The following is a 259,385-nucleotide window of genomic DNA, read 5'->3' on the forward strand; positions in this document are numbered from 1 at the left end:
GTGTGTGTGTGTGTATATATATATATATATATATATATATATATATATATATATAATTTCTTTTTTTTAATTTTACAGTAATAGGATTTGGGGCTCCTGTCTACACCAGGGGCTCTGTAACAGCATTTGTAACAATCCATTTTAACAGTGCAATGAAACTCGTGATACCATTCTGAGCTATGTTAAACAGTTAGGAATTAAACATGATTTTATGTCAAAAGCTTCATGTTCATTAAGCAACTTGCCCATTGCCAGAAATCAGCGCGATGAATTGGTTCTTAAGACAGGTTAACTGTGAGCAAAATCGGCCCTAGTTTCTTTGAGCCTAAAATACTAGCTGAAGCACATTCAACACTTGCTCAACAGCACCCATAACACTATGCAATAAAAGAAATTTAGAAAAAGCAGTTTTCTTTATGTATGGATGTATCTATGCTAACTGGAGGGAGAACATGGGCAGGCCTGAGGACAGAGGCTTCACTGACTCTTGTCAGCAACTGCCCAGAGGTGGGGCTGGCTGGGCATTTGGGCAGACCAGATGGGCTCTGGCTGAGGAGCACTGCTCTGAGGCGGGTGATTAGGGTGCTGTAAAGCCCCATGGGTTGCTGGTGCAATGTGACTTAATGTGAGTTGAGATGGGATCTGGTACAGGTGTTTGTTACAGTGCTCGAACCTATAGTGCTAAAGTCTGATACCACATCCATCCAGGGTTACCTTAGAGTGGGATCTGCTGTTTTTACAGTGTTCTGGATGTCCTGACAGTATGTTTGGTTATGACTAGAGTGCTTTTTGAGTGCTTACCAAGCAATAAGTGTAATGTCAGTAACCAGTTTAAAATTGCACACTTTGAGGATTAACAATTGCATCCAATAAATCTGTGGGGAAAAAAAAGAACACCTGGTTAACAGGAAATGATACACATCTACTTCTTAGCAATGACCAAATGTATTTTCTGCCACATTTCTCTTCAAGCTATGCCAAGTTATCTCTGGGTGAAAGCACAGAGGACTGTGAACATTGTGAAACTGAAAGAAATGCAATGTTTTTGGAATTATAAGTCTCAAAGTTCACATTGTTCCTTAGAGTAAAGGGGGTTGTTTTCCTTGATGGATGCTGTCAAGTCTCTTGCAGTGGATTTTTAAAGTCTTGTTCCTACAAAAAGAATGGGCATACTGATTCAGTCACAATAGGCTTCCCTAAGAACACTTTCTACTCCAGATCCCTCAGCTAATTTACAAACCTGGATGCCAACACACTCTGGGTTCTTAAATGCTGATGTGGCTATGTACTTGCTTCTAGCTGGTAATAGGAACAGTGTCAAATGATTTTGAGTGGTGGGAGAGGTTAGGCTAGGTTAGAAAGTTATAGTGGAGCCATTGCTCTTTTATACTTTGGATACCAGAGTTAAATATTATCTTGTTTGGGTGACCTTTGTTATTAGATGTGTCTTATGTGAGAATTCACTATTGCTCTGAGAGTTATGCTGCACTTACATCTTAAATGCACATTCAGGGCCTCAAAGCAGCGTCTCTTGGTGTTGTATTAGAAAAAGGTGTGTGGGGGGGGGATCAGTCCTGCAATGCAACTGTGTACACACTTGACAAATATGCAAAAGAGGGCATAAATAAAAGCAGCAGAAGATCCAAAGGCAGTAACAATGAAGGTAGACTATTATTCTTATTGTTTATAATGTTTCTTATGAACTCAATTTAAAAAATGTGTTGCTTGTAGGGCTGTATTGAAATAGATTGGATTGTCACTTAAGCCATCAATGGAGGAGGTATATCTGGATCCAAATGAGTGTAGATAGTACAGTACTCCAGAGCTGTAGTGGTACTGAATCTATAGTGCATTCACACCATAACCAGGTGACTCTGTGCCATAAGCGTCTATGGTGGGGGGCGGGGAACACTGTGCTTAGCTTATGGTTGTTTTGAGCCTACCACATTTCTTGCATATCAAGGAAAGAAACAAGATGTAGGTTCAGACTTGCTTTCTCTTTATCTGATACATGGTACCCAACCATGCATCTCTTGGGATTAAATTATACAAGTGGACAGGTATGTGTGTGTGTGTGTGTGTGTGTGTGTATGTGTGTGTCTAAACTATCCATCCTGATATTATTTGGTATTGTCCTTTCTGTTGCTTTTAGGAAGCCAAGGATATTGGTATAATTGCATTTCGGGCAACTCTGTCAAAATCTTTAAAACAGCAGATTTCCCCAATTTTATTTGCAGCACATTTTATTACATAATTTGTTTAGCTTGTTTTCTTTTAATTAGTGTTCACCTTGATCCACCAGAGTTCCATCAGATTGGCTTTAGTTTATTTGTAAATATTTTTCAACTTTCTTGTTTAAATCTATTCTGGGCACCAGCTAAAATAATGGGTTACTGTGTATCTAATAAATATAGCTAAATGGTGTTGGCTATGTTCACTGCAGAACATTCCTATAAAGAATTGACTTTCTTTTGTAAATCAAGTTGTCATAGAAATGTTCTTCACTGAATCAAGCACATCAGCACAGCTGACCTCAATGGCAACTGCCTTCACAAAAACAAAAAAGCTTAGAGTTGATCAAAATATTTTAATAGTTTATTGGGGGGGGGGGTCTGGTTCAATAATAACCAGAAAAAAATCGGCAAATGAAGCAGGATGTTCCCAACAAAAGCTCATGCCTCTCTGAAACAGTTAGTCTCTCTGCCGCTCTGCTCTACCTTCTCCTTGAAGAAAATTAATAACCTTTTGAAGTAATCTTTTTTTTTTTTTTTTAATGCAAATTGTTCAGAAATTTTGAAAAGTTTCTGCCAACTGCTTCTGGGAACTTTTCCCCTCCAATTTCACAGTCCTGCAGACTCTTTAGTCCTTGCTCTGCCTGCTTTATCTTCAGACCTGAAGAAGAATACACTGCATTTCAAAGCTTTAAGTCTAAAGTAAACAAGTCGAATTGCAAAGGAGAACCCCTTAGTGTGCGTGAACACAAACCTCATACCCCTGCCTACTCACACCCCTATTCCCAAATACAGGGGTCCAGCACATAATCAAAAAGCAAAGAAATGTATACATATGGTTTTGTCAATACCTATATTTCCCATGCTTAATTAATGCTTTGAAACATTTGATAAAGTCTTCACAAAAGTGCAAATTTGTTTTTCTTACATTAATCACTGAGGAAAGTTTATCAGAGCAGTGAAGAAAGATTATTGCAAATTAATGGGAAGAGAAAATATAAGACTTACCACTTAACCTTTTCTTGACACCTCAAAGCCAAGATATTACTTTTAAGAACAAGCCTAAACTATTAGGCACTCAGCATAATTTAATAGTGTTAGTCATTCTTGAAAATATTACACACAAAGAGGTTAACTGGGTGTAGAAACAGGAAGAACTAAGAAATTATGCTCTCCAATTCAGAATATTACTATTAAACAGACAATATCCTCAAATCTTTGGTTCAGTGCTATTTGCTCTGATGCTTTTTTCCCCAGTAAATTTTTATTTTCAGACATGTTACAGAGTGTACTACACCTTTAGGGCATATTTTCTTGAAATGTATCTCTAAGGAGATGCCCTGTCCTACTCCAGAACTGGGCAATATAAAGAGGAAGCTGAGCAGGACAATCCAGAAGCTGAGTGGGCTGCTATAGTAAGCAACAGTCATTCTCTTGGGTGATGAGTTTCATAGCTGTTAGACCTGTGTTCATACTGATGATGTTTGTGTCATGAACACCGTGTCCCCTTGGATGCTGGAGGGGCACGGTGACTCCTGCAGGTGGTGGCAGTGCTGTAGGCAGTGGGAGCATGGCAGTGGCAAGTAGGGAGCTCCTGCAGGCATCTGTAGTGCTGTCAGTGGTGGGTGTGTGGGGCAGTGGTGAGCACTGACCAGCAGTCAGCAACCACTTGCAGATGCTGCTGGTGGTGTTGGCAGCGAGGGGGTGGCAAGCAGTGACTGCCTGCAGGTGCCACCAGTAGTGTTGGTGGCACCTTTTCACAGGGGGTGCACTGCCATACTCAGGGGATGCACGTGCACCCATGCACACCCCCTTACATATTGCTGTTGGTTTGTGGGACTAAACCTTAGAGGTGAGGACTTCATGAATTGCTATGAGATGTCTTAGAGAGAAAGCATATCTTAAAGGAGACATGCTTTTTGTCTATTCATTTAACTTTCACCCCTGGTTTGGTTCCTTTATAGCAGTGGTCCTAAACGTCATTAGATTTGACACCCCTCAGAAAATGCCAGCTCTTACATTTCACTCATTTCTTGAATGTAGAAAAATAATAGAGCAATTCTTGTGTTGCAAGGAATAGGACAAGGCTACAACAGGTTAGAATGTGTTTGACACCATGGATACCTGTTTGAAACCTGTGGGTTTATCTTGTGAATAGTGTAGGTGTTTGCACATGTAACTGTGCTAATGTAAGGCTGTAGCATGAACTGAACTAATGTAACTGATGTTAACATAGAGTGTAATAATAGTGAAATGTAACCATGTTAGTGTTGTCCTGTAAGCAACTTGAAAACTCCATTTTGTATACTTCTGCTTGACATAAATGAATGAAATTTGCATAGCCTTTATGTATGAGTGTGTGTAAAAGGGTGAATGGTGAGAGAAATGGCATAAAAATGGGAGAAGAAGATTCAACTGTTTATGTAAGCAAGAAGGCACCAAATGTAAGTTACCAACCACTAACTAACTAACAAACGGCTGAAGAATCCCTTTGAAGCTCGAAGGCACAGAGGAGATAACAGAAGAAGAAATTCTGCCAGATGGGCAACAAAAACACTCCAAGGCTAAGATAAACTGAAGACAAAAGAAAAAATAGAAAAAAGAAAGAAAAAACTTCAAAAACAGAAGCTGGGTATGGAAAAACCCTGAAGCACTGAAACAAAGGATGCCAATCCCTATAAAAGAACACATTGAAAATGCCAAGTTGGGTGAGTTTCTTTCTCTACTGCTGTTTCATCGGAGCACAGATACATCTGTTCACCCTGCTCCAGCTGTTATCTTTAAATCTGCTATCTTCAAATCATCACCGTCTACTCAATAAGCCCGAGTTGGCCACTCTGGTCTGATATTGAGCAACTGTTGCTGGTAACTGTATCTGGTGTATGTGTGAATGAAATGGTGGTTTTGTGTATGTGTATGCCAGTGTGTAATGATGTGTATGATGATTTGTGTGTGTTTGTATGAACGGTGTGCCTAAGCCTCTGTCTAACTCATGTTATCAATAAACGCGGCACCTTGCCTTTATCCCCCTTTATAAAGTCTCGCTCGTGATTTGAGCAATTGGCAATTTGTGTAACATTTTTAGTAGAGAACGCGTATGGGTGTGAATAAGGTTCTGTGTTGCAGTTATTGATCAATTGTGTGTTATCTGTATAGTAAGTCTTGTCTGTATAAGCGTTTGTCTGTCTATCTGAAGGTGTGCACACCGCCCAGTGGTAGAAGTGCTGGGTATAGTAGTCTTGAAGAGTGTAGTACCCCATGGCACCACTTAGAAAAATAGAGGAATACTTTAATACTTGGACAAGTTGTTTAACTTGGAAAGCTCGCTTTGTGGATTGTGGATAATTAAGAAGCTCACTTTGTGGGTTATGGACTGCCAGGGTAGTCCGGACCGCCTATAGAGAGGGGTCCATTGTGTTGGTTTGAGTTTTTTGTTTTCAGGCTTGGTTATCTTGGAAATCAGAATGTTTGGCATGTTTTTATGGATTTGTATACTGGATTTGAGTAGTAACTAATGGTAACTTTAAGCAGTAAGAAAAATACAGGAGATGGAAGTTAAGATGTTCAAAAGAAAAACAGTAAAGAGTGAGGCAGATGTGAAAGATGGCAAAGATCCCCCGCCTACATATCTGCAAGAGATGAGTCTTTAAAAAAAACAAAAAAATGCTGCAGCGGTTTGGACATAGTCCTTAGACTGAGCAGGTAGTATCTGATGCATATACCATTGCAGACTTAGAAGACAAATTTAAGAACTATATGCAGATATATAATATACCAGCACACTCCAGGAAAAAGGAGGCTGCAGCAGTATGGCTTTTATGGAAGCCTACTAAAAATCTGTTCCTCTGTCTAACTAACTGCTAGGAGGCATTTTAAAGGGGTTAGCTAAAATTTGTAGTACCCCATGGCACTCTTAAAAGGATTTCACTGCACTCTGGCAGTAGCACCCTGATTTAAGAATCACTGTTTTATACAATGGTGCATGTTCATGAAGTGTAAAGATTTTCAGAAGTGGACAGTCTCTTAACCCAACACTGCTTTCAATGAAGTTAATGGAAATAAAATGGGAGCAGAGTTTAGAATGAGTACTTCTTTACTCCTTACTCTACTTTTTACTCCTTAGAATGTGGTTCTTGTATCAGGAACCACTGCACACTTGACAGTGACTCTCCAAAAGCTGCGGTCTTGTACATAATTTTATTTGCTGCTTAGAGAAGAATGGTAAGCAGGGGCAATGGAGTCACTCTCTTCATTTTGCAATAGCTGGCAAAGGGTCTTTATTTTGTTTCCATATAGCTGCTACAGCAGAACGGGAGAAATAGTAACCATGGTTTCAGATGTTTTGGGAGTTCATACTGCTTCTTTTTCTAGGTAATGAAAATACTGGTAAAATGAAAAAACAAAACCCCCTAATAAACCCACATATCTGATAATTTTAAAGCAATGGGCAGTGCCTTTTAAATGGCAAAGGGTTTCTACTGTAATGTTGCCAGTATAAAGTAGTCGACATTTAAAACATCAATATTTTCTACATTTGCTGCAGAGTTCTGACATTTTAATAGTGACCACTGGAGCTTTTATTTACTTTAAATGCTCCATTTATTAATTCTTTTAGCAAATTTATTGGCAGTTTGGTTGTCTCTAGAAGAGGGCACCTCTTCAGGACTTCCACACTTGGGGAGATGGGGGAGGGGTTTTAATTTAATGGTTACAGTCACTGAAATAAGGTCAACCACATAAAGGTGGGCATTTATTTCCTATTGCTGGCATTTGCATTTGGCTGTTGGAAGGAAGAAAAATACAGCAAAAAGACAAGCATTTTGTTTCTGAAAATATACTGTGTAACAAAACCTTTGCTTTGGAAGGCAATGTGGGTTACTGGAAGGAGCAATAAACGGGAACTTCGGAGCACCAGCTCTATTCCTGGCTCTGACATTTTCCTGTTGCTTGACCTTTGCAAGTCCCTGTTCCTCTCTGGATTTCAGTTTTCCCACCTATAAAAATGTGAATGATGGTACTGACCCCCTTTGGGAAAATAAAATGAAAAATGCACTATTTAAAAACAAGTAGACATTTTATTATTATTATTATTATTAGAGTTGTGGAGGATTTATCTGACATTATCCTAACAGACTCCAATGCTGGTGTGGGCTTTCCTTCCACAGAGCTCATCACCAGCTCTGGGGCTTAGTGTGTTTTAATAGAAAAAGAGGACTTAAAAATGCCCTCAAAATTTGCAAAAATATCATCCATCATAAACTAGTCCTTCTGCCAGGGAAGTTTGAGAAGAATTGGCTTAGCCAAACATATGGAGTGTATTCTGGGAAATCTGCATTCTTGGCCAACCTAATTAGTTCCGCCATTGTTTCAGATGTGTCTTTTGAAGCACATGTTAGGTAGGCATAGTATAAATGCAAAGCAAGCATGACTTAAAAACTGACTTTGAATCTAGCTTGACTAAGTGTGTGGAGAAAGGAAGTACTCCCTTTTCTAGAAGGGGCACAGAAGCAAAGATTGAGTGTTTTTTTTTTTTTGTTTTGTTTTTTTGGTCCTTTTTTTTCCGACCCAAGAAAATCATAACAGAACAACTTCACCAGTGTCATTAATCTGTAGACTGTAGCTCTCTGAAATACAGGTATACTGTAACATAATTTATTACTTAAAAAGGCAGCCCCCACCTTGAGAAGAATCTGGGAAGGGACTTTAATGAGCATGCCATGCTTTAAATTTTGGTTGTCTGCTCTTGGATTTCTCCATAAATGAAGCAATTCAGCTATAATTATGATTTGCAATCATACTTTGTGATCCAGCACCATGTTATTACTCAAAATTAAAAACAGACTACCTATTTTTTTAAAATACAAAAAAATTAAAGTGGTAGCTAAATTAAAGCTAAGATTGTGCCAACTAAAGGAGTCCTTTAAGGGAAGTATATAATAATATTAGTTTCCTGCTAAATGCTATGACTTGGTTTCTTATGGTAAACCTCAGCTAATCAGTTCAATCAGTGTAAAACTGTGAATTAAAAAAATCGTTAGAAGTGTTTCCTGACATTCTTTGCTTATTCCCACCTCCTTTTGTTCCTTAAATGTATGAATTCTGAAAGAGCACAAAGAAATTTTTATCTGTTTTGTTTGAATTCACTGAAGCCAAGGGTAGTCTTTCCATTCATTATATTGCCAACTGACTGGATTTATTTTACATCAAAAATGTGTTTGAGAGGGGCTTTTAAGCTACCCCCTGAAGAAGTAGGAGCCAGAAACTTGGCCGCTTATCCTAAGAAATCAATTTTTATTCATTCTCATAATTTTTCAGCTTCCACAAAGGAAATGCCTTGGAATATTCTCATATAATTAAAGTGGTGATATTTTTTCCTTCATGTACCTCTAAGACCATTTCTGTTAATAAAAAGCCCACATAAGTTATCTCCAGTTCAGTGACTTCCAAAGGTTTAAAAACTGCACTCCTGGAGGTGATTTTTGCTTAAACACTATACTGGAATAAAAATGTGAATATACAGATGATTACGTGATGGAGTGTGTTGCACCCTAGCAAGAATGACTCTTCCATTTAATTAGGGATATTAGTAAATTGAAATACATTCCATTGCTATTTTAATGGTTTATGTTTCCCGTTTCAAAGACTGAAATTTTAAATCCCAACCCGTTTCTAATCACTACTGCAAACCAAAAGTTATCCGGTGTTCTGCTTAACTGCTGTATAGCAGTTTCCTGTTCCTTCAGTGATGTTGGAAATAGGACCTGGAAATGATAATGAAAGACAGACAGTGGCTTCTTTGGGTTGGATTAGTTGCAAGGTTACTATTTCTTTTGGGGTTTTTTTTGGGGGGTGAGGGGGGTGTTTCCATTTTTGGGACCAAAGGCAACTGCACAGGTTGTAGGAAGCCTTCTTAGGCTGTTAAGTGGTGGTGAAGCTATTCCAGACCTACAACTGCAGTGACAGAGACAAGGTACAATTGCAGCTACTGGGACAGAGAAGCTTACACGCTTGAGATCCCTGTCTGTTATTTCTGAATTTGTATGCTTTCCTTTTCCTGGTCAGATCTAGTTGGGATCTTATTACTGCGTGGTATCTGTAAGAATGGAAAGGTGATCAAGGCTGTACAATAAGGAACAGCACTGTCTGCAGGGACTCCAAAATTTTAGCTCTTAAGAACAAATAAATAAAGTCTGTAATAAGACATCTAGCTAGCTATGGCCTCTGTCCTGGGTAACCCAGGCTCATGTGACAGGAAGCAGAGCTTCTTAAATGTAGGCAGCACAGTAACCATGAGAGATTTGTGCTTATAAGAAGCAGTTAGGAGGGACTTGCTGAACCCTCTAGCCATATGATTTAGTGAAATAACAGAGGTTTTAGGAAAGATCCTGGGGTTCAGGACAGAACTCTAGAGTGTGTTCTTAGTGCATTGACGTTCTCTGAGTAACAAGACTTAAATCCCATTGCTTTGGGGAGCTCTATCCAAGTAACAAATGACTTGGCTTAGCGGCTCTCATGGTGCCTCAAAAAAAGTTTAAAGAATGCCTGACTAAATCCTGACCTTGTTTTCTACCTATGTTACCTGATATGATTGAGATGCTATATGAAGAAAGCTTTGTGAAGTGAGCTATGTCTATATCAAATTATGAATCCTGTGTGAATGTGGACTTTGCAAGTCTGAACTGACAATAGGGCAGCCTATTGTATAGCATTCTAGGCAAATGACCTGGCCAAGAGAAGAGTCTGATGCCCCATTGAAGGATCATCAAGGCTATACTCTGGGGCCATTGACAGATTGTCTGTCAACTATAGACCTACCACCAGGAAACTTTTTTTTTTTTTTTTCTCCTGCTGGGTCTGCAAAGAACCTTGTAGGGAAAGATAATCCATAGACCATTTTAGTTCAGTTTAAGTACCTGGCCCTGTAATGGAAGTCCTGCTTTGCCTGTGTTTTGTCATCACCACGTGTAAGAGATTTGTACTCGTGAATAGGCAGGAGGGACTCTGCTTAGCATACAAGCACTGGGGAGACTTGGACTTGCATGTGGGATGAGATTTAGAAGGGGTGGGGGGGAGGATGAGACAGTTTGCCCTTTAAGGATTTGGGAGGAGAGCTAAGCAGGAAGGCCCAGACCATGAGGCTAAGGACAGAAATTACACACAAACCAGTATAAGTGGTCAGGAATCGGTTCAAATCTGTAATGGAACACAAGTTCAGTGCACACAAATCATTTTCAAAATCGCCAAAACTGGTTTAAGATAAACCTGGATGGGTGTGGTATCAGACTTAACTGATTTAGGTTAAATTAGTTTATCAAACTTCTGTCCCAGGTCCCCTCCAGATTCAAGTCAAGTCACAGTCCCCCAGCATCCCAGAATGCTTTGCACCTTCCCTGAAAACCTCACCCCTCACAAGGTGTGCAGCATAGCCTTGGCCCAAGCTGTCTGCTCCAAATGAGCAGGGAGTCGTGCTCTGTATTTCCAGAATCAAAAGTGAACTTGCTTATCGGTTCACTCTGCACAGCTGAGACTGACCTGTTAAGATTGAATCAATTCAGCCTCAAGCCTTTTGACTGTCTATACTTAGCCTTAGTGAGAAGTATATTCTGAGTAGTGGAGGAGGATTTCAGCTAGGTTTGAGAGCTCTGGAAAGGGTGATGTGACAGGGGGCAGTCCCAAGGCTGATCACTACCTTGGCCTGCCCACCACACCTTTGATATAATTAAGTTTTTTTTAGGTGGGAGGCTGCTCCTTTTATGTCCTAATACCAAGGGCATAATACACTGCTCCAACCTTCCTTTTACTGTGTCCCAAGCCTCACAAGTGCTATACTACTATCTGTCACTTCTGCACCCCTCTAGTGCTAGACTCTGTGACCCTGTAGCTGTGCCCCTCTGGCACTGGGTCACTATTGAGGCCTCTGTAGCCACGATCCTCTCTCTTGCACTGGGTTCTCTGTGCCCCTGTAGCTGCATCTCTCTCTCTCTGCCTGTCACTGGGCTCTACCTGAATCATATGCCCCTTTCTCCAGGCACTAATGAGGCCTCTGAACCTCCCTTTATAGCCTCATCCCAGTCCTCTGGTTCAAACAGTAACACAAACATAAGCTCCTGGGCTATAACTTAAACAATGCAATGACAACAGCACTATACCCCTTTAAGGGGACAAACATCCACCCTTAGGACAACATGCTTCTAGCCATAGGAGGTTCCTGGAGTCTTGCTGTAATTGGGTAGTAAAGCAGGCAGCACCAGGTCTTAGGTAGCTCCTTCCCTTGCCTCCAGCCCTGGGCTTATATGCCCTGAAATGCTGCTTCCTTCTGGTCATCTGACACCCACAGGTGCTGCCCAATTACCCCATTAGGCTGTCACCCAGGCAACCCACAGCTGTGGAGCTCTGCTTGGCCTGCAGAGCTCCCTGGCCACTCTGCTTCAGTCTTAAAGGATCAATCTCATCTTAATGCCCTGCTACAGGTGCCCTGCCCATCTTAGTGCCCTGAAGGAATAGTTCTGCTCCAGGAAAGTGAATGGGGTAACAATTACACCAGTATGGGATTCATGGAGAAGTGGAAGAAGGGGTAGAGGGAACGGTATAAGTTTTCCCGCCCCCCACCCCCCAAGCCAAGATGCAGCCTCATTCCTACAACTAGCAGGGATGAGACTTCCACAAACAGCAAGGAGAGGGGAGCAGTGCTAGGGCCACTGCCTGTGCCAGAGTCTGCATACCCTCCAAGAGCACCAGCCATAACCCCACCACCACCACAACCATGACAACAAGCAGCAGCACCAGCATGACAGTCTCCTCCACCCCCATTTCACTTCCCATGCTGAGCCTTCCAGTGCCAGAAGAGGAGCTGGATCTGAGTGCCATAATCAGGGAAATTCTGGAGAAGGAGGGAGAATCATCTGTGTTTGTGCTCCACACATCTCAAGTTTCCCCTAGAGCCAGATCTCCCTCCCCAGAAGTCACTTCATATGAGGCTGAGGTAGAGGCTGTGGAAGCAAATAGCTCAGCTGAGTCCACTCCTCCTGTTGCTGTACCTCTGCCTGCTGAGGAGGGGAAAAGGCAGCATCCACACATGCACCCGCACCCCAGAAGTCAATGGATAGCATGGTTTGGGATCATTTTGAGCTGGCAGATGATCCCACCTATGCTATTTGCCTGTATTGCTGAGCCAAAACCAGCCGAGGCAAGGGAACAAAACACATGAGCACTAGGGCTGTGTGAAGTTTTGCCAAATCTTTTATTTCAAAGATGTTTTGATGTGTTTTGAGCTTGAAATAGTGAAATTGAAATGAAACAAAAAGCATCGAAACCGCTTTGAAACAAAACAAGGGCACTCCAAACATTTCAAAAGCTTTGAAATATTTCAAGCTTCAAAGCAGCCTGGTGGTGGGAGGCAGGGAAGAGCCAGGGAGGCACTCAGAGTAGCTCCGCAGCCCCATGTAGCTCAGCCAGGGCTGTGCTTGCTGCTGGGCTCTCCCTGCCTCTCACCTCCAGGTTGTCCTCCGTGGGGCTGCTAGAGCCAATCGGAGTGTAGCGTTGGCTCTGCCTGCCTCCTGCCACCAGGCTGCATTCCAATAGGCTCTGCCAGCCTCATGGAGCTCAGCCTGGCAGCAGGAGGTGGAGTGTAGCACTGGCTCTGTCCAACTGCCAGTGCCTGGCTGTGCTCTGTGGGGCTGGCGGAGATGATCAGAGCACAGCACCAGCTCTGTCTGCCTCCCACCACTGGGCTGCACTCTGATCAGCTCCTCCAGCCCCATGGAGCTCAGCCCAGTGGTGGACAGAGCTAGCGCTGCACTCCACCTCCTTCTGTTGGGCTGAGCTCCATGGGGCTGGTGGAGCCGATTGGCATGCAGACTGGTGGCAGAAGGTGGATAGAGCCAGCACTGCACTCTGACTGGCTCCGCCAGCTCCCTGGAGCTCTGCCCAGTGGTAGGAGGCAGAGCACAGCGCTGGCTCTGCCCCACTCCCACCACTTGGCTGCACCTCAATTGGCTCTGCCAGCCCCATGGAATGCAGCTGCACCCAGCACTAGACAAGATTGCTGCTGCTGCAGCCTGTACCCCCAGATCTGTGCACCAGATGAGGGGAGGCTGCTGCTGCTGCCTGGGACAGGCAGCAGCAGCAATTTTCTCCAGTGCTTGGTGCAGCCTGTGCCCAGTGCGAGTTCCAGGAGCCAGGGCAGCCTCCTCTCATGCAGGGCACAGATCCAGGGGCCCATACCCCTGGGAGGAGTCCAGCACAGCTCCACAATCTTCCCAGGAGTGCGAGCTCCCAGATCCGTGCTGGATGACGGGAGGCTGCCATTGCTGGCAGACTTTGCTTTCAAGATTTGAGGTGCAGTTTCTGAGAAACCTCTGCACCTATCTTCTTGAAACTTGGCAGGCTTCATGCCCTCAGAAGGGGCTACCATGCCTACAATTTGCATATGATTCAGGCAGCAAATGACAACGTTTTAGGCATTTTCATGAGTCTCCATTATAACCTAAAGGTGAAACATTGAAACAGTGAAATGGTTTCAATTAAATGAAATGGGACAGTGCTTCAAAATAAAAGGAAATGAAACACTGTTCCTTCAAAATGGTGAAATGGATATCAAAATGAAACTCTGGTGTTTTGTACAGCCATAACAAATACCATGGGGATGCTGACACATCTCCGCAGGCACCACCCCCTTGCCTTTGCTCCTCCTCAGCCTGGCACCAGTAGGAGTTTGCCCAAAAAGAAGTCCCCCTTCTCACTCCAAAGCCCCCATCCCCCAAAGCAGAGGCAGGCCACCCTGGAACAGTTGGGGGGGGGGAAGGTGGACAGAAAGTGGGGTGCATTGCAAAGGTGAGTGAGATTGCCCAGAACACTGGGGGGATGCTTGCTGTGGATGGCCAGTCCTTCTCCATAATTAAGTAGCCAGGGTTCAGGTAGCTCATGGTGCGCTTGGGGCCTCATCATACCAAGTACCTGCATGCACCACCTATAGGGAGGGCACCACCATTCTGCTGAATGAAGCATGAGGGGAGTACTTGAGGGAGGAGCTGTGCAAGTCAGGTCTGCAGGTGGCCTTATACTTCACTGCTGACACATGGAGCAGCTGGGGTGGAGATCATGCATACCTCTCCCACACCGGGTACTGTTGCAACCAATCAGGGCATCTGTGAGCTCTCCTTCAAGCTGAGGTGATGGATGAATCCCACACGGCAACCAAGATCATGGGGGCCACGAACCTCTTGGTGCAGGGGTGGCTTGTTGGGTAGGGCGAGCTCACCCATGGGTTCATGGTCTCTGATAATGGGGTCAATATGATCAAGGTGGTCCGTGATGCCAACTTTGTGCTGCACAGAAGATGCCAACATAAGTTCCACCTCATTGTCAGGGACACTTTGGAGGGGGACAGGGCTGCCAGTGATGGCATCAGCACCACCAGCAAACTCCTTTCCAAAGTCAGGAAGGTGGCAGGGTACTTCCACCAGAGCATCAAGGGGGCCAAGATGCTAAGGGACAAACAGGCAGAGCTGAATATCTTGCAGCACAAAATCATGCAGGATGTAGAGACTTGGCAAAATGCCACATACCTGATGCTCAAGAGGCTGGTGGAGCAACAGAAGGCCATCCATGAGATGGCTTTGCTTGGGGAGATTGGGATCAGATTGGGGCCCCCTTAACAGAGCTGAGTGGGATACCATATCTCATATCCTGGTGGTCCTCAAGGCCACTGAGAGCCTCAGAATTGGCAATGCCCTCCTTAGCCAGGTGATCCCTGCAGTGAGGGAACTTGAGAACTAAATAGGGAAGTTCCAGGGGATTGATGGTCCTGGCTAGGGCAAGCCATTGTCCCCAGACATGCAGGCACTGGTGAGGTGGCTGAAGGAGAGCAACGGGAAATGGCTTGATCCCTTGTGGTCCAGTACGGTCCATGTGCTGACAACCATGTGTGACCCAAGGGTGAAGGGGATCATCAGTGTATGCAACAGCAAAACCCCAGATCAGTGGACAGAGGTGCTGGTGAAGAGTCAGGGAGGCAGAAGGGTGGAGGTGGGGGGATGTGGAAGGGGGGGATCTAATGTCCCATGTTAACACACCATCCACTAGCCAGTCTCCTCTTCCACCATAGGTGCTACCAATGTGGGCCAAGGGTATGGCTTCCTTGATGGAGTCCAGAGGCACCAGACCCCAGCAGAAAGCAGGTAGCACTCAAGCCTTGGTGGCTGCGTATCCCACCAAGGATGTGGCAGTGCTGCTGTGCAACCCCTTGGCTTACTGGGCATGCTGCAGCCAGATGTGGCTGGATCTGGCCACAGTTGCCTGGGAACACCTGTCCTGTCCACTGACTGGTGTTCCAAGCGAGAGGGTGTTAGGCATTGCTGGTGGTGTGGTTCAGTGTCACTACATCTGCTTGGAGCTTGGTTTGGTGGAAAAGCTGGTGTTCCTCAAGGTGAACTTCCCACTGCTGGGGTTCCCCAAGCTCCAGGTGCAGACGGAGTGAGTGCCACCATCCTCACTCCGTCCACACCCGGTTCTGGTTCATCACCTGGTTCATTAAGGAAGCCATCTCTGGTTTCTGGAAGCCATCAAGGAAGCCATTTCTGGTTCTGGTTCAACACCTGGTTCATCAAGGAAGCCGTTTCTGGTTTGGAAACCAGAAACCTTTTGTTTTCTGGTTTCCTAACCATTTTATGCCCTGCTCTCAGACCTGGAGGTGGCATTCGCTGCATCACCAGCCAGCAGGGGAAGAACGTGTCCTTGCTGAGCTCCCATGCCAGGATGAACTTGGAGGCTGGGGCTACGGGGCAGGGGGAGACCCCAGGTCCTGGGCATGACCACTAAAACTGAACTCTGCCAGGGCTGGGAGGCCTGTTGGGACTGCCGACAGTGTGGCAGCCCTAGGAAATGCCAGGACCGAGAACCTCCTTGGTGAAAGGTGAGTAGGAGGCACCATAACCTCCAGCCACCACATGCACGCGCACATACAGTCCTGGCTGGGGAAAGCCCAGATCTGTCACGTCTTTGACAAGGCTGAGGCCTGCTGGCTGCACTGGAGTTGTGAGGCTCTAGGTGAGCTCAGATTAGCTGCCTGGGATGCCAGTTTTTGGGTTAAGAAACCTTTTGTCAGGCTGAGGAAGCACCTGCACTTTGTGTATGTGCCGTTCCTGGATGGAAGGAATAGTAAAGAAGCCAGAGGCTGGCATGTAATGCAGGCAAGAAAGCCAGTCAGTGAAAATGGAAATGGAAGCATCAAGGGGATGAGGGACAGGCTAGGGGGGGAGGGGGCGGGAAGGGGGATGTAGCAGTGCAAGTAAAAGTGGAGAGGTTCCTGGGTAGTTGGATATCTGGCAGGTTGTAGCGTGTCAGAATTCTAATGGCTATATTGAGTCGGTGAGGAAGAGCACACACAACTGCAGGTGTTTCCTCAGCCTGACAAAGCATTTTTCAACCCAAAAGCTTGCTAAAATATAGTTCTCTAACTATTCAGTTGGTCTACGAAAAGATACCAGATTGACCCAAAGAACCTTATCTGCTAGTGCCATGTCCTTAGACCAATAGGGCTACAAACTATACGGCTAACACCTGTCCCCACTCAGTTGACCAGAAGGACTCAGGGCCCTGGGCACATCTAAGCCCCAGGACTGGGGCTGGCAGGGAGAGTTCTTTGGCAGCTGCTAGAGAAGATCCTGCAGGAAAGGAAAGAAAGGCTCTGTGACAGTTTGCCTGCCTGAGATGCTGCTGCTGGTGCTACTGTGGTGCTTACTTACCTGTTTGTTATTTAAAGTGGTGGACCAGACTGAGGCTGTAGGGGAGGAGGAGACCTCATTGGGGCGCACTAACATGTAATGTAGAGGCCCCAGTGCCTGTGAGGACATGCCCCACGCCCTCACGCATGTGTGCGCACGTCATGAGTTTTTGCTTGTCAGCAGCTTGAGGTGCAGTTTGCTAGAACCTCCTGCACCTATCTCCTTGAAACTTGACAGGCTTTGTGGCTTCATCAGGGACTACCATCCTGGCTGTTTGTCATTTCTTGCCTGATTTGAATTAAAAGTTATAGGCAGTTTTGTGATTCCCCATTATAGCCTATGGGTGAAACGTCAAAACAGTGTTGTTGAAACGAAATCGAACAGTGCTTTGAAATTAAATGAAACATTGATAAGAAACACAGTCCCTTTTGAAATGGTGAAATGGAAGTCAAAACAAAATGGTGCTGTTTCACACAGCCCTTCTAGCTAAGAGGTTTGTCTGCATGCAAACAGAGAGGATGATCTATTGTGCATGGAGCTTCTTAGGGGCAGTTTCTTCAGATCCATTTCTCGAAGTTGAGTTGTATCTGTGAATCTTGATTTATCCTATTTTACCCTCTAAACTCCAAATATAGCAGTCTCTTGTTACAATGTTGTGGCTATAAAGAGAATAAAAATATTCTGGCTATAAATGGAGGAGGAAGATATCAGAAAACACACTTGCATACAGTCTAATTATAATGATATCACATTGATAGCTCTTAAAGAACTGCTACATAAACTGATACCGCAGGCTTCTCCAGCAGCTTCACTCTTGCACTGTTATGAAAAGATTTATGCCATGAGACACTTGGCATAAGGGTATGATTTAACCTTGTGTGTCTCAAAATGAGTGGAACTGGTAGATAAGATTGTTGTCTAGCATTCTTCTTTCTCAGTCGGCTCTTATCATCATGGAAGATCACATAAAGTGTTAGCACAATGATTTCTCAACAATGTGTATGGGGTACAGAAATGACCCTTGTGTATGAACACTTTGTATGTGGTAACTTCAGCCGTATTTCAGTGCTAAGAATTCTATTTCTGGAGCAGACCATATATTTTTATTCGTGTTATTTATTCAGTGTATATGCTGTCTTTCCCAACAACAGCCCAATGCAGCTTATGGGAGAAGAGAATAATTTATGAAACAGGAGAATGAACAAAAGAGCAAAACAACTGAAAAGAAAACTAGAATATAGTTATAAGAAAGAACATAAGAAAGAACCCTCCCAGTACAGGATTCCAGCCTAGCTTTGTTTGCTAAATGCCTACCTAAATAGAAAGGTCGTACAGAACTTGTGAAAGATGTGCAGGCTCAGGCTCTGGTGGACCGTAAGAAGGAGAGAATTCCAGAACTGAGGACCAGCTTCTGAGAACAACTTCCCTGGCACATCCAGTATCTTTTGACTTTGGACAAATAATTAGGAAGTACAGAAAAGTGGAGCATTTGAAACAGAGTAGTTGAAGAGATATATTGTCACAGGTCATCTCTTTCACTTGCGATGGAGAAAAGAAGTTAGCAGCATATTCTGCAGACAGAAAGGAAAGGGAGAACCATTTATTTCATTAGATTGTCCTTGTCTTTAGAGGCCAAATCTTTTCAGTTTTCCAGGGTTGCAAATCTGGAGTTATGGAGACTAGAGCTCCATTTGGGGGCAGGGTGGAAGGGAGCAGCTGTTCTAGGTCATGTTTATTCGGCCAGTTAGCAAAGTTCCTCACAGAAGCAAACTCACAAGTTTTCACTTCTAGGAGGAGGAGTAACACCCTGTCCTCTTTTGTCCCTTTCACAGTCCTTTGGGGGGGATGCAGTTTTCTTAGGTTCCATGCTGAGAGGTGGATGAAGATGGACTGGCTAGAGTAGAGATACTTTAGGAAAGTGGGCAGGGTTGGCCACAAGATGGTTTCTGGATTCCCTAATATTTTCTTTAATGTTACTTGCACCCTTAAGCTCCTGTGATTTGGTGTCCACCCAGCAGCCTATGTTTTCTAAGAAGAGTACTGAGTAGAACTGCAGTATGGTTAGACTTGTGGAACTATGCTGTGCTTTTTTTTCATTTCCTGCAAGGTTTTTCTTTGAGAGGGCCAGATGTGTCCATATTTCATCCAATGTACTTGCACATCTTTGTTTCCAACAGGTGAAACTGCACAGATCATGGAATGCAGCAGTTCAACTCAGGTGGGTTCAAAATACAGGGATGGGTTTGAAGTTGATTAGAACTAAATGCTGAGAAACATCTGATTTCACAGCAAACTTTCCTCTTTCTTGTGGCCCTTATCTCTGCTTCCCTTCTTGTCCTCTGAGTTTGGGATCCAAACAAAGTCAAAAGTATCAAGTTTGGTTTTTGCCTTGAAGTATGTAAAATAAATATGGGCGTTATCCTCAAAGCAGTGCAAAATATTAGATATAAACTTGCAACCACCCATAAATTAAAAGCAGGGGTTAAAAGCAAATAGGGGTTTCTTTGTTTAAAGATTAAAACAAAAGGTCTGGATCATAATGTGAATCTTTTCCACCAGTTGTCTGACATCATAAAATTTTACTGGCTCTTGTGAACCTTGTAATATCACTTCATTACATTTTGTGACACTGTGCTATAGACATGGCTTTTAAATTAAGGCATTAGTTTTAAATCTCTATTTTTATCTTGTACTAAGATAATTTATGTCAGAGACTGTAGGACTCCTCGTTGTGTGGCAGGGAGGTGACAGAACTTGTAGGGTAGGTGAATCTCTTTATGGTAGGTGAATCTTCTTTTTCTCTTCTCTATTTTCCAGGCCTTTTGGTATAAGAAGAACTTCAAGCCAATAAAAAAATATTTAGGGGAAAAATCTTGTAGCAGTGTTTTGGAATCTGAGGACATTTGTCTTCATGACTTTATAGATCTTTTCTTTTGATAAACTTCCCATTTTTTGATGTTTCATGTAGGACTCTGAATGTTCCCCCCATTATCACAGAAGATCACTATAGGGCTAGACAGTATTCTTATAAATTACCCTGAGTAAAGTTCAGTAAATAGTTGTATTATGCCTGGAGCAGAACAAGGACTGCATTGTCACAGTCATACTGCAGTTCCTTACTCTCCCTTGCTAACAGCCCTTTTTGGCATGGTGCTGGCAGCAGCTTTGACTCATGCATTCAGGGAAGGAAGGCCTTGACTCTCACTATATATATATTTTTAAAGAAAGTGTGGAGGGAGTGGGGCAGATGGCCACTCAGTTCAGTGCCTTGGATCTCTGCACTCCCTGGCCTTGATTATCTTGGAGCAGAAAGAGCTAGTTAGCTGCATTAGTCTGTAAAATCATGCAGAAGGCAGAGTGGAGTTATACCTTATAGACTAACTGCATCAGAGATGTATGGCATAAGCTTTTGTGAGTTAGAGGCTCGCTTTTATCAGATGCTGTGAAAGGACATGGATGGAGCATATATGGTATTAAATGGAGAAAGTGATTTAAATACAAAAGATGGGAAAGGGAGGGAGGTGGATCAGTGCTGGGAGAGGTAGCCAACCAATAAATCCATAAAGCAAAGGGGTCACAAAAGCTAATCCACGTAATGGGATAAGTCCCTGTTTAGAACATACGTAGTACTATCCAGTCTGTGGATGATTTGGTTCCCCAATTTTCCTTTCAAATCAGTCCTGAAAGTTTTGTTGTCTAAGAACAGCTACTGTGAGGTCAACAGTGAAATATCCAGGGAGGTTAAAGTGTTCTGCCACAGGCTTTTGTTCTGGAAATTATGTCAGATTGGTATTTGTTTGTTCTTACACATAGGGATTGCCCTGTCTGTCCAATGTAGACAGTAGGGGCATTATAATAAAGTGATGGCACACATGATGTTGCTAGAGTTGCAGGCAAATGATCACTGGATGTTTGTAATTACTGTTATTTGGTCCAGTGATGATGTAGTCTGTACTGATGTGAGGGCCAGCTTCAATCAGCATCAATTAGAAAGCTTTAAAAATGAACTTGAACAGGAAGTTGTGGAACAACCAATCTTCAACAGACTGGATAGTGTGAACTATGGTCTAAACAAGGACTATGGATTTTTATCCCATTACTTGGATTAGCTTTTGTGATCCCCTTGTCTCTATGAGTTTATTGCTTGTTTACTTCTCCTAATACTGCTCCTCTTTCCCCTCTGTCCTTTCCCTGTCTCTTAAATTCAAATACCTTTCTGGATTATCTGTCCATATTCATCATCCAGTATAGCGACCTCTCACCATGATACAGATAGCAGGACAAAGAAAGGAGCATGGAACTCTATGCTCCTTTTACTTAGCTAAATAAGCATGTTGTAATAATTGTGACCTGTCCACTGTTGAATATATATTAATACTGCAAGTTTAGCAAGCATCTCCTTTAAAGTATTTTAACACAGCACTGCAAAAAATATCACTTGTGTAGCAGCTGAGGAAATTACAACTGCCTTACAGATCTGAGCTGTGGCAAAGACACAGGAAGCCAAATACTCTGACCCTCCACTCCACAAACCTAAAATGCCTGGTCTTATGTTACCTCCAGAGCAGATGGACCAGACTTTGGTTTCTAAGGTACAAGGAAATCCCAGTCTGTGTAAACTGACTGGAACTCTGGCTAAATAGAGCTACAGTGACTTAAACTGAGCACCAGATTTTCATCCGGTGATGCACTGTGAAAGAACGAATGATGCATGCACACTGGCTACCGTTCAAACTTGGGGCTCCAGTAGTTACTAAGTTTCTGATGCTTATGCTACAGACCCAACTTTAACAGCCTGAGTAGAAGAACAGTAGGGCTTCTATTTCTCAGGCAAAAAAATATTAGCTAGTTTGAGTCAGATCTTTTACTTTAACCTTTCAAACAGCTTGGTAACATGCTATTCAGGGTGTCATGCTCTATGGTTTGTACTACCAAGAATACTAAACCTAAGTTCATGGGCCAGTCAGACTTGATAGAGATGCCATGCTTCCATAGCAGTGTATGGTAGCATTGGGACAGGTACAATTTCTCTGAATTAATTCAGCAGGAGGAAGGGACAGATAAGATACGAGAGCACTTTTTTTTGTGTACACAGATATGTTGGTAATCAGCAGAGTTGGCATAGGAAAGATTCAACAAGAGCCTGGCAGCTGGGTGAAATGGGGGCTAGTAATGCAGGTATTAAAATGTATCTGGTGGATTACATGAGGCTTTTAAAAACAATTCTATATTATGTTCACTTGAGTTCTGATAACTGTATTTAATTTCCAGCAGCTCTGATAACAAGGCTCATGAGGGCATGTTTTAATGTAGAGTCACATTTAGGCCATGGGAGTTACTACTACAGCATAAGTTAGAAGGTATTTTGTTATTGACCCAGTCCTCCTGTTCAGCTCGGCATTGGCAGATAAGCTTTATCAGGAATTCAAAGCATCAGTAAAACTCCATGAGGTAAATTCATCCCTGATACAACTCAATTGAAATCAAAGGGATGAAATAACCCCTTGGAACAGTCAGTTGCAAATTCATCCCAATGTGCAACTAAAAAGGGTTATTGAAGAGGTAGATTGATGGGACTTAGTTTTTACATCTCAGGGTCTATTATCATCTTGTCTTCCCAGCCCTGTTTACTTCACTAGGAGCTGCCATTCTGGTCAATAGTGTGTCTTTTTGGTGACTTTCAATCTAAGAATGATTTATTTGTAAACACACACATCTTGAACCTCATTTATAACTTGGAGGATATGTCCAAATGTGTACAAACAAAGATTTATGGCAATCTTTTAAATGGATCAAATTCTATCCAGTTGTCTGGTCCACCTGTAGCAAAAGCCCCAGTTTTTCTCTTTTTTTAAATTTAAAAATACATTTCCTCTACTTCCCCAACCATTTCTGACTTTCTCTGCCCTCTCTCTTCCTTATAAGTAGCTATAAGTATTCATAGATAAACTAAGCTAAGGTCTTATAGTCCATTATTGTGACAAGCACCTTTTTGTATTGTAAATAGTGTTCTGTTATTTTTGTATTGATTTTTACTGTTTTATATTGTATTCCTATTATGTTTGTATTGATTTTTATTGTTTTACATTGATATTGTATGATTTAGGCTTGTTCCTGTAAGTTAACCAAAATAATGTCAAGTCTCAATCTTGTAATGTCAAATCTCCATTTTGTGTCCCCTGCCCAAGCATACCCTATTGTAACTGTGTTGCAACTGTGACTCATACTTGCCCCTCCTATGTAAATTGGTTCCTGGATGAATGAGAGTTAATGAGCATGTTTGAGACATAATGGTAGCAGGCCTAAAAATATCTCCTGCTCAATGACTGGTCCATCAACTTAATGACCAGACCACCACCTTGCATTGACTCTCCCTGAAACCACAGACCTGCTCCCAGGACCAGATACGAAACCCAATATTTGAAAGATAAAGGCCCTCCAAGAAACCAGCAGCATGGAAACAAAGAACAGAATAAAAACCAGCAACTCCACCATTTTATCCCACCACACAGTGAGGACACCTGGAGAAACTGCATGACCTCATCTGAACAGGACTGGCCCTTACCTGGGCATGTCCTTCCCATTAGAGCCACAGCTAGGCCACACCTAAAAAAGGGGTGGTAGAGTGTGACCTCTTTGGGATGCCCTCTCCATTTGTACCAGCATTATGCCACACCACCTATCCAGCCAGAGGCCCTGCTGTGACCCCCTCTGGGCAACACCTTGCTGAAGAAGACCCCAAATGGCCATCCAGGATCAATTTGCAGCCTGGATAGGTAGCTATCACTCACCTTCTTCCCCCAAGCAAGGGGCCTAAGTTCTGTCTCTGCACACCTTGACCTAGATCCTCCATTAAGACTTTCTTCTCCTGCTACCATTGTGTGAGTGTGAAGGGGAGCTTGTGTATATGTGTGTGTGAACCCATAACATTATATGTGGAGTGTGTGTGTATAATTTTGTGTCATGCCCTCCTGCCTAACAGCGCAATATTGATATCCCAAGCATTGATATGATGCATGTCAAGTCAACATTTATTTGGTGGAGAATGTGGGCATATCGCAGTTGTTAGTGGCAGAGAGCAGGACTGCGTAGTGTGAGTTGAGTGAGCTCTAGTGTGCTTGTGTGCATCCCCTGTGTGTATTTGTGTTAAGAAATTGCCTGTATTGTCAATTTGCCTATTGTATCTGTCATTGGTATTGCCATTATTGAATTGTTATTGTTGTTATCGTAAGTCAGTTGGGGGCATGAGGGCCTAAGGAAACCAACAGGCTTGCAGTATTGTTGTTGTTGTTGTGAGTTGCTTATGAAACTTGTTATGATTTCTTGTTCCACAATTTCCTGTTCAAGTTCATTGTTAAAGCTTTCAAATGGATGAAGATTGAATCTGGCCCTCATATCAACACAGTAGCAGGGACTGTTGTTTGCATTTGGTAGGGTTGCCTACAGATTCTTGTTGTTTGCATTTGAGAGAGTTATTGTGAGTCAGTTGGGGGTGCAAGGGCCTAAGGAAACAGACAGGCTTGTAGTGTTATTGTTGTTGTCAGTAGTTGCCTGCACGTATCAGGGACTTGAATTGGGCATTGTCCAAATTTGTGCTTTGTGGAATTAGATACTGTGGGTGTAGAATTCCTGCAGGACAGGGCATTGCAGTTGTGCTGAAGGAGTGGGGGTGTGTGTATCTGCAATTGTTTGTGTAGTTGTTCTTTGTATTTAGGAACTATGTTCAAGCTATTTAAGAGTTGGACCCCTAAGATCGGGGCGGAAAAACAGGAGGTTGCATGGGTTAAAAGTAAGGATGTCCTTACTTTCTTAAGGAAATCTTGAACAGTGGGGTTAGCCCATGAAAGGAGAATATCTGTGTCCTAGGCTACTCTATTAGTGATCTGGAGGAGCAATTTGAAAATTACCGCCTCTGTGAAAATCTCTCAGCCCAGAGGTGGCACAGCACCCCAGTGTGGATGCTGTGGCATGCAGTAGAAATTGCAACTCAAGAAAAATCTGAAAGGGCCTCTGAGATTTGAAGACCCAAAAGCCCATTTGCATTATCTGCAAGACAGATGCGCTCAATTAGAAACCAGTAATCAAACTCTAAAAGGGCTATATCAAAATTTAGAAATAGAAAATGAGGACCTGTGCAAAATTTACGAAAGCCAGACCCAACAATTGAAGACAGTGGGTCAGAAGAAGGCCAGCCAAGAGGCCTTGCAGAGTCTGGTTAATACAATGGCAAAGGATTCAGCTGAGAAGGGTGCAAAAGTGAACCATGGCCCCTGTATTGCTACCATTAACCAGTTGAAAAAGGAACTCAAGAAGCGCAGCCTCCAAATTGTGGCTGTGATCCAGGAGGACCAAGGCTGGGACCCAGATATTCCCTTCTACCCAGGAGAGTTTTGGGGGAGGGATAGTTGGGAGGCTTTCAAGGAGCCCACAAACCCTTCACCATTCCCAGAAACCCCCAAGACCAAGAAAGGGAGTGATCCAGTAGCTGATGTAGATGTGGTCACATGGACCTCCATCACCAGGGATGCCCATGGAAACCCCAAACAGACCACCCAAATCATGGTCCCCCTCAGTGAATTGGATCTGGCTGCCTTGGGGAAAACACTGGGTCAGGCAAATGTAAGGAACCTAGCTCAATGGCTGCAAAAGTCATTGACCATAGTGGAGAACTAGTCCCTGAGCCTGACAGAGTGGCATTGCCTCTTGAGATCATGTACCACTCCTGAGGTTCAGGTGGCTGTTCACCAAGATAGTGGCTTTGGGAGGGAAGCAATCTACCAAAGCATTGCAGATATAGGGATTAAAATGGGGAGGAAGATCTTTAAGGGACAGTTTGGGGCTAGCCACCAGAACCTAGGGGAACCCATGAGGGATTATGTGATATGGTGCATGATGCTGGGGTTGCGGTTGGCATCTGTACTGCCCCTAAACAAAGCAGGTAACAGAACCCCAAACATTAGAGGAATTGATTACCCCCATGTTTTTTGGAAAGAAGTGCAGGAAGGGATGCACTCATCCATAATTGGCTTAATGGGGCTGCTCCATGAGCATAATTACACCCTGAGCGAGGTCCTTCTCCGAGCCCAGGACACAGAGCATTTGTCTGGGAGACAAGGGGGAGGAGTGGTAGCCCCACCACCCAGCCCAAGGAAACCCTAGAGCATGTACCAGATCAAGTAATCACATACTCTAATGAAATCATATATCCAGAGGCGGATAAGTGCATGGAGAGTGGTACAGGTCAGTATCCATGACCATGAAAGGTAAATTCTTACCCAGGGAACTACTATCTTTACCCAACACCCTGGCCAAGGCCAGTGACGGATAAGGTGGGCATCTGTGTGGCAGTCTGGAGGTTTTTTATGGAACACAGGGAACCCAAAAAGAGGTGGGACAAGTGGCCGCTGTCTGAACTAATTGAGCAGATGGCAGAGCTGAATAGGAAGGGACTAGAGCACTCCCCTTCAAACAGGGTCGCAGCCACAGCTCCACTTTTAGGGAAGTGCTGAGGGTGCCCCTATGATGGGACCCACGAGCTAAGTCCAGGCTCATAGAGGAAAAATTGGGGACCCTCAATTGGGATCCAGGAGGGAGACCCAGAATTCCTGTCATGGTGGGAAATCAAGGGCACACCAGTGCTTTCCTAGATACTAGAGCTGCACTGAACATATTTGGGAAGAGATGGAATTTGGAGCAGTTTGGGACTGAATATATAACGCTCTGATCCTTTACCAGACAGGAAACCTCTGGGACTGTGTGCAAGGGTGTGAACATCAATGTCCACTTGCTAGAAGGTTCCCAGGATATAGAAGAGGTTCAGCAGGGAGGTTCCACAGAACAGCTGATTCTGGGAGCTCCCCTGTTCAACCAGGAAGGCTGGGTTCTGGACTTGGCCAGTGGGATTGTGTGGTGGGCACAGGTGATTGAGCCAGGGAAGCCCTGTGGAACCAACTGACATTTAAGGTGGGAGTGATGCAGGGGTATTGAGGTGATTGAATTGGTCTCAGGGGGCAAATGGGTGCAACAATTCCTAGATGTCTGGGCTAAAAGTAAGAGTGATTGCAGCTGGACTAATGCCTGTGTTAAAATCATAGGCAATCCAGTGCCCCGCCAAAAGTAGTACAGCTTCCCCAAACAGGCTGAGGGAGCTATACAAGCAATCATTGAGGACTTATTAAAACAAGGGGTTCTTGTTAAAACACAATCAGAATTTAACTCCCCCATTTGGCCAGTGTTAAAAGTGGATCAGGTGTCATGGAAACTAAGTGGATTACAGAGCCATCAACAGAGTCACGTGCGCCACGGCCCCAGTCGTAGCAGAGATGTCTGTCATTTTGAACAGAGTCCAGGAGCATCCTTGATGGTTTTCAGTAACTGATTTGGCTAATTGCTTCTTTGCAATCCCTGTGCACCCTGAGTCAGGGAATCAGTTTGCCTTCACATTTCAAGGTACTTGATACACCTTCACCACTGTCCTACAGGGGTTCCACAGTGCCCTAGCCATAGCCCATCACCACATTGTGCCCATGCTCCAGAACCTGGGGGAACCAGCCATCCTGGTCTGGGGAGACAAAGAACTGGAGGTAGAGGAAAGGACTAAGAGGGTACTGGCTTTGATCCAGAAGACTGGATTTAGGGTCAGCCTCCCCAAAGCCCAGCTGGTCAGCGAAGAGGTGACTTACTTGGGGCCAAAGGGAAGAAGATCAACTCCCAAAAGTTGTATGCCCTATTGAATATGCCAGCTCTCACAGATCCGCACTCACTGTGAATACTGCTGGGAGGATTCAACTTCCTCTGTTCCCACATTTATAAATTTGCAGAGATCACACAGCTCTTATGGAAATTGTCAAAGAAAAAGGCACAGTGGGAGCGGGGTGAAGTTGAAAACAGAGTCTTTAAAATGTTAAAGGAGGCATTGGTTGTAGCCCCAGCTTTGGCCTACCCAGACCCCACCAAACCTTTTTATATCATATTAGCTACAACTGACAAGGCTCTGTCAGCTGTGCTCTTACAGAAGGATTACCACCACAAACTGCTGCCTGTGGCATATGAATCCAGAAAGCTGACAAGCTCTGAACAGAATTTCAATCAGTGTGAGAGGGAATGTTTGGCAGCGGCTTGGGCAGTGCAAAAGTTTGAAGGGCCCACGTAGATGGTACCAGTGGTGATTCAAACTCACCACACCCCTCTAAAGTACACTCTGTCTGAAAAACTGACAGATTCAAAGGTGTCCAATACCAGGATCGCTCAGTGGGCATTGTTCCTAACAGGGCGAGAGTTTGGACATGAGACCCACTCCAAAATTAACTTGTTCCCCTATGCCCTCCTGATTGAAGGCACTAACCATGACCCATACCAGGAAGGCACTGGGGTGACTGAGTCTCCACCTCTGCAGGAAAATACGGATGGGAGCTCAAATTGTGAAAATGGAAAATGGTTTACGTATGGGGCAGTAAACCTGCCCCATACCCATTCAATGCACTGGAATTCCAATGCATTGGAGCAGACTCAATTAATTCTGCTGGAATGTGACAATTGCTGTACTCCAGCAGCCTCCTGCGTCTTATGTATCAGCATCCCTGCACTTAAAAATGGAGGCAAGGGCACTTGATCTAAAGCTCATTCAATAAACTTTAGTTCAAGTGCCTCTGCCACTATTTTAAATCGGGGAACACTGATGCATGAGATGTCGTGGTGCTTTAATTAGAGTGGCTCTTGGAGCTGATCTACTTAAAGTACTGCCCCCCGCCCCTGTCCCCACCCCTAGAGCATGTGTAAAAGTGCCCAAAGAGTTATTGAGAAATGGCAAACAAAAGTACAGGCCTCTTGGGGTTATAAACTAATCTTTTGAGGTTTGCATGGCTGTCTTCTGTCCTTAGATATTCTAGTTGTGCTCACTTTTAGCTCAAAAATATCTCAGCCTGTCACAAGAAGTGTTTATTATTTTTGCACTTAAACTTTCTTTGCTCTTATTTTTATTAAAGCTAGTCAGTGTCATGAAAAAAACACTGTGAGTGCCTTGTGCTATGCAACCCTAAGAATGAATCAGGTTTAAATAATTAAAGCAGGGAACAATAACTCTTGTTTTATAAATATGTGGAAGCCATTAGTAGTTCCTAAGTAAATTAATTATTTTCCCTGCTCTTAATGTTGTAGTTCTTGTTAGTTAGCCATAAAATGGGGAGATGACGGTGTTGTTCTACATGCCAAATGTCAATACTGTTTGCTGTATTACAGTTTACCTCCAGGGTAAGATTGTATTCTTTTTCCTCTGGCAACATTTGTATTTTTTGGGGGGTGGTGACCTCTGATCCTTTTTTGGTTTCAAAGGAATAAGCATTTTCTTTTAATTTTGAAACAAACTATATATGACTCAGCCTACCAGTTTTTCTCCAACAGAAAAATAGCTTGTGCGTCTAAGAACTGAAAATGTAAATTGAAAAATTACATAGCATATAATTGCTTTGTAGCTTGTACCTTTTAGATATACAGGGATGTATTGTGTTATGTGGACATCAGGCTTACAGTTTACTACTCTACATAGGATAATATTCCAGAGCCTGAACTCAGGGAAATGGAAGTTGTAGGCCTGTCCCAGTCACCTGTCCTGTCCTAGTCATGGAGTACAATACTACACTGCAGGGAAAAGTTAAAGTATGCCTCACAGTATTCCCTTTTGGGGCACTACAGCTATTTCTGTCCCTTACTATGGACTCTGCCTAAATAATACAATCTAGCATTTGCCATTTTGGTTGTCTGTGTTCTCTCATACAGGTTTTAGTAATGCAAAGGGAGTGGTCATTCTGTTTTTCAGGTCAGAGTTTTTTGTGCTAGCATATTGCCTTGCCATGCAGTGAAGCTTTGAAATTCCTTGCCCATGTATAGTACGGGTACTGTCTCTAGACCTTTTAAACATCTACATTTTAATCTGCTGACTCAGGGACAATTAATAATGTTTTGGTAATATAATTTGATAGGTATTTGACAAGAAAAGTGCTATATATAGGGTCTGTATTGCACAGTCCACAGTAATCGCAGTTTATAAATAGATGAGGCTCTTTTTTTCCTAGCAAAGAAGTCACTCTAATCGTATCAAGATGTGGAAGGGAAATTTTATTTTTATAATGTTAATGGTGGTGTTACAGGTGATTTTATTTTCCTGTCTTACTGGCAGATGACAATGATTGATTCTGTCCTCTTCTACTTAAGTCCCATACATTTTTCCTTGTGTATCATAATACAACCCCAACAAATATGTGCTCATGAATGCATCCTTTTCAGGGGTCCTGCATGAATTTTCTTCTCTTTATTGACTTTCAGTTAAAGCAATATACCCTTTCTCTCAACTTAGATGAAGAACAAAGTTGTATATTCTTCAGAACAAGTTAAAAATAGTATGCACCTTTCTGATTTTTTTTTCACCACATGCTGATTCTACAGAGGACCTATGCCATACAACTTTGAGGTAAAAAGACTGTTCCAACTTTTCTCTGAGCCTAATTTGCACAAAGTGAACTATTCCAAACAGGATATTTTACCACAACTTTAGCTCTCCTATGGAATATGAATTTTCATTTCTACCTAGGAGAACTTTTACAATCTTTGCACTCCCCTATGCCTGAAGAAGGGTGCCTATGCCCGAAAGCTTGCATATAAAGAATTTTTTGATTGCAAATATCTAGTTGGTCTAATAAAAGATATCACCTCTGCCATGAGTTCCGATTCCTCATGGAATGAACTGCAGTTATTGTCTTACTGTCTCCATTTGCAGTCTAGTTTATTAGTCTGAAACAACCACAAAGTTTGAAACTACCAGGAAATCAAGTCTACACTTATAGAAATAAGATACAGTTACAATGCTGACAATATCAAAATAAGCTTGTTAATGCAGTTGCATTGTGAATTTCTAGTTCAGTTGTTAAAAATGTATAATTTTAAACCCAGAAGACATACATTTAAAATGTTTTTAAAAAATCTGATAGGAAAAAAGACTTTTTCAGATCAGTGTCTTAAAATATCAATTTTTAGCTGGAAAGATGCAGTATTGGAGGTTACATTAATTAGTTTTCTATTCCTTTTCATTTATGGAATGACTCCACAACAAAATTGTTTGTTGAATTTTGTCTCTCTCTTTGCTCAGAAATGGTTTTTGAACAGATTTTGAATATTTTTTTAAAGCACTTATTCTTTGATATTGTTCACATTTGTTTTAAATCTCTACTGTCAATGTAAATAATTCATTGGGACTGTTTGAAAGGTGTCCTCGGTTAGCTAGTTACCTAAGAGTACATCTACAGTACACACTGCAGTGCAATGTATGGATTATCAAGATAGCTGGAGGAGAGCTTACTTGGGTACCCAATGCAAGTTGGCTGCAGTAGAACTCTGTAGGAAACATTAGACTGCACAGAGCTCCATGTTATAGTACCTGAGTTATTAATGTTCAGTGTAGATATACTCTGAGCTACTAACTGTGCTTGGTTTCCTACTTGCATGGCTTAAGTAACTGTCAGGTTACACGATACTCATCCTGCTCTTTTGATTCCACCCCTCCCCCACAATAGCTGCACTGTGGTATTAGCAGTGTAGGAAGTTGAGATGATGAATCAATAAGGGATGCTCTTCCATCTAAATCCTGAATTCATGCTGATGTTGGGGAGAGCATGGATTTTCCGACTAGCAAGTATCAAGCTAAATTTACTGCAGATTAAAATCTGGGATAAGTTCTTCCATTGAAATCATGTCCTATGTGTATGCTGAAATTCAGAATATGATGCAGCAACTAAAGGCAATTAACTACAGGCATCAGGAACAAAAGTGCGTTGAACATTACAAAGGTATATGAATTAGGACAACTTTGTGGCCCTGAATTATTGGAAGGGTTCCTCTCCACATATCCTCTTTGCTAAAGAGCTATCGCTGATTCATCTTCACCTCCTCAACATAACAGCCAAGTTGTATGGTTTACTTGAGGCATGATAGTGGAGGCCTGTCTGTTGGGGATTTGACGAATATGGTAGAATTTCAAGTTCTCATGATGGTAGATAGGGCTGTGCGAAGCTTCGGACAGAGCTTTGGATCCAGAGAAGCGTCGGATGCTTTGGCATCTGAAGCAGCATGTCTGGATCAAAGCACTGGCTTCGTTAGGCTTTCCAAAGCATTTTGGAACTTCCAAAGCGCTTCGGAGCTACTCTGGAGATCCGGCCATAGGGTATAATAGGGAAACAATGAAATATCTATAAGTTTGTTGTTTTATGCCTGATATGGATGAAATTCACAGGAGTTATAGCCTCTGCTGACAGCATGAAGCCTGCCATGTTTCAAGAAGATCAGTGCAGGGCTTTGGGAGGAACTGCACCCAAAATTCTTGAAACTGATGTCACGTGTATCTGTTACATCACAGTGGGGTGAAAACTGCAGAGATAGTAGCCCCTTGTGAGTCCACAAAGCATGCCAGGTTTCAAGAAGATTGTTGCTGGGGCTTGGGGTGAACTGCACCCCAAATTCTTGAAAGCAAAACTCATGTCACATCTATGTGTTACACCACAGGGGGGTCAAAACTGCAGGGGTGGTGGCCTCTGGTGAGGTCACAAAGCCTGCCAAGTTTCAAGAAGACCTGTGCAGGGGTTTGCAGGGAGCTGCACCTCAAGCTGTGGACAAGCAAAACTCATGACATGGGTGACACTGTGTGCTACAGCGCAGCAGGGTGAAAGCTGCAGGGATGGTGGCCCCTGCTGAGGTCACAATGCCTGCCAGCTGTCGAGGAGATAGGTGCAGGGGTTCTGGCTTCTGGGGACCTGCATCTCTAGCTGCTGACAGGCAAAACTCATGACGTGGGTGCTTGTGCAACGGTGTCTGGCTTGGGGCATGGGAGACACTAATACAGGCCTGGCTGCTAAGCTACTGTGTTACCAGGTGCCAGTCAGTCATGATTCACTCAAGAACCAGCTCAATACACAGTAGCTAGCTAATGTAACCAGTTTTTTACCATCAATAACACCTACAAAACCAGAGACTAAGGAGTGGAAATAAACAATACAGAAAATCAACTGCCCCAAGACACAATCAGTTGCACAAGCACCCATGTCACGAGTTTGTCTGTCAGTAGCTAGGAGTGCAGGGCCCCAGAGCCCCCCTGCACCTCTCTTCCCCAACAGCTGGCAGGCTTTGTGGCCACAGCAGGGGCTACCATCCCTGCAGCTTTCACCCTACTGCACATTAACACACACAGTGTCACCCATGTCACAAGTTTTGCTTGTCTGCAGCTTGAGGTACAGTTCCCCCCAAACCCCTGCACCAATCTTCTTGAAACTGGGAAGGCTCTGTGGCCTCAGTACAAGCTACCATGCCTGCAGTTTTCAGTGCGCTGCGCCTTAACATACACAGGGTCATTTGTGTCATGAGTTTTGCCTGTCAGCAGCTTGGGGTGCGGTTCCCCCCAAACCTCTGCACCAATCTTCTTGAAACTTGTCAGGCTTTGAGGCCTCACAAGGGGCTACCATCCCTGCAATTTTAACTCCTCTGTGTGGTAACATATAGACGTGACATGAGTTTTGCTTTCAAGAAGTTGGGGTACAGTTTCCCTCAAACCCCTGCATTGATCTTCTTGAAACTTGGCAGGCTTTATGCTCTCAGCAGACACTACCACTTCTGCTTGCTTCATCCAAATCAGACAAAAAACAACAAAGTTATAGATATTTAATTGATTCCTCATTATACCCTATGGCCAGATCTCCAAAGCAGCTCTGAAGCAGAAACCCGGTCCGGAGCTCTAGATCAGATCCCTAGCATCCAAAGCGGCTGGAGCCAAAGCCGGATCAGATCACTGCCAACTCGCACAGGCCTAATGGTAGAAGACATACATAAAAAGAAGGCTGTCAAAATTTTACTTTGAATGTCAATGACTATTTAGGCAGTTGTTTTGCACTATTTACTCCAATGTTTTGTGTGTGATTTTTTTTTTTTTTTTTTTTTTGAGCGGGGCCATTCACTTGGTGAAATGATCAAGCTGAGAATTTTCTGCAGATTTTCTGGATGTCTTCCACTTGACACATGTAAACATTCATGCAGCTGTGTCTGAGTACACTTCTGAATTGAAAAAGTGGTTTGTTTCCGCAAGTATTGCAGCTGTGGAAATTTTAGAAAATATGAAACACATTCCTAGGGATTGCATCAAATATGTGAAGTGAATTATTATTTAGAGTACGCTATACCCAAGCATATAAATGATTTCTCTTGTCATCAGTGTATGTGAACCTAGTTGCTATGGTGGCTATGCCCAAATTGCCTGATTTCTAAGAAATGAAAGAGAACCCAAATAGACACCAAAGTCAAGACATGATAAAGATGCTGCGATAAAAAGCAGTGCGATGCTGCGGCTAGTAAAGCGACCAAAACGCTGGCTTGCATCCATAGATGCTTCTCAAGCAAATCCCGGGATGTCATTCTCCCCTTGTACTCGGCCTTAGTGAGGCCGCAGCTGGAGTACTGCGTCCAGTTTTGGGCTCCACAATTCAAAAAGGATGTGGAGAAGCTTGAGAGAGTCCAGAGAAGAGCCACGCGCATGATCAGAGGTCAGGGAAGCAGACCCTACGATGACAGGCTGAGAGCCCTGGGGCTCTTTAGCCTGGAAAAGCGCAGGCTCAGGGGTGATCTGATGGCCACCTATAAGTTTATCAGGGGTGACCACCAGTATCTGGGGGAACTTTTGTTCACCAGAGCGCCCCAAGGGATGACGACTAGGTCAAATGGTCATAAACTACTTCAAGACCGTTTCAGGCTGGACATAAGGAAGAATTTCTTTACTGTCCGAGCCCCCAAGGTCTGGAACAGCCTGCCACCGGAGGTGGTTCAAGCGCCTACATTGAACACCTTCAAGAGCAAACTGGATGCTTATCTTGCTGGGATCCTATGACCCCAGCTGACTTCCTGCCCTTTGGGTAGGGGGCTGGACTTGATGATCTTCCGAGGTCCCTTCCAGCCCTAATATCTATGAAATCTATGAAAGATAAAGCTGAAATTATACTGCCTTTTACTGGATTTGGAGAATTCCAGGACTGTAGTAAAAAGCTTCTCAACTTTGAGATCTCCTTGATTTGTGGAGATTTCTGGCAGGAAGATGAGATGTCTTCTAGAATTCGGTCTTTTCTAAAGTTGAGTATTAAATCGTTCTACTGTTTCACATTTTATGCACTTTTTTTCTTTTAAATCTTTAGTTTGAAAAGAGGTAATTCTTTCAGAAGTCCTCTAACTTGTCTAGATTCTTCTTGATATCCTGAATTTTCTAATAATTATAATGCAGAAATGAAATAAACTGAGAACTATAAAGGACTAAGAGACATCGTTATGCATTAAGTGTGCTTGCATGTTATAGGCAATTGTAGTTATTCTAGAGGTTGTATATGAGCATTGTTTTTATGTAGTCTTAAAACACTCAAATTGGAATGTATGCAAGTTTTTGAGAATGGCAGCTTTTAAATCAGGAACCAGACAGATTAATGTTTTGCCAACTAGATTAGAACTGAAATTGTCTGTATGTGTTTTTGATAACAGACAGCTAGCCAAAAAGTTCCTTTTCTCCTTTGAATTGGATTAAGTTATTGTAGTCACAGTAATTACACTGCAGTTCGTGGTTAGGTTGTTGAGTTTTATTATTTAAACAATTTTAAAAGAATTTGTAAATGTTGACCTTTTTATCATCAGATAGCAATAGGAGGCTGGAAGAAAACCAGCAAGATAAAAAAACAAACCCCAAAATCCCAAAATGCCATTTTTCCTCATGCATAAAAAGAGATTATATTTAACCTGAAGATCTTAAAAATATTTCATGTACCTGCCATTATTTTAGGAAGACTTCCCTAAGTATTAGTTAATGTAATCAGTATTTAGTTAATATAAGTATTTAGTTAATACTTATAGTACTAAGTATTTAGTTAATATAATTTTTCTACTCTATTGAATTTGCTAATTAATTATAGGGATCATTGATATTCAAAATGTTTGTATTGACTCTTTGTTCTGACATTTTGTATAACAAGGTAATGTGTAGTTACGTTGCTTGTATAGAAATAGTGCCAATCCTTATATAATATTCTTCAAATATAGCTGCAGCAAAGAAATAAACAAAAAGGTTTATGGGGAAATGTATGTCTGACAACATCTGACACTTATACAGAATTAGTCACTTCATGATTTATGATGGACTAGTACTGAGGCTGAATTCTCTGGTCCAGATGAACTAGGACTGGGGGTGAATACAGAGTCCTGTGCCTTTATAATATATTGTATCACATTGGGCATAGTTGTTGGATCTATGAATAGAATATGGCAATATATCATTTTTCTTTTTTCAGAACTAGTCAAAGCCTATTTTTGTTTTATTTGGTAAGGCAGAGGTAGATCATGGCTTCTTGCTTTTATACACAGAAAACAAACCTTTAGTGCAATAACAGTCCTATTTTACTTTTTGTCTTCTGTAAAAAGCTACTTTATTGCAAATTTACATTTATTTATTTATTAACAAAAAGCAATAACTTGCAACATTTTGTGAAATAAGTCTCTCCTTTCTATGGTCCAAAAATCATGAAATACCATAAATGGACAATTGAAATGACAGATTTAAAAGGTGAGAATAGCTTTACATTTTTTAATCTTCAAACCAAAACAGCCTAAGCTTTTTAATCTTTTATATTTAAAGGGGTTAAAGGGAGTGGAAACCTTTTGTTTTTGAAAAATTATGTCATTGCTGTTCAAACAAAAACTGGCATTTTTGGTTAGCTTTGTATTTTTTGGCATTTTTTCATGCAAAGAAAGGTTTAGTAGGAAAAACATTTTTCATCAAGAAATTAGGATGGAAAAACCTTTGACAAGTTCTATTTTTAGTATCAGTGGATGCATCTATACATGCAATTAGCACATAGCTATAAACTTGGGTGCAGTTTGTGTCAGGGTTTATTTCTCCCAGGCACAACATTTACACGTGTGCCCAGGACCACAGCATGTTGAGTCGGGTTGGAGCAGCCCCAGGCTGACGTGGCCCAGGGGAGGTCAGCCTGCCAGCCTGGGGATGCTCTACTCCAGCTCAACATGCTGTGTAGGGGTTGGTGCCTAGCCAGCCCTGCTCACTGTTCACATGTGTTTCAGTGCCCATAACTACTCTGCTGTAGGATAGTACTTGTCCCAGACAGTACTATCCTACAGTGTTGTTAATTAATTTACCATGCCCTAATAAAGGTGTATGTATAGATGGTGACACTTTACTGAGGAACTGATTCATGGGCTCTACAGTAAAGTGCACGTGTAGATGCACTCGGCATGAACCAAAATTATGCTTCAAATAAGATAAATAGCTTATGGCTTTACTAGTAGTGTAGCAATAGAATAAGTACTCTAGGTCTGAGACTTTCCTGGAACTCGGGCTGATTTTAATGATGGACAAGGGAGCAAACATAACAAATAAGGATCTTTCTGACTGACCTTTATTGAAAATTGTTTAACTTTGACCAATTTTGAGATTAATGTTCAAAGCTAACAAATGAATTGCAGCCTTGTCCAAAGAACTGTGAAGTAAATAGAAAGAATGCTGACAATTTTGAGTCAAGGCCTAAATGACTTTCTAGACAGAAGTACTTGTACAAATAACATACCTGAAAGTTTTTGTTGTTGTTGTTGTTAGGTTTTTTTTTCTGATGTCTTTAGAAGAAGACAGAACACGGACTGAACTGTATCCTTCCTGACCTCAACTTGGCCTGCTATTCTAGATTTCATTCTTATGAATGTCAGGCTATTTTCTCCAGTAGGGCTTCATAAATGAGGTGAATAGGAGCAGAATGTGTTGCTAACTGTTATATTCTTTAGTTACTTAATTGTATCTTAGCTAAGTGCATGGTGACTTTTCAGTGCTACCATTTTCTTAATGACAGTAGACTCGTGGCCTTAAAGGGTAATGTCATTTGGGCTTTAGAAAGCACTGAAAAGCCAGTGGAAAATGTGAACTACTGAACTGGCATATTGCAAGGACAAAAACATCAAATCAAATGAGTAGAGAACAGCTCATTCTGTTCCCCATTTTACATGGCTGGAAGGGACATTCATATTTCACGTTTAATTTTTAAATAAATATAATGAAAAAACAATGAACAAAACAGTTCAAGGAATCCAGGGTCAGTTCAGTAGGTACATGTGTTTATTTGTTCCATTATATGCTTAGCAGGGAGGAAAAGAACAAAAATAGCCTGAAAGGGTAGCTTAGTGAGGTTAAGCATAAGATTAGAAATTCCTAGACTTCCTTTAAACATAATTTTTAACAGTCTTAAGGCTGATTTTTTTTTTTTTTTGAGGCTTCCATCCTTCCTGAGTAGGTGTGATGATTTCCAGTTGTTTTAGTTTTCTTACAGGTCTTTTGGAGAAAACATTAGAAACCAAAAATTTGCTTTCTTCAGTATTGGAGTCAGTGGTTGGGGTTTTTTTGTTTGTTTTTGCTCTAAATTAGCACAAGAGACTAAAGTTCCCCTCACCTGTTGGTATACTGGATGGGTTTACCCAATTTCTTTCTGACACGATTGCTGCATTTCTTTCAACAGCTTTAGGATTCTTTGGGTTCCCTTCACTTTAATTTGAGAAACTAGCAATTCAAAATAAAGACAAATCAGAAGTTAAGGAAAACCCTGGGTAATTATTTTTTTTGCCATGTTGAAATCCTATTCCAGATGGCATAAGATCAACATCCACAATCTTGCAGGTTTCAAGTGCAGTTCAATATCTGAGCATCCATAGATTTGCAGATACTTTTAAGGTGTAATCTATTCCTGTGGGAGTTAGCCATGACCCTAGCCAGGGTCTATACAATATTAACAATGATTATAGATCATTCCTATGATTATCGAACACGTATCCTTGTCATCTTTCCTTGATTGCTGTAATACAATAATTATGTTGCTATAATGTCTTGGGTCTTATTACTAACCTTATCTTGTGGACTTAAAGGGTAATGTAATTTGGGCTTTAGAAAGCACTGAAAAGCCAGTAGAAAACGTGAACTACTGAACTGGCATATTGCAAGGACAAAAACATCAAATCAAATGAGTAGAGAACAGCTCTTCTAGTCCCTTGAAAATGCATTTTCCAGGTTCACTTTTTTTTGCCTGTTAATGCACCATACGAACCACATGTCACTTAATTTGTTCTCTTTTGCACTGTCTTAAGCCCCAAACATCTCTGACTTGGTCTTCTTTTTAGAATTGACATCAAAGACTGGAGGCAATAGAATTTAAAATTCACCATTGGACTTAAATCAGCAAGCTTGTAAATATCAAGCTTAATTAATATTTGAAGCATAAGGCCTAAGGGGTTGTCAATGTTCCTTTTTAGGAGAATACAAAAGGCTTAACTTTGTGTAATTTATGACAAAAGTCCTAATGAAAACAGTGTATGGTACAAAAAAATCAGTCAGTTCTAGGAAATAAACAAGTGACATGATCCCATTATCTTGCTGTATCTTTCACTCCCCAGGCTCAACATTCTAAACTTACGATTCTCCTGCTGTTTCTTCAGACAGAAGGTCAGGAAATAATTTACGTATGTGTATATATGAATTTCCATCAAGTAAGGCATCCTTCCCTGCTTTAGACTCTGATTTCAAGATAGGATCCCAATTCAGGACAGCGTGAATTTGGTTAACTTTAATTTACACACATTTGAATTAGTCTTGGCTAGTAAACTAATGAACAAGTTCTCCATTTGTTTCCCCATAGACTACTTGGTGGAGGTCCATATACCTTGTATGTAAAAAGTAAGTTAAATAAATAAAATAAAACCAGGGAGGGTATTTAATATACTCAGTCCAATAGGGTACTCATGGACATCCATGAAAATATCCAGCTAAGTAGTTGGTCCTTCTTGACTCATGAAGTGCTACAAAGATTAGGCATTTCAATAGAAAAAAATATTTTCAAATGCCTGCATGATGTGCTAAGTATTATCTTGTTCACTATCCATAGAAATTTTGTAAGTGCGGGGAAATCTATGAATAATAGTCTATGTCCTCATCGCTAGTAGAAATAGCAATAGAGAGTTAGGGTTTGGTCTGTTCAAAGATTGCAGTCATCCTTGATTTTCCTTATGGTTGATTCATGCCAGTCCATAGGTAGAAGAACTACATATTTCCAATCTTCTAAATTGATTGAGAAGGTTGTGGGAAACAGCTTTGCTGGCAGAAGCTTCTGATTTTCTTGACTGTTGTTTGAATTTTAAGCCAAATGCTGTACAAACCTTCTGTTGCGTTCCTCGATCAACAGTTGACAACAAGAAGGTTTAATGGTGCTATCAGTGCCTTTGGGGACACTAACAATTCTTTGGCTTTTCTATTACTCGCAACAAAAGTATTCACTATAAAGAAATATCTTGTCTGGCTAGATTGTTGTTGTTGTTGTTGTTGTAGGCCTTGAGATACCATCCCATTGGCTTGAAATACATTTTGCAAGATGTTTCTTTCATTGTGAGCCCTCAAAATGGGAGAAAAAAAAAGAACCCAATCATCACTCTGCAAGAAATGAATCAGCTAGATTTTGGAAGCAGAGAGAGAGTACAGTGTTTTCCCTTAAAAACTCATTTTATTGTGCTACACTATTATAATCATGGCCTTAGCATACTAATTGTAGTCCAAATGCAGTGAAAGAATTTGCAATTAAAGTGTGACAGGTGGATGCTGGTTACTACAGATAATGGTCCAGAGTTAAGTAAGTGTAAGAAATATGCTAGAAAATGGCAGTACTTTTATCTATTAATCTAAAGAAAAATAGAAATATTTTTATGATGGCTTCTCTTGCAAGAATTGCTCTGTTGCAAACACCAATGGGAAAAGAAATGAAATGCTGTTGGCAGACAGATCAATCTCTGCAAATTAGAAGCTTCAGCTGTTCAAGCAGAGCCATTTCATAAGCAGATAAGCAGTGAGTAATGGGTAATTTATCTTATGAGGATGGCCTGCAGTATACAGAGAGTCTTGCCTGTAGTGCTAAGCTGCTACAGGCTTTTTTAAAGGTAATACCAACATGTATTTTGTTTTTGTCCTTTTTATTATTAACACTTGCCTGCCATTCCCCTTTTTGAAGATGAATGTGACATAATAAAATCAATGTTATATCCCTAACATTTGGTTTGAAAAACAAACAGGGGACAAAAATGGTTCATAGCAGGAATTACTGAGTGAAAGAGTGGGCTTTTCAGCCACAAGTGTTGTACCTAGAACAAAAAGAGGTATTATTTATTAATTTGTAAAACACTAATATGCTGGGTACTGTTAATATTTGTAGAAAAAATCCCCAGAGAAGGAGTGGAATTGAATTTACAGGCTGCTTTAAACTTTTTGGGTAGATGCCTAAGGTGGGTGTTTAACATTTTTCACATGAGTGTTTAACGCTTTGCCTCTGGTGTTAAGCTGCTGCAGGCCTTTTTAAAGGTAATACTAACATATGTTTTGTTTTTGACCTTTTTATTAAGGGTGTTTTTTACACATTCACTTTTTAGTGAGAGTATTAAGGGTCTCTCTTAACTGTTCATAAATATAAAGATGGAAAATTTTACTACTGTTAACTAAAACCCTGCATTTCTAGCGATACAATGCAAAATAAATTTCCTTTCATAGTAGCAGCAGCCAGTGTGTTTGTCAGCAGGAAAAGTAGCCATATGCTAGAATGAGACCATATTCTCAATAGATGGCTATGGAGTTATAGTGATACATTTAGTATAGCATTTAATACAATAGTAGCATGTGAAGTGATGTTTGTGCTGTTGGGGTAGTATTATTTAAAAGTGAATTTTTTTTTCATTGGAACTCCTGTTGATGGCTTTAATCTGATCAGGGAGTATCAATAGTAGGTAGATAGGCGATAAGACATGCAAGGATTTTGTATTTAACATTGTGTTTGTTTGAGCAGAGGAACTAAATAAATAGGTGCATGTCTAGTGTCTTGGTTAATTTCCAGATAACTTACCCTCTCAAGATGCTCAGAAAAAAATCTCCCACCATGTCTTGTTAACACTGACCTAATTAGGTAATGCTTAAGCATTTCTGATATAGTCTATAACAAGGATGCCCAGCCTGTGGCATGGGCAACTTCTGTGCCTGGCATGCAACAGATTGAGGGGTGGCATGCAGCATAGTGGCACCTGGAGAGGGTGCAGGGCTAATTTGTGGCATGCCTGCTGAAAAGGTTGGCCCTACTGGTTTATAAGGTACAAATTGACCCTTCATTCTGCCAAGTAGGTCATGGCAGATACTGAAACAACTTATTTACCAGGGCTCACTAAGGAGAGAAATGGCTTGGGAGTATACGAGGAGCAATAATTATCCTTAGCTATTGCTGAAAGACATGAGGGCTGGATAGCACATTTTCTAATAAGAAGGCTTTGACTTAAAATGCTGTTTTATGTAAATCAAAATTTGTCCGTGATGAAAACTTTCAGTTTTCCAAATCCAATGTTTCACATAAATGTGTTGCATTTGATGCATGGGAAATTCTTATTTGTACTTCTCATTCAGCCAAAATGTTTAATAATTTGACTTTTCAATCCCAACATATGCTGAACTATCTGAATATCCCCAGGGAAGGAAATTCCATTTTCTGACCAGCTGCAATGGAAAGCTTTGGAATGAAGAGGCATGTCTTCGGAAAGAGAGAGTTGCTGTTTTATTCCGCTTATAATAAACTCTGGTTTTGGCTGTACATACTGGCAATTTATTTTCAAGCTACATGCACATTTGCATTTCTGTTTGATCTGCAGAGGTCTGTTTGAATGAAACACTTATTGTTTAAAATACTGTCTCACTGACACAAGTGTCTTTAAAGAAACATGCTAATTTTACTAGAATTTCATTGGAATGGTTTCTCATCTCCTGGGTGTAGTTTCTGATCAAAATGAGACAAACAGAAAGACTTATTTCAGCCAGTAACCCAGGGACTATGGTATTCTTTTTGGCTGAGATAAAATTCAGTTGAAGCCCCTAAAGTACTGTCTGATTCAAAGTGTGTACTTGAACTACTTAGTCTAGCCACCTGGCTGTAGAGTCTGATTCTGTGACTATTTGTGGCAGAGCACAGGTTGTGCCTTGCCCTTTAAGGACTTGAGCAGGCTGCAAATCAGCCTGCAGGTGGGAGCAGACCCAATCAGGAGGGTGACATGGCACCCAGGAGGCTGCCTGATTGGTGTAGGGCTAGGCAGTCAGGGTATAAGACAGACCCTGAAAGCAGAGCCAGGGAGTTGCAACTGGGCAGCCAAAGGATGAACATCTCCCAGCTAGAGTACTGTTGCTCCCAGAACATCTGGAGGTCAGGGTAGGAACTATGGGGATGGAGAAGGTTACTGGGGACCCAATGTGGGGTCCAGAGTCTTGAGTAGGGGGCTGAGTGCCTGTGGTCTGCTGAGAGGAAGGCTCAGGACAAGCCCAGTGTGATGACTGTAGGTGTTGTAGGGCTTGCTGCCACTGCCCTTAGCTTGTTTTCCTACAGGTGGTGACAGGATGGACTTTGGCTTCAGATCACCTGGTCTGCCAGAAAGTTGGTCTTATGTTTTCTTTCCTGCCATGACTTTGATGTTATTATATTGCTAGGAGGCAATGCCTGAAGTGATCCTACCCAGTCTCAATCCCTGTTTTCTTCTGTAGGGCTCTAAACCTTCCCTTTATCCCACCCTAGCCTCTCCAGATGGCACTCATAGTCCTCTGCAGTCAGGTCTTAGTACTGCCTGTCGGCCTATTATTCCACCCCTCAGCCACCAGGCTGACCGTTAGCTTGGTTAGGTGCGCACCCTTCCAGGGGTGGCCTTGGCCTCTGCTCAAGTATCCAAAGACAAAAAAAAGAAAGCAACAAGTGCACACAGTCTCTTTGCCAGACTCCGTACATGTCCTCTTCACCTAGGGCCAGGTTCTCATGTCCCAATCACAACAAAGAAAGCCAGTTTGCTCAGCCACTGCTCTGTACAAGCCTGTCCAACTTATTCATGAGCATTCACAGTCCCAGGGGGTTTCTCCATGTGCAGTAAGGCTCCAACCTGGAACAGCAGTTCTTCTGGTCTTTTCCCCAGATCCTCAGCTGTTGCTCCACCCCAGGGATTATCAGTAGCCTTGTGTGTGCAGGCCTCTACCTGCCTTCTCAGGGTCACACCTGCAGCATTCCTCCAACAAGTTTCACAACAGTTGCCTGCCAGGATGCTCAGCCGCTCCTTTCTCTGCGGCTTGCAGGGAGTTGACCCCACTCTGCCCCTCTCCAGGGCTGGAAATACCTGTCAGCAACCTCTCTCCTCCAATCTGGAGTGAGATACTGCTCTGGAAGTGTGGTGAGTGTTTCTCTTCCCTTCCGGTCTTCAGCTTCAGCCCTGCCAGCCCTCCATGTTATGAGTGTCATTTATTTTCACTTTCCCTGTCTGTTGCTGCCAGCTGCTTGTTCTTTCCTGACCTCCCCTGCCTAGCATGTAAGGCACCTCAGGGCTTTTGTTTGCTGTCTCTCACTCCTTCACACTCAGAGAGGAGCTGTATACACAGGGGTTTTGTGAGGGACCAGGAAGGTTTTAAGACTGGTCCTGGGGCATGACCTAAAACTACACCCTGCTAGAGTTGGATGGTGTGGTGGGGCTGCCTGTGGCAGGGCAGTCTCCAGGAAATGCCATACCTGTGCCTCCCTAGTGAAAAATGAGTATGGGGCACCAGAAAGCCTCAGCCCCCGCTGCCTTGTGGGTGACCCTGTGGAGGGGAAAGACTAGGGGAGCACACCCTGACAGAAACGCACAGGGCCAAGACCCACAGAGTGAAGGCACAGTGTGGAATGGCCTGAGAAGGTGGATCCATATGGGAGAAAAGGCTAGATGCTCAAGAATCTGGCCAGAAAATACTTGACTGGTCAGTGCTGGAGCCAAGAACAGGACAGTTGAAGAGCAAAGGGGTCTACTGTGAGGGATAGCCAACCAGTTGCCTGGAGTCCCGACTGGCCTAGAGGTGAGGCCAGGGTGGACCTGTGAGGCCAGAGGTCCCAGAGGGGGCCACTGCCAAGAGGAAAAGGGGTCTAGGGAGTTTGTAGCCCTGAATGATGGTGGAAGTTAGGCTGCCTGAGTAGGAGGGATCCGTGTTGGGGTTTGAATGTCAGCCGGGAATATACTGGGGTCCAGTTTGGTGCTGCAGCTATATAGTGCTGCCATCTGCAAGGCATGGGACATGGTGTAGGGATAGTATGGAGTCGTGTATTATGCCCTTGGCATTGGGGCATTAAATGGGTATCCTCCCACCTAGGAACAACTATTTAACTTGATTACATTAACGGCATGGCAGGAGAGTCAGGTGGGTGGATTGGCTTTGAGATAACTCAATAGTGTGACCGGGGGCTATGTATACAAACTCAAGCTCCTTAAATGGGAGATGCTGAGATAAACTTGCTTTGCTTGAGAGGCTGGACACCTTCAAGTCAGTTGTCCCAGACAGCATATACCCCAGGGTACTTAAGGAGCTGGCAAGCATCATACCTCTGCCAGTGGCATGGATCATTGAGAACTTGTGGTGCTCAGGCAAAGTGCCCAAAGATTGGAAGAAGGCCAGCGTGGTGCCTATCTTCAAAAAAGAGAGGAAAGTAGATCTGGGGAACTACAAGCCCATCAGCCTGACCTCTATTCCGGGGAAGATCTTGGAAAAAATCATCAAGGGGACCATTCTTGACAAAGTGGCTGAAGGCAACTTTTTGAGGGATAGCCAGCATGGGTTTGTTGCAGGTAGGTCTTGCCTGACTAATCTCATCTCCTTCTATGACCAGGTGACATATCACCTGGACAAGGGAGAAGTGATTGACATCATATATCTTGACTTTAAAAAAAGTTTTCAATCTGGTATTCCACAATCGTCTTATAGAAAAAGTGGCCAACTGCTGCCTCGGCTACATCACAGGCTGCTGGCTGGGGAATTGGCATCATGGTTGGACCCAGAGAGTGGTACTTGATGGAGGTCAATCATCATGGTGTGCCATGACCAGTGGGGTCCCCCAAGACTCCATCCGTGAGCCTATTCTTTTCAACATCTTCATTAACGATGTGGACATTGGACTGGGCAGATTCGCTGATAACACCAAACTTAGGGGTAAAGCATCCACACCCGAGGACAGGATGGTAATCCAGGCTGACTGTGACAGGCTCGGAAAATGGGAGGATGAAAATCTGATGGCCTTCAACGCTGAAAAATGCAAGGTACTCCACCTTGGGAAGAAAAACCCACAGCATACTTATAGGCTCCACAGTGCTATGCTTGCTAGCACCCAGGCGGAAAGGGACTTGGGGGGTCCTGATTGACCATAAAATAAATATGAGCCACCAATGTGATGTCGTAGCCGGCAAAGTGAGCAAAACTCTGGCTTGCATCCATAGATGCTTCTCTAGCAAATCCCAGGATGTTATCCTCCCAGTGTACTCAGCCTTGGTGAGGCTGCAGCTGGAGTACTGTATCCAGTTTTGGGCTCCATGATTCCAAAAGGATGTGGAGAATCTTGAGAGAATCCAGAGGAGAGCCACGTGCATGATCAGAGGGGAGGAAAGGAGGCTTTATGATGAGAGTCTGAGAGCTATGGGACTCTTCCACCTGGAAAAGTGCTGGCTCAGAGGGGACCTAGTGGCTTCCGATAAGTATATACGGGGTGTACATCAGGATCTGGGGGAACACCTGTTCGCCCAAGTGCCCTATGGGATGACAAGGTCAAGTGGTCACAAACTTCTCTAAGACCATTTCAGGCTGGACATAAGGAAGAACTTCTTTAATGTCTGAGCCCCCAAGACCTGGGACAGACTGCTGCCAGAGGTGGTGCAAGCATCTACTCTGGACTCCTTTAAGAGTCAATTGGATGTTTATCTTGCTGGGATCCTGTGACCCCAGCTGACTTCCTGCCCCTGGGGCAGGGGGCTGGACTCGATCTTCTGAGGTCCCTTCCAGCCCTGATGTCTATGAATCTGAAAAGTAGGAACTTTAACCTAGATCTCGTACAATCCTGATGTGTCTCAACTACCAGGGTATTGGCTGTTCTGCAGGCGGGGGGAGGGGGGCGGGGAAGGGGGGAAGAGGGAGAGGAGAGAGGGGCAAAATTCTCTAAAGGGAAAATTTAGGTGCATAATTTCTCTTGTGTTCATGCACACATACATTTGACAGAGTTCTTTAATTTTCCTCTGGATTACCCAATTTACAATTTTGTTTTACCTGTCTCTTCATTATCTTTGTCTGTCGTTAAGGACAACATTCCCTTATGTTTCTCAATGGTTTACAGCTCTCATTACAATTTCTGATTTTCTTTTCCATCTTATACATAAGTTTTCTATGTGGCTGTTTGGACCATATTCAAGTTAAATGACTGTGACAGTGTGCTGTCTGCATTTTTTGTAGGCCGGTGAGTAAACATCTGTCAAGTCTTGCTGAATTTTCTTCCTCTGGGGATCAGCTTCCCCCCACTTTACTTTCCTGCCATGACTTGATATTACTTGGTTCTTAAAAGGAGGTAGACTGACCCAAAGGTTCCCAGATAGGCTCTAGACTCACCACCTGTAGGATAATGATCTGTTGCCTCAAGGGCAAAATGCACACTCCTACCTCCCCTTGACATGCCTCGTGCCTCACAGATGTTTTATAATTTTCTTTTTATGTTTTATGTTGGCGTCTCAGCCGTTGTGGACTTACCCCCTCTCTCTCTAGCTAGGCCTGTCAGTCAAAACCCACTAAGCAGGGCTTGACTCCAAGGCTCTAACCCCCTAACCCGCTTGGGTGCAAGGCCCTTCATTCTATACTCTACACAACACCAGACCTACTGGCCCTTCTACACTGTGCTCCTGTGGTGCCAAGCTGTTGGGGCCTCAGCTTCCTCTGGCTTTGCCCCTCTTTCTGTAGTTAGGGCTGTTTGCCTAAGTCCACCCACTAGGACCTGGCTTCAAGGCTCCTGTCTTCCCTTCAAATGACTCTGAGCTCGTGGCCCTAGTGCTGCACCCCTAGGGCAGCAGGAGTTCTTGAGCCCTCTATCATGGTGCCCCTTGGTGCTAATGAGGCCTCTGTTACCAGATTTGCCCATTACCTTGGGGTGTGCTCATTTATTAGGGATACGTTTCTAGGGTCTTTGTAATTCTATCAATGTGCTGCTTGTGTTACTTGTGTTTCTATACAGAGCTGTATCTCTCCCTTCTGCAAGTCCTCACCCCCAGTGGAGTTATCTTGCAGGACTCAGTTTCAATGGGGCTGGGTTCCTCCAGTCACCAAATCAGTCATACACACACAAACACATACAGATTAACGTGACATGCCTGACCCGGCCGGGTTGATCAGCATGGACAGGCTGACACCCTCATATGCCAAGAATCAGTTCATCAGAGCAACAATAAACTGCAGTCAGACACAAGCACACAGTTAAACAGAATACTTCTGAATCCAGCTGGGTGTCCCGCTGACACCCTCATGGGCTAGCATTCAGTTCATTAGGGCACGTCTGAGCCAAACTGGGTCAATCAGCCTGTACAAGCTGATCCCCTTATGTGTTTTAGACTCAGCACGTCCCAATCTTTAGCCTCTTGATGAGCAGACCTCACAGTATTTTTGGGCTTCACCGGGATCTTTAGCTTAGGTAAAAGAAGCATTGCTGCAGAGCAAGTGGGGAAGGAGAAGTAGAGAAGGAAAAATATACCCAGTTACTACCAGTTTGACTATAAAAGTTATTTATTGCTAAGTATATGAAATATATTATGGTACTAATACTAATAGACATGCAAAGGAAAAACAAACACAAACAATTACAGTACTACCCTGGTTTCACTAAGTATTTGGGGAAACTTAGCTCAAGCTTAACTAATACAGTTCAGGTTCAGAAATCTATGCCTAGAGAGAAAAGAGAGAGAGCGAAAGCTGGGATCTCACCAGTCCATTGAACTCGGGTTTCAGTGCTTTTAGGTAAAGTTCTTAGCACAATCCTTGAAGGGAGATGATCTGTTTCTTCCAGCTTCTCGAGAACAACAGCAGATGGTGTCAGAGAGACTTCTCCTCTTGAAGCACACACACACTTTTACTGCTTTTTGTACAGATTTTTATACCCTCAGTTCAGCTTCTTCAAAGCATTCTCAATAGTGTAAATCATTGTCTTTTCTATTGACAAGGGGTTATCTGGTTTGGAATGTCTCAAAAAACTGATTGGTAACCAGGAAAAACATAAGGTTAAGGAGTAACCAGACACTTAGAAGCCAGCTTGAAATTCCTATGGATAGCAGATATACTGATTGGGATATCTCATGGTTTCTTCAGAAACAATAGAGAGCTTGCAGCATCAGGGTTTTGGACTTTCACTTGTTGTGCACAAGCCTCAGCTTAGCATGACTTTTACAGATCTTACTATAGTCTTTTAACAGACTTAAGGCAATTATTGGAGTGTTCATAACCTTTTGTGGGAAGAACGTCCACCAGTCATCCTGGGAAAAGTATGACAACACTTGTGGTCAGGAATCCAATGGGCTGGACACTGATGAACCCTTTACCATTGTTCAAATGTTGCCCATACCCCCTCTGACTCGGTCTCTTTGCTTCAGCATTCCCTAACCCGGCAACCAAGTTTTAGTCAATCAAGTTTAAATAGGCCTCCCATAGTGGGACCCGGGAATGTACAGCCCAAGAAGCCTATTAACCTTTACTTCTGCTTAGAGGTGTGTGTATATGTGGGGGAAGTCCTTTGTAAATCCAGATTAGAACTGGTTTGATAAATGCTGAGCTGGGTGTGTGTAAATGTGGGTTGATTATCATTTGGAGCACAGATTCCCCATCATGCAGTGCTCCCCTGCTTCTCTGATCCAAGAATTCACTGCAGTCTTTGCTTCGGGCTTTCTGTTCTCCATCTCCCATGTAAATGAAGGTCATCTGGTTCCATCTTGGATGCAAATGAAACCTAGGGCAGTTGCTCCCTTATCTGGAGGGCTTTAGGTATGTCTCCCACTGCATCTTAATCAGTTTTGTTTAGATAGAGGAGGGGAGGGGGTGGGAAATTCTTTGAGAGTCAGACAGGCTGCGTCCTGTGCCAGGGCTCCCCAAGAACACGGAGCTGAGAGGTAACACCTCCTCCTCCCCTACAGCCTCAGTCACAAACCACTGGCTTTAACATTAAACATAAATCATAGACCCCTATGGCCATATAATGAAAATAAAAATAAGAGAGGCAAACTGCCTGCTTACATGCGATTGTGCATCTGTCTCGCAACATGGCACATTCTTCCCAAGGAGGCTGCCACAGCTGCTCTATAGTCATCAGGACTCTGCCTCTCTGGCCTTCTACGCTTGAGGTTTATATGGTTCTGGCCTTTCCCTTCCTGTCACCTGACCAGCTGGAAGGGCTCGACCCTTAACCCCTGCTTGACTGGATGGCTGTGCCTGGAAGGTCCTGGATTTAAAAGGGCCACTCTGGTTCTTGATAACAGGGCTAGGTTCCCTGTTACAGGGCTGCTCTGTTTCCTGGTAACAGGGCTTGGGTTCCCTGTTACAATGTCCATGAATGGAAGAATGTATTATTCTTTCCATTGTAGGGGGCTAAATGCTCTTTGCACTGTTAAGTTTAATTAGATCCATTTGGCATTTTCTTGATGTATGCATGCTTAGTGTATATGTGCATGTGTGAGAGAACATTTTGATTGATTGCCAAAATGCCATCCTCAAAACCAAATTTGGACAATTCCATAATGTGGCAGGCCCATGCTCACAGCACTGCTGCTAGCATGCCCTGCCCACTTGGGTGTGCCTCACCAGGGTCAACTCTTCTGCCATGACTTAAAGTTACCAGAGTTTCTACCAGAAGGTGTTGTCCAGTCTTTTTCTGTAACCCTGGGTGTCTCAGTGTTTCTTCTCTGAGGGTCCTCCTTCCCTATACCTCTCCCCTTTCCACTCAGGCAGTCTGGCTTGATTTCAATGGTATCACAAGCACTGTCTACTCTCACAGAGGCCTTCCTTTAGTTCTCGGCAGAAACATGGTTATGGTGTGCTTGACTCGCAAACTGATAACTTAACTAAACTCAAACTGAAATCATATAGATGGCGCAGATGAGCAGGCAATGATGCTCACTGCATTTCTCATCAGCAGTCTGTAACACATGTGGTGCAACTTGTTTGACCCCTATGTGATTCTGCATTGTGGGTTGGCCCTGTGGGGCTGATTCTTTGGGTTTGCTGGCACCTGACTACATGCTATAATGTCCCAAGGCTATTTGCTCATGCCCTGGTGACCCTTGGGGTCCTGATGCTTGCCTGCTGGGGAGTTTTGAGCCCACAACCACTCAAACACAGTGGCCCAAATCAATGGGTTCTCAGGTGGGTGCTTCCCTGGGTTGGGTCCCACCCATGTTCCTTGGGCTGCCCAGGTCCCATCCTGGCAATCCTGGGTATGCCTGCTGGTGAGGCTTTGCACAGGTGGGGGCATGGTTAGGTCTGTACCCTTTGGTCCCTCTGCGGCTGCTCCCTCATGGATACTTGGGTCCTCTCTCCCTGGCGTTTGGCTGTTTGTGGTGTCTTCTGGCTCACTGGAGCTCCCTGCCCTAGGACAAGTCTTCATATCTGATGATGCAGGTGAGTAAGCACTCAGATGCCACGAGGTTTTTCCCTCTGTGGTCTGAACGCCTGTGCTGCCTGGCAACTGGCACTGTTGCCCTTGCACCAGGTCTGTCTCCAGCATGGGGAAGACTTTCAGAGGCGCACCTTGTACCTCCTCCTTTCCTCTCTCCCCAGACACAACCAGTGAGCTGGTCTTATCATGGGAGCTTGAGGGGCCAACTAATCTGCGGTCCCTCTTCTAACCACGTGCTACCAGCCCAGCTGCCTGTAGGCTGACCAGCTGGATGCTGGCAGTGTGGTGAGTGGGATGTGGGCCTGCCACAGAAAATATATTTGCAGTTGCCTGTGCATGTCAAGCATAGCCTGAACAAACCATTTTTCTGCAAATCAAATCAATACAACTCAAAGGGATTCAGGTTAGCATGTGAAGATCAGTTAATTTACCATCTCTAGGAACCAGAGAGTTATTTGATGCACTTTCAGTTCAAGTCTTCCTTGTGTACATCTAAATTATATTTCTTTTTCCTATCTTTATTTAAAATTCAACTGTGGTCACAAGAGTAACTAATGATGATACCTACTTGCCCACTGTGCTTCGTTTTCTAAATAAAATCATGCATAGTTAGAGGGAAACTGAGTTGACTTCTATTAAGATTTATGAATCATCCAAGGGATCATTGCATTCTGATTGCAGAGTACTAAATAATATGCTGATATATGAGAAAAAACTGATTTTCAGATTCCTGCCTGACAGCTCTGTAGCCAGTAAAAATATTTAATGTACATCATCTTCGTAAGTTGATAATCTTCTTGTTACTTTCTTTAAAAAGTTATTTATTTCTTCCTTTTTTCATGCCAATGCATAACATTTGTTTTTTTCCTCTCATAGATTATCTTAGTACTTTGAAGCCTTAGGATGAATTGTAGTTCAGAGTTTTATGTTGGCTAATAGTAGCACACCATATTTTTCTAGAGATGTGTATTTTGACTAGATTTAATTTCATTTACTTTTTATTCTGCCAAAAATAATTGTGATCTTATTTCTCCATTTACCTCCAATGCTTGTGCAGAAGGTAAGTATTTACTAGCATATGGCTGGTAGTTACCTGTAGCCACATCCTTTAAGGCTTCCATATTATCAAAAATAATGCCCATCAGTTCTATCTCACTAAAGCCTAGACCCAGTAAAGGATTTAGGAATATGGCACCTGCAGTAAGATCCAGAGCCTAATGCATGGGGAGTTAGGCAGTTCAGAATGTGATCTAAAACAACCAGTGTGCAGAGCAGTGAGTTGCCTAGAATTAGCGGGCTGTGTCCAAAATGCTCCTCCCTCTCTGGAGTTTACATACTTACTGATGACCATGAAAGCTTGGCTGGACCTACACGTGACATTTAAATGACCAAATTAAAATAATATGCCATCTTGTATAAGAAAGCAAGATTGTGGCTGGAACCATGCAAAATAAAGAAGTCCCAATTGATTTCATCTCCTGTGCTAGTTGCAAATGTACCCAATGTTTTGTTATGCTAAAACATTCATAAATAACTGCGTCTCCCTGTATGTGACTGTATCCTCCTTGTTGACACATTCTCCCTTGATTAAGGCATATTTCTTGGAACAGGCATTTAACGTTTGTTTGGGGTTTTACAAATGTCTCCACAGACCATCACTGGTTCAAAATATTTTGGGTTTTGCCCCACTGTTAAAACAGCTACCCAAAACAGTGTCCTGTGATCACTGCCCTATGGTGTTCAATTCAGTCAATCAAGATCCATCCCATTTGACTTAAGTGTAAGCTCCAGACTGATCAAAAGCTTGCAAAACCAAGTATCACAACTGGACAACCCAAGACAAGGTCCGAGCAGTTAACAATTGTAATATGATAGTCCCTCTCTACTTGCTTTGCTCACACTTTAATCAACAAACTATCAAGGAGGAACGCCTTGAAACTGTGCAATTTAAGGGTATAAGAACGAAACAGAGTTGTTGGTGAGATGCGCACTAGGCCTGTGCAAAGTGGCTAGTATTTACTTCAGATTTGGATTCAGCCAATTCGGGGGACAGTGATTCGATTCAGTGATTTGAATCACAGTCCTGAATCAATTCGGCCGAATTTGATTATGAGATTGGCTGCTGCTGAATCTCCAAATCAGCCAGGCCCATGCCCTGCCTGCCCCAGCTCCCGGCACTTGGAAAAAAAAGCCCCGACTCACTGTGTGCTGCCAGGTGGGGTGTGATCCCCGCTGCCCCCCACTGGCCCTTGCTGTGTGTGGGGCTCTGCATGAGCCCCCTAGCCCCTCCATGGCTGCCCCACCTGCTGTGGCTCCGGCCCTTTAAGAAAAAAATCCCAGCAAAAACCCTGCATTCACCATTCCTGCTGGTGGGGAGGGGGAGGGCGGTGATCCCACAAACCCCCAAGGCTGCTGCAGGAATGGTGAGTCCTAGGGCTTTTTTTGGTTTGGGGTTTTTTTTTTTCCTAAAGGGCTGGAGCTGGCCTGTGTGGGGCACCCATGCGGGGCTGGGGAAGTGGGGAGGGGCTGTTGGAGGGGTCATGTAGAGCCCTCCCCATGCAGCTTGGGGCAGTGGGGATTGCCCCCATGGCCAGCAGCACCTGGTGAGTAGGGGTTTTTCTTTAAAGGGCCGGGAGCTGGGACAGGCGAGGCAGCCATGAGGTGGGGCTAGGGAAGCAGGCAGGGTTTGGTGGGCTGGGGGAGAAAGCAGGGGTTCCTCCATGGTTCCCTCCCCCCTTTTCCAGTTCCCTCTTCCCTGCCCGTAGTACTTACCAGCTCAGAGTCAGCTGCAGCTCCCTGCTGCAGCAACTGGGGACTGCCCGAATCATCAAAGCTCTCTGAATCTTTTTTGAAGATTTGGAGAGCTTTGAATCAACTCAGACCTTTTAATTGGTCCCCTGATTTGAATTTGAATTTGGATTTGGAGATTCGGCCACCAAGTTGGGCTGGATCTCCTCTGAACTGAATCACCCGAAGCTTCACACAGCCTTAATGCACACTCCAGGAGAGAGAAATCACTGGAACATTGTAACGTGAGTCCGGCTGATTACTTTTGGTGATGGATCCATGCCTGGTGAAGGCTGCAACGGCTGAAATGTCTTTCTTTCTGCATTGGTGAGAGACAATGTAGCAGTTAATATATACTAGGACTTTTGTGATAGTTCGTTTACTGAATATTGTCAAGGAGTCTTTTTCTGTGATTTAGTTTTATACTCATTTATAGTATAGTTATTAAAGCTTTCCTGTCATAATTGAATGAGGTATTGTGTTAATCCTTAACTGCACTAGGTTTTAATCCAGGTTTTAACTGTAACACCTACCTCAGGGGTGTCAAAGATGCAGTTTGTGGGCCAGATTTGGCCCATGGACCCCTGTAATCCAGCTCCCAGTGCCCTCCCTGTGTCTTAAATTTGACCTACACACTGCACATGACATTCACAGTGCCTAGGTGTCCACATGAACTGGCACAGAACCTGTGTTGCCCATGGTGCAGGTCCCGGACCATCTGAAGCAGACACTGCATGTGGCACAATTCCAGACCAGCCAGACTGTGCACTGCATATACTGGATCTGGCATGTGTCAGGGGATCTGTGGTCCTGACCTGGGCTGTGGACCAGCTCTGTACTACTCATCAGGCCTGTGGAGCCAGATGAGTTTAATATCCCTGAACTAAGTCTAGGTTGCAGGCCTGGCTGTCCATTCTGAATGCAGTGCCCTGAATCCTCTCTTGAAGGTAGGTACCAACATCTCTCTTTGAAAGAACTGACAGGGCTCATTTTAATTTCTGATTACCTTTTTAAGCAAATAAGTGGTGGTACCTGTCATTTGTATAACCGTTTAGTGGGTAGAGCACTTAGCCAGAGAGTGAGAGAGGTTCACTGTCCTTCCTTAGCCCGAGGAGGGACAATCTAGATTTCCCACCTCCCAGGTGGAAGGGTGGGTGGGAGCTAATCACAAGTCTATACATAAGATTAGCAAGCAGAACTTTCCTGTTGAAGTTGCTTGATAGTGCAAAAAGGAATGCAAGATGCATGGGGAGAGCAAGATGATATTATAATTGTAAATTTATGGCTAGGGCAGTAATCTGTGGGTAGAAAAACCTGGATTCTGGTCTATGCCATTATGCATACATTATATATAAAATGATCACTGGTTAAGGAGAAATAAGGAAATATTTTAGATTTATTTTTTCTAAAAGAGTGTTGAAACTATCAATTGGAAAGTATTATGAATCCAGCCTCTACCAGGCCCATTGGGAAATGTCTCCTTTTCTAACACATCTGCTGTAGCACAACACAAGCGTTAGCTTCAGAAACAATTTGTTTCAGTCAGAAATTATTATGCATGGTTTCTAACTACTTTGATCTCAAAATTGATTATAAATCTCTAGTGAATAGCACAATGAAAAACCCTTATTCCTGGCATCTGTAAAATGAACTATTATCAAAAGCCAAGAGGATGATCAGATCAGGCATTTTAGCATTTGTGTATTCTTTCTGCGAGTATCTAGGTGTTACATGTGCTGCTTTTAGTAGGAGAATGATTTGTTTTGTGCAGCTCACTGAAATCTGAGTGATCATCTTCCAATTCAAGTTAGCTCACAGCACCCCAGGATGCTTTGCACCTCCTTGCAAACCCTTTCTTGCAAGGTGGTCAGGCTAGCATTGGCCCAAGCGGTCTTCTCCAGCTGAGCAGGGAGGTGTGCTCTATTGCCCCCACACCCAGTTTTTGTCTTTGGCCACTGCAGGCATGTAGCTGAATTTCCAGAATCAAAAGTGAATGTCTGTTCACTTGCTTATCAGTTCAATCTATGCAGCGTAGACTAACCTGCAAGGATTGACTCGATTTAACCTCAGTCTTATTGACTGCCTGTACTTAACCCTAGAGGTTACATAGAACATGCAATTACAAACCATTTTTTAAAAGCATTCCCTTTTTGCTTTGCCCAGATTATGTAATGAAGAAAGCCATGATTTAATTACTTGAATTTATTCTTAACAGAAAGTACTCAGACAGGGTTTGGTTTGGTTTGGTTTGGTTTCTTCTGAAGCATGCTCTTGTATGCATATACATTTAAACTGAATAACCATTGTGTAAAATGCTGTGTGTTCAAGAACTGAATTGAAATAGACTGAGTGTTGAGTTACAGAACACATTTTAAGAACTTTTCTTTCATTCACAATGGCATGGCTTGTTTATTACTCAGCTGTAACAAGGATTAAATACAATTATTCAGAACTGAAAAGAAAATTTTGTATCCACAAATGTCATCACTACTATATTATTCAAATTTCAGCTTGAAAAAATAGAGTTGAAGAAAGGGCCTATTGGTCTGATTTGATTCTAGGTCTGTTTGTTTGATGACACTGGAACAGTGCAATCAGGTGGAAAGGTAAATTGTTCAGCTTGCTAGGGATCTGCTAGCAGCACAGGAATTCTGAAGTGGTATTGTGGTAACCGTGTTCTGCCATCCACAATGTAAAGGGCATGTTCAAAAGACTAAGGCCGTATGTAGAGGAAATGAGAGGTGTGTGTGCATGACACTTTAAAGCAGTCTAAATGCTTTTGCAATGCTTTAACGGTGTTGGTGTTTGCAAGTCTTGACAGTATATTTTGCATTAATTCCAGCTGCTGTAGGAAATTTGGCAGTGTAATGCACCTTAAATTACTTGGGGTGCAGCAAACTAAAACTCCTTTGAGTTTGCTCCTTTGAGGAGTTTTAGTTTGCTGCCCCTACAGCCTTGGAGCAAAGCCCCAGGCTCCGTGCAGCACCTTGGCTCTACAGGGAGCCCTCCAGGCAGCCTGGCAGCAGCCTGGGAAAGTAGGCTCTGCCCAAGAAAAGCGGCAAGCCTGATTTGTTTTTATTTTATTTTTTTTACCTCCCCCCCCTCCCCTCCCTTCCTGGAGCCTGCCTGAGCTGCGTGGCGGCGTGGTGCTTCCCTCCATGGCTGTGGTGCCTCCCAGGACTACCTGAGCCAGGCGCCTGGAGGTGGGTGCAAGCACCAGCCCCCGCCACCTCTCCTCCCCCCTGCAGCCCAGGGACTGTTCAGCCTGCCGGCAGCTCATTCTCCCCTCCCAGCTAAGTCAGCGGGGTGTGTGCATGACACAGGGGTTTAATCAGCCTTAAATTGAGGTGGTGTTTTTTAAAACCCACCACTTCAATTTAGGGCCTCCATTTTGTCTATATACGCCCATAGTGTGACCGCACTGAAGTAATTCTGGGTTGCTGAAAGAGCCTCCCACAGCCGGCTTACTGTTTGTGCAATTTTGGCTGCTCTGAATTCCTCTTTGACTGGATGTACAATAATTTGAAGCTGCAAAGAGTTGCAAAGGCTCCACAGTTATCTTGGTAACTCCCAAGATTTGAATATGCAGAGAGCTGGTCTTCTGGGGCAGGCCCATGTATGGTAGTTTAGGTTGATGATGTGTTTTCTATAGGAGAATAAAAAGGCATTGGTGTGAAAAGTAACATTATCATGAACTTCTCAACAACTATTGAGCATCTAAATTTTTTTCCAAGGTGACTAAACACCTCTGCTATGCTGGAAATCCAAAAATACCAGCACTGTACTAGAACTGTAGAGTCAAGGATTGAACTGTACAAACAGACCATGAAATCAACCAGTTTTGTTTTACACTCCAAGCTAACTGAACTGCAAAAGCAGAGCTGAGCAAATACCTCAAAATTGCTCATGAATAATCACTCAAACCAAAATGTCAGATTCCCTTTGCCTGTGTTTACCAGACTTCCTGTTCACAGCTGTTAATATTATAGCAAACATTATCGCTAGCAGAAATAATTGCAGAAATTATTAGTTTTAAGTGAATATTTAATGAACTGAAACGGTTATATTTTGAGATTAAAATACAAGTGGGAACCTGATTCTGAGGGTTAGCCTTATGCATTCAACAGAAGCAATACTGTGCAATTGATATTTCAATCAGGATTAACAGTTTCAACTTCAGATATTGACTTGCAAGCTGTCTGTGGACAATTTGTCAACAAGATTTTTAAAAAGTAGTTTAGTTATTGAAGGAAAATATTCACTGGCAACATTTCTTCCACTTTACTAGAATAGGGCATGAAAAATACCCTCCTCACCCCGCCCCCCAAATCCTGAACCAAAGAACCCATCTTTAAAATTTGTTTTGGCATTAATTATGTAATAGTAATAAAGTAATGATTTTTAAATGGGATGATGACCCTTTTAAAATTTTGTTTCTTTTTCCCATCTCAAGTGTTTAATCAATGTTCTCAAGGCAAACACTGATATCCTCTCAAACTGTACACAGCATCAGATGTTTTGATTAGAATCAAATTTCTTTCCGTGTGGTTATAGAACTAAGTATTTATTCAAATGATGATCAATTGTCAAGATGTAAAGCTTAGCTTCAAGTAAAAATGGATTTTATACTTTTCTTTAAGCCAAGGCATTCAGCAGTTACGAATTTCTAAATGTCTAGACTCCCCGGCTTGCAGTAAATATGCATAAGGCAAATCCTGAGAGGCAGCTGAACTGTTACCTTTCAGGCATTGGTCTATGATGCAACACGAGGAACACAAAACAGTGCATCACAAGGCATCGTATTCATTCAAAAATTAAAGGGGAAAAGCTTTATATTACATTATGGCTAGGGACAGACATTACACACAAACTGGTTTCAGTGATCAGAAACTGGTTTAAACCTGTAACAGAACAGGTGTTCAGTGCACATAAACCAGTTTCAAAATGGCTGAAACTGGGTTGAGATAAACCTGGATGAATGTAGTATCAGACTTAACTGATTTGGATCTATCTGGTTTATGCAGTGTCTGTCCCAGACCCTTTCCTGGTTTAAGTGAAACCACAGTCCCCCAGCATCCCAGCATGCTCTCTGGGCTGGTCACTCTGCTCCACAGTAGAGCTGGCCCCTCCCCTCTGTTCCCTGCCTGGAGCTCCAGCAGAGACTGCAGGCATCTGCCTGACTTCCCTCTGCTCCCTCTCACCACTCCCTGCTCAAGCAGGGATTCCCTCCTCTCCTTTGCCTCTCATAGACACCTCTCAGCATTTCCTAGCATACTACATGCTGGCTATGGTCCGTGGTGTGGGAGATGAGACAAAGGCAGATAGGACAGTGTCAGCTTAGGGCATTTTGGAGCTAATCAATGGGTAGCTCTTAATATCCCTCCATTCCTTGGAAAGAGTTGTTTAAGAAGAGTTTGATCTAATGAGAGAGAGAGAGAGAATGGTGTTTTGTTTGATGGGCTGATAAATACTAACAAACTCCCTCACCTGCTGTGTAACTCCAATGCTCTTTTATCAACAGCAGGCGGGGTGGGGTGGAACATCCCTCCCTAATTGGAGCATCCTGCCGGGGCCTAGCTATGCCCCCTCTCAGCTCAGTACTGTGGAATAGAAAGGAGGGCTGCTCTAACACTCCCCAGCATCTAGCCTGAGTGAGGCATGTGCCTGCATTTCTGGGATGTCTGTCCGTTTACAAACCGGTTTAGCCTAGCAAGGTTAGACATTTTTGAATGCCTGTCCCTAGCCCTTATGTAAGAGAGCAATGTCGGCCCATGTCACTTTCCAGCAACTAGAATTTACATATGAAGTAACTAATTTGAATCTAATTTTTAATATAAAACAGATCAGCAGGGATTAGTTTGTCTTTGACTTTAACTATTTTGTTTGATTTTTAATTGGGATTTACCGTAGTCTTATATCAAATGAAATCTGATGCTGAGAAGGCAATTTTTTTTTAGTTAAAAACTTGTGTGCTCTCCTTGAAATCAGCCTGAATAGAGATGGAAATAAGCTGCAAAATTCTCTCCCATCAGCCTCCAAATTTCAGGTATGTGTGTGTTGGACTGGAATTTTTATTTGCCATGTCTTTTTTCTTGTATTGACCAGATGTGTATTTTTAATGGAAGTTGTGAAGACTGCTGGTACATGTTTAATGGAGGTTTTGGTATATAGTTTGAGCGCTGCTCTTTCAGCTTGAGAGAGGGAAATAATCCACTGATCTGGGAAGAGGAGGTGCAAAAATAACAGCTGCTCAAGGTGCAGGGTTGCCTTGTTTATGCCTCTGGTTTCATCCCTTTCCAAATTTTTCATGCAGTGAAACTGCTTCACAGCTTGACACAATGTAGAGTGATTAATAGAACAGAAGCACCCTTGGCCTAGAACCAGGAAAGTGGTGTGTGGGTCATCAGGGTTGAAGCTAGTGCCAATATAATTAGAATTTCATTGACTCAGATTTTTTTCCCCCCCCAAGTCAAAGAAATAGTCTTGCTCAAAATGCCTTGCATTTGGAAAGCCTTGGTGAAATGTGATGCTGCTGTGGTAATAAAATGTGTTTCTTGGAGAAATAGCATAGCTCATCTTGCAACATTTGGCCTCTAAGAATGAGTACACTAAAAGTTCTGTTATCCAGCGTTCCCCGGGAATGGGGGATGCTGGATAACAAAATATGCCAATTAATTGAGTGGCCCCAGCTGCCGCTTCCCCAAGCAACCTGATTTTATAGGTGATATTCCTCTAATCAGGGAACAAAAATATACCATATGTGCAATTTTTAATGTTGCACACTTCCAACAAACTATGACTGAATTACCATGAAGCATTATTTGTAGAATGCATTCACTTAATAACTTCAAATATATTTGAGAAAAGCACAGTCTACTAAGAGACTGGACAATGTTGACAACTGTTGTATTTGTTCATCTTTAAAAACAATTGCTTCTTGGCTACATGTTTTTAAAGATATAGTAGTTCTGCCTTTTACTTAACCACTGCACTTTAATGCAGTTTAATCTCTTATGCAGTGATGCAATGGGAAAGTGTTTGTCATGATAATAAGTACATATAAGATACTACTTACTAAATTATAGTGTCCAGTACCATATCATTACCAGATGTGAAAATAAACCCTCCATTCTGAAAACTTATAATACAACAACTTCTGTTCATGCTAGGCAGCAGTTAGATTTGGGCATTAACATGCCATTACATTCTTGTTTCAGGAAGACACCCATCTTTATGTGCAATTCTCTTTTTCTTAATTATTACTTCTATGGGAAATAAATGAACATAAAAATCTGTAGAACTCCTAATGACACTGCAAATAAAACTTTGAAAACTTTCTGTTTGGCTTTTCTACATTTTTTCTACATCTTTTCCCTTAGTAGGCCTCCGACACACATTCATTTAGTGGCATGGCAGGAGGTGCGATTTTTGGGATTGGGGATCAGATACCAATAGTGTGATTACTACTTGGCAGTGCAGAGGAAAGCCTGGGCTCCCCCTGCCCTGACCAATTGAATGCCAGGTGACTGTGCATGGGGCCAAGAATCAGATAATTATCAACCCAGTTGGACAGTCCCGTGGGATGCTCCATCTACCCCACCATCTCAGCATTCACGAGCCGCCTGGTACTTTGAGGTATGTAGAAAAAACATGTAAAGCTGTGTCTATGTCTGAATTGTCAAATCTCTCCAAATGGAATCAGAGGCTTCTGATTGGATTTGGAGAGATTACCGGGTCTCCTGATTTGATTTGGAGATTCAGCCGCTGAATTGGGCTGAGTCTCCTCTGAATTGAATCAGCGACCGAAGCTTCACACAGCCCTACTAACAATCAGCTGATTGTCAAAACTCTGTGCTGCACAGCAGTGGCTGAGCTGTCTGGTGTGGGGGGAGCAGAGGCTTCTGGTGGGGTAAGGAGTGCCTTCGGCTTCCTCCCCAAGGACTTAAATCCATGTGCCAGGCAACTTTGGCTGGCCTGCCTGGCAAGGAGGAGCAGAGTCTTCCCCCACTAGCGACTTTAAACCCTGAATCAGGCAGCTGTGGCTAGGGTGCCTGACTCAGGGGAGTAGACCTGCCCAATATGAGGTTTAAAGTCCCTAGTCGGGGAAGCATCTGCTTTCCCCAGCTGGGAACCTCTGTTCCCTTGTATTTGGCAGCCCAGCTGGATGGAGCTCCCGGCATGGGGTTTAAAGTTGCTGGTGGGAAAGCCCCCACTCCAAGCCTCCGACCAGGGCCAGCAATCAGATGTCAGCACTCCACATGGGAGTGATGGGTGACTCTGGTGGGGTCTCGAAAGGAGTACATTTTGAGCTGACAGCAACTCCAATGGTAAACATAGTTATGCTTACACAGCATGATAAACTAATTCAGGGCCTCGTAGATTTGTTCTTTTACAATGAGTCATACTGATGCATGTGTGAATATAACAATCTGCAATGCTTGTGTTCTGTGGTCAGAGGATGGGGTAGGTTCAAAAAGAAGGTACTTGCTTCAGGCAAACTCAGGTTGCTGCTGCTTTAGCATATCACTTTAGAGAATTTGTCTACAGTCATTGAAGAGAGCTATAATGATGAGTTCCTTTAAAATAAAGAAGTTGGCTGTATTGTATCTGTCTGGTCTTGAGCACAAGGGAATAATGAAAGATCAGGGCATCCAGCTGATTGATACTGATCTCAGTGGGAGATGTGTGTCTATGGAGATTCTGGCCCAGGATCCTAGTATCCAAACTCCTCCCGACCACTGGAAAAAGTACAATTTAAATCCATCTGAAAAGTATTCTTATAAAGCATGGGATTTTCCAGGAATCTAGGAGATTAGTGATTTTTTTTTTTCTGGGAGGCAGGATCAACTTATTTATCTAGTCTAGGTTACATGGATCAACTTATTCATCAGGATCAATTTATTCATCTAATTAGGTTACATGGAGGTCAAGGAGAAAAGGATTTGGTGGTAGGGGTCTGCTACAGACCCCCACACCAAGGGGAAGAACTAGATTTGGGGCTCCTGAGGCAGCTCTCAGAGACCATAAAAACTAGGGAGGTGGTAGTCATGAGGGACCTAAACTACCAAGACATCTGCTGGGAGACGCAGACAGCAAAGTTCCACCATTCATGCAGGTTCCTATCCTGTGTACAGGACCTCCATCTGACGCAGGAGGTACATGGTCCCACTAGGGGGAATGGCTTACTGGACCTGGTATTGGCAAAGGGGGATGACATGGTAGGAGACCTACAGATCGGTGGTCACTTGGGGGACAGTGATCACCAAATAATAGAATTCACCATAAGATGTTGAGTGGCTAAGGTAACTAGTAGGGTGAAAGTGCTAGACTTTAGGAAAGCTGATTTCAATGAACTCAGGCGTTTAGTCAAGGACGCACTGCACAGTAAGAGGTTAAAGAGTTGGGAGCCCAGGAAGGGTGGCTGTGCCTTAAGGAAATGATCCTTCAGGCACAGAGGGAGATGATCCCAATGCGGGGAAAGGGGGGGAAAGGGGCCAAGAGCTTCCTTGGCTGACCAGAGAAATCCAGAGCAGTCTACGGGCAAAAAGGGGGGGCATATAAAAAGTGGAAACGGGAACAGATTACTAAAGAGGAGTATACCTCCACTGCTCGCGCTTGTAGGGAGGCAGTTAGACAGGCCAAAGCTACCATGGAGCTGCGGATGGCATGCCAAGTTAAGGACGACAAAAAATTGTTTTTTAGATATATAGGGAGTAAAAGGAAGGCCCAGGGTGGAATAGGACCTCTACTAAATGGGCATAAGCAATTGGTGATGGACAGGGGGGACAAGGCTGAACTCCTCAAAGAGTTTTTGCCTCAGTGTTCCTAAGCGAGGGGCAAGACAAGGCTCTCACTGGGATTGTAGAGAGGCAGCAGCAGGGCGCCAGACTACCAAGTGTAGACCCTGAGATGGTGCAGAGGCACTTGGAGGAATTGGATGTGTTCAAGTCGGCGGGCCCAGATGAGCTTCATCTGAGGGTACTGAAGGCACTGGCTGACGTCATTGCACAGCCACTGGCGGGAATATTTGAACGCTCGTGGCACACGGGCCAGGTCCCGGAGGACTGGAAAAGGGCCAATGTGGTCCCCATTTTCAAGAAGGGGAGGAAGGAGAACCCAGGCAACTATAGGCCAGTCAGTCTCACCTCCATCCTTGGCAAAGTCTTTGAAAAAATTATCAAGGCTCACATTTGCGAGAGCCCGGCAAGAAAAATTATGCTGAGGGGAAACCAGCACGCGTTCATAGCAGGTAGATCATGCCTGACTGATCTAGTCTCTTTTTATGACCAGGTTACAAAACACCTGGACGCAGGAGTAGGGGTTGACGTCGTTTACTTAGACTTCAGGAAGGCCTTTGATATGGTATCCCACCCCATGCTAGTGAACAAGTTAAGAGGCTGTGACTTGGATGACTACACAGTCCGGTGGGTGGCAAATTGGCTAGAGGGTCACACCCAGAGAGTCGTAGTGGATGGGTCAGAATCGACCTGGAAGGGTGTGGGCAACGGGGTCCCGCAGTGCTCGTTCCTTGGACCGATACTCTTCAATATCTTCATCAGCGACTTGGACGAGGGAGTGAAGTGTACTCTGTCCAAGTTTGCAGATGACACAAAACTGTGGGGAGAAGTGGACATACCGGAGGGTGGGGAACAACTACAAGCAGACCTGGACAGGTTGGACAAATGGGCAGAAAACAACAGAACGCAAACAAGGAGAAATGCAAAGTGCTGCACCTAGGGAGGAGAAATGTCCAGCATACCTACTGCCTAGGAAATGACCTGCTTGGAGGCATGGAAGCAGAAAGGGATCTTGGAGTCCTAGTGGACTCCAAGATGAACATGGGTCGTCAATGTGACGAAGTCACCAGGAAAGCTAATGGCACCTTATCGTGCATCAGCAGATGCATGATGAACAGAACCAAGGAGGTGATACTTCCCCTCTATCGGGCGCTGGTCAGACCGCAGTTGGAATACTGCGTGCAATTTTGGGTGCCGCACTTCAAGAGGGATGTGGATAACCTGGAGAGGGTCCAGAGAAGGGCCACTCGTATGGTTAAGGGCTTGCAGGCCAAGCCCTATGAGGAGAGACTAGGGCACCTGGACCTCTTCAGCCTCCACAAGAGAAGGTTGAGAGGTGACCTTGTGGCTGCCTATAAGTTCATCACGGGGGCACAGAAGGGAATTGGTGAGGCTTTACTCTCCAAGGTGCCCCTGGGGGTTACAAGAAATAATGGCCATAAGCTAGCAGAGAGCAGATTTAGACTGGACATTAGGAAGAACTTCTTCACAGTTAGAGTGGCCGAGGTCTGGAATGGGCTCCCAAGGGAGGTGGTGCTCTCCCCTACCCTGGGGGCCTTCAAGAGGAGGTTAGATAGGCATCTAGCTGGGGTCATCTAAACCCAGCACTTTCCTGCCTATGCAGGGGGTCGGACTCGATGATCTATTGAGGTCCCTTCCGACCCTAACATCTATGAATCTATGAATCTAGTCCCTCTCCTTACCAATATGAAAATTAGGTTTTTTTTCAGTGTGTTCTTTGTATTGTTTTGTCTAGTTTAAAATGTCCAAAGTGAACATGTACACATTCAAATAATTTTGAACTAATAGTGTATTTTCATCAATTTCTACAAAGCCATGGAAATAACTATCATTTTTAATATTCTCTAATTAAGTTTTTAATCTGTTCACAAACTATTGTATTAAATGTTTTCATGATAATCTGAGCACCTGTAGTAATGATAATGCCTAACTTTTATGTAGTTCTTTTCAGGCATTGGTCAAGGGGTTTTACAAGAGAGATCAGTATCATTAGCCCTAATGTTGTAATTCCATTTCAACTCAAATCAGTATAATGTGTGTGGAATGAGTCTATACCAATTTGTCCTGGTACTAATTATTCTGTTTCATTTGAGATAGACCTGGGGACCATAGTTCACAGGGTCCCTTTGCTATATCTGAAAATTGGAACTATCTTCATCCTTTTCAAGTTCTGCTAGGCCAGGGGTGGGCAAAATGTGGCCCACGGGCCAGATGCCACCTGCCAGGCCATTCTATCCGGCCCATGGGGCTCCAAAAATATTTAGAAAAGTAATATTTATCTACCCTGGGCTGCCTGTCATGTGGCCCTTGATGGCTTGCCAAAACTCAGTAAGGTGCCCTCTGCCCAAAATAATTGCCCCCCCCCCCCCCCCCCCCCCCGGTGCTAGACGCTCATTTCCATGACTTCCAAAAAATTACTGTCAGCAGCTGTACTAGTGTGAGGTTTAGGTCTTCAGTCTCCTGTGCTTCCAGTTCCTTCCTCTGTATGTAGCTGTTTTCACAAACCAAAGTTTAAAGTCAAACCAAAATGTAACTTCCTGTGTAGCCCAGGTAACTTGAGTATATACTCTCCTTCTCCAATTGAAGGGGATTGTTAGCTGGCAGGTATGCTGTGGGGTGGGAACTGCAGACTGCTCAGTTTCCCTCCATCCCTATAGAACCAGGCCAGGACAGTCAGGGGACTTAACTATATACACATTTATTTACATTAACGTATCACAAGGGAAAGGAACATGGATACAAACATATGTACAATGTGTGTATATATATATTTATAAGATATCTAAACCAGTAACATAAACAATACCCTCTGGGTAAATGACAATAACACCTTATACCAGTGCTCCAGATACAGGTAAGTCTCAGGTAAGTATCTGATCTGAAACAGAGAAACCTCAAAGATAAACTCAATCCCGAGGGGAAACCCCAATGCCCTTGGACTTTTCCCAAGCCCTACAAAGAAGCTGGTAACTTTAGTGGGGCCCTCTCAGTGGGACCTCCCCTTTCAGGAGCCCTTATCTAACTGCGGGGGGGACTCCTCTCCCCTGTGGGAATCCTCTTTTCCCTTCAACTCATGGCTCCCAGGCCTAGAGGGTGGTCCTCATCCTCTATGCCAGTCTGCTCTCTTACCTGCAGTGGGCTTTGGGGCGGGTCACTGTCCCCTGCAACAGGGTTCCACTATGTCAGCTGGCTCAGTAGCCCAATCACCGTCTGGCTATCTGGACTCAACCTTTTGCTATGGGTCAGAGGCCTGGGCTGCCTCGTGCAGTATCAGGCTCGGTCTGCTCCCGGACCCTCCATGCAGCGCTTCCTGCACCGAGCTCCCAGTCTCATTCTGGGGGTTGAGGACCTGAGCCACCCAAGTGCTCCAAAGGTCCTACTCCGTACACCATCCTGTGCACTCTGTCTCTGGCCACATGCCAGAGGTTGCAGACCTGAGCCACCTCATGCAGCTCCCAGGGTCTGGATGCTGTGTGCCGTGCTGCACACCGAGAGCCTAGCTGCTGGAGCCATCCACCATTCTCCGCTGACGGAAGTCTTCAGGGGCACTTCTGGGCTACTGCTTTGTCCTGATGAGCAGCTCTCCTCAGCTCTTCTAAGCCGCACTCTTCTCTGTTCTCTCTCCCGGATGTGTTCCCCTCCTTTTATATGCTCCAGGGCTCCGCCCCTGAAGTCTTACAGACAAGTGTTGCAGTCTTCAATCAGGTACACGGGGGGGGGGGAATTCCTCTCCCCCTCAGGAAAGGGGTGTGACTGAACTCCTCTTGCTGCCTCCTGATTGGGGGATGAGCTCCACCAATCAAAACAGCAAGATTTCAGGCCTGGGACTGAACCCAAACTCCAAAAGGCAAGCCTGCTACACCTGGAACAATAAGAGCCTAGGTCTTATGCAAGGATCCTCCCAACCTGAACTTCCAGACTAAGGCTCAGTCCTTTCAGATCAATCAGTTACAAACATCAAGCTTTCCTGTTAGACTTCTAGATGAGGAACTCCTGCTGTTCCATCCCCAGATCATGATTACAGGAGAGTGTCCAGCCTGCTCCTATTTTATCCCTGCTTCCTATGGTACTGGGAACATCCCGGGGCTTGTATCATAGCATGTATAATCACAATTGACAACAAATGTAAGTTTGTTAACTTCTTGAAAGCAAAAATAAAATGCTGACATGTTGGCTCTTGCTGTTCGTTCTTTTGTCTTTTTTTCCGATGTTCCCATTTTCTCTCAAATGCAGAGATTTTTTCAAATTTTAAGATATTAAGACTTTTAAAATTAAACTTATCGAAATAATGTTTTAAGAGAAGCCATTTTTAAAAGAAGAGAAGTCGTATTTAAGAGAAGTGATTATTAAAAAATCATAATGAAAAGTTTTGCCCTGCTGTGGACTTCTCTGCTTATTTCAATTTTCCAAGTGTCTTCAGCTGTCTGAGTAATAGACAGAATGAATTTTAGGAATACATTTGTTTTTAGTGAAAGTAATGTGAATTCTTATAACTTAGCCCCTTAGTGCATGACTTTAAAATAAATACTATCAACTACTAGATGCTCAAATCTTTAGAAGGAGGATCAGCAATGCATGGATCTTATACTTTCTATATATTTATTGTTAAAACCAACAAAAAAACCCCCTTTGTATCTTTAAGATAGAAGGGAATGTGTGCACTAAGAATCAAGGAGGCAAATTTCTATGATAAAGTGAAAATAACTACATTCTTTCTGATTCTGAAAAAAATAAATCTAATGGAATTTTTTTTAATGTCAAGGCATCAGCCATATATATTTATGCCACATCTCATCGTGCTGTATTGGTATATATACCCACAGCTGGTGCTTTCATTTTTTTGTTAAAAGCAGCTGTGCAGATTTGAACCAGATTTGGATGCAATGGAGAGGTTGGAAGATGCAGTAATAAAAGTAGCTTAGAGAAGAGAATAGGTAGTTAGCCATGTTTACCTGAAAACAGAAAGAAGGCAGGGTAGAGAGATGCACCTTACAGACTAACAGAATCAGTTCATCCTTAGCTTAACAAACAATAAAAAACTATTGGTTTACAATTATCTTGGTGGAGGATTGCATCTAGACAAGGTGCAATCATTACATATATTGACAAAGATTACCGTTCAGTATTTGTGAGCTGGTTTAATATATTTCTGTGCAATACTGAACACACAGGAGCTACTGCTTTTTGACATTATGCCATTTTTAATTTCAGATATTTGTTTTGTTATTAACAGGTCAATAAAATGGCTTTATTGTATAATCCATACAAAAAATCTTTACTCGCAGAAATTTTCCCATCTTTGATATAACAAAGCAAAAATCCAAGTATAAACCTTTTATATTTACATTTACAAGAATAGCAGCATTTGTAAGAGGCTAGTTTCTTCTACATGTAGCTAAAAGATGTATATAGACTACAGCCATATTTTTTTCACATGATGGACTGGAAAACTCATAGCAAATGACTGATGGTCGCTGAATTCTCTTTTTTTTTCCTTTGGCAATTTCTCACAGTTGAGGATGATTATTTTCCTTGAATATCTTATCTGTTTATCTAAAGATGACTGATGAAGCCAATTCAGTATAGACAGATTCTGTTGCAACTCAGGCATGTTTCCATGCAGGGTGTGTGGCTCTGGATTCTTGATTTGGACCCTGATAGTATTTATTTTACAGTTATTTCTGTTGCTCCTGGTTTTCTGTTTCTTGTTGTTATTGTAAGGTTTCGAAGTACTGAGATCCTTGCAGCTGACTTCCTTCATTTGGGGCAGTCCTGGATGATGTTGATGTTGCATTTTTTTCAAGTTGACCTTAAGGATGTCCTTGAAATACTTTCTCTGCCCTTCTCTTGAGTGTAGACTCACGAAGCAAGTTTTTTTTTCTCCCAGCTCAGTCAAAGCATAGAGTCAGACATCTGGATGATGTGGCTGGCCCAGTGAAGTTGATGTCGGGTGATTATTGTCTTAATGCTCATGGTGTTTGCTTGTGAAAGGATGCTAATGTTGGTGTGTCTATCTTCCCAGAGGAGTTGAAGGATGTTTCTCAGGCAGCATCGATGGTACTTCTCCAATGACTTGAGGTATCTTCTGTATGTTGTCCATGTCTCAGCTCTGTACAGTAAGGTGGGGATCATAACTGCTTGATAAACCATAACCTTGATTTTTCAATCTGATGTTGTGATCTTCAAACACCCATTTCCTCCAGCATCTGAAGGCTGCACTTATACATTTGAGGTGAAGTTAGATTTCTTTGTTCATAGAATCATAGAAGTAGGGTCAGAAGGGACATTGTAGATCTTCAAGTTCGACCCCCTGCCTGGGCAGGAGAGAAACTGGGCTCAAGTGACCCCAGCCAGGTAGGCATCGAGCCGCTTCTTAAAGACCCCCAGGGTAGGAGCCAGCACCACTTCCCTTGGAAGTTGGTTCCAGATCCTAGCCGCCCTAGCTGGGCTTTGGAGCGGGGGGCTCTTCCCCTCCTAGTGCTGGCTGGGGAGGCTAGGTGGACCCTGCCAGGCTGGGGGGCACGTGACCACCTCTTCTCCCTGCTCCCCACCCCCACTATGGCCAAATGTACACATACACATGGCAGACAAGGTTCTTTGGATAAATCTGATATTTTCTATTAGACCAACTAAATAACTGGAAACATTTTTCTAGCAAGCTTTTGGGTTTGAAAACCCTTGATCAGGCTGAGAAAGCATCTGCAGTTGGTGTGTGCTCTTCCTGGATGGAACCAATAGTAAAGAAGCCAGAGGCCGAGCTGGTCTGAGTGCAAGCCAGTCAATTAAAATGTAAATTGAGGAGTCAGTGGGTGAGAGTCAGTGGGTTTTGTGGAATCAATCCTTAAACCGCTTGTTACTGAAAGAGCGAGTTTTGTCCAAGACACTACAGACTTTCTATGAAAACTTAAAAACATAGACCACCTTCCCAGCAACAGGCTTCTACCCACCATGGATGTTACCAGCTTATATACCAACATCCCACACCAGGACAGCATCCAAGCCTTCCTTACATTACCTACAAGAGCAAGAAGACAACTCTGAGTACAGACCCAAATGAATTACTGAAATGATATACTTCATCCTCACACACAACAATTTCACTTTTAATAACCAACACTTCCTCCAGACCATGGGTACAGCTATGGGCACCAAACTATGAAAACCTGCAATCTCTGATTGAGTTCCATCAGAAATTCAGCAATCATCACCCCTCCATCTGACTATCTCTGGAGTACTCCCGCACCAACATCTCCTTTTCAGACACAATGATGAGTATCCAGAATGGTAAAATACAGACCATGTTATACAAGAAACCTGCAGAGTGACATACATATCTGCACAGAACCAGCAATCACCCTAAACACACCAAGAAACCTGTGATACACAGCCAAGTCCTCAGATTCCACCAAATTTGCACTGAGGACAACACCTGGGATTGCTACCTCATAAATCTTAAAAAGGCTTTCACACAACAAGGACACTCCTTCAGAGAGAGAGATGCACATTTGAAAGCCATTTGGATACCATGTGAAGAATTGCTGCACTGCAGAAAGAAAACCCCCATGGATTGCACACCGCTGATTATGACATATCACCCCTCCCTCAAACCTATATGGACAATCCTCAAACAATTGCAATCCATACTAGAAGGAGACCCAGTTCTTAAAGAGATTTTCCCAGATTCACCCATCCTAGCCTTCAAACAAGCACTGAACTTTGCTAACCTCATCACCAGAGGCATACTTCCTACAGCCCAAAACGTACCAAATGGATCCAGACCGAGCCATTAAAAGAAATGCAAAACCTGCCAACACATCTCCACCCCACCCCCCCACCCCCAATTACTACACCCCACAACAGAAGCATGACCATTCCTGGATCTTACATCTGCACCTCCAGAAACATTATATATTTCATCCAGTGCACCAAATGCCCTGATGGAAAATACGTAGGAGAGACCACACAACTGCTCACCAGAATGAATGCACACCAGAAATCTATTAAAGAACAGAATACCCAATTACTAGTGGGGTCATATTTCTCACAAGAAAACCACTCTCTCCAATCTCTCAGTATTAATCCTCAAAGGGAATTCACAAAACACTTTTCACAGACAAGCCTATTAACTTCACTTTATCAACCTCCTGGATACAGAAAATCATGGACTAAACATAGAAGAAATACAAAAATCTAGGACTCTTTGTTCCAAAATCATACCTTTTATTAGACCAACTCAGAAATTACAAGAAAATTATCCTTTTCCGCAAGCTTTCAAGCTCAAAGGCCCTTCATCAGTCACTGAGAAAAGTAGATATGGTGAAAAGTCCCCATAGGTAGGAAACAAAATTTATTTTTGCACAGAGGGAGCTGGAGATGGAAAGCTGTCCTTCTGGGTCCAGCTATTTCTTGTGATTTCCCAGTTGGTATAATAAAAGGTATCATTTTGGAATCGAGTTCTACATTTTTGTATTTCTTCTTGTGTCAGACCAACATAGCTACCAAGTAGATCCCTGAAACATGGAAGATGCTGAATTTTAATGATTTTGGATTTTAAACTTCATTTCAGAGCAACAAGAAATATATACATATATTTTTTACCTCCCCACCTGCTATCTGACATCTCTAGGGAACAAATTTTACCTAATCTACATACCAAAGAGCAACTCAGCACAACTCTCAAAGACATAGCTACTAAGGGCATCCCTGGACTAAACAGACATTGGATTTATGATACACTATAAGGTGCCTGACATCTGACTCCCCAAGTACCTCTCCACTTTTCCCTGCTACATTCATCCCTCACTCCCCCCCAGAATACATCTCACCCACTAGCTCCTCAATTTACATCTGCACTGGCTGCGTTCTTGCTGCAGCCCAGCCTCTGGCTTCTATCCTTCCATCCAGGAAGACCACACACCAATTGCAGATGCTTCCCCAGCCTGACCAAGGGTGTGTAAGCCCAAAGCTTGCTAAGAAAAATGTTTCTAATTATTTAGGTGGTCTAATAAAAGATCTCTCTCTCTCACCCCGCCTTCTGTCCTCTCCTCCTCCTCCCCCCGCAGCTGCCAGTGGCTCTGTCTCACTCCCCCCCACCTCCTGTTACATTCATGTGCAGGGAGCTGTTGCCTGGCTATCCCAAGCAGCACCTCAGATGCAGAGGGCTGGGCTGAGCCCAGTGGGGATCAGGTAAGGCAGGGCTTTCTCAGACCAGCTTGGCCCCCTTCCCTGAAGGTGTGGTGCCGCCTGGCCCGCAGGTGTGGTGGGGCTCTTCGGGCAAGACCCTGGCTCTGCACCCCCCCAGCTGGGGATTTCTCATTAAGAGCTTGTTGATGAAGGACCTTAGTCTTCTGAATGTTAAGCATTAGTCCCATTTTTTGTATGCCTTTGTAAAAATGTCAACAATTGCCTGAAGGTCTGCTTCGGAGTGAGCACAGAATACAGCAGAGGTTCCCAACCACTGGGCCATGGCCCGATACTGGGCCGCTGTGGGTTGGCTGCTGGGTCATGGATTCTGCACTGGCAGTTATGTGCAGGGTTAAAGCTGGGTGGTGGGGCAGCCCCTGTGCTCTGTGCACCCTGTCACACTCCCATCACCATGGCCACATCTTGCGAGGCGCTGCCTGTGCAACAGGTACAGGAGCCTTTTTCAGGCCGGGTAGGACACCCGAGCCCCAGCCATGGCTAGAAGCAGGAGGATGCAGGTAGGGAAATGCCTGGGGCAGAGGTAGGGGAGGCGGGTCTGCTGCTTACTCCTAGGAAAGGCAGCAGAGCCCCTTCTTCCTGGGTAGCCCCAGCTAGGTCCCCCAGAACACTGCCTGTGCAGTTCCCTCCCCTGCAGGGTCTTCCAGTGCCTGCAGCTGTGATACTCCAACCCAATCCAGTCCTCGCAACCCCTCCCCCCCCGTAAAAATTAAATATGTAAATTAGTTAGTTTGCTGGTCTGCAGTATAAAAAGTTTGGGAACCACTGGACTATAGCTTCATCAGCATACTGGAGCTCAATGATGTGAAGCTAAGGTGGTCTTGGTTTTGACTTGGAGTTGACTGAGATCAGTTTAATCGTCCATTCTGTAGTTTAGCTCTACTCTAACTGGAAGCTTATTGGTGGTTGGATGCAGCATCACAGTAAGGAATATCAAGAAGAGTGTTAGAGTGATGATGCAGCCTTGCTTAACTCCTGTCTTAACCTCAAAGAAATCTGTGATATATTCAGACTAAAGCCTCTGAAATAGGAAACAAATGAATGGGCAACCTCCCCTCTCCCCACCCATTAATAGCAATCTCTTTTTATAGGGAAAAAATATACATTAATATGAATAGTATATGAAATATAATTAATACTATTAATATATAATTGCATATATGGTTATATAATATATATGCTATATACAATGTAGCTTTCATATATATAAACACTAAGAACACACTTATAATACAAAATATATATGTATATGCTATACAAAAATATATATACAAATAAATTCCTCCTATCTTTTTATCAGGTATAGTTTTAATTAATTATGAAATACTGCTTGCTAGTAAATATAATGTATATTTTGTATTATAAGTGTATTCTTAGTGTTTACCTTCTGAAATCTTACAAGCTTGAAAAATGCTGTGTAGATTATACTGTTTTAATTGTAAAAAGTGAGGGTTAGAGAACTAAGTTTGGTTTATTTTGGGTTTGTTTTTTTTAAACAAAGTCAATATTCAAACTTTAAATGAAGTACAATATTCAAAGTTACCATAACATGAAATCCAAGAGTTGTCCAAAGCTGCCACTTCTTTAATCAATAACTCTTAATTGACAATTGTATCAGTATTTTTATGGATTCCAAAAATGGCATCTGAACAATATTTCTGACATCAATTCTCATAATTCCGCCTTTGCAATGTACCTTTAAGGTGGCTTTAGAAATGTTTCTTTATTTCCATTACAGTAGTAGAAGTATATGGTAGGACCATTTAAAATTATATGTTGTCACAAACTGATGTACTGTTGCCAATTCTTGAGAGTGTTATTGCAAGTCTTGTAATATCTCATATTTATTAAAATTTCAGCTTTGAGTTGCACACTTTCCTGGGAATGTGTCTATTTTTTAAAAATTAAACTTCCATGGGGTTTTGAGAACTGCTTGAAAACATGACTTTAAAAGGCTCAGCAAATAAAAAGAAGCCCCAAACTTTTTTTTTTTTTTCTTAAATTGTTTTGAGCTCCCTTTTTAAAATCATTGATATGGAACAGCTTACATTTACTTGGTTTTGGTTGTGAACATTTGTCTGTGGCATTCTAATATGCCTCACTGCAAAAGATGGAGGAGACTTGACTGTGTACATGACTACAAAATTGCTGTCTTCTTATAAAGAAAGAATAGCATTGGCAAAGAGAAAAAAAATCAAGTATCCATCTATATTTTTGAATAGTAGAGAAATACATTATTTCAAATGGTAATTCCTTCACCAAATCAGATTACATGTTTTTCATCCTTCTTGTTGGATATTACCATCAGCAATGCTCAAAAAAACAGAGAATAGGCAGTAGGGGTGCAGACAGAAGTGACAATTTTTGCTGATCTGGCCACAGAAAGCAGTTTGTAGTTGTGACCAAACACAAGTGCATGGCTGCAAACAGATTCAAAAATGGCCAATTAGGTGAAAATCTGACCCCTTATCTTTATCTGATACCTCAATGCAATGTTTCAAAATGTAGCATCTTTTGTAACTTGTGTCTGTGAAGCTCCCAGCCTGTAGCTGTTTTCCAAATGGGGGGGGGGGTGCAAAGGAGCAGAGGGAATTCAGTCTGGGGGTCTTCCAGCCCCTCCTGGAGGGTGAGGCAGAAGTACTGCAGCCCCCACCACTCCCCAAGGTGGGGGGGGGGCTCCAATTCACCCACCCCCACCCTTCAGCAGCGGCTGGGGAGCCCCGAGAATGAGCTCCCTCTACTTCCTTTCCCCCTCCAATTCTGAAAACAGCAAGCACTGGCAGAGAGCTGTGGCCATTGATACGGGAACCTGGCTGCAGGCTTCCTGCCAGACAGATTTCCCTCTCCCCTGGAATCAAGAGTGAACTACTGTTTGGTTTGGTTGTAACTCAGAATGCTTTGCAAAAATTATTCTGAGTTACAGCTGGGAGCTGCTCTTCTGTTTGCACCTTAAATTTTCATGTTGAGTAAATAATGAGTTTGAATGTTTGCATGTGAAAGGAGGTAAAGACTGTGAAAGTAATTAGAAGATGGCACTGAGGGCACAGACAAAAGTGACAATTTTCACTCTATCTGGTTGCTGAAAGTGCTGTACATTAAAAGGGCTCAATCACATGACAATCTGAACCCTTATTTGAAAGTGGAGAACCTTCATTAAATTGTGTCGGCATGTGCTTGGGGAAGGGCTGGGCTGACACAGCTTGGATTGGAAACATCCCCCCGCAGGTTGGGGCTCTAATCCACCCCCCCAGTCCAGGGCAGGCTGGGAAAACCCCAGAACAGACCTCCCTCCCCTGCCTTCACTCCCTCCCATTCTGAGATAGCACCAGCAGCCTGGAGAGGGGGGAAGGGCTAGGAGAAGAGTCTGCAGAGACACAGCCTCCCTCCTTGGATTGGCTCCAAATTGAAGCTCAATCACCCATCGTCCCGAACCAATAACTAAGGTTTGTTGGGTCAGGAGGATCAGTCTAACTCATGGCGCTTTCTGTAAAGCACCATGAGTTAGATCAGAGAGCTGCACTTCTGTCTGTGCTCTGAGTTTCAGAGAGAGATGATTATTTACTCACCTATAGGAAATCCTGAAAGGAGACTAATAAAGAAGCTTGTATTGTCTAAGTTTAAGATTTTTCTAATGGGGAAAGTCTCACATCCAAATCTTGATTGTTTACAACAGTAAGAACATATTTATTAGTTCAGTGGAGTCAAAAGAAACAAATTGGTTCGTCATACTTTTCTACTGCCACAAGGCAATGACATTGAAATCACCTTTTAAATCTCCTTTTAATGTTTTGCATGCTTGCGTGCTCTTTCAGGCAAACACTATCCAGATTTTAGCTCTTGGCAGGACAGATAACCTGTTATGGCTTTACTTTCAGAGTACATCAACAAACTTAATTTTATGAAAAATTTGAAAAAAAGACTAATTTCAGAGTATAACATTTTTATATAACAACTGTACTCTAGTAGACTTCTAGGCTAGGTATATTCAAGGAGGTTAGATCACATTTAAAAATGGTCACCCGATCTAATTTAGTTTGCCCAAGTGCAGACCTTACACTACCTAGGTTGATCTACATGTGAACTGTACAGAAGTTCAGGACACTTAGATAGGACTAAAAATTGCTGGCCTGATCCAAGTTAACCCTATGTCTGAAGTACACCTAACTTGTTGGCCATTTTTAGACTGATCTGTCTGTCCTGAATTTCTGTACATTTCTCAGCACACCCTGGAGCTGGGGTATTTTTAGCCATCTGACCCCTCCTTCCCACAAACCAGCCAGTCTCCCCATCCCCCCAATCCCACAAGCTGCTCCTATGGCTGGTTTTATTGGCATTTGCCAGTGCTGGGAGTCAAGCAAGTAAGTCTGGATGGTGGAGTGGAGGGTGGGTTACAGGGGTTGCTTATCTGGAGGTGGAGGGGTTGGGGGGGGTCTAAAAATAGCCTGTGGTCATGGAGGGGTGGGGGAGAGTGCCCCCCATCCCCCCAAGCTTCCCCGCAGACCCTGTGAACCTCCCTAATCCTGACAAACCCTTCCAGACCCCACCAACCCACCACATACCCTGCTTGTACTCCTGATCCCTCCCACAGACCTCCACCTGCCCTCCCAATCCCCCTGACATACCCCTAACATTTCCCCCTCACTAGTCCCCTCTATCCCAATTTACCTTAGACTGGGTGGGCATTTTTAACTTGATCTAACCTCCCCCTAACCTCCCTGAATGTCTGTGTGCATGTTTTTTGGTATAAAAAACCTGACTAGTACTAACATGTGGCAGAGAACTATAGTTTTTTTTTTCAGTTCCAGATTTGGCAGTGTTTTATGATCCAGTTTTATCCAGTTTTATTTCTGTTTTTCTCTACTCTTGTGAAAGATACCACTTTGTTGCTGGAATGATTGGATAGTTTGGCAGGTTATTAAAATTGTGCAAGAGACCATGTTTGGAACTACCACCCACTATTGCAGCATTGTTTTTTGAGCTGAAATACGTGGGTCTTTTTGGATAGAATGAAATTGTTAAATTTTAAAAGTTAGTGATATAATCATTGTCATGGTGGCTGTCTTTAAAACACAGATAATTTTTTGTTTTTTCACATTCAGCACCTGTTTTATAATAACATAATTCCAGTAGCCCAGGGGTGGGCAAAATACAGCTCACAGACCAGATCCAACCCACGGCAGGTCCCTCAGCCCTGCATGGCCCAGGCACAGAGTGTAGTCCAGGCTGTGTCATCTTTGATTGGTCCTGCCATCCCTGGGTAGGGAAGTACAGCATGGTGCAGCCCTCCCTATCTCCATATGTGGCTCTTGGGCATGCTGGGAGCTGTAGTCTGTGGGGCCAGGTGGTGGGGCGGCGATGGAACAGTGGCCAGACTCAGATTCCCAGCAGCCCCCACTGCCGCAACCTGGGAACAGGTGTGTGCCCTGCTGCTGCCGCTTGACCCCAGCTTCACTGCTCAGGTACCTTGGGCTCATCTGCCCTGAACCCCCACCCTCAGGCCCTCAAAAGCTCAGCAAAACTCCTTGAGTGGTCTCTAGCCCAAATAATTGCCCATTTCTACACTAGCCTCACTGGCTTCCTTCCTGATTTTCATTGTGGTGAGTGGAGAATCAGACCCTTTCCCCTTTATCCTCTTCCTCTTTCCCCCTTATCTTTGATTTTATGTTTTCAAACCTTTTACTTGTGTCAGTATCATTCATATGTTTTATTAAATAAAGATTTTAACTCTTTGGTCAGATAAACTGTAAATATTTAAATCCAGTTTTGTGTTTTTATGTAAGATTCCAAAGGAGGCAACCAGTAATATTACCATAACCTAGATCATTTGTACCTGAGTTGTTTGCAACTTGCTTAGTTCAAAGTGGGTTACTGAATTAAGGATGAGCTGTTTGCTTCAGCTTTTACTTTGAAGGAAATTCGGCTTCTGGGATCAGCTGGAGCTCATCAGCTGTTCTTTGCAGCTGCTTGGAGAAGTGGCAAACAGCTGAAACAACCCATGGGTCCTACATAGCTGTTTGCTGTGCTCTGCCTACACCAGAATTTCTGCTCAGATCCTCATCTTCACAAGGGTGGGACATGAGTTAGGAAGCTAATCATGTGGGCTAGAGACAGAAGTTATGCATAAACTGGTTTAATTGATCAGAAACTGGTTTAAATCTGTAAAAGAATCAGTGCACATAAACAGGTTTGAAAATGCCCAAAATCGCTTTGAGATTAACCTGGTTGAATGTAGTATCAGACTTAATTGATTAAGCTCAAACCAGTTTACGCACCTCCTGTCCCAGACCCCTTCCTGGTTTAAGTTAAATCAGAGTCCCCCAGCATCCCAACATGTTCTCTGGGCTGTGCTCTCAGCTCCAGTGTCACAGGGGTGGCCCTGCCCCTCTGCTCCTTAACCAGAGCAGAAACAGGCAGGGGTGGGGACCTGGCCAGATGCTGGCTCGGGAAGGGAGCAGAGAAGAGGCTTATTCCCCCCCCCCGCCCCCCCACAGTGGCATGGACCTTGATTTCTCCACTGGCTGCTCCAGATGCAGGGTCATGGCCAGCCTCGGCAATAGCTTGGAGTGAACTGGCCAGGGAGGTGGCTTAATTTCTCCTTCCCTGTCCCACTGACATGGACCCGAGCAGGGGTCTGCCTGTTGCTCCCCTCCCCTCTTCCCCCCACCCCCACTGCTGCAGCGGTGAGGCTGGGGCACTGCTAAATGCCAGCTAGCATGGGCCCTGAGGCAGAGGGGGCAGGGTGGGGATTTATTCCCCCCTCTATCACCACTGCCCCTGGGGGACTGCAGCCAGTCTTCCCACCTTGACCACCGCATCTGCCACTCACTCCCTGCATGGGGTGAGGAGCAAGATAAGTCCCCTTCTGCCTGACATTGGAGGGAGTGGGGGATAACCCACCTCCCTGCCCCCACCCCTTAGGGGCCCTGCCAACCAGCCTCTGACTGGGCCCCCAACCCTGCTGCTGGAATAGCAAGGGGGCAGGGCCCTGATGGGGCAGTAGCCCCTGTCTTGGTGTCTGGGGAGTGTAAGCCTCTTTCTGATGGGGGGGTGAGTGTGGGTCAGAGCTGCTGCAGACTGTGTGGGGCGAGCGATGGCACTGGGGCTCAGAGGAGTACCCATAGCTCCCAAACCCAGCTAGTGCCGCTGCTGCTTACCCCACACAGTCTGCAGCAGCTCTCCTCCGCAGTGTGGTCCCCACACCGGGAAGAGGTTCACACTCTGGGACACAGTGACAGGGGCTACAGCCCCTTTCAGGGTCTTTTTCCCCACCTCGCTGCTCCAGGGGTGGGGTGTAGCTAGAGTCCATCCAGCGTGGTCCCCCTGGTGAGGGCGCAGCCACTTTCCAGTGGGGGTGCTGTGCTGCAGTGTGGGAAGAGCTGCCACAGCTGCACTGGGCTAGCGGCGGTAGTGCTAGCAGGCTATGGCCCCCACTGAGCCCCAGTGCTGCCACTCATCCCATGCAGAATGCAGCAGCTCTGACCCCTGCTGGCCCCCCTCAAGGAACGGGCTTGTACTTCCCCGACACCAGGACAGTGGCTGCTGCCCTATCAGGGCCCTGCCCCCTTGCTGCTCCAGCGGCAGAGGCTGTACGTGGCCAAAGGCTGGCCGGCAGGTCTCCCCTCCTTCCGGCATCTGGTGGAGGGGGCAGGAGGGGACTTATCCTGTCATTCACTCCATACAGGGAGTGAGCAGTAACATTCAGGGTGGGAAGATCCCAGCTGTGGTCCCCTGGGGGCAGTGTGGGTAGAGGGGGGAATAACTCTTCTCCCTGCCCCCTCTGCCTCAGGGGTCATGTCAGTTGGCATTTGGCCATGCCCTGGCCCTGCCACTGCAGTAGCGAGGGGGGAGCAGCAGGCAGACCCTGGTTTGGATCTGTGCAGGTGGGACAGAGAGGGGGAAATTGAACCCCCTCCCCGGCTAGTTCAGTCCAAGCTACTGCCGGGGCTGGCCACACTCTCTCAGCACAGCTTCCCTGCAGCCAAGGGCTGCTCTAGCACCACCCCAGCTCCTGGCCTGAGCCACTGTAGGCATGTGCCTACATTTCGTAAATGTCTATATTCACTTGCAAATTGGTTCAATCTAGACAAGTTAGACTAACCTGCAAAGATTAAATCAGTTCAGGCTCCATCTTTTTTAATGTCTGGCCCTAGCTGTAGTGTATCTAGGTTCTACTCTACTGCTTGAAAATGTAATTAGCCTGCTGTATTAGGTGTCTCCATCATAGGAGCCTTCAACTCCTTTAGTGTAATAGGAAAGGATTTAACATTGAAATGCTTTATCTTTCCTAAAGTAAATCAGCATCCCTAAAGATTCTACTTCATCAGTCAAAAGCTTAGAATAAATTATGTTTCTTTATACTTCCAGAAGGACCCAAAAGCTAGACTTTCCCAAATGAGCCCTAACTGCGTTCATGTTTGTGACAGTTTCGTTGTTAATTCTGACTCCAGAGGAATAAAAATGGTTGCCTGAAGTTTGGTGCAAAAATTGACACATGGCAAATAAACACTATTTACAGCAGTAATAAGAGGTCTGGTTTGAAAACATATTCATTTTCAGTGTGATAGAAATAACTAATATCAATAAATGATATGCACAATGCTGCTATCTGTCCAGCTAAAAAATGCCATGGAAGTAACAGTCTTCTTCAAGCACGGTAGAGCAATGCTTGATGCCATATCCTTTGGCCTAAGCAGTTTGTCAGATTCCAAATGGAGAAAGCAGTGCCCCTGACAGATGTCGGCTTTTGAATTGCCAGATTAAAAACACAGTTTGAGATGAAATATTTTGCCCTTGTGAGTTCTAGGAGCATGCTTTCTGAGAGGCCATATCACTGAAGTGAGAAATAGGTAATCAGTGAGAGCAGAATGTGGAGTTCTACATTAAAATAAGCCTTAAGTCAGATAGTTGAGAATAGTCCATTTCTAGAACAGGGCAGGCATTCAGAGTGCCCAACACTTGGCATGTTATCTTTGCCGGTGCTTATGGTAATTATATCTAGGCTGGAGGAGAGTTCAGTTTATCCACCAGAATATCTGTGATCTCAGCAATGTGTAAATTACCTTCACAAGGTACAGCAGGAGTCTCACTCTCCCTGAGTAATGCTGTACAACTTGAGCATGTAGTAGCATGAGAGTGGACCAAACCTGGCAAGAAATAAGTACTTTTTTTTTTTAAAGTGTATTTGCTTAAAGCCCTTGAGAGTTTAAACTTATGCATAAGTGCTTTGCTGACTTAGAACCTGGGTCATTAAACAATTTTAATTCAATGGGCAATACCCCCATGTAGTGGGGAGTCCAGATTCCTGTGACTTGCATGTGTTTGTATTGAAGTATGGCAAACAAATTCAGTTTTACAGTATGTTGCTTTACATTTTTTCTCTAGTACCTTCATTCATCACCGAAGTTTACATAAGATAATAGACAAAACAATTTATTCAGTTTTTCAGAGAATATATCGAGCAGCATATGGTTACTCTAATCATCACCACAGTGTTTCTTACCTCCTTGACATAAACTTCTCAAGAACTTAAAGCATTTTCTCATCATTAACAATTTTACATTTTTGGATGCGCGCGCGTGTGTGTGTGTGCGCGCGCGTGCGCGCACACACACACACACATAGAGAAAATGAGTTACATAACTGTTCCCATTCCACACCAGTGCAGTGATTGTCAAGATCAACACACATCTTTGCAGGAGATATGCCAGCAATCAACTAAGAGTTTTATATTGCTTTTTTTCTAATCTTGTGGTAATATTGCTTCTCTATCTTTCTTCCCCTCCCTCCTCAGGGAGTTAGTTTCCATTTGCAGTGAATGCTTACAGAGACCTTATCAGCTAGTGTTGAACACAGGTGAATGATGAGTTACATACAATGTAATTTGGTGGTTTCTTCAGTGAATACATGATAAGGTGATAAATTTCAGAGCTTTAATTTTTAAAATAAGTTTATACCTGTTTCATCCTAGCTATTGTGATAAAGTAAATCTTATTTGGGGGAAATATATATCTTTTACATATGCATATAAAAGTGTGCATATGTTTCCAGTACCAGGTCGAACAGTGCTTTGCCTCTTGTTGGTCCATAGACTTCTTGAGTCAGATAGAGCTCATCCACGCACTTGAGGAAGCTTTGCGACTGTTCGGATGTGGCCTAGAGCTCTTCCCACGAGAAGTCTCGGTAGTTGAAATCTCCTAAGACAACCATGTACCAGGAACGTGAAGCCTCAGCCAGTTCCCTGGCGAATTCCTGGTCAAGCTCTTGATCTTGGCTAGGAGGTCTGTGGTAGACTCTCACCATTGCATGGGCTTAGTGGGCTTGCAGTAGTAGTAGCACCCCCATCCCCCGGTGGGCTCAGTTTAAAGCCCAGTTGAGCAGGTCAGCAAGTCTGGCTGAGAAGAGCCTCATCCCCAGCGGAGTGAGTTGGAGGCCATCTCTTTGCAGCAGCCCACTGCCTCTCTCACCAAAGAGCGGACTGTGATCATGGAAGCCGAAGCTTTCATGATGACACCAGCACTGCAGTCTTTGGTTGACTACCTCGATCCTCCCCTCCCTCCTCAGCCCATAGCCTGAGACCAGGAGGATCAAGGAAAACACCACCTGTGCCCCCTACCCCTTTAGTCCTGCACCCAAAGCCCTGTAGCACCTCATGACCCGGCTGAAATTGCACCTAGCTGTGTCATTCATGCCCACATGGATAAGGAGCATAGGGCTGGATGATTTTAGGGATCCTCCCAGCCACATCCCAGATATGGGCTCCTGGGAAGCAGCAGACCTCCTGGGCTAAGGGGTCAGGGTGGCAGATTGCGCCCTCAGAAGGGAGTCTCCCACAATGACCACTCTACAAGTGGCCTTAAGAAGAGCAGGGGCAGTAGCTGTGGGTAAGCCTGTGTTGCCTGCAGGAGCTGGTAACTCCATAGCCTCAACTGGGGCTGCAAGAGGTTTGTACCTTTTGCAAAGCTCCAGAGGGGCGGGGACCTTAGTGCAGTGGGCCTTGGGGCCACTGACCACCTTGGCCCAACCCCCTGGCTGAACAGTATGGGAGATCCCCGAGTTCTCCCTTGTCCTGGAAGGTGACCTTGGTCTACCCTCCACCTCCAGGGGGTGAAGGGCCTGGCAGTACGAGTCTATCTCCTGCTTACCATCCCTGATGGCACGCAGTCTCTGGACTGAAGCCTGGAGCTCCTCTATCTGGCGCCCCAGAGACTCCAAAGTGGAGGAGACGCACAAGGGGAGGTGGCCATGCTTCTGGTCCCATGAGTCTGGAAACATGCCAGGCAGCCCCCGCAGCTGAGAGCCAGAGGCTCTGTCTGTGTGGAGCCCAGAACCATGGGTTCTATCTGGGTGGAGGCCTCTGAGGCTCCAGAGGGGGAGGCTGCAGACTCCAAGGGGACCCTTGGGGTGTGAGGTTTGCCCATCCACACTGTGCCACTGATGGGTCTACCCTCCCTAGGGCTCACTGGCAGGGCCTTGGGCCCTCCCGTTCACCCTCCTGTGCAAACTCCCATGCTAAACTCATGGGCCGGGCCCAGAAGCATGCCTGTTTGAGGTTCCTGTTTGTGAGGCTCCAGTCGTGTGGCTCCCTGAGGGGCTGGGCGAAGTAGGAGCTGGGGGGGGGGTGACCCTCCTCAGCTCCACTCAGCTGCCTCCCTGAAGCTGGGCTACATCCCTTGCACCATGGGCCCCTGCTTATCTGTGGGCAAGCCGGGGCTCATGGGGGTCCTGGAGTCACATGGGGGGTTCCTGGGCTCACGGGGGTGAAATGGGCTTCCACCTGTGTGTCTTGCACTGGAGCTGGGACCACAGTGTGGCTTCTGCCATTGCCAGGCCCTTTTTAAACTGCGTACATGCACAGAAGGGCCCGCCAGTGCTGCGCTGCTCTTGGGGGGGTTGGAGGGGGTCCTTCCCCTCCACTGAAGGAGGGGATAGGTGAGTTCCCCCCCCCATCTCATGCACCATCAACTCCGGTCATGTGGCTCCCTGGGGGGCTGGGCCAATTAGGAGCTGGGGGGGGGGCATGTACCTCCTCAGTTCCACTCAGCTGCCTCCCCATAGCTGGGTTATGTCCCTCCCACCATGGGCCCCTGCTTACCTGCAGGGAAGCTGGGGCTCATTGGGGGTCCTGGGATCACTGGGGGCACAATGGGCTTCCACCTGTGCATCTCGTAGTGTGTGTGTGTGTGTGTGTGTGTGTGTGTGTGTATATATATATGTGTGTGTATATATATATTACTCAGGGAGGGGGGCAGGAGGCGGGATGTGGGCATATATAATGTTTGTGTATGTAGCATAAACTTATTTTAACCATTAAATTTCTGAGGGGGGAAAGAGAGAGAGCTCTGCCCTGCTTAGCCCCTTCTGCCTGGATTGAGCCATGCCCACATCCTACCCTGGCTGGGCAAGTGGCAGCAGAGCAGAGCTCCCGCTCTGAGCACTGCTACGCCCAAATCCTGCCCCCCTCCCCGAGTAAGATGCCCCCCCACCCCAGCTGGGCAGCTTGTCCCAGCCCCAATTCCTCCCTCCCCCATGCCCCTTTCCTCCCCTGTCCCCCAACCCCAACAGACTTACCAGCTGAAGGGAGCTTTGTCAGCTGCCTGTTTAGTCTATGGCTGAATCTCTGAAGCAGTGCCAAATCTTTCAGATCTGATTCAGCTGAGTCGAATTGAGACAGTGATTTGAATCTCTGAATCAAATCACTGTCCTCTGAATTGGCCGAATCCGAGCAAATTCTTACCACTTTGCGCAGGGGGTGTGTGTGTGTGTGTGGCCTATAGACCTTTTATGGATTTGGCTCCTTCATGCATATGTATATGTTCAAACCTACAAAAGGTCTATAGGTCACAGTTTTTTTACTTGAGCTCCTATAATTCCAGGACAGAGAGAGAACTGTTTCTGACCTGTAGTTATCCTAGAATTGGAGACCAGATAAATTCTTAATGTGGATAGTTTTACCATATATGCCATGCTGCATTTTGGCTTTCAGTTTGTCATAAACAGTTTTGTGCTGTTATCTTTAACTTTATCAGGCACTAAAGTAAACTATTACATTGTGAATGCATAAATAGTGCTATACAGTGACACTCATCCTCCTAGCACTTTGCTCCACCAAAATGTCTGTATTATAGCTTGTTGCTCAAATGTCCTTTATTAAGGCAGGAATTTTCCATTTTATATCCAAGGTATGTGTCCTATGTCAGCAATAGTATATTAAAGGTAATGTTATGCCATAGAAATAATGCTACCATGCAACTTGAAGCTCTGAAAAAACTTTTTGTAGCCCTGTATTGAGACATTACAGTACAAATAAGACTTGACTGTGTTCTAGATTTTGTATATTTTAAGCTGCACTTAAGACTGTTTTGAAAAAGCCAGTTTTGGATAAAGGCAGACTTTTTCTTATTAGAAGAGCTTATGAAAAAGACATCTTAGTGGAAAATTTCCAAGTATTAAAATAGGTTAATGTTTTTTCCATGTGTTTAATTATTTTGTGAATTTTATTTTGATTAATAATGGTAAATGCACAAAAGTTTCCATAAAATATTTTTTCAAACAACAAACCTTCAAAAAAGCTACCTTTCAATTAAACATAATTTTAATAAGCTTTGCTTACTGATTTCAAGACAAAGAAGAGCAGATACAATTAAATATAACAGCTTTAACAATAAAATCAAAGGGTCTCATAAAATAAGGAGGCAAATTAATATTTGGATCAAACTCTTCATATGTTGAGCATGAAATAATTTTAATGTAGTTCAAGTGATGTTGGTTAACGAGGTGTGGCTGTTCAGTAGTCTGAAAGCTTTGTGCCTTTTGGTGTTTTCCACATGGACAAAATTTATAAGACCATGGTTTCTGCTGTGGTGGTGAACCTGCTTACAGCTGCTTCACCACCTGCTGCAAGCAGCCCAGGCCTGTATGCCTGAGGGCTGGTGTTTCAAGCAAAATGTCTTCACGTGCCATGCTCTGGCATGTGTGCTGGGGATTGCTGACCCCTGCTTTACTATGTGTGCATCTATACATGCCACTGACTGCTCACTTGTTACTGCACAGTCATTTAGTATTTGCTTTAGCATTACTGTTGGAGTCCTGGTGGCACAAAGGTCATTTCTCAGTGTCATGGTTCATGCCCTCTGACATTATGTCACCGTAGCCCATTGCCACAGCGAGGTAGCATCTCATGTAGGCACGCTCGTTGTTTAAATTATACTCCCACAGGGAATTAAACCATTCACTCTTACTGATCCATTTTATTAACAATATTTTTTATTAAGAGAACATGAGATATGATTTGAAAGCTAAGAAATGTGTTCAGTGGTTATTTTTGGGCTGTTTTTAGTTTGAATGAGAAAATGATTTATAAGAGTGGATGTACTGCATATATGAATTAGAACTTTTGCTTCAGTTTCTAATAACACTGAGGGAGCAGGATTTCATCTGCTGTAAAAGCAGGTTCAAGAAAGGAATAATTTGTCTGGGTGTTTACAGTTATGCCTAGTAAGATCAAATTTGTCATCTGAACTCAATTCTCCATTTATCATCTTGAATAGAATACATGAAAAACTACCACAACTAAGTTGTTGGTACAGAAGATATTCTTTATTGTTTATACTCTTTATGTGCATATTTGTCAGATTTTATGTATTAATTTAAATAAGACTTTGTACACAATTTTGGAATCTGTTACATTGATGATGCACAGCTTAAAATATTTCTTATTTACACTGATCACGAAAGGACAGAAGAATGAGGACAAATACTTTACATTCACCAACTCTATCAACATTTTGAGTATAGTTAACCAGCGTATATATCACACATACAGCCATATTTATAAGAAACAATTGTTTCTTGTTACATACACAGATGTGTAGATGTCCCCTTAAAAAAAGAAGTTGAAATGCCATTTTCCTCAGACAACCACAGACATTAATGTATGACTCTCAAAAATGAAAAATGGCTGACAAAAGGGATCTGCAGATCACTCAACTAATGGAATTAGCTGTGAAAGTTTTTGTGGCTTTATTCTTATGTTTCTGGCCACTAGGTTGCTTTGGAGAATGTTCACATTAGTAGCAATTTGTCAACTTCCATACAAATTTCTTCTTGAGAACATCAACAGAATTTCTTGTCATTAGTGACCGATAGGTCCGTATCCATTTTTTAAAATTATGTTCTCTAGGACAAAACAGAAATGCAGCCAAACATGCTCTGATTATTTTTTCAGAGTATAGACTACATACACGTGACTTCCTTTTATGATATTAAGGCAGCTTTGGAGAATATTATGCTACAGTACGCTTCTAGCTGTAGGTAACAATGTTTTATTCTCCATTATCACGTTTACATTTATAAGCAAAAGGCTAACATATTATAGAACTAGACTGGCTGATTACATAGAACTAGACTGGATAATAATGGAGAGATGGGTCTTGTGTGATAATCTGATTACACAAAAGCTAAATTTCTACCTTATGATATACATTTATATTTTATGAAAAATTAAAAAAACTGGTAAAAATATTAAAATATTCATATACAGAAGTACCCTTATTTAAGGTAAATTCTAGTCACTGCTATAAAAAGGCATTAAAAATTAAGTAAAACACTTTTGTGTAAACCAAGTAAATGCTCACTATAAAGCTTTTATTTGTAAGGCAAACCTTGATCAAGATTATAAATTACTTTTTAAGTGTAGTATTTGGATATGCTCCCTTTATAATTAATATTACTCTTAACCACACAAATACTACGCTGTCACAAACAGGCTCATACAGTGGGTGCAACAAAATAAATTATGAATGTGGGTCATCTGCAAGTTTAATACCATCTTGGCAGTGATCAAGAAACAACTTGATACTTCTAAACAGAGACAACTTAATGCTTATTCATTTTCTTAATTCATTGCACTTTTGTGTGTTATCCTATTAGAGAAATCAAGTAATGTAAGAACCTCTGGAAAAGTTGCAGTGAAAGAGGCAAAGCAAAAAACTTTTTATAATGAAAATAATGTTAATGGCCCTGCCTTACAATCAAGCCTTGGGGTGAAGCAAAAGGTCTGTTCATCTCATCATCAAGGCTGAGGGCAATAGTAGCTTATCTATGTGAGGTCTCAGGTTAGGAAAGAAAAACTTATCCTATTGGGTCTGATCCGAACCCTACTGAAAAAGATGTGGGTGTTTACACAATATGTGATGCGTTGATTCATAAGTATTAAAAAGATCCAGCTCTTACATACACCTGTACCAGGAGATTTCAGAGCAGTTTGCAAAAGAGGTTGGTATCACTGAAAAAAATCCCTTTGATCTTTTTGGCTCACCCCTTACATTACTTGCCCCACACAATGATTAACATTTGCCTAAGTACATTTTCTATGGCCACTAAAAAGAAAAAGACAAGCCTTACCAGTAGAAGAAGTCACTTATTTAAAATGCAATTATTTTTTTTCTACTGACTGTAGTTGTTTTCTCTTTACCTGGTGGTTAACTCTCCAGTTGTCAAATTGATACATGTCTGATAAACATACATGAAATCTTAAGTTCAGAAGTGGTTACCTTTATTTTTGTAGAACAGGCAGAGCTCAGGTGATGAACAGTGCCATGGCATGTAGATGCAAATGAAGATATTGGCCCTATTTAAATATGAACTTGCCATTCTTAGTAGTGTGCTAGTCGGTACTCATCTGGATGGAGCCAGAGGATTGAAACTTTACATCCAACATCAGCACCTGAATATTCTTTATGTTGGCCCAGTGATTTTGCATGACATGCAACAAATAAGTAGTAATGTTCACCATCATGTGGTCTACAAAAACAGTACATTTCAGATCAGGGTAATAAAGGAACCCACTGACAAGTTTATATGGATCATTTGTGTTGCCGCTCATCAGCTTAGTTACTGATGCTTCGACTCTAATTGGTGTCACAACATGCAACCATTGGAGGAAGGGAGGAAAGGATACATTTTGTCCTGAAGCTGTTAAAATGAGAGAAACTCATGCCAAGGATTAATAATTTGGTTACTGTCAAAGACAACACAATGCCTTAGTAGCACTAGGGGTTGAATAAATGACCTTCTGAGTTCCTTTGCAGCCCTACTTTTCTATGATGTCTTAGTGCCACTGAAAAACAGGTAGCCACACACAACACCAAAATAGCCAGGATGCTCTTTGATACAAGCACCTTGTGAGTTTATTTCACAATACATTATAAATATTTCTTAAGTACTATGGCCAAACAGTGTACCCACCTTTAAAATATTGCTGCATGTTTTTTGTATGTGAGAAGGACTGAAAATGCCCTTTGTTTCCTAGCATGATATTTGTGGGTTGTTTTAGGTTGTATTTTCTGACAAAATATCAGAGTATGACACCTCACTGATGACTGTCTTGAAAGCAATGATGAGTAACTTACAATTTCTATTCAAACAGTTTTCCTGTATGAGCCATAATAATTTAATTTTTCAGGAAAACAAGTTTTGCTAGGAAATATTAATGTTGAAGTTGAAGGTTATACTCTTTATTTGCAATACATAAAATTGTATTCAATAATAAATCCTTATTAATATTACCATCCACAAGTTTCCAGAATCGCATCTATTAGGTTGTAATGGTAATATGAAAAGTTTGTTTCCAACTTCTGTTCACACATATTCATAGACTCAGATGCAGGAAATGCCTATTCCTGCTTCTGCTTTTACCATGGCTTTAATTTGTTTTAACCCATCTTCTTGTACATCAAACTTGAGGCATTGCACAAACACAGTAATTGGGTTTTCTTTTTCTCAAAGCTATCGGTGATCTTATTCAGTGTGTTTTCCTGTAAGCAAATGTTTCTTTCCAGTATGCAGGGAGGCTGGAGGGGGGTGGGGGAGCAGGGAAGAACCCTAAATATTGTCTTCCATAAAACTGAGTTACAAGAGTTAAACTAAATTTTAAAAAAACCCCTAAGATTCTGTAATACAGAAAGCCTCCAAATTATAATTGTGATTTATTCTAGCTAGCAGGGCCTTTTTTTTTTTTAAATTAGGTATGAACTTTTACAAAACAAAGAGGAACAGCATGGGGTCAATATACTAACAGAGTTTAACTGCAGCCTTGTTTATTCCATACAAACAGAGTTCCAAGGAATTCTATAACCACTTTGCACAGCACTGTATTGGCATAGCCTGTCCTAAAACAGTGCAGCCAGTGCATGGAAATAGAACTCAGCATAAGAAGGACCCTTGGGGTATACATATGTAGGAGTGTTTCATCATTCACAGGCACTATTTATTTGTCATTATGCCAGGAAAAAAGGGGCAATGGCTTAGATGCCCAGCACTGCACTGTTCCTGCTATTTTAATCTCTTGGGGCTCCTACCAGCCACCTGCACTCAGAACAGTGCTTCTGCTCCACTAACCCAGTGTAGAGGGTGGCCCTGCAGAAATGGCACTAGTAGCCTTAAATTGCAACTGCGGGTGCTAGTTAATCTAGCTTCTAAGCTGTTCTTTGTGTAGACCTGACCTGAGCAGTTTAGTATTATATTACAATTCAGACTTGTTTACTGAATAGCTGGAATTCGTTACAGGAAAAGTTGTGATAATCAATATAGGGCACATCTACACATGCATATTTACTGCACAGTAATCAGAATTATTATGCAGCACAAGTGTGCATCTACATGTGCACACCCATACTGCACAGTAAATATGGCAACTTATACTGCCTTGAGCCCAATTAGTTACTGTACAGTAACACACATGTGGATACTTTACTACGCAGTAACACTGTGTGTGTGGACCGACTTGGGACTAACATTAGTCCCAAGTCGGTCCACACACAGCATTAATGCACTTTAACGCCTGCACGTGTAGCTGCCAGCCTATTCCTGTTTACTGCGCAGAGTAGAAAAAGAAAATCTTTTTGGATGAAAGTCTCTAAGAATGCTTATGTAAAATCTTTATTTTGCTGTACTGGGGCTAGCTTTCTAAAATGATATCTATGGTTTTGAGGGCTCAGTTTGCAGCACTTAAACTGAGTTCTAATTTAGGGTCTTTCATGGTCTTGAGTTGGGCAATGTAAATGAGATGTCCACAGCACATTTGACAATGCTTTGAGATATCTATCAAGATACTTTTACAACACACATCCAAAACAAATGTCAATGCTATGGATGCTGTAGAAATCAGGATTAATTTTATATTAAGTGTTAAGATGACCTTTAAAAAATGAGGTCATTTTCCAAGTGGCATGTTATTGTAACCTAATAGGAGAAAATAAGTTTATTTCACCTTGAAACAATGGTGTAAGTAGTGAGTATATATACTCCAAGTTTGAAGATGGTCATTTTATCAATGTGTATCTTACTGAGAAAAAATAACAACTGCAGAGAACTTCCTCTGGGAAAATTAAATACAATGTGTGTTGTATGTGCAGTTGCCGAACATATTCAATAGCAACAGCCAAGCTTCCCTCCCCCCTGTATTCTATATTTAAAATATCACATTTGATCCTGGACTTCCTGCAAAATCCCTTGCTATGGTAAAATATCTTTCAAGCGTTGCCAATAAGTATGTCCCAGGACAGAATTAAGATGCAATACTGAGTGGTTCAAACAGAGGCCAAACACTAAATCATGCAAATGTTTTTAGAACTACTGCACTTTAAATGGCTCACTATACTTCCATTAAGAAATCCTGGTTTCTAGTGTTCTAATACTAGCTGTAGAAAATGGCATTTATTTGGAAAATTCACCCTGCCACTTGAATTAACTTAAAAGAATGTAAAAGAAAAGCAAATTCTCTTGTTATTAATTCATCTTCTGTGGTTTGGTGTGCCACTGTGATTTCTGTGTCAGTGAAGGCCCAGCAGAACAGAAGGAAAAGAACTAGCACTGTGCCCCTTTCTTTTCTGGTACTGAGAAATAAAGATTCCGGCCAGTGATTTCCAAATCTGTCAAATAACCCTGCTTAGCCCTCTGATAGATGCCTTGCATCCCCTTGTACTCTTTCACTTCTGGGACAACATATTCTGTCTATGGCAGAAGAAATGCCTTGAATTATTAAAAGTTTACTGGGCCTGACACTTCGAACTAAGGTCAACCATGCAAGCACTTGCTACTAAGTATATTGTTTACTACTACCATGAATAGTCTGACTGAACAGAGTTCCTCTGCCTCTCAAGTCCATTCTTGTCTTGTGTTTAGATTGTAAGAGCTGTGAGTAGGGACAAAAAGAAATTATGTGGGTAATTCCCCTTGCTTTGGGCATACATATCAGTAGGCTTTATTCATAACATTAAACATTAGGGCTGGTAAACATTTGCAGTTTCAGCCCCTCACCCTCTATGTGGAGCCAACTCTAATCCCTCTTAGAGGAAGGATCACCACACTAAGGTTTCAGAGCAGACTGAAAATTAAATAATGTTTCTTTGCAGGTTTCAACATAGATGAACACATTTTCACAAATGAACTTTAGTGCAGGTTGTAATAATTTCAGTTTACTTTTTCTGTGCAAACCCAGAGCTATAAAATATGACAATCCATTATGATCTGCTCACTAAACATTCTCCTGGTAGTTTGAGATTTGATACTCATTACCATTCTGAGAATCTTTTGAATCACTGCAGGAAAGTGCCTAAGCAAGTTACACCATTGCTAAGGTGTATACCAACAAAATAATGCCCCAGAATAATTTAACAAGCAATGTTAATTGGAGGAAATTACTATATAATGATCATTTTTAGAAAAAAATAAACTTATTTTCCTTTCTAGAAAATATTTGGACTTTTGAGAAATTATAATACTGTACTAAACTATAACAACAGAAACATCCTTGATTATTAAAATAAAAATGTAAAAAGTATGTTAAAGGGCTGTTGTCTATATACTTGGATAAAAATGGACTTATTTTAAGAATGGCAGACTGTGTCATTTGGGTTAAAAAACATTGTATTAGTGAAACCACTTCTTTGTCACTTGGACACTAAAATTAGAGGTTATTTTAAGAATTATTAAATAATTCTGGCTTTTCAGTAATGCTGGGATATAAAAAAAAAAAAGATGTAAACAAAGAAGTAGATATACTATAACTCCTTTACAAACATTGTGGCTTGGATGGAAGTCAGTGCTTGTAAAATGGAAGATGACAAAATCTATAGGAAAAACTTTTATTTGGATTTGTAGAGTGGTATTAGAAAAATGAATTAAAATATAAACACTGTCCTTTTTAAATAATTTAAAAAAATGGAAATACTACATATATATTTTTAAAAATTAAGAAACGGTATTGAACATATAAAAAGAAAGATATTCAGAGGTAAGTCTCAAAGTCCAAGCTGGATTCAACTGAGAACCTGCAGTCTCTGAAATTTCAGAATGCTCTACTAATATTCAGGTATAATAATTAATTCACAGTTACTGCAACCTAGTGATCACTGGGAATATGTGGCATTCAAAGAGTGACCATACAGAACAGCATCCAAATGTGCTAAGCTTTTGCTCTGTATTTTCTAGTTTGCAAAATGTTACTTGAAATAACCAAAGAAAAAATGTGTTCAAATAGGCATGTACAGCTGAGTATGCCTAAAAGCCTGTTCCATCTAACACATTTTTTTATTAGATGCTAGCAGTTGAATCCAGATGACATTTATATTGGTGCATTCACAACAGCAGAATAAAGCCAAAGTTTGGTATTTTGGTGCCTCTGGACAGATCAGCTTATTTTAAAATTAATTGTCTCTGTCTACATATTTATATAGATACTGTACATTCTTTATTTGGCACAAAAGAACAAAATGAAGTCTGACTACTTGTATATATTTTTGGTACTTAACTGAAAAAGTGTACTGAATATGCATTATATGATATAGCCATTTAATTGGTGACATAAGGGAATGTGTTTTCATCGTTAAGTATGGTGTATTGTTGAACTAGATTCCTATTGTGGCTATTGAGTACAGAATATAATTCCATCCCTATTATTTTTCAATTTTTATAGTTATACTGCACAGAAAATGGCACAGACATATACAGCAAGGACAATCTTCTTCACCAAGAGAAGAGACTAATAACAAACCATTGAAAATGAAGCATTTAGTCTTCACTTCAGAACGGTGCAAAATTATATCCCAAAGGATAGTACTGCAAGAAAACAAACATGGATGCACAGTTAAAGTCACTGTTGTCTCATAACTGAGATGCTTCTATCTCCTTAAAGAGCTAAGAGCATGGATGTAGCTGGTTTAAACAAGGTGGCAGTAATACTGGAAGTAATTATTACTGTCAGAAATTTTTTATTTATTTCTCCAAGACAAGAGTGCCTTTAACCAAAGCTGATTTTATGCTCCCTCCTCCACTTCTAGCTCTAGCAAAGCTCACAAGTATTGGTCATGTATGGAACTCATGTCACTGAAAGATTTAAAAAAAAAATGAAAGCCAGTCTATAGAGATCATTTGAAACCAAGTAATAGAAAGGAGGCATTAGGAACAAAGTGGAAGATGTGTCTTCCCTCAAAGGAATCAGTAGATGAGCTCTGAGCCAGTCTGGTCCAAGCACAATCAAAGGGAGCTTTGAACTTGATTTTTCATTTATTCCGAGTTTTGTTAAACATATTGGCTTTTCCTCAACCTGTCAGTTGTCATATTGCTAGCCAGTGTTGAAGCTGAAAGGGAATAGAAGCAATTATTTATTTGATAATACTTTATAGATTTATATGATGGTGGCGTGAGCAACTATGAAGACAGATAGCAGATCCTGAGTTACAGAAAAATTAGAAAATATATGAGAGAACTAGTATTTTCCAGTCTTAGTTTTCACTGAACAACAGCTACTCTGCTATAACAATAATTTAGTTATCTGTCAGTTTTAAAGTGTAGAATAATTGGGCATCAGGAAAAACATAAACTGACTGTACCATATGGGCCAAATGCATAATGCCTTATTAACAAGCTTGAACAAGATGAACATGTCCATTTCGACTATTTATAGTGGATCTTTGGAAATAATGAGTTGATGCAAATGACCCCCAGTGATTGACCAATCATGACTCCTGTATTTGAACCCGACTCCTGCTTGATTCAAAATGTCTTTCTCCTTTTTGAATAGTTTTACCTTTATCCCAATAATTTTAATAAAATCCTGCTTTGCTGAATACATACTTTTTGCTATTGTATACTTAGTATGATGTTTCAGAAATGCATTTTTTTTTTTCTACGATGGGATCCACGTCTGTAGAGAAATATGGAGTACACACAGAAAACCTGAGCCATAATTACTTACTTGGAGAATTAAATATATATCAAGCTCTCTACAAGATCCTGGAAGATTTCTATCTCAAATGCAAGAGTATCTTTATTTAGTATATTTCTTGTTTTTATGTAAAGAAAACACAAAGAGCCAATATTTCACATGATTTTTCAGAAACAACCTACAATCATAACTGTACAAAAGATGCATAATTCCAAGTTACTTTCAACTGAAAAGGGAAACAATGTTGATACCAACGTAGAATGATATTTTTCCATCCTCATTTTTTACAAAAAGGAGTTCATTTCAACATGCAAATTTTCTTTCTGCTAAGGGGAAGGTCTCATTTATAACACATTTCTCATGACTACTTAAATAATATCCATCTAAATCAAGCAATGAGTTCAATCTTGTATAGGTACAGGGAGAAAATTTATTCTCCCTCAGCAGCAGGTCACCTCAGCATGGCCACTTTGCAAGCAAATTTACATCAGAGGGCATCTACCTGCTTTTGTGTGTGTGTGTGTGTGTGTGTGTGTGTGTGTGTGTGGTACCTAAAGATAAATGCTTCTAGTCTGAATCTAAAATCCCATAGGATTGCTTCTGGGGGTTGTTATGATGTTGTAAGAAAAAGAAAAAGCCTAACAGCCTGGAACCAATCATTGTCAAGATCACAGGAAGTTTAACAGCCTTCTCCCACTAATATAACACATTTTGGGTGAAAAATGAGAGAGCGCCAATGGGCTACAAACAAATTCATAAGGAAAAAAGGTGGAAAAAAGGCAGAAAATATACCACTAAGTAGAGAAGACTACTTCTATTTTCTTTAAGATGTACAAAGCTTTTAAAAATGTGTATAGAGTAGGTTACTTTTCAAAGAGTCCCATGTAGACAAAACTCAGCGTGTTCCATTGCATTTTTAAACTTAAAATTTTTTTTTCAGTGCATCAAGGAATTGGTTAGAAGAGAAAGAAACTTGGTTTTATTTGGCTGTGAGGCTTGCTAAAGAGCAGGCAGATAGGTAGAGTGAAGGAGTACAAACCTTAAACTGCCTCACATTCCCTTGTGCCACAAGATGGTGTTCATTTTCAGGTGTGATGCAGTAAGCTAGTCTCTAAACAGTAGTGGAGAGAGAGGAAAGAGCATTAGCCACAGTTCATGGATTACACCTGCAGACAACTGAGGTTGTGTCTGTGTTCATGGGGTATCAGTGATGGTTTTATTGGAACAGTGATGTAATTCTTTAATATCACTGAGCTTGGAGAGCACAGATCTTTGACTTGGTCAGTGAGAGACTTAAGCGTATGATCAGCCCCTTCATATTAGGCCTAATAACAATAGAAATGACAGAATGTTTAAACAAATATTTATCCCCGTTTTACCAGAAGCACAGAAAAGAGAGCCTCTAAGCTTTTTTGCATCATAGTCCTTGCGGTAGGTTTCAGACCGCTTCGGATCCAGAGAAGATTCAGATGCTGAAGCAGCATGTCCGGATTGAAACACTGGCTTCTTTAGGCTTTCTGAACCACTTTCAGAGCTTCCAAACCACTTTGGAAAAGCTTCGGAGCTGCTTCAGAGATCTGGGCATAGGGTATAATGGGGAACCAATTAAATATCTATAATTGTTGTTTTTTTGTCTGATCTGGATGAAACTTGCAGGGGTGGTAGCCTCTGCTGAGAGCATGAAGCCTGCCAAGCTTCAAGGAGATCGGTGCGAGTTTTGCCTGTCAGCAGCTTGAGGTGCAGTTCCCTGCAAACTCCTGCACGTATCTCCTTAAAACTTGGCAGGCTTCATGGCCTCAGCTGGAGTCGCCATACTTGCAGTTTTCACCCCCCTGTGACATGAATTTTGCTTTCACAAATTTGGGGTGCAGTTCCTCCCAAACCCTTGCTCCTATCTTCCTGAAACTTGGCAGGCTTCATGCTCTCAGCAGAGGCTACCATTTCTGCAGGTTTCATCCAAATCAGACAAAAAACAACAACGTTATAGATATTTCATTGATTCCCCATTATACCCTATGGCCAGATCTCCAAAGGGGCTCCAAAGCTTTGGAGCTGCTTCGGCCAAATTAAAGTAGGAAACCGATCCAGAGCTCCGGATCGTATCGCTGGTATCTGAAGCGGCTGGATCTGAAGCCGAATCGAATAGCTGCCTATTCACACAGGCCTACCTTGCAGGAATTCCTGAATACAAAGAATGCTAATCTCTCCCTTTTTTGTTGTTGTTTTAGTCTTATCTAAAAGGGAGAAGAATGGGTATGATGACTCCACTCCTTTACATTTTTCAGCAGGCCAAGACTGTTGTGTCATTGGAGGGATACAAAATAATTACTCTGGAATAAACTTCTACCATTTGTGTCCATCTATATCCAGGAGCTCTCACAGGAGCTTTCTCCCCTTACCAAACCAAAGGTCTTAGACCAAGGTGGAGCCGTAGCCAGCCAAGGCTGTTATTTAGTATGATATTCCTGTTATTTTGTTCTGCATATAATTTTGACGCCCCCCCAAATTTTGGTGCCCTAGGTGACCGCCTAGTTTGCCTAATGGTTGGACTGGCCCTGGTCTCAGTGTCTCCTATTAAGTATTTTGGAAATAACTTACTTTTTATCTATATGGCTATATAACATGTTTTGGGGAACAATGGACTGAGAGAGGGGGAGTTTCTCAAGAAAGCTTGTTAGGATTTAGTTTTTTGAGATAATCTGAGTTTGACCTGCAGTTTTGTGTCCAACATCATTAAGCTTCTGCAAGCATTGATACTTTGGTACTGCATGAAACTCAAGTGAATGGAACAAACCATAGAGTTTGCAAAAACACCAGCAAAATGCAACCATCAGATTTTGCACAATGGTGATTATATGGGACTGAATTGTATGTAAAAATGGCAGCCCAGGACTTAAGATGTTAACACAAGGGGGCGGCTTAGTCTGGCTCCTGTTTTTTTCTCTGCTTGGTCTGTTCTACAACCTGGTGTGCTTGTGGGGGCAGAGTCAAGACTTTGTACCCTTCTTGCCCTGTTTGCATACATTTATGCAAGAGAAAGAGAAGGAGACCAGCAGTGTGTCCTTGTGCTCTGATGCTCTAGATAGCATGAAAAGTATAGATGTGGGCTTCTTTACTCACCTGTGGGCACAAAAGGGCGCTTCATTGCATCTGTGACATCATATCTGTGATATTGTCTTTTTTACTTTTCTCTGCTAATTTTCTAAGAAGCTATTTGAATATATGGTGCTATAAATATGAAATTTATTATAGTTATACAGGAGATATGAAGAGACGATTAACTGCCTAAGTTACAGGACCTGACTCAATCATTTGAGGTTAATGGTAAGTTTTCAGTTTGGCTATAACTGCGGCTCCACTGTGCAATATCTGCCCAGTTCCACACACAGTTGTCAATGGAAGTTGTGTGTGTAGGAAAAATGAACAGTATGCATTTTTAATTGGAGAGAAGATTGTCTGTCATTTACATTCAGTTCCCAGACCTTGTTTTTGTTGACATAGCAATGGCAATGGAATTAATTAAAGCATGATGTTTGCTGAGAAGAAAGGAAAAAAATGTTGCACATTTAATGGTGTATTACTGATTTTTTTGAAAGATCATTGGTATCTTTGGATAATTGTCTGAATTTTGATCAACTAAGGGACTTTTGCACACAAATTTGAATCTGCCTATTTGCAACAAATCAGGTGGTACTCCAATGGCAGCTCAGACTGTTGTACCATCCTCATAGTCCAGTATTTTATAAATTAGAAAGAGATGGTGTTTTATAAGGACATTTAGTAATTTTTAAAAGAATGAAAACACATGTAAAGGTGACTACTTTCTAAGTACTATTTATGGATTTCTTTAGAGTATGGGTAAGGATTTCCAGTGACAGTGAAGGGAAAATTAATATGATCAGTGAATCATAAACCTACATCATTTTGAAACTGTAATTTGAGGAAAGTATATAACAGTGTGATTGTAAAGAAAAATTGGATGTGTTTTTTTCACCATAGAAACCGAGTTCTTTTTAAATAGAATAATAACACATTAGGTTACTGTTACACACAAAAAAACCTCTAAGCCAGTGATGCTATCATCAAGATTGCAAAGTCAAGCACTCATAGTTAGGAGGTGCCAGAATTAAGGTAGCCTGTGCAACCTTAAATCAGGATGCTGATACATATGCATTATGACAGCCTTCAATTATACGGTCACAGTCTACAGGCTGGGGATGTGTGCTGCCTGAAGCACCCTTGCTTCAATTGTTGTAGAAGCCAGAAAGCCAGAGGGTAACAGGGAGAGACTGATTTCACGGTTAAAGTAGTCAAATAATACAATGGAGAATTGGATTCTATTCCTGTCCCTGCCAAAGGGTTTTGGTGTGATACTAGGAAGTAATTTAAGCCAAACTTTTTATGGTGATCACCAATTTATATATTCTTCATTTGTGGGTTCCTTACTTGAGGCCAGGGTTGTGATTTACAAAAGTGCTAAGTACTTACACTTTCACCTGATGTCAATAATACTATGCTTTGAACATTTAAAGTAGTGCTGTGCAATGCTAGATACTCAGAAAGATCAAGTCCTGGGTGAATCAAATTTGGCATGAAAGATTTGCAGATACTTTTGAATTTAATCTCTCTGACTGTTTACAGGTGTTGGTGGGGAGGGGTAGGGAGGATGGAAGGGAAGAAACCCAGCACTTTAAACTTGGTGTGCTCCTGCACTAAGCCCAGCACATGCCCAGAAGAGGCAGCATGTTAGTTGCACCCAGCTTTCCCAACGTTTGTAGAGATCAGGCACTTTGGTGAGGCTTTTTGGGCACTTTTATCTAATAGCTGATTGAATCAGCTTTAGCTAAAAGTGCCAAAAAGCCCTGCTGAAGTGCCCAATGTATATGGATGTTGCAGAGCCAGGTCAAAAGAACACACTGGTGCTTCTGGTAGAGTGCATTTTTTTCCACGTCAGTCAGCACCCTCTGCCTCCTTTTTCCCCATCTGTAAAATTGGTATTATAAAGCCCTTTCATCTCAGAGGGATATTGTCAAAATTAATTTATCTTTGTCAGGCACTCAAATGCGTGATGAAAGTCATAAAAAGGCCCATGAAAAATTATTTCTGTCTTCAGAGCAGGTTATGAATAGTTCCTATAAATAAGTCATAAGGGTGCAGGTTGAAATAACAAGGAGAGAACAAAGGATTGACCAGATGCTCATTAAGTGAGCATCATCTGTTCTGGGCAACAAATTGAGGCATGGGTCCTGTGGAAAAAAAAACAGTATATGTTTCAAGATTATCATAATACTTATGCTAAAGGAGGTATGACTTGAGGTTCCATAGGTATTTTCTAATTTTTAGTGCCTTGACTTTGCAGTTATAATAACATCCTTTTGAAATGTTTTGGTGTGAAACCCAAGGTTTTCATTTTGGGTTTTTTTTTTTAAGTAATCAGTCTGAGAAAACAGAAACTGCTTCCAGTGACATCAAGGATTATCAGCTCCATTTGAAATTTTATTTCTAATACACAGGCCTCTCAATACTCGTGCTATCAGAGGAACTGATAATAATAAGTTATTATGGATAAGAATGAGAGAAGAGAGGGCACTTTGCAAATGAGATTCCCTGGTACTTGGTGACAGCAGAGAAATGATGAGACTCAGGGATTTAAAAATCTTGGAATCCATTCCAGGTTCTGAAGGGAAGCGTGCTCTAGTAAGGACAGATGCTTCTGCCTTCACCCCTACTCCCTGCTTGACCTCTGCATGTTTCTCAAATTTTTCTGCGTCCATCTACGTGTGAAATAAAAGTGAAGCAATAAACTCTGTAGCAGTTTCAGCTGGAGTCAACTGCTCCTGGGTGCAGCGTCTACACATGCATGGGACAGTAGCACTTCAAGCTGGGGTGGAGCAGCCCCAGGCTGCCAGGGGACACTGTGGAGAGGGGGTGTGGGTCAGCCCTGGGCTCTGGGTGGTGGTGTCAGGCAGTGGAGAGGCTGGCTGGGGCATGAAGATCAAGCAGGAGTCTGGCCCCTTGTTAGCTAGGGTGATGCCTGCAGTCCCCTTCTACATGTGCATTTCATCACACATAATGACTCTGCTGTAAGATAATACTGTCCTCAACAGTACTATCTAACAGTGGAGTTAGTTAATTTACTGCACCCCAATACTGATGCACGTGTAGACTGTGATGCTTTATTGAGGAGCTAATTTGTCTACTCTGCTGTAAAGCGCACATGAAGATGCACCCTTTGTGTCCCAGTCTTGCCTGTTCTCTGACCATGGCTCCTTGTTCCAATCCCATTCTTCTCAGACAACTCAGGTTCAGTTTCCATTCCTCACGTTTCTTGTCCCAAAAATCGTAGCCTTGCTCCTTTGGTCTCCCCATCTTTTCAATATTGCCAGTGCCCTCATTTCATTAAAATTAAAAATTTGTTACCTTTCCACACCTTGGCCTTGATTTGTGCTTGTTCACATACTGGGCACATCTACACAAGATGCTACATCACCATAGCTCATTCCTACAGAGTTGTAGCATTGGTGGGCACGAACCATGATGCCAATACTCCTGTGCAGTAGCTCATTGCTATTGTACAGTAGCATGGAAAAACCCTTGTGGCGTCGGGACTGCACAATAACACAGTCTGCCCAAAAACTTCCTTTCCCAGCTCCATCAGTGTCCTTTTCTAGCCAGTCTTACTTTGTCTTCTCACCCAATATCAATTTTCCCATACATCTACTGCCACCTCCAAACTCTAGCGACCTTCCTTACTAGTGCCCAGTCTCTCCCACAGCTCCTCAACCTTTCCTCCCTTCACCAATTCACCATTCTAATCTACTCCCCCTGCTGTAGCTCCAGCTCTTTTTTTCCTCAGTATTCAAATCGGGCAGCTCCATCTTTCATGGTTCTTTGCACTAAACACTGTGGACAGAGAGAGCACAGGAGAATCAGTCATCTTGCACACATTTCTGGTGCCTAGTAGGGCAGTGTGAAGCTTCGGGTGGTAATTCGATTCAGAGGAGATTCGGCTTGATTCAGTGGCAGAATCGCCAAATCCAAATTGAATCAGGGGACCAATTAAAAGATGCAAAATGATTCAAAACTCTCCAAATCTTTGAAAAAGATTCAGAGAGCTTCGATGATTCGGAAAGTCCCTGGTGGCTGCAGCAGAGAGCTGCAGCTGGACTCAGAGCTGGTAAGTAGAGGGTGGGGAAGGGGGGTTGAGAGAGGGGACCATGGGGGGGACGCCTGCCAGGCCCCACCCCCTGCTTGCTCCCCCCAGCCCCTCTGACCCCCACCCACTCCCCTACCCCCCGCCATGGCTGCCCTGCCCACCCCAGCTCCCGGTGCTTTAAAAAAAAGCCCCACTCACCGGGTGCTGCCAGGCGGGGTGGGGGGGCGAGTCCCACTGCCCCCACTACCCCACACTGCATGGGGGCTCTGTAATGAGCCCCCCAACCCACCTCTGCTCCCCAGCCCCTCCCCATGGGTGCCCCACCCACCCCAGCTCCAGCCCTTTAAGGGAAAGAAAACAGAGAAAAGCCACAGGACTCTTCACTCCTGCAGTGGCCTCAGGGCTTTGGGGGGCTCATGCAGTGGGGATCGCCCCTCTGCCAGGCAGGAATGAAGAGTCCTGGGGTTTTTCTTGTTTTTTTTCTTAAAGGGCCATAGCTGTAGTGGATGGGGCAACCATGGGCGGTGGGGGGGGGGCGGAGGAAGGGCTCATGCAGAGACCTCCACACATTGTGGGGCAGTGGGGGGCAGCAGGGATTGCCTCCCGGCAGTGAGTCAGGACTTTTTTTTTTCCAAGTGCCAGGAGCTGGGGCAGGCGGGGCAGCTATTGCCAGACTGGGAGAGTGGGTAAAGGATGAGGCCTGGGTGATTTGGAGATTTGGCAGCAGCCGAATCTCCGGATCAGATTCGGCCAAATCGATTTGGGACAGTGATTCAAATCACCGAGTCGAATCACTGTCCCCCGAATCAGCCGAACCTGAATCCAAAGTAAACACTTGCCGCTTCACACGCGCCTCGTGTCTAGCCCCAGACTGAGCATGGCCTAAGAAGTCCAGAGCTGTGACTGCAGGGAAATTCCCGCTCAGCCTGGGGCTAGAGTATGTTCAGACAATTTTTAGGGAATTTAACTGTTAAAATCTAAAGATCGCTAATGTGAATGTGCACATTTGTAACATTTCATAGTCTTACCAGTTGGCAAAAGTTGGGCAGGTACCCAGGAGGACAGCCAAAGTCACATTTCAAACACCCAGATTAGCTATCCTGCCTAGGTCCCTGAGTCAAAAGTCTTTCATTAAAAAATTGTCACTTAGAAATGTTTCTGATGTGGGTAAGACACATTTTTTCCCACTAACTGCATTCTTCAAAAAGTGCTGCATTATTCTGGATGATTGTTTTAAGTCTCCCTGCAGCAGATGGCAGATGGCCAATGTGTAAAATATCAGCCAAAAAATTGCACTTCAGCAAAATTATGAACAACTCAAGACAGGGTCTTATAATGGGACCTTAACAGTCTGGGCTACAGACTGCAGCTCCTCTTTCATATATATAATAAGGATTTGGAGATATAAGTTTTCTGATCTCATTTAAGGCTCTTAGTAAAGTGGCCCTATTTTCAAAAGTCCATAATGTTCCCATGTAGAATCAGAGCCTTTATCCCAGGCCAAATTCTGCCCTGGAAAAGCAGCTCAATGAATGCTCTTTGTTGCGGGTGCTAACATCCATTCGTATGCTTTCCCCCTACCCTGCCCTTACAATAGAAAGCAACTTGGCAACCAAATTTAAAGTGTGCATAAATCAATAAATGTGTTTTTGAACTATAGGGGTTCTTTCTGGTAAGCAATATCTGTCTAGAACCTGGAACAGGGTGTGCTAAATCCTTGCTTCAAACTCCAACCAGTTAGAAAGCTGGATCGGAAAGGTCACATAACAAGTAATATGTTTGGGGAGCTGGAGGAAAGAACTTCTGGCTTAGATCCAGTAATTTAATTTCATAACAACATTTCATGACATTTTATTAGCATTCCACTTACTTCTTTAAAGGTCCCACGAACATTCAGAAACTTATAAATAATATAGGCAGGCACAAGTATCATTGAAGATAATGCTATTCCCCAGCCAATGCGATTTGCCCAGAGGGGGAAGGTGTAGTCATCATATGTCAGAGGTTTGAAATTTATAATACTGACTATCACCACAAACTGAGGAAGGAAGAATAAAAAGAACAAAGATTTTACAGCTGTGAAAAGAAAATTGAGTTGAAAACAGTCTTTGTTTGTTCAGTCAGGCAGCCTGCCCATTCCTGAGGATATATGGACCCATGTTATGGGGCCCAAAAGCCATTTAGCTTTATCCTACCTATTCTGTTCTCTTCTCTACTGAAATTGTTGAATCCAGTAAGGAATTTACCAAGTTTTTCAGTTCTAAAAATACCCAGGTACTCTGTTCACATCTGTCCTCAAAACTAGTGAATACCCCAGGGTGGCAAAACCCTGTTGTGGGTACTTCTGAAGCCAGTAGGGAATCCTGACTTGTTAAATGTCTAGTTTAAACTAGAGTTGGTGATGTATAATGGGGAGATTCTTGGGTCCAATAGCTGTAAGAATGTGATAGGGTTCCTGAGAACTCCTCAAGAATCCTATTTCTCCCAGCTTTCAGGGGTCACAATACCTTGTAGGGTACAGATCTTTCCCAATGTAATCTCCATTCTTTCTTTCTATCCCTCAGAGGGGAGCTCAAAGTATTCTTTCCTAATGAAGCCTCAGATGAGCACCAGCTGGTAGGGAGGTAATTCCTTATTCTGATTTTCTCAGGGGCTTAAGAAGTAGTTACGCTGTGAAGGGATCTGACAGCCCAAACAGACATTTAGGCAAACCCAGGTACCCTATAAAAGCAGTTCCCTACAAAATAATGAGGATGATATTTAAAAAGTACAGTACTATATTTAGGTGTCAACCCTTCACTTTTTCTTTTTCTCTCTGCCTGAATCAATATTTATACAAAGCAGAGAGACACCCACCTCAATACGCTGAATTCCCACCAGCGACTGAACTCTCTCCAATTTGTCCACATACTTGCTGTAGTGGGAGGCCAAAAACTGGACACAGGAGTCCAGATGTGGCCTCATCAGTGCCAATTAGAGGGGAATAATCTCTTCCCTTGATCTGCTGGCAATGCTCCTACAGTATGCTGTTAGCCTTCTTTGCAACAAGGGCACACTGTTGGCTCATATTCAGCTTATTGACCACTGTAACCCCCAGGTCCTTTTCTGCAAAGCTGCCGCTTAGCCAGTCAGGCCCCAGCATGGGTGCATAGGATTGCTCCATCCTATGTGCAGGACTTTGCACTTGTCCTTACTGAACCTCATGAAATTTCCTTTGGTCCAATCTTCCAATTTGTTGAGGTGTGTCTGAATACTAGCCCTTTGTATGTACTAGTCCCTCCAGCTTGGTGTCATCTGCACACTTGCTGAGGGTGCACTCCATCCCATTTTCCAGATAGTTGATGAAGATATTGAACAAAACTGGTCTCAGCATAGACCCCTGGGGCACTTCACTTGATTCTGGCTGCCATTGAGTCAGACATCAAGCCATTGATTGCTCCCTTTGAGCTTGATGATCCAGCCAGTTTTCTATCCAATTTATAGTCCATTCATCCAACCCATATTTCCTTAGCTTCCTTGGACAATGTTGTGGGAGACCATGTCAAAAGCCTTGCTAAACTCAATGTGCATCACATGCAATGCTCTCGCCACATCCACAGAGCCAGTCATTTCATCAAAGAAGACCACATGTTTCCTACTGAAGGAAAGTAGGCGTGTGCTACACTGCAGGATAGAAACATTTCACATCACTAATTGATGAGAAGGCTCCAAATAATATGTGAAAATATAATGTATATCAATATCATATATATTATTCCAGTATGCAAAACCCATTGATTACATTTTCTAGTGCCTTGGGTCATTCTGCCTTGTGCTACCCAGCAGTTTCAGATTAAAATATTCAAAGAATAAAATGTCAAACACTACTTAGATAGCTTTGCAACAGCTGCAAGAAATGTGGAGACAGTGCTTCAGTGAGACATTTTCTAATGTTACTGTGGATATTTGTGTATCTGTTTATCCTAAAACCCCTAAAGAAAATGATAGCTTCAGTTTCCTATAGAAATACTTGTTTACATTGCAGGAGAAAGGAATTGCTACAGTAGATTGAATTAGAGGTTTGTCTAATCCATTATCCTGTCATGGACAGTGGTTAGTACCAGAGGCTTCAGAAGAAGACTGGGATATCCTACTTCTGAGACATTTTTCTCTTGACATCCATTGTTAGAGGCAGGTTTATGCAGTAAAGCATGACAGTTTACAGACCTTCCAAAATTCTTAAAAAATGTACGTTTAACTATTGTGACCTGTTGTTGTTTATATACTCATGTGAATCTACTAAAGTCCATGGTCTCACTCATCTTCGGTAGCAAAGAGTTCCAAAAGCTAATTGTAGGTTGTGTGAAAAAGTATTTCCTTTTATTAATTTTGAAACTGGCTCCCTCCTAGTTCTTGCCTTATGAGGGTATCATTATGAGAACTATTATCTATGCCAGTCATTATTTTCTACAGGCTTTCTTATACAAATTTTACTAATCTCTCTAAAATAAATAATTCCAATCTTTTCTTCCTCTCATTTTAGAAAATTTTGATTGGATTTTAATGTCTTATGGTTTCTAAAATGTTGGAAAACACATCTATTGCTTTATTTTCATAATTTACTCCACAGTGGTGATCAAATATAGGTAATAAAAATGTGTATGGGCTTTGTTTCTCTCCTATAAATCATTTTCATCGTATCCAGATAAAATTTTAAGGAGCCTGAAAAAAATAAGACATTAGAATCCAATCAAAATTTTCTAAAATATGCATACTGTCTCCACTAGTATTGCAACAGTTTCTAAGCTAAGTCAATGATCTACAATATTAGCTTGTTTTCTTAAAAGAGGTCTGTGACCATGTGCATGACTGCAGGATGCAATATTCACATATTCTCTGAGCTGTGTATTTTCAAGTTTATAATAGATACTAAAGCACATGCTTTAAAAACAAGTAATGCTTTTGAATTCTCTTCACAGTTTTCTTTTCTCTAAATTGTGTGGGTAGTTATCTAATTCTAAATATGAAATCTATCCGAAAGTAATTCAGAGAAGAATCTGTAGCATGTTTATGGTAGTATGAAGGACAGTGGCCATCATGTTGCATCCCACATCCTATAGACATCTTTGAGCATTTATCTGAATGCCAGTAGAGATGAAACTAGATCCTGGAATGTTAAACATGGATAAAACATCTGTTTCACTAGAATTTGGCCCACATCTGTAACAGATATTGGACCCAAAGATCAGGTACAATCATTCAATATTTGATCCAGACATAGTATGACCATTTGGTGGATTAATACTGTTTTAAGTTTTAAATAATCACAGACCTTAATGCATCTGTTAGTATGCTAATATCACGGCAATGTCAAATTTCCATATATTTACCTTGACCTTTTGATCTACAAATAACCTTGAGAGAATCTCTGCAGTATAAACCTACCATTAAATTCTGCTTCTAACCTTTACATAAAACAACCAAATGCTCCCTACACATTTCAAGGGAAAATCTCAAATCTAATGAAACATCTGTTTGTTTTCCTTATCGCACATCAGAAGGCCTACAAGGTATATTTAACGTGTCTCTTCCCTTGTTGTCTTGCATGGCTAACCACTTGGAGTAATTGCATGCTACATGTGTGTTACTCTACAATTGTGAGCTTAATGTTCTTCAAAATGAAAAATCACAGAAAAATGTGCTCCTAGACTGGTATATCACAAATAGTTATTAAAATGTTGCAAGTTGATACCTAGTTGCACTCTTGAGTTCACTATTGTGATTTTACTATTCAAATACAAAGCACAGACAGAAAGGCTAATGTCTCAGGTGGCTGCTCACTTACCATTTATTAATTTAATCATGGTTGTGTCAGCAATAAATAAAATCCCCCAAAATGTTTTGATTTGTTTAAAATGTTAGGTATAAAAAATACCACTCTGTACTGAGACTTATTGATTTAGAAAAGGACATCACCCAAAAGGTCCTGAACTGGCAACATATTATTTCTGTCAGAGAGCATTTATGGAAAATGGTGTTTAAGTGTCTCTGTTTTTGTCTGTGTTGTAAATATGATGGCTTCAGTGATATAATCATTACATAGTTTCACTGGGCATTTGTGCCTTACACTTTTTTGAACTCTGGCAATAAAGCATTAACATGAAATATAATCGAACCTGATTTTATCAATTATGCTTCAAATTTTGTATCAAGCATTTGCCCTGTCAAAGGCTAAACTCAATTATAGTAAGCATGTCACTGATATTACTAATCAGAAAATAAACACTAAGGATCGGGCAGCTGTCTGGACAATACAAATAACATGCATAAGGTATAAATGCCTGTACTTCAGGATATTAGACATCCATTAACTGAAAAAGATTAGGAAAAACACTTTTCCTATAAGCTATCATTCAAGTATTCCAGGGTCCTTGAACTGTCCAGTTAAAGTCCTGATATTGATCGGTGTTAAAGACAGTCTATAAGTGTCGTGCAGTATGACAATGCCTGTGTTCAGTATTTAAAAGATGGTGACCTGCAATTCTGCGCATCTGGGAACATCTGTAAATGCACTGTACTATCACTTGGTTTCTTTGCAAGTAGGCAGTGGTTGCTTGTTTGTATGATTGATTAACCATTTTATTTGAAGTCAGCTGGTTATTCTTAACACCTGAACAAGACGTATTTAAATGAAAAGTAGAAGCTGAGGAACAACTGGTAATGGGCAGCAGATTCAGAATACAGAAAAATGGATCAAATGTTATGTCTATATGAAATCATGTAATCCCAAGCAGAGAATCCATCCGATCCAAAATGTAGGACTGTAGGCACGTAAGGCTGGAAAGGAAAGGTCCTATAAGGACAAAGTCATCTTATCCTGCTACCTGCTCAAGGCAGATCATCCCTGACTAAACCATGCTAGCCAAGTGTCTGATCAACCTGCTCCTGAAAATTTCTGGGCGTAGAGATTCCACAACTTTTCTAGGTATACTGTTCCAGTGCCTGACCACCCTCATAGTCAGAAAATTCCTTCTAATCCCCAACCTAAATTTCCCCTGCTTCAGCTGGAGGCCACTGTTCCAAGTTCTGCCTGCATGACCACAGAGAAAAGCCCATCTACTAGGCCTGTGCTAGTTGGCAGCGATCCGATCCGGCCGCTTCAGATGGTCACAATCCAATCCAAAGCTCTGGACCTGGTTGGGGAATCAATGAAATATCTATAACTTTGTTGTTTCTTATCCAATTTGGATGAAACATGCTGGAATGGTAGCCTCTGCTGAGAGCATGAAACCTGCCAAGTTACAAGAATATCAGTGCAGGGGTTTGGGGGGAAATGTACCACAAATTCTTGAAAGCAAACCTCCTGTCACGTCTATGTGTCACACCACAGGGGGTTCAAACTGCCGGGATGGTAGCTCTTACTGGTGCCACAAAGCCTGCCAAGTTTCAAGGAGATCGGTGCAGGGGTTTGGGGGAACTGCACCTCAAGCAGTCGAGAAGCAAAACTCGTGCCATGGGTGACACTGTGTGTTAAGGCACAGCAGGGTGACAGCTGCAGGGATGGTGGCCCCTGCTATGATGCCTGCCAGCTCTGGAGGAGATCAGTGCAGGGGTTTTTTGGGGCCCTGCACCCCTAGCTGCTGACAGACAAAACTCGTGCCAAGACTGTCTCTGTCTTGGGGCAGTTCAGTTGATTGTCTGTATTGATTCTTTCCTCTCCTTAGCCTGGTTTTGTAGGTGCTAATTGATGCATGTTAAGTCGTTATGTAGTAGCTAGGTCCTGCGTGTTGAGCTGGTCCCTGAGTCCCTGGTCCCTGAGTGAATCATAATTGATTGATTAGTAACTGGTAACACAGTAGCTTAGCAGCCAGGCCTGCAGTAGTGTCTCCCCTTCTGCCTCAAGACAGAGAAAGTCAGTCCCACAAGTAGCCATGGCATGGAGTTTTGCTTGTCTGCAGGTTGAGGTGCAGTTCCCCCCAAACCCTGCACCGATCTTCTTGAAACTTGGCAGGCTTTGTGGCCTCAGTAAGAGCTACCATCCCTGCAGTTTTTACCCCGCTATGTTGTAATACTTAGACGTGATGTGAGTTTTGCTTTCAAGAATTTGGGGTGCTGTTTCCCCCAAACCCCTGCACCAAACTTCTTGGAGCTTGGCAGACTTTGTCCTCTCTGCAGAGTCTACCATCCCTGAAAATTTCATCTAAATCAGACAATAAATAACAACATTATAGATATTTTATTGTTTCCCCATTATACCCTATGGTTGGAGCTCCAAGGCGGCTCTGAAGCTCTTCATAGATTTCATAGACATTAGGGCTGGAAGGGACCTCGAAAGATCATAGAGTCCAGGCCCCCACCGGAAGGGCAGGAAGTCAGCTGGGGTCATAGGATCCCAGCAAGATAAGCATCCAATTTACTCTTGAAAGTGTTCAATGTAGGTGCTTGAACCACCTCTGATGTCAGGCTGTTCCAGACCTTGGGGAAGTAAAGAAATTCTTCCGCATGTCCAGCCTGAAACGGTCTTGCAGTAGTTTATAACAATTTGACCTCATCATCCCTTGGGGCACTTTGGTGAATAAACATTCCCCCATATACTGATGGTCACCCCTGATAAACTTATAGGTGGCCATCAGATCACCCCCGAGCCTATGCTTCTCCAGGCTGAAAAGCCTCATAGCTCTCAGCCTGTCATCGTAAGGTCTGTTTTCCTGACCTCTGATCACGTGCATGGCTCTTCTCTGGACTCTCTCAAGCATCCTTTTTGAATTGTGGGGCCCAAAACTGGACGCAGTACTCCAGCTGCGGCCTCACCAAGGCTGAGTACAAGGAGAGAATGACGTCCCGGGATTTGCTTGAGAAGCATCTATGGATGCAAGCCAGCATTTCAGAAGCTCCCAACCACTTCGGGAAGCCAAACAAGGCAGTGCTTTGATCTGGACGTACTGCTTCGGACCTCGAAACATCCGAAGCTTCTCCAGATCTGAAGCTCTGTCCGAACCCTCACACAGCCCTACCATCTATATCCTCTCTAAAATTTCCCTTCAGTATTTGAAGACTGTTATCAACCCCACTTCCCGCCACTATTCTCTTTAGACTAAAGAACTCTAGTTCTTTCAATCTTTCCTAATAAGTCTTTCTTCCCAGGTGCCTAATCATTTTTTCTGCTCCGCACTGGCCCCTTTTCAATCCATCCATATTCTTCTTGAAGGACAAGTACTGGACAAGTAGTCCAGATGAGGCCTCGCCAATACTGAACAAAGCCAAGGTATATAACTCAGTATACTATTGGCTTTTTTTGAAATGTGACAGTGACAGCCAGGTGGGGGATTGCAACTGAAGTGAGCCTCTTTATGGTGTCCCTCAGGGAGCAGGCAAGAAAGATATGGGATGGGGTGGCAAGGCTTCAAAGCATCCTTTGCTATGAGGACTTCATTGATTCAGTGCTGAAGGAGACCTCTAGCACTGTGCAGGAAGGACTGCCAGAGGTGGCACTAGAAAAGGAAGAGGACATGGACTCCCAGGAATTTGGAAGCTTGTGTCCTCTGGCAGCAAGCAGAAGTCTTCATCTCCATCTGCAGTGGTTTGTCTAGAGAACAGATATGGAACCCTAGCAACAGAGGAGGAAAAGCAAGAGCACAGTCCATTGGTGGAAGAGGCAAGGTCAGGCATCCCCAAGGTTGGGACAATCAAAACCATTGCCACCAAAAGGAAGCAACAGGTGGTGGTTGGAAACTCCCTTCTGCAGGGGATGGAGGCATCCATTTGCCAGCCTGACTTGTTGTTTTGGGAGGTTTGCTGTTAGTGTCTGGCTCCAGGCAAAGATGTCATGGAAGTATTACTGAGACTTATCTGGGCCTCTCACTACTACCCCATGCTGCTCATCCATGTGGACATCAATGATACTTCCAGGGGTGATCTTGAGCAGATCAAAAAAGTGACTACAGGGCTCTGGGTACAAGGGTGAAGGGGACAGGAGCTCAGATGGTATTGTACTTTATCCTTCCTGTCAAGGGGAAGGTCCTAGCCTGGAGTGGATGCAGCCTACAGATGAATACATGACTGTACACATGGTGTCACCAGCAGGGCTTTGCCACCTTTGACCATGGGATGTTGTTCCAAGAGGAAGAGACAGGATTTACCTGATGAAAAGAGGGAAGAACATCTTTGCAGACAGCCTGGCTTATCTAGTGAGGAGGGCTTTAAACTAGGTTTACCAGGGGATGGAGACCAAGGCTCTGAGGTAAGTTGGGAAATGGGTGACCTGAAAGAAGCACCAGCAGGAGGGAGGCCGCCTCATTCTTCCTGAGAAAGTAGGGCAATCAGCTACTTACCTCAGGTGTCTGTAGATAATGCCGAGAGCCTGGGAAACAACCAGTAAGAATTGGAAGTCCTCACACAGTCACAGGATGATGATGTTATGAAATAACAAAGACTTGGTGGGGTAGCTTGCATGATTAGAATACTGTCATGTATAGGTACAAACTGTTCAGCAAGGACAGGCAGGGAAGAGGAGGAGGAGGAGTTGCACTTTATATAAAGATCTGTATGATTGCTCTGAGCTCCAGTATGAAACTGGAGACAGGCCTGTGGAAAGTCTCTGGGTTTCAGTCAGAGGGGACAGCGACAAGGGTGATGTCATGGTGGGTGTCTGCTATAGACTCCCAGACCAGGAGGATGAGGTGGATGAGGCTCTTTAAACAGCTAGCAAAAGTTTCATGATCACAGGCCCTGGTTCTTGTGGGGGACTCCAGTCATCCTGACATCTTCTGGGAGGGCAAAATAGCAGTGCATAAGCAATCCAGGAAGTTTCTGGAGAGTGTTGGGGACAACTTCCTGGTACAAGTGTTGGAGAGGCCAAGTAGAGGCTGTGCTCTTCTTGACTTGCTGCTCACAGCTAGGGAAGAATTGGTGGGGAATGTAGAAGTGGAGGGAAACTTGGGCAGCAGTAACCATGTGATGCTTGAGTTCAGGATCTTGAGGAGATGAGAAGGAAGGAGAGCAGCAGATCAGGGACCCTGGACTTCAGAATTAGGGACTGTTTAGAAAAGCTGAACATGTACAAGTGCCTGGGGCTGGATGTGATACACCTGAGGGTGCTGAGGGAGGTGGTTAATGTGACTGCAGAGCTGTTGGCCATTATCTTTGAAAACTCATGGCAATCAGGGGAGGTCCCAGCCAATTGGAAAAGGGCAAATATAGTGCCCATCTTTAAGAAAGGGAAGAAGGAGATTCCAGAGAACTACAGACATAAGTCAGCCTCATGTCAGTCCCTAGGGGTAGGCGGGGGGGGGAGGAGGAAATCAATAAGCAGGTCCTCAAGAAATCCATTTCTAAGAATTTGGCTTGCTTACAGATGTTATAAAAAAATAAAAATAAAAGTACTTTATTGGAAGAAGCAGTGTGTTGCTCCAACCCAACTCTGTAGCATCTGTAAATATCAGACACTTTACAGGCTTTTTGACACTTTCAGCTAAAGCTAATTAAATCAGCTATTGGATAAAATTGCAAGAAAAATGCCCCACTCAAGTGTCTGATCTTTACAGACATCAGACAAACCAGGTTGAAGTAACGTGCTGCCTCTTTTGAGCATATGCAGGGCTCAACATGGGAACACACCAAATTTTAAATAAAGAGCCATTTAATTTTTTTTTTTTTTTTTTTATGTCTGCAAGCACTCCTGGAGGAGGAGGTGACTAGGAACATTTGGCATGGATTCATCAAGGGCAAGCCATGCCTGACCAAACTGATTCTCTTCTATGACAAGATGACTGTGTCTGTGGATGCAGGGAGAGCAGTGGATGTGATATACCTTGACTTTAGCAAGGTTTTTGATACCATCTCCCATGACATTCTTGCAAGCAGTAAGGAAGTATGGGCTGGATGAACAGACTGTAAAGTGGATAGAAAACTCACTGGATCATTGTGCTCAATGGCCAGTTGGCAAGTGGAGTGGGCTCAATGGCTGGTATCAAGTGGAGTGCCACAGGGGTCGATCCTGAGTCTGGTTTTGTTCAATATCTCCATCAATGACCTGAAAGATGGGATGGAGTGCACCCTCAGCAAATTTGCAGATGACACCAAGCTGAGGGGTGTAGTACATATGCTGGAGGGTAGGGATAAGATTCAGAGAGACCTCAACAAATTGGAGGATTGGACCAAAAGAAATCTCATGAGGAATGTATACACATACTTTTTCAGCTGCAATGTGCTGGAGATCTAGTATGTCAGAGCAGATTCAATTAATCAAGTCTACTCTGCACATGAACTGACACACACTGCACTGCATTGCTTGCAGTTGTACAAGGAGCAAAATGCATGTCAGTGCAGAGAACATGGCAGCAGTGTGCTTTTGAACTATAACACTTCAATGTGTTTTTCTTCAAAAGTAGACCACTGTCATTTTCTGAGCACTGACATGCATTTTGCTGCTTATACAATTGCATGTCGCAGCACTGGGTGATTTTTGACATGCCCAGAGGTGTGGCACATGCATATGTAAAAATGTTCATGAGGTTCATTAAGGTCAAGTGCAAAGACCTGCACATAGGATGGAACGATCCCATGCACTATTACAGGTTGGGGCCTGACTGGCTAAGCAGCAGCTTTGCAGAAAAGGACCTGGGGGTTACAGTGGTCAATAAGCTGAATATGAGCCCACAGTGTGCCCTTGTTGCAAAGAAGGCTAACAGCATACTGTAGGAGCATTGCCAGCAGATCAAGGGAAGAGATTATTCCCCTCTAATTGGCACTGATGAGGCCACATCTGGACTCCTGTGTCCAGTTTTGCCCTCCCCCCCCTCCACCCCCCCCAGCAAGGATGTGGACAAATTGGAGAGAGTCCAACAGAGGGCAATGAACTTGTTTAGAAGGCTGGGGCACATAACTTATGAGGAGAGGCTGAGGGAACTGGGGGTTTTTTGTCTGGAGAAGAGAAGCCAGAGGGGGGATTTAATAGCAGCCTTCAGTTACCTGAAGGGTGGTTCCAAAGAGGATGGAGCTAGCCTGTTCTCAGTGCTGGCAGATGACAGAACAAGGAGCAGTGGTCTCAATTTGCAGCAAGGGAAGTTTACGTTAGATATTAGGAATAAACTTTTGTTCCTAGGAGGATAGTCAAGTGCTGGAACAGGTTACCTAGAGAGGATGTATCTTCATTCCCTGGAGATAAGTAACATTGGCCTACCTTTCTAGCGCTTTCAATATTTGGTAATAAACTATTCCCTATATGCTAATTTCAACTACATGAGTAAAGAATAACTATTGCACTTTAAATGAATGATATACTGCAGCTAAAGAACTGGTCTTTGGTGTTTTGAGCCCTGTTCTCCTGTTTTCTCCTGACTTTATCACAGATATTATCTGTGATCCAGGGACTGTAATACAATTTCCTTCTCTTTTCATCTTTTTTTGGGGGGGGAATATTTTGAGATCTTTTGGTGGAAAATGCTACATATGTAAAATAAATAAATATAAATAATGGCTTTGATCAGACATGGACAATAGTGGTGACAATTTTTTTTCCCCCCTCTGTTTACCACTAGTCATTCAGTGTATTTTTTATGTTCCCCAAATTTGACTTTCCTGAAACTCCCCTTGGTCACAAAGGAGGGAGACAGTTAAAAAGTTGTCTGATTTTAAACAGAAAGTATTAACAGTTTAAATGAAGCTGTGGGCAAAATAGCTATTTTTGGTGAGGCAGCACATAAAACTTGGATGATGACACAGTACAGAATTAATGATTCTGACATCATATATAAAACAAAACTTCAAACTATGCAAAGATTGGGTGATGGAAGAACCTCAAAAGATTAAACTATTTGGCTGAACCTATAGAAACCCCTTTCAAACCAAATAGCTTTTAGTCCTCCCATAGTCCAACTCTAACCTCTACCTGGTATTACTTTCCAGGAAAAGGACTTCAGGCCTTCTACCTATGTAAAGACACACTATGTTTGTAAAGGGGTACATTCACTAAAGTCAAACACTGAGCCACTTCTTTCTGTGGACCAGAAATGACCAGGCCCACTGCATGACTAACAAACTTCATATAAAATGCAGCCATTGGTATTGTGAGAGAATGAAAATGGCTTTTACTGTCCCTGCAGTACTATTTGGAATAACAATGAGTAATGTAATGAATTTGCTTGATGTCTCATGAATCTTGTAGGAAGCAACAAATTGGTGGTCTTTCCATGACAGAAAAAAAATAAGCACCTCTTACCAATAAAAAAGCAGGGCTAACAAATTTCCAACATAGTCTCCAGTAGAGGCCTGGCTTAAAGCCCATCATTTCATGGATATCTTTACTGAATCTGTCCACACCTGTAGGTTAAACACAAATACAGTGGATAGTTATGGAATTAGGTAAATGGAAATGTTTCTTCCAAAGTAGAGGATGTATATGGGTGAAAATCCAACTGTAATGTAGATAATAGGAGATTTGCAATTGATCACCATATGGCCAAAGTTTCATCATATTTGCCTACCAGCTTGGGACTCTATTACAAATAGAATTGCCACTGAAAGATGCATGGAGGAACACAGCTATAGTTTGACTTAAGCCACAATAGATTTCTAACATTTAAATGGTGAAGTGAACACACAGGGTTTTGGTTTTTTTTTTGATTACAGGTTTGTTATAATCAAATTACTCAACCTACTCATACATAAAATAAAAGAAGAAAGAAAAAGGAAAACCCACACAAATTATGCTGATAGCAAAGTGGAGCCATATGTTTGCTACTTCTTCATAACAACCTTTACTCTGCATCCTTTTTTTTCTTAACCCTGAACTTTTCACTGTATTTCAAGTGGGAAGAAATACATATTACCTTTGTTACTCCTATCATTTCATCTTTCACCAAATCCTCAAGAGTTTAGCCAGGAGCTTCTCTTTCAGTTTGTACTGAAACTAGGCCATAAAGGCATGACTCAAGTGTCTCATTTGAGATCTTCTAAAATACTGGGAAATTACTCTGTTATAAAAACTATTTTTTATGTAACTAACACCTCTTGCACACTCTTGGTATTTTCTAATGTAATTCTGACAGCATGAGAGAGATCTTATTTAGTATTTTTGACAGATACAAGATTGAAGGTACTTGAAACAAAAGCCGTCTGTGGAAGGAGACACAGTATACACAGATGTAGTCCAAGTTTCTCCCATACTGCCTCATCATTTGGGCTAGAGACAGAAGTTACACATAAACCAGTTTAAGTCATCAGAAACTGGTTTAAACCTGTAATAGAACAGAAGCTCAGTACACATAAACCAGTTTCAAAATGGATGAAACTGGTTTAAGATAAACCTGGTTGAATGAAGTATCAGACTTAACTGATCTGGGCCAAACCAGTTTACGCAACTTCTGTCCCAGATCCCTTCCTGGTTCAAGTTAAATCACAGTCTTACAACATCCCTGCATACTTTCTAGTTCTGGGCTGGGCTGTGCTATCTGCTTTAGAGAGCAGGGCTGGCTCTGCCCCTCTGCTCCCTAGCTTGAGCAGTGATGGATAGCTGACAAAGGGGGGGGGGGGGGGCTGTGGGCAAGCCCAGCTAGGGATGCAACCCAGTCTATAGTGGGGGGAGGGAAGAAGAGTAGGAGGTGAATGCCCCCCTCAGGCAAACCCTGGCTGGGGTCTGGAACCAGGAAAGGAGGGGGAGTCAAACTTCTCTTCCCCTGCTCAAATTTACTGCCAGCTGCAACTGTGGACTACAGAGGCACTTGGAAGTGGGAAGAAGAAATGATGATCAACCCTGCAGAGTCCTGCTGCTATAAATTTGGACTGCAAATCCCAGAGACCTCAGGGGCAGCAGGAAGAGAAAGTGAACATACAACCAGAGAGCCTGCTCTAGCACCCTCTGGCTTCTGGCCTGAGCCACTGCAGGCATGTAGCTGCATTTCCTGAAGGTCTGTTCACTTCTGTTTCAATTTAATCTGTGCAGCTTAGACTAACCTTCAAAGACTGAATTGATTCAGCCTTGGGCTTTTTTACTGTCTTTACCTAGCCATAATGAGAGGAAGACATTTATCCACCTATGGTGTTCTTAGGAACTTATCCAAAGGTATTATGTGGGACATGACGTCAAGATCAAAGGATAATTCATCCTGCTTTAGGTCACTATCTATGAACTAGAAGTACTATACTACAGCAATACAAGAGAAAGGGGAGTTGTTCTTTAGGTTGCTGGGCCTTATATTGTTTCAAGCATCATGGAGTTGAAGACCCAACATAAATTACACTTATAAACAAATTGGGAGCCTTTGAATAGGCATAATATATTTTCCTGCTAGTGGCATCATGGTCCAGTAGAACACAATATTTAGCTGAAGGTTTTGAGTGGACACTCTTATGATGAATGTATTTTAGTAACCAGTCAGTCTCAAGATAACTTTCTTATACATATAGACATTGTTCACTTATTTATATTATAGCTATGCTAGCTCATATTCCATGCACTTTATTCCTGACAGAAATATTTTATCTTTCTATAGAGCATTTTCCACCCATCCTATTTTATTTCTGCATTAAGTGAGAAATTTCTTTTAATTTACTCTGAAAAATGACTGTAAAATCCCCATATTTACTGATATCAATTTCTTCCTGTTTTGGATTTGTAGTTGAAATTCTGGAATTGATTTTATCTTAGTAACATTTCCCAATAGGAGATCTGTCTAATAAAAGTTTAATCTGTTCCTTGATACTTTTTTCTCCCATGGTGGTTTATAATTGGGGTATCACTACAGCCATAAGAGCTTGAAAAAAAATCTTCCTGCTCAAAGTGCTCTTAAAACTATTTCTCTGCTTGTAAGTCTCTAAGATGAAAAAAGGGTTCTTGGCTCTGAAATGAGTATTTCTCTGTGAGTGGTGTCATACTCATAGAGAACTAGTAGCCTGCCAAGTATTATTATACTGGAGAAATATTTGTGGCTAGCAGGTTTGCTTTTCATCCTGAGCTGAACAGGCAAACAGCCATAAGTCTGAAGGCTTTTTCCCATAGGGATTTGTTTCCTGGAGTTCAAAGTTACAATTAACAACTCACTGCAATATTATTGTTGTTCTTGGTGAACAATAAATACAGTGGAACCAATTGACTTGTATGACCTAATTTCACTAACCATATTTTGTTCTGTTTTCCCCCATTGTATTCAGATTAGTATTCATTGACTCTGTGCTTTCTGATCATGGAATCCACAAATGTATAACCTTGAGCAAGAAGGGACTCTGTTCCCCATATTAGGCATGTGTTACCATTTCAATATATCAGTCAAACTCTGTTTCTATTGCTTTCTGTATAAAAGACAAAACAAACCCTACGTATTCTCAACCTAAGATCAAATTCTATTCCCACTGGCATCAGTGACAAAGGGCCAGATCCAAGAAAAGGACCTGGATGCCTAAAACAGAACATAGGCAGCACCATGCAGAGATATCTGAGGTAGCTCAACACAACCTAGGTTGTGTACCAGAGGTGTAGGTAAAATAATTAATTCTCCCCAGAGGTCCATGCACCTGGTTTCTGGCTAAATCCTATTGAGCTCCAGGAAGTTGATAGAGTAGCATTTAAAAACCCCAAGAAGCCAATTCAGAGCATGTCTAACACATACTATCAGGACTGGGCTCCTAAGAAGTTCAGCAATAGCTGCTTTATTTCTATTAATTTCTGTTGGTATTCCCAGGTGTGGTTCCTTAGGGTCCACAGTACTTTTGCTATTTTATGCTACTATCTAATTCCTATGGAGGCAGTGGAAATCTTTGTGGACTTTACTAGGAGTTGGCTCTGCTCTTATAAAACTGTGTTGAAAGAGCATCATGCTATGGAGATCTCTGCCTCAACTTTATTTATTTCTACTTACAAGCTTTGTCCCCAGTTCAATTTTTTTTGCTCAAAATTTGCAACAAACATCCACAAACTAAACCCAAACTAATTCCATTTACTTGTGAGTTTTGCACATCACTTCTGCATCTCTAGGCATGGATGGGAAGCAAAAGTAAGAACACCACATGAATGAAATGGAGGGAATGTCTACTGTCATTATTTTTTTTTTCTAGAAAGCAGAAAGTTCAGGGAATCTCATGAGAGAGTCTGTATTAGAGACAAACTTTGATTCCTGTCTTATAAAGTTGAGATGATCAGAAATGTCAGAACATTTAGGTGCTATCAGATCAGACCCTCTGAATCTGCTTGGAGGCTTACCTGTTCTTAATTACAGCTCAAGTATTCTGTTCCCTTTAATGGATATTTAAGTAATTAGAAAACACAGTTTGAGTGCACCATTTTTATAATCAAAGTCACAAGTTCAAATTGGCTAATTCTGAACATCTGTGCATAAAATTGTCTTGGGTAAAGAACACTCAATAAGTGAACAAAGCAGAGTTGAAGAAAGAGTCTGCAAACACTTCTATTTAATCTGATTGTATTTGTAGCGCTCTCTGAGAACACTGATGTACCTGAATTTCAGCTAATGAGATACTAAGGGTGAAACTAATCCCAGTACAGAGGGCAAAACACAAGGTCTCCTAAGAATGTATAGGATGTTTCTGGTACCATTTCTACTGACAATGCAAAGTAAATAATTGCAAGTCCTCAGACTGAATTTGAGCTATGTTTTGCTTTTCAGTACTGTATATATGTTCTCATATAATGACTCTGGAGCAACTTCTAAAGCAGAGATATGCATGCATCTTATTTATGGAAACATAGGGATGGTTTTCTTTACATATCTCCATTTCATTCATTCTTCAGTAAGTAGTATACTGAAAAAATACAAACAAAAAAACAGTAAAGGCTGTTTCAATCAGGATAATGAATTAGTGTCATAAATCCAACATTTAACTACTTCTTGGAAAAATATATTGTTTTTAATATGTGAACTTCCCAATACTTCTCACTGTGACTGCTATTATGATGCGTTTAGGTTTCATAATCAAAGACCATGGGTCAACGTATTAATGCTAAAGGGAATGTCATTGTAATCTCTGAATGAGGTAAGCAGTGAAGCTGTTTGATTAATGTGCCCACTTAAATTTTCCTCTTACTCTACATATAATGTTTGGAATGTTACATCTGTAACTGATTGTTATTGACATATGGCAAATGAATCAATAGGCTTAAGGGAACAGATTAAAAAGAAATATTAAAAATAGGTAACAGTCATACTTGACGGTAAGCCTTTCATGTTAAAACAATATGCTTTCATCTCAATTGCATGTAGATCACTGGATTTAATCTAGCTGAAATTCTGTATGTTGCCAGTGCCCCACACAATACCCTATTGTATGAATTACTTAATCCTTATTAAACATTTAGGATGAAATCATCCCTTTGTGGAGGGCCAGCAAAAGGCCTAATTGCCACTTGAATCCCACATGAACTCTCATATGGTCCACTGGCACTAGGATAAAATTGATCTATTTTTTTTGAGTGTATTGGAAAGAATGGAGTGGTCTGCTTCTAGAAAGGAACAGGATGGTTGCAGCTCTCATCTGGAGTCTCACAAAATTTTAAAAAATATATTTCTGTTACTTTCTCTTATTTGTCTCTGCTGGAAGAACTAATATGCTGCGATTGTCTGCCCCCTCCCCTCCCCCAACCACATGAGATTAAATATTATTGGCATTTGTTTTCTTTAATTTAAAAAAAAGGTAATTTTTAATAGCAAAGTGCCTGTTTGATTAAATGTTATTAAGAAAAATCAAGTCTTTAAAACTAGAATTAAGAAAAGGGTATAAATGAATACCATATTTTCTCACATACAATACACTCCCCCCCCCACAAAAGCCCAGCTGCTGGAAATGTCAGTGTTCATTATACATGAGAAGTACTATAAGAACAATTTCTGCTGGTTGCTGGCAAAAGTGAAAGTAATATCTGCCAGTGACTCAGGGAACAAAACAATGGCTCGGCTCCTTAGTTGATGCTATTCAGTTACTTACTACAAGGAAAAATTGTTTTTTCTTCATTCTGCCTTTCAGAAAAAGGTATGTATTTTATTCTAGGATATGTTGTACATGAGAAAATACAGCACTCTTAAATCCTCTATCTTGATGTAATTCAATCATAGTCACCCTGTATTCATCTTTCCATGCATGCTCCTTCATACCTTTTCTTTGGACAAATATTAAATGAGCTATTCTTTGTGTAGATGTGGGAGGCTGTGCACAAAACTAACATACCTGCCTATGAATAAGCAGGTTCATTTTAAAAGTGCTTGATCAGCACTATAAGTTTTACTGACCTTCAGGAAAAAGCTGTTAGGCATTAGGAAGCGAATAATACAGGCAGTGATCCCCCTCCCCCCCCCCCGGCCCATAGGTACCTGAGCAATCACTTGGCATGAGCCTCAGTGAGGGAGGAAAAAGGGATGGTGGCATATCAGAGTTAACTTAAGTATGGAAAGTTTTAGGACAAAAGGGTTTGTTTGACATTTTTTTTGAGCAAGTGTGATTAACATGGAAGTAGAAATTCATTGTTAACTGATATTAAGCTTCATTCCTTCACACAAATGTTTCACCACAAGGATTATTGCTTGTAAAAGCTTTGTGCCAGTTTACTAGTAGCAAAACTAATTAAAAGATTTAATTTTAGAGAGCAGTATCTGCCTTTCCTCAAAATGTGTATCAGACATTTATATCATGTTTATATAAAGGAAAAAAAAGGTAGAGCTATCAGTTCTAAAGTAGCTGTACTTATTAATAATAACAATAATAAAAAGCTCCTCCTTCCCTTTAAGCATTCAGATGGCCTTTGGAATAGAAAGCTTCAGAACAGACATGCATATTATTTGAAAAAAAATCTAAATATTTCCACATGATTTTTAGTCTGTGCCAAAATGTCAAAGCTTGCCTTTGGGCTGAACTACAATTCCTGCTGGGTCACTAAGGCAACTGGGGATGATTGGAGGGAGGTGGGGGGAATGGATAAGACCATGCCAGATTTAATCCATCAATGATTTAAATAGCCCCCGAGGCTTCAAAAAAAAAAAAAAAAAAAAAAAAATTGTTCCTTATAGAGCAATGGGTCATATTGTGTCAGTAAAAACATCTGTCAGCTGCTTGAGACAAATGAATTGATATTTTCCTCATTCAAGGGGGTTGAGGATTGGAGAAGAAAAGAAGTGATGAAGAAAAAAGGCTGTAACAAATAAACGAAGTCCAACGAAACTTGGATGGTTTACTTTGTGGATCATGCCCAAAGTCAAGCCATTGTAAAGCACAGTAAATCCCATTTTAATAGCAGAAGATAATGACTTGTCGTTATTAACCAAAAAGTGATACTTTTACATCTCATTTGCCAAACTAAACTAAAAGTCTTCTTCCTCCAACACAGTTACATTTGTTAGAAGTTACCTCCAAAATTCATTGCCTTGAATTCTTGTGAAAGAAAGCTGTACTGTAATGTGTAGAGGTCATACAATTGCTGATGACCAGAATTAACATTGTGAAGACTGTGCATTAACATTATTTCCCTTCATTAGATCCAAAAGATGTGTGCATGTCATTTCAAGTCACTCGCTCACCAGTAATATTCAGCCATGAAAGAGTTTGACTGGGAACATGAAGCAATGTGTGCAGATGGGATAAAGTTACGACTGAGGAAGGTGAATAGCAGTGAGAGCAAGGGCAGCTAAAAATTTATGAAACGTCCACTGACTATAACACCTTCTCTTTGAAAAAGAAGTGAAGATGACTAAGAGGGATTTTGATAAGTCTTTGACTACCTTAAGAAAGAGATCTTTTTCTGTGTGGGCACTTATAGACTTGGTCTGGGGAGGCAGTTTAATTAGAGTGGCTCTGAGACCTGCTCTAATTAAATCACCCAGAGCATCATGTGTATTGGCGTCCCCATGGTAAAAATGGCAGCAGGGGCAGTTTAACAAAAGCTCGTCAAACCAGCTTTAAAAAGTGCCCCTCCCACCATTTTTCAGCACAGGGATGCTGATGCATGTGTCTGCCAAAGTACAGTAATTGCCATGCTTCAGCAGGCTCAATTAATCAAGTTTGCTCTGAATCATTGTAATTACAATGCATCAGAGCAGCCTCTGCACATATACAGGTGCCCTGTGTCCTTAGGGGACAGAGTAATGACTAGGAGCAATGAACTCAAACTGCAGCAGAAATTTAGGTTGGAGATTAGGAAGAATTTTCTGGCTCTGAGGGTGGTCAAGCATTGGGAAAGGTTATCTAGAGGAGCTGTAGCATCTCCATCTCTGGAAATTTTCAAGAGCAGGTTGGACAGTCATTTGGCTGTGATGTTTTAGTCAGGGATGATCCTGCCCTATCCACCCTGCTGCTATGGCTTTGTGAATTCTTTCCAGCCCTACATTCCTATGATAGTGTGACCCTCAAGAACTGTTTCAACTGTAATGAGGGCAGTTCAACTTGTATTTCAATATTTCATATCCAGTCTCTAGAGCAGGGGTGGGTAAAATGCAGCCCAGGGGCCGGATGCGGCCTGACAGGCTATTCTAGCTGGCCCATGGGACCCCTAAAAAGTTTAGAAAATTAATATTGATCTGCCCTGGGCTGCCTGTCATGCGACCCTTAGTGGCTTGCCAAAACTCAGTAAGTGGCCCTCTGCCCAAATTAATTGCCCACCCCTGCTCTAGAGAGAAAAAAAAATGTTTGAATGAAGCTTGTTGAGTTCCTCACCCTTGATTATAGTGAGAAAAAAACAGAGACTGATCAGCGAAGAAAGTATGACCAGAGAATTGGAGAAGTCAAAGAAGAACAATAACAGCCTTTGTGGAAATATGATGAAGTTATAACCAGCTTCAGGTTGAATCATTCAGTCAAGATGGAACTAATGTTATAATGACTATTTATCCAAGTTTGAATTATTGTTTTTAAGATGAGACATTTTTAAGATTGACTATCTGAAAACAGGTCATGGTGTAAGTGATAGGCTTACAATTTAATATTGCATTATTTGGGTAATTATCCTACTTTATCTGAATACTCAGAACACTGAGGAGCCTTTTTTTTTTTTTTTTTTTTTTTAATTGTCAAAATATTTAGACTGGATTTAACAAAACTAAAGGAAAATATTTTCTAAGAGGGTGCTCTTCACATCTGGAAGGCACATCATTTGGAAGCAGAACAGAAATTTAAAAGCCAATTAAAGCTAAGCAACAGAGTAATCTGAATGCTACACTGTGTGTTGAAAATCAATAAATGTTGTTGTTTAACGGCAGCTGGTGTCCGAGATCAATGCTGGGCTGTATTAGTTTATAGGAGAATCATTGGAGAAATAATTTGGAAGCCTGTCTTCAAAGTTTACAATGTCTATAAAGTTAGCCAAAAACTTGTTAAACTATGTGGGTTATACTTTGTGGGCTTCGATCCATAATTAAGGGGACAGTAATTTTGAGGAGGGTCACAGATTTATTCTAGGAGACTTTATAATATAATTAATTTTGTCAGTGACAAGATCAGGAAACACTCTAATCCTCTCCAACAGAAAGAGAGAGTTATTGGCACATCTCATTATAATGACAAATTCAGATCCACTTTTACCCTTACTTGTTTTGCTCAAATTGTTTGGTTTGGTTTAAAATTCTCTCCATTCTGCACATGATTTTCTAACCTCCATTGAACACTGTGTAAAAAAAATAATGAGTGACAATATTTTTTAAAGCCTCCAATCTACCTAAAGATCAGAAAGGCTGTTCTTTTAGGTTGAAAACTTAGGAGAAGCTTTACAGACAATGGCTACAGTGAATAAAAGTCCATCGAGTATTGCACACTAGGTGTGTCTACCCAAGACACTTTACTGCACAGTAGATTAATCTATAGATATAGTTTTAGATTGGACATAAGGAAGCAATTCTTTACAGTAAGGGTTGCCAAAACATGGAATGGGCTTCCAAGGGACGTGGTGCTCTCCCTTACCTTGGAGGTGTTCAAGAAGAGGTTAGACAGGCATCTGGCTGGGGTTACTTAACCCCAGTGCTCTTTCCTGCCTGGAGCAGGGGGTCAGACCTGATGATCTACCAGGTCCCTTCAACTCTAGAAATCTATGAAAGCACACTAAGTAACTGTGCTAATAAGCTACTGTGCAATATTAGTCTGCTGCGCAGTTAGTTTGGTACCTCTACTAAACTAGGGCTCATGTAGAAGGTGACCAGAAGCAAACTTGCCACAGCAGCAGGGGACCCAGTGCTGGTGCTGCTCAGCTCCCAGCTTCCCTAGGAGCAGGGAGCTGATCAGTGCAGGGTCCAGGTCCCTCTGTCTCTTCCCCTACCCCCCCCCCCCCATTGCCCTGCCCCAGTACTGAGAGGCTCCTGGCTCCCCAGAGCAGTAGGGAGCTGAGAAGCACTGGAACAGGGGAGCTACACCCCCCCCCGCCAAGTCCGTCTGTCTGTCCATAATGCTTTATTTGCCCTCCGATTGGCTGACAGAAACAGCCAGTCAGAGTGCTCCAAGCATGGGGGGAGTGCTGCCATGATTATGAAGCCATGCCGAGGACCAGACAGAAGCCAGTTCCCCCATCCTGCTCTCTGCAAGCGGTGCCAAGGACTGAACAGGGGGTGGGGGAGCTGGGGCCAGCAGCACTGGCCTTGGTTCCCTGACCCCACTCCCTGTAAGCCATGCTGAGGACCTACCTTGCTCCCTGCAGGAGGCAGAACAGCGGCAGCATGGGGTGTTAGGTGGTGGCACTCCATCCCAGCCCCCTCCCCTGTCATTCTTGACAGGCATTTGGCTAGTATATAATACACACACACACACACAGAAGTGTATGACATAGGGCATTTCCCCCTAGATCTCATGCATTTAAAAACTGTGTACTGAGCCCACACTGTGCCTGCCCTACCATGTTAACAAGTTCAATACATAACTGTATGTAAGCTTAACTGGGATAAAATGTAATCTAAGTGGATTCATATAGGTGTGGAGGAGCAGTAGCTGTGGCTGGCTACCAAATACATGTTATAATAATTTATACAGTAGGAAAGGAAAAGAAAATGTCACTCTTTCTTATGCCACTTGCATGTATTTGATGCTCTGTTCTTTATTTATGATACTAAGCTTCTTGTGGGAATGGAAAATATTAAGGACCAAATTACGCCCTCTGATATTGCTGGTGTAATTGCCAAGGGAGTAAACAGAAGCTGGGCATGTGTATCTGAGACTGGAATTTGGCCTGTACTTTGAATAAATATTATTTGTCAGGGTTCAATAGCATACCACTGTAATGGAGCTGGTACACAAATGCCACCTAGATTTCAAAACATCTCCTAGAGCATGGCCTCCAGAGGACTTTGCCTATTGCTGTTCCCATTAATGAAGGGTAATGTAATCCTTTTCTGCCTCTGGGGGTGTTTTCTCCCTGTCCTTCCCTGTACCTACTGTAATGCTGTGTCCTGTAGGGAGAATATGAAGAGAGTGCTCTTTGGATTGTGTCTTGCCTTTAAAAGACTAGGGACAGACATTCAAAAAAAGTTGGAGTCTAAATTGATTTAACCTTTGCAGGTTAGTCTAACCTGCCTAAGTTGAACCAGTTTGTAACAGGACAAACATTCTCTTTGGACTGAGGACTGGAAGCACATGCCTGCAGTTGCTCAGGCCAGGAGCCGGGGGGTGGGGGGTGCTAGAGCATGTCCTTGGCTGCAGGGAACCTATGCTGGGGGGGCAGGGAGGGGGAAGAGGGCATGGCCAGTCTGGGCTGAACTGGCTAGGGAGGGTTTAATTCCTCCTCTCTATCCCACCAGCAGGGACCCAAGCTGGGTCTGCTGGGCACTCTCTCCTCAATGCTGCAATAGTGGGGCATGATGGCCCCTGAGGCAGAGGGGTGCAGGGAGGAGAGTTAGTTTCTCCTGTAACCCCACTGGCAGTTGGGTCTGCCCACCATCATTGCCGCTACACTTGCTCCCTGCAGAGGAATAGGCCCCCTGCTGTCCCCTCTGCTGAATGCTGAAAGGAGGAGGAATAACCTTGTCGCTGCTCCCTCAAGGGGTCCTGTGTGGCCATGTCCCCACCCTGCCACTGCAGAGCTGGAGTCCCCTGCCACATCCCCTTCTCACCCTCTGGGCTGGCTGATCTGTGGAGGGTGTTGCGGGGGCAGAAGCCCACAGCAGGGCTTGGCTCAGCCCCCAGAACAGGGAGCCATGCCCCCCTCTAAGCTGACCCAGAGGATGAGAAGGGGATGTGGCAGGGGACTTCAGCTTCTTCTCTTCTTCCTTCCCCCCTCCCCTCAGCCCCAAGGCTGAGAAGAGGAACTCTCTCCCAGCCTGTGCTGAGAAGTCAGGCTGCTGCCCTGGTACCTTCCCAACAGGAGGGGGCTTATTTCTCTGGATGCTGCCCTGAGTGCAGATGGAGTGGCAGGTGCCCAGCAGCGTGGTTTCTCAGCACAGGAGGGGAGAGAGTTCCTCTTCTCAGCCTTGGGCTGGCTGGGAGGATTGAGGAGCTGTACTGGGCCTTGGCTCCATACCCCCAGAGCTGGGAGCAGGGCTGGAGTCCATTGCCATGTTCCCTTCTGTCTTTGGGCCAGGTGAGGAGAGGAGAGGGGGAAGGAGGGAGAGGAGAAGCTGAAGTCCCTTGCCATGTCCCCTTCCTCTGGGTCAGCTGAGAGAGGGGTATGGCTCCCAGCTCTGGAGGCAGAGCCAAGCCCTGTGATGGGCTTCTGCCCCCCACGCCCCCACTGGCCTCACCCAGCCCAGAGGCTGAGAAGGGGATTTGGCAGGGGATTCAAGCCCTGCAGTGGTGGGGCAGGGGCACGGACAGGCTTTTTCCTCCTCCTCCTCTCTCCAGCATCCAGCTGAAGGGACAGCAGCGGGCCTATTCCCCTGCAGGGAGCAACCACAGCAGCAGTGATGGGAGGCAGACCCAGCTGGCTGTGTAGGTAGATGGGAAACAAAAACTCTCCTCCCGGCCCCCATCTGCTTCAGGGGCCGTGATGCCCCACTGCTGTAGCAGTAATGGGAGAGTGCCCAGCAGACCCAGCTTGAGTCCCTGATGGTGGGATAGAGAGTGGGGAATTAAATCCCTCCCTGGCCAGACCCCCCACCCCTGCCTGTCCCTGCTCGGGCTGGGGAGCAGAGGGGTGGGTCAGCCTGGCTGGACTGGAGCAGAAAGCCCAGCCCAGAGAGCACGTCAGGATGCTGGAGGTCTCTAGTTTAACTTAAACCAGCAAGAGGTCTGGGACAGACATTGCATAAACTGGTTTGACCCAGATCAGTTAAGTCTGGTACTACATTCAACCAGGTTTATCTCAAACCAGTTTCAGCCATTTTCAAACTGGTTTATGTGCACCGAAGTCTGTTCTGTTACAGGTTTAAACCAGTTTCCGATTACTTAAACTGGTTTATGTGTAATGTCTACCACCTGTTCCTTGCACTTTCTGTTCTGCTGAGAGGAAAGAGGCCAGGCACACTGAGATGTTTCCCACCTGCCTCTGACTTACAACAGGAACTGGCACCTAAATGATTTACGTGCCTTTTGAAAATCCCTCAGAAGCAGCAAAATATTTTAACTAGATAAGATTTCATTTTGGATCTACAGAACAGTCACACATGTAGAAGTTTGTCAGAGGAGAACTGAACCCTGTCCAGCATATTATTGCTAATAAATATTATTCTGGCAATGTAAATTGGATTCACATATAGGATGAGATTTCCAACAACACAAAGATGCTTTGAGGCCCATTTTTTACTGAAAGTCAGTGGCAACCTAACCCTTTTCAACTCTTTTAAAAAAAGGTTTCCTAAGCCGCTACTAAATATTTCAAGCCAGTATGCAACATGGACTATTTCTAATGTACATCTGTTGACTGTTGGATTTATCCATAAGAAAATATTGTACATTGGAAAAAATAAAACAGTTCAGAGCCACAGGGGTATTTCACCATGTGGTACAATGCTGCTATGGACAGGAACTAAAAAGGAAGAAATAGATACAAAATTATATGGGGAGGTCCATCTATTCCCACTGTGTGGGGATTTTGACAGGCCCCCATACAGCTACACAAGGCAACCTCTTTGTAGGTAACAATGTTTGAAGCAGGGAAGAGCAGAAAGTAACATCTCTGGAATTGGATTAATCTTTGGCCTGAAACCCTACCTGGTTCAGTGCTACTACAGCAACCCATAGCTAGTATTGGCAGCTAATTCTCCCTGGCAGAAGGAGTAGGACCTCCTCCCTACAGCAATCTTCTGTACAAGGCAGTGGATTTTAGCTTTGTGCAAGGTTCTAAGAACTGGGATGTTCTAGAAGTCCCTGTTACTCTCTGTAAACTGGATGAAGATTGCTGAGGAAAACTGGTATTTTCTTGATTTCTGCCATATACAAATTCATTATTGCTTACCCTTGTGTTTCAGGTCATCATGAATGTAGTGAAAATTTTGCAAGAGTTTTGCCACCATAGTTACAAAAATAATTTAAAAAACATACCATAAAACCAGGAAACTCCAATTGCTTCCATTAAAACAGCAAACAAGATTGAAGTCCCAGCTGCAAATGTGTCCAGCAGTGTGAGGACATAAATTCCTCCCTGGTGGTAAAAGAAAAAGAAAGGAAGAAGAAAACAAAAAAAAAATCTCTAAATAAAATCAAAAGCAACAAAGCATCAAAAGAAACCACTACAAATTTATCTTTTTTTACTTTTCCTCCAAGATTCCAGAGATTTATTGACATATTTGCAAGTATGTTTAACCAAAGAACTGAAACTTTGGGCAACCTGATGCATATGAACAGTGGTGGAACTGGACACACAACCCGTGTAAGTGAGCTCTCCCTTCACCCAGGTCTCCTGGATCTATGAAATGGAATCTTTAGCCCACACTGGACGGTCAGTTGGCAAGAGCCCTCAGCTCTTCATAACTTCAATAGAAGTTAAGGGGTCTCATTGCCTAGCAGAAGTGCTCAGCAACTTGCAAAATGGAGTTAAATTGGCAGTAGCCAGGGAAGAGTTTGGCCACCACTCCAGTTCTTCCCAAACCCAGGTTTACAATCCAGTGGATCTGAAGTCTTGGCTCTGATGTCTCATTAAGGCAGCTTATCCACAGAACTTCTTCCCTGTCTTCTTGTATCAAGGCTTTCCTGTCCTTTGTCTGCTTTTCTGTGGCTGAAGTGGAGGGCAAATTTTCAGCCAGCATGAACAAAACGTCCCCAAAAGGAAGCCACCTTTACATTCTTCTGGGATCTCCTGAATCAGAAGTTGAATTTATCAGATTCTTGCATAATTGGTTTTCAAGACACTATTTTGGGCAGTTCACATTGGTTTACTGTTTGAAAGGAATTTGGGTAAATTATTATGTGTTATTTTAATTTATTGTGAAATACAAGTAAAGAGAGAGGGCAGTAGGAGATGGATCTATCAGTTGTTACAAAACAAAAGGAAAGAAAAACATTAAGGCAGCTACCACTCAACATATGCAAACAGCTGAGAAAAATTTCAGTAATAGAAAATCATAATTCAATCTTACCCTTTATGTTTAACCCCAGAGTGATATTTTCTTTTAGGGGTGGAGGAAGAGAAAAATTCTTGGTATTTTTACAATTTTGAGGAGGGGATAAACACCATTTGGATTATGTTGGATCTCATAGTCATTTTAGTCTGTTAAAATCAATGAAGACATAACTTGGCTCACTCTCCTTTTGTTATAATAAATTTTTTATTACAGAGATCCTTGACATAAGCAAAGGAGAGAATCCTTTCCCCCCTCACCTCCCCCCTCGCCCCCCCCCCCCCTAGTTTTTGACTCTGGGAACACAGTGTGGTAAATTGTCCAAAATTTGGGTGAACTATAGATTAGTGTTTGGTAATACATGGTGTTTAGCAACAGTTGACCAGTTTCTCAGGTAAGACCATCTAATCTACACCTGTTCATAAGTAATGAAAAATACTTGTAAGCAAAATAATGTTTTGTAAGCATCTTCTATGGGGTATTTTTCAAGGGCATAGTCAACAGATTCTTTTAACTCCAGGGCATCACCGGTGTCTTTATTTCTATTTTATACACATTAGAGACATGTTTAACACGGGCAGGGCATGTAACACAAGCGGTCCAACTTGCTGGAGGATTTAATCCAATACAGGTGACACAATTTGAAAGATAATGAGCTATATTCTTACCAGGTATAAAATGGTATAGGTCATTTGAAGTCAATGAAGTTATACAAGTTTACACCCACTGAGAATCTGACCCATTATGTTTTTTCTAACCCAGAGCTCTATCCAGCTGCCTTGGATAAGAGAATGAGTTGAATAATACAAAAGGGCAAAAATATATTAATAGTGTAAATTAACTAAACTGTCAATATAGTGAATATACTTTCAAAGTCTGAAAACCCTTTCTGGCTAAAGAAAAACTGTAGTGAAAAATTGTCTGGAAAGAGTAACTTTAACTTCAAAGTGTTTTATTAGCAGCATCCTTAAATTTTCCACTAAGCACAAATACGTGAACCAGTGGAATGCTGGGGGAATGGGTTCTAGCCATAGAATTTCGTGCAAATATGGTTACCTAAGGTTTAACAGATTTAGTAGCACTTCCTGGTGGTTGCAGAAGAGTAGTGCTTCCCCTGCCCTTGGAAAAGGCAAAATATGCATTCCCTGGAAAATATGCTTCCTTCCTAGTGCTAATTGGCATACAGAGAAGGGTATGGACTTCACCCTACCCTCAGCTCAGATAGAAAAGCCCTCTATGCAGTGTGGTGTGCCAACACTATGAACACAAAAGCATAAGGTGCCATATGTGCACATGGTTCTCTGCACCTTTTCCCTACCTTTGGTATATGCATGTGGTCACCATTTTGTGTCTTATTTATTTTCAAGTGCAAAAAGAATTCAAGGGATATTTGCACTGCTTTTTCTTGATAAATATATATGGTTCTGTACAAAGAAGATTTTGTACCAAGGGTCTAGTGCCTAAAAAATCCCCAGCTAGGAGCCAGCAGTCAGCCTAGTTGTATTTAATGAAATGAAACTCGCTATAAGTAACCACAAGGTTTGTGGGATCGATGTATGATAATAGCCTTATGCAAAACAGGAGCAGAGAGGTATCATGTAGGGAAAAGTTAATATAATAAACAGAAAGCTGGCTAAAAACTAAGGGTGCCTGTAGATGTGCCAGGAGGCTGTTCTGACGTACTGTAATTAATTGAGTCTGCTGGAGCATGCTAATTAGCGCGCTCCAGCCAGCCTCTGCATCTTGTGCATCAGCATCCCTGCACTTCAAAATGGTGGCAAGGCCACTTGAACTAAAGTTCACTCAACAAGTTTTAGTTAAAGCACTCCTACCGCCATTTTGAAATGTGGGGATGCTGATAAATAAGACACTGTGGGCACTTTAATTAGAGCACCTCCAAAAGCCACACTAATTAAAAGTGCCCACCCCCCACAACCCTGGAGCATGTATAAGAATGCCCTAAAACTTCCCAAGGACACAGTGGGCACACACATGCAATTAATGTGCCTTAAGGTTACTATGCATTAAAATAAGGTGCAGTAAACTATGCCCAGGGATGTGTCTCTACATGTGCCCACATTGGGATCAAATTTGATCCCAATGGGAGCAGTTGAGTCCAGGGCTGCTCCTACCCTCCTGCCCCACTCTGTCCCCTTGCAGCAGCCAGGGGAAGCTCCAGGCTCCCCCTGGTGCCAGCCCTGGAAACAGTGGGGAGCTGTCTCAGAGCAGGAGACAGCTCCCAGCTATGCAGAGCTTAGGATTGCAGCTCAGCTTGGCAGTGCTGGCTTGGGGCAATGCCCCATGGCCAAGCGGCAGTAGCATCCTGAGCTCTCCTTGCTTTGCTTGCTGAGGGGATGGGGGAGTACTCTGTCACTGCAGTGCTGGGCTGGGGACATTAAGCTTCCCCATCCCTTCAGCCCTGCTGCTCTCCATGCAGCGAACACCCCAGTCAGCTTCTGCTCCCTGTCCGTGCCTGGGGGGCAGTAGGCAGTGCTAGGAGTGGGGGGAGACCTGCTTCCCCCCCCCCCCCCCCCGTTCCAGCACTGCTCAGCTTCTGAATCCCCTGAGGGACAGAAAGGGAATGGAAGCTGACTAGGGCATGTGCTGTGCAGGCAGCAGCAGGGCTGAGGGCATGAGAAAGCTCTCTGTCCCTGGGCTGGTTCTGCAGGGACAGAGAGCTCCCCCATCCTCTCAACAAGAAAAGCAAGGGGTGAGCTCAGGTTGCTGGTGCTGCTTGGCCATGAGGCATCACCCCAAACTAGCACTGCCAAGCCAAGCTGCAATCCTGAGCTCTGCACTGGAGCCATGGACAGCTTCTTCCAGACCCCTGAGGCCTCTTGCTGCCTAGACTGACTGGAAGCAAATTGCTCCTGGTCAGCATCTACACATGCACTACTGTACAGTAGCTAATATGGTTAATCTAGTACCTGGATTTCTTGATATTAGCAAACTGCACACTAGCTTAATTTACTGCACAGTAAGTCCCACATATGTGTTGATGGTGACGCTTTACTACGCATTAGTCTAATGCACAATAAAGCATGTCATGTAGATGCACCCAGAGAGAAAGAGGGATAGTTCTGTATATATTTAAAGGACTAATTGCATTATTAACTTAACTTTCTAATACAAATATTTTGTAGTACTTACATTGGTAATGCATAAAAGAGCAAGTAGGAAAGTGCCAAAGGAAACACCAAAGGTGAAAAGTTTTCTGTGCCTCTTCAGAATCTGGAAATCATCTGCCAAACCAGTGATGACTGCTTCCATTCCACCCATCTAAAGAAAGGAATATGGCAATCTAAGTTAAGTAGTCCTGAGAGAGATTTGCCTACAAATAAGGATACAAATCAGAAATCAGCTTCTGACTCAGCTCTCCTCTCTTTGATTAGCTGTACTTCTCAGAGGTGGAACAGGGCAGTGGCCAATTTTTGCTCCCTCCCCCAAAGTCTGTGCCCTTTTCCCATAGTTATGTTACTGGTACATCTTCACTCTTCTGAAAAGGGTTTTATGGATGGAAGTTGTAGAAGGGTTGCAGGGAAGATACAGATATGTACCACAGAACCTGGGAAGATGCCCTCATGCTATCATACATGCAGAACAAGCTTCTTATTTTAGATGCAATAAGAACCTGGAAAATCATAAGGAATTGAACACTTAATTCTGTGGGTCATCAAACCAATTGGAGACATGCTATGCTCTGACTCCTTGGTTCATGAAAAGTGTTTGGAACTTAATAGCAACAATTCTTGATGATAGTATTTGGAAGAGATATCATAGGGTTTCTCAAACTCATTTCACATATTTGTCTGCATAATTTTTAGGGAGAAAATAGAATTTGAAACTGATATAACTCTTCCTAACAGTATATATGAAAAACAGGTATCATGGTAAAATGAGGCTCCTTAAAAATCACCCAAGGAAATGCTTAGAGGAAATTTGCAATAAGAGTCTGTTTCTTCACCAACACACCTTTTAAAGAACTGGATTTAGGTAAAGACCAGGAAGCATTATTGAATAATAAGACTGATTTGAGCTATTCCTCTGTTTAAAAAAAAAAAAAAAAAAAAAAAAAATTCAGTGTACAGAATGCACCTATAATCTCACTGTTGATCGTTCTCTCATTACTTGTATTGCCCATTGTGTAAGTGTTAAAAAAAATTATAGAAAGTAAATTTTCTTTGCCCCGTTTTTGTTAAAATGAATAGTATGAGAATTACCTAACATGACCATTCTTCAGTTTGGGATTACAGAGACAACCCTCACTCCTGAGAAGTTCATAGTAACAATAATTTTTGATGCCACCCTGTAATAATTCTTCAAAAAGTAAGAACTACACATTAGCCAATTTTGCTGTTAGAACATGTTGGCTGTTGTAGCTTATGCTTCAAGCTTTTGCTGATAGTGTTGCATTAGGAAGGTTCCTGCTATGAGCTTTATATTGTGTACATTTTGTGGGGTTTTTGCTCAGACGGTTTGATCAAAATTAATTCTTGTCGCCTACTAGTTATTAACAAACAAATATCATGTATTGATAATCAATTGAGGAGATTGAAATATGGCACAATGTAGCATATTTCCTGCTTGTGATATAAATAAGCCTGCTAGAGTGGTTCATAAGGGATTGTGTCCAAGGGTGATCTGATCCTTTGCCACACAGAGTTGGAAAGATCAACTGCAGAGTGGATGAGAGGAATTCTTTTAGATAATCTAACACTCCAGAGTTAGTGTGGCGTTCTGGCTATGCGACTTCTATGAGCTTTGGTGAGTGAGTGCCATGTACCTAGAATTATGTTAATATTTGTTGTTCTCAGCAAGCTTTATGAAACTGGCACTTGAACAGACTCAGAAGTTAGAAATGGAAAAAGACTCTTTGAATTTTCCTGCGTCTGTCAGGTCAGGACTGTTTCTTAACCTAGTGTTTTGTTTATTTTGGTTGTCATTGTTTTATATTGAACTAGTTGCAACAACTGTTCACAAACAAAAACTCATTAGATAATTCCTAAGGCCTTTCATTTGTTGCTTCTTAACACTTAGATGATCAGATCAGGTAGGGAGTAGAAAGCCTGGAAATGCCTGTTCTTGGTATGATAACTACCTTCATGTACCAGCAAGGGCTTTTATGCATGAATAAAGGTATTTGTATATTAGTCTTCATTTAGGTCTTTGTGTTAAGTTTGTTTTCTAATTGGGGGTTTAGGTGACATGGTATGCAGAGTGGATAGTCAAGGAGAATAGTTTAAAACCACTTTAAGTTTGCTTCAGTAAAACTGGTGAATAATTATGAACAGTAAACAAATTGGTAGACATCAAAATAAAAAACACTAAACAAAACACAGAGCTAAATTTGCCACAATTTGTGAACTCCCAATAATTTGATGAGGTCCAATCCTAAATGAAGAAATGTCTGCCATGGGAGCAATCTACAATCTAAAGTCTTGATCCTGCAAACATGCAAGCCCTCACTTTGCTACTATGCTAAAGTTACATGTGTGCATAAGCGTTTGCAAGGTTGGGGTTTGAGAGTAGAAACAGATGTCGCCTTTCCTTGCCTTTGTGCTGCCATAACAATTTTTTTTTTCCCCACCATAAAAAAAAATAAAAAATTACAGCATGTGTGTCCATAACTTTTGTCATGTCATATTGTGTCCACAACAAAAGGCAGGAATAAATCATGCTGCTTTATTATGATGGACATCTATTGTCTTTATGGCAGGAGAGTATGGGCAGCCCAGGGCAGCCCACACTCTCTCCCACTACCCCAGGCAGGTCTAATGTGGGCTTGAAGGGCCTGGGAATTCCCATGCAGGATTGGACTCCTCAAGCCTTGGCCTCTCCAGCCCACTTCTCTGGCAACAGGGAAAATGGGGCCACTCAGACCACCAGTCAGCTGATTGGCAGCCTTAGTTCTGGGACTGTGTATTGCACCAGTGTCCCAGTTTTCTCCACTTCCGGAGTATCATCATGCCCCTTTATAAATCCATGATGTGTCCACACCTTGAATACTGCGCTGAGTTCTGGTCCCCACACCTCAAAAAGGATATAGAAGAACTAGAGAAGGTCAACAAGGATGATTATTGGTATGGGTGGGGAGGGATATATGAGAGGCTAAATGCCTATTTAGTTTAGAAGACACATTCTGGGGGGACATAGGGCTTACAAAATACTACATGGTGAACAGAAAGTAAAGTGGGATTTATTATTTCTCACAATTCAAGAACTAGGGTGCAAGTCTACATGTGCCACAAGTGCTGTCATTTAGTACTTCATTTTGGGAAGTACTAAATTTTTAGGCATGTTGCTATAGTGATGTGCTATAATAAGGGGGTGCATTGCTATGGCAGTGTAGCTGTGGCATCACAGTTTTTGCCTGAGGATGCTATATCGCTGTAGGAAGATGCTATGGTGACAGTGTCATGTGTAAACGTGCCCAAGGTTACAAAATGAAACTAGTATGGAGTAAGATTCAAACTAACAAAAGGAAGATCTTTTTCATACAGTGTGCAATTAAAGTATAGAACTTATTGTCATCAGATGTTGTGGGTACTGACAGTTTAATCAGATTAAAAAAAGGGATTGGACAAATTCTGTGAGCCTGTATTTCTCTTTTTAAATTGTAATCCATTATCCTAGGTCATTGTTGCCCTTGGAGTATGTTGAACTGTTCCTTTCTGACTTTCATGTTTGTTTACAACAGAAAGAGATGCAAACTAGAAAGCCAAATCAGATCTTGCCTCAAGCTTTTGGAATAATATTCCTGATCTCAGCTTCACGGTTTGATTCAATCTGTAACAGACCTGAATTGGAATCCAAAAATACAAACACTTATTTGCAGAAGACTATCATAGCTTCCTTTATATGACTACTTCTTTCTATGGTCTTGTTCTCCTTGTTTATTTTCCCTTCTCCTTCCATCTCTGAAAATTTAATTAAGATTATTTTCAGTGAGCATTTAGATGGAGCACTTGTTTGTCATGTCTTAAAATGATCTCCTAGATTAAGAGTAGACATTCTGAACTGGACAGGACAGTTTCTTTTTTCTTGGAAGTTCTTAGTTTGGAATAGTTAAACACTTCTTGTAACTAGGACTAATGCCTATTCACTGTTCTGTTCTTTAAAAGACCATATTTGCTTTTCCCAGAAGTAAATTAGCTTTTTAGTTGCATATAAAAGGAAGTCTTGATGCCTCTTTGGCAGGGGACAAGATGGATCAGATACTGTTAGAGTACTCGGAATATTTCTTGCATGGTGAGGTTTCTGCAATTTTTTAAAATCTCAATACAATGAACCTTCACTCTGTAGAAAATGCAAATATTCTCCCTCATGTGGAATAACATCCAGGTACCCAAATCTAAACTGGAATTTAACTGAAGCAGGCCTTCCTGTGGCTCATTATTTAACAATTTTCTAATATCTGTCAGACAATCCTGCACACATCGGATGTCTTTTGAAAGATAACAGTATAAATACAACTATTTTTTAAATGAATACAGTGAAGCTATTATATAATGTTTAACCTTGAAATAAGTTCCATATTAGTCAAGTAATGAAAGCTTGTGTGTCATGAGTACCCTTTCATTATGCCATGTGAAAAACAAACAAACAAACAAACAAAAAACCAAAAACAAACAAATTAAAAACACTGTAGAAAACAAGTGCATCACAGGCAGGCTTAGGCCTCTCCAGGATCATGAAAAAAAAAAAAAAAAAATCACCCTATGGTCTCTTCTGACTGCAATATACATGTGCTTTACTGCAGAGTTGACTTATCTCCACAGTAAAGTGTCACCATCTACATGTGGGCAGATATTAGAGCACAGTAAATTAATTAACTCCACCATAAAATAGTACTGTTGGGATAAGTCCTATCTTACGACAGAGTACTAAACTCTGCCAAAATGCACATGTAAATGGTGATGGGGGCTAGCCTGGGCACAAGGGTGCTAAAGTCCAGGGGCTGCCTGCTGCCTAGCCCCGCACTTTAATCACCCTGGTTCCTCAGCCAGCCCCTCTGCTGCCCTACGCCACCACTCAGAGCCCAGGGCTGACCCTCTGGCTCATCTGCCAGCCCAGAGCTGCTCCGCCCCAGCTCAAAGTGCTGCAGTCCCAGGCACAAGTGTAGACACTGCACCTTGCAGCTATCATATCTCCTTAATAAACACATGTAGATGCACCCAAAGAAATGAAAAGAATCCACAGAATGGGGCTTTGACACCTAGTGGAACCAGACTAATATCTCCCCAGTTATTAAGATTTTAAAAGGAAAATGACAAGGTTGGAAGAGAGGATACCTACTGAACTGTCAATGCCCAGTGTAAGCAGCATTATAAAGAACACCACTGCCCAAAATGTTGATCCTGAAAGGGTTGAAATGGCTTCTGGATAAATGATGAAAACTAAACCAGCCCCTGAAATGCAAGAAGAAAGAAAACATGTTACTAAGTATGGCTTTTCTTACAGTTTCATACCTATCTTATATTGGTATCCATCACTATAGTATTTGAATCTCTTTTCCTTACTTAGTTTACTTGTGTATACAAATCAGGGCACTCAATAAGCCAAATTTACAGCTGAACTTTTGGTTTAGTATCTTGTAGGACTATAATCCTTATCAGAGTGGAGATGTAGCTTACTAGATAAAACTAGTCATTAGTCACTAGTCATTTTCCAGCATCGTTGCAAAGAAGGTATCTTACAATGCATGATATTAATGTTGAATGGAAAGTCCTGCATGACATGCATTGCATATGGCAAAACGGGATTACAGAACTTAATTTTTAATGTGCTGGATTTAAATTTGGGTAACCTGCTACCACAGCAAATACAATGGGCAAGCTCACCAGAGACTGAACAGAACAGTTTTTAGGCAGCGAAAGATAGACCTGGCCAGAGTACTTTTCTCGAGAGATTACATTATCTGCTACAGAAATGATACAGTGAAGTGTTAGACATATCTAGTAAGGGTCTATTCAATAGAGCTGGGACTAACTGGCACCTTGCATAGTCCACATTTCAATAAAGTGTTTACATATGTGCTTTAAATTTTGAACATGAGTTGGTTGTCTCATTTGTTCCTCACTTTGCTGAGGTTACTCACATGCTTGATGAATTAAAACAGATCTGCAGAGCAGGCATTGGGGAAGTTGGTTACATTTGTTCGGAAAACAGGTATAAAATTAGCTTCCTACCTTCAGTGGCTACATCTTCGATTTTAACTTTGTGCTCATGAGCCATGTAGCCCAATATGGAGAAAATTGCAAATCCTGAGATAAAGCTTGTGACACAGTTAATTGTGCTCGTCAGCAATGCATCCCTATAATATTGGAGAAAGAAAAGAACAATCCAATGAAGAAGAAAAATGCTTGAGGAACTAGGTATGGATTATATTACCATGTTAATAAGGTTGTGGTGAAAAATGTAATTAAGCAATCATCCTGATGATCCAAAGCTTATATCAGCATACTGTGCTAGGAAATAACATTTTTATTTCCTAATTCGGTTTTAAATTAAGATGCATAAAAATACCTTTCTTTCCCCCCCCCCCACCCCTCAAAATCCTATATTAAATGGCAAGATGGTCCCTGTTGATGGCCATAAAGGAGCAGGAAAGGAGCCTGAAGTGGACAAAGGGCTATGCAGGGGAACATTTTTTACTAGTGAATAACAACCTGTGTCTGATCTTGTGCACATCTGCAGAGTATATGAGGGGTCCTTTTATATAGAACTGTGATACAATATGCAAGGTACTGCATGGAGTCTGTCTCACCAATCCTTTCAATTGAGCAGACCCATCAAATAAACAAAACACCCAATGAGAGTGGAATTGGATCATGTAATTAGGAAAGGTATACAAGTGATAGTAATTATTTAACAAAGTTAATAAAGGTGTTTATCCTTCATTAATCTTCTATGCTTCTAAATCAATTATAAGACACCCAAAGGAAATGTCATATGGCCAAAACTAACCCCAAGATACAGCAGACAAGCTTCTTTTAATTTCAAAGGAGTTATTCATGCTAACTAATCTGGCCATAATTTTCAATGTTAAAATGGTATATCTTAATTTGGTTATTAAAGTTGGGCTTTTTCTTTTTTTTTTTTAAAGAAGCAGAATATTTCTATGATTTTTATTTTATTTATTTCAAAAGGTCCAGTATTTATTAGTCATGTCTTTCAAAATATAAAGAAATTGATCACAGTTTTTAGGTATTTATTGAATTCTGTAGTAGGGAGAGTCAGACTTAGCAGGTTTTCCCTTTTCCCATTGTAAAAGATGGATAACAACGAAATTTTATAAAGCTTGTAAATTTTTATAACACTCATGTTCTTTTTAGGTTTATCAGTCTCTCCAGCATCAACTTATGTGTCATACACTTGCCTGGGTAACAGTGGAATTTCCAACTTAACATGACAATTGTAGGGAGCTACTGATGTTTGCCTTATGGTACAATATCAAACTACATGAGCAGTGAAAGGAATGTGTGATTCCTCTGACTTCAGCAACGTTAGGAACAGAACTGTGGGAATAATGGATTTTTTATTTCACTGATACGATGACCAAAAATGAACAAAACCCTGAGATGGAAATTAAGAGGTTTTTTTCATGAAGTGTTGATTTCAAAGCTGTTGTTCCACCACATTAAATGTTTTAAATTTTGTTGATTTTTAATTTTTTCAGTGTTTTGATTTCAAAATTAACTTTTATTTTTGTTATTAATCTTCAAAATACCAAAATAATATATATGAAAAAGATTTTGAGTTAGTCATCTGAAAAGGAACAAATGAAACAAAGCATTTAAATACATTACTCTTCCTCTTTTTTCAGCTGAAACTACTCTCCAAACTGGACCTAAATTCACAACTAGTTTTGTAACCCTTAGCCACATGCCTTTTTGCAAATTGTTCCCCCTTTTCTTATTTCTGAAATGGCCTATCTCTAGTCACAAATCCCATTTTGGAATGGTTAGCTTCATGCTTTAACCTTTGGTATGAAATCCTCTACCTTTGTGGGCTTTTGGTTAAACTCAGATAAATCCAAACATTGTTTCCAAAACAGGTAATTTTTGCAAGGAGATCCAGTGATGTTCTTCTGTTGGTTAAAACCTTGAAAACTGGAGGTCTAGTCACTGTGTCACCGTCTAGCCCAGTGATTTTAAGTCTATGCAGTGGCCAGAGTTCTCTCATCTGTCACACAAAGTTGCCAGCTTTTTGGTATTCTGGTGTGCACAAGGTTGCCAGCTTTTTGGTATTCTGGTGTGTGTAGACAGTTCAGTCCTACCTACAGTAATTTCTCAGACATGGCTCCCAGAGGAAGACTGCAGAGCCTGGAAAGACTAAATCAGGTTCATAAACATGTAAAAATAATCAGATTTTTTCAGGGAAGATTATGCTAAGTATTTGTGAAACATTACGATCAACATCACCATTAACACTTCGCACAATTTAAAAACATTCACATGAAAGTAGCCTGTTCCATTTGCCAGTAACTTATATGATCAAGTATCAGCTTATCTCAATTCAAGTTATATTTTTAAGTTGAAATAGATCTCCATTTAAAATCCTGTTTAATTCATACATTTACAACGTATCTACAGAGTTTCAGACCTTGATTCACCGTTGGATTACTCCAGTTTTACAACTGCATAACTTTGTTTTAGTGGAGCTACTCTCACATACAAGTGTTTCAGTGTAGTGGTGAATCATGCCTTTTATTTGGAAGCATGATACAATTTTCAATTTATTTTATTCCACTTCAACAAGGGCATTTCCAATGGAATTAAGATGACACCGACATAATTTGCAGTTATTTTACCAAATTGTGGATTCATTTAAGTGTCAATTGTCTTCAATTGCAGCTTGTTTATAGGATTAAAGATAAAGCACATTATTGTAGAGACACAACAGATAGCCGTTTCAAAGGAGAAGTATTAATGGTAAACAACCTCAGACAAGCATAATAAGCTCAGCACAATTTAATGTAATTTTGTATTCTGCCTTAAGGTTGTTTTTTTTAAGAGGTTCATGGTGTGTTCCTTTTTCTGTTTCACTAGAAATTTACTCAGGGTACAGAATAAGACAATTATACAGGATGAATCTTTAAGACATTTCCTAGGAGTCTCTAGGATGAATATTAACTTAATTGTCAAAAGCAATAATTGCCACTTGATGGGATAGTTATTATTGCATTTTACCTGCAAGATTATTAGCTGTATTAATGTCACATAACAGGAATATCCACGTGGGAATCTAAGGGTATGGTCAAGCTTTCATTTGTAGTGCTACACAAGTGTTTCAGCACTTTGCAGTATTAGAAAAAAAAAAAATAGTGCTATTGGCATGTACAGGTGTTCAAGCCCCCTGGCTGGACAGCTATAAAATAGCCTCAGAGTTGAGCTGTCTAGCCATGGAGCTTTTGTTTTGTTCCCCCTGTCTCCATAAAAGCCCGTCAGTAAGGCAGCCAGGGCAGAAAGGGCTGGTATCAACTAAAGCTGTGCAAAGCTTCAGGTGCTTATTTGATTCAGAAGAGATTTGGCAGCCAAATCTCTGCATCCAAATCTAATCAGGAGACCAGTGAAGAGATCTGAATAGATTCAGAGAGCTTTGAACTGATTCACAGAGCTTTGGAGATTTGGGTAATCCCTGCTTGCTGCTGCAGGGAGCTGGACCTGGGCTCTATGCTGGTAAGTGGGGGGGGGAACGGACCATGGGGGAGGACCCCCCCCCCACCAGGCCCCATCACCTGCCTGCTGCACCAGCATCCCCCCCCCCCCCCCCCTTGGCTGTCTGGCTCCAGCTCCCAGGTTTTTTTTAAAGAAGCAAAAAAGAGCCCTGCACTCACTGGCTGAAGCAGCAACTGTTGGGGCATCTGGGGGCTCATTGCAGAGCCCCCCACACAGCATGGGGAAGTGGGAATCACCCCCTGCCTGGCAACAGCCGGTGAATGCAGGGCTTTAAAAAAAAAGAAAGAAAAGCCGGGATTGCTGGGGCTGAGCGGGGCAGCCATTGATGAGGCTGGGAGAGAGGGCGGGGGATGGGGCCTGTTTGATTCAGAGATTTAGCCAATTCAATGGTGGCCGAATCTCCAAATCAGATTTGGTCGAATCGATTGGGGACATTGATTCGAATCACTGAATCAAATTGCTGTCCCCTGAATCAGCCAAATCTGAATCTGAAGCAAATGCTAGCTGCTTTGCACAGGCCTACTAGGCACAGAAGTTTCACGTAAACCAACTTAAATGATCAGAAACTGGTTTAAACCTGTAACAGAAGAGAAGCTCAGTGCACATAAACTAATTTCAGCCATTTGGAAACTGGTTTACGATGAGCCTGGTTGAATGTCGTATCAGAATTAAATTGGGTCAAACTAGTTTATGGAATTTCTGTCCCAGACCCCTTCCTGATTCAATTTAAATCACAGTCCCCCAGCATTCCAGATGCTTTGCAACCCTGGGTGGGGCTGTGCTCTCTGCTCCAGAGAGCAGGGCTGGCCCCTTCTCTCTGCTCCCTAGCCTGATTAGGGGTTGGGGCATGGGCAGAGGCATAGCTCCCTGAGGTGAATGGAGCAGGGAGGGGGTTTATTCCCTCTCCTTCCCTACCAGGGGAAGGAGACCCCTGTCACCTATTCCCCGCTCCCCAATCCAGTGGCAGGGCAGGGAGCATGGCCAGAGCCAGCTGGCATGGCCCCTGCCATCCACCTGCCTTGCCAGTGGCTGGGGCTGTAGGACTGAGCCCAGCCAACTGGCAAGTGCTGCTGAGGGTGGAAGCAGAGGGGCCATCCCAGGCTGGGATGCAGGGTCTGGGTCCTTCCCAGCAAGCTGGGGCTGGGTCCACGGGGGCTGCATAGCTCCCTATGCCCAAGCTCAGCGGGGATGTCATGGAGCCACAGCCAGCTGGATAGGGTCCCACAGAGCAGTCCATAGGGTCAGGGCCCTTCCCAGCCCTCTGTGGCTGTGACAGCCTGGCTCAGCAGTGCAGCACAGCACCTTCCTGGGCCAGCTTGGTGGCACTGGTGAGCCCCAAGCCTGGCAGGCACCACCACCGTGCCCCCTGCCCTGTGTAGCACCTTGAGCTGCAGCCCTACAACCAGATAACCAGGGTACTTGGGAAGGCCCTATGGGGTTCACGTAGGCAGGCGGGGATGGAGCACTGCTACCCACCACCTCACGTTACTACCTTCCAGGAGCAGGGCCATCTACCACCCTGTGCTGCTGCTGCTCCGCATCTGGCCACGTGCCACCCCTCCCCTCCCCCCTCAGCCCCCACTGTGCATCTGCCCGCTGGGGGTATACTTACTAAAAAAAGTGTAAAACCTCTGGCTTAGCAGATTCTTATTGCTGAGCTTTCAGCAAGGAGAGTTATTTAGTTTAACTTTTGGATGGGTTGTTCTTTGTGCCCTAATTATCCACCAGTAATAAAACCACAATTTGGTGACAATTAAATAGACTCTCTAGTGCATATTACAGTTGTAACTAGTAGTTCTGTGGCTAATAAAGAGGCAGAAAAGTAGAAAAATGTGTCAATTTATGTGTATGCATCAAAAAACATGCTTGAAAAATTATATCTCATTTTAAATTCCTTATATTTGACTGAAACCTATAGTCAATTCACAACTATATGGTCAGTGTGTAAATAAAGTTACAGTCTGAAATTTAAAGACTTTCTGTCACTATGAAAAATTGACTTTCTTACCTGTAACAGTTGTTGTCAAACTTATTGTAACTGGCAAATGCAATTAAAACTCCAAACCCAGCTCCTAAAGAATAAAATATCTGGGTGGCTGCATCAATCCATACCTGCACAGAGAGACCAACATCATTAGATATGTTAACTCGGTCAAAAAGATAATATGAATGATGTGAAGAATTGCACAGCAACAACTAGCTTTGGAGATCTATGATCACAATTCATTAGTGACTATGACCCTAGAGCCCTATAGGTTCCCTGGCCTATCAAGAACCAGGTCATAGGCTGTAATCAAGTATTACATGGATTCAACTCCAAAGCAACAGATGAAAACTAAATGTGTGCATTGTATCGTTACTGGTTGGCTCTCTCATTTAATTTACATAGAGTGATGCAATGATTAAATAATTTTTCTCCAGCCTTAAGGCAATAAACTTCCTTCTAGTTCAGGGTCAATTTGGAATGCACTGTCAGAGAAATAAAAAATTAACAGGTCAGGATTTACAGACTTTTCTTTCCCCATAAAACGGCTTGCAACTGTAATTATATGATGCTTGCTTCCTTCAGAGGCTGAAGCTTGATTCACATGCTATGAAAAGGATCATCTAAGGAAACTTCATTTTCATTACTCATTCATTTGGAGAAACAGGAATTATTCTTATGACAGTCATTAAATTCCACTTTGGCTGGAATTAAATTGCTTTACAGTTGCCTAATCTGAGGAAAATAGTTCCCAACACTTTAAGAATATTGTGTTTTCTAGTTCTCCCCACCTCTTCTTTTTTTCATCCAGTGCCATAAATAAGCTCAAGTATACTCGCCCATTGGGGTTTGCTGAAAGATCATGGGACTCCACAAGCCTAGCTGGAGCCATGGGTTTCACCTGCTTTGGGTTTTCAATGCTGAACTTTCACACAGAACTAACTTTGGCTTATTACAAATAGGGCAGAGACAAATTCTCTCTACTGCCATGTGCAAGGGAACCAAATAGCCAACAGTGTGTGTTGTATAGCCAAAAGCCATTTCCTAGCCCACTGATGTCCGTCAGACTTGCATGGATTTCAGTTGCATTTGGATCAGGCCCACTGAGCAGAAAACAGTTTAACTGGATCTTTAAAAATCCTTCACAATGATGTATTAGTTGAAAAAAATATGGTATAGAAACTCTAGCATTTGCTTATGTTATTGTATAACAAACATGCTGGGCATCTATGATGTTCCAAAATTACAGCTCATGGGAAAAATATAGTTATCTGGGAGCACTAGAAAATTAGGAACCCAGCTATCAACAATAATTTAACTTTTCCAGGATGCCTTGATATCAGCTGCTATTGCTAATTATAGTCCCTAACTACCCACTCACTGGAAAAATTGCAGACTATGCAAGTACAAGGAACTGTACACCAGAAAATGCTTGCATTGCTTTTTGATAGGTCACTGTCTCTTTAACAACTTTGTCCCTTGCCACTAAAGTTTTAGCGATTACCGGCCTTGTTATACTTTATGTTATAAACTGCACAAATGTTGATCAATGTTAGTGCTAGCTTGGAGTTTGGAGCAGTTGTCCTTAATCTAGAAGCTTTCTCCGAGTATCCCCAACTTGCATAGCTATGACTGCTACTAGGACTAGGCACGTACATTGCACTTTACTAGTATAGTGATCACCAGAAACTGATCTATACCCATAACAACAGAATTTTGGCACATACAGATTGGTCTAAAAACAAAAGAACCCCCTACCAAAGGGTGAATGTGTTCTGTTCACCACCCATCTAAACTGCACTGCTTACAGAAACTGCATAACTTATATTCAAAAAGGCCAAGGTGGAATTGATCTTTGTACCTAGCCTAGAGACCTGGTGAGCAATAGGACTAGGAGTGGTAGTTGTGCCTTGCCACTAGAGGGCTGTTGAGCCAGGACAGGCTTCTAACCCTGTTCTACAGGTTGGGGTGTGAGAGATCCTGGGATACTGTAGGACTTCAACTTGGGTGTCACACCCACGGGGAGTGGCCACACCTTAATGGAACAAAAGCTGGGTAGTACGGATCAGAGAAAATCCCGCCCTGAAGTGGTGTAACTTTTAGCCACATAACAAGTCCTTGTGTTATCCCAGTCAGTTGGTGTGGAAATCCTGGTGAGGAATAAGCAACGTAAATTAACATTTTGTACAAAACACTCCTTGTAATAAACAGGATGCAACACAGAGATGGGATGGGAGGAGCAATTCTTCTGTAATTTATGCTGATGTTTCTCTGTTAATTGCAGTGGAGTTTCTTTTGACTCATGGAATTATCTAGTTTATTGGATGGTGTGCTATTTCATTTATTTTTTATATCCATTCCAAAAAATATTTTATAGGGGATTGTAGCCAGTCTTTCATGCCCAACTTCCTTCCTGCTTATTTTTACTACAGTAAGTTTTGCACACACACATTTTCTTACATTTGTGAACTGGAAGAATTACTGCACAATACAGAGAAGAAGCACTGTATGAATCCCCAGATATGATAGCAGGAAATTTCTTATGACGTGCAAAGGTGTAAATGCCCCTTTCCTGTCCTACATTTCCTAATGGGACTGATTTCATTCAGCATTTATTGCTATTTTTTTTAATTGTGAAACAGAATTTTAGGACATGTTTTAGATCATAATTTATAAGTGACTTCCTTTGATATTTTTTCTCTTTTGTTGCTAGTCTTTATTGGAAGAAAAGAAGTTCAGAAGTCAAGGACTTGCAGGGACACACCGACATAGCACCAAGGTAGGAGTCAAACCTCCCAGAGGTCCAACAAGGATTAAAACACACAAACATGTCAATAGAACCAGCAGAGGGCCCAGTTTCCTCACAAGAGATGAAGAATGCCTAACATGACAGGCTACTCAGACAACTTCCCCTTGTAAGCCATCTTCGATCTTTCACAGTCCTGCACGAACTTTTTTTTTCTAATCTTCTGAAAAATGTAGTCTTATAAACGGATGATTTTATGGCTTGCTAACAAGCAGGTGTAGAAAAATTAACCTCAAAAGAGTAAAGTACAATACAGTATACCATAAAATGCAGAAGCCGTTATGAGTACTGAACTGAGGTCCAGCTCCTGAGCTGTTGTAATTCAGCATAGTTCCATAAGCTTTCAGCTGAGGATCTAGCCTGAATAAACATTCTTCAAACATCATTTAAAATGCTGAGGAAAGTGAAATTTCTCATGCGTTCCCCCTTGCCTCTGCATTTTTATACACATAAATGCTTGCACATGTATACATGCTTCTGTATAGTGCATAGTATGCAGAAGCATACTGCACTGGTGACTGTAACAGGTTGCCCTCCCCAGTGCCATCTTTTGCATTATCCGCACCCTATGTGGGGCACCCTTGGAGTCCCCTTAAGGTTTCTCGTGTCCCACTCTCTACTTGCCTGCCACATCTTGATGGAAATATTATCTTGTAAGCGGGAGACTGCCTATTGTTTTTTGTATGTTGGGGTCCTCCGCCACCACTGGCCTTGACCCCAGTCTTTCTTTAGCTAGGTCTCCCCATCTAAACTCACCAGATAGGGTTGGACTCTGAGGCTCTACCTTTTTAGTCTTGGGGCTCGTGGCCCTCCTTTTTGCCCCAATCTGGAACCCAGCCTCCCTGGCCCAGAGGCCTGTCCACTGGCCCCCACAGCCAGAGGGTTGTAAGTTTGAAGCCAGGCAATGGCCCTGACTCCACTGTCCTAGTTGCACTCCGGGTGCACCATGCCACCCTAGCCTTTTAGGATTGGCCTCTGGCACCAGGCCTGTGCCCCTGAATACTGCACCCTCTCTGTTGCTGGGCCTGTGCACCCCAAATACTGCACCCACACTGGCACCAGAGTCCCCATGCTATAGTGGGGTCCAATGAGGCCTTCCCCCTTCCTCAATAACCCCACCCAAACCACCACTGTTATTTAATAACAAAAAAATATATGAACAGTCCTGTCCATGCACTATAACCACCACCAAAAAATATGGTTAAAGAAGGCAGCATGCCAGCTTACATTTATTCAGGGGTTTGTGCTTCTGCTCCCCACCATTGGCTACAGTCCTTCTGGGGTTGCTGCCGCTTCTCCGGGGTCCTCAGTAGTCCCCCTCCTCCAGCCTTTGGGCCACTCACCAAGACTCTCTGTGGAGCTCTTATACACACTCCTTCCCCATAGGCTGCTGGCCCCCTACTGCTGCCTAGCCCAGGGTTTTTATAGTTCTGGCCTGCCCCCTTCCGGTCACCTGACTGGCTGGCCTGACTCACCTCTTAACCCCCACTTTACCAGCACACTGTGCGCAGAAACTTCTGGTTTTAAAGGAGATGACCTGCCTTCTGGCAACAGGGAATGTTGTCTGGATCTGGATTTTCACCACTCCAAGGTAGACTAAATTGATATTTGGGATTTTCATGATGTGCTACACTACTGTGTCTGTGAGGGAACCTGAATATTGATTATACATCATTCATAATATTAACATGACAAAAAAGCAAATAAATAAATAAAGGAGGAAAGGGATTGTTTGAAAAACCATATACAAAATGTCTCTGGATTTTAATATTCAGGCTGCCTATGGACTTTGTCTATATTCTTAGTTATTCAGGAAAGTGAGTCAAGTAAAGTAAAAATATGATGAGATTAGAGGGCTCCTAGACATAGGAGCTATTTAGAGAATAGGGGCATGTCCCTGGGGAGAAGGAACTGCTATGCCAATTCATTTTCTTTTTATGACATTTATATTTACTTTTCAATGGTATGTCTGTTTGAAAAGCAGTTAAGATTTTTGTATTGGCCCATGTTGAAGGAATGCCTTTGCTTCTGCATGCCAAGGTAGTGCTTAGTATCCTTTTAAATAAAAATAATTAAAAAAACCCAAGTCTAGAGTTGAAAACTGTGGTCATTAGATCCCTGGGCTCTGTGAATATTGAAACACTAGTTTTAGGGACAGAAGTTACACATAAACCAGTTTAAGTGATCAGAAACTGGTGTAAACCTGTAACAGAGCATAAGTTCAGTGCACATAAACCAGTTTCAAAATGGTTGAAACTGGTTCAAGATAAACCTGGTTGAATGTAGTATCAGACTTAACTGACTTGGGTCAAACTGGTTTATGGAACTTCTGTCCCAGAACCTTTCCTGGTTTAAGTTAAATCACAGTCCCCCAGCATCCCAGCATGCTTTGCAGCCCTGGGTGTGGCTATGCTCTCTGCTCCAGAGAGCAGGGCTGGACCCACCCCTCGGCTCTAGCCTGGGCAGGGGCAGGGGCATGGCCAGATGCATGGCCCCCTGAAACAAAGAGACCAGGGAGGGGGGTTATTTCCCCCCCTCTTACTGTGTGACTGTGACCTCTGTCAACCATTCCCCCCCTTCCCTATCCAGCGGCAGGGCAGGGAGCGTGACCAGGGTCAGCTGGCATGGCCCCTGCCATCCACCTGCCTCCCCAGCTGCAGGACTGAGTCCTGCCAGTCTGTGAGTGCTGCTGAGGGTGGAGGCAGATGGGGTAGCCCAGGCTGGGCTGCCAGGGCCGGACCATTCCGAGCAGACTGCAGCTCAGGCTGGGGCCACAAGGGCTGCATGGATCCCTGTGTCCAAGCCAGGCAGGGCTGTCATGGAGCACAACTGACTGGGAAGGACCCCGTGGGGCCAGCCTGTGTGGGCAAGGCCCTTCCCAGCCCACTGCTGGTTATGTGACAGCCTAGACTGGTAGCATGGGTGGGGGCTAGCTGGGGAGTGGGTTTCCCAGGCCAGATCAGAGATGCCAGTCAGCCCTGAGCCCAGCAGCCACCACCATGCCCCCTATTCTGTGCAGCAGCCAGACCTGCAGGCGCACAACCAGTTGCAGGCTGGCCGGGGCTGTTTTGCCCCTCTTTCCTCCAGCTGCCACAGCTATGCCACACCACTCTAGGTGGCAGGGAGGGGGACAGGAAGATTCAGCTCTGTGGCTTCTGCCCACTGCGTGGAGCTTGGGCTTCAGTCCCCAGATGCCTTGGAAGGTGGAAGGCATTTGGGTGAAAGGTGTCCGGGGGCTACAGACAGAGCTCCATGTGCTGGGAAGAAGCTGCTAGGTCTGGTAGGGCTGTTTTTCTCCCCTCACCTCCAGCTGTGGCTCCTGCTCCTGTTGCAGAGTGCAGCACCGCTTGGGATGGGGGAGCTTCCTTTAGCCTGTCAGCTTCAACCTGGGTTGGGCTGAAGGAAGCTTCCCCAGTCCCAAGTGGCTTCCCCCCTGCCCCTCTAGGCACAGCCTGACTGGGGTCCTTACAGGCCAGTGTGGGGGTTTAAACCCCGCAAATCATACTGGCCAGCCCCCCCAGGTCAGCTTGCCATCAGCCTTATGGCTGCTGCAAAAGGAAGGGAGGGCTGCTCTAGTGCCCCCCAGCTTCTAGCCTGAGCCACTACAGGCATGTGCCTACTTGTGCCTGCATTTCCAGAATTAAATATGAATGTCTGTGCACTTGCAAATCAGTTCAATCTTTGCAGTTTAATTTAGGCTCTGGCTTTTTGAATGTCTATCCCTAGCCTAGGGGTTTTATAATGGGTTTGAATGAGTTGGTCTGCAGATATTTCTTAACACTGCATGGTGATGGAAAAACTTAATTCTAATGTATGGTAGATTAAATGTTTTCAGGCAGCAAAACCTTTGGGCAGTTGTAGACAACATGGGGGTTTAAATTGAAGTGGTGGTTTTTTAAACCCTTGTGTTGTGTACATCCATGTCCTTACCTGCCTCTCTGGCCACGGGGAGGGGAAAGCGAGCTGCCAGTGGGCCAAGCAGTCCCTGAGCTGCAGGGTGGGGGGAGGCTGGTGCTTCCCTCCATGGCAGCAGCGACCCCCCACCCCTAGCAGCACCTGCTCACAGGCACCCGGCTCAGGTGGTCCCATGAGGCACTGCAACTATGGAGGGAAGCACCAGTTTCCCGCGCAGCTCAGGCAGGCAGGCAGACTCCAGGGAAGAAAAAAATAAGATCAAACTTACCACTTTTTTTTTTTCTTCACTACAGCCTGCCTTCCTGGGCTGCTGCCGGGCTGCCTGCTGGGGCTGTCTGCACAGTTTCTGAGCCTCACAGAGCCTGGTGATTCCTTCCATGGCTGTAAAGTAGCAAACTAAAACTTGTTGGAGGTGTTTTAGTTTGCTGCACTCCAAAGTCATTTGCTGTACCACAAAGTCATTTAAGATGCATTACACTGCCGAATTTGCTACAGTGGCTGGAATTAATGCACAATACGCCGCTGAATTTGCAAACTTGTGCAAACAGCAACGCAATTAAAACAATGCGAAAGGGCATTTAACCCACTTTAATGTATCATCTACAAATGCCCTTTAATTATTATTTTGGCCTCAGATCAGGCCATGTTTGGCTATATTTGCTATGACTGGCTTACATAGCTTTTGAATTGTATTGAAAAGTCTCAGTCATTACAAAGTGCTGTAAGATGATTTGCACTGAATTAGTCCTAACTTATTAAAGTTATTCTTTATTACTATGGGGCAAATCTTAGTTCAGATACTTACCCAAAAGCTTAAATGCCTACTCAAACCAGTAATACTTCTAAACTGATTTCTTTCCATGAAAATTTTCATTTCCAATGAAAAGCATTTGCATAGAAATGCATTTCTTTCAGTGACAGATGTCATCAGTCATGATTTTTATTACTAGTGCTTGGCTTAAATCATGATTTTGCTTTTTTTTTTTTAAATCATGAAATTAAGTGATTTTCACAAAAATACAACCTGCAACTTTTGTTCCCCATGAACTGGCCATATCCCAGCATTTTACTGCAACAAGATGGCTGCTGCATGCTGGGGAAAGCATTCCCTAGCCAGCAGCAAAAGCCTAGCAGCCTGGGGGAAGGGATTGCAAAGGGGATGGAGAGAGCTTGGGAATGGGTAGGGGATGGGGCTGTTTGCTTCTCCAGCTGTGAAAACTGGGGGGGGAGGCAGGTGGTGCCTGGGGCCATCAGCCAAGGCTGCCCCTGGCACCAGGTAGGGGAGGGGCTGTTTGCTCCTCCAGGCCAGAAAACTAGGGCACTGGGACTTGGGGGTGGGGGGAGGGAACACGTGTGGAGAAGCAAACACCCCCAATCAGGGGGCATGTGGGGCAGCCACGGTCTGGGTGGAAAAAATGGTGGCCCCCACCATAATTGGGCCATGATATTAGCAAACTGGGCCCTTGATTAAACCAGGCCCTATTTATTATATTATAGCATCTGTTCAACCTAGTGGTGCAAAAAGCAGCTCTTGTTATCTGAGTATTTCCCCAGCCTCAGGGAGCTTTCAGCTGGTTCAGCCAGTGCAACTAGCTTTTGCACATATTCAAACAGGAAGGAAGTCATGAGAGAGAAAGGCACAGTTAGAACATGTACCTTTTTTATGGATTACTTGATGCTAGATTACACTGGAACAGCCCCAGGGTTACCTAAACTATTATAGTAATCACAGTGGTGCAGATCCATTCTGATATTGGCTTCCTGGTGCTTCCTTCAGTGGTAGAGAGCCAGCAATTCAGGGCATTGGAGAAAGCTGTCTAATGTTCTTGTAGAGACAAATATATAAATATTTAACTTTAGAAACAAATACTAACTATCTAGTAGCAGCTTCCATCATTAATTTGGAAACTGTTATGGGTTGTGGTTATTATTTCAATCTAGGAAGTGAAAATGATGGAGAAAACTTACTGTAGCTTCTTTTAATCTTCTGAAATCTATATGTAGGTATGCATTTATCCCATTGTATGCACCAGGCAATGTTATTCCATGTACTAACAATACAAATAGTACAACATAAGGCAAAGTGGCTGTTATCCACACAACCTGGAGGTAACAAACAGACACAGAAGTTAATTAAGCAGCAGGAAATCTTATAAATGTGCTACAGAATATTGCTCTCCCTATAGTTGCTTATTTCTCATGTGTATAGAGGACCTCTTGACTATTTATCACATGGTAGGGGTGTCAAATTCATCTAGTGCTCTGGGCCCATGAGCTCCTCGTGTGCTGGATCCAGCCCACAGCCCAGGGTTGTTCCAGCCCGGGCCATGCAATAGGGGTGGCAGCTCTGGCTCAGACACAGGGCATGTGATGCAGCTCCAGCTTTCACCATGTGCCCATGACAAAGCTGGCACTGCAGCTGCTGTATGCCCCATGTTACAGTTGCAGCTCCATCTCCAGCATGGGACTAGAGGAGGTAGGGCCACAGCAGTGACAAAGGGTGAGGTGACCAGAAGGCAACTGGGGCCATATCAGACCAATTACTATGTCTACTAGAGCCCAAGGGCCCCAAATTCTGAGGCATGCCACTCCTCTGGGCCACCCCCACCCAATTTCTGGGCAACTGGTAGCCTGTCAGGCTAGATAGAGCAGCTCCATGGACTAGATATGGCCTAAGGGCTGTATGCTTGACACCTCTGTCATAGGGTACATTGTTTTTATGAAAACACAGCTCAGTCACACTGACAATAAAGAGTCCCACATGACATTATATGAGCATGCGAGTCTGGGACTAGTTTGGCAAAGAGATGTGTTAAAGTGACTATTCTAATGTGGGTATCAAACTCCTAAGCATGCTCAGTGTGAACTATTTCCATAAGTATGAGCAGACACTAACTTACGTTTGATATAAAAATGAAAAAGCGTATACAGTAAGAGTTCTTAGTTGTTTACCAAACTGAGAATTTTTGGAGGGAAATAACTGCATTTGTGACTCCAACTCCTAATGTGTCTGTCATCATCCATTTCTACAAATGAATGAGGTACAAACTCAATGTGGAACTATGGAAAAGCTGGGAGTTAATCAAAATATACAGTGCAACTAGTGTCTTAATTCTATAATTGTAACAAAAAAGACAAATATAAACCAGCAATGCATTAATTCATAGTGGTTTAAATTAAATCAGAAAGTATGAAATTTATGGGTTGCTGAAAAGTTTTAGGTGGCAGCTAACACTTCAGAAACAAAAATAATCTGAAATTCAAAGGTTAGTAACATCTTTTCAACTAGTAGGTGTTATCTAATGTCATCATCTCAAACTATTCTAATTGTGTGACAAGTAAGGATCCAGGTTTTTTTAACAATTCTTGGCGCCTGGTATTTTAGGTAATTGGTAAAATCTTTGGCAGTGATAAGGTGTTTACAATTTTAATGAATGATTATTAACTAAAACCAAAGGTCCATAAGCACTAAAATAAAATGTTTATCAAGATTTGTAAAGAGTGAAAGATGCTCCTACATAGGCATTCAAAATGACATAAGTTCAAAGGAAAATATTCCCAATTACTTCAGTGGTTTTTGGGTCAGACCACTACTATTTCATTTTCTAAAAGGGACAAAGATGATGACTGAAGTGCAGGGAAAATATTAGCTCTACCTTTCCTGATGTCTTTACACCTTTCCACAGACTGAAGAAAAGAATTATTACCACCACCAACAGGCATAATGCTAGCTGCCATCGAGGTGAGCCAAGGTCATGGATACCACTGCTTTCATGCAGATGTAGAACTCCTCGTCTAGACCAAAAGGGAAGAGGTAAAGAAGAAGTTAGGTCACTGAAAAAATGTTCTGCCTCATTCACTGTACTATAGGTAGGGATCTATTTAATTTATGGTTTTGAGGAAATTGTGAGATCCAGGATTGTTCGAGAAATCCATGAAATCAACAACAGCAACAACTTAATAAAATGCTGGCTCCTCAGCAGAGCCAGAGGTCCTTGCTGCCAGCTGGTGGGGTGGCACAAAGGGCAGCAGACAAATGGTGGCTGCCCCTTTGTCCTCCCCCCCCAGGGGCCTCTCTGCCAATCAGGTCTGAGGTGTGGGGCTACTGTGAAATGATTGTGGAATTAGAACTTTACACTGTGATCAACTCACAAAAATTGGTAAGTCCCCCTGCAATTTAGGTAGACTCCCTAGCTATAGGTAGACTTAGTAGAAAGGAAAATTGCACTGGAATATCAGTAGTTTATATGATTATGTTTCTACTAGAGCTGGTCAATATTGAAAAAAAATATAATTTTGACAACAAATTATTGAGGATTTTAAAACGTTAACCCAAACCACAGGAAAAAAAAGTACTGCATTTGGGGCCATTTTTTCTCTTCATTCATTACCTTTATATACTGTTTTCAACAAAGTAGAAAGGAATAAGCAGCAAGAACCAAACGTCTTCGTTGACTTCTTTTCCCTCCCATTTTTGACCAGTTTTGGATGCACAAAGATTGTTTTTAAACCCTTGCAGCCACCAACATGGGTGTTCTTTGAAGGCTTTTATTATGATATTTTTCATGTCATTTTCATATTAACATGAAGCCTGCATTGAGCTTTCTCCCTATTCCTTGCACTGTGACTTGGACCAGTTACCTAATCTCTCAGTGCCTCTCTATTTAGAGTATGATTTTCAAGGCAAGTGCTGTGTTTCTATGGGTCTGTAAAGTGCCTAGGGCAACGGGTGTTTAATCTCAGTTGGAGATCTCAGTGGAAGAATGATTGTTTTTTTATTAGAAGCCCTTGAAGATCTTTATAAAGCCCAGCTAGGTATTATTACAGGTGGACAAAACTGAAGGACATATTGAATGACTCACCTGAGGTTACACAGGATACAGCTGTACTGCCTCTGTGGTGATCCAGAGGCCACGGCTAAGAAACAAACCCTGCCCACTTGCTCCTTGCTACACATGCTTTTTGCCACACTTTTTTTGCTGGATACCTAGCAATGCTTTCTGGATCTCTGTCATGGACACACTCTTGAAAGTGGTCATGGGCATACCTGAAACTGCTCTAAACATGACCAGAAAAATTTTTCCAGCATTCCTTGTACCACAGGAACCAAGGGGATAAAGTGTGTTTGTTGGCAGCAGTCCTGGGGTCACCACTGAGGCAGTATATACTATATAGTGATGGGCAGTGAACTAGGGAAGGTGTTCTTATTGTTTAGTCACTATGCTAACTATCAGAAATTTCCCTGTTAGACACTATTTTCTAGTTAATTTAGTAAGCATATTTTGAATTGAATAAGCCCTGGAATAAGGGTATGTAAAACTGCCATTTTAAAGAGAGAGAGAGAGAGTTTCATAGTTGGGATAGGAGCCAGCACCACTTCTCTTGGAAGTTGGTCAGGGCGGGTAGGATCTGGAACCAACTTCCAAGAGAAGTGGTGCTGGCTCCTACCCTGGAGGTCTTTAAGAAGAGGATAGATGAACACCTTGCTGGGGTTGTTTGACCCCAGTACTCTTTCCATGGCAGGAGGTCAGACTTGATCTGCTCAGGTCCCTTCCGACCCTACCAACTACGAACTATGAAACTATTAAACTCTCTCTCTCTCTCTCTCTCTAAAATGGCAGTTTTACATACCCTTATTCCAGAGCTTATTAAATTCAAAATATGCTTACTAAATTAACTAGAAAATGGTGTCTAACAGGGAAATTTCTGATAGTTATCATAGTGACTAAACTCTAAGAACACTATCCCTAGTTCACTGCCCATCACTATACAGTATACACTGCCTCAGTGGTGATCCCAGGACTGCTGCCAACAAACACAGTTCATCCCCTTGGTTCCTGTGGTACAAGGAATGCTGAAAAAAATGTTCTGGTCATGTTTAGAGTAGTTTAGAGAGAACCCCTCTCAAATGAAAAATGTCTTTCAATTAATTATTTAAGATACAGAAATGCTCTAGGAAAAACAGTCCATTAATATAGAACTCTGATATTATTAAAGAGTTTTAGTCCATGCCAAGTCAAAGCTTCAGTTCCTCACAGCATCAGGAAATGGTTGGTTAAATAATATATCTGTTTTGCTTTACTAGCTCATCACATCTAATAGAAAGGAAGTGCTATAATCTTTTTAGAATGGTTCTTTCATTTCAGTATTAATTGGATGAAAAATGCTTTTAAAGGCATCATGTCAAATTAAGTAGTTGATCTGTTTTTCTTTTATTGTAGGGCTAGCAATGCATAAGCAAGGGAAGCATGTGGATCAATGTGTATGGGGCACACAGTCAGAGATCTTCCATTGTTAGAAATGATGGTGTGAGCTTTGTTTTATTTTTTCAAGAACACCTAATAGCTAAAACCTGCAAAAACACAATGAAGATTGAAGACAAACTTCTAAATATGCTTATCTGAAAAAGGTTTCTTCAACCAAATGTAACTCTACATATGGACTGGGCTCATTCAAAGTCAACCTACCACTTCTCATCTCAAGCCACATCAAATATCAGATGTTCAAGGTATATCTACATTGTAATCCAGGAAAATGTGATTGTAGCTCGCATAGACGTATAGGAGCTAATTTTAATTTCACTACTTAATGTACTGTTGGCATTGAATCTGTGCCAATATGCTTAATGTGGACTAGTTTGACAGCCCACATTGTACCTTGGGCTACTCTAGCTACATTTATCTGTATTCAAGCTTGCTGGTTTAAAGCTAACTTGGGTAGGTCTACACATGCTGAAATCACAGTTTTCAACTGCAGTCTGGATCAACCCTCAGAAAAGTTAAACTTGATCCTACTTCCATTACTTCCCTTGAACTGTCAATTTGTGCAAGCATTCTTCTGAATCATTAAATGTGTGTATTTCCTTGGTGTTTACTTTCTATGAATAATCTAGCAAATTAACTTACTGGTAGGACCATTTAGCCAGAAGAGCAATTCTGTATCTGGGCCTCCAAGCATTTGCACTGGAAGCTTGTAGAAGCTTGATTCTAAGAAGTCTGTTTCTTTAATTGGGGAAAAAGTAATCATAAAACAGGAAATAGAAACATAGCTTTATGTTGAATAAAATCAGCTGTCTTCCTGAGTAGCAAATGTTAATGTCTGTAGAAAATTCCTGTTCAATATACAGAACGCTTAGCATCTCTGATATCATAAATTTTTTTAACCTCTGCAATTATATGACCATTCAGTACATGGTAACTTTCTGTAGCATGCCCTTGGCTGGGAAGTGCTAAGTGGTCCGTGAATGCAGTATAGCTGCATCACTTAGTACAAGATCTAGTATTTAGCTTGTGCTTTGGAATTAGACTTGCCGACAACAGGAGGGAGGAAAGCAGGGGGACCTAACCAAGTGTTTCCTGTGATAAGTTTGCCTGGCATGTTTCCAAATCTAATTTTTCAGGCTCCATCCAGATGAGCATGATGTTTGTTTCCCTGGGGACACATAGCAGCGGCACACCTTGTGCTGCTACTACTTGTTCCTGTGTAATGCCCATGCCATGTGCACTCTGGTACATGGCAGATTACCTCGGGTGGGATAGGGGAGGATAGGGCCAGCAACTGTGCTAGACCCAGTAGCCTTACTTGATGCTCCTGTAGCGTGGCTTCAGCTGGCCAGTCTCTGGTTTTGGGCAGCGTACACTGCTGCCACATGCGCTGCTCCACTTTTTTTTGAGGTGGGTTTTTTTTTTACCCCAGAATTTCCCAGGGTCAGCCCCTCCCTCCCACTCTACATGGGATAATGCAATGGATGGGAAATGCCTGCATGTGTGGGTCTACAGTGCGACATATCACAAGTCCATGCTTGTCTGGACACAGCCTTAGGGTTTTTTAAAAGTTTAGGTACTGTTTTTGATGAGGTACAAGCTTTGTAGGAAACCAGTGTGTGGTTTATTAATGCTTGACTACTATGAAACTAGATACAACAGAAAACCCAACTAGTGGTCCAGTTCTGTCTCCATTCTTTCCATTGTATAGTGCTTTATTTTACTAGTTATTCAACTGATTTTGAGTTAAAGCAGCATATAGAGTTTGTAAGGCATGTGGAGGCCCGCTGAACTGAGGGAATCATCATCATATTCCTTTCACTAAACCCAGCCATAGGTGTCATTTAGTGTATACAACCATTTCCTTTGCACCAGATAGAGAGGTGAGAGATACAATTTACGAGCTTCTTCAGATTTCTCACCCCATGCTCATAAAAAAACTAGGAGACTGCGGCATTGATGCCCACGCAGTCAGATGGGTGGCAAATTGGCTTGGGGGTCACACTGAGAGAGTGGTGGTGGATGGATCATTTTTGGCCTGGGGGGAAGTGGGCAGCGGAGTCCCCCAGGGCTCGGTCCTTGGGCCCGCTCTGTTCAATTTCTTTATCAGTAATTTGGATGATGGGGTGAAAAGCAACCTGTTTAAATTTGCTGATAATACCAAAGTCTGGGGTGAAGTGGGCATGCTAGCAGGGAGAGAAAGACTGCAGCAAGACCTGGATAGGTTGCAGGGGTGGGCTAACAAAAACAGGACGCGTTTCAATACTGACAAGTGCAGGGTGCTGCACTTGGGCAGTAGTAACCAGCAGCACACTTATAAGATGGGAAACTCCCTTCTTGAGAGCACGGAGGCAGAAAGGGATCTTGGAGTCATTATTGACTCCAAGATGAACATGGGCCGACAATGCGAGGTCATGGTCGGCAGGGCTAACCGGACCCTATCGTGCATCCACAGGCGCATCTCAAGTAGGGCCAAGGAGGTGATCCTGCCCCTCTACGCGACACTGGTCAGGCCACAGCTGGAGTACTGTGTCCAGTTCTGGGCACCCCACTTCAAGAGGGATGTGGACAACATTGAGAGGGTCCAGAGGAGGGCCACCCACATGATCCGGGGACAGCAAGGCAGACCCTACAATGTGAGGCTACGGGACCTGAACCTGTTCAGCCTTCACAAGAGAAGGCTGAGGGGGGACCTGGTGACCGTCTATAAACTCACAAGGGGGGACTAGAAGGGTTTGGGGGAGATCTTGTTTTCCCTGGTGCCCCCCAGGATAACAAGGAATAACGGCCACAAGTTGTTGGAGGGTAGGTTTAGATTAGACATCCATAAGAACTACTTCACAGTTAGGGCGGCTAGGATCTGGAACCAACTTCCAAGGGAAGTGGTGCTGGCTCCTACCCTGGGGATCTTTAAGAAGCAGCTTGATGCCTACCTGACTGGGGTCATTTGAGCCCAGTTTTCCTCCTGCCCAGGCAGGGGGTCAGACTTGAAGATCTACAAGGTCCCTTCTGACCCTACTGTCACGGCAGGGTCCTTCAGGAGGGCCGTGATCTCCTCGAGGTCGCTCGCTCTGTGTCAAGGCTGGCCCAAGGCACCCTCTTATTCTCGCCTGCCACGTCTGGCTGGTAAATATAAGGTTGGGAGGCTGCCTATGACTCCCTGGGCATGGCTACTCAGGAACTCTGTCCCCGTGTGTTCCTGGACCCCCTGGGGTCTCCCGGTGTAATGGGTGCTCCCCAGGCACCCTAGCCTTATGGGGTATGCGTGGCTCCTACCACCCCTAATACCACGCCCCAAGCCTCGCTGATGGGAAAGACGTTGTCCTGTCACAATGCACCTCCGCCCACTCTTGGGCCTTCTCTACAATACGCTAGTCCCCTCTGGGACGTCCCCTCGAGCCGCTGGTCTTTTAGGCCCACCGCACCACTACCCTCTCTAGTACGGGCTCACCGCGCTGCTACTCCCCGTCATCTCGGGGGGCAACCACAGCACCTTGCCCTTCTCTGGGACGCTGTACTGTTAACCCTTTCTGTCTGGGTCCACCGCAGCACCCTTCCCCTGTCCTGGGTTTTCCGCGGTGCTAACCTGTTACCAGGCTCCTCAATATCGCCCTGCTCTAGGGCTCCTCAGTATGGCCCCTCTCGGGCTCCTTAGTAATCACCCCTCCCTGGGGCTGGGGTCTATGCACCCCGCAAGTGACGCCCTTGCTGGCATTTGCTGTGCCCATCCTGGGCTCCCTAATACGGTGCTCCCCCTCTTCGGGGCTTGCCGGGCCCACCTTGGGCTCCTCAATAGACCAATATGGCGCTCCCCCTCTTTGGGGCTCGCCGTGCCCACCTTGGGCTTCTCAATAGTCCGATATGGCGCTCCCCCTCTTTGGGGCTCGCTGTGCCCACCTTGGGCTTCTCAATAGTCCGATATGGCGCTCCCCCTCTTTGGGGCTCGCCATGCCCACCTTGGGCTCCCTGATAAAATCGCCCCTCTCTCTGGGGCTGGGGTCTACGTACCCCGCACACACCTGGGGTCTGTGTTCCCCGTCCGCAACCCACTTATAGCACCCGCAACCCACTGGTTGCGCTCCTCACTTCCTGTTGCGCCTGCACTGGCGCGTAAGCTGAGCCTTCACTGGCACTGCAAGAATAATGCGCCCTCCTCGGGCACTGGGGTCCCCACACTCCCGTGGGGTTCTTTATGAGGCCTCCTCCAACCCCTACAGCCTCACCCAAGCCTCCGGTGTAATACACAGAGCCAAACATAAACTCAAAGCACAAGCCTCTAGGCTATAACATAATCACAAGCCACATGGCTATAACTTAGTATCATGGCTCGAGCCTCCAGGGCTATCATGAGCTATACTTGCAATCTGAGTTCTTTCCACATCCTGACCGAGGGAGCTCCTGCCTTTCCGGTTGCTGGCAAGGAACTGCCAGCCTGGCCTCAGCCCTGGGCTTTATAAGGGCCAGGCCCTGCCTCCTACAGGCAGCTGGCTCCCCTTAGTTGCTCTGGCAACCCGCAGCTCCGCTTGTTACTCTGGCAACCCGCAGCTGTGCTCATTAGGCCCTGCCAGGGCTCTCTCCCTGGCAGTTTCTCCTCTCTAGGAGCAGGCACTGAGGTGCTCTGCGACACCTACTTCTATGATTCTATGATTCTATGACCTGGAGGGATGTGGGCAGCAGAGTTCCCCAGGGCTTGGTCCTTGGGCCTGTATTGTTCAACATCTTTATCAGCGACTTGGAGGTGGGCGTGGAAAGCACACTGCCCAAATTCACTGATGACACAAAGATGTGGTGAGAAGTGGGCACGCTGGAGGGGAGGGACAGAATCCAGCTAGATCTAGGCAGGTTGCAGAGGTGGGTGGATGAGAATAGAATGGAATTCAACACAGACAAGTGCAAGGTGCTGCATCTAGGGAGAAGGAACCTGCAACATACCCATAGGCTGGGGAACTCCCTTCTCAACAACACAGTGACTGAAAGGGATCTTGGAGTCATTGTTGACGATGGACATGAGCTGCCAATGCAAGGAAGTGGTCAGTAAGGCTAACCGTACCTTGTCGTGCATCTATACAATAACAGCCACAAATTCATTGAGAGTAGGTTCAGGCTTGATATCAGGAGACATTACTTTACTGTTAGGGCTGCCAGGCTCTGGAATGGGCTCCCAAGGGAGGTGGTGCTCTCCCCTACCTTGGGGATCTTCAAGAGGAGGTTGGACAGATATCTGGCTGGAGTATTATGATCCCAGCACTTGTTCCTGCCCAGGGGAGGGGGTCAGACTTGATGATCTGTTCAGGTCTCTTCCAACCCTAGAAACTATGTCTTCCACAATGGAGACGTGACTGAGGTTGAAACATCTGGTATCCCTTTGCATTAGCAAAATGATGCAAAAGGACTACAGTCCATTCCTAGATTGGGACAACCTTCTCCATCAACTGAAGCACAATCCCACATGTTCTCCTACTTTGTACAAAGGAATGTTTTTAACCTAAACAATTTAGGATGTTTTGAGGTAACACAGGCTGACACTGCATAGTCTTTGGATATACAAAAAACTGTAACATTTATTTTCAAGTCAGATCTATCTGATCTTTCTTCTTCAGTCCTTACTTGATTTGGGAAAAGTGACAAGAGAGAATACTAATTGTAGCAATTCTTTTCTGTTGCCTTTGCAGCTTTTCTGTTGCCTATCTATCTATCTATCTATCTATCTATCTATCTATCTATCTATCTATCTATCTATCTATCATATCTTCTAAAAGTATCATATGAAGGACAAAGATTGAAATCTTCCAACCTGTTTTTTTCTAGATAGACAAATGCATCTCTAACTCCACTAGCAAAGTTAAGGATATTTTCATATTACTGACAGAGAGTGTGAGAGAGACCAACAACAAAGGAAATAAAACATCAGATACAGTAAAATAACCTGTTATAGCATTTTGCCTAAAATTTTTCAATACTAAGAAAAAAATGATGGTAGGCAAAACACGAGAGAGAGACACACACACGTCATCTAGTGGGGGGAAAAGATGGGGAGGAGCTAATAGCAAGCATATAATGGACCCATTATGTCTGACTAAGCAAAATAGATGAGAAGCTAATAAATCATTTAGTGTAATTTTTCACTTTGTGACAATTCAGCCTGAATCCCAACTGCAGCTCTCAGTTGTCAGCTGGAACAGCGCTCAATGTTAATGATGAGCATGCAGATATGTAAAACAATAGGAGCTGACATATTGGTCCATCCAGTCCAGTATCCCATCTCTTGTGGAAACTAAAGCACTTTATTATCCCTTCCAAAATGTATTAGCATGGGCTGTTATAAATATAGATATTTTTGTTATTCTTAAAAAGGGTTCCGTCCCTTTCTGAATCTTGCTAATTCTCTACTTCAATAACACTTTTGCGGCAGTGAATACCATAGTGATAATTATATGTTATGTGAAACAGATAAGCACAGGAACTCTTAATTCTTGAAGGAAACAATAGCTTAGTACTTTGCCTTAGAGACTAGTAGTTTAACATTTTCATGCCCTGGGCATGATAGTGTATCCTCTGAGAACCGACTGGGCAGCAGAATTATCCAGGGGAGAGCAAGCTAAAGAATGAAGTGTTGGCAGGGAGATCTGTCCATGTTTCCTGGATACAGTGCTCAATGCAAACTGTGCAGGAATGGTCTCAATTAACTTGTTTCTAATTGCATTATACATTTAATAAATTAAACAGTGACTTTACTTTCTGTAGTTTATAGAACTGTATATGTTTGTCCTTTTAGAACCTTCTATGCATGACAGTTGTCCTCATTTTTAAACGATCAAAAATCAGCCTGTTTACAGAATACAGACTAGGGGACTGACTTTGAAATAAAAATGCTCATAATCATTTACATAAAGGCAATTTACCATGGGTACCCACAGACTTAGTTTGGAATTGATATATTTTACCATTTTTTTGGAAACTGCAGCAAGTGTTAGCACTCCATAGCTACTTCATAAACACATTTTTAAGCAGCACTTTTGTACTGATTTATATGTAGTACAAACCTTTTCTTTAAATAAAATTTTGTTTCCAGAGCCAGATCAATTTTGAATTAAGTTCCAAATTCAATTCTACGTAATACTATCACCAGCAAGTATCCTACCTCCCAGACTCAGCAGTTTGGGGCTTCAGCTACTCCTAAATCCATGGCATGCATGCTACGTGCAAGCCGAAAGCCCAGAAGCTTTGGAGTTCAGATGCTCCCTAATTTTGCTTGGCCCTAGCCAAAAGGCTGAAGGAGCAAGCTATGGGGAAAATCTGAAAACAGTCACCCATCGCCTTATAATGTACAGCCCAAATCCTTGCATTTGAAGACTCTCACTAGGGTCAGCCTGGCTACAATACAAGAGACAGGCCTTCACCCTTTTCACTACACTTGAGTCATTCAAAGTCAAGAAGAGAGTATCTTTTTATTTTATTTTTTAAAATTTTCTGTATTCCAAGCCTGTTTAGCCAAAGAACATTCCAATCCAAGTGTCAGTCCAGAACCATGAGTGGCCCTACTACTGGCAAACATACACCACCATCTGGGGCTTTAGATGTTGCCAAAACCTTTGGTGGGCATCCTACTTGCAGGCCCAGGCCTGGAGCCTTGGGGTTCAGATGGCTCTCAAATTTTGCTTGCTCTCAGCCATAAGGCCCCAGGGGCAAGCCAGGGAAGAGTCTCCCATTTCCATAAAGTGGGCTTAAAGCCATGACTTTCCCACTTCAGCAGCTAAGTGGGAGGTTTACTATACATTACCTTAGCAGGTACTATCCCCAAGCAAGGAGAGCAGTCCTCCCCATTGTGGCTACAAAGACTGTCTCCATGGTCACAGTGTTTCCCTTGTCAGGTAAGCATAGACTATGCTTGAACTGAACCTTCAGGAAGTCAAGAAGTGATCTAGTACAAAATTAATCCAAGGCCAAAAGATGCATTATTTACCATTAGTTCATTGGGCTGGGTCCTAGCAGAGTCAACACCATTTCAAGCCATGGTAACCCCATAGCTCAGCACTGCTAAGTATGTGTGTGTGAACTCCCAAAACCCACCACAGAATATGCATGTGCTGATTATCCCCTGCCCCCAACCCCCAGTCATGACCGGAACTGTGTTTTCTTGTTATCAGTCCTTGGATTTTCCAAAAATTTGTATGCAGATGAGGTAAAGGGCAACATGGTTTGGCTCCACCTCATGGAGGGCAGGGCCACACTAATCATAATGTAACAGGCTGGGAGAGGGGGAGAGAGAGAGATTCTGGGTGAACTGTTTGAAGCCCCATTTGGTGACATTTGCCAGACATTTAAGGCTGGTGAAGAGACAGGAATTGCTGGAAATGGGAAAGAAAGACACAACTCAGCTGTGGATATGAAAAGGAAGTTGGAATATAGTCCATGTAATGGCTCACCATGACTGGAAAAAGGGTCGGTGCTGAGGGGGACTGAGCTCAATGGCCAATGCTATATATCTTATTCAGATAGGCTACATGAATCTATTTTTGGTGTAGGTTCTTATGGATTTTGGAGTATTTGATATCCTAGGTGAAATAGTCTGGGAGTATGATACTTGGCAGTGGTAGTACTACAGACTTGAACAAATGAGCTTTGCTTAGTCAATAGCATTCAGAATTTTTTTGGCTTATTTGGCCTGAGATAGACACACGTTATTTTAAAAATCAGTTTGTCTGTCTAATATAGGTCATGTGTTTTATAGCCATGCTCAGTGTTAGCCTCTTTTAATCAACTTTGTAGTTAGTTTCCATTACTGAGCACATGCTACTTTTCACCGCATTTTAATGATAGACAATGTATTTAACAAGGTTTCCTTGTATGCAAATGTCAGATGAGAAGCTTTTTTTCCTTTAGTGACTGAGAAAAAAAACCCTCGTCATATATTTGAGTAAGTATGGTATATTTCTTGCACTTAGGTTTGAATACCTAAACTTTTACAGATATGATGCAATTATATGATGACAATTTGTTAACAGGGAAAATTTTAGTCTTTTAAAAGATTCTTAAATATTAGAGAACAAGAATTTTGCTGTTTAAATGTTGTGTGATGACAAATGGTATATAACTAATACAAGTTACAGTACAGCAATCAGAAGCACGTCATGTGGAATTACAAGCTCTCAGTTCTTCCGGTGTTAAAAATAGGTTTAACCTGTTAGCCACCAAAAATGGTGGCGCTGAACATTTGAGGGAACTTTTGAAAATGTGGAACTAAGTAAGCTCATATAGTAACAAGCACTATAAGAATACCTTAGGAAAAATAATTTCCCAAGTGTTCTGAGCCCTAGTGCCCACTTTGAGACCAAAAGTGTGTCCATCAGTTTCTGTACACAACTTTAAATAACTGTGGCTTCCAGTTTTCTTAAAAGTATAAAATATTCTTTCTTCTGTGGTGTCCCTACAAAGGGAGAGGTAATTGGCTAGGGCCTTGGCATATAATAATGAATTACTGATTGACCTAAATTAAATGGTATTTCATTTTGATGAAAGTTAATCCTCAAATGATAAATGGCCACTTCAGGATTTAAGTCTCCATTCACTGAGAATATTAATCCCAACCCACAGACATCTTCAGTCTACTTATTTTTGCTATTTAATTATTAATACAGCCTCTGCTGATCCATGTACTGCACTAAGGCACATTCAAATTTACACTGCACTTGAAGCAGCTCCTTGTTACACTTGATTTTACACCAAGTGCCTTGAGGTTTGCAGATAACATTTGGGTTTAACTCTTCACCTTCTATAATGGAGGGCAGGGAACAGCTGCAGGCAGACCTGGATAGGTTGGACAAGTGGGCAGAAAACAACAGGATGCAGTTCAACAAGGAGAAATGCAAAGTGCTGCACCTAGGGAGGAAAAATGTCCAGCACACCTACAGCCTAGGGAATGACCTGCTGGGTGGCACAGAGGTGGAAAGGGATCTTGGAGTCCTAGTGGACTCCAAGATGAACATGAGCCGGCAGTGTGACGAAGCCATCAGAAAAGCCAATGGCACTTTATCGTGCATCAGCAGATGCATGACAGATAGGTCCAAGGAGGTGATACTTCCCCTCTATCGGGCACTGGTCAGACCACAGTTGGAGTACTGTGTGGAATTCTGGGTGCCACACTTCAAGAAGAATGCGGATAACCTGGAGAGGGTCCAGAGAAGGGCAACTCGTATGGTCAAGGGCCTGCAGACCAAGCCCTACAAGGAGAGACTAGAGAAACTGGATCTTTTCAGCCTCCGCAAGAGAAGGTTGAGAGGCGACCTTGTGGCTGCCTATAAGTTCATCATGAGGGCACAGAAGGGAATTGGTGAGTATTTATTCACCAAGGCGCCCCCGGGGGTTACAAGAAATAATGGCCACAAGCTAGCAGAGAGCAGATTTAGATTGGACATTAGGAAGAACTTCTTCACAGTTCGAGTGGCCGAGGTCTGGAATGGGCTCCCAAGGGAGGTGGTGCTCTCCCCTACCCTGGGGGTCTTCAAGAGGAGGTTAGATGAGTATCTAGCTGGGGTCACCTAGACCCAGCACTCTTTCCTGCTTATGCAGGGGGTCGGACTCGATGATCTATTGAGGTCCCTTCCGACCCTAACATCTATGAATCTATGAATCTATGAATATCTGATACTCTAAGTAGCACATCTCAGCCTATGTCCACTTTCCCAAGCCATGTCCTTATAGATTATTATTTAATAATGCATGAGGCACCCACAGCATGAATCAAGCAAGAAGCACTGATGCAGACATTCCACAGATGGGCTCTGCCTCTTGTTGTCAAGCTTCCACATCTAGGGAAAGTCAGCAGGAGCTCTAGAACTGACCCCATCTCCTGTAATTGTCTGTAGGATGAAAGGCAGTTGATCATTCAGTCAGGTACAGGAGCTTTATAGAGGAAAACCAACACTTAGAATTGTTCTCAGAAGTCGGTGGAAACCAACTATATTGCATAAAGCAGAGAGGTAATGTGCTGATGTTGACTGACTCCTTCAATAGTACTTAGTTTAAGTTTCCGAAGAGTCTCTAACATGGACACAATTACTCTGGCTTCAGATTTTACTAAAAACTCAAAATCAGGTTTACTAAGGTTCATGTATCTTTCCAGTAGAGTTGGTTAAGTACTATAGGTTTCTGAAAATATGCTTATCTATTTAAACAAATTAATTTCCTCTATGCTTATATTTAATTTGTGTTCCCTTTCTTTGCATGAAAATCAATCAAATGTGTAAATATTTGTGAAAAAGTTATTTTAAAGACGCAAAAACATACATTTGTATCAGAAAATGTGCTTATATGCTTATCCAGCCAAAGATAAGAAATAAAATCCTATCACTTATTTGACTAAATTCAAAATAACCAGCCTATGTGACTGTAAAAATTTGCCCAAATATTTATTTAATACTTTGGAATACTTAAAACACACACACATGTGTGTAAATATACACAATGTTCGTCATAATAAATCATAAAATTTGCAACAATTTAAGCAGAAATGTGCAGTACGGGAGTGGGTGGAGACAGCCTTGAAATCACACATGCATACGCACAAGCATGCGCACACGCGTGTGTATAGGGGTGTGTATGAGGCAATCTTGTTAGAAATGAGCATAGATACCCTGGAAAAATTATGCAATATAAGGCATCATCCAAAGTCTATTGCAGTCAATGGTTTTTTGTTTTTTTCCATTGGCGTCAGTGGATTTACAATAGGTGTGCATGACATGCATATAAAGTTAGAAACTTATTATTTTACATATTATCAGAAACATCTGGCACTGCCTTCTTTTCAATTAACATTTCAAAGAGGAGATTAGCTTAGAGGTCTAAAAAGAATTATGGATTTATCCATTTTCTATCCAACCTCTTAGATTTGTCTACTGTATATGTCCGTAGCAGGAAATATAGCAAAACACTTAAGGGTTGATAGAGACCTGTTCAGCATTATTTATATCTGAGTCCTGTTGTCCATAAGGTAGTCTATAATTGAAAATTGCTGATTTCAGCCATCCTTGAGCTTAGATTCTATTCATATGGGATTTCATCAACAGAATATAGGACTGTTCCTTCTCATTAGATTTTGTCCTCTGATTTACTGTTTTATTTATGAGCAGAACTACTGAAGCTTGCTCTTGAAATCTTTTTTTAACAAAATATATAATTTGGTTCTGTGATACTGAATAGAAGGATCCTTGTTGTCTGTGTCAGCCAAGAAGGAAAAATTAAGGAGCTTTCAAGGAAAGTTAAAGGCAAAATAACTTAAAAAGCATATGCTCAGGAGTAGAACTTGCTAAGGTAAAAACCTAAGGACAAGAATTCAGTAGGATTAAAACATGTACTAGGACATTCACCACAACATGGCTAATGAACATCTACAGATATTTGAGAGAATACAACATATGTGAGATAAACCTTCCTAGTTGAGGGAATATGTGAGCTATAAAAAGGATTTTTAAGGTGGTTAGGGAAAAAAGTCTTATAGATAGATAAAGCTTTACTCTGTTTCATTACTGTCCATATTCATAGTTCTTGCACCTTCTTTTAAAGCCTCTAGCACTGGTAGCATTGGAGACTGGATACTGGACTTTGTGGGTTATTGTTTTGCTTTGTTATGGCATTTCCTATGAAGTGTCACATCCCAAACCACTAACCATAGAGTTGGTCAAGGAAAGTAAGTGTAATTTTGATTTTTGTCGCTACATTCTCACATGCAGAGGTGGTTTCTTGTAGCACATTGTTGCTTCATGCACCTCATAAATTCATTCTCATAAATATGATACTGTCTTGACTCAAGTCTGTTTTAACTTCCATATGGTTGCTTAGGTAGGCTTTTTACAGTTACTCATATCTGGGTAGACTTGCATACATTCAACTTCAGTGAATTTCCTCCACTGAATCTGGCATGAACAGTTGCTCATAAAAAGTGTTTTATTTATTACACAGGAGAAATGGATTGCAGTCCTGAGACAAAGTGCTATCAGAAGAAAATAACTGGCTCAATTTATTGTTGACAGTTTCACTGACTATTTTGTTCAGGAAATTTCCAGGATTTGTTCTTGCAGAGAATCAGGCCTGGTTACATACACAACGCTTCATGGAAAAAAATTGTGCTTTTGTTCTCCCAAATGGTATTTTATGATCGTCAGCCTAAATGACCACAAGATGGTAAAAAAATCGTGCCAGGCACAAGAACTTAGAGAATAAATTTAAACGTGCCCATATTCTAATAAAATGTCTGAAATGCATGATATGCAGTAGAGGACATGGAAAGAAATAGGTTTCAAGGCAGTCTCCCTCCTTGTCCCCCCATGTGGGGCACTTTTCTGCTTAAAACATTGTAACTTTTATGATTTATTAACACAAACATAAAGCAGGTCAAAGGCAGTTCGCATACTCCAGGGTGAATTCCAAACCACAGGACAAGGAAGCAATTAAAATTATGTGCGTCTCCAAAGCAATGTGGCACTGACGTTTTACTCCTAACTTGATTTCTCTTGTGGCTTAGCATTACCATTTGAAGAATACCACTTGAAAAACCACACCTCTCCACTATTCATAAGAAAAATAAAACAGCCATGTAAGGAACAGTCATTTTGCTTCAGTTTCAACATATAAGTAATTTATAATTGATCTGAACCATCTCTAATGATGTATTCTGGAGAGCCCATTCTGGAGAGCCCATTTTGTCCTGTATTCCCAATTCAGGCAGAACTCCTATTGACGTCAATGGGATCGTTGCCTACATGGAGACTGTGGGACTGGAACCAGAATTTCTGAAATGAAACTTTTCAGAAATATATTAACACATCTCCCAAAGTAATTAACCAAGTCTTAGTGATGAAAAATGACAACTTTTGTATTTCTCTCTAAAGCAAATAGCTCTGTGGGCTTTTTTCTTACATGGTGTAAATCAACACAGCTCCACTGAAATCAATGGCACTGCAAGGTTACTGTGGCTCATACTAGTTGAAACGTGTCTCCTATTAACTATCCCAACACTAGGGAGTGCTAAAGCACAGTTCCTTGGCTCCTTCCCTATAGGATGTCCTTTTGTTGATCTGTGTAGGAACAGATAGAAAGAGCTGCACAAGCCAATTTTTTGAGAAGTAGAAGGGGCACAAAGGGATGAGGGCTCAGGCATGGTCTATCCGCTTTGCGTGCCACAGAGTAGACTTCTGCATGGAACCATAGGATCCTAGGAAAGTAGGGCTGAAAGGAACCTCACAGGGGCACCTGAGCCAGCCCCCTGCTCCAGGCAGGATATTCCTGACTAAAGTGATCCAGCCAAATGTCTGTCCAACCTGTTCTTGAAAACTTCCAAGGATGGAGAATCTAGTGTTTGTCTAGGTAGCCTATTCCAGTGCTTGAACACCCTCATAATCAAAAAACTCCTCCTAATCTCTAATCTAAATGCCCTCTGTTGCAATTTGAGGCTCCTAGTCCCCTATAGCCACAGAGAAAAGCCCATCTCTATCCTCTCTATAATCACCCTTCAGGTATTTAAAAACTTTTATCAAATCCCCATTCTGTTTTCTCTTCTTCGTACTAAATGGCTCTAATTTTTTCAGCCTTTCCTTACTAGTCTTGCTTCCTAGGCCCCCAGTTATTTTTGTTGTTCTGCGCTGGACTCCTTCCAAACTGCCTGCATCCTTCTTGAAGTGTGCAACCCAAACACTTTTTTAAAAGTATGGTGGCTTCCATTACAGAGTTGATGTTTATATCTGTTTCCCCTACTCAACCTGTCTTTGATTGTCCCTTGAAAGAGAAGTCTGAATATGTTTTTTTAATTAAGATAGGTTTTATGATAAATACACACCATACAAAACAAAACAAACAAACAAAAAAAGGAAACATAAAAACGCAATCAGAATCTACCACAAACTTGATGTTCAGTCTGTGTTCATTCCTAGGCTTTTAGCCCCTAAAAATATTATTAAAATTTGCATTTCCATATACAGAAATGTGCTTTACAAAATGGAAATGAAAATTGTCCTTGTTGTGCAGAACATAACACTATTACACCGGTAGCTACAGTTGCAAGTGCTGCCCTCAAGACTCCCACTCCTGTGGTTTCCTGTATATGCCTTGCAGTATTAATAACAGCAATAATGGAACTCATTTATTTCCACCTCCACTGACAGAATTACTATTTCACTGAAATAATTAAGCTTGTTCTCCTTTTCATGATACTTTCACAACAAGTAGCCATTCTTATTACAGTTTCAAACCTTCATTCTAATGATATTAGTTATAATGAATACTTGTCTTTGTATAGAGGCAACACTTCCATAGAAATCCCTTTCAAGATTTAATGTCTGTGTCTGTATTTATCTTGATTTCTCTACAGTGTAAAAGCAGCTGTCTGAACTTCCTAGTTTCTTCACATAACTAACCAAAACACAAAAGACAAAACCTCCCACAGTAAATTGATCCTAGGCAAATTAATTTTCTTTGCCATTACCCATATTGAACAACAGTGGTCAACACAACAAAGCTGAAACCCAGACGTGAAGTTAGATACTTTAGGGAACAGATCACTTTATGATGCCATAAATTAAACAAACATGCTCAGTCCTAGCTTCATCTATCATGAAACAATTTATCAATCCAAGAAAATAAAATGTCTACTTTCAAGACAACAGCACGCGACAGAACTATGGTAAAAATTAAGAACCATTACAATCACGTTAGGAATTACAGCTTGCAGTAAAGCTTTGGTTAGAAATAAATTACTAAAGACAATCCATGAGGAATAAGTAGGTGCAACTCCAATGCAAATACCTGGGCCATGTCCAGCAATAATTCTGGCAGTGACACAAAGAAAATAAATAAAAAATGATCAATTAGTTATTCAAAAATCATGCAAAAGATTAATGTAATCTAGCAGCAGAGAAGGTTTGCAGCAGGTAAATAAATAAATAGGAGGACAAAGAGATAGACAGGGAAGCCCTTATTTCAATGAGTACTCCACTCTTACTGTGTTTTATTTCTACACCCTAATTCTTTAGGCCTATTAATTACATATATTTTGTAAAACCACTGAAAATGGAATCTGTGGAAGCTAACATCACCTCATTTACTGCCATGTACTGACCATGTTACATGCAGCATGGGGCTTATGTGCAGTGTATATGGCTTGTTTGTTAAAACCTTATAGCCGTGAGTTGCATTCATTGATCTTGTGTTCAAGAAAAGAGATGCTTTTACTAAACAACTGACCAGAAGACTGCAGGTTCTAGTGAAGATTAAATTCACTATTCCTAATTAGGCATCTCACCTGGAACATGTATTATGTAGCAAAGATAAGAAGAAAATCCAGACCTCTCAAATTCTGGTTTTGTGCATTTATAGAGCCAAATATTGAACTGTGTTTTATGGTGAAGTTACATATTACACTTATACTAAAAACACTTAAAATGTGAGTTTCTGCATATTCAAGCTTATTAACATGTGCTAGGTGCCCTTTGAATGCCTCAAAGTTATGGCACTTCAGCCAAGGGTTAACTTTTGTCTATGTTACCTAACTTACGTTAGGGTAACTTCAGTCTGCTCTGCAGTGATAATACAGGTAATCTGCAGTCCTCAGCATCCCAGGATGCACTGTTCCCAAGCCCTCCCCCACACTTAGAGCAAGGATGGAGTCCAGATGGCCTTGCTCCTAGCCATGCCCCTGCTGGCCAGACCTCTAGTGGCAAGCCAGAGCTGTACAGGCAAGGGATGGTATTAACCCTTACAGACTAAGTATAGACAGTCAAAAAGCCAGAGGCTGAATTGATTCAGTCTTTGCAGGTTAGCCTAAGCTGCAAAGATTGAACCAATTAACAAATGAACAAGTAGTCACTTTTGATTCAGGAAATGCAGCCACATGCCTGCAGTGGCTCAAGCCAGAAGCTGGGTGAGCTACAGCATGGCTATGTGGCATGTAGCCAGCATGGGCTGTGTGTTTACTTCCTCTTCCTGCTGCCCCAAAGGTCTCTGGGATTTGCAGTCCAGACTCATAGCAACAGGACTCTGTAAGATTGTTCATCACTTCCTTTTTCTGCTTCCAGGTGCATCTGGGATTTGTAGTCCATGGTTGTAGCTAGCACTAAGCAGGACAGGGCAGCTCAGGGGAAGGGAATTTTAACCTCCCTCCCTGGCCTTACACCCCAGCAGGGGTTTACCTGGGGAGGCCAGTGAGCCAGCCAGTGAGGCCAGTGGGCCAGCCCTCATTGCTCCAGTTAGGGAGGGGAAAGGCCAGCCCTGCTCTGTGGAGCAGACAGCCCAGCCCAGCCCAGCCCAGGGCTGCAAAATGCTGGGATGCTAGGGAACATTAATTTAACTTGAACCAGGATGGGGTCTGGGACAGAAGATAATATATTCAACCAGGTTTTTCTTAAACCAGTTTCAGCAATTTTGAAACTGGTTTCTGTGCACTGAACTTCTATTCTGTTACAGGTTTAAACCAGTTTCTGATCACTTAAACCGGTCTATGTATAACTTCTGTCCATACCCATAGTGAGACTGTTCACAGCACATTCTAACTTTAACATTGCTTAACATTTCACAGATTTAGTATGGTCAAAGTATAACTTCACCCTTACTGAATAGTTAGCAAAGCACTGCAGCTAAAACTTTTAAGGGATTCCCCCACCTCACAGAACGGTGAATAATTTATTTCAGTGATTCCAAAATTGAACCTCTAACCCAAGTGAGAAGTGATAGTAAAATGGATAAAATCAGCATTCTTTAACCAAACCATTAATGAGAAATACAGAAGTAAACAGAACATGTATGAAGTGTGAAGCCCTGAGCTGGGGATCAATAACAAAAACTTCAGATATGAACCCTAGGCATGTTGACAGAGTGTAGCTGCCAACACAATGTAGCTGTGAAGAAAGGCTAGTGTAATCTTACAATGTAGTAGGCAGGGTCTATGTGCTAGACTTGTGAGGTACTTGTATGATTGCATAAGTAAGCCCTCAAGTAGAATACTTGAATGCAGTACTGACCACTAATATTAAAAGAAATTAACTTAAATCAGAATGAGTTCAAAGAAGGGCCACTAAGATGAATAGGAGAATGGAGACCTTTTCATATGAAAGAAGATTAAAGAAGCTTGACTTGTTCAGTTTAGCAAAATGGAGATGAGAAAGAATATGTTTACCCATTGCAAGTACATACAGAGGGTGGATACTGAGGCAAGAGAAGAGCTTTTAGGCTGAAAAAAGCCACCAACAGATCAAATGTCTACATGCAGCCCTCAGAAAATTTTAGACTGGAAATTAGAAGATGATTTCTAAGTTTCAAAGGAGTGGAATTTTGGAGTGGTCTTCCCAGCAAACTGGTGATAGTAAAGAACCTGAATGTCTTTAAAATTAAACAGGATGGGTATATTTGGAGGAATGGAAGGACAGGATGCTCTGGATCAACAATCAGTATATTCTCATGTTTTTGTAATCCCCTGGCCAGAGCATAAAGGTAGTTCTCATATGTGGCAGATATCTAGTAATCCTATGCCTCAGGTCTTTTGCTGGTTGACTGTTGGATACAAGAAGGAACTTGGGGGTAAAGTAGCTTTTCTCTGAAGTACCAGAATGTTGGGCACAGCTTAAGGTGTTTTTGACTGGGGCACACTGATGCTCCATCTGCATTTAGAAAATACAGAGAATCCTAGTTGAGGGTCTTGCTTTTCCATTCAGGGACATATCAATTACTAAATCTGGGGTTAGCAAGGAATTTTATCCTGAGCTTCTGGTTGGTACAGGCTGGGGAGGATGCTTTCCTTTGTAGCATGGGGAAGGATATTTTTCCTGGGATCTTCTGAGCATATGTTAATGAACTACTTTTCTAGAATTGCAGTGTCTGGGCATTGCCCTCACCTTCTCTGTATTTACCTATGGCACATTATAGGGTGGTGCTAGTGTTAAAATACTGTGCCTATAGTCATGAGGGTGTGAGGTGGGGATTTGGGGAATTCCTTTAGTAAATGACTTCCTGAAAACACAGAGGCTGCACTCTATGGTTAGGGACAGACATTAAACATAAACTGGGTTAAGTGATCAGAAACTGGTTTAAACCTGTAACAGAACAGACATTCAGTGCACATAAACCAGTTTCAAAATGGCTGAAACTGGTTTAAGAAAAACCTGGTTGAATGCAGCATCAGACTTAACTGATTTGGCTCAAACTGTTTCATGCAATGTCTGTTCCAGATCCCTTGTTAGTTTAAGATCAACCAGACACCCCCAGCATCCCGGCATGCTCTCTGGGTTGGGCAGGGGTCTCTGCTTCAGCCACAGGGCTGAACCTGCCCCTCTGCTCTGTAGCTGGAGCAGGAACCAGCTGGCATGGTCCTGTTAAGGCAAAGTGAGCAGGGAAGAAGTTAATTCTTCCCTCCTTCCTGTCTTCCCCCACTGCAGCCAGGGTCAGCCGGTCTGCCAGGGAGCAAAGGAAAAGGGCTACAGTGGTGGACCCTGGAGCTGGCAGACCCCAGCTGCAGAGAGGGGACAGAAGGAGGTATTAATCCTTCTTCCTGCCCCCTTCAGTTGTCCCACAGGGTTGGAAGAGGGGCTCTGTTATGTGTTGGGGGGTACTCTTCCCCCTCTTCCTCCTCCCAGGGTGGGGAGGGGGACTCTGTGAGACACTGGATGGGGACTGTTCCTCCTCCTCCCTTTCCCCCTGCTACCCCAGGAGGTTGGAGGGGTGGGGGGGGGGGCTCCATGCAATACTGCCCAGCCCACATGCTGCCCACGTGCCTGCAACTGCACTTAGAGGGGCAGTGGACTCTGCAGGAAAGCAGGGGGTGGGGCTCCCTCCACTCCTGGCAGAGTGCAGGGACCTGCACAGATGAGAGAAGGGTAAGCAGCTGGCTCCAGTGCGGGACTTCCCCTGCTGCCAGGGCTAGAGCTTCAGGCTCAGGATCTGGGAGCAGAGCTGTGGAGATAAGGCAGACTCCACTCTCTTCCCCCTGCACAGTGCTGGCTCCCTGCCTGCTGCTGCTGCACACCATGGGGGGGAGTGTGTGTGGGGGGGTCCCTACACCCCTCACACTCCCATACCCTGCCCAGCTGAGCTCTGTGCTCCCACTGTCCCTCTGGGGGGAGAAGGAGGAGGGAGAAGAGTTCCCCCCCAGCATGTAACAGAGCCTCCCCCTGTCCTGGGGGGGGGAGGAGGAGTGGGGGGAAGAGTCCCACTCTGGGGCTGGGCAGTATCCCATAAAGCCCCCCTCACCCCACCCCACAGTGATGGGGGAGAAGCAGGGGGAAGAGTCTCCCTCTGGTGCCAGGCAGCCTCACAGAGCCCCCCTTCCCACCTCTCTGTGAGGGGGAGGAAGAGGGAGAAGAGCCCCCCCCATCACCAAACCGGACCCCCACTCCTGGCCCTGTGGTGGTCCGGGAAGAGGGAAGAGTTCTCCTCTGGGGCCAGGCAGCCCTGTGTACTCAGATTTCTCCCAGTTGTCAGGGAGCCACTGGGACAGGCCTGCTGGGGCCTGGACACTCCCCACTCCTTCAGCTCAGCTTCCCTGTGGAAGGGAGGGCTGCTCTAGCACCCCTGGGTTTCTGGCTTGAGCCACTGCAGGTATGTGCTGAATGTCTATGCACTTGCAAACCAGTTCATGCTCTGCAGATTAGACTAACCTGCAAAGAGGCCATTTTCAACCATATATTCCTTAGTGTGCACTTATGGTATGTTATGCTAAAAAAAACCTAAAAACACAAACCAGCTGTAAAAGGAAAACTTTTCTGAAATGACATTAATGTTAATGTTTGTAGTGGTGTGATTATCAGTCTGAAGCTTTCTTGCTTGGTTCAAAAACCTCCTCCCAGTTCACCTCAAGATCATGTTCTTCCAGTGCCTACAAACTGCAATTTTTTGTGATGACTGATCCCTTTATTGCTATCACACCACCAAGACATTGTATTTTTTCTCTTTAGGAAAACAGCCGAGTTCCTGGCTGGCATTACTCAGCATTGGATTCAGTTCCTAGAAACTCGCAGCTACTCATCAATCTCTTTCAAAACACTAAGTTTAGCAAAACTGTCTTTCTGCTCATTGGTTTTGCACCACCCCTAACCTTTCAAATTACCAACTGCTGAGAAGTAAAAAGAGCTGCTAGCATGTCAGACAACCACAGGCCCACAAGGTCCCTGTTGTAGCAGAGTTCAGTATACTGTGGAATGTGCTAGGCTGCCTGTTATAAAAGCAGTGTCTCCGTGGTCCAACAGAAGACCTTGCTGACACTGATACATTGGCTGGGCTACAAATTCAAAGCAGAAGGACTAACTGATTATTCAAACCAATTCAGCAATTGATTAGCCTAGTGCCCAGCAAGTGTTCCCTTTTCTTTTACCCAAGCTCAAATAATCCTTGGGGTCCTGAACTTAATCATTTATATAAAGTCATCAGTCCAGTGATCCCAGAAACTTTTGTTTTGTACTTTAAGCATTCATTCATATGCCTATGTGTAATGGGTCTAGTGCCTACCTTAAACTCTTTTTATTTTGAAGACTCTCAAAGTGCAGGTGATGCCTGATAAGCAGCAGAATGACCTTTCATTTAAATGGGAGCAGGATCAGTCTTATGTTTTTCAACTGCTGCCCTCTCCTCATTCTAAACTATTGAAGCAGCAAAAGAAAAGCAAAAGAAACAGACTTCCTCCAAGAAATCAGGCAAGCAGAACAAGAAGTTACACCTGAGTAAATGAAATCATAAGTTTCAAATCTTTCAGTAAGCTCTATTGAGCATGTTGTTTTCAGTCATGATATAAATGCTACTGTTTTAAGATTGTTTGCGCATAATGAAAAACTGCATGTGGAAGAAAGATTTACTTAATAGTTGCTCTGAATCTCTATTGCTTAATGTTGGGGGTTTTTTTGTCTGAACTAGAGGAGCTGAGCTACAGAGAGATAACTGACTAACCTAACATTATACAGAAGATCAGTGGCATGGCTGCCAGGTATTAAACCTGGGTTTCTGACTCCTACTATTTAGGCCTGTCAACTGACCCATGCTACCTCCCCAGAGTGGCATTCTTGGGCAAAAGAACAAACCATTGAATTAATCTGGAGTTTGTAAGCAAGAACAATGACAAATCAACACTTACTCATAAAATTCAGCAGCAGGAGTGAGTTTGTACTTGGAGTACTTGGTGCCATTGCCAAGCACCGAGGCGTTGAAGAGTTTGGGATCTGTACAGTTTGGGCTATTCCAGCTGTTGCCACATTTCGTCCAGGGGAGTTCAAATGTGAATGATGAAAACAGATAATACAGAGACCAAGCTATGATAACGTTGTAGTAGAAACCCACGTAAAGAGCTATAAGTATCACTGCATAGCCTACACCTAAAGACAAAGAAAAACTTGATTATACATTGCATTTCATATACAACAATACACCCCAAAAGTATTCCTTAATAGCTAAACCATGGTTAGTTTGCAAATTAATTTTAGATAATTAGAAATTTAGATAATCTTCCTTTTCCCCTCACTAAGGGCTATAAAAGGGTTATACATACAGCTGATGGCCACAAAAAATGATAGTTAAACTAATGATCTCATGAGACTGACTGGTGTTTAGGAAAACTGATTGTGTTTGCCAGAAAACATAAATTATGCAATTCAAGGATAAAACACTACAATTTAATGCTGGTACAGTCCATGTTCTGTATTCCTAGGGGAAATTTTAACTAGTGCAGATGGCCAGAAACTGCGTGGTAAGAGTGAAATTCAGTTCACCTGCATAAAGCTATGTTATTTGGACACGGAAAGTTCAAGATCCTTTGAACCTATAAACTGCTGTTTCTATCTATGGGCTGCACCAGTGGTTACTGCCCCTGCCAACCAGAATCCCATAAGCTTCAATACCTCTCCTGGCTCATCCCCATTGTCATTCACAACATGGACTTCTATCACCATGGCAATGCAATTCAGTCAAGAACTTGGAAGGGGTATGGTGACTGTGGGCATGTGTAGATGAAATGGGGGGCCAAAATTGAAGCAGTGGGTTTTAAATAACACCACTTCAATTTAGGGCTGATTAAACTTCCATGTGGTACATACACCTTACCTGCCTCTCCGGCAGGAAGGGGAGGGTAAGCTGCCAGTGGGTGGAGCAGTCTCTGGCTCAGGGGGCTGGTGCTTCCCTCTGCGGCAGTGGTGACCTCCCCCGCCCCTTTTCTCTACACGATCCCTCCTGTACAGGGTATAGCCATCTATCCCTGTGGTCCAGTCATGGGTGGAGTCCCACCAGGTCTCCGTGATCCCTATGACATCGTAATTGTTTGCACTGAGCAGGAGGATGAGGTGCATCTCAAGCCAATCCAGAGAGGTGATACTCCCCCTCTATTTCACATTGGTCAGGCTGCAATTGGAGTACTATGTCCAGTACTGGGCACTGCACTTTAAAAAGGATGTGGCCAATCTGGAGAAAGTTCAGAGGAGGGCCACCTATTTGGTCAGAGGGCAGCAGGCAAGCCCTATGAAGAGAGACTGAGGGACCTGAACCTGTTCGGCCTCGGCAAGAGGAGGCTGAGGGGGGACCTGGTGGCTGCCTACAAAAACTCATCACGGGAGATCAACAGCAAATAGGCAGAGCCCTTTTCTCCCCAGTACCACCTGGGGTGATGAGGAACAATGGTAATAAGCTGATGGAGAATAGGTTTAGGTTAGAGATTAGTAGGCAATATTTTACAGTTAGGGTGGCCAGAATCTGGAACCAACTTCCTAGGGAAGTGGTCCTTGCCCCTACCTTAGGTAAATTCAAAAAGAGGTTAGATGATCATCTGTCTGGGGTCTTGTGAACCCAGCATTCATCCCTGCCTGTGGCAGGGGGTCAGGCTAGACGATCTGTTGAGGTCCCTCCTGACCCTAGCTACTATAAAACTATGAGTTTTAGTTTGCTGCGCCCCAAGTCATTTAAGGTGCATTACGCTACCGAATGTCCTACAACAGCTGGAATTAATGTGCAATATGTCGCTGAGGTGTGCAAACACCAACACCATTAAAGTAGCGCAAAAGCATTTAGCCTGCTTTAAAGTGTCATACATACACGCCTCTTGTTTCATCAACACACGGCCTGTAGTTCCAATGAGGGATTCAAGTGTTTTAAGAGCATTTAGCTGACTCTGAGTCATCATGAATATCAACCGTGGGCCAAATTTTACCTTATGCCACTTCCTTTTTTCAACAGAGCTACACAGTATGGCTAAATACAGATAGTCAAAAAGCCAGAGACTGAATTGATTCAACTTTGTAAGTTAGTCTAAGATACATAGATTGAACCAACAAGCAAGTGAACAGACATTCAGTTCTGATTCTGGAAATGCAGCCACATGCCTGCAGTGGCCTAGGTCAGAAGCCTGGGGCACTAGAGCATGACTCCCTGCTCAGCTGGAGCAGACTGCTTGGGCCATGGCTAACTCACCCTCCCTGCAAGGGGGGTTTGTGGGGAAGGTGCAAAGTACCCTGGGATGTTGGGGGACTGTGAGTTAACTTGAATCTGGAGGGGATCTGGGGCAGACATTCAATAAACTAATTTAAGCTAAATCAGTTAAGTCTGATACAACATCTATCCAGGTTTATCTTAGCAAATTTGGGGCATTTTGAAAGCGGTTTATGTGCACTGAACTTCTGTTGTGTTACAGATTTGAACCAGTTTCTGATTACTTATACTGATTTATGTGTAATTTCTATCCCTAGCCAAAATTCATGGTAGAATTTAAACCTAAATCTGGAGAAGGCATGTATGGTCTTCCAGCCAAGGATGAATTCTACCTTGAGCATTTCCCATTGTGTCTTGGAGAGCTGGCTTTCCCTTAGACATACTGGGGAGGGTTGTTCAAGTTCATGAAAGCTGACATTTCTCAGTCAGACATTTTTAAAGGGTGGCCCCATTACTAACTGCACATAAACCACTGGGAATGTATGTAACAGAAGAAGACAACTAATTTATATGGTCTTCATTAGTGTAGTAACTTAGCCCTTGGGCACAATCCTTCATTACATTTTCACTTTTTTATTCAGTCCAGAGACATGACAATTCTAACAGTGTTACTAGGCTTTTATGTACCTTGACAAACCAAGGAGGAAGCACTTTATTGATAAAACCACAGGTCTGGGGAGTGGGTCTATGAAACTACTCTGGTAATGCTGCTCCAGTACTTAATGAAAAGCTGTTTTATGTTCTCCTAAGGATCAGCTACTAATTCCTCGGGAATCAGCAATCTAAAAAGGACTGTTTATGTCAAGAATGCCTTTTTGTTTCTCAGGTGGAACTTGTGGAACTTTTTTTGCCTAAGAATCAGTTTACTCACCCCTAATGTCTGGTAAAAAGTGAAAATAAGATTGAAAATCTGTCTTAAAATTCATGGTGCTTGAATGACTTCTGCATGTTATACTGAAATTATGTTGAAAAATTATAATACTCAAAGCAGATAAAATTCCTCAAGAAGGCATATGTTAGAATATGTGGTCATCCTCCATGAATAATGCATACTATTTTGAAATGGGATTTAAAAAAAAAAGATTAACTACATGTTCCACCATTCAGAAGTGATAATAATTGAAATTTAATGTGGAAATTCAAAGGCAGTGGTCCAAAACCCATCCCTGGTGCCACTCCATTGACATTAAGAGAGTTGGTCCAAAAATGCATTGGCTCTGTTGTTTCTGGATCCAGACATGTATTTATTTAAACTTTATCCCACCCACAGTGCTAAAATAAACCCCAAAAAATCTAGTGATGCAAATGGACTGTTTTGTAAAGTTTACAAGATGTATTTTAATCACGTGCATTATAAGAAAGCTCAACTGCAGTTAAGAGTACTAGATTTCATAGCAATAATATTCATAGCTAAAATTAGCACCATGGTGTTTTTCATTTAGATAATTATTATAACTTTGAGGGTAGACTGTAGTCTTTTCATTTCAGTGAAGGATTTGAGTTAACTCAGAGTCATATCTAAAGACCTGTGAGGACTTAGCTATAAAAGGCATTCATGTATCTTATCAGAAGCTTTCATTTGAAACTCTGCTAATTTTACCCAGTTTATGAGACTGGTGGGATTTCAACATAATACAATGTTTCCCATTATTTTCAGTGGGCGCATCTACAGATGATGCTATGTCACCGTAACAACACACTACAGCGATGTAGCACCAGTGGTCACAAACCGTGATGCCAATGCTACATCATCATAGTGACAAGCTACCTCGCTATAGAGCATTGCTATGGTGACATAGCTGCTAAAAAGAACTGTGCACCTCTGGGATGGAGTAAAGCAAGTACTAAGTGATGGAGCAGTAACAACTGCACCATGGGGGGCATGTGTAGACATGCCCAATAATACTAACATTTAACAATCAATACTAATGTAAATCTCAGCCTAATAAACGCAGCCAGAATGTTAACAAGACTATGAAATGAAGAATGTTTTCTTTTCTCTTCTTTTCGAGACTTGAAATCAAAAGACTACTATTGTATTCACAGATATTTGAATCAGATTCTTTGCAGTTTTGAGCCTAGTTTTGTAATCTTGGATCTAGCAAAATTCCCAATGCCTTCAGTGGGTGTTTGTTTGTGTCGGGATGTCAGGATTCTTGGGTAATTGTATGGCTTGTGGGTTCGGTAATGGGATTATATAAATTGTTTTGTTTAAAAAAATGTCAAACTCACATTTTGATATGGGGTCCTGTCTGCGCTGCTCTGTAGATGCATCTACATGTGCAATTAGCACTTAGCAATAAACTCTGGTGCAGTTCAGGCCAGAGTTTATTATTCTGGGGCTCAGCATTTACATGTAGCCCAAGACCATAGCATATTGAGCCTGGGCGGAGCAGCTCCAGCTGACACAGGGCCCAGGGGCTCAGCCTTCCAGCCCAGAGCTGCTCCCCACCAGCAAAATGTGCTGCGGAGAGGCTGGCTGGGGCATGAGGGTGCTATAGTGTGGGGCTAGCCAGCAGGCAGCCCCTGCACTGGAGCACCCTCATGCCCCAGCCAGCCCCAGTTACCATCTACATGTGCGTTGTAGTGCACTAAATAACTCCGCCATAGGATAGTATTTGACCCGGACAGTACTATTGTACTATTGTACAGCAGAATTAATTAATTTACTGCGCCTTAATAGAAGTGCATGTATAGAAGGTGACACTTTACTGTAAAGCTAATTAGTCAACTCCACAGTAAAGCACACATGTAGCTAAACCCTGCATGTCTCTAATAACATTTTGAGTTTTAGATGCAATTGAAATTGCGTTGAGAATGTAGCTAGTGAAAATGACAGTGTTTTCCTGGTTTGGAATGCTAACTCCACAAAAAGGAAAAGTAGAGGATTTCAACAAAAAATGATTGACACTAGCTCAGTGTAACTCAAAGCCAAGCTGTGGGTCAACCATGTGGTGACTGCCACTATGAAGCTCTTCACACATCGTGATCAAATGTGGTCAGAATGTTAAGTTTGCAGGCAGGTTTTTCAGCAATTTCACACAGCTCTAAATTGTAGAAGTTATCCTACCTAGAAGGCTTGATCCAAACCAGAGGCAGCACTTTCAAATCATTCCCAGCTAGTAATAGTTCTTTAGTGGGTCTTTAAGAAATATTAATATTTTTCATTGATCATATATTATTTCTTCCATTTTCCTTCCAAAAACACCTGAGCTAAAAACCTAAATGTGCACACACAGAGCCACCTATTGGATGGATGAGCAATACGCAGTACTGGTGTGGTAGTTAATTAGCTAGTTTTAATTTGTATCCAGTAGACAACATAATAAGGGAAAGAGAAACATTTAGTCATTTGCTCCATGCCATTGGCGAGTATCCATTGTGCCAACAGACAGTATTCATTAACTGCATGAAATAATAAAAGCAACTTATATTTAATGCTTTTCATCTGTAGATCCCAAGTTTATAAAGTATCATTATCTACAAATGAGAAAAAAAATGAAGCGCAGGATGGACAGACAGCTTGCTTGCAACACTCCAGTGATAGAATCCAGGTCTTCTGAGCTCCAGCCCAGTTCTGTTTCTATAAAACTAACTGGTTTTTAAAACCTCAAAAAGAAAACCTCAAAGACAAATATGAATGGACATTCACATAACTGAAAACAAAAGGCACCACCAGTGGCATTAATTGGTATTCTTGATGGAAGATTTAGCAAAGATGCCAAAGACAGCAGTGAGCATGGAGACTGAACTAGACTCTTCACCCCTGCTACTTGTCACTGTACAGCCACTTCTGGGTCAGGGTTACAATATAACCTAGATAAACATTTTCTGCTGCTTCTAATATTACAGGGTTAGGAAATAAACCAGCAGATATAATTTTACTTAAAACAGGGAAAGCGATACCACTCTACTCAAACCAGGCAGAGTATTAGCACTTACCTTTGAAAAGTGGACAAATTTTCCATACGGTAGCAGCCCCTTCCCGGTTGTACTGGCCCAGTGCTAATTCCATATAGAACAAGGGCATTCCAGCAATGATTAGGAAAAGGATGTAAGGGATAAGGAAGGCACCTGAAAACAGAATTAACAAGAAGCAGAAATCTAGATTTTTGTTACATTCTGCTTTTCTTCTCTTCTGCTCCTTTTACTTTTGTACTAACAAAGCAAACTGCCTCTGGAAATTATGAAGAAACTTCAAGAAACAAGGAAATTTCTCATTTCACTAAGTCCCAAATGCAGGTTCCCTGAACAAAAATACATAGCATAGCACCTATTTTCCCTTAATGTTACCAAACTCTGGTAGTCTGGTTTCAAGGAATAAAAACCAGCCCTGGAAACTTAAATCTTTAATTGGACAGGAAACTTAGATGTGATGCAGAGCAGACTTGCAAAGCTAAAGGGGAAGGAAAAACTGTCACTCTTAGTGACAGTTTGGGAATGAGTAGAGTTTAGTCTGCTTTATAATGCAGATTGTTCTTCCACTTTAGAGGACAGTAACAGGGCAACTGGTAATTTATAAAGGATGCTTTGAGCATAGTTGTAGGATACCATATAGTTTCACTGACTGGAGGAGCTGTCTTGCTTGAAAACAAGCAACTACATAGTGGAAATCTTGGTGACTAATATTATTCGGGAAACTGGGATTAAGTTATTGTGCTTATTGATATAAGAAAGGTCCTAGTTTTTAGGATGTGGTTCCACTTCTGTGAGCAAGGCTGATCGGCATTGTTTGTTCATGTTGCTATGTGGCAGGGGTGGGCAAAATGTGGCCCGGGGCCCAGATGAGGCCTGCCAGGCCAATCTATCTGGCCTGTGGGGCCCCTAAAAAATTTAGAAAATTAATATTAATCTGCCCTGGGCTGCCTGTCATGCAGCCCTTGATGGCTTGCCGAAACTCAGTAAGCGGCCCTCTGCCCAAAATAATTGCCTGCTCCTGCTATGTGGAATGTGCCACTATCGTACTGTTTATTTTGTAAGCAAAAATATTACTGCATTGCATTGCAACATGGCAGTCCAGAAGATAAGGGTAGTTTGTCATGTTAGTCTGAAGTCAGGTGGAAGTCAGGGTATAGATGCACCTTATTGACTAACTGCATCAGAGAAGCATATGTTTTTGTTAGAAGGAATTCAGTTCTTCAGCTACTATGAAAGGATATAAAGGATAGATCCTGATTAGGAATGCCTGCATGTACACACCACATGTGACACACGTGCAGATGTTCCCTGAGCTACAAATTAACAGCATGGGGGTTTTTTGACACTGGGGAATCCTGGTGTCAAAAAACCCTGCACTTAAAAAAAGCAGGGTGGCACATATGACAGCAGCATGTGCTGCCCAAACCAGAGCCTGATTGGCCAGAGCTATGTTCCAGCTGCTGGCCAAGCTGCAGCCTCCAGAGGCACCCAGGACCCCAGTCAGGGCTGCTGAAGACAGCCCAAGTGCCGGCTCCTGCCTCTCCTACCCCACAGCTGTGTGCTGCTGCCATTTGTTCCCAGGGTAACACATGAGCATGCTTGTCTGGATGCACCCATACAGAACAGGCAATCAAATAGAGGGTGATTTAAATACAAATGACAGAGAAGGGAGGGGGACAGTGATGACAGAGGCAAGCAAGTAATAAATGCATAGGGGCAAAGACATACATGTAATGTCCAAGAAGGTTAAAATATTCTGCCACAGGCTTTTGTGTGTTTTTGGACTTTATGTCAGATTGGTGTCCCCTGATTCTTACACGTAGGTATTGACCTGTCTGTCCAATTCAGATAGCAGAGGGGTCCTATAAGCAGGTGATGGCATATGATGTCAGAAAGGGTGCAAGTGAATGAATTTTGGATGTTATAATCAATATTATTTGTTCCAAAGGTGATATGGATTCTATTACTGACCTCAACGTAGCTGTTTTTAAATGGCAAAACTTTAAAAAATAAATTGAATACAAAATTGCAGAACAATAAATCATCCACGGGCTGGATTCTGTTAAGTGTAGTCTAAAGAGGGACTACAGAATTTTATCCCATTATGTGGATTAGCTTCTTGATCCCTTTGTCCCTATGGATTTATTACTTCTCTGCCTCTCTCAGTATTGCCCACACCTCCTCTCCCCCACCTCCTTCCCTTCCATCTTTTGTATTCAAATCACCCTCTTTATTTGATAGCCTGATCTATGTTAAGTTTTGTTTGTCAATACAAATGGATAACTTCACCTGAAAATTTCACAGTTATATCATACCATGATATCCAAACCCACAGACATTCAAGATTCCCAAATGATTGCAAAGCATCATGTGATACTATAAAGCAAATACAGCATGTATCATGTTTAATAAAACAGTCTGTCAGTATTGACCATTCACTGTATGAACTATGGTTCTGATTTCATCGCATAGATTATTAGGTCTATAACAGCTTAATTCTTGCAAAATCTGTAAAAATAAAACACAGCTGGATTGTTGATAACAGTAACTGATAGAGCAAATACGATTGACTTTTCTCTAGGACCACATCACAAAGTGAGAATAGACTGTCAAAGTTACATTTATAGGCCACGTCCACACGAGCATGGATGTTTGGTTCCCTGGGGACAACTAGCACCTTATACCACTGCTAGTTGTCCCCAGGAAAGCCTGGGCCATGTGCCCTCTGGCATCCAGCAGGTTACCCCATGTTGGGTAGGGGAAGCTGCGGGCCAGCACTGGGCTCACTCCAGCTGCCTTACCTGGGGTTCTGGGAACCTCCTGTGGCTGCAGAAGTGGAGATCAGCCAGGCTCTGGTTTTGAGCAGCACATGCTCAAATGTACACCACTTCACTCTTTTTTTGTGTGTGGGATATCTAGGGGTCAGCCCTCTCCCCTGCCCTGCACTACTCCTTTGCAGCATGGAGAATAGCTTATTGTGCACTATGTGGCATTGCAGATGTGTCTGTAGTGCCACATACCTCATAGCTACACTTGTCTGAATGTCACCATAGGGTTCTTAGGCTCTGCACCAAAAAGCCCCTATGTAGAACTAGTAGGAAGATACGAGTTCTATGAATTAGCCTCTACTATGCTGTTTTGTGCATTTTAACTCTTTTCTCTTGCAAGAAGAAATATTAAGTCACTCTGTTCAAAAATGAGTTTAAAAGTACAAAATATATCTATATTCAGTCTATTCCTATAATGCATATCTAAGTACTAGATCCATTGTTCCATACACACTAGGTAAGTACAATTTAACAAACACTTAAAAAGAACTTCTGCAAATATTCTCTCAGAGTTTGAAAAGTTTGCATGGTTCCGTTCTTCTCCTATCTTGTGTATGTGTTTTCCATAAACATTTTTAAAACATGAGTTGCAAAGCATGAAATTCAAGTAGGTATTCAATAACAAGAATGAAAAAGCAAACTTGAATGTCTTAGCCTCATCAGAAACATAAGCAAAGAAAGACACCAACAATATGTTCTACATCTAATGAAGAGAATGGTATTTGAAAGTTGATATTTTGCTATAAATGAGATGGAGACCAGGGTTTGCAAAAACAAATCATAAACATAAGAGCTTTAAAAGAGATGTGAATACACTGAATATAGTATATATTTGGGGCCAGGGATCTCCACCTATATTCTGTTTATATAGTGCTTGCCACAAATGCAGTCTTAATTAATGCCTGAGGTCCTAGGCACTACTTCAACACAAATTATTATATACAGAGAACTGATGGGCAGGATCCCCTGGGAGCTAGTCTGTGGGAGAAAAAGAGTCCAGAGGAGCTGGTTGTATTTTAAAGAAACCTTACTGATGGTACAGGAATGAACCATCCTGATACACAGGAAGACTAGCAAGTATGACAGAAGACCAGCTTGGCTTGGCAGGGAACTCTTCAGTGATCTAAAACAGTGGTTCTCAATTTTTTTGTACAAGGACACATTTATAAACATTGATGGCCAGTCCCAACCCGGTGCCTCTCACTCCCGACCCACTGCCCCCACCCCCTGCCGTGTGTGGGGCAGGGGGTAGGTGTGTGGGGTAGGGGGGAGTGTATGTGAGGGAAGGGGGAACCCAAGCAGCCCCTTGCAGGCTGGAACTCTGACAGTCTGCAAGGGAAAAGCCACAGGTTTCCCACATTTTTCTCCTTTAAAAGAGAATCAATTTTTAAAGTTTGTCTGGGACCCTTTCATATATTCTTGTTGTGACCCACTTTTGGGTTGTGACCCATGGGTTGAGAAACACTTACCTAAAACACAAAAAGGAAGCTTGCAAGAAGTAGAAACTTGGAAAAATGACTAGGGAGAAGTATAAGAGTGTTGCTTGGGCATGCAGGGATGAAGTCAGGAAGGCCAATGTGCAATTGGACTTGCAGCTAGCAAAGGAGGTGAAAAGTAACAAGAAGGGTTCCTACAAGTATGTCAACAGCAAGAGGAAGATCAGGGAAATTTTGGGTCCCTTACTAAATGGGGGAGGGAACCTAGTGACAGGTGATGTGGAAAAGGCTAAAGTACTCAATGCCTTTTTTACCTCAATCTTCACAGGCAAGGTCAACTCCTGGACTACTGCACCTGGCAACAGTTTGGGAAGGAGGCAAGCACCCAGAAGTGATAAAAGAACAGATTAGGGACTGTTTGGAAAAGCTGGATGTGTAAAAATCCATGGGGCTGGACACAATGCACCCAAGGGTGCTGAGGGAGTTGGCTGGTGTGATTGCAGAGCCCCTGATCATTATCTGTGAAAACTCATGGTGATCAAGGGAGATCCTAGATGATTGGAAAAGGGCATATGAAATCGTGCCCATGTGTAAGAAAGGAATTTAGGAGGATCTGGGGAACTACAGACCAATCAGCCTCATCTCAGTCCCTGGAAAAATCATGGAGAAGATTCTTAAGGAATTGACTTCTAAGCACTTGGAGAAGAAGGTGATTAGGAACAGTCAGCATGGATTCACCAAGGGAAAGTCATGCCTGATAAACCAGGTTGCCTTCTATCATGTCTGGCCAACCTGATTGCCTTCTATCCACAGATTAGCTCTGTGGATGCAGGGAAAGCTGTGGATACGATATACCTTGACTTTAGCAAGGCTTTTGATAGAGTCTCCCACAACATTCTTGCAGGCAAGCTAAGGAAGTATATGTTGGTTGGATGAATGCACTGTAAGGTGGATAGAAAAATAGCTGGATCATCAGGCTCAAAGGGTAGTAATGAATGGCTTGATGTCTAGTTGCCAGTCAATATCAAGTGGAATGCCTCAGGGGTCAGTCCTGGGATTGGTTTTGTTCAATATCTTCATCAACAACCCGGAATGAACCTGGATGATACGATGGAGTGCACCCTTGCAAGTGTGTAGATGATGCCAAGCTGAGGGTAGTAGTAAATATGCTGTAGAGTAGGGCTAGGATTCAGAGAGACCTCAACAAATTGGAGAATTGGACCAAAAGAAATTTCATGAGATTCAATAAGGACAGGTGCAAAGTCCTGCACCTAGGACAGAAAAATCCCATGCAGTAGTACAGGCTGGGGACTGAATGGCTAAGCAGAAGCTCTTCAGAAAATGACCTGAGGGTTAAGGCGGAGAATAAGCTGAATATGAGCCAACAGTGTTCCCTTGTTGCCAAAAAGGCTAACAACACATTGGGCTGCATTAGTAGGAGCATTGCCAGCAGATCAAGGCATTCTATTTGGCATTGGTGAGGCCACGTCTGGAGTACTGTGCCCAGTTTTGAGCCTCCCCCTCCCTACCTAAAGACAGGATGTAGACGAATTGAAGAGAGTCTAGCGGAAGGCAACAAAAATATTTAGGGGGCTAGGGCACATGACTTATGAGGAGAAGCTGAGGGAACTGGGCTTAATTAGTCTGTGGAGGAGAAGACTGAGAGGGGATTTAATAGCAGCCTTCAACTAGCTGAAGGGGGGTTCCAAAGAGGATGAAGCTAGACTCAGTGGTGGCAGATGAGAGAACAAGAAACAATGGTCTTAAATTGCAGCAACAGAAGTTTAGATTGTATATCAGGAATAACTTTCTCATGAGGCAGCACTGGAAGAGGCTATGCAGAGAGGTTGTGGAATCTCCATCCTTGGAGATTTTTAATAGGGCTGTGTGAAGCTTCAGTCACTGATTCAATTCGAAGGAGTTTTAGACCGAATTGGTGGCTGAATCTCCAAATCCGAATTGTATCAGGAGACCCATTACAGCCTCAATTTGATTCAGAGAGATTTGATGATTCAGACATAGACACAGCTTTAAATGTTTTTTTTTTTACATACCTCAAGGTACCAGGTGGCTTGTGAATGCTGTAATTCTGGGGCAGATGGAGCGTCCCATGGAAGCGTGGGGGGCGGGGGGTCCCCCATGTGCTCCACAGCACACCCAGAGGTGGACCAGAAGTGCTTCCAGAATTCAGCGGAATCAAATTGGGACAGTGATCTGAATCAACAGATTAAATCACTGAATCGGGCTGAATCTGAACTGAATACGGCCCCCTTCACATACCCCTAGTTTTTAAGACCTGACTAGACAAAGCCTTGGCTGGAATGATATAGTTGAGGGTGATCCTGCTTTGAGCAGGGGGTTGGACTAGACAACCTCCTGCAGTCCTTTCCAACCCTAATTTTCTATGACTCCATGATTCTAAATTATAAGTACAAATACTAATTCAATGCAAATCATATGCCCCATTCTAGCAGTAACCTCATGGAGTTGTAATGTATTAGAACTATATTCTGGAACAAAATAGTAGTATTTGAATAGCAAACTTCATATTCCTAAGTTCTCAATTGCACTGAAGTTTGAAACAGAATCATTAAGTCTTATACAGAATATATTTTCACTATGTTCAGTGACTAACAATTTATTTTAGGTGTTATACTTTCATAGATCTTAAAAGTGACATCTTCAAAGCATATCACTTGTCCAGTTTGAGGACTATTACCAAAAGTAAATCTGACTCAAACCTAGGATGTTGTACGCAGGCACTTGCTGGACTTTGCCCAAAGTGTTATTTGAATTAACTTCAATGTCAAGAGGCAATAAAAGCATAACACTATATATTGAGGAGTGGTGATTCTGTTTGAGAAAATTAACAAGAGCTGTGTGTAATGGACATAAATATTAAATAATAGTTTACAATATGAGTTTTCTAAGCATGACTAATACCTTGATGAGCTGTAAAGTGTGTTGTGCTTAAATGATACTTTTAAACAAACAAATTTATATGGCTGAAAGTGAGCCTAGTTTTAATGAGTTTTCTGGAGAGATTAAATATATGCTGTGGTAAAATGTTCAAGAGCTGTTACATAATGTGGGATTGCCATGCCAGAGTGTTCTGTTTCATATAAAAGCATCTGTAATGGTGATGAGTGTATTTTGAAGTCTGGGTTAATATCTGATTATTGATGTTTATGTACATGCATCTGTTTCCAAAAATGGTCTGACCATAGTCAGCATTTTGTGAGGTAGAAAATAGCAAAAGGCTAGCCATTTTGGCAGTACTTTGGCATTTTCTCTCCCATTCTTAGCCAAAGTCCAGAAGCAAGAGCTTTATAAATAATAATGCATAGCTGGATGAAAAAAATTGACCAAATTCATTTCAGCTTGCAAAAGTTGCTTTGAGTATAGCATTAGTGAAAGATGGTTTAACATGTCATTGATAATGTATTCCAACAGGGTTATTCCCTAGTTTTAAACTGGATTTATGCCTGAATTGTTCTCTTATGAACCTACATGTCTGTATTCATGCTGTCCCAATCAGCAGCCTGAAAGCAACAAAGCTGAAAGGTTCCAAATGCTTGTGAAAGAGTGTGTATGGTCATTCCATAACTTCTCCCACCTCAGCCCATGTGAGTCAAGAAAAGCTCCACCATACATATGAATAATATGCAGTACTTAACAACTTGGGGTGGGCCTGGAAAAGGAGAATAGAGATGAGACTCCCCTGGAGGTATACAGTCCCACTAGGGGGAATGCCTTACCGAACTTGATGTAGGCTACGGGGGATGACCTGGTAGGGGAGCTGCAGCTGCGTGGTCACCTTGGGGACAGTGACCACCAATCAATCAAATTCATCATACGACATAGGGTGGGTAACATAACTATCAGGGTGGAAGTGCTTGACTTTAGGAAGGCTAACTTCAGTGTGCTCAGGAGTTTAGTCAATGATGCACTGCAGGATAGGAATATTGGCAAGATGGGAATCCAGGAAGGGTGATTGTTCCTAAAGGAAGTGATCCTTCAGGAGCAGAGGGAGACGATCCCAGTATAAGGGAAAAGGGGGAAAGAAGCCAAAAAACGTCCTTGGCTAAACAGGAAAATCCCGGGGAGCCTGACGGCAGCAAAGAAGGCATAAAGGTGGGGGAAGCTACCAAGGAGGAGTATACCTACTTGGTCCGCACTTGCAGGGAGGCAGTTAGAAAGGCCAAAGCAACTACAGAGTTGAGGCTGGCAACACAAATTAAAGACAACAAAAGGTCTTTTTTTAGGTATGTAGGGAGTAAAAGGGAGGTGCAGGGCAGCATAGGACCCCTACTGAACAAGAAGGAGCAATGAATGACAGACAGGGCTGAGCTATTCAATGAGTTTTTTGCCTTGGTGTTCTTGAACAGGGGTCAAGATAAGTCTCCTAATGGGTTCTTAGATGGGTATCAGAGGGACACCAGCCCACCAACTGTCGATGCTGACTTGGTGCAGAGTCACTTGGATGGACTGGATGTGTTTAAGTTAGCAGGCCCAAATAAGCTGCATCTGAGAGTACTGAAGGAATTGGCCGGTGTCATAGGAGAACCACTGGCACAGCTGTTGGAGCAGGACAACCAGCATGGATCTGTAGCAGGTAGATCATGCTTGACCAGTCTGGTTTTGTTTTATGACAGGGTCACAAAATGGTTAGATGTAGGAGTAGAGGTGGATGTCATTTTCTTGCACTTTAGCAAGGCCTTCAATATGGTAACTCATCCCATTCTCATAAATAAATTAGGAGGCTGTGACATAGACGTTTACATGGTCTGGTGGGTGGCAAATTGGCTTAGTGATTGTACCCAGAGAGTGGTAGTAGATGGGTCGGTATCGACCTGGAAGGATGTGGGTAGTGGGGTCCCACAGGGTTCGGTCCTTGGACCTGTACTCTTCAATATCTTCATCAGTGACTTGGATGTGGGTGTGAGGTGTACTCTGTCCAAGTTTGCCGATGATACTAAATTGTGGGGTGAAGTGCACACTCCGGAGGGTAGCGAACAACTGCAGGCAGACCTGTACAGGTTAGAAAAGTTGGCAGTACACAATAGGATGCAGTACAACAAGGACAAGTGCAGATTGCACCCAGGGCGCAAAAATATCCAGCACACCTACTGGTTAAGAAGTGGCCCTCTCAACAGCACAGAAGTGCAAAGGGATCTTGGAATCATAGTGGACTCCAAGATGAACATGTGTCATCAGTGTGGCAAAATCATCTGCAAAGCTAACTGTACTTTATCGTGCATCAGCAGATGCATGGCAAATAGAACCAAGGAAGTAATACTTCCCTTCTATGCAGACCACAGTTGGAGTACTGCATCCCGTTTTTACTCGAGAGGGTCCAGAGGAGGGCCACTTGTATGGTTAGGGGCTTACAAGACAAGCCTTATGAGGAGAGACTGAGGTACCTGGACCTCTTCAGCCTCCACAAGAGAAGGCTGAGAGGTGATCTTGTGGCCACCTACAAATTCATTAGGGGGATGCAGCAAGGGATTGGAGATGCTCTGTTCACTAAGGTACCTCCTGGGATAACAAGGAACAATGGTAACAAACTGACAGAGTGCAGATTTAGGCTAGATATCAGGAAAAATGGTCAGACTTGATGACCTGTTGAGGTCCCTTCTGACCCTAGCATCTATGAATCTTCACATTTTAATGTTGTATGGAGAGGGAGTTTGGAAGGCTGACAAGAGAAACCATATTGTTTCTATTTCAGCAATATTGGACTCTTGTATAAATGACTCATCCCTCCTTAAACAAGCATCATGACTAGGAAAAAGTTATGCCTGTGTTTGTACTGGAACAGAAATATCCTGGAGTTGTTGTGTACACACATGACCCTTCTAATGAGGGTTAAGTGGCATTGTATTCAGCTGCTCACTCTTATGCCCTTGATTCAATTATGTCATCCTGGGATAACCATTCAGACATACTTTGAGATATCCTGGGATAAAATGTTAGTACAACTTATTCTATGAACCCTTTTAGGATTTATCCCAGGACAATGGGCATGGACATCTGAATAACTGCATTTTGTCCTGGGATAAAATGGTTCATCCCCAGACGAATACAGTGTCTGTTTGCAGCCCATGACTTCCATACATTTCCCTTTAGATTTCAAGTTGTCTGTAGATAAAGGAAGCCATGTCTCCTGTATGCACTCTATAGCGAGTGAAAACTTGCACCTTTTCCCACCCCAACAGGAACTTTCTGTAGTAAACTAGAGGCTGTAGAGAACAAAATTAAATATAGAAGTGAACTGCACTAAATATATTTCTATCAATCAATCTTAGACAAAAATTAATTTTCATATTGCATGTCAGAAAAAACCCTAAACTGATAGGGATTACAGAAAGAGATGCAAGATGAAGGGATTTATCAGTGCAGATATAACAAACTGGGCTGAACAAACTTATCCAAAACAACTGTAAACAATTTTCATTAGTACATTCATACTTACACTGTATTAATTTCTAAGTACACTAGTGAATGTGCTTACTGGCAGGGATATCTATTAAAACCAGGAAACTTGAGAAAATATTGCAGCATATTTTCAGATCAGTGTTTTTCATTTATTCATGCTGGACAGTTGATTCTAAACATTAAATTTCTCCAATCAGGAAAGTGAGACACAAACAAATCTCTGGGAGCAACTACATGTGGATTTGATGCAGTACCAGTTTACTCGCAAGTAAATTACTTGCAAGTAAATGGTGCCAGGAACGCATCTACATGTGCAGGAAAGTGGGAGCAGATTTACTGCCAATCTGCTCCCACTTCCTAGAGCCCTGCAGTGGGCCCATGCTGCCACTGTGGGGAGCTCCAGCTAAAGCTGCCAGCAGCCAGCAGCCCTCTTCAAATGCCAGCCCTGCTCATTGCTATCTGGCTAGCCGCTTTCCTGGCCAGGAGCAGCATGCCCAGCGCAGGGACAGCACATGACAGCACTTTCCTCACCACCTGTGCCTCCCCATACCATGACTGCTCCAACCCATCCCTGGCAGCAATGACCAGTGCCCCACACTCCTAATAGCCACTGCGCTGGCCCTGCTGGCCCACTGCACTGACCACTGCTTGACCCAAATCTGTCTCACCCCTCCCAGCTCTCCCATATACAGCAATTGCCTACCTGCCCACTGTGCACCATTCCAGGACTGCTGCTGCACACCTGCCACCTCCACACCATCTGACTCGGGCCATCTTCTGGGACCTCCTGGAGCAGCTCCAGCCCCACCTGGAATGGCAGCACACTAGCAGGTGGCCACCCCTCCCTGCTGACACCCTCCTGGTCCTTGCCCTGCTCAAGCTGACCACATCCACCAGCCTGCAGCACATAGGCCACCACCAGAGAGGCCATCCTGGTGGTGTGCGGTGCCCTCCAAAACATGCTGGGGGACACTGTGTTCAGCATGTGTGACCCCCTGGCAGTGATGGCAGGGTTCTATGCTCTGGGATTCCCCCCAGTGCATCAGGGCCCTGAATGGGACCCACATCCCCATCACCAGCCTGCCCCGTGGAGACTGCCCCTACTACAGAAAAAGGGGCTTTCACTCCATAGTGCTCCAGGCCATCATGGACCACCAAAGCACCTTCATGCACATGAGTGAAGGCTGGGTAGGTAGCACCCATGATGCCTGTGTATTCTGGAACTTTGGCCTGTCAGGCCTGGTAGAGAGTGGGTACTTCATGCCAGAAGTGCCAGACCTGCCCTGGGCACCATGGTGATCCCACCACTGCTCATCAGAGACCCTGCCTGCCTGCTCCTGCCCTGGCTCATGCAGCCCTACACTGGCCAGCTGGACCCCTGCCAGGCTCTCTTCAACCACTGCCTGGGCCAGACCTGTGTCGTGGTGGAGTGCGCCTTCTGCCGCCTCAAGGGACACTGGCACATCCTCACCATCTGCCGTGAGTTCACTGAGGACAACCTCCCTTGGGTCATCATCACAGCCTGAGTGCTGCATAACATCTGTGAGGCCTGGGGTGAGCTCTTCTATGAGACCTGGGTAGGGGATGTAATGCCTGGCAATGGGAACACCACCTGTGGTGGCAGCAGCAGCCCCCTCCCCTTCCCAGGAGACCGTGCACCCACCAGCAGGGCACTGGGTATGGGAGGTGCTGCCCACCCAACTTCTCTAGCACTCCCCACACTAGCCAGCCTGCATCACTGCCTGTGGGGGCTGTGGGGTAGGGGCGATTAGGGAGCAGAGCCCAGAGACAGATGGCCAGCACTCTGGCCACTCACCTGCAGGTGCACATGCTATGGCAAGTGCGGTGGGCAAGGGACTTACCCAGGGGCAACGGTAGCTGGTGGTCCAGTGTGGGCAACTCCCCCTCTTGCAGCCAGTGTCCAGGTTCAGCAGGAGCAATATGTGGTCCTGGCTCCACTGCAGGCAGCTTTGGCTCTGCGCCCACATGGAGCCAGGGTGAGCAGAGGAGCTGAGCCAAGGTGTGGGGGGGGGGGGCGGGGGGGCTGGGTGGTGCCAGAGCCAGGGCGGGGGCTAGGCAAGGATTTTCTGGCTGCTGGAGGTGGTGTAGGACTTCCTCCCAGGCACAGGTTGGGGGCCTGGTGCTGGGCAGTGGGTGGCTGCCAGGGGGCAGGTGGGAGTAGGATCAAGGGCTGGGTAGCAGGCAGCACAAAGGTGACCGCCAGGGCCAGAAATGTGTCCAGTACCCAGCGGCCACTGTCATTGTCCATGGCTTCCACTGCCTGGGCCAGGATAGAATTCTGCTTCTGCCTCCACTCCCTTGCACTCCAGGGCCAGAACCTATGCCTTGAACACCCAATGTGCCTGGTCCTGCAACTCCTCGTTCCAGTCCCACACCTCCTTGCAGATGACATCTTCATGCCACCTGTCCTGGTGGTCCACATCCTCTGCCCTCACCTGTCCTGGCAGGCCATTACCTCTTCCTGCCAGGCCTGAGTGTCCCCCAGCCAACACCATGACCAGGCTGTCCAGGAGGAGGGTCCTGTCTAGGGTCCTCCTCTGGCAGAGCCGGCACATTCATAGGGCCCTGGCTGTGAGTGGCAGCGACCCTGAGGCAGCATGCCGGCTGCCAAATGTGGCCTGTCCCCTATGTGTAGCTGCAGGCCCTGTAGAGCCATGAGACAGAAGCTGTTTGTGAAAGTTTGAAACATTTCAGAGATAGTTTGCTCTGTACAGGGGTTGTGCGCTGCCCAGCCTCAGATCAGAGGTCTGGCATGCACAGGTGGCAAGGAACCATGTAAAGTCAACCTGGCAGGGCTGGGCACAGGCAGCCATCAGCTGAGTGCCCCCCCGCTCACTCCCTAGGGGCCAGTGGGCTGCTGGGTGTTGGCTGCAAGCAGTCTGTCTCCCCTGCCCCCTTCCCAGGGTGGGACAAGCCAGGCTTCTGGCAGCATCTGCTGCTGTGGCTACAGGCCCTGCCTCCCGCCCCCCTCCCCCTCCTGTAGGCTATCTGCTCTGCCACACTGCTGCCCAGCCCATGGTGCCTGGGTTCAGGGGGCGCAGGGCTCCTGGACAACTGGGATGAGGAGCTGCCCTCCCCAGAGGGGTCTTCTCTGGGGAGGTGCCCCAGCACCAGCCCCGACCCACACCACTGCTGCATGCCAAGCATGCCCCTGCTGCACATGTCCCAGGTGGTGCACAAGGAGCTCTTTGTGTGGACTGGGGGGTGACTGACCCACTACACCCTACTGTTAGTGATGGCCACGATGCGCCATGGTGCGCCAGGTGCACCTGCACACCTGGTATGGGACTCTGAGCTACAGTGGCATGAGACGAAAGCCTGGGCTGCCCCACAACCTCTGCTACTGTCTGGAAACTTACCTGTGGCTGTGCTACATGTCCCTGCCCCTTTCAGCCAAGAAGGACATTGCTGCCAGCATCAATGCATTTTTCTACCTGCATTTGCAGGTAGCAAATTTACTCGCAATTAGGCATTTTTACTTCACAGTAAGCATCTCATGTAGACACGCACTCTGTGTCCAACCAGTATTGCTTGATCTTTTTCAAGCTGTGAATATTCAAAGCAATATTAACAGGTCAGGAATAATTAATAGAATGAAATGTTTGCTTATGGTTTGGTTGGATTTTTCTTTGAAGAAGCAGCAGGCTACAGTGAAGTGTGAAGAGTGAAAACTCTGTAAAGTGATGGCAACATTTGATATATGGAGCAGCTAGGATGGGGGGATCCAAGTGCCTGATGCTGAGGGAAAGACAAAGAAGATTTTGCTTGAAACAGTGAATGGAAAGCCAGAGATGCAATGAAGGGAGTGAATAGGTGACAAGTTAAGGAAATTACTTAAGGAGCAGCAGCTTTCTGAAGATTGATGTTAAGTGCAGACAGCATTGTATTACAGTAGCCAAGTGTAATATTTTGCTGAAAATGGCTTACACTATTATACTTATAAACATTTCAGCAATTGCTTTCTAACACCAATTCTAACAATAAAACTCTTAAGAATATTGAAGATTTTTGCAGGAAGAATTCTTTCACTTATGATTAGTGGAATTAAATTGTAATGGCTAACACAGCTGGAAAAAGCTCTTATTCACATACATTCTACTACCACCTCTGACTCTGCTCATACTTAGTGGGCACATCTACATGTGCAATTAATGAGTCTGAATAAACTCTGGCGCACTTTGAGCTGGAATAAACTAATCTGGACGTCACTGTTTACATGTGTGTTTAAGCGCAGAAATTTACTCTGCCATTGGATAGTACTTGTGTCTGATGGGACTATTTGATGGCGCAGTAAATTAGTCTACACTGGCCTAATTACTGCGCACATGTAGATGGTGACACTTTATTGTGCAGCAAATTAGTCTACTGCCCAGTAAAGCTCACATGTAGATGTGCCCAATTTAGAGACAATTTATACTCTCATCCTTAGTTTTGGGTCAGCGCTTTCTCCATGATCCTGATTATTGTCAGCCTCCTTTATTCAACAGATGGAAGTCTCCAAAAGGGTCCAGAACAGTTTACTGCCTGATGTCTGCCAAAACCTGGATTTTGTATCCTGAATTGCTCATTTGCCACTGCCACATTACTTAAAAATGGGTCTATTTTTAAACTCTGGTGACTGGGTAGTAACAAAAAGTGTTGCCTCTGCTTCTCCATATGCCCCAATCATCTCCTCTGCTTGCTGTTGCAAGAGTAACGAGCTAAAGAGACCCATCAGTAGCTATTTTGAACAAATTAAAGAAAGTTAAATATACCCAGACACTCAGAGCAGCATGATTCATTCATAAGTAATACCTAAGTCATTGACTAGGTTTGTATTTACATAAATTAATGAAAGGATCACATTTTACAATAGTGTGTAATTTTAAAATAATCATAGAAACAGACAAAAGGGCAGCAAAGACCCTTGTGGTTCTGCGGGAAATTAAAGAACAGTTAAAGTATAAAACATAATAGATTTCAGAAAACAGACAATTCAGGAAAAGGGTCAGGACCAAACAGAGGTGACTAGTGTGGTGATATTATCTGAAGTTTTTGTTGGGATTCTTTTGTCGTTGTTGGTTTAGGGGTATGGCTGGATAAGGTTAGAGAAATAATTACAGGAAGCCTTTCTGTGCCCTCTGTACAATATATGGTTGTAAAAGGATAAAACGATTTTCAAAGCTGCACAGAGCATGTTGTTTAGTATATAAATAAGATTTTGTTTCTGATTGAATAAGAAATAATGACTAAACTAGAATAACTAGAACAAAAGTGAGCTGTTTTCCAGCTAGTCATTCAATGGATCATGGTAGCTAGATGTAACTAGCTGCTAAGCTTAGAAAATAGCCAGCAGCTAGCTCTTGCTAGGTTCTCCTTGATAGGTGATGGAATTTTCTTTCTCTGAGGGACAGGAGGTAGTTAAGGGAAAAGTCAGTTCATCATCTTCTTTGTCCTGTTCCTTTAAAAAAAGAGGAGTCCATTTTGGTGCAGGAATGAAGGGGGCAACAACATTTGCTTTATTTCAGAAACAGCACGTTAGTTGTAGTTCTCCCTCTCTGTCAATATTATGGAAACTCCTATTAGTGCACAGTTGTTCTCTAACCTAATAGGAAACTTGACTGAATATTTGCACTATTCCTAGATTCATAAACCCCCAAATGTATCAAATCTTTTTATTTGATAGCCTGCATATAATAGGCTATTCAATTTCTCACAGTTACATCCATATTGAGGCTAATAACTTGTGACACATATCTTGACATGGCATCAAGTCTTGATTTGGAAGATATGAGATGGAGAATGTGCTACTTCCCTTGGAGTGGTTTCCAATGGTCAGTCACTCTCACTGTTAAAAATGTGTGACTTTTATTTCAGAGTTTTTATTTTATTTGACTGGCTGTTGCTTCTAACAGTTGGCTCATCTTATGCCTTTCTTCACTAAATTAAAGAGACATTTAATACCACCTATTTTCTCCCTGTGAAAGTACTTAAACACTATAATTATGTCACCTCTCAATCTTACTTTTGATATGCTAAACATACCAAGCAAACTATGGTAAACTACCACATTTTAGTCTAATATCAATCTCTCTCTCTTCTGTCCAGAAAGCTCTGTTTCCTTGGTGGCATTTCTTGTGGTATTTTCATGTGGTGTGATCAGAAAGAGGGCTGAGGGCTTTTCACCCAGTTCATAAGAGGCACAGTTTTTATGGAGGAGATTCTTTAAATATCTGAACATTTGGTTGGAATCATTTAAAGTGCAGTTGTCAGAACAGCTTACATATCCCAAATGTTAATATAGCTTTTTAATACAAGTGACTCTTGCCCACTATAGCCACAAATATGTCAGGAGAAACAAAATTAAATGCCACATAAAAATGACAGGGTAGTGGTCACTGGTATGCATCTTATCACACCAAAGTGTACCTATTAGCAATCAAGTTTTCAAAAACACTCATCCTTGACAAAATTCTGTTTCCATTAAAGTGAATAGGTATCCTATCCTTAAGTTCAAAAGAAGTGTTAGATCAAACCTGAGCCAAAATCCTACCTTGTTACAGTTAAATTACATCCAAGTGAGGTTAAACATGTTTTGAACAGCCCTTGTCAGAATGTCAGTGCCAGTGTTGCTAGAAGGGCTTTTGATGCCATGAAAAAGTTTAAATAAGATACCTAGTTGCACAGGCCAAAATATAGCATACCAGGGGTAGAGGAACCACACTGTAGCTGAAACCTTCTGGAGTGAATGCTTTCTGAGTAGGCCTCAGTCTAAGGGGTTCTCCTAACCATCCAGAAGGCTCTTGGGATTCTGTCTTGCAAATGATGGCCTGCCTTTTACACAGGGTTATTCATTAATTAATTAAAAATTCATAGAAATTCAAGTCAGAAGATACCATTAGATTGTCTTATCTGTTCTGTTAGTCATGGGCCTACTTAACATAGTTACCCCTGTATAGATCCCAAAAACTTGTCTTTGGCTAGAACATATTTTACAGTAAATTATCCAGTCTTCATTTAGAGATGGATTTTCCTTCAGTAGGTTGTTCCAATGGTTAATCACCCTCACTGTTGAATATTTGTGTCTTGTTTCTATTTCAAATTTTATTTAGCTTCAGACTTTGGCCATTGGTTCTCACTATACTTTTCTGTGCTAGGCTGAGTTATTAAGTTTCCAGTATTTTCTCCTTGTAAAAATCAAGTCACCTCTCAATTATCTCAGTCAAGTTACCTCTCTCGGGTGATAATATTAAAAAGTGGGCTTTTAAAATCTCTCATTGTAAGAAGTTCTCTCTGCCCCTGAATCATTCTTATAGCTTTTTTCATTTCATCGTCTCCTTTTTTTCAGTACACTTTTTTTTTTTAAACTGTGGATACCCAAACTACACACACTATTCAAAGCTAAATATTAGAAGTAACATCTGCTCCCTACTCCTGTTCACTGCTGCTTGTGTGTTTGAGTGGTAGTTCACTGAGTCCTTTCTGCTACAGCTTTTAGCTGTGCAGGTTGAGTTGCTAGTCCACTGTGACCACTAGTTCTTTTGAATCACTGCATTCCAGGATACAGTCCTCCATTCTGTCCAAGCAGCCTGTAATGTTTTCCCTTTGGCTACCTTTTTTGTATTTTGTTTGAGTCAGCCCAGATTACCCAGTGATTCCAATTGTTCTGTATAACTGTTCTGTGTTATCAGTCTCCACTCTACCAGGTCTTTGTCATCCATAAATTTTATTAGCAGAGGTTTTATATTTACTTCCAAGTCATTAATGAAAATATCAAATAGCATATTGCCTAGTACGAGCCCCTGTAGAATCCCACTAAAAATAAGCCCATTCACTGATAAAAGATGAGACGGGTGTGGGCCCTTCTTCCCACAGAAGTTTGAAGCTCTGGTGCTTGGCAGTTAGATTTTGCTCTATATATAGTGTCTACTGCCATGCAGAGCTGTGCTTCTGAGAGAATTCTCTTTCATACTGTAGCATTCTGCAAATGTAACAGAATAATATAGTTTCTTGTTCCCACATGGACAGAGTCACATTTAGAGTCTGCTTTTTTCAAGCTACCTTTAATTATATGTCAAAACAAAAACAACCCCAAAGGTAAGCACCCTCTGGAGAGGACACACTACCCATTTTTAGGCAGCATGAAATTCATAACTGTGCCAAGGTGAAGCCAAGTGCTTAAGACATCTTAAATCAACTCAAGACAAGTGCCAAGCAGCTTTCAAGAGGATTAATGTATAAACCAATAGGAGGTAAATGCTTCAAAGTTCTGCTAGAGAAAACTCAAGTATAAACATATTGAGGTACACTTAAAACTTGTCCTACTGTTTGGTGACTAACACTATTTTAAGCCTTAAGTCCATTTTTGGACTAAATGACCAAAACAAAATATTTGCCATCGCCTCAGGGTTTTAGAGCTCTAGCTGTACTATCTTAACCTTTACAAACCATCTCTTGCCCAACAGAATCCTGAAAGTTCATGTTATCAAAGGATATAGTCTCTCTCAGTAGCATAGGAAAGTTATAATTCTGTAACTACAAAAATTGCAGGAAATAAATGTGCTTTTATGTTCTCAATCATAAATGAAGCTTTCTACTTTGTATCAGTTTGTAACATGTTCCAGACAAGTACTGTGCATATTCATGCAGTACTGTCTAGTAGAGGCAATACTAACTTTTTCCACTTAGAAATCAAATGAGTACTCAGAGTTAAAAATCTGTCTGTAAATACTCTTACCAAAGCCCAGCTACTTTGCCAGCAGAATATTTAGTTTAATTACTATTTTCATGTGTTTTATGGGTCCTTAGCTTTGCAATAATTGTATATTTCATTCCAATACCTTATTAAGATGAGGCACACTAGGACATATACAGTTTGTTTAGATACTGGCCCTGGTTCCAACAATTTAAATAAATGATTATGTTGGTGGTGAAGTTACTGTTACAGCAATAGCCACTATTGCTTAAATTGCCTTTAATAATATAAATACTCTCCTTAGCTGCAAAACATATGTCTCAAATCACTTTATGATTTTTAAATTAAATTGTTCTGGTAACCTTCCCTACTCACCTTTCTATTAAAAAGAAAGTCACAAAAAATATGGGTAGATTTAAATAAAAACCAAAATCCCAATACATGGAAAACTTCAAAAAGCCTCTTTTATTTTTTCTCAATGTCCCCCTCTGGCAGTGTTTAAGATGTAGTACAAAAAAGTCAAAAGATGTTGCCCTTGTTGCCTCTCTCGTGACAGCTGCCTCAAACAAAATGTGTAACCTGCACCATCCCAGGAATCATCCCAGGACCACTGTGTCCCCAAGCAAACTCTGATATTCTTATATCAGCTTGACTGCACTGGCTGGTGCAGTGGAGTGGCCTGGACCAGGGCTTCACTGGTTCTGAAACTCCCCCCTCACAGAAAGGTTAGAGTTAAACGATAGGAAGGCCCCCCCCCCCCTTCCCACCCCCCAGTTATTTTAATTTAATAGACTTTCTTATTAGTCCACAAGCAGCAAACTTAGAATCTAGAGCCATCTCTACGTGTACTCGGTGGGGGGAGCCTTTAATTAGAGTGTTTCCGAGAGCACCCACAGGATCTCATGTATTCAGCATCCTGTGTTTCAAAACAGCGTTCAATGAGCTTTAGTTAAAGCATCTTTGGTGCTAGTTTGAAGCTCAGGGATGCTGACCACAAGAGATGTGGAGGCTGCTGGAGCATGCTAATTATCATGCTCTAGCAGACTTAATTAATCACACTGTAATTACAGCGCTTCAGAGCAGCGTCCCCACACATCTACAGGCACCTTTCAGTTCCTCCACAGTCCAAACTCCTCTGTACTTATTCTATCACTGCCAACGTATCTGAGGCCTCCTAGCTTAAAATGACATATAAAACTGTGAAAATAACTCGCTGCTAAAATGAAACAGAGGTCCGTTAAAACTTGGAAGCAAAATATTTCTTGGTTCATCCATACTAAAGTCTTGTCATGGAAAAATGTGGCAAAGTGCACAGATATAGCAGTAATTCAGTTTGGCCTGAACTGTTTTTACTACATTATACAGCAGGAAAAGGTACTTCTTTTGTATTCTTCTTCTTGTTTGCTACTTATAATCTCATTGTGCCTAATGACAAAATGGGGGGGGGGGGGAAGATTAAGCTAACTCTGAAATGCCCAAATCTATTCATTGAGGGTTACATACAGTGACTTGTCATAAGCCTTTTGTGAGGAGCAATGAGGAGGGATCGGTAGTGACTCAGACAGCCTGATCTTTGAGTCCCCCTGTTTGCTTCAGGGATGGGAGTAATCAGTGCCAGCTCTATACCCAGTACTACCAATTCTGAATAGCCAAAACATATGAATCTCTCCTTCCTCTCCAATCATTTACATTGGCTCACAATTACAGGTTTTTAATAAATCCTTGGGCTTCTATTTGCCTTTTGAGTTTCTGAATCTTTAGGGTGTTCTTCATATTTTTCTGCAATCGTGAGGGCTAGAAAGTTCCTTCTAGATTGAAATGAAAGCTGAAATTCTCACCTAATCATCATAAAACTGCCAGAAGAGCACTGTATACCTCACTGTTAATTTCACTTTGCACTAGCTCAACTGTTCTGACTGTCACACTGGACGGTAGAGACAAGGGTTAAAACTCCATGCATGTCACACTCATCTGTAAGAGGTATGGGAATCACAGTCACTTTGAGGTTGTTCTCCTTGTCCTGGTGTGACCTCTTATAGCAATAGTCCCTGCAAGAGGAAGGAGGGGATGCACAGGTGCCCTGCATAGGACATGATTTGACTTTTGCAAAGAAAATCTTGGTTCTTTAAGGAGAATCAAGTGTAACACTCTGCTCATTATATACAGGTTGTAGCACTGAGGAAGAGCAGCTGCTATTTTGTAAAAATCTTCTGTGTCATCACAATCTGCAGACTTTTCTATTGCCTTACTTTGTTTCTCATCTTGTATAACTACAGTTGGGAATTCTGTCTACCCAAACGTCTTTAAGAGATCCAAGTCAGTTACTTGGGTCGAAATTCTGGCCGTACTGACGTCAATGGAAAAACTTCCATTGACTTCAATGGGGCCAAGATTTCTCCCTTGGGATTTTACAGATCTATTGAGTTTTATACTAATGATACAAACCTACGCATGTATGAGTAACAAGCCGCCAGACAAGGAACAAACTAAAGACTCTTCCCAAAACCAAAATCCTGGAGTGTTCCTGTTTTCTCCAGCATCTCCCTAATGATCTCATTTATCCTGAACCTTTAATTCCACATACATCTTTCCCTTTAGATGAGAGAAAAATGCATCCCACACCACATAAGATTTCTGAGTTTGCATCAGTCTTATAAATAAGGTACCCATATAAAGCTGGGTCTACCCTAGTGTCATTACTAATCCCTTAACAGTGCAGCACAAGAGCTTTCAGCTTCTCATGGAATCAGTGTCTTTGAACATTCATGCACATTTTCCAGTCTTATGTCTTAAAGAAAAAGTCATGTAACAATGAAGTATTAATTTATGATCCTTGTGTTTCTATAGCATTTGACCATAACTTTCTAACACTACAAATACCTCAATACTATTATCTCTCATCAAAGCATATATCTAACTTGTATTCCTAACTCTTTGAAAAAAACTGACATCTTCAAACAGAAAAGGATGTTCAGAGATGATAACAGGTAGACTCGTTTTAAAACTGAAAACTACAAAAATCATGGTTCTGTATTCTAGGAAAGCAGTAGGCATATTAAACAGTACTGCTTTATTTCCAAAATTAATAATGTTCTGCAGTTTAGCAAAAATAACCCTCTGGATTTCAAACACATTTTAGAAATAATCCCATCCACTTTCATTCCGTTTCGCTTTATTTTAAATGAATGGGTTAATTTAAGTGATTCACAGATCATTAATGCAAGGCTTTCCAGCTCAGTTTACTACTGAGAAATCCAGTTACTGGAGCAATTAGGGAAATAAGTGAAAAGTGACATTCTTAGAACTTTCTAATATATGAAGCTAGTCAGCAGATCCAACAAAAAAGAGCTAACTGTGAAAGAATATTTTCAGTACTAGACACCTTCTGAGTCTGGAAGCCGAGAGGTATCTTTTGTCTTATGACTCCTCCTAATCCTCTGTTTCTTTAAATACAGTGCATTAACTTTATATTAATTATCCCTTTATAAGGTTTTACTGCTCCACCTTGTGGTCTGAAAAAAGTTTGGGTCTGTTATCTCCTATTCTACAGAGTGATGTATCAGATTAAAAGATCAGGCCTGCCCATTTCCTGGCATTTGACTGGTGTTTTCTCCTTAGCAGTCATGCAGTTACCCCACAAGCAAATCTCTGATTAATTCTTCACTAGGTGGTATGGATGCAAAATAACGACTTCTTTATGTTATGCAGACAGTGACATAGGGGCATTTTTCTATGGCAGTGCTGGATCAGAAAACTGGCTCCTTAGCTCCCACAATTCTGCAGGGTCATGTAACAATGCATTTTTATAATTACCTAACAGCAATGCCCCAGCACATCAATGCCACAAAAACATTGAAACACTGTTTTTCAAGTTACCCAACACTGCAGCAAGACATGATTCTTTTCATTAACCCACTCCTGATTCCGACGTCTAGAGACTGAGATTTTTTCCCCCTCCCACCTCTGATCAGTAAAAACTGAAAATCACATTAAAACTGCTGTTGACTTTAATGGGGCAGGATCAAACTGATACCGTTTTCTTGTGATCTAGGTTTCTTTGTTATGCTAATATGACATGCATGTACTGGGGAAAGAGTTTATAACAGAGAAGGCTGAGAGGCTTTATAGTTGAGTAGGTTAATAATAGCAATCTGGAAGTGACAGATCCTGATTTTACACATGCTAAATTACTTTATGTACTTGAACAATTGTAATATTTAAACAATAGTGAACCAGTTAATATATAATATACAGCAGTCACCTATATTTTTTAAAGTGAATGCTTGTGTTCATAAACATTTAGAAACTGAATGGTAGCACTGGAAATTAATATTTTCTACTGAAAGGCTTAGTTAACAATGAAAGCAGCTTTATTTGCTGCTCCAATAACAGTCAGAACTCTGATCCCAGAGAACAGCTTATGGAGTGATTAAAAAACAATTAACTCTCTATTCCTGTCTGACTTGTGAATTTCGTATGGTCATTTTGTATCATGGAATTCTATACGCGGGAAACACTGTCATGTCTTTTGTATGAAAATGACAGACATGCAAAATGTATAACTTATGTAATCAGCCCTTGATGCAGACAGGTTCACTTTCTGAACCATAAACCTTAAACATTACCGTAGAATATGTACTGTCATGTTTGCTGTACTTCAGAAGATAAAAAGGATGAAGAAAAGCTAAAATGAAAAAGTGAACAATGCTGATTCAAACATGTTGTTCAGAATTCCTCATCTACGACCTTCAGAGCATAACCTATAACTAGATAACAAAACTATAATGTATCATAATATAGACTTTTGTTTTAAGGTCTGGTATTACTGCTTAAGGACTAAGGCCAAAGGCTTCAAATGTGAGTTCCTAAAACTAGGCAGCTAAATCCCATTTTCAGGTACACAAATAGCCTAAATGTTCAGTTCTACCACCATTATTGATCTAATGGTTACACTGGGGGATGGTGGCAAAGGCTTGGCACCTCTGGAGATTAAGTCACTTAGCATAGATCCATAAAATTAAGGGTTCAAGTGCCTATTAAGCAGCAACTAAGTTTGAAAAATGTTAGCAAAATGCCTTTAATTTGGGATGGTTCTCCTTACTTTGGTAGTAAGGCAGAAGTTTAAGGTAACTAGAGTGAGATGACCACATTTCTGGTTTGGAGAAAGGGAAAAGGAAAAAAGGAGAATTTATGAGTTCCTAGTCCAACCCTTGGGTTGGAAAAGGGAATTTTGACTAGGCAGGCCAGAGAGAGGTGGCTGATATGTGAACAATATTAATGATACGGTGCCAAATGTCATGAGAAAGAACAAGTGAAGTCTTTATTACAACACATGGATCCTTAGATTCCATTCCTGGAGCCTGTATATAATCTGTCTCAGCTAAAACTCTCCAGTGGAAGTTTTTTCCCTTTTCATTTCCAAAACTGGAAGTCCCAACTTGCCTCATGTCCAAAAAGAAACATGTAATTCTGAAATGAAAGACCCCATGTATTGAGTGATGACTAGTGACAGATTAAAGGCCTGTTATTTCATGACCATGAAGGGGTAATAATGGGAGCCTTGTATTACTGGGAAGGGAAGACTCCCAGTATTTTAAGTGGACAGAGTTCTTTACACTCTAAAAATCATGAGATGTTGGGCTTAAAAACATACACTCTCACCACCTCAGTGTAATTTAAAAAATAAGCTTGTCAAAGTAAGGACTGTCTGAACCGTCCACACAGGCCAAATTCTGCTGTTCTTGCTCACGCAAATAATTTTTCATGGACTTCAGTGTAATATTAGCATGATTTGCATAATCAAGATCTGTCCCATTTTCTCCCAGATAACTTTCACCTGAAGTACTATTACTCATTGGGCATATCTACACAAGACACTTAACGGCAAATTAGCATAGTTAATTCTGAAGTAAGCATGTGCATCTACATGTGCATATGCTTATTTCACAGTAAATCTCCCTAATCCTAAGTAAATTTGCAAATGCAAATAGCAAATTTAGTCGGCATTAGTAATGGCACTGTAGCACTCATGTAGTCACCTAGCCAGGAGCCAAATCTGCTCCTAGTCAGCTGTCCACTAGGGGGTGGGAGATAGGTCCCTGCCCCTGGGAGGTGCCTGCTGCCAGGGTGGGCTCTGCCACAGGAGCCCAGGCAGGAACTATGTTCCCCTGCCCCAGGAGCAAGAAGCAAAAAGTTCCCTGCTCCCCACTCACAACGGCAGAGGAGGGGCTGGGAGATAAGGATTTTCCTCTGACATTGCACAGGAAAGTACATAGATGTCTCTGTGCAACCTAGGGCTAGCCGGGAACTGTCATGGTGAGGAGCAGGTCCCAGCCCCATGCCTTGCTAGCTGCCCCACTGGTGGATTGGAGGAGGGGGCTGGGACCTGCCCCTCACTTGCAGCTCTTCCCAAGCCCCATGCCACTGGTCAGGGAGTCAGGGCCAGGAACATTCTGCTTCTGGGACAGGGGGACATTATCCCTGCCCCAGCAGCAGACAGCCCCTCAGGGCCAGGAGACAACGGTCTGCTGGCCCAGTGCTCCCAGCCAGCCCCTGGAGCTAGCACCAAGGGGGGGCCTGGAGCTCCCCCTGGTGGCCACAGGGGCAAATTGCAGGGCTGCAGGGAACTGGGAGAAAATCTTCTCCCTAATCCTCACATGTGTAGACACTTACCCAAAAACCCTTACTGTGTAGTAGCTTACTGCACAGTAAATCTAGCCTGGAGTAAATGCATGTGTAGACATGCCCGGTGTCACTTAGGCAGAAGGTAGTGGAGGGTTGCACTTTAGAGGCTAACTCATTTGTAGGCAGTAACTTACTTCATCAGATGCTAGGGTGCCAAGCTGCTCTATCTTTTACCTGCCTTTAGACTAATGATGCTAACCACCTCTCTTCTCATTGGGTGCATCTACACATACGTTTTACTGTGGAGTTGCCTAATTAGCTCCGCAGTAAAGCATCACTGTCTACACATGTTAGGTCACAGGAAATTAAATTAACTCTACTCTCTTACGGCAGAGTGCTTACCTGAACTGAAACACACATGTAGACAGTGATAGGGGCTGGCTAGGGCACAAGGATGTTAAAGTGCAGGGGACTGCCTGCTGCCTAACTCCATACTTTAGCATACTTGTACCTCAGCCAGCTCCCCCACTGCCCAACACCACTACCTAGAGCCCAGAGCTACTCCATCCTGGCTCAAAGTGCTGCGGTCCCAGGTGCACATATAAACACAGAACCCAGGAGTAGTTGACTCCGGTACAAACTGTGCTGGAGTTTATTTCATCACATTAACTGTATGTGTAGAAGCACCCACTGTCACTCAATACTTATTTAGGATGGTATTAGTTGCTAAATAACAGTACAGACCGTGAATGCTGCATGCATCCTGAGGCCGGGGGGGGCATGGTCACTGCCCGCATGTGACAGTATCGGCAGTGGGGATGTGGTGGCGGTGAACAGGGGGCGGCCGTGGCAGTGTTGGTGGTGAGGGGAGGTTGGCAAGTGCAGACTAACAATTGGCAACTACCTGCAGACACTGCTGGCAGCAACGGCAGTAGCCAATCTCAGGGGTTGCACTGCCAATCTCATGGGGTACACCTGCACCCGCATGCATCCCCTACGCGTCGCTAATGGTACAGGCTTTGACTTCACCTTTAACTCAGGAGTCCTTGGAAGGTAATGTCATGTTTGGCATTTGTTTTATGGATTATATGAATGCTACAGAGGGGATGAAAAATATTATGGCTGAAGAGGTACCGTACAACAGATCTGGACTTGTCCAATGGTACACCCAAAAGTCTTTGCTTAAAAGTGTCTTTCATCAGACTCTGTTCCCTGATGTGCACAATTTTACCATATGTTTTCTGGGGGGGCGTGTTTTTGTAGGGGAATGTGCATAAGCTTGTGGGTAACAAGGAAGTTATTTTTTCCATGCTGTTCAGAGAAAATAGATCCAAGTGCATCTAATATTCCTAGCTATATAAATAGAAAGATTTACAATAGAAATAGATATTGGAAAGTCTTACTTTGCTGCAATTTACTTTGTTTTCTGGTTTTTCTTCTGATTTTAAGTAGGCAATACACTCAGGGTAAAGGTACTAGTAGTGGTAGTATAGGATGGGTTCACAACCAAGGAGCGGAAGGTTGAAAATATCATCTATTCGATACCGGCTCATTAAAGGATGAGTGTTCTCAGGGCGGCTTCAAACACTTTGAAACATTTGCCTCCATTTAAATTCACAGCAAGTGATCTGGATTGATATTCAGATTTATGCTAATCATTTTTACTGGGTCTAAGCACCACAGTTCTCCCTGTCCCCTTTTCTCCCCCTACTGATTTATAGTTATAGAGGTATGGAAAAAGGTATAGTTGACCACTTTATGCTGGTATTTCTGTATAGCACTACATTGTATTGATATAACTTGATAAGTGCTTGACTTTAGGAAGGCTAACTTCAGGAGTCTAGTCAATGACACACTGCAGGAGAACAGTATTGGCGAAATGGGAGTCCAGAAAGGGTGGTCATTCCTAAAGGAAGCAATCCTTTGGGCACAGAGGAAGACTATCCCAGTACAAGGGAAAAGGGGGAAAGGAGCCAAAAAAATTCCTTTGCTAAACAGGGAAATCCCGGGGAGCCTAAGGGCAAAAAAAGAAGGCATATAGGTGGTGGAAGCAGGGGGAAGGTACCAAGGAGGAGTATACCTACTTGGCCCGCACTTGCAAGGAGGCAGTTAGAAAGGCCAAAGCAACTACAGAGCTGAGGCTGGCAACACAAATTAAAGACAACAAAAAGTCTTTTTTTAGGTATGTAGGGAGTAAAAGGGCGGTGCAGGGCAGCATAGGACCCCTACTGAACAAGAAGGAGCAATTAATGACAGACAGGGCTAAGTCATTCAATGAGATTTTTGCCTTGGTGTTCTTGAACAGGGGTCAAGATAAGTCTCCTAATGGGTTCTTAGATGGGTATCAGAGGGACACCAGCCCACCAACTGTCGATGCTGACTTGGTGCAGAATCACTTGGATGGACTGAATGTGTTCAAGTCAGCAAGCCCAGATGAGCTGCATCTGAGAGTACTGAAGGAATTGGCCAGTGTCATATCAGAACCACTGGCACGGCTGTTTGAGTGCTCATGGTGCTCGGGTCAGGTTCTGGAGTAATGGAAAAGGACCAATGTGGTCCCTATTTTCAAGAAGGGGAGGAAGGAGGATCCAAGTAATTATAGGCCAGTCAGTCTCACCTCCATCCTTGGAAAGGTCTTTGGAAAAATTATGAAGGTTCATATTTGTGGGAGTCCAGTGGGAAAAATAATGCATCAGGGAAACCAGCATGGATTTGTAGTAGGTAGATCATGCCTGACCAATCTGGTTTCGTTTTATGACAGGGTCACAAAATGCTTAGACTCAGGAGTAGAGGTGGATGTCGTTTTCTTGGACTTTAGCAAGGCCTTTGATATGGTATCTCATCCTATTCTCACAAATAAAGAGGCTGTGACATAGAAGTTTACACATCCAATGCATGGCAAATTGACTTAGCAGTCACACCCAGAGAGTGGTAGTAGACAGGTCAGTATCGACTTGGAAGGATGTGGGTAGTGGGGTCCCACAGGGTTCGGTCCTTGGACCTGTACTCATCAATATCTTCATCAGTGACTTGGATGTGGGTGTGAAGTGTATTCTGTCCAAGTTTGTGGACAATACTAAATTGTGGAGTGAAGTGCACACTCCAGAGGGTAGCGAACAACTGCAGGCAGACCTGTACAGGTTAGAAAAGTTGGCAGTACACAATAGATGCAGTACAACAAGGACAAGGGCAGATTGTAACTAGGGTGCAAAAATATCCAGCACACCTACTGGTTAACAAGTGACCCTCTCAACAACACAGAAGTGCAAGGGGATCTCAAAAGTGGACTCCAAGATGAACATGAGTCATCAGTGTGACAAAACCATCTGCAAAGCTAACTGTACTTTATCATGCATCAGCAGATGCATGGCAAATAGAACCAAGGAAGTGATACTTCCCTTCTATGCAGCACTGGTCAGACCACAGTTGGAGTACTGCATCCCATTTTTACTCGAGAGGGTCCAGAGGAGGGCCACTTGTATGGTTAGGGGCTTATGGGACAAGCCTTATGAGGAGAGACTGAGCCTCCATGAGAGAAGGCTGAGAGGTAATCTTGTGGCCACCTACAAATTCATTAGGGGGATGCAGCAAAGGATTGGAGATGCTCTGTTCACCAAGGTACCTCTTGGGATAACAAGGAACAATGGTAACAAACTGACAGAGAGCAGATTTAGGCTAGATATCAAGAAAAATGGTCAGACTTGATGACCTGTTGAGGTCCCTTCTGACCCTAGCATCTATGAATCTTCACATTTTAATGTTGTATGGAGAGGGAGTTTGGAGGACTGACAAGAGAAACCATATTGTTTCTATTTCAGCAGTATCGGACTCTTGTATAAATGACTCATCCCTCCTTAAACTGTACTCTTCAGTATCTTCATCAGTGACTTGGATGTGCATGTGAAGTGTACTCTGTCCAAGTTTGCGGACGATACTAAATTGTGGGGTGAAGTGCAGACTCTGGAGGGTAGGGAACGATTGCAGGCAGACCTGGACAGGTTAGAAAAGTAGTCAGTACACAATAGGATGCAGTACAACAAGGACAAGTTCAGAGTGCTGCACCTAGGATGCAAAAATATCCAGCACACCTACTGGCTGGGAAGTGACCCTCTCAGCAGCACAGAAGTGGAAAGGGTTCTTGGAGTCATAGTGGACTCCACGATGAACATGAGTTCATCAGCAAAGCTAACCACACTTTATCATGCATCAGCAGATGCATAACAAATAGATCCAAGGAGGTGATACTTCCCCTCTTCGCAGCATTGGTCAGACCGCAGTTGGAGTACTGCATCCAGTTTTGGGTGCCGTTTTTCAAGGAGGTTGTTGATAAATTCCAGAGGGTCCAGAGGAGGGCCACTCGTATGCTTAGGGGCTTACAGGACTTATGAGGAGAGACTGAGGGACCTGGACCTCTTCAGCCTCCACAAGGGAAGGCTGAGAGGTGATCTTGTGACCACCTACAAATTCATTAGGGGGACGCAGCATGGGGTCGGAGATGATGTGTGCACCAGAGGCCTTATGGGGTAACAAGGAACTATGGTCACATACTGACAGAGAGCAGGTTTAGGCTGGATACCAGGAAAAACTTCTTCACAGTAAGGGTGACAAATATTTGGAATGGTCTTCCAAGGGAGGTGGTGCTCTACCTTACTTTTGGGGTCTTTAAGGGAAGGCTGGATAGGCATCTGGCTGGGGTCATCTGACCCCAGCACTCTTTCCTGCCCAGGCAGGGGGTCGGACTCAATGATTTGTTGAGGTCCCTTCTAACCCTAGCATCTATGAATCTATGAACTATTTCAGGTAAGGGTAAGATTTCTCTTTTACTGAAATAACTATACTGGTAAAAAACAGAATAGACCAAGCCTCTCAGCGTGAGCAGATTAATGTGAATACTTTGAGTCACCCATCTCTTACAGGGGTTTCAGATGGGGCAACCTAATGGGTCTGTTTACAGCTGTGCCTCTGAAGGGTCTTCTCTAGCCTATATAGTTCCCACTAATTTTAAAAGAGTTTAAGAGAGATCAGTGAGACTAGTAATGGGTGAATCTTAAAGGTCTTGTACTTCACTTGGTTAAATATCCCAAAATTGGGAAACTTAGCCAAACTACATTGAACTCCTGGAGATGCTTCATTAGGCTGGAATACTTCTAAGAAAAGGCTTTCTAAGGTGACTTTTGGAACTTCCCTCTTCAGGTACACTAGGAAACCTTTACTCCTTATTTCTAATGGCATTTCTTTACTTCAGTTGCCAGGCAGAATCAATAGGAGCAGAAAGTGGTTTAAAAAAGGAAAAGAAAAAGCAAACCTTTTTAAATTCCCAAAAGAACTCACTTTTCACTGGAAATTGGTACCATTTTGCAATAAATGCTACTGAACAGGTATTTGCATTCTAATCCCTAACATGCTTGATATGTTCCTTCAACTCCATTCAGCATTGTTACTGCTAAGAATAATGGTCATCTACTGCAAGCATCAGGATATAAAGTGTATGACCCCCTCTAATTCCTAGAAAACAAAATATGGAGAGGAGGTGGTTTGGAGCCTCTCTTAGTCCAAAAGGACTGATTCTGTGCTTGTCTTACTCATTCTCATTGCTCTTAGGATAATCTTGTACAGGATTTAGCACAAGGTCATTTAAGTACCATTAACCTCTGCTGGACTTGCACATCAACAAGGGAATGTCTGTTAGAAGCTGCTCCAGGAGATGTAGCTTTCTTGTTTGGAGAACATCAGCTGGCTGCTTGTGTTACGTGCATCTGATACTACGAGGGTATTTCATAATATCCTCTACCGCAGCAAGGTCAGAGAGACTGAGTAAGTATTTGAGGCAAGAAGCATACTGCAGATATAGTTGGCATCAGACGAGAATGCAGGGCCACAGTAACCTGTAACTGAAACTGTGGATGACCATGTCAGTAGTGGTAGCAAAACAAGCAGCAAGACTGATGAGCAACTGGGGGAAAAACATTAGGGAGATTGCAAGAAGCAGCTGGCTGCTATTGTATGCTAGTTCTCTAAGAAGAGCTGGCTGCACTGTGTATACCAGACAAATGATGACCAGGCAGCAGGAGGAGAGGAGGGAGGACAACAGCCAAGCTTGCCACAGACATCTGGCTCTGATAAAAGAAGGAACTGCACTGTGGGATCACTGCAACCCGGTGTTCTCTGAGCTGTTCCAAAGCTGCCACTTAACATTGGGACCAGAAGCTTATGAACACTGTGAGGCAAAAGACAGGCTTAACATTTAGGGCCTGTGGGAGTTCACTGGAATGATACATGCTAATAAAATGTGGATAGCTCACATTGGGAAACCAACACTACTATGTTTGCATTCAAATTCATACTGTTTGAGGAGGCAAACTCCAGAGTGGGACTTAAGTGACATGGACAAATATTAGTTTGAAGCTGATTTTTTTTAAAAAGCAAAACAACAACACTCCAGGGCTTCATCAGAATGAAGCAAGAGTGGAAGAAATGTATTTCTGTTCTAAAATGTATTCAATGTTGATAAAGTTTTTTTTTTAATCAATTACAGGTACACTTCTAGAAATAATTCAGTCTAAGAGCATGAAAAAAGGCATCTTGAAGGAGCTTTTATTTTATAGTGTTCAAAGAACTATTAACATATTTATCTTTATCTTTTTTGTGATTTTTATGGATAGCTCAACTGGCTCTTATGGTATAAAAATGATATGATAACTAATCTGACATACTTCCTAAAGGAGAGTCTGAACACGGCCAACTTTACAAGCAGGTTAGATTGGAAAGAAAAATGTACTGTATTGTGATAATTATTTTATCCTGGAAATGTTCATTCAAAATTTTGTCTTTAAAATTGAGGGAAATTAAATATAAATGTCAGTATCAGTAGCTAGCCTACATAGAAACAGCCTCCGTTGACTAATTCAAAGTATTGCCCTATCCCTGAAAAGACCATGTTAGTTAATCAGCCTTGGTATTACTCAGCATACGGTTGCTGAACTTCCATTTGGCAACTGTTTAGGTGCTTTCATGTATATATTCTGAACTATCAGTGTAAATTATTTTATAAGTGAATGAGTTAAATAAATAAATAAGGTAATTCTGAAGCTTTAGATACACTCCAAAACTCTTCACGGTCTTATTTTGTAACCCAGAAAACATCCCACGGAATTCATGTACTCTGGAAATGCGTAAGAGGTCAAACATATTACAAAGCCTTGACTTTGAGTGTGATGATATTCCATAATTAAGGAATGAAGGATCACTCTCCTAGATACACTGTAAGAGCCAGGAATTAAGTTAAAAACAAAAACAAAACAAAAAAACTCTCTTGACAGAAGTCTACCAGAAAAAAATTAGTTCTAGTAAGAGTCAAAGATTTGTGAAGAGGGGAAACCAGTAGAAACTGGCATACTTGATGTCTGACCAGTGGCATACTCTGCTCTCTTTAAGACCCAGCTTTCCTGAACACACAGAAATAGACTGCTATAGAAAGCGCTTGACCTAGTGGAAGCTGTATTTTTTTTTTTTGTTTTGTGAAGGCCAGTTAATTACAAATAATTCACAATAACTATTGATAGGACCAAGTTATTATGAAAACATTTAGGTACCTCCCAACTCTGGAATATCATCCTGTCTGTAAGCCAGGAATGGCAGTATTTAACATCTGTATTTATTTCTACTCATGTGTATACACTGGTATTGAGTAATGTAGTTTAGGCTATACAGACACTGTTGTCAATGAAAACAGAATAAGGCCTGGCATATATGCACTATTCTGAAAATTTCCTTTGACCTATATGAAACTGCAGTTCTTCTAGTTACTGAATCTTTTGAGAGAGGCAAGGTTTATCTTAGCAGGTAAGTGAAGTAAAAATGAACACTCAAACTTTAATTGTGCTAAAGATTTTTGTTTTGTTTTAATTTATTTTATTGAGGATTGTTTTTGAGTTGCAGTTGTTCACACAAGGTTACATTCTACCATCTACTCTGTGCAGAAATCCCACTGGGTCACTCAGCAGGATACACCCAAAACACAGATGTTTCTAGCTACTTCTTTTAACATTTTAGTGGTGCTTCTTCTATCTGTTTTTGTTTATTGTGATATGGTAAAGTTAGAAGCAATTTTTTTTAGATAGTAGTGAATTTGCTCATACACATACATGCTATAAATGAATAAAACTACAACCAGACAATATGACATTGCCTCTGTTGACTAGGTAAAATGAACTAAAAAAAGCTTATGAAATATTTTTGGTTTTGTTGAACTTCAGAATCTAGCCCAAAATGATCATATCTCATAGTTCCTACTCAGGAAAACCCCTGGAGTTCACCTAACAAAGGAACACAAGGATTTGGCTAATGAGAGTTGGGTGTGTACGTATATACACATTCCTGTAAAATTAAACTTTGAATGATGTGCATACAGTGCATATGCAGACTTCCCTTCTGTGCTTCCTACATATGCACATGCTTTGTCATCAAGAACAATTTAATTTTTACTAGGGGGCAGTGATAGAGATTTTCTTGGCTGATATTGATAGCCGATTATTCACCAGGCATATTGGCCAATACTGATCTGATAACCGATTTACAAGAGCACAGCCAGGCAGCATGGAGAGCAGCGCCCTGCAACTAAGTCTGTGGAGGGGAAAGGGTGTGGGAGAGGGAAGAAGTGTGGGGGGAGGGAGATCGAGGCCCCCACAGTAAGGGAGGGTGTGAGGCAGGGGCAGGGGCTGGGGGCGCTGCCCAACCAAGGCAGTGAATGGGACCCTGGGGATGGGGCGGGCAGCAGGACAGAGCCATAGGTGACTTGTCCAGGGAATCAGTGTCCCAGTGCTTAAAAATGGCAGCAGGGGCACTTGAACTAGAGCTCATCAAATGAGTTTTAGTTCAAGCACTGCTGCCACCATTTTTAAGCACGAGTATGCTTTTAGAAGCACAGCCAAGTGAGGCAAGGGCAGAGGTGGGTTACTCATTGTGGGCTTGAGGCTCTCCACCCTACTGCCTTTGCCCCATGGGCCACACCGCATCCCTTGCCTGCCCAGTGGCTGGAGGCACAACTCACCACCCCCACTGCCACTGGGCAGGCAGGTGGTACACAGCCAGTTGGCAGCTCCTGGGGCAAAGGCAGCAAGGTAGAGAGCCCTGAGCCCACTGCAGGCATCCTGCCTCTGCCCCATGTACAAATGGGGGAGGGGTACATGCCTTCCTATGCTTCCCCCCAGGGATCCACACAGCAGCAGGGAGCTGCCCCCCCCCCATGCCTTCCATACCCCGAATGAGCTGCCTGTGGCTCCATCCCACTTCCCACACCAGCCCCAGGGTCCCATTCACCCCTTCAGCTGGGCAGTGCCCCCAGCCCCTGCCCCACTCCCTCCCTCACCCTGGGAACCTCAATCTGCCCCACAACACACATACCTTCCCTTCCACAGATTTACCTGAAGGGCCCAGCTGCATTCCTGGCCATGTTCATGCTGTGACTGCATGCATGCATGTGGTATCTGGGGGCCCTGGCCAGAAGGCATATTATATTTATCACTACATTACTGGCTACACCAGCCAAAAAAAGCCAATAGTCGATCATGTTAATTTTCCTTTTATTTGTGCTGATCCAATATGGCACCAATATATCAGTGAACCTCTACTTTTTACAAGTATAAAAACGCTCTAAAGAAGCGAAGTTTCACTGGCAATGCCTAAAGCTATTCAGAACAAATCTTAATAGCATAAAACTCCCCAAGTCACACGTATAATTACTCTTCCCAGAGAACAGAGTGACATTTGCTTCATTCTGACACTTTTTAAGGGTGAATCTTTCATGTGCATGTATGCTCCTGTTTGAACTAGACTCCCATAGGTAACGTTACTGACAGTGGATTTTTCAAATGGGACTATACCTTTCTTTTCATTAATACAGCAAAAGCCAAAGAAGGGTTAAAATAACTTGTTGATTAAGAGTTCTGTTTGGGCATTATGAGAAATTTATTGCAGTTTACTGTCTCATACCAATCTGTTGAAAATACAACATGAAAATCACATTCCTCCCCAAATACTTCAACTTCTATAGTCACAAGTAATGCTTAAGATAGTTAGAAATGCTTAAGATAATTTCTGAGTGGGGATGTGCTTCTTCAGTTTGTTTACCGTATGCATCTCATAACAGCCTCTATAAAAACACTTTTACTCTTTCCTCTGAAGAATCAGGTCCTTTTAGATTATCCTTATACACCTCAAAAGGAAGGATGTAATCCCATAATGAATTTATTTTAAAATTCCTTTTAAAAAATGCCTTGGAGAATTTGATTCAGAGGATGTCAGCTCCAACACCTGAAATCCAAGTTGATACTGATCCTCTACCTCATTAGCTGAACAGGCTATAATAGCTCAGGTGCATGTTTTCTGTTTGTCTGTTGATATCCTCTTTTTTTGGGACATCTATATAGCTAAATAAACTGGCAATTATATGATCTCCCTCAAAATCTTTATTAACTTTGAGCCAGCAAGGCTCACTTGTGTGCTAGTGAAGTTCCTTTCTGCAACAGCAGCTGGCTGAGAAAAGAAGTTTGAGAACGCTTATGTCCTGGGGAGGGAGTAATGAGAGTGCAACCTAGCAGTCTCTGCTCTTCTCTGTATTGAGTTGCGTGGTTTCTCTTCCCTTCTGCTGCTATTGCAGGGAAAATATCTGGCAAACAAGTACCCTACTATGTCCAAGTGCAGCTAATTTCACAATGATAAAGTATTGATTTGACTTAAAATTCAGGAAAGCAAATTTGCCTATCTTTTAGTCCCTAGCTCAACCCCTTGCTTACAGAAGCTTCATCTAAGCCAGTGATTTTCAACTACTATGCCAGGGCAGGAAAGGTGTTGCAGGAAGTGTGAAGAGATAAGGGTAGGCTCGGGCTCCAAGTGTGAGGAGACAAGCAGATAAGAGATAAGGGCAGGCTCAGGCCTTCCCTGCCTGGTTGCTCCTCTGTTTGAGTACCTGTAAAATGTTAGTTTTTGAAATGGGGTGCTGCTAAATCACAAAAGTCATGGAGGAGTGCCTTGACTCTAAAAAAGGTTGGGAGCCACTAATCTAAACAAACAGCAATGCCTGTGTCATGCAAGGCTGAGAGGTGAATGGGAAAGCATTCAGATGCCATGGAGAAAACTGAAGTAGAAGAGTAAGTCCAGCTAGATATCAACAGGCAAGAATACTCTGCACTCTTATTTCCCACTTATCAAGTCAGGTTTATACCAAGTAACTTGTTATGTCTAAGTAATATTTAGCTGATATGCAGATCAGACTCTTCAGTGTCAACCCATCTTTTCTTCCCTTTTTCTTGAAGTGTCACAAGGAGGTTTTGTCATGTTATGTATGTTTTCAGGCAGAAGGGAAGATTTTAGGGGATGGGGTGCTGGAGGATCCTGGGAAGTCCAACAGTTTCAATTACTACAGTCTTAAAATGAATAATCATCAATGTCTCCAGCCTCTGGAAGACTGATAGCGCAGCCTTCATCACCCATCATTCAGGCCTCTCAATTCTAGCTATGATTCTAGTTTCACAGTGTTGAGGGGGGCCTGAGAATATTTGAGTGGATGATTGCAAGTTGCTTGATGTTAGTGTGAACTAGCTCTTTTAACCATACCTAAATGTTTGACGGAGGGATGCACTGGCGGTGTCGGAGTTACGTAATTTTTAAAAATTCTAAAACAGAGGGTAGTCTGAGGTTTATTTTTGATCAAATAACCAGAATGCTCTAAAAAGCCAGGCACACACCAGCTGCTCTCTCTCACATTTTCCCAGAAAATAATCATGATAGCCACAGCCAAGTTCCCCTGTCTGAAGTTAAAATAAATAACTAATGTGGAGGTAACAACACACAAGAAGCTGTAGAATATGTTACTTTGTCTAAAGTAGTAGCAAAGTAATGAGACAGGTGATGAATCTGATCAAAGTGATCTGTAATCATTGACTAAAAATGAAATGAGTTGGAACACAGTGGACTTTGCCTTTTGCTTGTACTCTGTAACGGAATAGAGGCATATGTCTCTTTCTCTCAGGAAATCCAAAGAAACCTCTTTACTGGATGCAAAGTGAATAAGAAATCTCATAACAGGTGCTCTTGCCATTTCTGCGACATGGATCACCTGCTTGTTTCTTTAGAAGAGGGCAGTGCATTGTTGTCATGCTTTGGAATACCTGAGTTTTTTGAACCAAATCAGGGTATTGGTACAGAATGCATGGCCAATTCCTGTATGATTAGCAGGAGGACAGTTTTCCTGATCCTCCTTAAAAGTGGTATTGCAATAGGTTTGGTACTTCGGTACCAGCCCTTCTAACATCGTCACAAGAAGTAAGGGGAAACCAGCTCACAATTTTGAAAGCATAGTTCAACAGTTTCAGCTGTTTACATTGTTAGGGATTTTCCCACCCAGTGTAGGTTTTTTCATAGGAAAGGAAGACTTTATGCTACAATTGTCAACCGTTAGCCTTTATCACCAGGCAACCACATCAAGACATAAATAGCTGCCTTACAGTACATGCTTTCCATCTAGCCATCCTTCCACCCCTATCATTCAGCGCTCACGCAAACAGCTTTCCATCTGCTAGACCTGGTCTGTTCTTGCTATGTGTCATTTGTCGGCACCCCAGGCACCTGCCTGGCTCCCAGATGGTGTTACTCCACCACAGCAGGGCTTCATCACCAACAGCACAGGGATGAAAGGGGCCTGGTTGGATTAGGGTCTGGCTTGAGATGCGTTGGGCAGTTTGGATAGAACGGAATTAACCAGGGGATTTTTTTTCATTGTCAACTCTGTAGAACACACACACACACACACACACACACACACACACACACACACACACACACACACACACACACTTTTCTGCTCACTGGGAAAAAAACGAAGCACCTTCCAACTGAGGAGTGGAAATCAGAGCTCACATCAAGGCTGTTTCACTGGCCAAACTACAACTTTCCCAGGTGCTGGCTTGCTCTTCCCAGCGCTACTCCGGCGCTCTGCCTCTGCCCCCGGCGGTCCCAGGCGCTGGCCGAGAGCCGCCTGCGCCTCTTCCCAACTAAGTTTAACTCGCCGGGGACTCGGACCTCGCTCGCTTGCGGCGGTGCAGGGAGGGGGCAGCTCCTGGTCCCCGGGAGCAATGGGTCAGAGCTCACTGAGGGCAGCCCCCGACTGCAGCCAGGCTGCTCGCGCGCCGCCAACCTGGGGCGGGGTAGGGCGGCTGTACCGGCCCCGCGGAGCGAAACTCTGGGAAGTGGCTGCAGCCCCTGCGGGGCGCTGGCATCGGGGCTGGGGACAGACCCGGTAAACGAGGCTCTTACCCCCTCCATTTTTGTAGCAGAGGTAGGGGAACCTCCAGACGTTGGCCAGGTCCACCGCGAACCCGATGACGGAGAGGAGGAAATCGATCTTCTTGCCCCAGGTCTCTCTGTCCTGCCCGACCCCGGCGCCGTAGGGGGGGCTGGCGGCGGGCGACAGGAGGCTGCTGCTGGTGAACTGCACCCCGTTCTGCTCCTTCACCAGGATCAGCTCCACATCCTTCTTCTGCGCCGCCTGCCCGGAGCCGTCCTGCAGCGGAGCCACCGCCGACACCCTGCGATCGGGCTGGAGCGGTTTGCTCATCCTTGCCTTGAACATCCAGAAAGAGAAGCTGAGGCGGGAGCGCGGGGCGCGGGGAGGGGGAGATGACGGAAGGGCCCGCTCCGCGAGGCACTCTGCGCGCCCGAGCCCGGGAGCCGCGGGGCGGGCGGGCGGGGGCAGGGGCAGGGGCAGGGGCTGCCCGGGGCGGCGCAGGGCCAAGGTGCCCGGGCACCTGCGCGCGGGCAGCTCGGAGCCGCAGTCCGGCTGCTTCCCCGCGCTGCCCGGCTCTGGCTGCCGGCGGGCGCGGGGCTCGGAGCGCCGGAAAAGTTCGGACCTGCTGCTCCGCGGCCCCGGCCCAGCCCAGCCCCGGCCCTGGCCACTCCTATTGCAGCTCAGCTCAGCGCAACGCCGCTTCAGCGCCGGCCCCGGCACTTGGATCCCCCCGGCCCCAGACCCCGCTTAAAGCTTGGGGGTGACACCCCTCTCTGCCTCCCCCTGGAAAGATCCACCTCGGTGCAAGCATCTCCCCTGGCCCCAGCACCGGGCCAGCAACTCGAAACTGGAACCCCCACCCCACCACCCCTGCTGAATCCCGCTGCCTGCATCCAGCAGGACTTTCCAAGTGGACTTCGATAGCACCCTGGCACCAGGAGGGGCTGGAGCCTGCCTTGTTCTGCCCTGGAGCTGCAGGTGCATTTGGTCTCTAACTCCTCCAGTCAACATTCTTTAGTTCTAGAAGGATCCTGGGGCCTGAGGTGGGAACCTGCACTGCTGCTGCCCCACTGCACCGTTCATTGATATATAAAAAGAGTAAAACTGTTCAGAGCAATCATAGAGATAGGACCAAAGGTGTCTGAACCTCACCAGGACCCAGGGTAGTTGGATGTGCGGTCTATTTTTAATTCTCCACCAACCCAATCAGCAGTGGGAGACTGGTCCTCCCCTTTGGCAGCTGTGTACTGGGTGTGAGGGGCAAAAGTGAGGTTTCATTTTGGATCCCAGTAAATAGTTAACCTTCTGCCTGACTGTGCAGGGAGTAGATCCAGTCACAAGGCACACTTGGTAAAATGGGGGCCCAACAAAAGATGGCATTCCCATGCACTCTGAGTGCAGCTCTTTCTGTACTTCTGTGAGGTCAGAATGACTTGGCAAAGAGTCTCAAGTTCTTCCTTGAGCTCAGAGCATGAGACGGGATCTCTTCAGTTAAGAGACGGTTAAAAGTTTGGGAATGGAAACTTCTCTTTTCACTCCAAGCCGCACATCACAAACAAGTAAGGGATTGCAACTTAACAAGCTTTCCTATTTGTTCACAAAAGACACCTGGCCCTGTCTAGAGTTGTTATCCGCAGCGTGACTTGAGTCCCCAAAGCTTGATCTGAACAAAACACTTAAATTCGTCCTGAAATTCTTTACACCAGCTAGATGCTTAGAACATATGGCACACGGTCTTATTAATTTTCTACACAATTTCCCATTTTCAGCTTCTCTGAATAAATCAGACACAATTACTCTCCATACCATTTCTGGCATATCATCTCATCCACAACGCATATACCTCCTATAAACATAATGCTCCTTACAGTTACATGCGATGCAAACTTTGTTGTCACATGTGTTATAAGTACTCCATCTGCACACACCATACAGCTACCCTCTATATATATTCTATATATGCCCACACCACTTTCTACGCACACGTACCAACCTACATGCACACTATACCATTATACACTGAACATGCTATAAACTCTCCATCCTGTGTACACATACCATATCTGCTCAACAACTAATGCACTCAGACACTCTATATACACAGAGTCTACATTATGGTTACAACCTCTAAACTATGGATCTCTTAGGAACAACTATGCCCTATATATGCACAAGTTCCTCCAAACTTCAGTGGGTGCACGCACACACACACACATACCCAACATCATTAGAATATAGAAGAGAGAACAAAACCTGCTTCTAGGCAGAAGGAAAGCAAATCACATCCCAAACCCAAAACTGTGGTGCCAAAGTAGACTTCTTGCCAGACTCACCAGGTAGCACTAGTGCAGCTCTGTCCCATTCCCTGGGAGCCAAGGTAGAGGGGGAAGTTTTCTCTTTTGAGTTTCCCTCACACTGTCCTTGCCTTTTCTGGAATTAGAAACCTTTCTTGGAGCAGAAGCTGCAGGCGAACCACCAAGGACCTTTTTAAACCTGCCCCCCACCCACCCACTCACTCCACGTGATTATATTACTGTATTAATAATATAACAGGCTTCCCACCCTACAGGATGCTACTCAACCCTTCTGGAGAAAGAAGGATAGACTAAGGACACCTTTCCCCAGCAAGAGAATCTCAGATTAGGCAGAGTTGGACTTGATATATGGGGAAGAGGAATCCAGGAAGCCCCTGCTTATTTCCCAAGAGAATTAGATCAATATGCATATATATGGCTTTAGTCATTGAGCTGTTGTATGGAAAGTGTGGGCAGTCTGGTTAATGTAATATCAGCTACACCCTCAAGGTAAGAAAGTCCTCAATTGGATTTTAAAAAGTTGCTTAATCTTGAATCTGTCTGGATTCTGTTATGCCTAATGAAGCCTGACAGCAGTCTGAGTTACAAGCAGGAAAGAGGAATATTGTATTTAGAAGGCTCAGTGGGGCACAGCAAGATGGCAGGCAGTTAGTGGCATATCACAGTTGGCTGGGGTTTATCTTGGGGTGGGTTTTATTTGCAATGTATGATTTAATATCTCTGAGATTGGTGTTAATTATTCAAATTAATCTCTAACATTTAAAAGTGATCTGGCCAAGGCACTGGAGAACATACCCTAGAGAACCCTCTTATTTCAGTACCTAAAGGGCCCCTTCATTCCCAACCTGTGTTCTTCTATGAGTTAACTTCACTTTATCAAAGGTTTAGCATTTTGCTGTCAAACTTGTCAGTAAATAGAGGAAATTGCTTGTGTGAAGACCTACCATGTGAGTTGTCAGTAGGGCCTGAATCTACAGGCTCAAGTCACTACAATGCACATCTCTGCCACTGAAGCCAACGGGTTAACTCCATTGGTAGAAGCAGCTGTAATCCCTCACCAAGTCCAGCAGCCAGAAAGGGATGTGGTAAACACTGCATCAGAATGTTACACTTGCACCTCACAACTTTGGTGAATAAACAGGTGCTGCCCAAATGGTCTTGACATCTTCAGTATTTAAGAGAGAACATGAACAGGCTGGACATAGAAGCAATGAAGCCTGCCTTTACCTGCCACTATTATGGACAAGAAGCAATTATTGTGAAGGTGAAGGCGTGAAATGAAATCATACCGCTTTATGCATATAGAGCCTTTCATCCCAAAGTATTCCTAATTGTTTTACATATTTTATGTGATATAGACTTTACACTCAGATACTTCTGGGATGGAACACACCAGCTGTTTAAGCAACACACTACAACATTAGCCAACAATTTAAGAGGGGACATGAAGAAGAAGAAAATGACATAAGTGGAAGCTCATATAGTATTTCCTGATCCAAAATAGAACTTGTGTCCTGAAAAAAATCAGAATAAACAACAGGCTTGGAATACAATTGCTGGGATGGGAGGTTGGGGTGAAGTCTTAAAAGAAAACGTACTGCTTGGGGTTGAGTACTGCTCAGGAAAGACAGTTTTAAAGACCCCTACCATGATAACTTCTGAAATGATACTGAATTAGCATGTCTTCTGGATACGTTGGCCATCCTGACTCTTTGTAGTCACCATCGTCCATGTTGGGACTGTACTACCTAATTCCAGGTTCTTTCATCTCCAAAATGAAGCAGGGGCTTTTGGGTATATTTTCTCACTCTGATCACCTCCTCCAAATAGACTTTCTAATGCTAGGATCCAGTGCATCAAGACTGGAGTGAATCTAACTGGTTTTCAGATGTGGAGGACTTGTGACTTGACAGAAAGGGAGACAACTAAAGCAATCAACAATACAAGCAAAGGAGAGACCATGTCTTCTGTTAGATTTTTTACTTCACCATGTAGACTGAACATCAAAGCATCTTGGAGGGGTGCTGCAGTCTTTCGCAGTAAGGAAGCAGTTGGTAGCAGATGGCCTGAATAATTGCTTTACTGAACTCTGACTGTTGAGGACTGAGTCTGATGCATCTTGACCCCCTTGTCAAAAAAGAAATATTGCTTTGACACTCCAGGAGAGATATCTTGACAAGATAGCTATTTAACAATATAACTAGTATTTCAAATTATGAAGAGAACATCCTACCTATTTAAAAGGACAAAGTGATATCAGGCATTGGCGACGCCTAGGGGGTGAACACGGGTGCAGGTGCACTCCCTGAGATCAGCCGTGCACCCCCTGGAAGTGCCAGCCATGAAACTGGAAGTGCTGGCGGAAGCGCTGGCTCAGCAATCAACCTCTGGGACCCCCCCCATCAGTAATCTGGTGCCCCCCCAAACTCGAGAGGCACCAGTTGCCCATTATATCAGGTAGGCTGCTATGTGAACCTATTCTACCCTCTCCAGAACTGGCCAAGAAACTGAAGCTAACATCTGTAGAGTTAGGGTAATTAAAAGACTCTTGATATGTTCTATCAGTAGTCAATTTGCTCCTTAAAAGTTTCACCAGAAAGGTGGCATCCCTAGTATGGTCTCCCTGTCATTGAGCATTGTTTCAATACATGTGATTATGAGCACTTATGTAATCACGAGTTTCATCAACAACTGCTTGTTCCCTGAAATTTTCATTTTAAAGGATAACCAAACCCATTCTCAGCCATTTTAATGAAACTGCGTAGTCTTAGAGGACTTTTCACTGAGTTGCGGTAACTGGTGAGATTCAGAACTAGATAGTGTTCAGAGTTGCTGTGGGCATGGTTATTACAGAATAGGTATATGCTCCCCTCCTTTTTTTTTTTGGTCTAGTCTTGGATTTTTTATTTATATAGGACCATTGAATTTAGGACATAGGAAGCCACTCCTTTAATAAATTTATCAAGCTACATCTTAAAATGAATTAGGTCTTTTGCTCCCACTATTCCTATCAGAAGGATGTTCCAGAACCTCAAACTTTTCATTATGTGCTAAATAAGACAAGCTTAACTCTTGTTATTAGGCTTAAGTGCATGATCTTCCCCTTTTCATTATAAAATTTCATTCTATTTCCAGCCTTATTATCTGACTTCTCTGAACTGATGACACCAGCCACTTTTGTGTCACCCATACATTTCTTTAGCACGTTATGACTTTGTGCCAGGGTCATTAATGAAAACATTAAATAAGGCCCATCTCAAGAAACAAGTTCTGTGAGGAACTCCAATAGCAACCTCCACCTAACACAAAAATCTGTCTTTTAGTCCAATCGGTTGTCATTGCCCTTTTAGCTAATTCTTGTCCTAATCCCTGCCTTCTTCCACTGATCCAATAATTTGCCACATGGCACCGTACCAAATGCTTCTCTGAAGTCCAGAGAATAGATCTACCACATTTCCCCTCTTTAAAAAACAGTTATCTTTAAAAAAAAAATGAGATTAGCCATGTCTGATGTTTCTTTGGTAAAACCATGGTACGTGTGGTACTCTTTTGTCTTTATATGCATATAAGAAGGAATTCTTAAAGAGCTTGTTGTTGTTTGTGAGAACTGTGGGAACACATTGGTCTCGTGGAAGTAAATACACATGCTCCAGAATCAAGGCAGTCACAAGAAACTTTATAATTTGGATTTCAGTAGTACATCCAGGTCTCAAATAAGATTGCACAGCTTGGCACCATAAGGAAACAAACACAGATGTCACAGTCTGAACACATTTTGCAGTTCAGGTGACCTTAAGATCTAGAAGAAGGTTTTCACCAAGATTTTGGATGTTGATTCTGTTCTCACTGGAGAGACACCAAGCAAAATACTGAAGACACATTGTATATACACTCATTATCTTTTTACCAGTCTTTGATATTGTTGATGGTATGGAACAAGGATAAAATACAGCCAGTTGGACACTGCAAAAAGGCTGAGAAGATAGATAGTGAGTCCTAAGTCCTTAAACTGTTGGAATTAGGCATGTAAATACCTTCAAAATTCTTTATGTGTATTGCAATGGTTGTTGAATACACCCATGGCCAACTTTTGCCTTCAAAGACAGTTCTCATTTATTTCAACAGGAGTCATGCCCACACATTCAAGGATGATCAGTTTATCAAATTATGGGATCCAAACAGGGAAACAAATGATCTCATTACATTTCCCCAAAGCCAAAACAAATAGTGAACACACTTGAATTATTAAATAGCGGAGATTGTTACTTCTGCTAATATTAACACTAATATCTAAATTGTTCCCTTTGATATAAATATAAAACCGATTTTGTGGCCAGTAGGAGTTGCATGCACATATCTGAAGAGAGGATGAAGGAATTAATAGAAAACTTAATTTGTCTAAGTTTGGCTTTGTTAAAAAAAGCCAAGAACAAGCCATTTGCACTAAATAAACAAACTGCCCCCTCAGTAAGGCATGTATGTCATCTGTGGTTCACGCCATAATTATGCAACATTTACACAATGATAACTAGCTTCCATGTCAGGACCCTATTGTGCTTAGTACTATACATGCACAGGCACTGTATAAACAGTTTCAAAAGACAGATTTGCTCTAAATGTTTAGAAATAATGAGATTTCAATTTGCTTAAGTATTTTCAGATCAATTCAGTAAGGGTAAAGAAAGGACAGATACGTTTTTAAAAAAATGTAGTCACTATATGGTTAATAAGCTTGGCCCAAACCCCCATTGGCCCCTGTAAACTCTGAATTAGGCTTCATTTCTGTAGGGAAGAGAGAGAAAAACTAAGTAATAATTGCAAAATTTTTCCTCTAACACAGTGATGCTTAACTTTCTGGCTCCACAGGCTGGATGAGTGGTGCATAGGTAGCCTGTTGACTGGATGCTGGGTGTGGAATCAGAGCATTGGCCCAACCCCATGCACTGGATGCAGCCATGCACTGGCCTGATCCTGCATGCCAGATCCAGCTGCATGCCAGCCCAACCCTGTGGACTGGATCTGGCCACAGAGTGACCCCGTGTGCTGGCCCTACCATGACTGGCATGATGTAGCATGCAGGGCTATGTCATCTGGCCCGCAGGTCTCCCCACAGGTCTGGAAATTTGGTGGCAAGGGAATGGCAATCAACCCTGCCACCACTCCCTTACTGCCAAATTTATGGACCTGTGGGGAGCTGGATGACACAGTTCCACAGACTGAATCTGGCCCTCAAACCGGAGGTTGGGCAACAGTACTCTAAGATACTAAACCACAACACATTAAAATGAAGTTAAAATTTGCATTGTCTGTTTTTATTTTAGAGGACACAAATATAATTCACATAATTCGCATAGGAGCTAAAAATCTTTCTTCTCAATATTTGATGCATTTTTAAAAATATATTACTTCACATTTTATGTTTGTTTAAGTCTCTATGTCCAAAGCCTCTTTGACAATATGGCAATGGGTCCATATAGGTATTCTGAATTGTAAACTGATTTAGTGCTAGGAAACCTTTAGTTGCCCTCAGTATAGCATTTACTCAAACACAGCACCAAATAGCAAATTAGCTTCCCAGCTAACATTGACTAGTTTGGACAGTTGTAAGTAAATTGTTTTTGTTGAGCTGATTGTTTTAAAATTAAGCCTGCAAGCACTGGAAGAATCAACAGCTCCCAAGGAGACTCAAAACTCATCTTCAAAGTTATGACAAGTCAAGCACTTGGCAGCTCTCACAGTGACCTATATTTTAATATGGGCTATTGGATTATTTCTAAAGAGGCTTCTTAGCCATAAAAGAATTATGCTCATTGGCTGGGCTATGGCAAAACTAAAATTGAATTAAGGGTTGAAATCATTTAGGATCCAGCTGGACAAGTTGTCCCTGCGGCTGAGCAGTAACAGATATATTAAGCTTTGGAAATTACACAGAAAAAGGTATAATTGATCCAAGGTAACCTCACTACTTTATATTAAATAAAGTGATGCTGATAAGCTGAAAGGTTAGAAACAAGGAGCTGAATTGAAGAAAGGCTGGTCTGGGAAATGGTGAGTTTGAATAAAGGAAGTTAACTTTTAGATCCTGTGTGCTGGTGCTGTATATACTTTCCCACCCTAAATGTACCAGCTAACATTTTCCAAAGCCACAAATAAAGTTATGTGATGCTCTGCTGGTTGCCCAATTTGAAACTCCAGAAAAAGGGACATGTTTTGGGACAGGCTATGCACTTAAGGTATATCAAGTTGGGCCAAAATCACTATTCTCTTGAAAATCTTGGCCACCATGACGGTGCCCTTAAAACCCAATGTTAATGTTTCTGAATTATTTACTGGCAAGCAGTGCTGGAGCAATACATCTGTAGACAGACACAAAAACCACAAATACTAATACATAGAATAATAACTGAGTAGAAAGTTGTAGAACTGGACCATGCCAAAATGTAGTTTTTGCTATTTCTGTTGTTTAAAATAGCAGGCTCAATCTTTATTCTGTAAGATCAAGTTCAGTTAAATGTATGCAGATATATTTGATACTCCCATGGAATTTTTCAAGAACAGGTGAGGTCAGAGTATTGGTCTTAGTACTCACTTTAGTTTGTGCTTCTTATTTTATTTTGTCAAAGGAGGCAAAGTTTTATAGACTATTCCCTTATTTCAGAAAAACTAGAAAAGCCATCAAGACTGTGTTGGTATTATTGCAATTGGTATTGTGGTAGGTGAAGATCTATCAAAGTGAGGCTTATATATGTTTGACCTGAAACAAAATGGAGAATAACAAAACCCAGAGACAATGTTCCTTTGATCAGAATTTTCCTAGCAAACATTGCCCTGTTGCTCTGTATCCAGTGGAGCAGGTAAAATGGGCTGCCACAAAGAGTTGTGTTTATCTAGATCAAGTATATTGATTAAGTGTTGGGAGATGTAATAATTGCAGTACTTTGGCTGCAGTTTTCTGAATTGGTCTGTTATTTTTTTCTGGGAGAAGCAATACAAAAAGAAATTTCTAGCTCAAATATCTGGATTCAAATATGCAAAAAGTTTGAACTTTCAGGTTGGTGCTGTGCAGGGATTGAGAATCTCTTTCTAGGTTGCCCTAAAGCTCCACCTGCTGGTTATAGTTTAATTCATTTTGAGGAATTAAAAGGAATGGCTGTGGTGTGAAGAGAACATTACATAGTGCAGCTGATTTTGACATACTGCTAAGGCTAAACTCTGTAGCAGTAACTTTGAAGGGGAAGCCAGTGTCTGTCTGCCTGCACCCCTGCTGATTCATAGAATATTCAAATTTTCAGTCATGCAGGCATCAGAGTTCAATGGTTTTCTATAGAAAGTTAACCCATCAGCTGCAAGGCACTGTTGGCACAAACTGCCTTAAAGATACTAAAAAAAAGTTACTAAGAGACCTAAGAATTGAAAAAAAATGTTAAAAGAATGTTAAAGTTGCAGAGTCAAGCACCCAAAGCTTGGAAACTGCTAGAATTATTTCTTCCTGTGCAACCTTAATTTATTCCCCTGTGTTTTTGAATAGCCATGTTCAATATGAAGCCTCTGTTGCAGCCAGCAATAAGTTGAGGGGAAAGGGACTTAACGGTGGGGGTCTACTACAGACCACCCAACCAAGGGGAAGAGCTAGACTGGGAATTCTTAAGACAGATCACAGAGGTAGTTAGGTCAAAGGACGTGGTCATCATGGGTGACCTGAACTTCCCAGACATCTGCTGGGAAGAGCAGTCAGCCAGATCTGACCACTCACGTAGATTCGTAGCCGAGATACAGGACCTTCATTAACCCAGGAGGTGCACAGCCCCACTGGGGAGACACCTTGTTGAATCTGGTCCTGGCCACGGGCGATGACCTGGTGATGGGTCTGTGGGTGCTTGACCACTTGGGAGACAGTGATCATCTCCTGCTGGAATTCACCATCCAGCGCAAGGTGGCAAAGGCCTGCAGCAAGACAGCAGCCCTGGACTTCAGGAGGGTGGATTTCAATGAGGTAAGGAGAATAGTCAGGGGGGCACTGAGGTCCCAGAGGGGAGAGGAGTCGGGTGTCCAAGAAGAGTGGTCATTCCTTAAGGAGACGATCCTCCAAACCCAAAGGGAGGTAATCCCAACACGGATCAAAGGGGGCAAGAGGGCGCAAAAGCCCCCATGGCTCACCAAAAGCATATGGGAACATCTCCTAGCTAAAAAGGAGGTGTACACCCAATGGAAGGGAGGGGCCATCACCAGGGAGGACTATACCTCAGTTGCTCGGGGCTGTAGGGGGGCGGTCAGGAAGGCCAAGGAGGAGATGGAACTGGATCTTGGAGTCATTATTGATGCCAAAATGAACATGGGCTGACAGTGTGTGGGGAAGCAGTCTGGAAGGCCAACCACACCTTGTCATGCATCCACAGATGCATCTCAAGCAGGTCCAAGGACGTGATCCTCCCCCTCTATGCCACACTGGTCTGGCCGCAGTTGGAGTACTGCATCCAGTTCTGGCCGCCGCACTTCAGGAGGGATGTGGACAACATGGAGAGGGTCCAGAAGAGGGCCACTTGCATGATCAGGGGGCAGCAGGGTAGGCCCTATGAGTAGAGGCTAAGGGACCTGAACCCATTCAGCCGCCACAAGAGAAGGCTGAGGGGGGATCTAGTGGCCATATACAAACTAGTCAGGGGGGACCAGCAGGCATTGGGGGAGTCCCTGTTTCCCTGCATGCTACCAGGAGTGACTAGAAATAATGGTCACAAGCTGGCAGAGGGTAGATTCAGGCTAGACATCAGGAGGTGCCACTTCATTGTCAGGGTGGCTAGGATCTGGAACCAACTTCCGAGAGAAGTGGTGCTGGCTCCTACCCTGGGGGTCTTTAAGAGGAGGCTGGATGAACACCTTGCTGGGGTCATTTGACCCCACTACTCTTTCCTGCCATGGCAGGGGGTCGAACTTGATGATCTGCTCAGGTCCCTTTCGACCCTACCAACTATGAAACTGAAACTATGAAAGAGCTCCCAACTTTCTCAGTCAAGACAATGCTCTTTTTCCACCTGCAACTTTCTACCTTAGTTATAGTGAAATACACATTGACTGAGGTAGGGGTCTTGCAGAACTAATAATATGTAATAATGTACTTAAAGTCTATGTGCCAGTTGGAGAATAGAGTCAGAGTTTTGAGGCCGTGCTCAGTAAAATGTGTTGTGAAGTACATAGAGTGAATGGCACAGCCAGGGGAAGAGCAGACTCTAAAACTTCTGGTCTCCTGGTGTCTTCCAAACCTTCTCTTAGGCCAAGAGAGTGGTGGTTGCTACTACTGTTGGAAATCCAGCCACCAAGAGCACTGTTCATACTCAGTAGGGGCGTGTGAAGCAGGCCCTATTTGATTTAGATTTGGCCCGAATCAGGGACAGTGATTCGATTAGTTGATTCAGGTCACTGTCTCTGATTTAATTTGGTCGAATCTGAATCTGAAGACTCGATGCTGTTTCAGAGAATCAGCAATTTAGACATAGACACAGCTTTAAAAGTTTTTTCTATATACCTTGAGGTACCAGGCATGGCTCATGATCACTGCAATGCTGGGGCACCTGGAGGGTCCCACAGGAGTGTGCGTGTGTGTGTGTGTGGGGGGGGGTGGGGAGGCCTCCATGTGCTCAGCAGCAAACCCAAAAGTACTTCCGATCCATTTCCAGGTCTGCAGGGAGCGCGCAGGGGGGCCCCTGTGCCTCTCCGGCTTGGTGATCGGCCATAGGGTGACCCCGTGTGCCCCCTTAGATCCAGGAGGCACCAGTCACTGAGCCAGGAGGGCATGGGGGTGGTCCCCCAGCGTGCTCCCCAGCAGACCCGGAAGTGGACCAGAAGTGCTTCTGGTCCACTTCCAGGTCTGCTGCTAAGCGCACTTGGGAGCCCCCCGTGCTTCTGTGGGACACTTATGTGTCCTAGCATCGCAGCATTCACGAGCCGCCTGCTACCTAGAGGTATGTAGAAAAACCATTTAAAGCTGTCTCTATGTCCGAATCTCTGAATCTTTCTGAAACTCTCCAAATCGATTCAGAAGGTTCCAATTCATTTCGGAGAGATTAAAGGGCCCTCTGATTCAGTTCAGATTCAGAGATTCAGCCACTAAATCGGGCTGAATCTCTGCTGAATCAAATCAGGGACCGAAGCTTTGCACAGCCCTAATGCTCAGTACTGCTGTCAATCTCCCATTCTACACTTGGTAAATGATCACTGAAACTGAATCACCATTAGGAAAGGATAAGCTTGATTTTGTGGTTTACTCTGGCTCTTTTATGCCATTGATAGCTCTAGGCATAAGGATATGTCGGGGCAATGGAAAGGAGGGAAGTGGTTTAGGCATAACTCACTGTTGCTTTGGCAAAATCATTGCTACCTGGTAGTTCAGAGGTTTTAATCCCACGCTTTCTTTCCCTTATGGTAGCCACAGCTGGGACAGAACCCAGCCTCCCAAAACTTCTTTGATGTATTTCTAAGTTGTCACAACCTAGGAGAAAACTGAAATGGGGGAAGATGAAAACTGTGGACTGGGAGGGGAAGGTCCCATAGCTCAGAAACTAATGTTTCCACATCTCCACAGGAATGTCACATGTTCAGTGCTGTTTCTTACAAGTATGCTTATGAGACCCCTGCTGAGAGAGAACTGATTTCAATTGGAATAACAGGTTAATTGACCTGGGGTGGGAGGGGGGCATCCATCAGGATTTTGTAAAACTAGTGCCAAACTCTGCTTGACCCTTCTCTGCCAGAAAGCACCATGTGATCTCAGGGAAATGAGAGGAAAATATAGTCGCTTTTAAAATCAGATTTGGATTTAAAAGATTGACTGTGCCTTTTCTTATGTCAAATGAATCAGTCAACAGGGAAACGTTTCCCTGCTCTTGCTCTATTACCTTTCCATAGTTAATTCTATTCACAGTGTATTGATCACATCCCATTAAAATATAAGCATGAATGCTGTCTGTTAGCCATGAAAAATCACCCTATTATTGTTCAAGTAGTTGAGAGAATTTTTATGATTGTGGTGCCATTTAAAGCAGTGGTTGTCAGTGTTTCCTGGTGGCGGGCTGGAAAGGCCCAGTTTGGGTCCAAGATAAGCTAGCATTCAGTTCTGGCTGCTGCCACCACCTGCTTCTCCTTGTCTCCTAGCTATGACATTGTACAGGTGAAGCCCTCTGCTGCTGAAGCCCTCCCAGTTCTGCAGGCTGGATCCAGTGGGACAGGATTCCTCTCACAGGCCATAGGTTGTTGACACTTTATTTAGTATGTAGGAACCAGTTTGGATTTATTTGTTATATGACAATAATAATAGCAAAGGAATAATTAGGACAACAAATTCCTTTTGAAATTAGACACTGATAAGAAACAAGGGTATTTGATAACATAAACCATTCCAAGTCAGGTTATTCCAGTGCCATGAACATTATTTTGTATGTGATAAAGCAGGGCAGAATCAAGCATTCGTGACACTAAATGTGATTTTTTTCTAGCTCTGTAATGTTGTATTGCCCCCTTGGACTCCCATTTGATTTCATTTAGGTGTAGAATCCTTCAAGAGCAGGGGTTGCCTAGAAAGGGACAGTAACTTGAAACAAAATCTGTCTCCACATTCTGGGAAGATCATTTTGTTTCGCTCTGCTTCCCCTTGGCCATCCTTCATCTCAGAAAGAATGTCTTTTTGTTCCTGAAGGGATACTGACCACCATTTTTTCGTATTCATAAGACCCTGCAGCTCAACAAACATAGAATCTGGGGGTACAAGGAATGGGACCTGTCTGCTTAGTAGAGGAAGGGCCAGAGAAAGGAATATTTCCTCCTTCAACATGTACATCACACATAACCAGAAAAGCTAATGCAGTATGCTTGTTCTTGGAGGCACTGTCCACAGTAGAAAGTCTCTTGTAGGAGAACTTTGGATCATGCCAATCATATTGCATGTCTGTAGCAAGGCTCTATCAGAAGATGCCTGTCAGTGTTTTAGAGGTAGCGGCTCACTGTAGCTGTACATGGCTTTGTTGTGCTGGGCCCAGGTTTGTGTTCAGGCCCAGTTTACTAGCATTCATAAGTCTCACAATATTTGGTGTGCTTTTGAAAGATCTAGTGCCTAACATCTTGTCATCTCATCTTCTGTTTAAAAAAAATTAGTCCTCATAATTTTTGAGAACAGTTTAAAAATATTTTTTAAAGTCTTGAAAAGCTTAAAACCTCTACTACAGAAGGGCAATAAAAAGTTATTCAAACATACTGTTTTTTAAATATCTCCTGATTATTAAGGACTTTTGGGAACTGATCCATCATTTTTAATGTATGTGAGGAAAGAGAAAGCTTCTCTCTGTCCCTTATTAAAATGTCCAGGGAATAACTCCTTATGGGAACCCATTTACAGATACTCCTTCCTGCAGCTTGTACCATAATAAGAGGGCAGAGGTAGCGAAATGGATGCCACGTGTTAAAATGATCTTAGTTATGCTGCCCAACAAAATTAAAAGTCCAAAACAGCCTCACGCAACATCAAATATAGAAGTTTAAAAGGTAATAAAATAGGGGTGAGTAATTAGAAGATACATGAAAGACTGTCAGGAGAAAAACAAGGTAAGACATGCCCTGGGCTAACAAGGAAAATCTAGGTATAGCCTAGAGAACACAAGCTAGCATTGTAACATTCTTCTGGCAAGAATTCATACCTCAGTGAGAGAAACTATAAGTGTTTCCATGGATTTCTAAGCACACAGGAGCCATCTGCAAACAACAGAGGTGTGTGGGTTTCATCTAATTGGCTGTATATTTCCGTATGCCCTAGTCTTTCCTATAGAACCTGCCAAATGCAGGGTAATGCAGCAAGTCATGTATCCCTCAGCAGTAACTCAGATTTTGATCACTTCAATAATGAAGTATTCTGGCTATACCCACTGCCAGTTACTAGAAACAGGTTTGGGTTTTTTTGTTTTTTCCCCAGTGACAAGATGTGTATGGCTGCAGGCAGCTCTGTTTATTAGTAAATTCTTAATGAACCCTGCAGTTTTACTGTCATGGGAAGTATTTGGCTCAAAGATAGGACAAAGCTCTTTCAGAGCTTCTATAAAAGCTGCTGAAAGAAATCCAGAACCAACCTAATCCCACTAGTATTGCTGGAGTGTGTTACAGTCTATCCAGTGCTGCTTTGTGTGGATTCTCAATCCTGATGCATCAGGCTGTGGTGTTGCATTATACTAAGCACTGCATTATACTTCAGCCAGGTTTTCAGGATCTATAATGGGAGCATGCTGAGCTGAACCAATTTGGTGCAGCTGAGTTAAATTAGGCCCAAAACTTTAAAAGAGGGTTGAGCTGTCCTTTTGTGAGAAAGGTAGGGCTTAGCTGGCTAGAAGTAGGGTATGTTTTGGACCTAAAAGCTAGGGTTGTTTGCCATTTGTACAGAAAAATTGTATGAAGGGAAAATAGACAGAAACATGGTTGGTTACTGTTCTTTTGGTGGAATGAGAATCCTAAATAATTTAGAAATTTGAGAGAGGAATTGTGGTGTAGGTTAGATCTGTTTGCTTAAGCTGAGTATCCTGTGAACCTTCTTAAAGGTACCTAGGCTTAAGTGTGACAAGGCCTATTTATGCCAAGCTCACTTCTGAAGGGCAAACTCTACTTCAAAGGAATGTTTCAGGCTGAGCTATATCAACAGACAGGCTGAGAGCCATGGGACTCTTTAGCCTGGAAAAGCGCAGGCTCAGGGGTGATCTGATGGCCACCTATAAGTTTATCAGGGATGACCACCAGTATCTGGGGGAACGCTTTTCACCAGAGTGCCCCAAGGGATGACGAGGTCGAATGGTTATAAACTACTGCAAGACTGTTCTTTACTGTCCGAGCCCCCAAGGTCTGGAATAGCCTGCCATTGGAGGTGGTTCAAGCACCTACATTGAACACCTTCAAGAGAAATTTGGATGCTTATCTTGCTGGGGTCCTATAACCCCTGCTGACTTCCTGCCCCTGGGACAGGGGGGCTGGACTTGGTGATCTTCCAAGGTCCCTTCCAGCCCTAATGTCTATGAAATCTATGAAACATTTGGTAGCTTTTAATAGCAGCCTAGAGGAATAAGATGAGAGAGTAGATGTCTCTCACCATTCTAAGCTGTAGAGTACTAGTAAAAGAAAGCTGTTCACAATTTGCTGTGAACGAGTTGCACATCAAGGCAAATGAACCCTTTTCTGTACCTTCCAATTTTGAAACTGCTACAGTCTTATTCAATATTTAAACTTATGGAAGGATTGGTTCTTCAGCATCCATGGCTTGTATTCAGTGCTTCCATACACAACAGAGAAGTACCGCAACAGCAAAGCAGTATTCTCTTTCATGTGAGCTGAAAAATACACATTGACAAAAAGCATTCTAATACACTGAGTCTCAGCCAGTGGGCCGTGATACTCTGGTGTGTTTTCAGATCCTTTCAAGGATACTGTGGGGTGTCACACTATGTTAGGACTGCTAGATGTGAAAACATGATTCATAAGATAAACCCTGAGAATCCATAGTGTCAAAAGTATTGTGACCTGTTGTAGTCTTCCTGAGTTCTTTGTAACAGGAGAATGGATGTATTATTATTCTGTAGTAAAAAATGAGTGAAAGCTAAGAGTCAGCATTTTTCTAGGGGTGCTTTGAGTCTAAAAAGGTTGCAAAGCCACTTCTTAGTAGTGTCATCCCTCCCTTCCTTCCTTTGCTCCTCTTTCCCTTCTCCTCCGATTCTTTTTTAAGTGTCTCAGAGTCGGCAAACAGTAGCCTCAGGTCCTTCTCATCAAAGTTGCACACACACAGAAAGAAAAATACTGAGAGAAAATGGCTATAGAATAGTGTCACTAAAATTAAAGGGTTTCTTACTGTAATGTATCTAAAAACAGGAGCAGAGCCAAGCTTTGTAGGAAAAAAACACAACATTTATACTGTAGTTTTCTATTAGCCACCAGTCTCACATGCTCAAGGTTCTTTACCCCAACATAAAATCTTCATGCATTTTAACTATCATCTGGTTTCAGTCTCTGAAACACATTCTCTGGTGTTTTTGCAACTTACTCCTTTTCAAATGTACTTGATAACACGATATTCATAACTGTGCATTAAAGATTTCTATTCCGGGTATATTATTATATCTTTGTATCATGGTGGGGCCGAGAAGTCTCTGTCAGCATCCAGCTCTGTATGTTGATGAGCATTGCAGATATGTATCACAAAGGCAGCCAAAATCTTAAAGGATTTGTAAGCTAAATAACTAGAGAGAAGAATTAGTGATGGTCTTGAACCAAAGTCCAGAACTTCAGGGGACTTTGGCTCTCAATCTGAACTTGGCAGCTCTGGAAAAGCTGTAATTAAAAATGCCAAATAAAACCCTGGAAGAAGAGGCTTATAATATCAGTGCTGACATTAGCTTTAAGCTATCCTGCTGCAATTGATAACGGCTTTCTTCTCTCTTGTTTAATACAGTATTTCCTGTTGGAGGAAAACTATCAGGGGTAAAACTTGGCAAAGCCAACAATATGCCTCATAAACAAATTGACTTCCTTCTTTAAAACATTATTTCATTAAACAAAAATACATTCAAAATTGGCATTGGATCTTTTATCAATTTTGTTTGCAGCTCTGTGGAATCAAGCAGCATTTATTCTAGTTGCCCTCTGCAAGCCATGGATGTGTTATTCTGTGTCATTTTAAGGAAGGGGTTCTTTGCTGGTCCTCAGTTAGGAACTGATTATACAATTGGCATATCACAAAATTTGAAGTTTTATCCTTTTTAACATGGGTTACTTGTTCTTGATGAGGAATATTATCCCACAGTGCTCAGAAAATCACCATTAACTCTGTACCAGGGATTCACATTTCATTAAAGAAAGCATTAATTCCTGGTGCTCACAGTCATTTCCCAAAAGTTTGCAGTACCTTTTATTTCTTATGTTTAGCATTGGGCTTCTGGAGACCAGATATGATGACAGCAGGCAATACAAGCTGCATTTTATGAATCTGTGAGTTAGAGATCAAAAGAACTATACTCCTTATGTCAAAGAGCTTCAATAAAGAATTATTGTATTCACTGCATCTGATACTATTTGATCCTATATGTATTTTTAGACCATTCTGACTTCTGTAGTATCCAAGTTTCCCTCTAATAGTGCACTAGGCAATGCTAATAATGTCACATACATTTCATTGTTTTCAGGTGGTTCTGGAGGAAACACATTTGAATTGCTTATGCAATGAAGTGTTGTTGTTAGGTAACATTTTTGTTTGTTTTTAGAGAGACAAGCTCTAGCTCATTGGATTTAGAAAGGGCTAGTCAAAGAAATATAGGGAGGTTTGTGATGGCCCTATGGGGTTTAGTTCCATAATTTCTACTGAGCCTTACGCAGAAATATGCCAAGTGAGACTCATGTTAGTTTCTATCATTTAGATGATCCATCAGTTATTAAAAAAAACACCAAGAAATTCCTCATGTATGCAATATTAGCCTGGGCACATGTTCCTCTTCTTTCCAAATAATTGGCAGAAAATGGAGGGAATGTTTTTTCCTTTTGCAACAAATACATGGTACAGTTGAGTGATACTTGAGCAAAATGTTTTCATTTTAGTTGTAATAGTATTTTTCATTGTTTTATTTTAAAAAATAGCAAAATGAGCAGAGGCACTTAAAGTATTTTCAAACTAGGCAATGGTCGGAGGCACAAACATTGCCAAAGCTGTAGCCGGGTTTAGCATTTTGGGTCAAATGTATCTTCAGTTCCCTTATATTATGGGTTAAGGCAGGAACTCTACAAGTGCATTCCATTCCAAAATAAACATTGCAAGATAAAATGGCGCCAAGAAACAAACATAAAGATCCTTAAGACAGCACACAAGAGAGGATGAGACAAGACAGAATGAACCATCTATGAATGGACAAGTACTACTAGATCAGCATGGAATTCCATTGAGATACGCATGGCTCCTATTTTACTCTCCAACACGCATAAGAGATCAGGATATAAGAGATATAAGAGATAATGTATATAAGAGATAACTACTACTGAGTCAGAACTGAATCCCAAATTGCCACCTGATCTTGCATTCCTCAATATTGACTTTAATGGGAATTTTAGGTATGTGAGGAATGAAAGAAGCATGGCCACAAATAAGAATAAATATCTCAGTTACAAAAAGTATGCGCAACGTAGGAGTTATTAACTCTGTGTGGGCCTTTTTAAAAGATTATTGCAGTTGCCAAATTTGTGTCTCAAATTCCACAGATTCTACGGTCCATCTCAGCTAGACACTGGGACCAGTTTTTCTCTGGAGCACTCAAAAACCATGTAAAGGATAAAAAATGAGGAGCACCTTTATCATTTAATGATGATGCTTCTCTCCTTAGAGTGAGAAAAGAAAGTCACTTAGCTGCTCTGATATCAGAGCTAGGGAAAAGAAAATCTTGTAAGTATTTAATCTCTTATATCAAAATGCTGAAAATTCTTGGAAAAGGGGAGAAATCTGGAATATGTTATAGTGGAACTAAAAGGACCCAGAGAGTCTAATGTGTTAATATGTCTACTATCACTATCACAACATTAAACAATTAATGCATGGCCCAGGTGAGAGGCAGGTACTGTTTAACACTGCAGTTCAGGGTTTCAAGTACATAGGCCTCATCCTTCTTAATCCCATGGTGTAAACAGCAGGAAAATGGATGCAAAAGCTGGGACATACACAAAAAGGAAGAGAATCAAAAGAAAAGTACATCATACTTTGAGACTAGTAGTTATGAACAAATACAATCAAATCTTATCAGAGTCCTTTTTCAGAGAGAAAGAATTGGTTAAAGTTTCTTATTTGGTAAAACAATCTTTTGCAGTAGAGAGAAAACAAAGAACTCAACAAAACTAACTGCTGTGAAAGACAATCACTTTCTGTGATTTTAATAAAAGAAAAGACAGAAATTGTGGGGGAGTAGGTGAGGAAAGAGGTAGATTTGCTGTTGATGCTATCCCAATACAAGATGACTGATCAGCTCTGGATGGATGATTTGGGTTTGCCACCATGGCTGTAACAGCTGTTTACTTCTCTAGCCAAGGACACCATACGGTTGGTCTAGTCAGGTCCCACTCTGCCATAGGCATGCTCTGGGTACTCCTCTACAGAGCACTTCATTTCATTTTGCTGGCACCATGTGGTGCAGTTGGTCTGCAGATAATTCAAAGAAGTAAGAGAGGGGATAGGAGAAAGGTAGTTGGGGGTCAAAAGAAACATATTGAGGAAGGGGCGGCAGAGTAGGTTCTTGCCTGTCCTGGGCTGGGGTTCTCCCTGGTGCAGTGGTGATGCTAAAGTAGAAATGTGATGATTCAGTTACCTTGAATCAGATAATCAAAAGACAGGGCCCCCAGAGTAAAGACAGGGTCTGACAGCCTTCCCTCTTCTCTGGGGATTCCTCAGTCATCACAATCTTGTCATTCCTCTCAAATCTCATTTATTTAAGCAGCCCAAAAGAGGCAATGGGTAGAATTGCCCAATGCTAGACATATATATTTTGGTAAATTGACTTCTAGGCCCACATCTCTCTTGTTTATGAGACATAATCTCAACACAGTTCTTGGGTTATATCAGTAGTCATCTTTGTTTGGGCTAATTCAGTCTCTTTGTGCCCCTTTTGCACTTCTTCCACCAATATTGTTGTTATAGGTGATTGGAACATTTTAGAAACATTTGGTCATTTTCCTGAAGTTGAACTCACAATTGAGAGGTTTGCTAGCAGCAAGGTATTGCAGCCCACTGTTAAAGAAGTATTTACTTCACTCCCAAAGAGAAACAGGCATGAGAGAGGAAGAAGTGGTTTCCTAGGTCACAAGTTTCTGGTGTTAATCAATGTGTTTCATGGAGCTGAGCTCTTCCATACTGTGGTTTTGCTAAAATCCCTTTATTCCAGTAGTGGGAAAAGGCATCCCACTTCTGGCTTTTGAGCAGCCTTGTACACTCTAGAGATCTGTATCCTGGAAACAAATAGGGAGGGAGAGTGTGTACGGGAATTGGGTAGTTCCCCTTTAAGTAGTCTGAGAGTGTTTTGTGGACTTCTCTGGCTTCTCCTGTAAAAGCTACCACCACCACTAGACCCTGGCAGAGCTTGTTGATATAAGGTAATAAACACAGTTATTTGGAATCACATATGTCTACCTTATGTGCTTAACTTAGAAAAAAGAAAAAAAAGTAATTAGTAAGCAAATGGAAGTATAATATTCTAAAATACATTTCCCTGTAGGGCTTAGAGATAGCCTATTATAACAGGGAAACAAACCGTAGCATGAAAGTATTTTCAGATTAAAAAGAACAAATTCAGTTTGTCAGGATCTGTGAAGAGAAGAGAGAATTCAGACAACTATGAGACAACCCTTAAGAAGTTCAAGATGCCTAAAGTTTTGCTAATTTTAGCAAATATTATGATTTGTCTTGAATTCTATCCCTAATACATGGTGTCTGTTTTTCATTACCTGATATTTGTTCTCTTGAGTTTGTTTTTTTTAATTTCATCCAGTCAGAGAGCAGTAATAGCACCATGTGGCTTTGATGTGGCTTTGATAACACAGCATGGATAGGAAATAGAGAAAAGCTGTTGTGAAGATGTTGTAGGTAACCCATAGACTGAATGTATTTAATTCATACTATTTAGGACATGCTCACAAATAACAAATGTATTCATGAAAATCAAAACTGGCTTCTAAATGACATATTGACTAAAACAGGAGTAAAATTCCAATAACCATACTGAATCATTTAACTGGCTATAGCAAAGACACATAAACATGAAGTTACATGGCCAAATATGGCTTTCCAGTAAACTAACACAAACATGCTTTCACCCAGGTTTGGATGCAGAGGAAACTGAGTAGAAACTGTTTTTGCTGGAAGAATGCCTATATTTACATGCTTGTCTTGGTAGTTTGAACCAAGCCACAGTAGCAATAGCTAAGTCAATACAGTACTATGCACTACTCTATAAATTAGATGAGCTTCCTTTTGAACAAATAAAACTTTCAGCACAGTAAATATATAAAGTTTGCTGTACTAGATAGCAAATATTCCTTTCCTCCATGGTGATACTGAATGCATATTAATTGGCACTATACTAATGTAAGTACCTACAAGCCAAGGAAGTTTGTAGCATAGTACTGATGTGAGTGTGATCTTAGGACACCTGCTTTGTTCTTTCACCAGTAGTATTAATGCCACTGGGCTGCCCTTCTATCTTTGTTGGCTTGGCAAGTTTTGAGAACAAATTGAGAAGAATGGTGTGATTCAGTTTTAAATTGCACCTTTTCTTTGGGCGTAGGGGAAGAATAATTGGCTCTGGCCTATAGACCCTATTGGCTCTGGCCTATAGACATATACTTCCATTTTTTAACTTTGTGGTCAAATTATCTATGAAATATGAAAAGTGGCAGGTGGAATTATTGATTATTTTTATAAACTGTACTCATATATATTAGGTATTCCTGGGTGGGTTGTTTGTACAACCCAGGGTTGCTACTTCTTTCTTCTGTTTCATATTCTCTTTGTGTGCCAGAACCTGGGTAGTTGCCCAGGGATATATTTTTGGGAGCGAATCATGAGGAAAATTAACTTTTAAATGGGAATAAGTGTCCTAAACAAGTGACTAAGTAATCGTTGGGAAAACAGTAGTTTGTTACCTAAGTACCTTATGGGCTTCAGAAAATGATGCCCTCTGTCTAGAGCTGAGCTAGCTGCTCTCTTTAATGCTCATCTTTTATTACATCATCTTAGAATTAGGTAGATGCCTTAGCAGCTGGTAGATGTTCAAGGAAAGGTTTATTGTACACCCAAAATGAAAATGGTTTGACATAATTAAGGTGCTTTTGAATGATTGTGGGAGGTACTGTTAATTCTGTGTTTAAATGATGTACCGTTGCAACAATAAAACACCAAAATATCATGGTTCATTTCTGAGCAAATTTTTCATATTTGAAAGATAACTTCACAGTAGGAGGAACTAGAAAGAAAGTTTTGTCAAATGAAAACTGGGAAGTAAAGGATTCCAATAACCCATGAATTTAGGCTCTCCTGATCCCAAACTGTGGATCCCGTAAACTTAATCACTTTTAGATAGGGGGGCACCAATGGAGATTTTTTTGGGCTGATACCAATAATCGATTTTTGAGGAGCCATATTGGCTGATACTGATCTGATTGCCAGTATGTGGCCCGGCAGTGTGGAGAGCAGCATCTGACTGGTAAGTCTGTTGTGGGGGAAGGGACGGGGGAGGGAAAGGGCATGGGGGTTTAGATTGAAGCCCTGAGGTGAGGAAGGGAGTAGGACTGGGGCTTGGGCAGGGGCAGGCACTGCCCAGCTGGGGCATGGGACAGAGCCACGAGCAGCTCATCTGGTGGATGTGTGTGTGGCGGGGGGGTGGCTTCCACTGCTGTGTACACCCTTGAGGAAGGCATGGGGCTGCGCCAGGCTCATCCCAGGAGGGGGGGCTGGGCCTGGCTGCTCATGAGGCAGGTGGTGGTGGTGCTGGGAGTGGGACTATAGAGCGGATCTGTAGCTACCCCGGAATTCACAGTAGTCCCCACTCCAAGCACCGCTGCCACCTGCCCCACATGCAGCCTGGCCCAGACCCCACACTGGGAAGAGCCCAGCACAGCCCTGGGCCCAGCCCACAGCCTGCCTGTGAACAGATATGGGGATACACCCCCCCATGCCTCCCCCAGGGGTGCATGCAGAGGTGGGAGCCACACCCCCTCCCCGCACCCCCTGGATGAGCCACTTGTGGCTCTGTCCCGTGCCTTGTCCTGCCCCGGCTGGGTGGCGCATGCCCCTACTCCACTGCCTCCCTCACTTCAGAGGCCTTGATCTGCCCACCCCTGCCAGGCCCCTTCCCTTCCCCCACCCCTTCCCCCACAACAGACTTAGCAGCCAGATGCTGCTGGGCTGCACTCCTGGCTGCTGTGTGCTGTGCTGCAGCTGTGCACATGCACTGGGCATTTATCAGTGACATTATCAGCCACATCAGCGAAAAAAAGCTGATTGCCATCACTGTCAATTTTCCTTATGATCTGATATGGGACTGATGTATTGGTGTACCTCTACTTTTAGATCATTAAACAATATACAGACTATTTTAGAAGAGTAGAACACTTTCTCTATTGTCCTGTCTATATTATAGTTTGGGTAATTACATTCTAACTGTATAAAGAAAAATCCTTTTTGTAGCTTTTTCTTTTTTTTATTAAAAACATCCAACAGGCTTGATTTTAGCACCTTAGAATCATACTTTATAATGTGTAGCTTAGACTGAACCAAAGTCAAGTAGTAAATAGCTTAAACTAAAGTATTCAGCCTTCTCTTTAGATTCTATATAGCTCTCCTGAGAAGTAGCTCTTAGAAATACTAAATGATCTTGCTGGAATGCAATCTGTGGTTGGAATATACTTAGTTAGGTGTGTTCTTGATTTTCTAATTATGAAAGGTGTTTAAGGACCATTTCATGGTATACTAGAAGAATTGGAATTGAAACAGAGTTGTTTCTGATCCAGAAATTAAATGGCTGTTTTAATATAGTTCAAATGGTGTGCAAAACTGAGAGCAACTAGTAATTTTGTGTAGAGATTGTTCTCAGCATCCAACCCAAAAATAGACTGGCCCTGGTGAACCTGGTAAATGACCACAAGTTCCACCCTTCAGTCCTGCAAGCCCCTTGAGGTCTGAAGTAAATAGTCATTGCTCTATGTGAGATGTACTACAATGGATTTCTAATAGGGAACACATAATAAAGTAATAGTAGTCTCATTTAATAAATGGGGTCATTTTCCTGCCTGCACAGCAAAATTAAACATTTCCAGAAAAATGGCATATGAATAATAATTGGCATGGGCCTGGGGTGTCTCTGGTCTGCTGTTCATTATAGCATCAATAATGTTTTCCTTTGTGAAATGGAGGTCGACCTTTGCAAATTGTTCCCCAGTCAAGTTGTCAGAGATGTTGATTGAAAAAGATATTTTTTCTTGGTCTGTTTGTAGTTCTCAAAGCATGTGGTATGGTAGAAAAGTTTTCAAAGGTGACATTACTGCTATTAGCTATTTGAATGACTTCATCTTATCCTGTCTTCTGTCCTGAATGGATTTCGATACGAAGTCATTTCTAAGAAACTGAGTTGCTAGTTGACCATTCATTTGCTCTTGGTATCCCAGCATCTTAGTATCCCAGCATCTCGGTATCCCAGCATGCTTTGCAGCCCTGGGCTGTGCTGTCTGCTCCAGTGGAGCAGGGTTGGCCCCAACACTCTCCTCCCTAGCTGGAACACTATCATTGCTCTGACTGGCTGAGAAGGGGGTGTGGGTGGAGGTGGGAAACCCTGCTCCAGGGTCTGTATGGCAGGGGGCACAGCAGCCCTTGCCATGCTTCCCCACCCGCCACAATCCCAGCTTGCTGTTCCAGCAGCAGGAGTGGGGGGGTGGGGGGCGTGGCCTGAGGGGAAGGGAAGGTTTAATCCCCACTCCCTCTCCTCTCCCACTGGCATGGGACAGGGGAGGGATGACAATGTAGCTGCAAAGGGACTGGTTGGGCACACTGGTGAATGGTAGGAGGTAACCGTATGCCCGGGCAGCTCAGGACAGGTGGCTGCAAGGGTGAAGAGGGGCCCACAGAGCCCCAGGGAGTGGCTGGCAGTAGCCAGATGCCCTGGGCAACTGGGGCCAGGTGGTGGGGGAGAGAGGAGGTTTGGCTGCTGGCAGGTACTGGGTGGAGGGGTCAGGCCAGTGCCAAGAGAAGGCAGTAGGGTAGGAACTGGGACTACTGGCAGGCCTTGGGGTTCCCAGGATCCATGGCATTGGGCCCAGGTGAGCCCGCAATGCCAGGGCATAGGCAAGCCCTGTCCCCCATACATCCCCAGCTGCAGCACAGCCGTCTTGCCGCTTGGCCCTGCAGCTGACCCCCAAAGCAGGGAGACCCATCCTGTCTGGGAGATCATGACAGGCTGTGGCCCAACATGAGGAGACTCCTGCTCCCCAGGAGGGTAGCAATGTACCTCATGGCCCCCAACAGGCCAGGAGCTGCGTCCTTGCAGGGCTTCACAGCCCAGCCACACAGAGCCTTGCCCAGAATGCTGCAGCTGAGGACCAGTGCTGTGCCAGGACCAGGAGAAGACAGCAGGTGGGGATCTGGGTGAGGCCTGGGGGACAGCAGTGATGGGCTAGGGGATATCTGCCCACCCCACCCTGCCCTGCCTTAGCCAGGAGCCTGGAGCAAAAGACTGTGGCTGTGCCCAGAGCTGCCTCCTGCCTCCTTCCCCGGAGCTGCTCCGGTGACACTGTGGGACCAGGGATGAGCGGGCTGTGGGAGGAGTCGGGCAGGCCACTTCCCTGCTGCGGGCAGTGCTGGGCCAGGCTCTGGGGCCCCCTTCAGGGTGGTGCTGGGGCAGACAGGGCACAATGCACCTGGGACACATCACTGTGGGCTGTGGCTGCTCCTTTCAGGGTGGTGGGGACAGTCCAGGAGCTGGGGCCTGGGGCGGTTCTCTGCTGTGTGGGGCTGGGCTGAGCCAGGCTGTGGGAACATGTGGCATTGTGGCTGCCCAAAGGCCAGGCTGCAGAGGCTGCTGGGAGGAGACTGAGGGCTGGTTCCTGCATGGCCAGTGAATGTCCAGGCTCTGGGCAGCAGCTCCAGCCCCAGCTGGAAGGCAGTGCTGCCCCGAGGCAGGCCTGTCTGTCTAGGGAAGAGCAGGCAGCATGGGATGGGCATGCAGCGCTCTTCTCCAGCACAGGGGATCCAGCCCCACGGTGGGGGCCAGACAAGAGCAGCAGGCTGACATTGCCAACATCTTAGCTTTGCAGACGAGCTTTCCTGCTGCCTCCTGGTGGTGAGGTGCCCTGGGAGCTACAGAGTCCCTACCAGGGGTTTGAAACAAAGAGAAGGCAAATGCTTGGCCGGGCTGGACGAGAAGCCCCTCGGCATGCCCAGAGCTGCCATTCTGTGCTGCATCCCTGCCAGGCCTGGACCAGCCTCAGATGCTCCCTCAGTTCTGCAGGGCACCCAACATTGCCTCCATCTCATATAGTCTCTATACTAGACCACCTCATTGTCATCCCTCCCCTGCCCCATGACAGTGGGAGAGGGGAGGGAGGGGAGGATTAAACCCCCCTGCCCCTCGGCTACCACGTCTGGCCATGCCTCCTGCCACTGGAGCAGTGACTTGGGGTGGGCAGGTGGGGAAGACTGGCAAAGGCTGCTTCCCCTGTCTCCTTCCAGGCAGACTCTGGCTGGGGTCCCTGCAGGCCAGGGTAGGGGTTTAAAACCCTCTCCAATCAAACGCAGCCTGCAGGGGCCTGCTCCCTCCCCCCACCCCCCCAGCTCAGCTTCCCTCCAGTCTTCCAGCCACTGCCGAAGGGAAGGAAGGTCTTGCTGTAGCACCCCCCAGCTTCTAGCCTGGGCCACTGCAGGCATGCAGTTGCATTTCCAGAATCAAAAGTGAATATCTATTCACTTGCTTATTGGTTCAATGTACGTAGGTTAAACTGATCTACAAAGATTGAATTGATTCAAACTCATGCTTTTTGAATGTCTGTACTTGGCCTAGAGGTTGGTTTCTCTCTTCTTAATATGCTTGAGTTGAGCTTTCACTTGGATCATGTAATGAGGAAAGGCTGCTGGCTGGATTTGATACAGCTAAGACTTGTATGATTTTGAAATGTATAGCAAAGGTGTGCCTAGAACTTTGGATAGCCATGTGTTGAACTTGAGGATCTAATAAGACAAAAAGCTGCTGTGGCCCAGCTTCACTTTTTGGGTAGATGCTGATTTTGGCCCCATGTAATATATATTGAAGTGTCTATCTTTGATGTGACAAAGGCAAAGTCTGGATCTGAAAGAAATGGCTTTATACTCCTGATTGGATGGAGATATGGGTGAGGAAAGACTTTCCTAGGAGATCCTGCTATAGGTCCAATGAGCAGCAGCCGTGGATCCAAAAGTATCCCCAAAAAGTGAGCTGGATCAACAAGTGTGCACTTTTTCTGGTAAAAAGGAAAGTGTCCTCCTCATTGTATCTTCCTGTGTTTCATCTATGTGGAGTGTTAGCTAACAGGATGTAGCTCTTGTCCTCTTCTGTATTTAAATCTTAATCAAATGATATTCAAGAGCACTATATCTGATGGGGTACTGTTACCAAATTTGCCCATTACTTTGTGGTGTGCTCATTTATTAGGGATAGTTTCTAGGGTCTTGGTGATTCTGTCAATGTGCTGCTTGTGTTACTATACAGAGCTGTATTTCTCCCTTCTGCAAGCCCTCACCCCCAGTGGAGCTATCTTGCAGAACTCAATCTCAATGGGACTGGGTTCCTCCAGTCACCAAATCAGTCATACACACAAACACACACAAATTAACGTGACATGCCTGACCTGGCCGGGCTGATCAGCATCGACAGGCTGACACTCTCATATGCCAAGAATCAGTTCATAAGAGCAACAATAAAATGCAGTCAGATACAAGCACACAGGTGAACAGAATCCCTCTGAATCCGGCTGGGTGTCCAGCTGACACTCTCATGGGCCAGCATTCAGTTCATAAGGGCACGTCTGAGTCAAACTGGGTCAATCAGCCTGTACAAGCTGATCCTCTTATGTGTTTCAAACTCAGCACGTCCCAATTTTTGGCCTCTAGATGAGCAGACCCCACAATATTTTGGGGCTTCACAGGGATCTTTAGCTTAGGTAAAAGAAGCGTTGCTGCAGAGCATGGGAGGAAAGAGAAGCAGAGAAGGAAAAATATACCCAATTACTACCAGTTTGACTATAAAAGTTATTTATTGCTAAGCATATGAAATATATAATAGTACTAGTAGTAATAGACATGCAAAAGAAAAACAAACACAAACAATGACAATACTACCCTGGTTTCACTAAGTATTTGGGGAAACTTAGCTCAAGCTTAACTGATACAGTTCAGGTTCAGAAGTTTATGCCTAGAGAGAAGAGAGAGAGACAGAGCGCTGGGATCTCACCTAGTCCAAGATACTCAGGCTGCAAAGCTGACAGGCACAGTCCGTAGCACAGTCCTTGAAGAGAGAGACGATCTGTTCTTCCAGCGTCCCAAGAACGACAGGGGATGGTGTCAGCACAGGAGTTTTCTTCTTCTTTCCTTTTCCTCTCCTTCTCCTTTCCTTCTTCTTCTTCTTAAAGCGCACACACTTTTTACAGATTTTTATACCCTCAGTTCAGCTGCTTCGAAGCACCCTCAGTAGCGTAAATCATTGTCTTTTCTGTTGACAAAGGGTTATCTGGTTTGGAACATCTCAAGAAACTGATTGATAATCAGGAAACACTTAAGATTAGGGAGTAACCAAATACTTGGGAGCCAGCTTGAGATTCCTATGGATGGCAGATATACTGATGGGATATCTCATGGTTTCTTCAGGAACAATAGATAGCTTGCAGCATCAGGATTTTGGATTTTTACTTGTTGTGCACAAGCCTCAGCTTAGCATGACTTTTCCAGATTTTACTATACTCTTTTAACAGACTTAAGACAATTATTGGGGTGCTCATAACCTTTTGTGGAGAGGACTCCCACCAGTCGTCTCGGGAAATGTATGACAACACCTGTGATTAGGGCTCCAGCAGGCTGGATGCTGAGATGAACCCTTAACCATTGTTCAAATGTTGCCCATACCCCCTCTGACTCGGTCTCTTGCCTCAGCATTCCCTAACCCAGCAACCGAGTTTTAGTCAATCAAGTTTAAATAGGCCTCCCATAGTGGGACCAGGGAATGTACGGCCCGAGATGCCTATTAAACTTAGAGCTGTGTGTGTGTGTGTGTGTGTGTGTGTGTGTGTGTGTGTGTGTGTGTCTGGGGGGGGGGGGAGTCCTTAGTAAGTCCAGATTAGAACTGGTCTGATAAATGCTGAGCTGGTTGTGTGTGAACATGGGTTGATTAACATTTGAAGCACAGATTCCCCATCATGCAGTGCTCCCCTGCTTCTCTGGTCCCAGAATTCACTGCAGTCTCTGCTTCAGGCTTTCTGTTCTCCATCTCTCATATAAATGAATGGTCATCTGGTTCCATCTCGGATGTAAATGAGACCTAGGGCAGTTGGTTCACTCTTGTCATCCTTATCTTGAGGGTCTTTGGTGTGTCTCTCACTGCATCTTAATCAGTTTTGTTTAGGTAGAGGAGGGGAGGGAGAGGGGGGGTGAGTCCTTTGTGAGTCAGACAGACTGCATCCTGTGCCAGGGTTGCCCAAGAATACAGAGCTGAGGCGTAACAGTACATTTAGGAAAAGCATCTTAGTCCTGCTTCGCTTACCCTGCTCATTGCTATCCTACCTATCTGCATACAGTTATACTCGTATACTAACTGTATACTTTTATACTAATAAAAATAACTATGAATACTACTTTTTCCCAAGAATGCTGACGCACTTTGTATGTAGAGAACATGATGTCCAGCAATAGGCCTTTTCTTAGTACAGCGTGACATGTTTTTACAGGATGTGCTTTTCACCAGGCTGAGAGATGTGTGCGTAAGAAATTAACCCACTAGAAATAAACAGTGTTTCCCCCCCTCATGAATATTTGATCTTTGATAATTTATTAATCAACCCAAAGTTGGATAAATGCATGTCCAATGCTTCCTGTTGTTTGTTTTCCTGTTG

At 43.0% G+C, this 259,385-nt stretch overlaps 1 protein-coding gene and 1 long non-coding RNA gene across 5 annotated transcripts; one reads left to right on the plus strand and one right to left on the minus strand.

The window, feature by feature from the left end:
• Positions 1–1,489: 1,489 nt before the first annotated feature.
• LOC109285696 (uncharacterized) lies at positions 1,490–161,354 on the plus strand. 2 transcript variants are annotated; one of them, XR_002093521.2, is made up of 5 exons: positions 1,490–1,663; positions 99,826–99,897; positions 150,485–150,550; positions 158,179–158,306; positions 160,714–161,354. It is a non-coding gene; the product is annotated as an uncharacterized LOC109285696 (long non-coding RNA). The 2 variants fall into 2 exon arrangements; XR_002093520.2 differs by lacking the exon at positions 99,826–99,897.
• Positions 87,923–229,064, minus strand: SLC6A2 (solute carrier family 6 member 2). 3 transcript variants are annotated; one of them, XM_014603375.3, is made up of 14 exons: positions 228,441–229,059; positions 189,133–189,264; positions 182,855–183,092; positions 158,149–158,287; positions 156,461–156,595; positions 147,796–147,899; positions 142,296–142,420; positions 141,403–141,515; positions 136,258–136,386; positions 132,092–132,191; positions 117,927–118,027; positions 105,600–105,767; positions 97,613–97,684; positions 87,923–95,986 (listed from the first exon to the last, which is right to left on the minus strand). In XM_014603375.3, exons 1-14 carry the CDS (start codon positions 228,754–228,756, stop codon positions 95,963–95,965), a joined length of 1,896 nt encoding a protein of 631 aa, XP_014458861.1. In that variant the 5' UTR covers positions 228,757–229,059; the 3' UTR covers positions 87,923–95,962. The 3 variants fall into 3 exon arrangements, with proteins under 3 accessions (XP_014458861.1, XP_019353050.1, XP_019353051.1); XM_019497505.2 differs by lacking the exon at positions 97,613–97,684 and having other exon boundaries at positions 228,441–229,060; XM_019497506.2 differs by lacking the exons at positions 87,923–95,986; positions 97,613–97,684; positions 105,600–105,767; positions 117,927–118,027; positions 132,092–132,191 and adding an exon at positions 132,229–132,845 and having other exon boundaries at positions 228,441–229,064.
• Between the last annotated feature and the right edge of the window lie 30,321 nt (positions 229,065–259,385).

The sequence above is a fragment of the Alligator mississippiensis genome, chromosome 10 (genome assembly GCF_030867095.1).
Source record: "Alligator mississippiensis isolate rAllMis1 chromosome 10, rAllMis1, whole genome shotgun sequence".
In the NCBI taxonomy this organism is placed as follows: domain Eukaryota; kingdom Metazoa; phylum Chordata; order Crocodylia; family Alligatoridae; genus Alligator; species Alligator mississippiensis.

What these genes read in the sequence shown, in the direction of transcription:
- SLC6A2 (XM_014603375.3), bottom strand. Translation starts at nt 228,756, where the DNA reads ATGTTCAAGGCAAGGATGAGCAAACCGCTCCAGCCCGATCGCAGGGTG. An exon ending in AATTTGTCCACTTTTCAAAG is followed by an intron (nt 183,093 to 189,132) that starts GTAAGTGCTAAT and finishes CTTTGTCTTTAG; the next exon opens with GTGTAGGCTATGCAGTGATA. An exon ending in TTTGACAACAACTGTTACAG is followed by an intron (nt 142,421 to 147,795) that starts GTAAGAAAGTCA and finishes CCAATATTATAG; the next exon opens with GGATGCATTGCTGACGAGCA.